The sequence below is a fragment of the Gamsiella multidivaricata genome (genome assembly GCF_025024155.1).
Source record: "Gamsiella multidivaricata strain RSA 2152 chromosome Unknown BC939scaffold_63, whole genome shotgun sequence".
NCBI classification, from domain to species: Eukaryota; Fungi; Mortierellomycota; class Mortierellomycetes; order Mortierellales; family Mortierellaceae; genus Gamsiella; species Gamsiella multidivaricata.
In genome coordinates, this window is record NW_026251771.1 from 1 (window position 1) to 233,651 (window position 233,651).

The 233,651-nt window shown below is 49.0% G+C and overlaps 82 protein-coding genes, 1 non-coding gene and 1 pseudogene across 84 annotated transcripts; 39 read left to right on the forward strand and 45 right to left on the reverse strand.

Moving 5' to 3' along the window:
* Window positions 1-1,018: 1,018 nt before the first annotated feature.
* Window positions 1,019-1,610, forward strand: BC939DRAFT_389488 (uncharacterized protein; the record flags this gene model as incomplete). The annotated part of the gene is made up of 2 exons (XM_051551887.1): window positions 1,019-1,128; window positions 1,238-1,610. Coding segments are annotated over 2 exons (483 nt in total), but the record flags the coding sequence as incomplete, so codon positions are not given.
* A 477-nt stretch (window positions 1,611-2,087) lies between these two features.
* Window positions 2,088-4,470, forward strand: BC939DRAFT_460525 (succinyl-CoA ligase subunit beta, mitochondrial-like protein). Its single transcript, XM_051556890.1, has 8 exons — window positions 2,088-2,320; window positions 2,485-2,647; window positions 2,740-2,839; window positions 2,931-3,021; window positions 3,107-3,259; window positions 3,347-3,533; window positions 3,626-3,787; window positions 3,876-4,470. The coding sequence occupies exons 1-8, from the start codon at window positions 2,249-2,251 to the stop codon at window positions 4,259-4,261; spliced, it is 1,314 nt and encodes a 437-aa protein (XP_051409104.1). The 5' UTR covers window positions 2,088-2,248; the 3' UTR covers window positions 4,262-4,470.
* Window position 4,471: 1 nt separating this feature from the next.
* On the forward strand, window positions 4,472-5,190 carry BC939DRAFT_460527 (uncharacterized protein). The gene is made up of 2 exons (XM_051556891.1): window positions 4,472-4,976; window positions 5,057-5,190. The coding sequence occupies exons 1-2, from the start codon at window positions 4,572-4,574 to the stop codon at window positions 5,084-5,086; spliced, it is 435 nt and encodes a 144-aa protein (XP_051409105.1). The 5' UTR covers window positions 4,472-4,571; the 3' UTR covers window positions 5,087-5,190.
* A 73-nt stretch (window positions 5,191-5,263) lies between these two features.
* Window positions 5,264-5,819, reverse strand: BC939DRAFT_400623 (uncharacterized protein; the record flags this gene model as incomplete). Its single annotated transcript, XM_051552556.1, has 3 exons — window positions 5,264-5,394; window positions 5,526-5,657; window positions 5,756-5,819. Coding segments are annotated over 3 exons (327 nt in total), but the record flags the coding sequence as incomplete, so codon positions are not given.
* A 390-nt stretch (window positions 5,820-6,209) lies between these two features.
* On the reverse strand, window positions 6,210-7,706 carry BC939DRAFT_495356 (uncharacterized protein; the record flags this gene model as incomplete). The annotated part of the gene is made up of 5 exons (XM_051559643.1): window positions 6,210-6,324; window positions 6,417-6,479; window positions 6,566-6,879; window positions 7,015-7,097; window positions 7,224-7,706. 5 exons carry the CDS (start codon window positions 7,704-7,706, stop codon window positions 6,266-6,268), a joined length of 1,002 nt encoding a protein of 333 aa, XP_051409107.1. The 3' UTR covers window positions 6,210-6,265.
* Window positions 7,707-9,468: 1,762 nt separating this feature from the next.
* BC939DRAFT_460531 (peptidyl-prolyl cis-trans isomerase) lies at window positions 9,469-10,435 on the reverse strand. The gene is made up of 4 exons (XM_051556892.1): window positions 10,225-10,435; window positions 10,089-10,099; window positions 9,847-9,943; window positions 9,469-9,730 (listed from the first exon to the last, which is right to left on the reverse strand). The coding sequence occupies exons 1-4, from the start codon at window positions 10,301-10,303 to the stop codon at window positions 9,591-9,593; spliced, it is 327 nt and encodes a 108-aa protein (XP_051409108.1). The 5' UTR covers window positions 10,304-10,435; the 3' UTR covers window positions 9,469-9,590.
* A 1,069-nt stretch (window positions 10,436-11,504) lies between these two features.
* On the forward strand, window positions 11,505-12,583 carry BC939DRAFT_531395 (uncharacterized protein). Its single transcript, XM_051561609.1, has 2 exons — window positions 11,505-11,607; window positions 11,731-12,583. The coding sequence occupies exons 1-2, from the start codon at window positions 11,556-11,558 to the stop codon at window positions 12,495-12,497; spliced, it is 819 nt and encodes a 272-aa protein (XP_051409109.1). The 5' UTR covers window positions 11,505-11,555; the 3' UTR covers window positions 12,498-12,583.
* BC939DRAFT_460538 (uncharacterized protein) lies at window positions 12,583-15,418 on the reverse strand. The gene is made up of 3 exons (XM_051556893.1): window positions 14,851-15,418; window positions 13,878-14,716; window positions 12,583-13,778 (listed from the first exon to the last, which is right to left on the reverse strand). Exons 1-3 carry the CDS (start codon window positions 15,057-15,059, stop codon window positions 12,694-12,696), a joined length of 2,133 nt encoding a protein of 710 aa, XP_051409110.1. The 5' UTR covers window positions 15,060-15,418; the 3' UTR covers window positions 12,583-12,693.
* Window positions 15,419-15,580: 162 nt separating this feature from the next.
* On the forward strand, window positions 15,581-17,146 carry BC939DRAFT_460540 (pyrroline-5-carboxylate reductase dimerization-domain-containing protein). Its single transcript, XM_051556894.1, has one exon. It carries the CDS (start codon window positions 16,019-16,021, stop codon window positions 17,024-17,026), a length of 1,008 nt encoding a protein of 335 aa, XP_051409111.1. The 5' UTR covers window positions 15,581-16,018; the 3' UTR covers window positions 17,027-17,146.
* A 182-nt stretch (window positions 17,147-17,328) lies between these two features.
* BC939DRAFT_460543 (ClpP/crotonase-like domain-containing protein) lies at window positions 17,329-18,789 on the reverse strand. The gene is made up of 3 exons (XM_051556895.1): window positions 18,512-18,789; window positions 18,174-18,289; window positions 17,329-18,062 (listed from the first exon to the last, which is right to left on the reverse strand). The coding sequence occupies exons 1-3, from the start codon at window positions 18,740-18,742 to the stop codon at window positions 17,495-17,497; spliced, it is 915 nt and encodes a 304-aa protein (XP_051409112.1). The 5' UTR covers window positions 18,743-18,789; the 3' UTR covers window positions 17,329-17,494.
* A 325-nt stretch (window positions 18,790-19,114) lies between these two features.
* On the reverse strand, window positions 19,115-20,103 carry BC939DRAFT_505875 (uncharacterized protein; the record flags this gene model as incomplete). The annotated part of the gene is made up of 4 exons (XM_051560727.1): window positions 19,115-19,262; window positions 19,363-19,420; window positions 19,537-19,779; window positions 19,884-20,103. The coding sequence occupies 4 exons, from the start codon at window positions 20,101-20,103 to the stop codon at window positions 19,115-19,117; spliced, it is 669 nt and encodes a 222-aa protein (XP_051409113.1).
* A 1,501-nt stretch (window positions 20,104-21,604) lies between these two features.
* On the reverse strand, window positions 21,605-22,646 carry BC939DRAFT_381521 (aquaporin-like protein; the record flags this gene model as incomplete). The annotated part of the gene is made up of 4 exons (XM_051551758.1): window positions 21,605-21,668; window positions 21,771-22,027; window positions 22,166-22,463; window positions 22,543-22,646. Coding segments are annotated over 4 exons (723 nt in total), but the record flags the coding sequence as incomplete, so codon positions are not given.
* A 614-nt stretch (window positions 22,647-23,260) lies between these two features.
* Window positions 23,261-24,337, forward strand: BC939DRAFT_505877 (uncharacterized protein; the record flags this gene model as incomplete). The annotated part of the gene is made up of 2 exons (XM_051560728.1): window positions 23,261-23,594; window positions 23,706-24,337. The coding sequence occupies 2 exons, from the start codon at window positions 23,261-23,263 to the stop codon at window positions 24,335-24,337; spliced, it is 966 nt and encodes a 321-aa protein (XP_051409115.1).
* Window positions 24,338-26,711: 2,374 nt separating this feature from the next.
* BC939DRAFT_460552 (uncharacterized protein) lies at window positions 26,712-28,298 on the forward strand. Its single transcript, XM_051556896.1, has 5 exons — window positions 26,712-26,816; window positions 27,012-27,053; window positions 27,188-27,286; window positions 27,668-27,718; window positions 27,815-28,298. Exons 1-5 carry the CDS (start codon window positions 26,814-26,816, stop codon window positions 28,115-28,117), a joined length of 498 nt encoding a protein of 165 aa, XP_051409116.1. The 5' UTR covers window positions 26,712-26,813; the 3' UTR covers window positions 28,118-28,298.
* A 116-nt stretch (window positions 28,299-28,414) lies between these two features.
* BC939DRAFT_460558 (putative methyltransferase-domain-containing protein) lies at window positions 28,415-30,072 on the reverse strand. Its single transcript, XM_051556897.1, has 3 exons — window positions 29,402-30,072; window positions 29,223-29,303; window positions 28,415-29,126 (listed from the first exon to the last, which is right to left on the reverse strand). The coding sequence occupies exons 1-3, from the start codon at window positions 29,687-29,689 to the stop codon at window positions 28,443-28,445; spliced, it is 1,053 nt and encodes a 350-aa protein (XP_051409117.1). The 5' UTR covers window positions 29,690-30,072; the 3' UTR covers window positions 28,415-28,442.
* Window positions 30,073-30,106: 34 nt separating this feature from the next.
* On the reverse strand, window positions 30,107-31,714 carry BC939DRAFT_267680 (uncharacterized protein). The gene has a single exon (XM_051551111.1). It carries the CDS (start codon window positions 31,617-31,619, stop codon window positions 30,357-30,359), a length of 1,263 nt encoding a protein of 420 aa, XP_051409118.1. The 5' UTR covers window positions 31,620-31,714; the 3' UTR covers window positions 30,107-30,356.
* On the reverse strand, window positions 31,715-32,514 carry BC939DRAFT_267679 (uncharacterized protein). The gene is made up of 2 exons (XM_051551110.1): window positions 32,009-32,514; window positions 31,715-31,906 (listed from the first exon to the last, which is right to left on the reverse strand). The coding sequence occupies exons 1-2, from the start codon at window positions 32,426-32,428 to the stop codon at window positions 31,811-31,813; spliced, it is 516 nt and encodes a 171-aa protein (XP_051409119.1). The 5' UTR covers window positions 32,429-32,514; the 3' UTR covers window positions 31,715-31,810.
* A 7,617-nt stretch (window positions 32,515-40,131) lies between these two features.
* BC939DRAFT_479728 (uncharacterized protein) lies at window positions 40,132-41,592 on the reverse strand (the record flags this gene model as incomplete). The annotated part of the gene is made up of 3 exons (XM_051558873.1): window positions 40,132-40,348; window positions 40,475-40,580; window positions 41,067-41,592. The coding sequence occupies 3 exons, from the start codon at window positions 41,590-41,592 to the stop codon at window positions 40,132-40,134; spliced, it is 849 nt and encodes a 282-aa protein (XP_051409120.1).
* A 1,064-nt stretch (window positions 41,593-42,656) lies between these two features.
* Window positions 42,657-44,804, forward strand: BC939DRAFT_267806 (uncharacterized protein). The gene is made up of 3 exons (XM_051551112.1): window positions 42,657-43,017; window positions 43,215-43,736; window positions 44,493-44,804. The coding sequence occupies exons 1-3, from the start codon at window positions 42,988-42,990 to the stop codon at window positions 44,580-44,582; spliced, it is 642 nt and encodes a 213-aa protein (XP_051409121.1). The 5' UTR covers window positions 42,657-42,987; the 3' UTR covers window positions 44,583-44,804.
* A 1,169-nt stretch (window positions 44,805-45,973) lies between these two features.
* On the forward strand, window positions 45,974-46,584 carry BC939DRAFT_505883 (TM2 domain-containing protein; the record flags this gene model as incomplete). The annotated part of the gene is made up of 2 exons (XM_051560729.1): window positions 45,974-46,329; window positions 46,437-46,584. The coding sequence occupies 2 exons, from the start codon at window positions 45,974-45,976 to the stop codon at window positions 46,582-46,584; spliced, it is 504 nt and encodes a 167-aa protein (XP_051409122.1).
* Window positions 46,585-51,472: 4,888 nt separating this feature from the next.
* On the forward strand, window positions 51,473-52,395 carry BC939DRAFT_400577 (snare associated Golgi protein-domain-containing protein; the record flags this gene model as incomplete). Its single annotated transcript, XM_051552555.1, has 3 exons — window positions 51,473-51,665; window positions 51,786-51,961; window positions 52,102-52,395. Coding segments are annotated over 3 exons (663 nt in total), but the record flags the coding sequence as incomplete, so codon positions are not given.
* Window positions 52,396-56,010: 3,615 nt separating this feature from the next.
* On the reverse strand, window positions 56,011-56,405 carry BC939DRAFT_460585 (uncharacterized protein). The gene is made up of 2 exons (XM_051556898.1): window positions 56,286-56,405; window positions 56,011-56,184 (listed from the first exon to the last, which is right to left on the reverse strand). The coding sequence occupies exons 1-2, from the start codon at window positions 56,395-56,397 to the stop codon at window positions 56,054-56,056; spliced, it is 243 nt and encodes an 80-aa protein (XP_051409124.1). The 5' UTR covers window positions 56,398-56,405; the 3' UTR covers window positions 56,011-56,053.
* Window positions 56,406-57,950: 1,545 nt separating this feature from the next.
* On the forward strand, window positions 57,951-58,175 carry BC939DRAFT_375582 (uncharacterized protein; the record flags this gene model as incomplete). Its single annotated transcript, XM_051551684.1, has 1 exon — window positions 57,951-58,175. A coding segment is annotated over one exon (225 nt), but the record flags the coding sequence as incomplete, so codon positions are not given.
* A 557-nt stretch (window positions 58,176-58,732) lies between these two features.
* BC939DRAFT_460587 (RNA polymerase, subunit omega/K/RPB6) lies at window positions 58,733-59,795 on the forward strand. Its single transcript, XM_051556899.1, has 4 exons — window positions 58,733-58,812; window positions 58,924-58,993; window positions 59,175-59,332; window positions 59,446-59,795. The coding sequence occupies exons 1-4, from the start codon at window positions 58,769-58,771 to the stop codon at window positions 59,603-59,605; spliced, it is 432 nt and encodes a 143-aa protein (XP_051409126.1). The 5' UTR covers window positions 58,733-58,768; the 3' UTR covers window positions 59,606-59,795.
* BC939DRAFT_460590 (uncharacterized protein) lies at window positions 59,744-62,630 on the forward strand. The gene is made up of 7 exons (XM_051556900.1): window positions 59,744-60,067; window positions 60,212-61,215; window positions 61,295-61,441; window positions 61,538-61,603; window positions 61,683-61,770; window positions 61,868-62,085; window positions 62,186-62,630. Exons 1-7 carry the CDS (start codon window positions 59,908-59,910, stop codon window positions 62,276-62,278), a joined length of 1,776 nt encoding a protein of 591 aa, XP_051409127.1. The 5' UTR covers window positions 59,744-59,907; the 3' UTR covers window positions 62,279-62,630.
* BC939DRAFT_267922 (peptidyl-tRNA hydrolase PTH2-domain-containing protein) lies at window positions 62,332-63,624 on the reverse strand. The gene is made up of 5 exons (XM_051551113.1): window positions 63,394-63,624; window positions 63,043-63,285; window positions 62,821-62,928; window positions 62,657-62,724; window positions 62,332-62,548 (listed from the first exon to the last, which is right to left on the reverse strand). The coding sequence occupies exons 1-5, from the start codon at window positions 63,478-63,480 to the stop codon at window positions 62,386-62,388; spliced, it is 669 nt and encodes a 222-aa protein (XP_051409128.1). The 5' UTR covers window positions 63,481-63,624; the 3' UTR covers window positions 62,332-62,385.
* A 173-nt stretch (window positions 63,625-63,797) lies between these two features.
* On the forward strand, window positions 63,798-66,355 carry BC939DRAFT_505890 (armadillo-type protein; the record flags this gene model as incomplete). Its single annotated transcript, XM_051560730.1, has 7 exons — window positions 63,798-63,821; window positions 64,491-64,526; window positions 64,656-64,692; window positions 64,868-65,020; window positions 65,125-65,424; window positions 65,541-65,818; window positions 65,921-66,355. 7 exons carry the CDS (start codon window positions 63,798-63,800, stop codon window positions 66,353-66,355), a joined length of 1,263 nt encoding a protein of 420 aa, XP_051409129.1.
* Window positions 66,356-66,997: 642 nt separating this feature from the next.
* Window positions 66,998-67,150, reverse strand: BC939DRAFT_385570 (uncharacterized protein; the record flags this gene model as incomplete). Its single annotated transcript, XM_051551811.1, has 1 exon — window positions 66,998-67,150. A coding segment is annotated over one exon (153 nt), but the record flags the coding sequence as incomplete, so codon positions are not given.
* Window positions 67,151-67,910: 760 nt separating this feature from the next.
* On the forward strand, window positions 67,911-69,121 carry BC939DRAFT_460592 (uncharacterized protein). Its single transcript, XM_051556901.1, has one exon. It carries the CDS (start codon window positions 68,094-68,096, stop codon window positions 69,024-69,026), a length of 933 nt encoding a protein of 310 aa, XP_051409131.1. The 5' UTR covers window positions 67,911-68,093; the 3' UTR covers window positions 69,027-69,121.
* A 512-nt stretch (window positions 69,122-69,633) lies between these two features.
* BC939DRAFT_479739 (HOOK-domain-containing protein) lies at window positions 69,634-73,251 on the forward strand (the record flags this gene model as incomplete). The annotated part of the gene is made up of 11 exons (XM_051558874.1): window positions 69,634-69,678; window positions 69,778-69,866; window positions 69,980-70,292; window positions 70,440-70,483; window positions 70,635-70,746; window positions 70,895-71,028; window positions 71,135-71,216; window positions 71,340-72,225; window positions 72,325-72,689; window positions 72,797-72,928; window positions 73,066-73,251. The coding sequence occupies 11 exons, from the start codon at window positions 69,634-69,636 to the stop codon at window positions 73,249-73,251; spliced, it is 2,388 nt and encodes a 795-aa protein (XP_051409132.1).
* A 65-nt stretch (window positions 73,252-73,316) lies between these two features.
* On the reverse strand, window positions 73,317-75,105 carry BC939DRAFT_460594 (Prp18 domain-containing protein). Its single transcript, XM_051556902.1, has 4 exons — window positions 74,750-75,105; window positions 74,183-74,626; window positions 73,684-74,042; window positions 73,317-73,554 (listed from the first exon to the last, which is right to left on the reverse strand). Exons 1-4 carry the CDS (start codon window positions 74,903-74,905, stop codon window positions 73,419-73,421), a joined length of 1,095 nt encoding a protein of 364 aa, XP_051409133.1. The 5' UTR covers window positions 74,906-75,105; the 3' UTR covers window positions 73,317-73,418.
* Window positions 75,106-76,137: 1,032 nt separating this feature from the next.
* On the forward strand, window positions 76,138-77,185 carry BC939DRAFT_268021 (uncharacterized protein). Its single transcript, XM_051551114.1, has one exon. The coding sequence runs from the start codon at window positions 76,175-76,177 to the stop codon at window positions 77,021-77,023; it is 849 nt and encodes a 282-aa protein (XP_051409134.1). The 5' UTR covers window positions 76,138-76,174; the 3' UTR covers window positions 77,024-77,185.
* Window positions 77,186-79,036: 1,851 nt separating this feature from the next.
* On the reverse strand, window positions 79,037-81,185 carry BC939DRAFT_460606 (uncharacterized protein). Its single transcript, XM_051556903.1, has 10 exons — window positions 81,012-81,185; window positions 80,844-80,930; window positions 80,565-80,754; window positions 80,344-80,488; window positions 80,220-80,251; window positions 79,980-80,118; window positions 79,846-79,889; window positions 79,491-79,754; window positions 79,295-79,383; window positions 79,037-79,212 (listed from the first exon to the last, which is right to left on the reverse strand). Exons 3-9 carry the CDS (start codon window positions 80,702-80,704, stop codon window positions 79,305-79,307), a joined length of 843 nt encoding a protein of 280 aa, XP_051409135.1. The 5' UTR covers window positions 80,705-80,754; window positions 80,844-80,930; window positions 81,012-81,185; the 3' UTR covers window positions 79,037-79,212; window positions 79,295-79,304.
* BC939DRAFT_268038 (uncharacterized protein) lies at window positions 81,017-83,582 on the reverse strand. The gene is made up of 12 exons (XM_051551115.1): window positions 83,406-83,582; window positions 83,234-83,327; window positions 83,069-83,136; window positions 82,719-82,954; window positions 82,494-82,625; window positions 82,276-82,407; window positions 82,111-82,193; window positions 81,934-82,017; window positions 81,664-81,849; window positions 81,542-81,589; window positions 81,398-81,452; window positions 81,017-81,312 (listed from the first exon to the last, which is right to left on the reverse strand). The coding sequence occupies exons 1-12, from the start codon at window positions 83,451-83,453 to the stop codon at window positions 81,159-81,161; spliced, it is 1,320 nt and encodes a 439-aa protein (XP_051409136.1). The 5' UTR covers window positions 83,454-83,582; the 3' UTR covers window positions 81,017-81,158.
* A 313-nt stretch (window positions 83,583-83,895) lies between these two features.
* Window positions 83,896-85,078, reverse strand: BC939DRAFT_479743 (uncharacterized protein; the record flags this gene model as incomplete). The annotated part of the gene is made up of 2 exons (XM_051558875.1): window positions 83,896-83,921; window positions 84,034-85,078. The coding sequence occupies 2 exons, from the start codon at window positions 85,076-85,078 to the stop codon at window positions 83,896-83,898; spliced, it is 1,071 nt and encodes a 356-aa protein (XP_051409137.1).
* A 263-nt stretch (window positions 85,079-85,341) lies between these two features.
* Window positions 85,342-88,705, forward strand: BC939DRAFT_460630 (uncharacterized protein). Its single transcript, XM_051556904.1, has 4 exons — window positions 85,342-86,290; window positions 86,461-86,809; window positions 87,393-88,484; window positions 88,575-88,705. Exons 1-4 carry the CDS (start codon window positions 85,825-85,827, stop codon window positions 88,654-88,656), a joined length of 1,989 nt encoding a protein of 662 aa, XP_051409138.1. The 5' UTR covers window positions 85,342-85,824; the 3' UTR covers window positions 88,657-88,705.
* Window positions 88,706-88,760: 55 nt separating this feature from the next.
* On the reverse strand, window positions 88,761-90,088 carry BC939DRAFT_505899 (uncharacterized protein; the record flags this gene model as incomplete). Its single annotated transcript, XM_051560731.1, has 2 exons — window positions 88,761-89,127; window positions 89,286-90,088. The coding sequence occupies 2 exons, from the start codon at window positions 90,086-90,088 to the stop codon at window positions 88,761-88,763; spliced, it is 1,170 nt and encodes a 389-aa protein (XP_051409139.1).
* A 538-nt stretch (window positions 90,089-90,626) lies between these two features.
* On the reverse strand, window positions 90,627-91,817 carry BC939DRAFT_505900 (glutathione S-transferase; the record flags this gene model as incomplete). Its single annotated transcript, XM_051560732.1, has 6 exons — window positions 90,627-90,750; window positions 90,836-90,938; window positions 91,025-91,151; window positions 91,257-91,297; window positions 91,426-91,549; window positions 91,680-91,817. 6 exons carry the CDS (start codon window positions 91,815-91,817, stop codon window positions 90,627-90,629), a joined length of 657 nt encoding a protein of 218 aa, XP_051409140.1.
* Window positions 91,818-92,450: 633 nt separating this feature from the next.
* Window positions 92,451-94,356, forward strand: BC939DRAFT_426997 (caspase domain-containing protein). Its single transcript, XM_051553181.1, has 5 exons — window positions 92,451-92,809; window positions 92,948-93,282; window positions 93,371-93,805; window positions 93,922-94,005; window positions 94,112-94,356. The coding sequence occupies exons 1-5, from the start codon at window positions 92,555-92,557 to the stop codon at window positions 94,245-94,247; spliced, it is 1,245 nt and encodes a 414-aa protein (XP_051409141.1). The 5' UTR covers window positions 92,451-92,554; the 3' UTR covers window positions 94,248-94,356.
* On the forward strand, window positions 94,342-96,838 carry BC939DRAFT_460639 (Di-sulfide bridge nucleocytoplasmic transport domain-containing protein). The gene is made up of 6 exons (XM_051556905.1): window positions 94,342-94,786; window positions 94,906-95,408; window positions 95,539-95,711; window positions 95,815-96,069; window positions 96,191-96,263; window positions 96,369-96,838. The coding sequence occupies exons 1-6, from the start codon at window positions 94,546-94,548 to the stop codon at window positions 96,753-96,755; spliced, it is 1,632 nt and encodes a 543-aa protein (XP_051409142.1). The 5' UTR covers window positions 94,342-94,545; the 3' UTR covers window positions 96,756-96,838.
* A 131-nt stretch (window positions 96,839-96,969) lies between these two features.
* BC939DRAFT_460640 (Pkinase-domain-containing protein) lies at window positions 96,970-100,623 on the reverse strand. Its single transcript, XM_051556906.1, has 14 exons — window positions 100,396-100,623; window positions 100,101-100,155; window positions 99,951-99,981; window positions 99,357-99,485; window positions 99,161-99,239; window positions 98,901-99,000; window positions 98,681-98,689; window positions 98,500-98,564; window positions 98,352-98,396; window positions 98,037-98,270; window positions 97,787-97,935; window positions 97,579-97,678; window positions 97,282-97,464; window positions 96,970-97,152 (listed from the first exon to the last, which is right to left on the reverse strand). Exons 1-14 carry the CDS (start codon window positions 100,396-100,398, stop codon window positions 97,015-97,017), a joined length of 1,320 nt encoding a protein of 439 aa, XP_051409143.1. The 5' UTR covers window positions 100,399-100,623; the 3' UTR covers window positions 96,970-97,014.
* Window positions 100,624-101,176: 553 nt separating this feature from the next.
* On the forward strand, window positions 101,177-101,879 carry BC939DRAFT_268298 (uncharacterized protein). The gene is made up of 2 exons (XM_051551116.1): window positions 101,177-101,613; window positions 101,694-101,879. Exons 1-2 carry the CDS (start codon window positions 101,350-101,352, stop codon window positions 101,850-101,852), a joined length of 423 nt encoding a protein of 140 aa, XP_051409144.1. The 5' UTR covers window positions 101,177-101,349; the 3' UTR covers window positions 101,853-101,879.
* Window positions 101,880-101,929: 50 nt separating this feature from the next.
* Window positions 101,930-104,418, reverse strand: BC939DRAFT_460646 (uncharacterized protein). The gene is made up of 9 exons (XM_051556907.1): window positions 104,231-104,418; window positions 103,790-104,108; window positions 103,484-103,665; window positions 103,243-103,389; window positions 103,058-103,148; window positions 102,893-102,949; window positions 102,594-102,803; window positions 102,289-102,503; window positions 101,930-102,197 (listed from the first exon to the last, which is right to left on the reverse strand). Exons 1-9 carry the CDS (start codon window positions 104,312-104,314, stop codon window positions 102,105-102,107), a joined length of 1,398 nt encoding a protein of 465 aa, XP_051409145.1. The 5' UTR covers window positions 104,315-104,418; the 3' UTR covers window positions 101,930-102,104.
* On the forward strand, window positions 104,410-109,101 carry BC939DRAFT_427003 (XRN 5'-3' exonuclease N-terminus-domain-containing protein). The gene is made up of 7 exons (XM_051553182.1): window positions 104,410-104,674; window positions 104,800-104,977; window positions 105,106-105,208; window positions 105,306-105,419; window positions 105,513-105,790; window positions 105,897-107,092; window positions 107,188-109,101. Exons 1-7 carry the CDS (start codon window positions 104,649-104,651, stop codon window positions 108,950-108,952), a joined length of 3,660 nt encoding a protein of 1,219 aa, XP_051409146.1. The 5' UTR covers window positions 104,410-104,648; the 3' UTR covers window positions 108,953-109,101.
* A 159-nt stretch (window positions 109,102-109,260) lies between these two features.
* BC939DRAFT_460650 (thiamine pyrophosphokinase) lies at window positions 109,261-110,710 on the reverse strand. Its single transcript, XM_051556908.1, has 6 exons — window positions 110,507-110,710; window positions 110,312-110,387; window positions 110,132-110,204; window positions 109,726-110,031; window positions 109,485-109,596; window positions 109,261-109,396 (listed from the first exon to the last, which is right to left on the reverse strand). The coding sequence occupies exons 1-6, from the start codon at window positions 110,694-110,696 to the stop codon at window positions 109,278-109,280; spliced, it is 876 nt and encodes a 291-aa protein (XP_051409147.1). The 5' UTR covers window positions 110,697-110,710; the 3' UTR covers window positions 109,261-109,277.
* A 192-nt stretch (window positions 110,711-110,902) lies between these two features.
* BC939DRAFT_268343 (uncharacterized protein) lies at window positions 110,903-115,556 on the reverse strand. The gene is made up of 2 exons (XM_051551117.1): window positions 112,187-115,556; window positions 110,903-112,082 (listed from the first exon to the last, which is right to left on the reverse strand). The coding sequence occupies exons 1-2, from the start codon at window positions 115,445-115,447 to the stop codon at window positions 111,294-111,296; spliced, it is 4,050 nt and encodes a 1,349-aa protein (XP_051409148.1). The 5' UTR covers window positions 115,448-115,556; the 3' UTR covers window positions 110,903-111,293.
* A 5,263-nt stretch (window positions 115,557-120,819) lies between these two features.
* Window positions 120,820-122,209, reverse strand: BC939DRAFT_460653 (translation elongation factor EF-1 alpha; the record flags this gene model as incomplete). The annotated part of the gene is made up of 1 exon (XM_051556909.1): window positions 120,820-122,209. The coding sequence occupies one exon, from the start codon at window positions 122,207-122,209 to the stop codon at window positions 120,827-120,829; it is 1,383 nt and encodes a 460-aa protein (XP_051409149.1). The 3' UTR covers window positions 120,820-120,826.
* A 772-nt stretch (window positions 122,210-122,981) lies between these two features.
* BC939DRAFT_460655 (uncharacterized protein) lies at window positions 122,982-124,534 on the reverse strand. Its single transcript, XM_051556910.1, has 7 exons — window positions 124,343-124,534; window positions 124,163-124,185; window positions 123,984-124,038; window positions 123,843-123,891; window positions 123,735-123,757; window positions 123,569-123,625; window positions 122,982-123,411 (listed from the first exon to the last, which is right to left on the reverse strand). The coding sequence occupies exons 1-7, from the start codon at window positions 124,393-124,395 to the stop codon at window positions 123,240-123,242; spliced, it is 432 nt and encodes a 143-aa protein (XP_051409150.1). The 5' UTR covers window positions 124,396-124,534; the 3' UTR covers window positions 122,982-123,239.
* Window positions 124,201-125,077, forward strand: BC939DRAFT_268483 (uncharacterized protein). The gene has a single exon (XM_051551119.1). The coding sequence runs from the start codon at window positions 124,470-124,472 to the stop codon at window positions 125,022-125,024; it is 555 nt and encodes a 184-aa protein (XP_051409151.1). The 5' UTR covers window positions 124,201-124,469; the 3' UTR covers window positions 125,025-125,077.
* On the forward strand, window positions 125,037-127,629 carry BC939DRAFT_460660 (kinase-like domain-containing protein). Its single transcript, XM_051556911.1, has 6 exons — window positions 125,037-125,164; window positions 125,309-125,513; window positions 125,614-125,823; window positions 125,933-126,595; window positions 126,702-127,030; window positions 127,113-127,629. Exons 1-6 carry the CDS (start codon window positions 125,146-125,148, stop codon window positions 127,556-127,558), a joined length of 1,872 nt encoding a protein of 623 aa, XP_051409152.1. The 5' UTR covers window positions 125,037-125,145; the 3' UTR covers window positions 127,559-127,629.
* Window positions 127,630-128,889: 1,260 nt separating this feature from the next.
* Window positions 128,890-130,843, forward strand: BC939DRAFT_495393 (delta-9 fatty acid desaturase). Its single transcript, XM_051559644.1, has 2 exons — window positions 128,890-129,374; window positions 129,553-130,843. Exons 1-2 carry the CDS (start codon window positions 129,104-129,106, stop codon window positions 130,617-130,619), a joined length of 1,338 nt encoding a protein of 445 aa, XP_051409153.1. The 5' UTR covers window positions 128,890-129,103; the 3' UTR covers window positions 130,620-130,843.
* Window positions 130,844-132,639: 1,796 nt separating this feature from the next.
* BC939DRAFT_460669 (Hnt1 cyclin dependent kinase Kin28 interacting protein) lies at window positions 132,640-134,016 on the reverse strand. The gene is made up of 5 exons (XM_051556912.1): window positions 133,817-134,016; window positions 133,492-133,534; window positions 133,370-133,385; window positions 133,091-133,224; window positions 132,640-132,972 (listed from the first exon to the last, which is right to left on the reverse strand). The coding sequence occupies exons 1-5, from the start codon at window positions 133,897-133,899 to the stop codon at window positions 132,841-132,843; spliced, it is 408 nt and encodes a 135-aa protein (XP_051409154.1). The 5' UTR covers window positions 133,900-134,016; the 3' UTR covers window positions 132,640-132,840.
* Window positions 134,017-134,334: 318 nt separating this feature from the next.
* Window positions 134,335-134,985, forward strand: BC939DRAFT_479760 (Rhodanese-like domain-containing protein; the record flags this gene model as incomplete). Its single annotated transcript, XM_051558876.1, has 2 exons — window positions 134,335-134,412; window positions 134,497-134,985. The coding sequence occupies 2 exons, from the start codon at window positions 134,335-134,337 to the stop codon at window positions 134,983-134,985; spliced, it is 567 nt and encodes a 188-aa protein (XP_051409155.1).
* Window positions 134,986-135,056: 71 nt separating this feature from the next.
* Window positions 135,057-138,686, reverse strand: BC939DRAFT_460673 (kinase-like domain-containing protein). Its single transcript, XM_051556913.1, has 9 exons — window positions 138,185-138,686; window positions 137,574-137,825; window positions 137,072-137,440; window positions 136,853-136,924; window positions 136,395-136,723; window positions 136,022-136,304; window positions 135,825-135,924; window positions 135,395-135,729; window positions 135,057-135,289 (listed from the first exon to the last, which is right to left on the reverse strand). The coding sequence occupies exons 1-9, from the start codon at window positions 138,392-138,394 to the stop codon at window positions 135,218-135,220; spliced, it is 2,022 nt and encodes a 673-aa protein (XP_051409156.1). The 5' UTR covers window positions 138,395-138,686; the 3' UTR covers window positions 135,057-135,217.
* Window positions 138,687-139,894: 1,208 nt separating this feature from the next.
* Window positions 139,895-143,426, forward strand: BC939DRAFT_460678 (WD40-repeat-containing domain protein). The gene is made up of 11 exons (XM_051556914.1): window positions 139,895-140,047; window positions 140,406-140,886; window positions 140,984-141,048; window positions 141,145-141,432; window positions 141,548-141,843; window positions 141,932-142,073; window positions 142,175-142,442; window positions 142,550-142,649; window positions 142,746-142,879; window positions 142,973-143,035; window positions 143,129-143,426. The coding sequence occupies exons 1-11, from the start codon at window positions 140,036-140,038 to the stop codon at window positions 143,296-143,298; spliced, it is 2,019 nt and encodes a 672-aa protein (XP_051409157.1). The 5' UTR covers window positions 139,895-140,035; the 3' UTR covers window positions 143,299-143,426.
* A 1,890-nt stretch (window positions 143,427-145,316) lies between these two features.
* BC939DRAFT_460682 (glycosyltransferase family 1 protein) lies at window positions 145,317-146,153 on the reverse strand. The gene is made up of 3 exons (XM_051556915.1): window positions 145,848-146,153; window positions 145,614-145,752; window positions 145,317-145,501 (listed from the first exon to the last, which is right to left on the reverse strand). The coding sequence occupies exons 1-3, from the start codon at window positions 146,104-146,106 to the stop codon at window positions 145,393-145,395; spliced, it is 507 nt and encodes a 168-aa protein (XP_051409158.1). The 5' UTR covers window positions 146,107-146,153; the 3' UTR covers window positions 145,317-145,392.
* A 112-nt stretch (window positions 146,154-146,265) lies between these two features.
* On the forward strand, window positions 146,266-149,279 carry BC939DRAFT_460683 (uncharacterized protein). The gene is made up of 5 exons (XM_051556916.1): window positions 146,266-146,860; window positions 146,976-147,118; window positions 147,225-148,695; window positions 148,793-149,011; window positions 149,107-149,279. The coding sequence occupies exons 1-5, from the start codon at window positions 146,345-146,347 to the stop codon at window positions 149,227-149,229; spliced, it is 2,472 nt and encodes an 823-aa protein (XP_051409159.1). The 5' UTR covers window positions 146,266-146,344; the 3' UTR covers window positions 149,230-149,279.
* Window position 149,280: 1 nt separating this feature from the next.
* Window positions 149,281-155,181, reverse strand: BC939DRAFT_487681 (ER-golgi trafficking TRAPP I complex 85 kDa subunit-domain-containing protein). Its single transcript, XM_051559361.1, has 13 exons — window positions 154,786-155,181; window positions 154,485-154,685; window positions 154,076-154,340; window positions 153,132-153,963; window positions 152,808-153,020; window positions 152,587-152,718; window positions 152,077-152,500; window positions 151,362-151,988; window positions 150,959-151,275; window positions 150,769-150,860; window positions 150,473-150,674; window positions 149,919-150,376; window positions 149,281-149,820 (listed from the first exon to the last, which is right to left on the reverse strand). The coding sequence occupies exons 1-13, from the start codon at window positions 154,961-154,963 to the stop codon at window positions 149,319-149,321; spliced, it is 4,443 nt and encodes a 1,480-aa protein (XP_051409160.1). The 5' UTR covers window positions 154,964-155,181; the 3' UTR covers window positions 149,281-149,318.
* An 81-nt stretch (window positions 155,182-155,262) lies between these two features.
* On the forward strand, window positions 155,263-159,840 carry BC939DRAFT_531438 (uncharacterized protein). The gene is made up of 4 exons (XM_051561610.1): window positions 155,263-155,575; window positions 155,683-155,755; window positions 155,937-159,380; window positions 159,541-159,840. Exons 1-4 carry the CDS (start codon window positions 155,432-155,434, stop codon window positions 159,825-159,827), a joined length of 3,948 nt encoding a protein of 1,315 aa, XP_051409161.1. The 5' UTR covers window positions 155,263-155,431; the 3' UTR covers window positions 159,828-159,840.
* A 278-nt stretch (window positions 159,841-160,118) lies between these two features.
* On the reverse strand, window positions 160,119-164,518 carry BC939DRAFT_460689 (uncharacterized protein). The gene is made up of 5 exons (XM_051556917.1): window positions 163,493-164,518; window positions 162,810-162,913; window positions 162,182-162,671; window positions 162,004-162,045; window positions 160,119-161,912 (listed from the first exon to the last, which is right to left on the reverse strand). Exons 1-5 carry the CDS (start codon window positions 164,298-164,300, stop codon window positions 160,207-160,209), a joined length of 3,150 nt encoding a protein of 1,049 aa, XP_051409162.1. The 5' UTR covers window positions 164,301-164,518; the 3' UTR covers window positions 160,119-160,206.
* An 864-nt stretch (window positions 164,519-165,382) lies between these two features.
* On the forward strand, window positions 165,383-168,189 carry BC939DRAFT_460692 (enolase). The gene is made up of 4 exons (XM_051556918.1): window positions 165,383-165,568; window positions 165,676-165,771; window positions 166,063-166,955; window positions 167,508-168,189. The coding sequence occupies exons 1-4, from the start codon at window positions 165,484-165,486 to the stop codon at window positions 167,745-167,747; spliced, it is 1,314 nt and encodes a 437-aa protein (XP_051409163.1). The 5' UTR covers window positions 165,383-165,483; the 3' UTR covers window positions 167,748-168,189.
* A 15-nt stretch (window positions 168,190-168,204) lies between these two features.
* BC939DRAFT_460697 (small GTPase superfamily) lies at window positions 168,205-171,133 on the reverse strand. The gene is made up of 6 exons (XM_051556919.1): window positions 170,770-171,133; window positions 170,660-170,677; window positions 169,996-170,013; window positions 169,764-169,785; window positions 168,962-169,091; window positions 168,205-168,756 (listed from the first exon to the last, which is right to left on the reverse strand). Exons 1-6 carry the CDS (start codon window positions 170,800-170,802, stop codon window positions 168,411-168,413), a joined length of 567 nt encoding a protein of 188 aa, XP_051409164.1. The 5' UTR covers window positions 170,803-171,133; the 3' UTR covers window positions 168,205-168,410.
* A 1,128-nt stretch (window positions 171,134-172,261) lies between these two features.
* BC939DRAFT_495404 (uncharacterized protein) lies at window positions 172,262-174,066 on the forward strand. Its single transcript, XM_051559645.1, has 4 exons — window positions 172,262-172,712; window positions 173,067-173,230; window positions 173,695-173,723; window positions 173,763-174,066. The coding sequence occupies exons 1-4, from the start codon at window positions 172,555-172,557 to the stop codon at window positions 173,979-173,981; spliced, it is 570 nt and encodes a 189-aa protein (XP_051409165.1). The 5' UTR covers window positions 172,262-172,554; the 3' UTR covers window positions 173,982-174,066.
* On the reverse strand, window positions 174,067-176,186 carry BC939DRAFT_460700 (uncharacterized protein). Its single transcript, XM_051556920.1, has one exon. It carries the CDS (start codon window positions 175,722-175,724, stop codon window positions 174,186-174,188), a length of 1,539 nt encoding a protein of 512 aa, XP_051409166.1. The 5' UTR covers window positions 175,725-176,186; the 3' UTR covers window positions 174,067-174,185.
* A 51-nt stretch (window positions 176,187-176,237) lies between these two features.
* BC939DRAFT_460702 (uncharacterized protein) lies at window positions 176,238-177,347 on the reverse strand. Its single transcript, XM_051556921.1, has one exon. The coding sequence runs from the start codon at window positions 177,143-177,145 to the stop codon at window positions 176,630-176,632; it is 516 nt and encodes a 171-aa protein (XP_051409167.1). The 5' UTR covers window positions 177,146-177,347; the 3' UTR covers window positions 176,238-176,629.
* A 506-nt stretch (window positions 177,348-177,853) lies between these two features.
* BC939DRAFT_505926 (transcriptional repressor TCF25-domain-containing protein) lies at window positions 177,854-181,229 on the forward strand (the record flags this gene model as incomplete). Its single annotated transcript, XM_051560733.1, has 8 exons — window positions 177,854-178,054; window positions 178,144-178,203; window positions 178,306-178,595; window positions 178,699-179,048; window positions 179,143-179,259; window positions 179,353-179,869; window positions 179,998-180,070; window positions 180,180-181,229. 8 exons carry the CDS (start codon window positions 177,854-177,856, stop codon window positions 181,227-181,229), a joined length of 2,658 nt encoding a protein of 885 aa, XP_051409168.1.
* A 149-nt stretch (window positions 181,230-181,378) lies between these two features.
* Window positions 181,379-182,094, reverse strand: BC939DRAFT_460714 (uncharacterized protein). The gene has a single exon (XM_051556922.1). It carries the CDS (start codon window positions 181,932-181,934, stop codon window positions 181,575-181,577), a length of 360 nt encoding a protein of 119 aa, XP_051409169.1. The 5' UTR covers window positions 181,935-182,094; the 3' UTR covers window positions 181,379-181,574.
* A 1,511-nt stretch (window positions 182,095-183,605) lies between these two features.
* On the reverse strand, window positions 183,606-184,208 carry BC939DRAFT_460716 (uncharacterized protein; the record flags this gene model as incomplete). The annotated part of the gene is made up of 1 exon (XM_051556923.1): window positions 183,606-184,208. A coding segment is annotated over one exon (603 nt), but the record flags the coding sequence as incomplete, so codon positions are not given.
* Window positions 184,209-184,627: 419 nt separating this feature from the next.
* BC939DRAFT_460720 (uncharacterized protein) lies at window positions 184,628-186,479 on the reverse strand. Its single transcript, XM_051556924.1, has 2 exons — window positions 185,686-186,479; window positions 184,628-185,285 (listed from the first exon to the last, which is right to left on the reverse strand). Exons 1-2 carry the CDS (start codon window positions 185,978-185,980, stop codon window positions 184,972-184,974), a joined length of 609 nt encoding a protein of 202 aa, XP_051409171.1. The 5' UTR covers window positions 185,981-186,479; the 3' UTR covers window positions 184,628-184,971.
* Window positions 186,480-187,961: 1,482 nt separating this feature from the next.
* BC939DRAFT_460725 (ribosomal protein L1p/L10e family-domain-containing protein) lies at window positions 187,962-189,655 on the forward strand. Its single transcript, XM_051556925.1, has 4 exons — window positions 187,962-188,095; window positions 188,349-188,494; window positions 188,648-189,010; window positions 189,118-189,655. The coding sequence occupies exons 1-4, from the start codon at window positions 188,078-188,080 to the stop codon at window positions 189,401-189,403; spliced, it is 813 nt and encodes a 270-aa protein (XP_051409172.1). The 5' UTR covers window positions 187,962-188,077; the 3' UTR covers window positions 189,404-189,655.
* Window positions 189,656-189,797: 142 nt separating this feature from the next.
* On the reverse strand, window positions 189,798-191,974 carry BC939DRAFT_460727 (uncharacterized protein). The gene has a single exon (XM_051556926.1). It carries the CDS (start codon window positions 191,749-191,751, stop codon window positions 189,820-189,822), a length of 1,932 nt encoding a protein of 643 aa, XP_051409173.1. The 5' UTR covers window positions 191,752-191,974; the 3' UTR covers window positions 189,798-189,819.
* Window positions 191,975-192,675: 701 nt separating this feature from the next.
* On the reverse strand, window positions 192,676-194,145 carry BC939DRAFT_268987 (uncharacterized protein). The gene is made up of 2 exons (XM_051551120.1): window positions 193,635-194,145; window positions 192,676-193,532 (listed from the first exon to the last, which is right to left on the reverse strand). The coding sequence occupies exons 1-2, from the start codon at window positions 193,993-193,995 to the stop codon at window positions 192,718-192,720; spliced, it is 1,176 nt and encodes a 391-aa protein (XP_051409174.1). The 5' UTR covers window positions 193,996-194,145; the 3' UTR covers window positions 192,676-192,717.
* A 704-nt stretch (window positions 194,146-194,849) lies between these two features.
* Window positions 194,850-197,030, forward strand: BC939DRAFT_505932 (uncharacterized protein; the record flags this gene model as incomplete). Its single annotated transcript, XM_051560734.1, has 4 exons — window positions 194,850-194,979; window positions 195,072-196,036; window positions 196,139-196,254; window positions 196,346-197,030. The coding sequence occupies 4 exons, from the start codon at window positions 194,850-194,852 to the stop codon at window positions 197,028-197,030; spliced, it is 1,896 nt and encodes a 631-aa protein (XP_051409175.1).
* Window positions 197,031-197,469: 439 nt separating this feature from the next.
* Window positions 197,470-215,078, forward strand: BC939DRAFT_505933 (uncharacterized protein; the record flags this gene model as incomplete). The annotated part of the gene is made up of 53 exons (XM_051560735.1): window positions 197,470-197,617; window positions 197,710-197,879; window positions 197,992-198,466; window positions 198,560-198,717; window positions 198,799-198,855; window positions 198,939-199,126; window positions 199,212-199,471; window positions 199,562-200,202; window positions 200,298-200,738; window positions 200,835-201,048; window positions 201,137-201,285; window positions 201,385-201,663; window positions 201,765-202,206; window positions 202,299-202,985; window positions 203,087-203,331; window positions 203,419-203,631; window positions 203,731-203,762; window positions 203,865-204,111; window positions 204,197-204,273; window positions 204,350-204,553; window positions 204,677-205,049; window positions 205,137-205,313; window positions 205,419-205,510; window positions 205,585-205,645; window positions 205,729-205,874; window positions 205,967-206,148; window positions 206,233-206,384; window positions 206,468-206,665; window positions 206,754-207,044; window positions 207,132-207,397; window positions 207,472-207,604; window positions 207,705-207,901; window positions 207,976-208,195; window positions 208,297-208,481; window positions 208,571-208,907; window positions 209,001-209,799; window positions 209,894-210,042; window positions 210,133-210,324; window positions 210,408-210,665; window positions 210,775-211,017; window positions 211,094-211,192; window positions 211,272-211,424; window positions 211,516-211,620; window positions 211,701-211,916; window positions 212,005-212,158; window positions 212,259-212,400; window positions 212,483-212,684; window positions 212,783-213,059; window positions 213,147-213,659; window positions 213,752-214,065; window positions 214,384-214,450; window positions 214,569-214,789; window positions 214,947-215,078. The coding sequence occupies 53 exons, from the start codon at window positions 197,470-197,472 to the stop codon at window positions 215,076-215,078; spliced, it is 12,573 nt and encodes a 4,190-aa protein (XP_051409176.1).
* Window positions 215,079-215,226: 148 nt separating this feature from the next.
* On the reverse strand, window positions 215,227-217,528 carry BC939DRAFT_484817 (cyclophilin-like domain-containing protein; the record flags this gene model as incomplete). The annotated part of the gene is made up of 6 exons (XM_051559272.1): window positions 215,227-215,356; window positions 215,543-216,143; window positions 216,309-216,601; window positions 216,696-216,913; window positions 217,026-217,395; window positions 217,494-217,528. 6 exons carry the CDS (start codon window positions 217,526-217,528, stop codon window positions 215,227-215,229), a joined length of 1,647 nt encoding a protein of 548 aa, XP_051409177.1.
* A 590-nt stretch (window positions 217,529-218,118) lies between these two features.
* BC939DRAFT_460738 (uncharacterized protein) lies at window positions 218,119-218,927 on the reverse strand. The gene is made up of 2 exons (XM_051556927.1): window positions 218,694-218,927; window positions 218,119-218,595 (listed from the first exon to the last, which is right to left on the reverse strand). Exons 1-2 carry the CDS (start codon window positions 218,792-218,794, stop codon window positions 218,349-218,351), a joined length of 348 nt encoding a protein of 115 aa, XP_051409178.1. The 5' UTR covers window positions 218,795-218,927; the 3' UTR covers window positions 218,119-218,348.
* A 1,074-nt stretch (window positions 218,928-220,001) lies between these two features.
* BC939DRAFT_400563 (small GTPase) lies at window positions 220,002-221,188 on the forward strand (the record flags this gene model as incomplete). Its single annotated transcript, XM_051552554.1, has 4 exons — window positions 220,002-220,038; window positions 220,392-220,553; window positions 220,658-220,966; window positions 221,061-221,188. 4 exons carry the CDS (start codon window positions 220,002-220,004, stop codon window positions 221,186-221,188), a joined length of 636 nt encoding a protein of 211 aa, XP_051409179.1.
* A 105-nt stretch (window positions 221,189-221,293) lies between these two features.
* On the reverse strand, window positions 221,294-222,748 carry BC939DRAFT_460742 (uncharacterized protein; the record flags this gene model as incomplete). Its single annotated transcript, XM_051556928.1, has 3 exons — window positions 222,324-222,748; window positions 221,491-222,195; window positions 221,294-221,400 (listed from the first exon to the last, which is right to left on the reverse strand). Coding segments are annotated over exons 1-2 (1,046 nt in total), but the record flags the coding sequence as incomplete, so codon positions are not given.
* Window positions 222,749-222,966: 218 nt separating this feature from the next.
* On the forward strand, window positions 222,967-225,921 carry BC939DRAFT_460745 (PHD-zinc-finger like domain-containing protein). The gene is made up of 7 exons (XM_051556929.1): window positions 222,967-223,113; window positions 223,214-223,281; window positions 223,450-223,519; window positions 223,643-223,746; window positions 223,863-225,002; window positions 225,098-225,290; window positions 225,402-225,921. The coding sequence occupies exons 2-7, from the start codon at window positions 223,240-223,242 to the stop codon at window positions 225,842-225,844; spliced, it is 1,992 nt and encodes a 663-aa protein (XP_051409181.1). The 5' UTR covers window positions 222,967-223,113; window positions 223,214-223,239; the 3' UTR covers window positions 225,845-225,921.
* Window positions 225,922-225,923: 2 nt separating this feature from the next.
* On the forward strand, window positions 225,924-228,801 carry BC939DRAFT_460748 (uncharacterized protein). Its single transcript, XM_051556930.1, has one exon. It carries the CDS (start codon window positions 226,043-226,045, stop codon window positions 228,704-228,706), a length of 2,664 nt encoding a protein of 887 aa, XP_051409182.1. The 5' UTR covers window positions 225,924-226,042; the 3' UTR covers window positions 228,707-228,801.
* BC939DRAFT_460750 (uncharacterized protein) lies at window positions 228,789-230,199 on the reverse strand. The gene is made up of 2 exons (XM_051556931.1): window positions 229,434-230,199; window positions 228,789-229,288 (listed from the first exon to the last, which is right to left on the reverse strand). Exons 1-2 carry the CDS (start codon window positions 229,906-229,908, stop codon window positions 228,951-228,953), a joined length of 813 nt encoding a protein of 270 aa, XP_051409183.1. The 5' UTR covers window positions 229,909-230,199; the 3' UTR covers window positions 228,789-228,950.
* A 42-nt stretch (window positions 230,200-230,241) lies between these two features.
* On the reverse strand, window positions 230,242-232,717 carry BC939DRAFT_460752 (adenylate cyclase associated N terminal-domain-containing protein). The gene is made up of 6 exons (XM_051556932.1): window positions 232,165-232,717; window positions 231,844-232,071; window positions 231,612-231,697; window positions 231,408-231,513; window positions 230,981-231,302; window positions 230,242-230,879 (listed from the first exon to the last, which is right to left on the reverse strand). The coding sequence occupies exons 1-6, from the start codon at window positions 232,468-232,470 to the stop codon at window positions 230,314-230,316; spliced, it is 1,614 nt and encodes a 537-aa protein (XP_051409184.1). The 5' UTR covers window positions 232,471-232,717; the 3' UTR covers window positions 230,242-230,313.
* Window positions 232,718-232,755: 38 nt separating this feature from the next.
* BC939DRAFT_t142 lies at window positions 232,756-232,828 on the reverse strand. Its single transcript has one exon. It is a non-coding gene; the product is annotated as a tRNA-Ile (tRNA).
* Window positions 232,829-232,969: 141 nt separating this feature from the next.
* Window positions 232,970-233,042, forward strand: BC939DRAFT_t141 (annotated as a pseudogene). Its single transcript has one exon. The product of its transcript is annotated as a tRNA-OTHER (tRNA).
* The last annotated feature ends 609 nt before the right edge of the window (window positions 233,043-233,651 follow it).

The window sequence follows — 233,651 nt, forward strand, 5'->3', positions numbered from 1 at the left end:
CCGATCCATGGCAATGAGAACTCCAATAAACGTGCTGGTCTTGTCTGTCGACATGGAATTGAGTGTCTCCACAAGAACGACATCGCCTGTGCGAAGGCAGTCTGGATGGGATTTGTTGAAGAGTTTGGAGCGTCCGTCAGCACCCAGTCGCTTGACTTCTTCCTTTGAGATAAGCTGCATCAATCCCTGTCCTCGAGTGTTGGGCTTAAATTGAGTCGGTACAATGACGGACGCAGGTGCAGTGTATGTTGGTTTGGCGGCTACGAAGGCAGTAGAGACAGCGTTAGTTCTCCTGCTTGCTGATCTGATCAGACTGATTAACTCGAGTTCATGGAAACGATCGCAATCCAGTCCGCCGCTATCCAGCCCTCCTGCTCTCCTGCTTACCATTGGCTGTTGTCGATGCGTATCTGGCGGCATACCCTGCCAAGCGAGCACCGAGATTCTTCGTGAGCGAGAACATGGGTTGTGTAGGATGTGTGCGGAGCAACAACTGTCCGTCCAGGCACGACTTGAAAGAGTGAATCGCTGACAGGTGGCTTGTTGTGAAAAGGAGGAGCGTGGGGGTAAGTGGGTAAGTATTGCCTTGCCAGGCACCCAACACTCGCGCTTCCATCTCACTTTTCGACAGCATCTCTTATTACACACCATGGCCAGCCCAAGATACCTTCTCTCCAAAGGTACTACGTAGCGACAGGATGGACGACCAATATTCTCCGACTCGACACTAACATCCTCCTGTACATCTCTTTTTCACTCATCAGGAACGACCGGCCACCTCAGCAGGACTCTACTGGAACCCAGGTGCGCCAACACGGCGCATGTGCGCTTCAGGCATACCGTCAGCACAGGAACCATCGTACAGGAGGATTCAAGTACCCGATCTGATCCATCCAGGAGCGCTCTTTCGTCACCAGCTAGCGTGCGCCCATTACTATCAACCCCAACGCACTATACCCAACTCTTCAGGGACCCCAACAGTCTCTCTTCCATACTCTTTAGACGGACCATTGTCACCAATCACAATTTCAATACCAACAAGATCGTATCAAAACTGGAGAATAATGGTTTCCAACGCGGACAAGCCGAGGGTATTATGCGCATCATGAAGTCCTTGATCGGACAGCAGTACGTTCTCGGGATAACGGTTGCTATAAGTGTCAGCTGGAGCGAGGAGGAATGACAACAGCGAACTCACAGGCCATTTTTCGACTCTGCGGTTATTTGCGTCAACTAGCACGAACAAGATCAGGAAGAACATGCTGACAAAGGGCGATCTTGAAAACGAATCGTATCTGTTCAAGGCAGCATTAACAGAGCTCAGGACCGAGCTCCAGATCCTACGAAAGAACGATGCAGCAGCTCTCGCGATCAGGACGGAAATCATCTCGCGAGAGATCGATTCCTTGAACCAAAAATTACGCGAGGATATCGCCAATGTCAAGAACGACATCGCCATCGATATGAACAGCCGTAAGAGCGATGTGCGAGAGGAGCAAAAAGCACTCGAGATCAGGATCCAATCGATGAGCAATCACTACATGGCACAGCTCGGAGACATGCGGACCAAGATGGAAGCTGCAAAATGGGAGACAACTCGCAAGGGCATGGGTAAGGATATGGAGCAGCATCGACTGTTTATTTGCACCGGCGTGTTAAACAATGATCATCGATTGACCGTGGATTTCATCTTCAATGAAATGGAAAAATAGTGGCTATCTTTATCTCGGCAACATTTGTGTTGCTAGCGAGCAGGATATTTATGTCGAGAAAGGATGAAAAGGTGCCGGACGACTACATTGATCCGTATGTGAACCATTCGAATGCGCAGCACAGCACCGATGGAATGGTTCCCGATTCGTTTGTAGTATCGCACCGGACATGATGCTCTTGTGGACTCGAAGATCACCGGAGCACTCGAACGAATAGTAGACACATAGACGAAGCAGCGGGCACTTTAGTAGTAAAAAGCATACACACAACTCTCCATGCAGCCCAGCGGAATGAGTCCACTACTTTTCGGCGCATGCATGAAACAAAGGCACTTGTGACCTCAACTGGCCTATTACACCCTTGCGTTATTGCAGATCAAAAGAGTTTTATGCCATAAAAACAGCGACGGACCTTCAGCTTCTTCAATGTCTGTATCTTCTCCACCTTTCTCACCAAAATCGCCACCTTTCTTCCCACCTTTTGCCTGCTTCCTACTCCACCACCGCTTACTCAACTCATTGCGACCTCAACTGCAATGCTCCGACATGCATTCAGACAAAGCATTCCTCTGACAGGAATGTCGACCCTCCGTCTCGTCCACCCCCAGGTATTCTGCGACTTCGCAGTAATAAACCTGCAATCCATTTGTCCTGGACAAGCAGGGGAATGAATACTCGCATAGTCGTCTTTCTACTTGCTCGCCATTCAACATACTAATTTTATATTTCTTCCTCACGCACTGATCCGACCCAATGGATGAAATAAATAAAGTTTTCATTGGTCCCAGCCAAGGCCCTCGTTGCAAGTCAAGTTCGCTATCTCAACCTGCATGAGTACCAGGCTAAGCAATTGATGGCAAAACAGAGCATCAATGTCCAGCGCTTTTCTATCGCCGAGACAGTTGAGCAGGCACAGAATGCTGCCAAGGCACTGAGTAAGTTGTCCGTTCTCTGACGATGTCATCATGTTGTCGATCTCTTATACACCCTGCAGACTCACGCCGGAGAATTGAACTATAAAACGTAGAGGCAGACCAGATTGTGATCAAAGCACAAATCCATGCAGGCGGACGAGGGAAGGGCGAATTTTCGAGTGGACTCAAGGGCGGCGTCCATTTAACAAGGGAGTAAGCACGTAGATAGGTTGTTCGATGGATAGGAAAATATACTGAAAGTCCTTTGAGCTCATGGAAAGTTATCTCATTTAAATCTCGACAGCCCCGCAAAGGTTCCGGACCTCGTTTCAGAGATGCTAGGCTACAAGCTCAAAACACATCAGACCACTGACGATGGAGTGCTTGTCAGCAAGGTGCGCCTGCTGTGCCCAATAGATGTTGTTAGCCCCTACAAAAGACATGTAACTGAAAAGAATGTCTTCATTCCTGAACCAATAGGTCATGATTGCTGAGGCATTGGATATTGCAAAGGAAACATATTTCGCCATTTTGATGGATCGCGAAAGTGGTGGACCGGTCTTCGTGGGAAGTCCCCACGGGGGAATGGAGATCGAACAAGTTGCAGCAGAACACCCCAGTCATATACACAAAGTAAATGGGATGAGTACTTACCACATAATTAGATTGTATCTCAGTATTGCTCGCTAACATCCTTTCCTCGGGCTGGATGTTTCCTAGACCCCAATTGATATCGAGACAGGACCAACAGAGCAGCAAACGCTGGATTTTGCCATGAAGCTTGGTTTTCAAGGGAAAGCCGTTGCCGAGGCCTCTGAACAGATGCAAAAGCTATATGAGCTTTTCATCAACGTGGATGCTGTCCAGATCGAGATCAATCCCTTTGGCCTGACACCTGATAACCATGGTATGGCCTTTGGATATGAAACAGTGCCAGGAACATTTACTCGAGAGCATGATGTATCGTTAATCGACCCGTAATCGTTCATACTTGTACAGTGGTATGCTTTGATGCCAAGATCTCCTTCGACGACAATGCGATGTTCAAGCATCCAGAACTGCAGGTGATGCGCGATACAACCGAGGAGAATCCTCGAGAACTGGAGGCAGAAAGTTGTGGACTGAGCTATGTAGGCATGGATGGTAACATTGGCTGTCTAGGTATGAACCGACGCTATCGAACGCTTGGTGTCGACGCGTAAAACAAGATACTTATTGACATTCGTCTTGCTACACATCATCGTCATAGTGAACGGAGCCGGGCTGGCACTGGCGACAATGGACATTATCAAGCTGCATGGTTCAAATCCAGCTAATTTTCTGGATGTTGGCGGTGGAGTGACGACGAAACAGGTCACTCAGGCCTTCAAGATCCTGGCAGAGGACAAGAACGTGAAGACGATTTTGGTGAACATCTTTGGTGGGATCGCCAGCTGTTTGACTATTGCAGAGGGAATGGTGACCGCTCTAAAGGAAGGACGACCCAAGGTCAAGGTGCCCATTGTGGTGCGTCTGCAAGGCAACCAGGTGAAGGAGGGAAAGGAGTATTTGATGCAATCTGGACTGAAGAATATTACGCTGAAGGACGACATTGACGAAGCAGCGATCGCCAGCATCGAGCTGGCTGGCCAGTAGACCGGCCTCTACTCATCGTGTTAACCTGTACATACTTATTACACTCTGATCCGTTGAGGCTGTAAATAAATCATATGCGAACCGACTGTCAAGACGCGAAGATGTGTGTGTCTAGATGATGCGGATTTGAAAATCGACTAGTCCACCCACATTCGAGAATCTCCCTGTCTCTCTTCTCTCCCCGGGGCTCTTTCTGGAAATGATCCCGGGGATCCAAAGACCACTTTATCTTGCCACTGCAGCGCTCCTCATTCTCTCTCTTCGTTTCTGCTTTTTTTACTCCCTGCCTGACATCCCTGTCCCCGTCAGCATGTACTCTTCGTTCTCTTGGAGGACGCTCTTCCTCCTTTCCTTAGGCCTCCTAAGCGCCTTCACCATCCAAATCACATCAGCTCAGTCCGACAACTGTCACAGCTGTATCAAGCGGGCCATCCCCTCGATCCCAGATTGTGTGGGACTCAGTACGGCCCAGCTGTCGACTCTGGACACGATCATGCACGGCAACGACGTCTATGACAAGGTGGAGCAGTTCCGTACTGCGGAACCCGCGGCGTTCAAGTGTTTGGATGCGATGATGTGGGACATTCTCCATTATAAGGCCAAGTTCTGGAGCCAATGCTTGGAACCAAAGGCTGCGTGTTCCTGGTCAGAGATGATGCAGTATTTGACGATCATACCCAGAATCTCTGGGGTCTATGGTGTCAAGAATTTGCCGGTGAGTAGAAGAAGGAGCAGTTGGGTTTGAGTGAACAATGGATGAGCTTCTAACTGAGTTCCTTTTTTTTCTTCTCGCAGGCGCAAGTGTTGATCGATGGTCCAGCTTAAGAGCTACAACGTCCTTCTTCAGCAACCATCCAGCATCCCGCTAGATTCTCCGTCTCCACCCCTGCATACTTAATTGAACAAAATATATGCATTTCCATACATCTATTGTAGATATTACAAATGTGATTTATTCCAGCGTTTGTTTTTTTCCATATGTACAAAAGCGCCCTGAATCTCTTAAAGAATGTGCTTCTCAACCAGCTCCTCGGGCGCAGGTCGGTGCTCGAGTTTCGAGTTCAATGCGCTCTGGAGCTGTGTGCGCTTCAATTCCTCTGCCTGCTTCTGAATTCTTGGTGCAACCGTCGAGTCTATGCCCACATACAAAGCATGAATAAGTATTTATTACCCCAACCTCAAAGAGCGTAAGCAAAAAAAAAAAAAAAAAAAAAGGTAGCATATCAATATATCACATATACATAGAACGCATGTCTTCTCTTACCATGAAGGATATTCTGCTCAATCAGCTTCTCTGGAGGAGGACGGTTCTCGATCTTGTGAGCGAGAGCATCCTCGAGCTTTGCCTTCTTGAGCTCTTCAGCCTGGTGTTGCAATGCAGGGGCGAGCTTTGGATCTAGTCATACGCAGTTGAGAGTGTTATTTGCTGCGTCTTGAATTCAGTTGTCTTCCATGTGGCCATGGCATTGTCGTCCGTCCCTCCTGAGGCCATACCTTTGAGAATATTCTTCTCGACGAGCTCCTCGGGTGCAGGGCGTTCCTGCAAGAACTTGTCGAGCTCCTGTGTAGTCTTGACGTGCTCGGGGTGTGTATCAGCGGAGGTGTCTATCGGTGAAGGATGTGAATGCGTGCTTAGATAATGCACCTGGGCGATTACTCCTATATACGTCTGTAGCCATTGGAACACATACTCATGTTGTCTTATTGTCGTGTGTTGTGTGGAGTTGTATGTATGTTGAGGTAAAAAAAAAAAAAAAAGACATATTAGGGTGGGACATGGGTTGGTTTTTATACCGAGTCTTTGCAATGATGATAAAATGACGCCGCCAAAACAGAGTCGTTCAAAAAACCCTAATTCTTTTCATGACGACGCGCTCTCCCTCTCGTCATTAAACAATACGGGTCAGGCACCCCAGCTGACAAAGGGCGCCGCAAATGGCTAACGAAACGTGGTTGAAGCAAGTTTATTATTATCGACACTAGTAGTATTTTCCGCTACGACCGCTAAAACGTACTCCACGACCAGTCATGGGGGACAGAGGGCATCGGCAACACCGTTTGATCTAAGCGTCCATCAATGTTTGGTTATCTGAGCTCAGTACTCTGCACCATAATTTAGCAGCTGAAAAAAAGGGCACGGTCTTTATCTAATTACCTGTGGATGACTGCTTCTTGATCGCAATATTCGCAGACGCTGGGGTCGTTTGCCGGACGACATCTACGATGGGCAAAGAAACAAAAAAAATATGTCATTACTTGCCTTGGTAGCCATACACAGTCCGTATGCCCTCGTCTCTCCTTTACCTTCCCGTCCAATCGCCTCTCTTGTGGATTCTCCACCTAGATATCCATCTGGGATACGTCCAAGGTTTGGTCGATGATTCGAAGACGACGCCGTCCCTGTTTTCGTGCTACCGCCTGCAATTGCCTGCGTCATGTCCTCCGACACATGCGTGAAAGGGTTCCTTCCCGAGGGAACCAGTCCCTGCCACTGTTCATAAGCCTCAAAGCAGCCAACGCATGCCCTACTCATGACTCCTTCAGATGGACTGAAATCCAGTGCTTGATCCAACGGGATACCCTTTGAGCAATGTGTGCTGCAAAAAATGTCTCCGCATCTAAAAAAAAAAAAAAAAAAAAAGGGGGATAAGAAGGTGAGTACGAACGGATTTGCAGCGCGTTATCAACGAGTAGGGATCGATTACGAAGACAGCTTCACCACTTCATTTCATGAAGATGAAGATAAAGCTTACTTTCGGCAATGATGTCGTCTGTCAAAGAGTCCAAACATAAGTCTACACCCTGGCCAGGTGCAGACATTCGTGCTGCTATCCGGCTAGAATTGCCGACCATTGTGTCCAAATGAAGAGATATAACAATATCAGTTTCGCAGCTTTGAATTCAAGTAGCTCGACAAACTCACTTAATTGTGTCCGTCTAATTGACCCAGAGCACATTATACCTTCCAATGAGCGCGACCAGGACCTGTCGTGCTCGCTGTCGTGCTCAATGAATCATTATCCCGGTCCTTCCTATAGGCACCTGTCAATGGCGCCGACGCATTGCGCTGCCGTGTGGAGCCCCAAGCGCCGGCGAGGGCTTTAGATGACGATGTTGCTCCAGCGGCTGGCGAAGACGAGAGTGAGACGGACTGATTCCTTCCTGGCGTCTGCCTCTGCTGTAGTATTGATGGTGCTAAATGTTGTTGATGCTCTCGCCTCTGCTGTTCTTGCTCACGCTGCTGCTTTTCGAGCACGGCTTGACGATACTGAGGTGGCAGTTGCGAGTGCTTCTGTTCAATGTCTTGTAGCGTGGGAGCACTTGCTTGCTGCCCCTGCCCCTGCTGTTGTTGCTGTTGCTGTTGTTGTTGACGTTGTTGTTCAAGCAACGCTTGACGGTACTCCGGAGGAAGTTGCGATTGCTGCGATGAATGCGGTTGAGTCATGGACGATGTCCTTGCTTGGTTGGACGAATGAGTTGAAGGCGAGGGTGGTGATGTGTGAAGGCGAGAAATAATAATAAAAAAAAGGAGGTTCACAAAATGTGGAGAAACAAGAAAATTCCAGTCGTGAGAATAGAGCTTATGCAAGTCTAGGGAGATCTTCCGCCTATGCTGCAAAGTGCTCCAGCAATAACCAATAACTTCTTGAGCTCCCACTGCTGACCCTGGAGCAGTTTCTGCATCCGCTCTTGCTGCTCTATATCTTTGTATAGACGACCAGGATCGTCCGATACCACACGTAGCACTTCGAAATAGTCTTTCCCAAGGCATTCTACGGCGCTTCCAGTCCTCAGCCATTTCAAATGTCTCCGGAAGTAGTGCTGAATTCATGATACTTGTCCTGGTAAGCCCGAACTTGCTTGGGAGTCGCATGTGAAATAGAGCTCTTTGGGAAACCAACCGTGTGTCTGGCGAAATCCAAAGATGGATAGAGTACGACATATTCTCTGCACATTCGATATATCGCAGACGTAATTTGGTCCACACTAAACGCCAACCGCCGTCGCCCTTGTTGAACGCGACATTGATAAGGACTAGTAACAAGAGACAATAATGACAGCAAAGAGATCGTATCAAGAGCCAGGTACGATTCCATCAAAGCATGTCGCGCGCCTTGCAAGCAAAGCGATGTTCTTACCGATAAGCATATTCAGCATTAAGATAATGGTGAAGAAGAAGAGGAAAAAGAACACCATCATAATGTGAAATGCCCAGTCCTCTGTGGCAAACCCACCACTGACCGGATCCCATCGTCCGCCCTACATCAAGTTCAGACGAGAGAATTAAAAGATAGCTGTCGGTCAAAACAGACGCATACCTGTAGATCTTGCAGCTGTCTGAAGTAGGTTTCCGAAAGAGCTCGCCAAAAAGCTACACGAGAAATCAATCGTGGGAGCTTCGCATCCTTCATAGGAATATGATCGAAGCAGGTGCAGTGTCGCGATCGCAAACGCGATGATACCAGCTGCGATGGTGAAGAAGAAAACGCGGATCTCAACCAACGGCCTCCGGGGACGATAGTAACATATTTGCACACCGGCTTTGTTGATCCACAACTCGAAAAGCTGGGAAGAAAATAGAGAGAGCACTGTTTAGGAAGGTCGGATGAATCGGATGCAACGAAAAGACCGCGGTTTACAACAACGGTAATCACTGTGTCTCGTTCTTTCATCTTCTTCAGAGTAGGAAAGCGGAGCCAGTCTATTGAATCTTCAGTCTCCCTCTTTATTTTTATTTGCTTTTCGTCTCAGATAGCCCCTTGCGCAACGACAGGCGTCATTTGCTCAAGGTCCATGGGTCCTTAGTCCATCCGTGTCCTCGTCTTTTTTCCCCCTCTGTATTTGTCACTACTCCTTCCGCCTTGCGCTCGATATGAACGATGTACTAGTTCCTTTTGACAGACGACGTTTCTCGATGTGTGCGAGTGGGATATCGATACCAGGAAGGGGCTGATTTTACGACGGTATGCAGGAATTGGGAGTGCAGAATACGATCCCGTCCATTTACGTTAAATAATTCGGACTCTGCTGGAAAGATAGCGAGTACCAGGAAAGATTCCTTGTCTTCTGTCTTCAGCTACCAGAGAACAGCGAGTGACTCATGGACTTGGTCACAACTCCAATGTTTGTTCCGTGCATGGCTTTTCGATCTGTTTTTAAAAGAAGGAGGATGAAAAAAGCACGAGCATGTTTTCTGCGCATGCGATGGTGTCATTTCGGTCAACGGACTCTTTTTTTTTTTATTTACACGTCGAATACTTGAATAAACTGCAAAAGACTGGGGAATAACGACCGGAGGACGTTGACTGGGCTGTCCCTCCCGTCGTCCTTAGTTGATCTTGAGCAACTCAACCTCAAAGATCAAGGTAGCGTTGGGGGGAATGACTGGGGGGTATCCACGGGAACCATAACCATAGTCGGACGAGATCTTCAGAATCGCCTTCTCACCGACGGACAGCTGAGGAACACCTATATATCGGTACAGCGATCGGGAAAAATAAAAATAAAGGTGAGTTTAAGCGCTAGGTCATTTGCAATGTCATATCCATCGACCGACATCTCTTGCTGTGGTAATCCTTCCTTACCCTCGTCCCAGCCCTTGATGACCTGGCCGACACCGATCCGAGTCCTGAAGGGATCGTTACGGTCGCGCGAGGAGTCGAACTTGGATCCATCGGTCAACTATTATTGGTTGGACGTACGTGAATGAAGAGAAACGGCGCGTCAGCGTGTGAAATAGATAAGAACGAGACCTTTCCTGCCAATGTTTTTTTTCGGCAATTGAGGTATGACGTTCAACCGCATCGCATTGAATTAATGAACCTACAGTTCCGACGTCTGGTCCGAGGGAGAAGATACGATTGAGATAAAGAAGAAAACATCGTTGTCAGCATCAGGAGGTGTACAGTGCATACGTATCATGCCACGCATTCCAAACAGCCAAGGTCCGGGTGGGAACTTACAGTGCATGGTAACGCTGTCGCCAACCTTGGGGAAGTTGACGCCGTCGCCGGGGGTGATACGCTCGATTTCGACGCCCATGTTTATTGATTCAGCTAGGGATGGAGAGTGAGAGAGGTGGGTTGATGAGGAAGAGGATGAGGAAGAGAGAATGAGTTGTGAAGAAAAGACAGGCTGCTGCGTGTCCCTTCTTTCTTTTTATACTTCGGTGCGGGTACCCTGCGTACGTTGCCCTTCCCCCCATCCCCTTCGTCCTTTGACCCAGAAAATACGTCCACCCTATCACGACCATTGGACGGAGCACGTCTTTTTTTCATGGGATCCCCTCACCCCATCAAGCGCCTCCGTCCCACCCTTATCGCCTTTCCTGCCTGTTGTCTTTTGCCGTGCACTTGCGTGATCCTGTGCAATGGCACTATTATTCATCAGCTGTTGCGCTTGGATATGAAGACAGCATGGAAGAATCTCTGTGAAACGGCCTTGATTCAATGGTAATCAAACACAGAAACCGAAAGAGAGACCCGGGCCAAATAGATACATCGAAGAAACAGAAGCAAGGGACACCAAGGGTGAGCAATGGCACTAGTCGCCGTCATGACGCGTCGAAAGCAAAGGTCATGTATTGAATTGGTGCGGGGGGTAAACAACTCTGTCCGTCCGTATTGACACCAACAGAAATATAGTACGGTACATAAAAGAAACCTGGCATAGGAAGACTCAGATAACCAGACCTCACGATTTCGACTGATAATTCTTTGGATCGTCGCTCTCGAATGAAAGCAAAGGAAAAACGGGTCCCCTCTCCGACCCTGAGAATCGGTTCTAGAATTCTAGACTGTCATACAAAAAAAATAATAATAAAAGAACAAGTCATTCCAGAACTCAGGGTCACCGGCTGGGATAAGAATTCGACACGACCAAAGTTGACTCCATCCTATTATCAACTATGCTGAAGAAATAACCACATCTTCTTTCAGTGGGATTTAGAGATGTGTATGTGTGCTCCATTTGCCAGCATCGCAGCAGCGAACGGGATCGTGCTATATAAAAAGCAGAGGGTAGTTCACGCTCCTGGAACTGCCTCAAGGACCAGAACCTCCCCTTCCGTTTTATTGCCCTGGCTTTTGTTTAACTCACTTTTCGTCCTTTTCATTGGCTGACGCGTCCCAGAGCACAGTCGCGTACTTTTCTTTTTCTTTTTTTTGGGGTCTTTTCCACGCGTCTTCACACATCCTTCTTCTTTTTTTTTTTTTTTTTTTTGCATGTCATGCGGCGCAATATACTTTCATTTTTCAGCTGCATCCTCCTGGCCAGCCAAGCATATGCCCACTCCATGATGACCGTGCCCCGCGGACGAGGCAACATCGAATGGTGGGGTACCTGTGGTAAGCAAAGAACTCGACATGTAAAATTTTCTTACCATTCCAATGCCCTGCCTACACGTCTAGGCCCGTCAAAAGAGCAAACCTCCCTTTTCTCACATCCTCATGCAAACCACCGCTCTCTAGCATCCGGCGCCGGTTGTCACGGCCCCTGCGACTCTCCTCGCTCGCAAGCCCCGATCCTCAACGACCCTACCTACTCGATCCAAACCCTTCGCCGCGGTGATACCTTAACCGTCCAATGGCGCCGCTTCAACCACCCCGGTGGTTTCGTCCGCCTCGCCATGGTCCCCTTTGATGACTCCGATTCCTGGTCCGCTTTTAATTCTGCCCTCACCTCCAAATTCTCCTGCTACGAATCTAACTGCGGGCCTGACAATCCTTCAGATTCTTACTTCGGCCCCATGAACGGCCTCGGCGATGGCATCTGCTCAACCACCTTCACCATCCCACAAGACCTCCCAGACGGAAAGGTGACTCTCCAATGGATCTGGTACGGTGGCGGTGTGTACTATGGACAACCAGAAGCCGGCTTTGGGGAATATTATACCTGTACGGATTATGTCGTCGAGGGCGGGATGGATTTGATATCCCCCGGATCATTAGGCGATAAACGCCTCTGGCAGGGTGGGGATGCCTCGAACCCGGGAACGGATGTCTGCAAGTACTGGAGCTCGAATCGCGTTGGAGATTGTTCTTTTGGAGATCAGAGACCTCCGAACCCGACCGAAAATGATCTGCTAAGTCAGAGTCTCGAGCCCTGTTCAAGAGCCGGTGCGTTTGTTGGCAAGGCTGCAGAGTTTGAGGGGCGCCAGTGGAAGAAGAAGAGGTGGGGTAGAGGCATCCGCTCCGATGCGTATGTGAGCGCAGCGGTTGTCAATGGGACCCTTTGAAACACCCTTTCCAATCCTCTTTTTATATCTACCCTCATATCTCTTATTTAGCACAAATAAACAGTTCATATTGAATATGTACATACAAAAAAAAAAAAAAGGGGGGGCAACAGGCTATAATACAAAATTGGCGCTCTATGGCGGAACGAAAATGCAACAAAAAGAACAAAGATGATATAAACACGAATCCAACGCTTCAGAGCTCCATGTCGTCGTCATGCTCGTGCTCAGAAAGGTTTCCGAGCATATTAGACCCAGCAAGGTGCGAAAAAGAAATGCTCAAAGGCCGAGTGATGGTCGGCGCCATAGAAAGACATGGCACAGGGGACGAAGATCTCGAGGGCATTGGTCGCGTCGCCTCTTCGCCCATCGATACGTCCTCCACGCTCCCATGATGATGTTGATATTGGTGGTGCTGATGCTGCCCTCCATAGTGCTGAACGGGACTAGCTCGGCCATAACCATGTCTCTGGACTCCGTTGCTCTCGCGGTATCCATTTTGGGATTTCAGCAGCTGCTGGTTCCAACTGTGCAATTCTTCCAGACGAGTCGCAGACGACGTCGATCCTGAGGAGGAGGAACCAGAAGAAGAACTAGGAGCGAATCTTGAGAACCTATCACTTGGAACGTTCACAGTACCATCCAGCGATGTCATCGACAAGGCCATCCATGAATGCTGATGACTTGTAGCTCCGGAGTTCAACGAATTATGCCGATTTCTCGAGGGCTGCGCCAGTGGCTGTAAATTATATCTGGCATGTTCTGTCTCGCCATCATCGTTTCTTTCCCAATGATCTCCGTGTTGAGGATAGATATGGTCGCTGTGATGGCGCGCGGGATGTCCATAATGTCGCTGCGCCTGCTGCGAAGAATGACTGCGGTGTGATGGTTGCTGTTGCTGTTGATGATGAGTCTCTACTTGCGCCAGGGAATGATTGATCCTCTGAGGCACCGGCATCTGGTACACATCCATTGTTGAATATGGGTCCTGATGTTGCTGCTGGCTTTGGTGTTGGCTCTGGATATGTGGATAAATGTTTGTCTCGCTAAAAGAACGCGCCCTTGCTCCAACTGCGCCTCGCTGCTCCGTATTCGATTGCTGATCTCCATTATACTCGATCCTAGACCTCTCTACTGGCTCATGAAACGAATGTTGACGGCCAAGTCCTCCGGAATGAGGGTGGCTCACAGGCGAGGCGCTCTCGTGTAAGATTGCCTTGCCATGACGAGCAGTCCATGCTTCCGACGCTCCCTGCTCCACGTTAGGCCCAGATCCAGGGCCTGATGATGTGTATAAATTGAAGATTTCGATTGGACGATTAGCTTAATGTACTTTCATCTCGATAACTACTCTTTCAGATTGGTTGCACATGACCGCACCGTTGAATCCAGGGCTGTCACTGCTGCTGTTCGCTTGCATCTGTGTGTCGTATTCGTATTCTACAGCTGGTACAGGCAGATCGGGAGTGTGGGTTGCTTGTACCTCCTGCCAATCTTGCCACTCTTTCCTAACGCTGTTCCATTTCCGCTGCCGTAGACTCAGAACTTTGACGCTAGACACTGTCGTTCCTGATGAAGATGATGACGGCGACAATACAGCAGAGCTGTTGTTTCCGTCCAAGTTTACATCCTGTATGGATGCTTTAGATGAATCAAGAACCCCTTCATCCATGTTCATTGAAACGTCCATTATGGTAGAAGTCATAGACGGCGAAGAAATTGGTGGCGACAGGAGTAAGAAAGGAGAGATCGATGAGGGTATGGATGGTTGGGCGGCCTGATCAGTATGATTCCGGTGAGTATGCAAAAGGGATAACCGATTGTAGTCCTGACATGGCGCGGAGAGCATCGATGACGAACTTGGTGCATCAGGACTCTGGTCGGTTCTCTGCTCTGGCAAGATCTCAACCGCATGATCCAATATAGTACGAGCGGGTGCTATTGGACTACTCTTGGCGCGACCACGCTGCTGCTGTTGCAATCTCTCGTTATGCATATCCGGATTTTGTAGCGCCTTTGTTTGTACCCGATCGTGCTGCTGTATGTCCTGCGGGGGAACTGTGGCAAACTGTGCTTCATTCTGATCCAATTGATGCTGATGTTGCTGCTGAGCGCTTTGCTGTTGAACTGGAGGATGCCGACGCAGCTGCGATCCGGAACTAGGCGAGCCATCCTGGATGACAGATCCGTCGCCATTGCTTAGAGAGAGGGACTGGAACCTAAACGAAAACATGAAAACGAAACGCCGACACAGCAAGGTTAGAAACGCACCATCATGTAAGCGTCTGTCAGACTGTTTGCCACCAAAACTTTAAGTCGAAGGGAACAGAGCAGTGAGATAGTGTGAGCTTACTCGAATGCCATGAGCTCGCTGGCGATCTTCTTGCGGGCGTGCGAGAACTCTTCTAGGGGACGTCCACGCTTCTTGTCAACTATGCTAGGCGTAGCCATTGTGGAGGGATGTGGAGAGTTGGCATGGAGCTTGAGTTGAAAGTGGTCAACACAGCCGAGGCCGGAGCTGGTGGTTGGACTGTGGAGGACGGTGGGCACATGGGGCGACATTTGAGTGGGATCAAGACGGCGATGGGATGAATGAGAAGGACCAAATAGAGCGAGGAGAAAAGAGAAGGAGGCGAAAAGAGAATATGTGTTGTACGACGGAAGGAATATGTCGTGAGAAAAGAAAGGAGAGACGAGAAGAAGAAAGGAGAGACGAAAAGAAGAACGAAGAGAAGATAAAAGAGAAGAAAGATGAGGTTCCTTCAAAGTCTGGCTCCTGGGGCTCTCCTGGCTGCTCTCTGCGTCCTGTCGAGGGAGAGTGGGGTGGCAGGGTGGTTCAGTGGATGGATGGGATGAGCATTGCGGGTGGATTGAGGCGGGAGGAGTGGACTTCAAGGGAAAGAGCAAGAGGGAAGAAAGAGAGGAGAGGAGAGGAGGAGGACAGGGTTGCCACGTGGTTCACTCCCTTCCATCAATGGCGCCGCGCACGTGAGCGAGGACGGGCAAAATGACTCGCTCAAAACCCATGTACGCCTCCTCCCGCAGTTTCTGCGACTTTTAGGATTGACTCCAGATAAGATCCAGTTCGAGTCAGCGCTCCTACATGCGTCCATGTTCAGGCCCCATACACATACACAGCAGCAGCAACAGTAGCAATAGTGCCAAAAATAGTACCAGCAATAGTACCAGCAATAGTAGTGGTAGTAGCAGTAGCAGTAGCAGTAGCGACAGCAGCAGTAGCGATAACAGCAGCAGCGGCAAAAGATGACAGACAGACTGGCGCTTTACCTTAGGAGATGAACCCTACGTCTGATACAGCAATAGGAAGCAATCCAGATCGGCATCGGGTATAAAAAGACACCTGCCTCCCTACCCTCTTTGTTTTATCTCTTTTCTCTCTCCTTCATCTCCTATCTAATTTCAACTTCAGACTTCGACCAGCGACGACTTCGACTTCGATCCTCCACTACCATCGTCAATTGATCTCCTCCAGGAAACACCAGCAAGCAGCTATAGCAAGTATGACCCAGCAGCAGCAGCACCAAGCACGACTCGCCTTCATCGGAGGGGGCAACATGGCCGAGGCCATCCTCGGCGGCCTCCTCGCCTGCGGATATCCCCTCTCCCAGTGCGTCGTTTCAGAACCCATCCAAGCCCGCTGCGAGTTCCTCCAATCCAAATACCCCGGTCTCCAGACCCTCTCCGGCCCACGCTCTAACCAGCTCGCCATCAGCGGCTCCAGTGCCTCGACCTCAACCTCGGATCTCATCCAGGACGGTTCCATCCAGGTCAACCCCACGGCAGCCTCGACCGACTTTGCCCCTGCCGAGGTCGTCATCCTCGCTGTCAAACCCCAGGTCCTGCGATCTGTCGTCGTCGATCTCGCCCCTCTCCTCCGTGCCAGTCAGCCCCTGGTCATCTCTATTGCAGCAGGTATCGAAACCAGTGCGATCACACGCTTCATGGCCGAGGATCTCCTCTCTTCGGACGACGCCCAGACCACGACCGCAACAACCGCCACCAAAAAACTGCCCCCCGTCATTAGAGTCATGCCTAATACCCCCGCGCTCGTCCTCGAAGGCGCCGCAGGATTGTACGCGACTGCCGATGCGACTGAAGAACATCGTCGTGTGGCCGAATCGCTCATGGCCGCCGTATCAAAGCAGGTTTGCTGGGTCGACTCTGAGTCCTTGATCGACACCGTCACAGGAATCTCAGGATCGGGACCTGCGTATTTCTTCCTGATGATGGAGGCCATGGAGGACGCCGGTGTGGCCCTGGGAATGGATCGCGAGACCGCCAAGGCATTGACCATCCAGACCTGTCTCGGGGCAGCCAAGATGGCCCAGTTGAGCGAGGACGATCTCAAGACCTTGCGGGTCAAGGTCACATCGCCCCAGGGAACCACGGATGCGGCGATCAAGGCCTTTGAGGCGGGTGGATTCCGTGAGCTGATCCAAAAGGGCGTCACTGCCGCAGATGCCAGGAGCCGCACTCTTGCCAAGGAGCTGGGAGGCGCCAAGTTGTAACATAGTACCCTTTCAATTACTCTACTCCCTTTACGAATAGATCTTTCTCTCCTTCAAAATCCACACTTGCAACGTGGATAGATTCTCTCTTGCATTATGTTCTGTAAAATAAATTCTCCGGTTGGATCGCCAATCTCGACCCTCCTTTTTGTGTTCATCTTTGATTCAGGATCGCAACCTTGAAGAGTTCATTTTTCTTAGCATGTGTACTTTCGAATCGTATTCGTTTGTGACTCATTGAGGCCGTTTTTTTCTTCTGCTAATTGCCCTGAACGCGGCTCACTTTATCTTTTCGCCCATCCATCGATCGAGCCCCCCTTGTTGGACTCATTGGACCAAGAACAACACACACTCTCGTTGTGGAGATCGTGATCGACCACAAAACAAAACAAATTTTCCCGGGTGTGGGTAGGATTGTAAAACCATGTGCAATCGAAAAAAAAGGTTTTTTCAACAAGCACCTCTCATTTATTGCTTCTTGGCCTTGGCCGCTAACTTCGCCAGCTGCCCCTTCAAGATTGTCTGCGCCTCCTCCTGCTGCACATACTTCGTGATCGTCTGCACATCCTCCTCCTCCGAGTCTCTGAAAAACTTCAAGAAATTCAACCGGATCACCCGCATGGTCTCAGCCTGGGCCACTGGTGGGGCCGTCGATCGTCCTGCCAAGTACCGCACCACAAACTCATCCATTTCCTCCTGACTCGAGAAATCCACCTTATCGACCAACCCGATCGCGTGCGCTTCTCTCACAGATAGGATCTTGCCAAGCGGCAAAAACCGCTCTGCATGGCGACGGGATGTGATCATTGCAAAGAGCTCGACCAGCCAGTGTGGGACCGGAACACCGACGTCGACCTCGTTCAGACCGATCGTCCCGGGTTTGGGGACCGCGCCCATCATGAAACGGTCCTGGCAGGCCATACCGAGCACGCATCCTAGGCCGAGACTGTGTCCGTGCATTGAGGCAGCAGTGTTGAGGCGCGAGCTGTAGATCGTATCAAAGATATGGCGGATCGATCTCCAGTACTCCGCAAAGCTGTGTCAAATGTGTATATATAAGAAAAATGGATTGCCTCTATGTCAGGCTGAAATGCTATTTTCTTGTTTTGGAGAAACATCAAACGCAGCATTGGAAGAGTAACGAAACCTTTCAGGGCCCTTTAGGAACTCTTTGAAATCAATGCCGGCGCAGAAGATGGACTTGAGATCACTCTTCAACATGACCGCGCGGATCGATGGGTCCTGCTCCATGGCCTTCCACTCCTGAGGAAATATAGTCCAATGATCGAAAAAAAAAAAAAAAAAAAAAAAAAAAAGATACGGAAGATATAGGCACATCCATGAAATAAACAGCATGTCAGTTTCGCCACGAATCGACCAGGAGGACAATGTTGGTAACAACTAAGACGATTGCACAACAGCACTATTATTCTGATTGCGCCTTTTTTTTTTTTTCTCCCCCCTTCTATACCACACTGTACGTACTGTAAGCATAAGCTTCGCGGTTTCATGGCTGAACGCACTCTGGTGCAGGGTGAAAATCGCCACTTCGGGCGAGTTCTTGTCCTTCGTAACTGAGACGGAGCGTGGTGCCTGGCTGTCGGTCTTGGGGGCAGAAGTGAAGGTGCGGATCGAGATAGGCTGAGCCCACTGCTGGATCGGCTGTCTGGCTGCTGTCCTTGAGAGGAGTCCGATGAGTCTTGTGCGTTGCATCATTTATTCTTCCAGTTGGTTGGACGATGAGGAAGGAATGGGATGAATGGGATGAATGAATAAATGAACGAACTTTCGCACGCGCTGTCTCTTTTAGGCGCGTGATCGGACTCGATCAATAGCTCCGCACAAACTCAATTGCTCGCGAGATACTTTGATCAATAGCGCGTCCTTTCGCATCCGTCGTGTTCGCGTCTTTATTCTGGTCTTTATTCTGGTCTTTATTCTAGTCTTTATTCTGCAGAGAAGATATGGGTGGACGTGTACCGTGTATGATGTGGAATACCGACATGGGTAGGTATCTTGCAGCACAACCTAATGACGTATACCCTCCACCCTACTTAAAGACTCTTCCTCTGCGTCGCTTCTTCGGCCTCACTTGATCGGTCCAGGACCAACGCTCCTCGAATGACCATCTCCAGACATACGGACGCCCTGTTTATGGCCCTTGAAATTATACAGCTGGATAGTCTTACTCGGTAGTCGGCCATTCTTGACACCCTGCACTGTCACATCTGCACAACTAAAAGAGAGAGGGAGAGAAGAAGGTAATGGGGAGATTAGCGTCTGCTGTCGATCCTATACATGATTCAGCGGAGAAACCGAGGAATCAGATTACTTACTTGTGATAAAACTGAGGAATCAAGGCGGCCATCCAGCTCCATGAAAGCAAGCACTTGCCTAAATACGCACACATACACACACGTATTATCATAAATATAGACGCGTCAATGTTCCTTACTCTCACTGCAAATCATGCTCCTTGCTGCTTCTTTTTTTTTCTTTCTTTTTCCTACCTAGATTACTGCAAGGAGGCACATTATCCGGGTTCCTGACCGGCCATTCGTAAGCAACATCCGGGCACGTCCTCGTATAGGTCGCGAGCACATGAAAGCTCTTACCCCCATCGTATGACAACGAGAACTCGCACATCCCACCGCCATGACGCGCCTGGCCTATCGATTTCTTTGGCAGGCGCTTTACATCCTTGAATTCTGACGTCCAGAACCGAACAGGAACGATCTGGCCAGCCTTAAGAACTGAAAAGGATGTACAGGATGAGAAAGTTCTGTGAGTGAGCGAATAGGGATTGGCAAAGCGCATCATTAAAAAAAAATAGACAAGCAAGGACGTTTGGATTTACTTGAGTTGAGTCCCTTAGGGAACCCTCCGCACGGGAACTTGTATCCATGGTACCCGACAAACTCATGTACTCGCCAGTCAACCCCCTTGGTACCGAATCCACCGCGGGGCGGTGGGTAGAGCAGTGCAATATGGGCCTCTGTAGACCCCAGAAGCAGGATGCTCAAAAGGAGCATACCCAGACACAAGAACCAGGAAACGGCGAAAGCTACAAAAGTCATTATTGTTCTGTCCAAGTGCAGAAGATACACGATATTAAAAAAAAAAAAAAATAGAGTCAGAAAAAGAAGGTGCTTTGGGGAGAAGGGAATCGTCTACAGATAAAAAGGAACAGTTGTCGGCGACAAGATGAAAATCGGAGACCAGCTTCATATACGATTTAAAAGATTCTATCATCAAGGAGGAAGTCTGGTCGCGCACACAAACCCATGAAAAAGGTACGGCTAATCGAGCTCCACACACACCTTGGTTATTCATCTTACAACCCTTTAGCGACACAATCGCTCTTGTTTGGGTCCCATACCAGGAGTAAACACACAGACGCAAGATGCCAGGTGAGGCCTGCCTTTCTTACAAAAAAGTCCCGTCTCCTGTAAATCAGCCTTGACACTTTTCTCATTTCGGCAGTAGATGTGAGGAGGGGAAATAGAATGCGGAGTGCGAGGAGGAGAAAAGAAGATGCGATCAAACAATTTGCGGGTTATGAACGCATCCCTCAAACAGGACTAGCCGCCTGACAAGAAATGGCTGTGCCCCTGCGTACCTGGTAAACAATAGGAAGAAGCACAAAGAGTCTAAGACAACTGGAGCTCGGCGGCCATATTTGTACGCCCCTGTGTGCAAAAAGTCATTCTCCTTCGCCAGGCAGGACTGAATCTGGGAGGATTCATAGTTCATGGCTATGTGTCCACAGTGCGCCTTCGGCAGTAGGTCAGCAAATCGTATTTGGACAAGAGTAGCTTCGGTAAAGTCTCGCAGTATGCCCTTCAAATTCTCTGAAGGCCCTGTGCTTTCTGGGGACGCTTGAGCTGCTAATGCGGCTATGGACAACTTTTTCGTTCATCTGCATCGTCTAGTCCTGATAACGCGGTGTCGGATCAATGTAACCTTCGTCCGAATTATCAATGGCGTCCTGTCCATCCTCCTCCTCTTCCTCATCGAGCAATTCGATTGTTGTCCCTCTCGGATAGAAGTCGCTCTCATATATCCTGAAATGCAAGAAGACCTTCTTCTAGTCTTGAGTATATTTTTGGCGGCGGAAGAATTGATGTTTAACTTTTTGAATATGGGGGAGCTGAAGGCATATGGGTTGTGCTTGGCCTCGTCCTCAAGTTCTTGATGAACTTGACTTTGTCATGCAATGCGTGTTTTGCATAGTTTTTTTTTTGTGGCCGGGCGCCTTCGTTGGTGGGATGTTCGTTCTTTTGGTCATGGATTGCGGATAGAGTCATCATAATCGCCAAAGGTATAAAATTCGCATTTCAAAATAGGCCTACTATCGAGGGCACTTTATTAAAGAATTATTAAGCGCCTATTATCCAATTTTTTTTAGTAGCCAAGGGCAGTGTTGCTACTCATCGTGGCGCGACCAGCCGGGACATGGCAGTCATTGTAGTTGTGGTGACCAGCCGTGGTGGCTGTATTAGGAGCCTCACCCTTATAGGCAGCCTCGGCACGCAAGCACTGGGGCTCGTTCTCGGCATCAATACCGTAGGCGTAATCGTCATAGTCCATGTAGCGGAGGAGAATATGGAGAGCAGCACCCAGGATGGCGCCACAGAGAGGTCTACATGTTGTGGGGTGGAGGATTTGAACAGATTTTTCATTAGCAAAGCGTTTTTATGGTAACCGTCTCCGAACAATAGGATGATTTTTTTTAGATACTCACCCGAACCAGAAGATCCAGTGCTGGCGCGGGAACCAGCGAGCTGAGAGTGAGGTAGCGAATGCATGAACAGGGTTGAGGGCCGCATTCGTGTAGCGGGTCGCAAAGAGATAAGCCGAAAAGATTGAGAGACCGTAGGGAAGGGCCATCATGAAGGTCGAACGGTTCTTCTCATGGGCGATCATGTGGTAGACAACGCAAACGATTGCCGTCAAGAAGAACTCGAGGAAGAAACCGCGGGCGATGCTCTCGTTATTGCCCTGCACAGCAAATTTTTGATGTTAGTTTTCTGACGTTAGCCTTTTTTTTTTTTTTTTTTTTTTGGCAGATCACTTTGAGTAATTGGAATGAGACGCGATATCATATCAAGTGCGAGGCAGAGATACACTTGCGAGGACGTTGACTTGGAGGATTCGTTCACTGGAGGGAGTCGTCCCACGGGCAAGAGCGGCGCCCAACATGGCTCCCAAGAGCTGTGAGATAAAGTACAGGACGAATTTAGGGACAGAGATATGGCCTGTGATCAGGCTGGAGAGCGCAATCGCCGGGTTGAACATCGCGCCCAAGATGCGGAAGGATGCCCAGGCAGTGACCGTAAGGGCAATTCCAAAGGCAAATGCCTGGCCTAAACTACTGCTGTGCAAGTGGACGATTACAGATTGGTGATTAGATCGGATAGAGGACAAGCAAACACTGCTGTTAGTATTGCAATTAGGGATGAGACAAATCCTGCTGGCAATTGAATTGTCTGGTGAGATAGACCATGGGGACTTACGATGCACTATAGCTGATGGCGTCGACTCCTCCGATGGCGAGATACATGTACATGCAAGTACCGATAAATTTACCGAGAGGTTGGATAGCCCAGCCTTTGGCACTGCCTTTCATGTTATAGGCATGTTTGAAAAAAATAAATAAATAAAAACGAACTGGGAGAGGTCTGAGTTGTGAGGGGCGGGGGTAAATGGTTAGGGAGCGTATTAAAAAGGGTATCGAAGAGTTAAGACCTATTCTCAAACATGGTGGGGAGAAGAAGTGATCCAACTTGCGTGCGCCATAGCCGAGTCGCGAAAGGGAAAAAAAGGTAGAAGGGGTTTCACAAACGCGTTCGGTGACATATACCACGCCATCGCCAATGCTTGTATGGGGATAGCGAACGTATCCAAGTACAAGTCGTCCATTGTAAACTTTTTTCTTCCTTCAACAAAGCTCTTCATAAATAGTTTTTTTATTATCTCACACTTTCCAGGGTCAATCCCTTCCATACCCTCATTCTTCCCTCACTGTCATTCCTCGTTCGCGTAGATTACTGTATCATGGATATTGAGGGCCTGTGGCCCTTTCTAAGGAAGAACGGGTATAAAACTGTTCTTCGCTATCAGTCCTCCCACTTATCCAACCTCCCCAATTCCATTGATCACAATTCGGCGATTCGAGTCGATATCCTTGGGTCTTTTTATGTCATCGTTCGCTACGCTTATTCCTCGCACCCTATGGACGATGCTCACCGCATTGTCAAGCGAGAGATACTGAAGCTTGGGACCCAGACGAACTTGGTTCTTCGCCTGGACGGACTTCCTTCGGTCGAAAAAGACCCCATTCAAGCCCACCGAGAGAACCTTCGCAAGAAAGCTGTTAAACGCGCCGACAAATGTCTGCGTGAGCTTGAGGTTTGCGTGGGTAAAAGCTTCGCGTGCGGAAACACCAGTTCATCGACATCAGAAAATACTTGGGCTCGGCCTTCTATTGGTCTCAACAGTTATCGTCAGAGGGCCCCACTAACGAGCACAGAGCAGCCCTCCATGCCGTTCTCTGAGCGTGAGCTCGGTATCTTGTTTTGAAAAAAATGCTGCACTGAAGAAAAAGCTCCAGGAGCTACTACTGGTGGACTACGAGAACAAGGACATCATTCCTTCTCAGCAGGACCTAATATATTAGCTTGGGCAGATATCTCCTGGCTCCTCATCACAGAGATGCTTTCGAACATCGGCAGTCGTGAGCCACGCAAAGAGCCGAAAGATTACAAGAATTCGGCGTCTGTGATGGACCTGAGCATGATGCAAGAACATGATCAATCCATTCGGCAGGCTAACTTCGATCCTATGACTTACGAAGGACGTGGCTATGTTCATCGAGGCTCCATTCGGACAAACAGTTTCCGCCTTCATCTGTCGGCTTTCAAGTTGAAGGAACTGCATTCAGTCAGGTACAGGCGACTCCTGCAGAATGTCTTGCCCCTTCGAATTATATCCACAGCCGAGGAAGTGGAGTATTACTTGACCGAGGTCCGAAACATAGTGAAGACCCAGCAGGATGTCACCAACCTTTGGGGATGCGCGCCAGATCGAATCAAAGTTCTGGGTCTCGATCTCGGCCAAGCCTGTGTAGTCGGAACCAGCGCGTTGCTATCAAAGAACGATGATTCCGGCAGTACGACAACGGGGCCTGGAAGAAAGGATGATGATGTCGACATGAGCGTCTCCTCTGAGGTTACAACCCCTATTCCCACTCCTCCCACCTATTACAACCTCGCAGTGAAGCAGAAGGCTGTGTTCGAGCATAGAAGATGAATGGAGGATCAAAAAGCATTGTATCAGGCGACGGAATAGAATCCATCATCAACATTGAGGCCAAGCTACCATCACTGCGTGGTGAGGGAGCAAGCTTTTCGAGCTATGTTACGGAGCTGGAGAAAGTAGAGGGACGACCTGATGGGCAACAACCGCTTCAAGGAGCATAAGTGGGACGCGAGAAGGGCTAATGATGCGGAGCACAGAGTCCATTGGATGCTTGATGGTCGAGGCTCACGGAATAATTCTTCTCGCTCTTATCCTCCGGTCCTATAATGTCCAACAACAACTATCACAACCCCCAGTCCATGGTCAATCAACATCTGTTGCTTGCGCCTCATTCTTTACAGCAGCAGCAGCACTCTCCTCTCGCTCTTCAGTCTAGTTCACAGCAACGCCATCCCTTCACCATACGGCCCGTCCTGCAACACCACCACCCGTTTGTTTTTCATCTCCACTCGCAACAGCACCACGACAACTCCGGTTTCCTCTTGTCTTTTGAACGCCGTCCCAAGGAGCTCCGCAAGGCGACACTCTTCCCTCCCCTCCACCTTCTCCCTATCTTACCCTGTGGCTTCCCCAACGCACCAGTTTGCCTACCCAAGCAGTGCCCGGTCTGCTATCCCGGACCATTCTCCATCGACAATGGCAAGGCGTCAGCACAGCAACCAGCCACGACAACCTGCTCTTTTGGCCCCTCTTGCGACAGCCGAACCCAGCCAAACCCCAGCGCCTTCGCCTGCTCCTCAGTCTGACATAGCAGAATTGACTTCCTCAGCAGCAAGGCCATCAGCGTTCTGGACACAGGAGCATGGATACGTTTTTCGACTGGATCACCGATCCACACAACCACCAGCGGCTCTACAAGAAGAACCCAATTGCAGGACAGAAAAGCAAAGACATACACAAGGAGATTGCGGCCTTGGTCAACAAAAAACAGCCTCAAGTGGACGGAGGCCCAAGTGAAGTCAAAGATTGCCTATACGAGGACTAAGTATCGCGAGGCGGTTAAGTTGAAATCGACCGGTGCAGGAAATGTCGTCCTGAAGCAATTAGAGATTTGCCCATTATTCCTAAGACTTCATGAAGTCTATGGCGGTAGTCTTGCGGCAAACCCTCCTCCTCCTCGGCAGACAAGCAGCCTGGGACACGAATCAATCTCCCCTGAAGACACGGATGAAGAGAGCAGCGACGTTGAGCTCCCTGACGATATCTCTGATCTCCTTTCATGTATGTAATCGATTTTTTTTTTTTGCAGCCAATTTGAATCTACTACAGACAGCTCTCTGATCCGCTGCTTTGATGTTTGTACTCTAGACACGGAGACAGATCGACACAGCATAGGTCCGGCCAACAAGCGCCGAAAAGGCAACACCCCTTTGAGTCGTTCCGAGGTCTCTTCTACTATGGACAGGATGGAACGATTCTCAGATCAACAAAAGTAGGCGTATGACGGGATGAGGACTGAACTGAGGCACCGGGAGCGAGTAGTCGAGCAGCGGGAGCGTGAATTGACAGAGAAGCTGTTACGGGTTGCCGAGGAGTCCAGAGAACTTCTCAGGAAGGAACTTGCAGCAGAGAGGGCGGATTTCAGGAAGGAGATGGCTGATGAGAGGGCGGAGATAAGGAAAGAGAGAGCTGAATTCAAGTGCGAGAGGGACGAGTTCTTGAAGGAGCGCGACGAGATTAAAGCACAGAATTCAGGAGCTCAAGGTGAGAAATATCAGGCCACTGTAAATAAATATATTCTTTTTTTTCTTCAGTGCCGGTGCAGGTTCATTACTACGGTCATTTCGTTCCTGAGCGCCCATGCCTTCAGTTTGTCCCTCATCGCTTTGACCTCTTGCCTGTCGAAGTCCTAGGGCCCACCATCTACCTCCACTACTGCGACGTTTTACCCAACCCGTAGTGGTGGGTGAAGAGCACGCTGGTTCCAATTGTCCTCTGCGTCGTCGGTCTACAGGTCGAGGTCCGCGGGCTATACTGCTCAACTTGCCGCACTTTCATGCACCGCAATGCTATGGCAGGGCGTAACATTCGCAACGTCGTTCACAACCATTTAATCCATCAACAGCGACCGCTCTATCTCCAGTCAGTATATAAGGACGGGCACTACCCTTGGATGCAAAGTGCAAGACCGCACACAGATGCCGGGGGCAGTAGCAGTGGCAGCAGCAGCAGCAGCACAGAGGGGCATGGGCAAGGGCAATGACGAGCTGGAGGGCGCAAGCGAGCAGCCTCACCCTTGGAAGGGATGGAAACCCCTGGCGCCAAACGCCTATAGACTATGTAGAGACATATGTGTGTCAACAAGCACACTCTAAACAGTTCAGATGCAGTACTTTCTTGCAAGGATGCGTTCTGTGACGTATTTGAGCCTGAATTGTTCTGTACTCTATTGATGAAAGAGTGGGCTGCTACTCTTTCTCCTCCATTCATAAACCCGTTCTTCACATCCCAGATATAGACCAACACCATGGTAAAGGCGCGCGCAAGGACAAACAACCAGTAACACACTGGATACCCAACAACCTAAGAGACGCTTGACCTTCGTAATCGCATTCAACAAGCACCAAGAACCAACGACCAACCCAATCGTCGGCTCTACTGTACTCATCTTTCGACCATGCCATCTAACCAACCAATGTTCCGGCTTCCGTTTCCACTCTCTTAGTTGCCTTTATCCCTGCTGAACACGTCCCAGACTCACCCAATAGTAAAGACCAGGAACTCGTTTGTGCGGTGTCATACTCTGTTCAACAGCATGCCGATCGCACGCGCTAACGATCTGCTTCTTCCCTCTTTTTTTCTTCCATGTTTTTGTCAACCTCTGGATTCTTTCGTATCTAGTTGGTGGAGCTGAAGAATGGCGAGACCTTCAACGGCCATTTGGTGAACTGCGACAACTGGATGAACCTTACTCTAAGGGAGGTTATTCAGACGTCTTCGGTAAGGACGATAGCGACCAATCGAGCACTTTGCAGGACATCGGTACAGGAACAGAATCAACAGGGCGACCTTGAACATGATCTACCCAATTGCCTGTCGTACAATAGCTTCAGGGCATATCAATAGGAGGGAATGGATCGAAGCAGATCGGATGCCATAGCTCGAAGCAGAAGAAAAAATCCTGGAAGGGAATGCACCATCAGCATGTTACCGCATCAGGATCATTACGATCGCCTTTGACTTTTAAAGCAGCATTGAAGCAACATTGAAGCGACGTTAATATCGGGGAACACGTCATCCCATATTATACTATACAGCATGCAGGAGGTTGCTGAACTCTGATCCCTGGCTCAACTTTTGTTATCTTGTTTTCTACTTCAGGATGGCGATCGCTTCTGGCGCTTGACGGAATGTTACATCAGAGGAAACACTGTAAGCAATATTTAACGCATATCGAATGCATCGCGTCCGTTGATCTTTCTGTAACATCATAAAACTTACTTTGAACGCGTCCTTCACAAAACCCAGATCAAATACCTCCGCGTACCTGATGAGATTATCGACATGGTCAAGGAAGAGGCCAACAAACAGAGACTTGCCAGCACACGCAACAGCAGTCGCGGAGGCGGCGCAGGGAACAATGGCGGAGACAATCAGCGTGGCGGTCATCACTCTCATCAGGGAGGCGGCGATCGTGGCGGTCGCGGCGGTGGACGTGGTGGTGGACGTGGAGATTATAACAAGTCTGGACGGGGCGGCTATAACGAACGCGGTGGTCGTGGCGGCGGTGGTGTTCGAGGCGGTCGTGGAAGGGGTGGTGGTCAGGCATAAAACGAAAGATCGCTGGAGCCCCCGATTCCTGCACAGCGGAAGAGGGTGAACATAAAAACTTGGGTTGTGCTCGATATAATCTTTTTTCTTTTTTTTCTTTTTTTTCAGCCGAGCACACACATCCGATTCTTGCTTCGCCGGAACCTGCTTTCACCGATCTTTTTTTTTTTTTTTTTTTTTTTTTTGCGCTTTTTGTCGCTTCGTGTACATGTATAAAAAAAAAGATGCAACAACCAACAAAAAGAGAGAAAAGACAATAAACCAAAGAGGAAAAAAAAACAAGGCCAAAAAAATATATCGCTGTTACAAGTGTCGTATGTTTATTTCATTCTTTCCACACCTTCCAGATCGCAAGGTTGGGGCGTCTGAACTTTGAATCCAGATTCACGGCGTCCTTGTCCGTATCATCCGAGCCGTCCAAGATTAGTTTCTGTCGACTCAGGCCCAGTCGATCCAGCGAATCAAAAAGCAATTGGTCGCCTCGAGTGGATCTGAATTGATATGCGAGAAGAACCACAGGGGACGGTGGTGAGGATACATCGGTCGGTCCTCCATCCAGCACATGTTGCAATCCCCCATCCTTATCGTCCATAACACTATCCCGTCTCTCCTTCTCCACCTGAAGTAGTTCGCCCACAGTATCGACCAATGCTGGGATCAGATAATCGACCCAAACGACATCTGACGCCAAGATATAATCCAGTCGTGGTTTCGGTTGCCTTTGCTTCTGTTGTTGGCTCTTCTGAGCCGGCATGCGATCTGTGGGCATGGGTTCATTGGAGACCGGTGCCTGGGACGACGGGACCATGAGCAGCTCATTCCAGATGCGATCCATGGCCTGTGCACGATCTGTCCAATCGAGAGCCGTCACTTGCACCTGTGGTGGAACGAATCCGTTCAGCTGCACTCCCTTGCGTAGCGTCGGTAGTGCGGAATCCACGTCTGTAATAATGACACGTTCAGCACCCAAGGCCGCAGCGCTGAACGATGCGATCCCTTGTCCTGCACCCTGTGCGGGAAGGAAGTATGGAGACGAAAATTAGTAGTTTTGAGCTTGGGAGGGCTCCAATGACGTTGTTTTTTTTTCTGCTGCGGATTCCATTACCAGCTCCAGCACACGCTTCCGAGTCCAGAATTCTGGTGTCTTTTCGGCGAGAGCTTCCAAGTACTTGCTCAGGATGATACTCTATTACCAAAGGAAATATCGTCTTTAGTAATAGGTATAATTTTTTTTTAAAAAAAAAGAGAGAGATCCACATCAGACGTTTTTCGAGGGAGTCATACACAATCCCAAACGGCACCGGCGGTTTTGGCGGTATGCGACAGGCCCGAAACCTCATCGTCCACATATCTGTTTTCGCTCTCGTCCTGGTCTGAGTCTGCTGGTCGTGGAGGTGCTGTTTTCTCGGGCAAAACAATGCGACGGCCGTTGATCACGAACGGCTCGCGTCCCTCAGGAAGTAACCACACAGACTGAGCCGTTGTCGTCATAGTTGCCGGTGCAGGAGAGAAATCGAACCCAGAGAACTTTGGGCCCTCGATCATGAGCATTGGTTGGTTATTGGGCTCCATCTGAGGCGTGTTGTATCGTAGTAGAGGGGAAGGTTGTTGTTGTTGGGTTTTTTTGGCTGTTTTTTTCCCGCTTTTTGGACTGAACGTTGGGTTTCTGGTGGCGGTAGTGTAATCCTGAGTCGGGTGTCTGGCTTGTTTAATCCTTCGTTCCTGAAAAGGTGAAGGAAAGGAAAGACGCTCGCTTTGTTGCTTTGGTGTGAAATGAAAGGAATGGCAATGGAGAGGACAGACGGACGTGTGGGGATTCAAGCTGTCCACGTTTCTCGTCTTCTGATTGGCAGTCCAGCACACAGGTGGTCCGAGCCCCACCGACGCGTTCGCGTCTCGCGATCGATTTTATTTATTTTTTCTTCCCCAAGCATTTTATCGCGTTCAAGTCCAGGAGCCAAAAGAGAAAGAACGTTTGTATATTTCAGTATTTTATAAAGAGACGGGAGTATAAAAGAAGAAGCTATATACAGATTCTATTGTCAACTTCCCCATTTCCAGCAAAAAAAAAAAAAGGACGCCAGAAAGAGGAGACAGGGTACAAATAATTATCTAAAACGGAATGTCACTAAGACGTATTAAAAATAAGAGGACTATATACAATTGATCACAAAGGACAACAGCGCTGTCCCCAGGTCGGTAACATCCCACGGCTTTGCTCTTTTTCCATACTTTTTTTTTATCCTTGAAGGGACTGAGGCGTGTACTGACTCGACCACTGATCCTGATGAAGATCGTCCATCGAGGAGGTCGACTCGGAAACATGGCCGGCAGGGATGGCAGACGAGAACGAACCAGCACGGGCGCGGTTCTCCGCACCCTCCGCCTTGATACCAACGGGCGCCATAGAGGCCGAATCAGTGGACTTGTCAAACAAATTCTTGACCCATACAAAGTCCTCGCCCAAGGCATCCATCATCGTAAAGTCCTGAAACAGGTCGGCGTCGCTAGCGCCAGGGTTCAAATTCACTGTAGGGACAGCGTAGTAGACCCCGACCTCGGTCCCGTCCTCATTCGTGGTCGTAACCACCAAGGGCGTGGGGTTGGCTGCGGTAGCACACATCGTACCCGTGACGCCACCTGTGGACATGTCATTATTGCTCTGGCTGCTCATCGCGGGTGAGGCTGCAGATAAGGAGCTGTGCGTGCTCGAACCCGAAAGCTCTCGACGATGAAATGAGGCCTGATGTTGCTGCTGGACATGAGGACCCATGCTCAAGCTCGTATCGAAGAGGCTCGATAAGTTCTGGTGGCTGCTATTGCCCATCGACCCAAAGTTTGCGCTCATTCCCAGGGACAGATCCAAAGGACTGGGAGGCTGTGGACTATCTTGAATCGGGCTTGGGGCTAAAGGGCTCGGCGGGAAGGGGCTCGTCGTGCGATAGCTACTCATCTGGGCCTGGGGCTGATGAAAAAACGACGCCTGAGGGTAGGGCGACTGCTGGGCATAAGGGTGTGGTTGCTGCTGCTGCTGCTGCTGCTGCAGTTGCTGCGACTGGAAGGATTGATCGATCTGCTGCTGATAAATCACTCCATAAGTATTTGCTGTAGGCGTGGACGCCGTCGTGGTCGTGATGCCAACCATGTTACCAGCGTAAAACCCCTGATCATAGCTCGCAGCCATGACGGCGGCCGCGGCAGAGGCGGCATCGATGGGAGAGAGAGCATTAGGGCTTGGGAGAGGACTCAAACGCCCTGCGTTCGAGAATCCGGCCAAAACATCTCCGTTGGCCAGGGATGGGTGCCTGGGGGGTTGGTGATTTTGGACAGGGTGAGCCCGAGGACTGTGAGGCGGACGTTGAATGTTTTGGCGACTACGATCATCCGAGTTTTTTCTCTGGTGGTGAGCATATGGGTGGGATCGGTACGACTGCTGCTGCTCCACGGGCGACATGACGTGATACTTATGGGGACCCATGGCAGGGGATATCATGGAAGGCATGGGGCCGGTAAGGACATTGTTGTTGCCATAAGGGGAAGAGCCATTAGCGAATGATCTCTGGGAGGCGTTGGAGGGCGACACTGAAGAAGTAGACTAGACAGAAGTTCAAGCAGTCATCACGTTTAATGAATGTAAATCGTGTGTGTTCAAACATGGGTGAGGCACATTGCAACTCATATCGACCCTCAAGACTAGTCAAAACTTGTTCTTACATAGTTTGAGAAGTCTTGAGCGTACTGGTCGAGAATGGGCAAGGTGTCATCATGATCTGGGGAGAGACCGAGCATCTAACGGGAATTGAATAAGGGAACGGACATGTAGAATTGGTTATCATGCATGGTCAAAAAAAGATTGGAAAACAACGGTTATCACGGTATGATTGTACTTACAATCTGCAGAAGAAAGGACTTGATCCTGTTGTTGTAAACTAACATGTTAGGCTGCTTTTGAATAAAGTCAAAGAGGGCCTGGTCATGCGCTGAGTCCATATCGCAGATAATGGGAATATCGATGTTATGGAACTGAATCTCCTTCTTGCGGCCACCCATGGCCTGGATGACCTTGGCACGGCACTGGTGTCGGCCGACACAGTCTGCAATGTGGTACAGATGGACGGTGGGCGTGAACGTGCAAGGGCGGTTTTCCTTGGCACACCTCTCGCACTTCTCACCAGAGTTGGCGGCCTGGCGGACTTTGTCGCATGTCTTCCGGTTGAGGAAGCAGTGGTCGCAGCTCTTGCGGTTGATGGCGGCAGGGCTAGCTAAGCTGACCGTGGCGTCGGCCTGGAACTCAAAGACCTGCATGGACATGGTATGGGTTATCGAATGAGGGAGCTGAGTGGGAGGAAGGGGATGACGAGGGGCGAGAGTGCGGTCGTGAAGGGGTGGTGGGGGACAGGAGATGGCCGGAGAGCGAGAGGAGGAAGGGGGAAAGGCGGATATAAAGCAATTGACGGTAGGGACGGAGAGAGGAGAGGATGAAATTACGGCGTCCTATTTATGTTGGGCTGTTGCGGGCGAGACGCCAGGGGTAACGGGGCGACAAATAATAAGGTTTCTGCAATGGAAGGCGTGGCGGAGGAGGGCAGTGTTGGTGTTGATGGAGGAGCAGGTGAACAATGTGGTTGTTTGTTAAGACGGAAATGATGGCTGAGCCCGGAATTGGAGTTTTGGAAATCCAAAAAAGAACACACCCTCGGCAAAGGGGGAAAATGGAAGGGACACACAGAACAACAGAACCGGTGGAAATCTTGAATAGAAAGAAAGAAGGGTCCAGCCGGAATAGATGAGCAAGCAGCGTGTGCTCACACAGGGTATTTGGGAAGGCTAAAATTCGGAAAAAAGGGTCAAAGTGCTCTTGTATTCTCCTTGTTCTTCTTTTGTTGAAGCGTGGAAAAGTCTGCTGGACTTGGTGAAGAAAGAAAAGAAAAGGTTGGCGTCTGAAGATGAACAGAGTTGATCGCTGAATGCCCTTCTGCTAAAGTTAAAGTTGTTTCGGGGTCAATTGGTTCTGTTCACGAGCGTTCGGCTGGGGTTTCCGACTGTTGCCGGATTGGAAAGTAGTAAGGCGCAGCAGCTGTCAGGCACTGGTCCGCAGGACAGGGACGATCAGGGTTTCCAAGGAGGAATCAAACAAGGGCCACCGATAGTCCGTTTCAGTCGACTGCGGTCCTGGGTAGGATGGTCCACCGAGTAGGGGAGAGTTTTGTGAGAAAGGAAAGAGCGCTTAACCTAAATATATAAATTTGGTGGCGCTGTGCTAAAGTGTGCGGTGATTGAAATAAAGTCAAAAAGCGGGGATCGGGGGCAGCAATGGGATGCAATGGCGTGAAATGGGGTGATTGCTGCTGAAGAATCAAAGGAAAACACAAGAGGGAGGAAAAAGGTGCGTTAGAGAGCAGGGGAATTTGGTTTTATAGGCGTTAGACAAAAAAGAGGATGAAGCTGGAGAAAGACGAGGAAAAAGAAAAAAGAAAAAGAGGGCACCTTGGCAGGGGTATTTAAGTGTTTTCTTGACAATATAAAAAAGCTAAAGAGACAATACAATCGACCCCCTTCTCCGCCGGCTCAAATTACCTTATATCCGAATAGTTAAGTTATTACTGATATCATTCACAGCCCACCAACGACAGTCCGTCTTTCCTCAGTCGAAAAAAAGAAGAATTGGGTCGTTTTCCACTTACAACTGGCTCACAAAATTCGCGCAACTGTCCAATTGCTCTATGGATTGTTCCTTCGCCAGCGCCCTCAACAGCAATTTCGCCCTAGAATAATGAAATAGAAAGGTGATGGATACACAGACAACATCCACACGTACCTTGGTCAAAAGGAGACGGACAAATGCATCCTTCCATATTAGGAGCTCAGTCCGAATAATTATGGAACTCATTGCATTCATGCCCCCTCGCATGGCTGTCTACTCTTACGCGCGTTTTTGATTGCTCACTACAGCGGATTAGGCAGGTCATGGGACGCCTACCATTGACCATAGACAATTGACAATTGATAATTGCTGCTCCTATGCTTTCTCCTTTTTTGGCCATCTGGACCGCTCTTCTCATTCGCAGTGGTTTTCGTTCGCGTCCGCGGACATCCCACCTATCCGCCCTCCAGTTTCGATCTACGTGTAAAGATTGCTTGCGTGCCTGACTCGTCTTATCGACTTCGCCATGCTGTCCTAGAACCGTGCTTTGGACTTTTCCTCTTGTCTGGTCCGATCCGCAGTAAGGCTGCTTAAAATTGCATGTAGGTTAATGAGAGGCAAGTCGTCCTAATTTATTTTATTTCCTTGGCATGTCATCGCGTCGTATTTTGCTCTTAAACTATGTGGGAAGAGAACGATGGGCAATCGGGTTCTAAAGGCAGGTAGACGTTAGTTGCAATTCGCGTTTCCAATTCATCACCGACGATCTTGTACACCGCCGACCGTACCGAGTTACAAAGAGTCGATCCAAACAAGATCTGGTCTATAAAAAACGCATCCTGCAAGCACTGCATTAATAAAGTGGCCAAGTGACGAGCTGGTTTGCTGATTTAACCGGTAACAGGGACGAAGCAGGACTCAAGGACTTTGCGAGCGAGTGACCAGGGAGATAAGAATAGGGCCAATTGGCGTTTCGGCCATGAACATTAGGGTGGTGGACTGGTTGAGACTAGAAGTTTTAGCATATGCTAGCTGGTGGAGCAATGGTGGGGGAGGGGGGGGGGATTCGTTCGCTTCCTTGGGCCGTAGGATTGCAGCACAAAATGCCATGCATCATTGGGCGGTGCAAAATAATTATTTTTTGTCATGCTGTTTTGGTCGATTCCTCGATTTGAGTTTGGGTCATGCCTGTGTTTCTGTATCTGCGTATTTGCCGGTATCTCCGTATACCACAAGGACAGGGGACGCAGACAACGGAGCAAGAGCATGGCCAATGGTCCTGCCACGCGTCCCTGCCGCTAAGGTCCATTCGCGTGTACGATCCGCCTCTGCAGACCCTCGCAGCAAATCAGATTCTGTACCCTTCGCTTGCTCTTGGCACAAACGTCCATTTATTTCCCAGTTGCCATTCGCTTTCTTCCACCTCGTTTCCTCTTTCATGCTCGCCGATATCATCTTCATTTTCTTAGCTGGCCATCACCAGCCCATCGCGCTGCAGCCTTTACCGTTCACAATCTCGATTTCTTTCCGAGTACCGCCGTCGCGTTCGCTTCCTCCTTGGTCATGGGTGCACGCTTTCTTGAGTGTTTTGGTGCGGGTCCACAGAACTGTGCTTCGTCCTCGTCCTCGCTGCCTCGGGTCGATTCTACACAAACTCTCATCCTTCCTGCATACAACCATAACCAATACATTTTCTTTTTATTCTCACTCCTGCTACCGATTAAATCGGTACCCTGCCCACCACAGCATGGTGTCTATTTATGGCACAACGCCCTTGTTTGTTTGTTCTGTACACGCAATCCCCACACCCATTGCTGGTTTGTCGCGTCAGATCTACCTAGTAAACAGCCGTTCCATGCTTCGCGTCGGGTCATTGTGTAGAGTTCCCACCTGCCCTTTTCACACTGCCACCTAAGCTTCTTGACTGCAGGTCATCCTCGCACGCTACATCAGTTCGGATGTTGAAGTGTATTGCGCGTCAGCCTGATTTTTTTTTTGTTATCGCACCTTATTTGCGCGATCTGTTAAATAATAACAATTTCCTCCGTCTGTCGTTTGTTTGTGCAATGTTCAGCTAAGTGCATCCTTTATGCGCGTCAATTAGCGAGGACATGTTTCTACTTCTACTCCCCTCTTTCCCTCTTTTTTTTTTTTTTTTTTTTTTTTTTGAGTATGACTCTTTATCTTCCGTGTTTCTTTCTTTTCCTTATTTTTTCGGAACGAATTGATTTGGGGATGGCATGGCGCAATGAGTGCCATTACAAAGAAAAACTCTTTTTCCTCCCGGTATGGCACGTCGTTTCGTCTCTTTTGCAAACGCTTGTCGTCGTAACCGAAGAATCTTAAGAATCTGCTCGATTGGTTTCAATCATTGGGGTCCTCTCCTGCTCTTGGGCTTTTTACACGCAAATGTATAGACCCTCTCATATATAAGGCGCGTTGTATCATGTTTTCATTCATCGGTCGTCATCTTGGGCTCGTCATTATCATGCCCCTCCCCCTACCTGGATCAAACGAGAAATGATAAGGAACAGTCGGTACATCCAAAAATAAAATAACAAAATACCAAAGGTCATTTCATCATTTGAATTTCTCTCCCGCTGCTTAATGCCATCTCTTTTTCTTCTTTGATTCTGTGGTACGGATTTAAACAACCAATGCGAGAGTACACAAAGGAAAAAGGGGGATGCCAACAAGACTGCGAGTAGAATGAGCATGTCCTTTCGTCGTTGGACACTCAATACATCGAGGAGAAAAAACCAGGTTAACTATTGGCTGCGGCAATGGATTGCTTTTTTTTATCTCGCCTCCTTGTTCATAGTACTACATATCTCTGAAAGATACATGTACTTCGAAAGGCCCGACGCGACCTTTTGTCATGCCTGCGCATGCAGCCAAAAAAACAAGGTTAATTGCCAAGTGTGGACATGTATCAGTCTCGCTTCTTCCTTCCCCCCCCTCAAAAGTGATGCATCGACAAGGAGGCGATTCCCTGCACAATTGCCGAGTCCGTATGGGGGGGGGAGCAAGGGGGCACATGCGTGGTTGCTTCATGCGTTATCCCAAACCGCCAACAATCTGCAGACCAAAAGAAGGTCCATTCGTCCGAGCTAGGGGTTGTCGAAAAAAAAAAAAAAAGGAATGCAGCTGTCGCGTCTGACTCACCGGAGTCAGGAACCGATTGTTTCTTTTAATCTGGACGATCGAGAAAATCCTCGCCCGGTGGGTTATTTTTTCTTTGGATTATGTTTGTCAGCGTCTTTATAATCCGGAGGTCAAAATATTCTGACAAATGTGTTTCGCTCGAGGAAATATATATATAAAAAAGATGCAATAGATAAAGCGGTTCTTGTGCACCAAATGAAGCGGCCAAAGCTCTCTCCCTCGTGCATACCGCACCTTCGCTTTATTTCCCTCCGTCCGCAGGGTGCAGGATCTATGGCGACTTTACGATGGTTGATTCACAAGGGGTAGGCATTCGGTCTCGCGTTGATAGCAAAAGGGCCAGGCGGCTTTTCATGCGACTTCATCCAACTTCATACACCCTTTTTTTTTTTTTTTTTTTTTTTTTTTTTTTTTAAAAAAAAGGGTACAGGGACAGATAAAGGAAAAAAAGCACGAGTAAGAGATGAACTATCACCCTTTTTTCTCCTCCGCCTGCTTCCGACAGTTGCAACAATCCTCAAATTCCCAAGTGGCACGAAAGAACAATATGTACAAATGGAGATGTGGTTTGTACTTGTATGCCAAGGAGTCGACATCACATACACGCGAGAGTGACACGCTAGGCGTAACACGAATTCTTCATCGGGTTGTAGGCTGTAAAGAAAAGGACGCGTAGCCTAGAAGAGTTTATGAACTCCCTCCTACACGCAAGATGACGTGGAGATATGCTGTCCCAGTAAGTCGGTTCATAGACGCTAGAGAAGGCGTCTTATCAAACTGAGAATGCGTGTAAAGCCACAGAGGTTCTAGATGCTCTAACACCGTCGTTCAGGACAGCTGGGTGGCGATAGGTTGTAAGCGAACAACAAGAGTAGAAAAAAAATGGTCCACATCAATGTGGATGAGGAGTGTGATGGCCAAACGGCTGCCGGTCACAAAGGATGGATAAATGCAAGGAAGGGTCCCGTGGACGCACAAAAGATTTAAAATGACGCAGAAATAAGCCGGTGGTTCTTCATGGGAAATAGGTAAATAGGAAATAACTTATCTGAGGGTTTAGAGTTGATGCGGATAATAGAATAGGGACACGGTGGCAACGCTGAGGCTGTCTTACTTGGCGCTTTGGGGCGGACTATCTCAGTTGATGGCCTTCATTCAATTGACCTGGGGCTGCTTTACATAGACACATTTTCAGTTTGCCCGGGTGCTCGCGTTTTATGATATGCAATTGAGTTGGATCCCGACATTTTGGGCGTTCATTCGGTGTCCGGTCGCGGGGAAATGAAGATCCAGGCACAAGAAAAGGTACAGACTGAAGATCGACTTTTAGTCTAAATGTCTCACTCGACGCAACTCTTCCAGAAACTACCGATGCATGCATCCGGCCTCAAATTGTATTCTGCCGGATACGAAAGAGAACATGGGGTCGAATGCTCAATGGCGCCACATGATCTCTTTCGGACCACTTTGTGATCTTGAGCTGGAGAAATGGAAGAATTCGAAGATGTGCTGAATCTTATCTAATGGATCTTTCTTTTGAGCAACGCCATTACCATGCCACGCGAGGGTCACGAGGCGCATCCGCAATTCATAATTCATTTACAAGAAGGACAGGAAGGTATACAGGCACTCTTCTGCGAGCATGTAACCAGGAATGCGATGATCTGGTATCCCCCTCTCCTCCCCTCCCCCCAATGACTGATCCGCAGCACGGTTGTGAAGTGGTCTGTAAATAATGCCATTGATCACCTGGGACCCAGCACCATTGGAAACCCCTATTTTGTAAGGCAAACGCGTCTGAAGAACTATGATCCAGAGAAAAAAAAAAGAAAGGTCTGAGAACTGAGGGATACTGAGCCTTGCACTGCTTGGTTCGGTTTTACATTAGGTGAGCTGGTCGTGGTTCGTCTGCTTCTCGTGCTGAGTGGGAAAGGTGCAGTGGAGGGACCCTAAGCCGACTAGGTTAAGGTAAATTATAACTCTGCACATTCGACTCTTTCCTCCGGGGAGAAAAGGCTCAGCGGTAGCCAGCTCATACCGTAAAGTGAAGAGCAGGCAAAGAGGAAAAAAACGTGGCCAATTGAGCTGATTTTTTTTTTTTGTTCCGCATGCATCTGCACACATACACACATACAACTACCGTTCATAAAACGGAGTTTTGCGTCGCCATCGAAAGTGAAATAAGACACGATTGGATGCATGCCCATTGATGCACAACAACAACAATAACGACAGCAGTAACAGCTACGACTACTTGCTAAGAATATCTTCCCTTCAGAAACTCCAATAGCAGGCTGCCCCCGCTCTTTGGGATTTCATTTCCGATCACCAAAGTAAAAATGAACATCGCCTCTCTCCCGGAATGATGTGCTTCCTTGCTTGGTCAGGTCTCCCACCCGCCGCCTTAATAACACACACACCACGGCACTTTTTTTTTTTGCATGTTGTTTTTCCGTGAGTGAATGCGGGTGCATGGTAGGCGTAAACATTTTCCGATGCATTTTTTGGGCCAAGCAGCCAGTCGTCTATGCTATCTTTCCTCAAGAGTAATATGCTGTGATGGTCATATGGCACATTTCCTTTCCCTTGTCCCCTTTTGCTCAAGCATCTCAACGTAGGTCCATGACGAAATGTTATGTTGTCGCACACGAACACAAACACCTTCGTTATTATTGTGATCTCTCTTGATGCCTGTTCTATTTTCAAAAAAGAAATTCTTTTTTTTTTTGCAGTAGACCCCAGTTAGTCGATTAGGAATGTGGTGGGGAGAGAGGGGCCAATGGTGCACGCCCGATGCTGGTTGGGCGAAATGCGACCGCGGCGTGTAACTGCTAACTCACTGCACAGTCCAATTTGGTTCAAGGTATGGGGCCCAATGCCAAGAATAAGAGGGGGATCCTTCGTACGATTTCCACAAAGTGCTGTGTTTTCAAATTCGTTGCAAGTACTAGGAGACCTGAGATAGGCAAAATGTCCAGGCTAGCTTTATTATCATAGACTTGCGAGACGTGTATCTTCATCAGATATATCCTTTAGCATACCGGCAGCAGTTGAGTAGAGTACAAGAAGGCGAGATGGGAAGCATATAATACAGTTAAAAAGAGAGTAAACGTATGTACAAAAAAGAACAAATGAGTTGGAGAACATCAACCCGGCTCTGGGCGAATCATGCCCTGCCTTGAAATAGGAGCTCAATTTCCTTGACTTATTGCAACGTCGAAGCAGGCGGTACGCGTTTGTACAGCTGGAACTCGGCCGAGTACCGGCTCTGATTGACGATCAGTGTCGCAAAGCAAGTCAAGACTGCCGCACATGTCGCCACCGCTGCAATCGTGCAGCGCGTTCCCGAGCGAACAATGGCCACACTAATTACAAGGACCAGGAGAATGACGAGCGGCGTATAGGAAGCGAAGGCATCGTGTCTGTGTGAAGAAAAGCGTATCGGATGCAATGCATGACGATTAATGCATAAATAACGGGTCAGGCACTAAGGAACGATGGCCAGAGCGCGCTGTAACAGAGACGAAACCGCAGATAATGAAACTTACCGCCAGAAGTTGACCTTGGCAGAGGTCTGCTGGAGCATGAGCACCCCCAATAGACATCCAAGCCAGAGGCCCATGAAGAACCCACGAAGCTGCTGTCTTGAACGGGCTGTTGTTGATTGTAGTGGGACATAAAAAGTGCGTTTAGGCTGGTTAGTGCCCGGGTGATGTCTGTTGTGCTTATGAAATGCATTGGGGCCACTTCTGACCGCTAGAACGACTTCTCGGGGGTACACATGATCCATCCAATAAAGAAAGGAAAATAAAAAGGGGACTATGGCTGACTAAACAGAAAAGATGACGAGATGGCAAGGTCTGTGAACTAATAACAACTGGATGCTGTGCCGCTGACGAACATTCGGTTGCCCTAGAGTCCTTATTTATGAGCATGGGCAAGGGTTGAGAGCCAAGGAATAAGAGCACTGGGATGTGGCCCATGCCCCATGTTAATGCCCCTGACAGGCGATCCAAGGCGGTTTTTGCGATCGATAAGGCGACTGAGGGAATAGGAGGAAATGGGGAGGACAGGAGGTGGTGTTTGGTGCAACAATGGGCGGTCCGCCGTTCTCGTGCTGTCATGGGCAGTTCCGCTTACCTCTGTAGGCCTCACGCTTCTCCATCTCAAGCTGCTTCTGAAACGCTTCGTTGGGCCCGTTCTCCCACAGCTTCCGGTCCTCGCTTAATTGTCTGCGGTCCAGGTAGCTGACGGGGGATTCTACCAGGCTGGGCGAAAACAGCTTGAGATAGCGCTTGTTGTTGTGGTTGATAACCTTGACATTTTGAAGCCGTTCATCCGATGTGTCGAGGCTGAGTCGGGGACCGCCAGAACGTCCAGGTCCAACCGCTGGTTTCTCATGGAACTGCTGCTTCTGTTGCTGTTGCAGCTGTAGCAATTGGAGTTGTTGTTGCTGTTGCGGTTCATGGTGTTCCTGGTCCTGCTGTTGCACACGGGGGACAACAGAATTGAGGAGGGAGATGCGGTTGGGATTGAAAGTCGATAGTTGCTGCTGCCGTTGCCGCTGCTGCTGCATATATTGCCTTTGAAACTGGGCCTGCATCTGAGGATCAGAGAAGACTGAGGTGGTGGTGGTGATGGGTGCTTGGATCAGGGGCGGATTCATTAGAAGTGTGAGGTATGTGGGGGGAGGCGCGACAAAAAGGGATTGAAAAGTTGTTTTAAATCAGATCCAATCACTGATGCAAACAAAAGAGTGAAGAGGAATGAAGAGAAGTGAAGGTGTGCGGATGGCGATGTGATTCAGAGGATGTTTGTGCCTTGGCTGAAAACCGCAAACACAGAAGTGGCGGGGAAAGGAGGGATGCTGATCGATACTTCCATCGTCGCTACCGTGCCTATTTTTATCTATGGAATCGGAAAGGGTCTTTGTCGCAAGTAAGGAGGCAGCGGCAAACTACGCAGTAGGGTATCTTTTTGGTCCGCACCTTCTTCTTTTAATTGATCGATCCGCACTTCTCTTTTAGCTGCTATTGTCAATCCATACCCACTCCTCTTGTTCACAATTCAATAGCCCTTACAACATCGATCTAAAGATTGTCTAATGCGAAAGAACGTGGGTGTTTATTATGTTAGCCAGCGCATTCAACCAGACCAAACCAGAACTCCGCCAGCTACTCTATCGGTGTAGCGGAGGAGGGTCTTTATGTACCTAGGACGGACAAGCCAGGCAAGGCAGAGATGAAATACCAAAAGAGCCCCGCAAAGACAGCCTCCATAGTACGCGCTTTGCCACAATGAACGTGTTCCTGAGACAGAATGAAGCGTTTTGGTGATCAGCCCATTCAGGAACAAGATGAAATAAGGCGCACACTGCCAGCTGAGGATGCGCCTCCATCGGTTCCACCTTATGCTATCCCAGGTGCTATTTCAATGATACTTGGACTACTGTCAATTTTGTCCGACGCCAAAGGATCGCATGGTCCAACAGCATGATCACGCCGACGCCTCCTTACGACTTGCGATCCGGTGACACGACCATGCTGCAGGAAAGATGAACGCACATGCAATTGGGTGGATATGGTGCACATGGTGCAAAGGACCTCAAATGCAATCAAATAGGACCCTATCCTCCCTGCGTTTTCCTTGGGCTGCTCAGTCGCTTGTATGTCTGCTCAGACCAAGAGGACGAATAATCCGTTGCTGCAATTAGACCATGCAGCATCGGAAGGTATTTCTTCTGTTGACGATTTCGTGCAGCTGTCGATGTGGCTACATGTCCCCTTTCTGCCCCCTGTACTCCTTCGTCAGCGCAACCCTCATTTGCCGCATCTTTATCCTCCTGTTCCTTTTGTGCAATGTGCGAGTGCGATGTGTAATATGCAATTGTGCTATCTCACGTTGTTTGTGCACCTTCCATTTGTTCTTCCTTTCTCTCCTCCTACTTCTGCTGTCCTTGCGACTCTTTCCTCCACCTGCTTCCTCAAACGTCTGGTCTGTCCTGTCCTGGCCTGTCTTGTTGTCCATCAGGCACTTCGCAACTACTAAGGAATAAAAAAAAATGTCGGGATCGCCACGACAGTTTCCAGAGGTTGGTTAGCACTTTTTAGAGTTGGGTGTCCTGCCTTTTGAGGAAAAAAAAAAAAAAAACGTGGAGTGGTTTATTCGCCGAGGGGGGATGGCTGCAGAGTAAATGGGAATGGGAAGCGAATGAGAAGCGAATGGGAAGCGAATGAGAATGAGAACACCCGAACCTTCCCTCACCATGTTCTTTCGCATTTTTATCAGGAACAGAACATCTTTGTCGCAATCCCTCCACCGCTGGTACCTCTGGCGCGTCAGCTGGGCTCTAGTCATGATAGCAGCAGCACACATCTCCCTACACCCATCTCCACCAACAATTCGTCCGCCTCGCAGTCGTACGCGCATTGGACCCTGGACAACCAATACCAACGAGCGAATGCAGCGCCACAGGGCTCCAGTGGAGGACCTGAGTTTGCAGTCTTAGGATCAAGGCCTGAGCCGTCCGTGCCTGAGACCTACGCACGGCCTCCAATTGCGTTCCTACCGCCAATGGACTCGACATCTCTCGCGGACTCTTATACCAGGCCCCAACGTACCCAGCTCGTATCACCACCGGTGGCCAACATGCCGACGCAGTTATTGAACCGACTCTACTCATTCTCAACCGTGTCGAATTCAACATCCACGCCTTCGTCTATTTCACCGCCACCACGGACATCGGGATCAGGGTCGGCCCCCAATAGCGGGAGTTATTTCCCGCCAAACGCTGTCGTGGGCGGAACCGCGGTAGGTGCGCGTTCGTTCCTGCAGCATCCATCCTTGGATCAATCACCCGAGCTTCGTCGAGGATCGACCTCTTCGATGACAGAATCGACCCGGACAGCAGCTGCATCCGCTATTGTAGATACCCTGAACCGCGGAGAGGCACGGCCTTCTCGGGGCGATAGTCCTTACATTCCCTCATCACTCTCAATGTTATTCTCGGACCCCGAAGTCATGCTGGCACAGGAGGAGGTCGAGCGTGCTCAGCTATACCAACAGCAGCAGCAAATGCGACAGCGCTACATGGACTCGCAACGTACGTTCTCAGGCGAAGCTGGATTCAGTATTGGACTACGCGATACTGAGGACGGAGCGATTGAAGACTATCACGATGACCAAAATCATGGAGAAAATCAGTTACTGCTACGGCCGGATCCCCAGCGAGAGATGGGGTTCGGATACGAGGTTGTGCAGGACGAACCACAGGAGAGGGATTATCATCCATATGCGACCGTGATGTCTCGGGCCGACTACCTTGCCCCGCATGAGCCCTCGTCTTCCAGTCCATTATTTCCATCCCCGCTTACCACCCTGGGAAGGTTCACTCGCATATCAAATCCATTAGCGGGTAAGGAAGAGGCCGAAATAACGCATCAGGGCACTTTCTTCGTTGCCCATGCGGAACATGCTTGCACACCGTTACACACCAAATGTGAAAGAGATCTCATCTACTAATAATGAAGATGCATTGCGCATGAATGATCTACATTTCCTCCATAGAGCAACGCGCACAAGCGGGCAGGATATGGCAGGATTATGGGGCCATGGACGACTTGCAGCATGAGCAAACAGATATGGCGACGCCTCTGAACCAGAGCCATGCAGCGTATTATCATGCAGTTTCGAACTATCACTACTCCTCACAGGATGACATCAACAATGCGAATCGATCCCGGTCTCGGAGTTCGACTGTGCAACAACCATGTCAGCCCGCAGGACACTATGCTGTGCCGGAGAATGGACAGTGGAGACGACAACGGGGACGGGATAATAGCTTACATTCTTTTGCTGGCGTGAATGCTGGTGAGGCAGGTGAGAACCGTGGATGGAGGAATTGGTTTCAATGCAGGCAAGGGGACGGACCTGACGAACACTGGCTGTGCGGGATGTAAGTTGCTATGTTTGTTGTGTCTGATGCGTTTTGCTCGAGCTTTGTAAGGTGTATTCTGCTGACATAACAACGTTTCTGTTCATTTCTTCTTTTTTTTTTTTTTTTTTGGCGAACACAGTAACCTCCTTTCGATAATCAGCTGTTGGGTATGCTGTGAAACCCCTCTGGCATGCTGCTCGGGCTGTTGTATATGATTCTTTTTCATCTTCAAAGACGACACGGAAGAAAATAATAATAAAATAAAATAAAATAAGAGGGCAATCATGAGAAGCAAGGTCGTCAAGCGAAAGCCGTTGTGCAACCCGCCATCGTCTCCGCGGCGTAAAAACTCAGAACGACTTTCGATGGTAAGAAAAAAAAAATCCAGAGCCGTTCTTCCCGCTTGTTCGTAGAGGGATGCATGTCAGGGAGGCATGTGTAGTTCCTTGATACGGCCCAAGCCCGCGCAGACAGGTTTTTTTTTTTTTTCTCGATCGATGGTTCAAGCCCGAGGTGAAGGCTTCCTCTTGCAATCCACACTGTAGCGACGGCTCCATTCTTCCTGAATGGAGGGTTCTCGCAAAAAACGAAAATGCTCTCATGTTGAATAATGGTACATTTTATTTTCAGTCTCGATTTTTTTGTTTTCCCAGCGTGCTCTTGGGTAATCCAATGGTCCAGGTCCAGTTTTATAGGTCAGGCAGAGTGGACAGGCCAGGCGTGATGATGCATCGATGCATAAAAACGCGCTTGGCATGAATGTTGCAGCAACAGCGGCAGCAGCAGAAGTAGCAAGCAGCAGTAATAGATGGACATCTGTATCGAAGCAAAGGGTGTTGTATCCAGCCAGAGACATGGGCATGACATGGCCATAATAGATGAGACCCCTCCCCACATGTCCCCTCCCACCTCTTGTCTGGACCATATTCGTTTTTGGTCTTCCGCCCGTCCTTGAATTCAACGCGTTCTTGGTCGCTTTCCCGACGTGAGGCTGAAGCGATTGAAGCACAAAAAAAAGGCGCCATTTTTTTCCTTTCTCTTTTTCCTCTCTTCTTTTCTCTTCAACCCTCCCTCATTTACTTTCCTTCTTCCATTCCTCATTCCCGAAACCATGTCCAACTACGGCACCACCAACCACAACCAGGGCCGTCGTGACGAGGAGGACCAGCCCCTGCTGAACGGCGTCCCAATCTCGGCAACCAACGAGGCCTTCTATGTTCGTACCTACCGTCATGTCCATCACCATCGCAAGAGATACTTTGCTTTGTGGCTCCTCGCTGCCCTCAGCGCCGTGAGTATCGTCTTGGGTCTCTTCTACTACCATAAGAACAAGCACGATAGCCCCGCTCCCGGTGAGGGCGAGTTCCTGTTGACTGCCGTCGGCAAAAAGCACGGCGATGAAATCTGCGAGTCTGACCGCTCCTACCCCGTTGCCATCCTCCTCTCCATCTTCCTTGGATATGTCGGGTAAGTGTTCTAATTCCGAGGAGTCGAGGAGGAACAGTAGGAACATGGCCAGGGTGGTACTGATTTACTAACCCAACGGCTTTTTTTTTATTTTTTAACGTACATAGAGTTGACCGCTTCTACCTCGGCTATATCATCTCTGCGCTGTTGAAGCTCATCACTGGCGGTGGTTTCGGTATCTGGTACATCATCGATATCGTCCTTATTGTCATTGGAGGTCTTCCTGACCACAACGGCTGCTCCCTCATTCACTAAATTCTGGGTGAGGAAGACCGGCTTCGCAGTTTTCCCACATTGTGAGAATTTGCAGGAAATGGCGTATAAATAAAAAATATCTCGATTGAAAAAGAAACAACAAAAAAAAAAGACTAGACGATTGCTTTACCTGCCATGTTCGCGTCGGATGAAGTGAAGCTCGAGGGAGTGCTCTCTTCAGTTGGACGCACCCACATGAGATGTTTGTAGTACGTATATAAATATATTTCGCGTCAATGCAAAGAATGGAAATATGGGGGATTGGGGCAGAGGATTGACAATCCGTTGATGTGGGTGATAGGGGACATGTAGTCCTCAGGCACGCGATGCAGAGCGAGATGGAGGGAGCGGGAGCCAAAAATAAAATAAAAATAAAAATAATAAATAAATAGCACGTTGTTGGCTTTGTCTAAACTACATAGCCAGAAGGGAAGAAGCGCGTAAAGAGTACCGATGATGATAACAGGAGTGGAGATGCTCTCGGATGCTGGATGCTGACCGTGGACCTTGGAGATCCCGTGTAGTTTTTATTTGTCCCAGATGTAAGGTCATCATTTAGCGTATTGTCCTGCGTCATGGACTCGAACCCTAATCCCCACGTCGGCTTCAACAAGCCTATCAGTCCGTGTTCGTGGTGGGATGAGGGTGCCATGAGCTGGGGACGGCAACCTTTATCTACCGAAGAGCTAAAAAGTTTTTTTTTTCTCACTTCCTTTTCTCCCCTCCCCTTCGGCATCCTCTATCCATCCTTCCTTTCCCAGTTGCCCATAATTCTCACACTCCATCTTTTCCTCCAATTGCCTCTGCTCCCCGTATTCATATCCGTATCCAATGTTGCAGCTGCTCGATTCCCTATTGGCCCCATAGCTCCGTCTCAATTCTCCTCTGCTTCTCCTGGTATCAATGAACTTCCTGTTCGCAGCCAATTCGCCCTCCACAGCCGAGGCCAGTCGATCGCATGCACTAGCCTGTAGCACCGCCATGGCTGCAGCCAGCGCAGCAGACTACCTCAACGTAGTATCACCCACCACTTCAGTACACCCTCACTCCCTGCAGGACATTGAATTAGTTATCGAAATTGAGTCTTCCTTTAACGGTGTGCTTGTCGGACTTCCCGAAGAATCACAGGGGGCGGTTCTGAACGCCACCGCCATTCTGCATGTCCGCAAGAAGCCTATCAGGGCCTCAAAGCTCACGGCAACGTTTGACGGGAGGATCAAAGTCCAGTGCAGCGACGGTGCTACTTTTGGTTCCGAGCGTAGGTTATCTCTCCCCCCGTTGTTTACAATACCTTTTGCATGTGTTTAAGAGACCTTAGTGCTCCTAGTATCAGATGATGGGCCTACTAACCGTAATTCTCCCTGCTGACATCTACAGAATATCGCGAGCGGGTGCTGGCCCACAAGGACTGGATCCTCTGGGAGGCAGGAGGGGCCAATTTGCACAGCAGTGGATCAGGATCAAAAAACCACATCCCGGTTGGCAGCCATTACTATCCTCTTTCCATCCAATTGGACGGTGCCCTACCCCCGACCTTCAGCGGAAAGCACGGATCCATTCGCTATATTCTCTCGTCGACTCTTCTCCGCCCACTCTTTTACAGCGATATCAACGCCCTACAGGAAATCGAGATCAAAAGGTGTCTTGTTAGTGAACCTTCAGGAGGCAGTGGATATTCCACCCGGGGCAACGCTCATCTAGACCTCGGATCTCTGCTTGTGAACCAGCTGTCTCGGGTCGGGATCTCAGGAGCTCTCAACGAAGACGGATCTGCTCTGGGCACATATGCCTCAGAGCTGCCACTAGGGCCAACAACAATTACGCACCACAACACTCACAAGGAGCTCCTGCGGTACACAGCGTCATCCCCTCCAATTGCACATCTTGAGGGTGGAATTGTTCGTGTTGACCTGACTCTAGAGCCCTTGCCTCCTGGATCTTACATTTATTCGATCGCCTATGGACTCAAGGAGATGATCTATTACCGATCCTCGGCGACGGGTAACCTGGCCGATAACAAATCAGAGATTTTATACCCCCTCGGACAGCAGACCGTCATCATCCCCCGCGATCAAGAGCGAGAGCGGTCCATGTCCAGCGCAGGTGCCGGTGCTTCGACGCGTCAGCTACTGGAACTTCGACCGTGTCCTTTATTGACGAATGTCGATATTACCACGCCTCTCATTGAGATCCAGCATCGTATCACTTGCAATGTCGCTATTGTCCTGCCAGAACTCATGCGTCGCCGTAATATTCCCTCTGGAAACAGGAGCTCCCATGGTGTCGGTCGCGGCGACAACCAAAGTGAACAGAGCGGAGGAGGAATTCTCAGGAGATTGAACCTTACACCACAGCCGCTATCACCTTGCCTCAATCTTGTGGACTCTACAGGAACCGAGGTGGTCAATAATGCGGTTCTCCTCGGAGAGTTAACTCACTCGATCATTGAGCCAGCGCTAGTACCGGCAACCGTGGAACTCAACGATGCACCACCTCCACCACCATGCTCTCAGCTTCAGACTACCGTTCTCGAATTCCCCATTATCCTGACATCTCGATACCCATCGCCGCCACGAACGCGGCATCTCGCGACGAACCCTATCGCTGTTTCTCAGTATGAGCATGCTGAGGAGGACGCTGTTGCGAACGATGGGGAGTGCGCATATCAGACTATAGGCACTGGCAGCTACTCGTCATCGTACGTTCCGAGCCCCGCACCACCAATTCAGCAGTTTGTGCACAACCAGGAAATTTCCTCCGCAGTGATTCCAACCACGGGAACGACCATCCAGACTGGTGGTATCTCGACCTTAGCGCCTGCGTTATCGGGATCGTTCTCGTCCTCACCCTTGTCTACGCTCTCATCAATCATGACGGGACGAGGTCAAGACGATTCATCGTCTTCTTCTCAGGTCTCTCCCTCAGTACCGGCCACCAGTCAGGATACTTTTACGATTCGGGAACATGTTCCTAGAGACATTGGACCTCAGTCATCAAGGGACATGCAGCTCGGAAACAGAGCGCCCGCAGAGAGTGGTATCAGTGCCGGTCTTAGGGCTGCAGCGGCCGCAGCAGCAAACGGGTCTCAACCTGAATCGGAATCTTCGGCGGAGCAAACTCTTTCGCTCTCTCGACCTCCTTCGTATGGCCGTCAAATCCCACAACAGCCATTGCCAATTGATCAAATCCGAGAGGAACCCCCCAAGTATGAGGACGTCATCGATATCTCGGAGAGGTTGGAAACTGGGTTGGGGATATCAATGCCGCACTCGATGCCAATGCCTATGCCAATGCAAGTCTCATGCCGCGGTTACCAGTCCACAAGTCCAGGCTCGATAAGTCCACGATCATTTGGTGCTTCGCACTCGCCCATACTCTATCAAAGTGCTGGCTCATACCAACGAGGACCAGGATTCGCCTCCCCATCGTCACCGTCACCTATTTCGCCATTCAACAGCGGCGTATTCATGAACAACAGAGACGGCCAAGGATCGAGTCCACAGGCGATCCTAGGAGGAGATTATTCCAGGCCAGGATCCACGCCTTCGATACTCTTGTCGACGTCGCTTGCCAGGAGTCAGGGAAGATCTATGTCGACACTCATGGCCATGTCGCCTATCCAGTCTGTCAGTCTGCAACCGCAGTTCTCGGCCCAGCCTTCGGTGCATCGGCAGACTAGCGTCAGTCATCAACGTCAGCATCAGCGACAGCGCAGCATAGGAGCAGCGACGATCATGGGATCGCTTGGATGTAATGGCGGGTATTTATCACAGCAGCCTGCACCCTTGGCGTTGACGGATTTCTCGGCCGGACCACCTTTGGTCGCCGTGTCTGCGAGGAATGGTTCTCCACCCGCATATGCCGATGTCTAGACTATTATACTTTAGAAAAAAAAATGATCAGCATGCTCTATACATGCGTATACATGAATTAAATAATAGAATGATATAATAGAAACGCGTGTATAGGAGGGAACGCGTCCTAAAATGAACATGAAACGCGCTGTCGCGAACGCTGATGTAGATTATGTTCACCATACCTGCCAAGAGCTCAGGCACAAGTCATGAGTATGTGATGATTTCATCGGTACTATTCAGCCCTGGGCATCACTTTTTTTTGTTTCTCATGTACGTCTTAACAGCCCACAGAAGATCCATGGGATTTTTTCGACGTGGCCCCCTTAGTAGGAGAAAGAGACTCAACTCACACCTCTCCTCACCACCAACTCTGCCCCCATTCTTCGGCAAACCCTGATTCCTTTGATGGTCGCATCCCTTAGAAACTCGTCTACACTCGTTCTCATTCCGCCTGTCTCATCCCCTCACCGCACCTTCTGCATCGATGAGCTCCTACTACAACACAGACCGAGATAATGGGACAGAGCCCCCACTGTCCCTCCCTACAACGACCGCTGCCGGCTCTTATACCCCTCCGAACAGCCATTTGAGCCCTAATGCCAACAGTAACCATAGAGCAACAGAGGGGCACCCTTCCTTAGATGACTCAATACGTCGGCATCCCTTACATCAGAATGCTAATACCATCGGCAGTTTTGGGGCCGCCTCGACCGAGTTTACGGGCGACAGTTTCAGAACCCTCAATAAGTTGAAGGAGTCATTGCCGGAGAGTGTCCAGCCATGGTTCTGGCTGGGCCTTTGGTTTATGTTCTCAGTGACGATTATCACCTTGGTGGTGGTCTTTCATTCGAATATTATTGGGGTCCTGGAAGTATTGGCATCGTTTATCAAGGATCTTGGGCTATTGTAAGTTCATACCGGGGAGAGAAGCATTGGAGGTGTTGTTCCTTTGATATCTTTGTACTTTGGACCCCACAAGGCTGCAACTATGAGCTTCAAGATGATGGTGATTGCACAATATTTGAGATACAATGGACGAAAAAAAAAATGCCGAGCAGAAACAGACTAGAAGGGCAGAGAGGACGAACGATTATCCGCTAACAAGATTTTTTTTTTTTACAAACCGTATTCTTTGGGTTAGGGGTCCTCCTGTGATCATGATATGCCTGTTCGCGACCTCATTCCCGCCAGTCATTGGATATTCCTCCATTGTCACCATGTCCGGTATATGAATTCTAGCAGCACTCTGGTTTGATGAGGAAGATAAAAAAAAATTCTGAAGGCTCATGCTAACCGAGAGCTAAATGAAAAAAAAAAAAAAAAAAACCCCCCCGGTTTACCTAGGATATGTCTATGGATTCGTATTTGGATTCATCATTGCATTTTCGTCCGCACTGGCAGGATCGATCGCGTGCTTTTATCTTTGTCGGAAACGGTTCAAGGCACACGTTCGGAAATTGATGGCCAAAAACAAGAGTCTCAAAAGTGTTGTCAGGACAGTTGAAAGGAGAGGATTCAGGGTATATATAATATATATAATCATGATAATTGATATCCACATTTTGGCCATGCATTTGCATTGGAGTCCCATCCTCGTAATTTTGCCTTTTGCAACAGATACAGACCTCGTTTCCTTCTTCTTCTTCTTTTCTCTCTTTAGTTGCTAGTTTTGATCCGCTTGGCGCCTTACCCGTATAATATAATGAACGCCCTTCTATCCGCAACACACATTCCTCTGCACACGTTTGCGCTCGCCACCGCGATATCGCTCATCAAGCTGACGCTGCATGTGTACATCGGATCGACACTCTCCTCACTCACAGGGGACGATGATCCAGATGAGCCCAACAAGGGTCACGGCAAGAAAGTGAAAGTCTTCGTCATGATCGTTGGCATCATCCTGGGCATCGGTGTCGGCGCCTATGTCTGGATGGTAGCCAAGCGCGAGATCGCGATCACAGAGGCAGCCAGGATGGAACGACGACGGAGGAGGCGACAGGGGGGTTTGCGCCGGATGTTAGACGGACACGCTTCTCGATCCGGTCGAAATGCAGACGGAGCCGAGCTACCTGAACAGAGTCACATTCCGGAAATGGATCTCACCGGCCGAGGATCGCATGAACTGGTCGTGAGTGGGAATGATGGTAGCCCTGGGTACCATGATGAGGAGGATGACGGACATGAGGATCAGTCACTATTTGGTGGGCTTGTGAGCGGACGGAATCAGCGTCAGCAGCGTGATGACTGGAGGAATGTTGGCGCCAACGTGGATTCGGCTACGGATTCAGAGGAGGACTCGGACTTCATGGATGACGACGACGATGATGATGACGAGGGGTATCTGAACGGTACAGAGCTCGATCGTAATTTTCGTCGTTACGGGGATGATGAAGGAAATGGGCAACACGAAGAGGAGGCGCTTGATTTTACGGCACACCACTCTGGTCTTTTGGAATCACCCTGGCAAGACGAAGCAGAATTAGAGGACCAACTGCAGGCTGTCAACTCGGATACGAGTAGAGCTGCTGCAAATGAAGGCAATCTAGGTAATAGAGGATGGTGAAAGGGAGGAAAATAAATTAATCTTGGCAGATCCAGCGCTTTTCATTGGGCTTAGTTTGCTCGACGAACCAGGGATGATGGCGAGCGATAAATTAAAAGAGAGAGAGAGAGAGAGAGAGAGAGAGAACGGGGAGGCGATAGTTGTTAAAAACATTGGATGAAGAAGGCAAAGCTCCGAGGAGCAACATTGTTTTTACTTTGTGTTTGGTGAGGGGGTGCGAAGGAGCGAAAAATGAGTGCTCAAAATATTCAAGATTCAAATTTGGGGACGTTTCGCGCATTTGTCGACCTAATTTGCCCTTTTTTTAGCAGATGCAGGCGAGCAGTGCTTTGTCATGCAAAACGGAGATAAAACGCTTGAACATCGACAAAAAAAAAAAAAAAAGTTTGAGGATCGGCATAGCCAAAACAGACAAGACCTGGTTTATGGTTTATAGATCCAATTAACTAGAGGAAAAAAAAAGGACCACGTTTGGGATCAACGATCCTACCGGTTACAAAGGGGACCTCACAAAAAAAGGTTCCGTTGACGTGTCGTATCCAACGGACAGATCATCCAGATCACGTACAATAGTCCCAGTTGGACAGTCGAGTGGGGTTAATGCAGTGGAAACAAACAATCCCCTACCGCCCATTTTTTATAGCGATGGGCACCTACGAAAGTGGACGGACGGAAAACTTGTTGATCATGTTCGACATGTAATGTAGATAGGTCGAGTCGATCTGCGAGATGCATGAATATGAACAATTAGAGGAAGAAAATGCTTAGACTCGATTCATGCTATAAATGTTCATGCTTCTCATCAAACAATTACTCGATAGAAAAACATTGTTAATCTCAACCCCCTAGCCGACGGATGACACGTCCTTTTTTTATTTTCGGGATGCAATTGAGCTATTCGGATCATATTTTTTTCGTGTTCTGCGCGTTGTTTTCACAGGTCTAGGCCAGGACTGGGTTCCTTTAGGCGGGCAAGAAAAGTACATTCTGAGAAGGCGTTATTGATGGGATGGAGTCCAGGGTGTTTGTCGTTTGTTTCAAGAGGATCGATGAAGGATGCTTGATCCAATTGCACAACGTTGAGCGAGAGCAAAATGTAAGCGGTAGCAGAGACAAACAGTGAGTTATGGAGTTGGTCCACAGAGTGGATAGGTGCTATTTTCATCCTTTTGTACGACGTGTATGGGATATTAATATCGTCGTTTTGCTGGTGCTTGTGGCGGGTAAGGGTCAATTGCAGACAACAGCAGTAAACAAACAGCAGCAAGCAGGAGACCAAAAGTGATGTTCATTCGGCTTTAAGAGGACACACAGGGGTTTGGGCAAGAAGAAAAACTCAATTGCTCACCACAAGGGTAACGGGAAAGAATCAGAAAGAGAAGCCATAGGACAAATCAGCCCACCTTCTCTCCCCTCAACGGACAGGTTGCGCTGCTCATATAAACAAAGCACGCGTGTTCTGTGCGGATCGAATGTCATTCTGCAATAACAAATATAGGCGAGCACGGCATGGCCAGCAACGTGGAAAACCTTAAATCTGAAACGACCCTCCCGAGTGTCAAATTGTTCACCCCTTCCTCCTCCCCTGACGCACAAAGATGCGACAGGATGTGATATAGGATTGTGACCCAGGCGCGTGTGCACTTGAAATTGAATATTAACATTTGATTGCAGCCCCTGAATGCTTCAGATGTCCTTGTTTCATCTTTTTAATCGACTAAACTCTGTGTGCACAAACCAAAACACAAGGATCAAGTAAGTTTTTCACCCTTGCATAGGCCTTTGTCGTCATAGGGAATGTCGATGTATCTTTCTTTGTCATGGCTCCTGTACTTTACTGCAAACGAGCACAGGCGCAGGCGCACATGTATCAGGCGACACAGAGCTAGAGGCAGTGTACATGCGAACAACCCGTTTTGTTCATTCTCAGTCCTGCACCATGGGCCGGTGTGCCTCGTTTTTTTTTTTTTTTCCTTTCCGCAGATTTTTATGTTCTTCAGCGCACTTGCAGTCGCCTGATAATGAATTGACTTTACTTGTCCATCTCCACAAACGAACCCGGGTTTCCCTTTCAGTTTTGCTCCGTCCAAAGGTTAAAGCGCGCCCATCTATCCGAAACTGTAGCCGGTTCCTGTACTGTTCTCTCGATATTCATGCCGCCGTTTTTTACCTTGTTGTCCTTCCTTCCTCCGACACTAGACAAACCTAAAACTAAGGAACGAAGGGGGTGTTCTACAGAGCTCAGCAGTCAGTGGTATGCTATACGCAGAGCTGGTGAACTCAACCTTTTTCTTGCCTTGCCCCAGCCAACCAACCAGGCCGCTAATACCAATTGCATACGATTACTTTAATTCTATTTTTAATTGCGTACGAGTTGCGAAACTCTTTGACTCCGAGTAGGAAGCGAAGAAGAATAAACAAAAATCCAGCGCAGATGTGTAAAGGAAAGGCAGCTTCCATATGTGTAATTTGTGCTCTCACGTATTACACGTTACAGGTCACGAAATATTGTTTTTTTCTATTTTGTTTGGTTGTTTCTGTTGGCTGTCTGTACGGGATGCTGTGCAGAATAGAGCACGAGCAAGGTAGGGGTAATAGTAAGAGTAAAATAGAGTAAGACAAGATAAAGCAAGGCAGGGCAGGGCAGGGCAGGACAAACAGGCTGCAGGTGTTTATGTGGATGCAGGCCTTTTGGAAAGACTAGGGGAACAACAACACACGGGGAATTGTATTGTAATCATTCCCCTTGTTATTACAAATGCGCATTCATTTCTTTTTTATTGCTGCAGTTGTTGATCCCCTCTCGCTCCCCCTGTGGTTATTTTTACGTTGTCTGCATCCGTTGTTGTTGTTGGTGTTATTAATGTCCATTACCAAACATTGAATGACGCGTACGCTAGATATGTCTTCGTTTGGATCGAGTGCAGACAATTGAGGCGAAAATAGTCTTTCTTCCTTGTGCTTGGTTGCTGCTTGGTCACATAAGATGGCACAATTGAGTTCATCCACTTTATTTATTTATTCATCCTCTACCGATAAAACGTTTCTGTCATAAATCCTTCCTAGGGTTGTCTCGTTTGTTGCAATTGAGTCTAGGTTTCGTTTTGCTACGATCAAATGACCGGTTTCCGGCTAGGTTGCCTGCTGTGGTGATAGTTACGTTGGCAGTAAGGTTGTCTACTAGGTTAGGGGGGAGGAAGAAGAAAATTTAGTGTTGGGTTGCAGAGCAGTTGTTGCGAGTAGGTTTCTACAGTACATTCATCGGTGAGGTAAAGAGATACCAAGAGCGAGAGTGTATGTGAGAGAGAGAATGTGTGTGTGTGTGTATGTGAGGATGGGATCGTTGGAGTATAATGACCCACGCACAACGTCCTTCCTCCTGTGATACACCATGGACTTACCATGTTGCAACAACAGAGTGAACGTATTTTATCTTATATGTTTTCTTTACCCCTGCATGTTTACATTCCACTCGATCCTCTGTCTCCCTTTTGTTTCGTCCTGGTAATACGAATGAGAGCAGAGAACATGGCCAGCTTATTCAGTCACAATTGAGTATGGGCACAGGGGAGATTCACACAAACACGACTGGGGGATGTATGCGGCCAATCCTTATCCGACCGAGGGAGGAAGAAGAGCACGAGCAGGGCTCAAGCCAGTTCTCTACAGTGCACCATCGAATATGCTTTAGCCCTCCCATCCTCTAGCCTGTTTGTCTATAAAACCCTCCCACAACCCCCACCTTTTTTATTTTTTATTTTCCTTGTTCACTACTCACTTCATCAATCATTTCTTTGCATTTTCATTCTCTTTTGCATTCTTCTTTTTCTTTCCGGCCTTCTGTATAAATATCCCAACCACGCCCCTCCCCGCCTCTCCTTCTCCTCATCCTCATCGCTTAGACGCCTCTTCCTGTGTTCATTCAAGCTTTATCTGCCACCACTATACTACTATTACCACTACTACAACTACTACTAGTCTTCTTCACGACAATCTCTCCATTCTTACACACACTACTATACATGATCATGACCTGGATCCCTACTTCCTCTGCATTCCCAATGGTTCCCTCACACACAAAGGCCTCGCTCGCTAGCGCTGCTAACAGCGGCGTCTCTCTCTTCTCTGATAACACAACACAAGAACAGATTCTCACCGCACCAGAATTGCGCTCAATGGGCCAAAGCGATCTCGTAAGCCAACCCGGCTCCTTCGCCAACGGCGTCCTCCTCCAGTCTTCCGAAGAATACGGCTACATCCAGCGCGAGACACACTACCATGTCAACGCCATCCCACAAACCCAATGTAACCCCTACCACTACCGTCATTCGTACCACTCCACCACCCAGAACCAGTCAATTGATCCCTCTCGGTACCTGATCATGATGAACCAGTACGCCAACCAGGTCATCGACTCCTCTGTCAACTCTGCCATTGCGATGACCGCCTCCTCCCGCGGCGTCCCCCCAGCCATCAGAAGGAGGACCCAGAGCCTGGACGTACAGCCTTCAGTGCCCTCAATGGCCATGCATGCCTCGCTCCCATACGGAGGCCTCTACGGCGAAACCGTCTCAGCACCCGGCAGTCCATCGCCAGCTGAATCATCTCCCATGCAGCCAAACAGACAGCCCGAGTTCTTGCCGCCCAACATGGCTGTCGATGGTCAGCCTCACCCTTTCTTTGTCCCCATGCCCACCCCACCCGCCGAGGCCGACCGCGCCCATTCTCCCTCACCCTCGATCTCGGCCACATTCCAGCCCATGTTTTCGTCCTCTGCCTCGAACACTTCAGCCTGCACCTCCCCTGTGCTCTCATCGCCCAGCCCGGCCCTCGACCGCAAGCGCTTCTCGACCGACAGCGCGGCCTCGCAAGACAGTCTGCACACAGCCACTGCTACTTGCCACAGCCATGGCAGCAAGAAGTCCGCGGCCAAGCAGCGTTACATCTGCCACATCCCCGACTGTAACCGCACCTTCAGCCGGCCCTACAACCTCAAGTCCCACGGCCTGACCCACGATGCGCACCGACCCCACGCCTGCGGAAAGTGCTCCAAGACCTTTGCGCGTATCCACGACCGCGATCGCCACATGAACAGCCATATGCCTCAGAAGCCTCATGTGTGCATTGTTTGCCTGGGTCGTTTTGCAAGACAGGATGCAGTGATCCGTCACTTGAAACTGTCAAACGAGACCAACGCGTGCTCCTGGATCTTGAAGTCCAAGGGTGTCTCTTTCCGCGATGCGGCCGCCGGTCGTGCGACGCGAGAGAGCCTCGGCGATGAGGCGGAGATCCGACAGACCCTCGAGGCACTGGAGGAGCATGCCCGAAAGACAAGGGCTATTCGTACGCTGGAGATGATGGGTGCCAGTGTTCCGGCCTTACAGATGAATTGAAGAGCGTTTGTTCTTTTTCATTATCATAAATACATTTAAAGCCAATTCATTCATCAGCAGCACAGCAAACTTTGTAAATATAATAAACATGCATGTTCGTACCAAAGACATTCCCTCTTTTTGTAAGCATGTCCCGCTCTACGCGCAAGTGCCTCGGAAAATGTGGAGTAAAAGAACGCGTTGCTTCTGTTTGTTTCAAGCACGGGCGTGGCCAGTTCGCGTCCAAAAAAAAAAAAAAAAATTGGAGGGTGACTGTCCGCTCTTTACAAAGCCACCACACTGAAAAAAAAATAACATGGTGGGCGATGTGGATGGGCATCTTTGTTCTTTTTGCCAACTCAACCCATCAACTCAACTCACTATAACTCACCATGGATGACGATTACGAGGGCGACGATTACAATGATGGTTATCCGTACGGAGAAATGCAGCACTTCAAGGATGCAGTTTGACACAGCGGAACGGAGACTCATCTGGTGATACTGACTCTCTTGTCTTTTTTTATCGTTTGTTCTGGGTTTCATAGCATGGAGCCTGAAGAGGAGGAGCCCGAAGAGTTGGAACCAGAGCTGATGGAGGATGAGCACGACGAGAATGTATGTACCTAACGCATCATTGCAACCCCAACATGCACCCATATCGACACGCACATAACTCTATTCGCTCAGGATACCTTCCTGGACCCTACGCCGCACAAATAATGTTGCGTGACAAACAAAACCGGAAAAAAAGGATCTCAATTATCTCTAACCACACCAGTCGATCTCTTTTTAACAGGGCAATTTGATCCAGAGGAAAGATAAGGTCGACATTGGCAAGCCAACCAGCTTTGCCTTGCCTCTCAAGGCCGTTGCCAAGGAAGATCGCACCACCACTCCTTATATGACCAAGTACGAGCGGGCAAGAATCTTGGGTGCCCGTGCTCTTCAGATCAGGTAAATGTCGAACAAGGAAAAGCTTTGCCTTATCGACTGCGGAATATCTACAACCATCTATGTTTGACATCTGAATGCTGACTATCTTTTTTTACTTTCTTAATTGCAACTAGCATGAACGCCCCAGTTCTTGTGGACCTAGAGGGCGAGACTGACTCGTTGAACATTGCCATGAAGGAACTCAACAATAAGATGATCCCTTTGATCGTTAGGAGATACCTGCCCGACAACACATATGAGGATTGGGAAGTTTCGGAGATGATCTTGCCCTGAAGGGTTAGATCAGGAAATTGGTGGATACTTGTAGCAATAGTGGAGGAATATCGTACATTATATATTTTTTTTTCCCCCGCAAATAAAACCAGAACAAAAAACGTAGAAGCAGTACAATGAATGGAGCTTGGGGGTCCATGGTGCGCGGCAGATTTGGACAAAGGAGATAGATCATGTGAGAGGTCTTCCAATACAAATAGAGCCAAATTGAAACCCACTGCCACCAAATTTCGAACACAAACATACCTACCTCTTGTTCCATGGCCCATTGTCTCCTCAGGAACTAAGGTCATCAACAAAGAATGAGCTCGATGTGGGAAGCAGGCGAGAGCGTGACGACGCAGGCGATGGCACAGTACCGAAAACGATCAGGGACAGTCTACATGACCAACCGACGATTGGCATGGGTTCCTGATGGCGGACTGGCGCCGACTATCTCGATAAAGCATGACGATATTAAAGGTGCGTAGCAAACATTCATACTCTGGACTGATGGCAAGACCTGTGAACGAAGAGCGTACATCGGATTAGCTCGCTAGACGGCTCACTAGGCTTTCGGTTGATAGCTAATGTCATTATTCTCTGCCGTCCAATTGCCATGGATAGGTCTCTTTGTCAGTGCGGAAACGGCTGCTAAGGTGATGATCAAAATCGTCGAGATCAAGCCTGACACTAGCCATGCATTCGTGTTTACGTCCGGCAACGCCGTGAAGGAGCGTAACGATTTCAAAGATAGGCTCTCGACAATTCTTGCAGAGAGACAAATACGCGCCAACGTAGCGGCAGGAGGGACCGGCAGTAACGGAGGTCTGTCATCAGGAGGAGGCTCTCCCGTCATCTCGGATGCGAGTGCACCAGGGACACCCAAGGCTTCAGCCCAGTCCAGGATGGGTCCTGGTGGAGTTCGGAGAGGATTGAATGGAAGCGGACCGTCCGCAGAACTAAAGGCTCGATTCGAACTATTGAAGCAGAACAAGGAGTTGGCGATGTTGCACAAGGAACTGGTGATGGGCAAACATGTTACGGAAGAGGAGTTCTGGGAGAGCCGGAAGCATCTGTTGCGGAACAAGACAGCAATGGACCAGCAGCAAAAGGGTCAGTCGTCGGCATGGTTGGACCTGAAGCCTGAGACCGGAGAGAGCAACGACGTCAAATATGTAATGACACCGCAGGTGATTCACTCGGTCTGCCAACAATACCCTTCGATCAAGCGTGCATACGATAACTTTGTACCGGACAAGTTATCAGAGGCCGAGTTTTGGAAACGATACTTCCAATCGCGCTTCTTTCACCGCAGCCGATCAGGACGTGGAGCGAATGAGCCGGATGACGATATTTTTGATAAAGCATTGGAGGAAGATGAGGAAGAAACCAAGAGTGCGCCCAAGCGGATCAAGCTGGATCATATCAATATGCTGGTGGACCTGAGCACGACGGAAGAAGACCATTTCGAGTCGTATACGACTCCGGACAGTACGATGGCGGCAGGAAAAACAAAAGAGTCCAAGGAAGCAATGCCGCTTATCAGGAGATTCAACCGTTACGCACAACGAGTACTGAATTCGACTATTGGGCCCAAAAAGCCCTCGACAGGGTCCGAACCGTTCAACGTAAGCAGCGTCAATGGTTATTTATTATGAAGAATTGTAAAGGGTTATGAGACTAACTTACCATTCTGCATCCATATAGATCAATGGTGTCGAGAGGGCTATTGTACTGGACGACCTGCGGGAGCAGAAAGAGGCGTCGAGGATCATACTAGATATTCAAGACACAAGGCGGTATTTCGAGAGTCAAGGAGGCGATCTGAAGAGTTCCAAGATTGCGGAAGGCGAGGTATCAAGTCGGACTACAGCTGTTCCTTGAAGGGAGGGTATCTATTGGCCTCGGCGTTCTCACTACTTGCTTTTGCTTGCATGCTTATTTCACCAGGATCCCGCCGATATTCTGAAACGATGCTACGAGGACTTTACCACCAACGAAGTCGAACTTAACAAGGTGTGATAAACTACAGGTTCCCACAACGTGAAAATGACTGAATAGGAAGCTATTGCTAACGTTTACTGCTTATGTTTAGCCATTTGCCATCCCCGAGTCGACGTTTGATACCTTGATGAAGAACGTGAAAGCGAACCGCGCCAAGATGATGCCACCTAAAGACGGCTGTAAGTTTACACCCTATCCACGTCTGTTTCTACGCAAATGGCATTTTCCTGTAAAAGGTACTAACGTTGACGTAATAATATGATTAATTCCATACAGCGCAATTGTTACCTCCGCAGCTGTATCAAGAAGCAACAGCATGCCATGCTGCAGGAAACGAGATCCTTCGCCATTTCTGGGCTTCAACAAGTCCGGACAAGGCTGCAAAGCACATGCGTATGGTTGAGTCGCTCAAGAAGATCCGGGACGAGAATGTCAAAGCGCTCATGATCCAAGCCAGTTCACTGGGCGCCGAATGTTTGGATGCTATGAAAATGGTATGCCGCTTTTTTTTTCTTCTCATAATTTGTTCTACGCATCGTCTTATTCGTCTTGATTATGATGCTGACACCCAGCTGCTCCGTTCTATTCGTTCAGATGTTGAAGCCGATGCAGAGCGCTATCCAAAAAGCACTTAAACATGCAGAGACCGCTCGGTCCAAACCAGCGATAACCAGAAAGCTGGCGTAGATCGTTTCTTTTGAACAATTTTACTCAATACCGCGATCTTGTCATACATAAATTTTGTCCGCTCATCGAAACGAGTCGTGAATGTATGCGAGGACATGCTTTATTGTCTAATACAACTTGAGTTTTCCGGTGACGCTGTTAATGACGCTGACAGGACCTGGACCGACAGCGAGAACCGTTCTTGATCCGGCAGCGATTTGTGTCCTTCCTGCATCACGAATGCTGTGTGCTGCCAACCCTACGCTCTGAGCTTGGGCTTGAAGCAACAACCTTGAGAGCACGAAAAGGAACAGAAGTCAGTAGAGGCTCGTTAATTCCATATCTTCGTTTTGGTGATCTCAAAAAGCTGCACAAATAAATGATTTTTTTTCAACTCACATTTCATCCTCGCTATCGACCTTGAGCGTCACCTTGGCCTGTCCGCAGTATTCCCACCGGGTGAGGGTCTATCGGAGGCGCAATAATTATATGTTGCTCAGTTACATGATTGATCCACAATGATGGCTCCCAATGGCATATTCAAAATGAGCAGACCAACGAACCTTGGGACTCTTTTTGAGCAGTTCCTTGTAATTAGCCAGGGTGGCATGACAACACTGGGCGGCAGCCTTGCCCTTTCCCATACCCAAATCAGACCTCACGACCAGGACCTGGATTGGTATAGAAAGACGAAGAGGAGATGCACTAGTTGTGAGAAAAACTGTCGATCATATTGCCGCCTCCTAACAAAAGCGCCGAGTCTGATCCATCAATGCGACTTTTACCATCTTGTACTCCTCGCGAAGATCGAATTCTGCGAGATCGTCATTCTCTTCATCCTCGGTCTCCTCGTCTGTAAAGTCCTCGTCCTCATCCTCGCTCTCACCCTCGAGATATTCTTCAGAGTCCTCCTCGATCTGCTTCCTCTGCTTGGTTGGTTGAGCGTTATCTGTCTTTTCTCTTTTGATACTCTTTTTTGAGCTGCCATTGCTAGCTGTGAGAGAAGCGGTGGTGTTGCTCTTTGGTTTCTGGATAGTGATATCGAAACGCAATGGTGCGCGGAGAGAATATTATGAGATTGGATTCAGACACCCTTATATTTTATTGTTCGTCTGCAGGAGCAATTGAAGACTTACGAGTGCAGACTGGGAGATAAGGAAGCCAGTTAAGAGCCCAAAGGCTCCTGTACAGAGCACCTGTCCGAGAGTGAAAGACTTGTCCATGATAAAGCACGACTCGAGTTGGAGTGAGAGAAGGAGGCGTCCGTCCAGGGAGCAGGGGGGTCAGGCACCGTTTTGGCCGCAGTCGAGAACGCAGTCGGTCCACAAGCCACATGCGACCTGTTTGGGGAAATAAAAATATCTCCTTTCACATCACTCTCTTGGCTCTATTGAACCACACAACACACGAGCAAGCTCCATCCTTCACTACCAGACGCAAGCCCATAAAAAGACTCTATTTCAGAGCAGCACTTTGGTCCATCAACAAAACACATCCCTCTCTTCCACAAATCTACCCACTTTTACAGTCCACCATCTTTATGAGTAGCGCAGCGAACGCCAAGGTAAGCACGTTCAGACTATACTTATTTTTTCTTCTATTTTCTTTCCACCTGTCCATCTTTCTCGAGGAAGTATTGTTCATCTCTCCTGATGCAACAAGAAGGGATATTGGGCTATTTTTGAAAGACTGATCAAGATGCGACAGGAACAAGATGAAAAGGCGCGGACGATCCTCGTTGCTACACTTTTTTTCCTGTTTTTTTTTATACAAATGCACAATCTGGAGAGAGATCACGACCATACAGAGGACAAGGAGGCTGTTCTGCACTGCAGATAGAGGGCAATCAGACACAAGAGGATTGGGCAGGATTTACGGCTCTATTTAATGTCTCTCACCAGTAATGCGCGTGACAGCTCCGGTTTATGCTCCCCCCTATGAGTGGACTGGACTGAACTGAACTCGGAGCTGCCAAAAAAGAAACACGCAACACAGAGGTGCATGGACCTCCCACTCTTTTTTTTCGTCTCCTTAATGTTTGGTGTTATAAATCCAAAAGCGGCCTTTTTTTACTCGTCTTTGGCTTTTTTTTTTTTTTGGTTACTGTAGGCCCCTTTTGCTGCGGGGGGAGAGAGTGGAAGGGCGGAAGATCGAGGGATTTGCTGTTGTTGTCTAGGGTATACATGAGCATTTATACTGACCGTATTGACCCTCCTTTTTTTTTTAACTCTAGCCCGTCCTTCAAGGTGTCAAGATCAGACCTCGCAAGGTATGGTGATACAGCCAAACAACCGTGCTTCGGTTTTGTTCAATTGATCTACAAGATTTACATGGTTCCAGATCGAGCGTCCATGGATTCACTAACACTGTCGTCCTTTCTTTTTCTTTTTATCAACAGGGTGTTCAAAAGGCCACAGCCAAGTTTGAACCCACTGGTAAGTCGTCCGCAAAGAACCTCAGGGGACCAATTGAGTCTTTTCCAGATCAATTGACGGTCCTGGGATCCCGGCTGATTGTTCTTAGCGCCGTTTCACCAGAGAACATTCATACTATGAAATTGATGCTAACGAAATACTCGGCTTCTCATCCTCCGATCTGTATGGACAATAGTTTTCCGCGACGCATTCATTGGCGTTATTTCGTCTGCTGCTCCAGGCAACCTCGACGATCTCTCAGCAAAGTTGGATGCCGCTGGCAATACTCTTGAGTACAGACGTTACGCCGAGACTCTCTTCGAACTCTTAATCGCAGGCCGTCTCCTCGGTAAGTGATTGAACGACGCATTTCTTTTACAATGCAGCAATTGGAGATGGAAAGGAGTTCCAACTGACCATTTCATGATTTGTTTACGGCTGAACCAACATTAGCCCCCGGTGGAACCTTTCTCGAGGATGGAACTCCTGCCAGTCCCTTCAGCATCTTCCAAGCCCAGGATGACCTCGCAAGCATCAAGAAGCACGTGGATGTCTTCCACAAGCTTATGCGCCGTTACAAGTACTTGCAGCGCGGCTTCGAGGATACCTTGATGAACTTGCTCCAGTACATCAATAAGTTTAATCCTGAAGACACCAACAAGCTGGCCATTGCCACCGGTTTGTTTTGCTCGTCTGGCCTCGCTACCTTGAGCGTTCTCACAGTCTTGTACAAGGAGCACTTGGTCAAGGAGGGTAAGTTTTTATTATTTTTATTTTTTATTTGCTATCTAATGCTGTCAATATGCAAATGATAAAAGCTGATCTGGTACTCACATACGTTGGCAATTGCCGCACATTTGTTACTACAGGTCTCTCTTTGCAGTTCGTTACTACTGCCTTCAAGACCTACTTGATTGACCAGACTGTTGATCAGTTCGGGCTCAACCTCTATAAGGCTGGCATGAGCGATCGTCTTTTGGACTTTTTCCCTCCCAACAAGCGTGACGAGGACAGCTTTGCCCGCCACTTTGAGGCTGAAGACATGAAGCAGCTCGTTACCTTCCAGACCAAGAAGCAGCTGATCCTGCGCAAGGAGAGCATCGTTGAGAACGTCAAGACCTTTTTGGAGGAGGGCAAGGTTCCTGAGGTATGCATTATTCTTTCAATGGTGGTGGCAATGAGGCTGCGTTTCTGCAGTCGGAAGTGAGCCATTGCATGCATTAACGTCCATTTTTCATGTCATTGTTAGTGCTTGACCTACCTCAAGGCACAGAGCAAGGAGAGCGGCTTGACCGAGCCCGAGCTCATTCCATTGATCTGGACTGGGTTGATGGCCTCTGTTGACTGGGGCACGCGTGTGGATCAGATCGATAACCAGATCTTGAAGCAGGTCCAGCAGTACAGCAAGCTGCTGGGTGCGTTCTGCACGTCACCCAAGACGGAGATTGCACTGATGCAGACGATTCAAGTCAACTTTTACGAGGATGCGCGCTTCATCAAGCAGTACCGTGCTGTGACTCAGCTGTTGTACAAGAACGATGTGCTGTCGGAGAGCGCGATCTTGTACTGGGCCGAGAAGGGATCGAAGACTCAGGGACGCACTGTGTTTATGAAGCAGATGGAGCCCTTTGTTCACTGGCTCAAGAACGCCAGCGACGAGGAAGACTCGGATGAGGAGGAATAAAGGGAAGTCGAGTGTCGAATAGAGGGGAACGAAGGGGGGTATGAGGGCAGGAGGGCGGGAGGGATATGTTTTTGTTCAGTCTTTGACAAGCAGCCAAACCAAGCAAAAGAAGAATCGGATTGGTTTTTGTAAGATATATATCCTTTAGGGTTCTTCATTAAAGTACATTTCAATGCGAACATGCCATTCATTATCGATTGCCTTGAACTTTTTGCTTCGTTCTCGATGCTGCTGCATGCCAAGCAAGTTCAATGCGATGCCAATTACATTTTTTTTTCTTTTTTTAAGTGATGATTGAGAACTCTAGGGATGTGTAAAGAAAATAGAAACAAAAAAGAAACAAAAAATCCTGTTCGAACCTCCATCGCGCCATATTTACAATAGCATCCCACTTGACTCTTTGCTTGTCCTGCTTGTCCTGGTTGTTCACCGCCAGTGATCCGCCACAGCCATGATTGGCAACTTATGATCTCGGTCTGATTTCCAATAGTCCGCGGTGGAGTGTGTCGCGTTTTTCTTCCCGTATATCCAATTGAACCCTTGTTCTGCGCTCTCGCAGCTTTCCTTGACTCCCCCCCACTTCTTCCATGGCATTGCTCTGAATCCTGCTCCATCTCTCTCTGTATCTCTGATAAGGTGCGATTATACGCGTCTGCATTCGAGGGCAGTCTCCTTTGGATCGAGGCTCATTGTACAAAAGAATCCTTGGTCCTGCATAAAGGAGAACATCTGCTTGGCCTCGAGCGTGAGAAACTTGACACAGGTCTTTTGGCCATTGGGTTCGATGCGGCAGATGCCCTTGTTGGTTCCGAGGGGCTCGACGAGATAGGTAGTGTTGGGTTTCGTGAATTCTGTGAGCTTGGCCTTTTCGGATTCGACGGCGGCAGGGTCGATCTTGTGGATGGGAAGGGCGGCGTCAAGAGTTGTGCTCATGGTTGTGAAGAGATTTGCTGAGGAGGAGGAGAAGAAGGATGAGGAAGAAGAAGAAGAGGTAATGCAGATTAAGGTGTAGGGTTGCGCTTGTGTGGGGGTCGGTTGCTGATGAAAGGATCCGGATGAGCGATGGGTCCAGTAGGATGGGGAGGAGGGAATGAAGGGGCGTGCGGAAGGAAAAAGAAAAACAAAGATGTGTTATAGCTTCGAGCGCCGAGGAGAGGCATCCATTTGGGGAAAAAAAAATGCGCTAAAAAGATGGTTGACATCATCGGGCAGTCACCCTAACCAGCTCCGCGCTTTTGGGAGGGGCAGGGGCACCCGGTCAAAACGGGGCGCCCGTGACATCACTGGAGACGGAGACAATTCGCGTAAGCTGTGGTCTGTCTATGCAGGATGGATACCATCCTTGGAATGAAAAGGCCCGCCCATCCACCGACAGACAGGCGCGTCTTTCGCTCCTTTCCTACGCGTCCGATTGTCTAGTTTGTCCAATCGGGCGGCAGAGAGCTAAATGCGCAATTGAAGACCGGGGCAGGTTTCTCCACGTGCAAATGGGGTATGGTGCATGTACACCTTGCTTGGCCCACGACCGAACATCCATCCTCGGGCTCCGAGCCGCGTTCTCTTTCAGTAGCACACACACACACACACATTCTCTCTCTCTCTCTCTCTCTCTTTCTTTCTTTCTTTCTTTTCCCCCTTCTCTTCATTCCACTTGTTCCATTCCATTGCATTTCCCCCCCCTCCTCATTCACTTTACTCGTCTCTCACTCTCCGACTTTACGGGAATCACCTTTGCAACATGCCCTCGGACACAACAAAAATCGTGCTGGCGCTCATCGCACTTATGCACCTCAAGAGTCTTCCTGGCGTGTACACCCTTCGATCCCTCTCCTACTTTATCAAGGCCCGATCTCAGACAGAACCCAGCATCGGCCTTCTCGAGGCCAGCAAGTACCACAGCCGCGTATGGTTCGACGACATGGATCTCAACATCCACCTGAACAACTCGTCCTACAACAAGATGATGGATTTTGCGCGGATCGACCTCTGCACCCGTCTGTTCCCCGGATGGCAAGTGACCCACAAGTTCGACATGTGTCTAGCCCAGACGGTTCTCTTCTTCAAGGCAGAGGTGCCGAGGTTCAGCAAGTACACGATCACGAGCCGAGTCTTTACCTGGGACGATAAATGGATCTGGATGCAGCATCGGTTCTCGATCAAGCGCAAGGCTAGACCTGTGCGCAAGACACTCGAGGTCATTGATGCGGCTCTTCAATCGGCAGAGGAGAGCAAGAATCAGGAGCCGATCAGGGATGAGGATGTGGTTGTGGAGGAGGAGGATGAGGATGATATCGATCCAATCGAGGCCAAGGCTCCTCTGAAGGGTGACAGGCCCAACATGTTGACGAGTCAGGTCCATGGAGGTAACCATCCGAATGATGCGGCCGCAATAGAGGTCCCGGACAAATTATGTTGTATCGCTTACTCTAGAATGGTGGCCAAGCATCCGAAGGGCAAGACGATCGTGCCTGCGAAGCTATGGGAGAAGATGGGGCACAAGGAGGCCTATCCGGGCGAATGGGAGCAGTATCGGTTGCTGGGCATGTCATTGATTGAGGGGATGATGAAGATTGGAGATCCTACGGTCGATATAGCCCCAGCCTCGGCTGTGGGCCCAGCCCCGACGGTGTCCTCTCGTCGATTGGTGAACCCGACCCGTGCCAGGATCTAGGACGTGAGTCTGCTTCCCATCTAATATACATATACCTGAAGAATAAATCAGACGCGTACCAGAATGGGTCTTGGATACAGTGTGGTAGACTATGGATGGGTGCCAGGATGTTGAGGGGGAAGAGGGGGTCCTAATGGCGAGTTGGATATGGATAGGGACCCCTTAATGTCTAGACCAGGGTCGATAGGACCTGCCTGTGCCTGAGCATCTGGGCGTGCCTGTCGTGTCAGCCAGCCAGCAGCCAGCCATTCATTTTAAAAATACAATTGCGGGCGGGGCGTGTGCTCCTCAGCGCTCCCCCTTATTTTCACACTCGCTTTTCCCACCAACTTTCTCTTTTCTTTCATTCTCTCGCTCTTTGCTGTCTCTTGATTGCATTCACTCCCATCTCGACCTCCCAGCTGTCTTGGTCTTGCTCCACCCCAGCCGTCCCCTCCGCCCTCTCCTCCTCCCTTCTTTTTTCTCCTCTGCCAATATCTCCCACATCTGCATCCTTGCTCATCTCATCGCAGAAGATCCCTTCTAAGCAACAACAACAATAAAAAAAAAAGCACACAGCCAGACAACGCCAACCTAGGCACACTTCCATCACCCCATTACGGCCACAATGGAGGTCGACGTCGGCAGTCTCGCCAATTCCTTTGAGCAGTGGGTAAGGACCATGCAATTCTGTCTGTCTGTCGTTTTTTTTTTTATTTTTTATTATATGAACATATGTCTCATTACTCTGCTATGCTACCCCTCATCCTAGGTGAACACCTTCGACAACATCTCCCGCCCCGTCAGACACATCTCTGACCTTTCGGACGGCATTATCCTGTTCGAGGTTGCCGCGGATATGTAAGCAGCCAACATCCATTTTGCTCTCGCACTGCCTCTAATTTGAGAAGTAGAGAATGACCAAAAAAAAAAGAAAGCTAATCACCGTTACCGTTCCCTTGTCTGCTTAACAGTGACTCCAAATGGTTCAAACTCATCCGTTCGGCGGATATGGGCGACAACTGGGTGCACAAGTACAACAACCTGAAGAAGCTTCACAAGCTGGTGACGCGCTATCTGGAGGAGAAACTCGGTCAGTCGCTCGCTAATCTCGATCCTCCGAACCTGAATGCGATCGCCAAGGACGGAGACGCGCTCGAGTTGGTCAAGCTGTGCGAACTTGTGATCGCAGTCGCGGTACAGTGCGAGAACAATCAGTACTATATCCAGAAGATCCAGCATCTGCCACAGAAGGTGCAGCATACACTCATGCTTTCACTTGAGCAGGTAATATGTCGTTTTTTTTTTTTTTTTTTTTGTATGTTCTCGAATGTGTTTTGCGCAAAAGGAGAAATGATTTTTTTGGAGCACGCGCGGCATTAACACCTGCTCTTCATTCTCGTTCTCTCGTTTTTCTCTTTTCAACTATCACAGCTCATTGAAGCTCTTAACAGTGGCTCTATGAAGGATTCGGACACGTAAGGCGAAAAATGAAATGAACCCGACAACGACTGGCCAAGTTAGGATCAATGAAAAAAAAAATGGGATCAAAAGGTTTCTGACCACAAACCCTTTTGGGTTCTTTGGCTTCGTTTGTGGACTTTTTTTTTAATATTTTTTTTTTTTTAGTGAGGAGATCAGCGTCGAGCAAGAATTGGCAGAGCTCCATCAAGCACGCGATGAGCTCGAGCGTGGAAACCAGAATCTGATGGCGGAGCTACAGAACATGAACAGCAAATATGTAGGAACATAGGATTTTTTGCTTCATATGTTTATTCTTTTGGATCACTCCATTGAGTTGTACTTTAACCCACTGATCGTTTTTCTCTCTCTTTCTTTTTTGTATGCTTTTTCTTTCTCTTTTTCTTTTTTTTTTTTTTAATTTGCAGGACGAATTGTTGACTGAGAGAGAAGATTTGAAGCAGAGGATACGCGACTTGGAAAAGGCCTCGGCACAGGCATCGCAGAGCGGCAAGTCGGATTTCCTGATGCGCACGGAGATCGACCACCTGCGACTGGATTTGTAAGTGAGGCGTATCATCTATCTGCTTGTACATCTGGTCATCATCCTCCATTCTCAATCTGACCACTTTTCTTTCTTCTTACTTTCTTCTTGCTTGTGATTATAGGCAAAAGAGCGAGGAACGAAGGCAGGAGCAGGAGATTGTGATCAACAATCAGATGAAAGCTATCGCCGACCTTTCCAGAGCTGTAAGTTGTGAATACGCAAACCAGTTGATCCTGATCTTGATCATAAAAAAAAAAAACAAAAAAAAACGATCGCACACTCATCATCGACTCTTGTCCGTGCTTGCTGAATATTGTGGTCTTTAGGAAGCAGAGCTTAGTGCGAAGGCTGATGAGGCGGTGCGTCTGAAGGACAAGTTGGACGAGTACAAGCACGCGATCGACAAGCTGCAGAAGACGGAGAACGTGATTGAAAAATACAAGAAAAAACTGGAGGAAGGTGCAGATTTGCGTCGTCAGATGAAGGTTGTTGAGGACCAGAACCAGGAGCTTCTCGAACGCAATCGTGAGATCGAGGAGGAGTACAGGAAGGTCCTTGCGTTCAAGTCCCTCATGGAGTCCTACAAGGAGCAAATTCTGGCCTTGGAGACCAAGAACAGCGCATTGGCCAAGGAAAAGAACAAGATCGAGTACGAGGCTCGGCAGCAACATCAGCAGCTTCAACAGGTGGAGGCCGATCGGTTGCGTGATAATGAGCAAATGCAGTTCTTGGAAGAAAAGGTACGGGAACTCGAGTTCTCTGGTGGCCAGGGCGTGCCCTTGTCGAACGACCTGCAAGATATGGAGACGGATGATATGGAGAGCTCCATGATGGGTCAGCGGACTTCGCAGACAACGGAGCTCAAGCTTCAGATCTCGAGACTGGAGCGTGAGTTGCAGACACTGAAGGAGGAAAACCAGAGTGAGGGTGGTTCCAAAGCGACGGTATTACAGCATCTTTTGGACGATGCCAACCGTCTCAAGGCCAAATACGAGGAAGATTATCTGGAGGAGCATCAGGCCAAGATTGTCCTTCAGGGAGAACTCGATCGCATCCGTGCTGGCAAGGGCGACGAGAGCGAGGTTGCGTTTGCGCTCCGGTCATCGCTTAACACGTGCGAGAAGGAACTGTCGGAGACGAAGAAGACCCTGGCAGAAATGGAGGCCAATCTCGACCAGACTAAGAAGGAGCTGGTTGTTGTGCAGTCGGATCGTAAGTGTCGATGGCATAGAGAATTTCGCTGGCGAGCGTTCTACATATCATTTTGACTAATGTTGCTTGCTCGTTCCTTAATTTGATCCGTACATCTAGTTCATATGGTCGGAGGGGACAAGTTGGCCGCACTCGGCGAGTGGAAGCTGAAGAACAGCAAGGAATTAAGTGAGCTCCAGGAGGCGCATGCGCAATTGACCGAGAAGGCAGCGTCGCTTGAGGAGGAGAACAAGAGATACTTGTCTCAGCTGAATCAGGTCCTGACCGAGAAGGACGGAATGTCAAAGATCGAACTCGAGCAGCGGGATAAGATGATCCAGCAGGAGCGCACCCAGCTCGGACAGGCCAAGGAGAGCCATACGAAGGAGCAGCTCGAGCTGAAGAACCAGCATCTGGAGGAACAAATCGAGCAAATGAAGGCCCAGGTCAGCCAATACAGCTACAAGTTGCAGCGCGCAAGAGAGGTGAGTTACATTTTCTAAAGTTAACGAGAGTTGCTAAGGAGTGGCCTATTACGTTCTGGCACCGAGTTTCTGACATTTATCCTCATTTTGTACTTTACTCGCTCTAGTTCATTATGCAGCAGGATACGCGCATCAAGGAGAACAGCATGGCGAACCAGAGCGCGGATGGCTACAGCGAGGCGGTGACGTCTCTGAAGAGTGAACTGCTTACAAAGGAGGAGGAAGTCGAGTCTCTCAAGGTATGAAAAAAAAAAAAAAAAAAAAAAAAAAACAGCCCTGGAGTTCTTTCTTTGCCCTGATGGTGTTGTTCGTGCGAATTATGCCCAAAGATGCTTTTGTTAACCATATTCTTTCTTTGTGTCCTTTTTGTGTATAGCGTCAAATGCGCGAGATGCAGATCCAGGTCCGCAGAGAGCAGCAGCTGATGACCTCGGCATGGCACGACCACTTGAAGAAGGGTCTTCGCGATAACATCTTGTCGCAGCACCAGAGGAACGCTCCCACGTCCTGGCTGGGTGTCCAGCGCCATGTATTTAGCTCTCAATTGGGCGTTCGTCATTAAGCATTTTAGAAACAGAAGAACGCGCGGTGGTCTCATTCAAAGAAATCTGTATACATAAAATGAACGACACGTTTTTTTATTTTTATTTTTTTGCCAAATAGTTTATAATTAATGTGATCCTGCTGAGAAAAACAGTTGAAGAAACAGCGTTGACAAGGAGAAGGCTACTAACGCGGATACTTTTTCTCGGTAAAGGTCATGATACGCTTGATGCTCTGGATCCACTTTCGAGAAGTCTCGTCGTTCAGCACATGTGCGACCTGGGCCGAGAAAATTTTTTCACGTCCTGAACGTTCGTGAATACTATGTAAAAGCATTTCAAAAAAAGAAAAAAAAAAGAGCATGAAGCATGAAAGATAGAATGTTAATGACAAACAAATCCTGGCAGGACCAGTTACAGCATCGAACCACACAAGACAGAGTAAAACTTACCCAACCATGGTGACGCCGATGGGCCAGGGTGCGTTTCCGATGGACAGCTTCAAATAGGCATCGCTGGCGGCCATATATTCACGCTTGATCATGAGCTCTGCAATCTCTGTAATACGCGCTAAGACATCGGGTTCGAGCGATTTTTGTCGTAGCAATCGGAAGAACGGTTTAAGATAATCTGCACTCTGGGCCTGTGTCGCAGTGGCGAGCTTTCCTGCTGTGCTTCGCTTGACCTCATCCGGGCGCTGGTCGAGGTCGCGCTCCCATTCTCGAAGTAAGCGCTTGAAGTAAGTGTAGATCAGGACATATAACTTGTCCTGGTCCTTTTGTAGCAATTCCGTTGAAATCTCACTCATGTCCTAAAAGATAATGGGCAGGGAGGATAATTTTGATTAGGACACGGCGTTCAAGTAATCGTTCCTACTGCAAATGCCGGAGGCCACACCGTTCAGCTCAGCTCAATGCCGTTGTGCATCTTTTTTTTTTTCGGGCCTCTTACCAGGTCCTTAGTAGGATCGACTTTTGGTTTCTTATCCTTCGCATCCTTTCCAAGCGCCTCCATATGCAATCCAGTCTCTGCGTTCTCGAGCGCCCTCATGAAATCGTTTCTCTGACCCTCGGACCGATCCTCAACCAATTCCAGTGCACGGAGACGGATTTTCCGCTGTTGGTCCGTTTCGGCAAACAGACGGATGGGTTGTCCACGGGCTCGTAGACGACGAACGACTTCTTCGGGCGGGATGTTGAAGGTCGCGGCCGATGCTGCTGCCTCGGCAGTCGCAGCAGCAGCAGCTGCTGCTGCATCGAGAGTGGTTGTTGTTGAGGTTGATGAGGTGGAGTCCGCGGATGGAGGCGGGGATGCGGATGTGGAAGAGGAAGATTTGGCAGTGAGATCGGCCTTGCGCTTTGTTTCCCTCTCCTCGACAAGCTTTCTTTCCCTTTCCTAATGTGTGTATGGCCAATAAAAAAGACGCTGTGTGAATCCTCCATTGGTGATGAGGGCTGGTGTCTTTGGGGACAACCAGATGAAAGAAAGGAGAAAGGGGAAAAACGTTGATGGACGTACCTCCTTCTCCTTCCGTTCCCGCTCCTGTTCTTCAAGGTATTGCTGTTCCCGCTGCTTTTCGAGATCGCCTCGACGGATGTATTTCTTTTTGGTGCCTCCAGTTGCGGCCTCGAGGGCTGAGCGTTTCTTGTTGAGCGTTGCTTCGATCAGATCCATAGGAAGAGTGGAGTTTTTAGGCCGTGGGATCTCGAATGAAAGAAGGATGCAAGGAGGATCAAGGTATGGTTGATGAACGCGAGGATGCCTTGTGGTATATGGCCTGCGATTGATGCGAAAAATAAGGGGAGTTGGGCAAAGTTGAACTTTCAAACAACGGATACAAATCCATTTTATTTTTTTGTACGTGGAAATTGGACTGCGGCGAAGTACATGCTGTCTCACATGACCGCCGCAGTCTTAGCTGGTCGACCTACTATTAGACCCTTGGCACCAAGAGATCTGCCCTCCACTAGGCATCCTACTTTTCTACTCATTCCCACATACACACATACACACAACCCACTTCTCCCACTCAAGAACACACCAACAAACATGCCAAATCGAGGCGGTAAACAAGGAGGCTCCGGAAACAGAGGTGGACGAGGAGGTCGAGGTCGGGGTCGAGGACGAGGACGAGGTGGGCAGTTCAGGGGACAGTCCGGCGGAGGTGGAGGTTATTCAGGCGGCGGTAACGGTGGCGGCGGGTCGGCCTACGGTATCGACTATTATAACGACCATGAAGATGACTACATTTCCTTTGTTGGCAGTATGTATATTACTTCTTTTTGCACATTTCAACTAAGGATAGTCTTCCCCCCCACCTTCCTAAGAAGACCGGGACACATCTGACCAGGGTATTTGTTCCGCAGTTAATCAGGGACGGGGTCACATTTTCCACCTTCATGCAATGTAGGAAATCACCAGCAAAAGCAGCGATCTACTGAAGAGGACGTATACCGACGTATCCAACAGGCCAAGGCTGGTCGTGGAGGCTCTAACGGCCCAGGACAATTTCGTCCCCCTCCGCCTCCTCCCAAGCAGGGTGCAAAGGGCAAGAACTCGAAGCATGCCTTTTGGCCCCGTTCGGATCATCACAACAACAACGATATCAACAATAGGAACAGCGGTTACACCAATAGCGGACAGTTTTCATCATCCAGTAACGCACGCCGTGGTGGCAATGCCAGAAGTGTTGCGTTTAACAGAGCAACTGTGCTTACCGATCCGACAGCGTTGAACGATCAGGGAGAGGAGGACGAAGAGGATGATGAAGATATGAATGAATGTTCTTGTGATGGTTCGGATGTGGATACTAGTGATGATCTGATAGATCGTGGGATAGATGATGGTAAGTAAGATCATTCAAAAGCGTCACAGACTGGTTTCTGTACGGCGGGTCGTTCTTTTTTGACTATTGTTAACCCCCTCTTCTATGCATCACATTGCATGGCATGGCATGTTATATTAGATGACGAGTCGGACGAAGAGTTTTTGATGCAACAGTTCAACTGGTTCGAAGAAGATCAAGACCAGCTCGGTAGCAGCTCACAGATGAATTCGACCCCACGCTCTTCAGGAAAACAGAAGCAGAAGCATATACAGACGCCAAAGCAACAGCCAGAGCCACAGCAACAGACATCACAGAATGAACAGATCGCAGCTGTGGAGTTGATCACCAAGATCATCGCGCCACTTTCGATTTCATGTCTGGACACAGCAATGACTCAATCTGAAGATTTTATGCAGGCGATGGAGGCCGAAGGTGATATCAAAGTCCATGCGGATGAAATTGAGGAGCTGTCCAGACCACTCTCGGCGCTTAGCTCGACATCCCGGGGATCGATTCACAAGATCAAGAAGGCTAAGGTGGTCGAGGTCACATCATCATCGACGACTATACATGTATCGCAGGATGGTACTCTGATGGAGTCTCAGGCTGAGATGACTACTACGCTCGTGTCTGCAAGCAACGATAGTAGTCAGAGCACGGCAGCATCTGCAATGGGTGCCGATCTACAGTCAACCACAGCAGAGGCGGCGGCACCGATGAAACCGAAGAAGAAGGCGCATCGATCCAAGCGCGGCGGAATCAAACAGCGAGAGAGACAGACGAACAGACAGATGGCCGTGGGCCATGATGATGACGGACTCATGTTCCTGGAGGAACCAAGCGATGACGACGAGGATGAGGATATGTTGGCGATGCAGGATTACTTGCAGGTATTGCACAGCAACCCTCTTTGCGTTCATCTGTGCTACGTCTTTTTCGATTCTCATGCCGCTCCGTTTATATGATGAACATCTAGAACACAGGTGATCATAGCAGTCTGGATCAGCTGGAGTCGCTGCTGGGTGCACTGAAAGGCCTCCATGCGGGTGGACAGGGTCATTCCAAGAACGCCGGAGGTCTCAGACCGGACGATTCCGACTATGAACAACAGGCGTCTGAGATCGATAGTGAGGATCAGGATGACGAGGACGAGGACGATTTTGATTTCGAAGAAGACTACGAGGACGGGTTCCGCAAACTGGATTTCAGTAAGGTGAGCGCTTCCGCAAACGATAAGCGCAAGAATCGTCCGTCGGACGATCTGCTTAGGGAGGAGCTGAGGGATCTGATGCCGCTTTGGCGTTCGGGAGCTCTGCAGGATGGAGATGGAGCGAATCGGCGATTCAAGTCGAGGGCGAGGGGGTACGATTTATACGATTCGGACGATGGGTTCATGGTTGCGAGCTCGGCTGGAGGCAAGGGAGGCAAGAAGAACAAGAATAAGAAGGAGCCCCATGGTGGCAGCTTTGAAACATTGATGGACATCAACAGGTAATGAAAGCTGTCGTCACTATCGACGTTGCAGATCTTGGTCTTGGAAAATGCCTAGGTTGTCTAATATCTGCAATGCAACCCTTTTCTTCAAACTAAACTCTTTAGGCAAATCGAGAACTTTGTCCAGGACCGCAGCAGTGATAACTTGCAGTTGCCCCCGATGCCGAAACCTCTTCGCCGCAAGATCCATCTGTTGTGTAACCATTACAATCTGAAATCCCAGAGCGTTGGCTCTGGCAAGCGTCGATTCCCGATCCTGATCAAGACGGATCGCACAAAGATGCCCATCAACCCTGTGAACGTGAGCAAGCTGTTGAATCAATCGGAGAAGGAGCTGAAGGAGCTGACAAAGTTGTCGGCCCAGTTTCAGGGGAGTCGCCGAGGTGGGAACAATGGTAGTGGTAGTGGAAACAACGGCGGCGGCTGGAATGGGAAGGGCAAGGGCAAGGGTCGAAGTGGAAATGGAGGTGGGTTTACGGTTGCGATGCATGGGACCGTTGTCGGAGCTTCTGCTTCTGCTATTTCGGTTGAGAATGTGGGCCATCGCATGTTGTCAAAGATGGGGTAAGTTACACTGAACAGATCGTGCAACTCGAAAGGATGTTTGTTGGCGTTGTATTCCACATCTTTTAACCACGTGTGTTTAATGATTGTCTTGATAGATGGTGTCCTGGTGTTGGATTGGGCGCGACGGGTGAGGGTATCACCCAGCCCATTGAGGCGATTGTGCGCGCGAAGCATAGGGGTCTTGGACACGAATAACCCAGAATGCGTATACTACGTGGGTTTTTTGTTCATCAATAAAAAAGGAAGATGTCTTCCGATCTATGAATCTCTTCTTTCTTAAGGGTGTATCAATGTTGTTGTTGTTTTTTCTTATTTCGACCGTTCAAGCTCGATCTTTTTTTGAGCACATCCCTTTTCCTCTCTCTTCCTTCACATTCGTCCTGATCTTTCATAAAGGTATTGTTCTGGATTCCGCGTCTGTTCTTTTTAGTCACCCCTTGTCCTCCCGCAGAAGATGAACATTATGAATCGCTACTCTCAATATATGATGTGGATTATTCTTTTTTTGCTCTGATGCACTTCCTTGCTTTAAGACATCGCGATCTCTTTTTGCAAAAATGATACGGATTGCTAATCATTGTCAATTCTGTTCACTTTTTGCTCTGCGTATGTGGGAAATAGGTGTCCTGCAACAAGATCGAACCTGCGCTGTTTATATTGAAGGACAGTTGTGTTCTCGCTATCCATTGACCAGCTACACCAGTTGTGCTTGGAGGGCCGTTGAAGCAATGGAAGCAATTGCACGCTGTTTCCTGACATCATATTCAGCAGAAATGATAGGTATTGTATGAACATGAAAATGAAAAAAAAAAAAATGAATATGCCAGATGATGCGGTGGAGAAACTGAGGTATAGACATGTCCATAAATGCAAAGAAAATGAAATAAAGAAAACTGTGAATCATATTTTTTTTTTGCCCACTTTGCTTTTTGGTTTTCGTATATTTATTCGCTCAAAATCATCTGCACTAAGCAATCGTCTTGCGAAGCCCTTTGATCGGCACGAAAAGGACTAGCAAGCCCTCTAGGGCCTAGATTTTTGCATGGTTCAATCGGACGCGTTTTCGGCTATGACCCTCATCAAATGTGTATGCCTAAATGCGATGCGGTGCCCATGTTATTCACCTTGCGCGTCTTTTTTTTTTTTTGCAATAAACATCTTCGACTGATACGTACATGCGGTCCATCATGAGGTCGCGCTCCTCTTCAATACCGACTGGGACACTCGCGTCCGACATGGGCACATCCTCCTCAAGATCGTACTCCTGGATACCACAGATCGTAAATGAACAATGGTCAACAAAGTTCTCTAGCGTTGAGGCCTATATGTGATTAATACTACACCAAACAACGCAGCAGCTGCAATGCGTACGCTCGAATCGATCGCAGGAACCATGTCAGCATCGTTTCCTGAAACAAAGTTGGGAAGCTGGGATGGACCATACAGCCGCGTAACATTTTCTTTGCCATCCAACAACGGCACAAATCCCAGTCGAGAGGTGCCTGACACAGAACAAAGAAATGGCATGAATGAATCGTGGACAATTTGTTGCCGGCCGCATGACATGGCCATAAAGCTTTGTTTGATCGAATTTTACCGAATCGGGCCGCTATTGTTTCCTCCATCATCATGATGCTAATTGTAGAGAATGAGAAGAGCAAGTTATCAAGAAAAAAGAACATCTGCTGTCTCTAAAACGGATTCCTCCACGACGTTATATTCGTACCTAATAAGTGCATCGTCCGTGACAGCAACCGATCGAAAACACAGCTTACAGTACGATGTTGACCATAAATCAGTTTTCTTTTATCCAAAAAAGAGAAAAAAGAAACGGAACTGCTCAAGGATGAAGGCACTGACCTTTGCATGGCAGGTTGCCAGTCTCAAGAGGGTAGACATAACAGAAATGCTCGATAACTCGTTCGTGTCGAGACCAGACCCTTTCCCGCGCATTACTCGAAAGTATGCATTCAAAAGCTCTTCGCACTCCATTGACAACCTATTTCGGATAAAAAATACCAAAGGACTTGTTGAGAGCCATCTTGCCGCACAGACCATAACGCGTGTCAGGCCAATGAGCGCGAAAATACTTTGCATTACCTGACCTTGACCTTGGACGCGAGCTGAATATACTAAAGCACCCAATCGAGCATTGTACGATAACTCTCCGTTTTCAAGAGACATCTACTAGCAAGGAGATAGTATGGATCGACTTTTTTTTTACCTGTGACAGATCGCATAGAGATAATCGCTCGCCTGCCATATCTGTGGGATCGCCACTGTGGCATCGAATGGTGTGAGCGGCAATGGATTCGGATATTTTTGATGTCCCATCCATTTCATTCTGCAAAATCACGACATCAAATGCACTAGATATAGACGCCGTCAATGAATGTAACAACCGTGATCGACACAAACCTCATGAGCATCTTTCAGGGCACCTACTGAATCATAGGCACCCCTCTTGCCGGACCACTTATGAGCTCGTCTGCTCCGGCTTCTTTCTCCCCTGTCTTGCGAGACATACTGTTGCTTGTGGAGGTGTATGTCGACCAACAGCAGCAGGTCAGACCAAGGGCTTGCATTGAATCTTTGCATTGAATAAAAATATCGCTTCCGTCTATAGTCGAGAGAACTGTAAAAATATGCGTGCATAGGTCAGCCTTCACCTGCATTAGCATAGCAAAAAGATATGAAAAAATGGGACCTCAAAGCGATTCTTACTAGGAGTAACATTCGCTATATTCTTCCTGTCTAGTCGATCGAGATCAAATAAAAGAATCCCGTCTTTCGCGGCACTGAGCAGACCGGCTACGATTCATGATTCTCCTCTTTGTCAATACGGATTTTAGGAAGCACGGCAACAACGCTAGTTCTTGAACGTGCCCATACCTTCAATTTTCCCTGGCTGGGACTTTCTTGGCGGTTGAGCAGAGTAAAGAGGGTCTCCGTGACTCCAGAACACGTTGCTACGGAATACCAATCAAGTAAGTCGCTGGTATCAACAGTTCTTCTCGATGGCAAAATCCAGGCCCCCGCTTACTTTTTGCAGGATGCGATGCTGGTTATGAGCGCTGGCACAATCGTATCGTGGGTATTCTTGATTACTAAAAGATGAACAAACGGTCGGAGCTGTCTTCTTTGTTGCGCGTTGTTGCTCTCATCATCATCACGCTCTGCAATAGATACGGCACTAATAATCATGCAAGGAGTGCACGTTGCTTGTCAAAACAGAGTTCAATATTCGCCAGTCGCAAAACATATAGTCTCATTGGTACCTTAGCAGGAGTGCCAACTTCAGCTTTCGATAGATATCTCTTGGCGTAACCCCATCTATGTTGTAAGGAGTATACCCCAACAAGGTCAGTTCTTTATGCACTATGCAACTTTTTTTTTCCGATTGTCAAGCGCTTGCTATTCACCTAGCATATCGATAATAGCCTGGCTGGTATTCCATGCAGACATGTTCTCTATCAAGGAAGCCTTTATCAATAGAGAGCCTATATCCCAGGTTATTCTTTGGTTTATCAAGAGATTAACTTACTGCCAATGACTTCAGCAATAGAGTGCGGAAGACCGAGAGATCTTCGGCCGGACTCGCGCAAGATGTTGTTCACCTCGATCTGTACCCCGTGGATATACGATTCCTGCGTCTGCCCAGCAAATACACGAGAGAGTCGCCCCAGAAGTCCAATACGCTCCCCAAGCGCCACAGTATTAGCCAGATCATCTGTAAAAATTGTATGGTACGATATTTTGTTAGTTCCACGTTTATTCTGAACTTCCGCAACTAGAAAGAGAGTGCCGTCTCTACCTTTTAATACCGCTGTGATCTGGTTGATAAAGCATCCTTCGGGCTTGGTGGCACTCGTGCAGTCCAGCACTATCACTTGTTGCTCTTTGCGCGAAGCAAACAAAAAATACGAGACATTATATTAGCACGTCGTCTTGATGGTCAGTAACGCATATTACAGCAACCAGTGGCACATACTCATATATACCCGGTCTAGGACAGATTCAACCATCTCCAAGTTGCAATGACTACAGATAAGATCGATCTGAAGCAGAGATGCGCTGTTTTTAACAAGGCAATTTCTGGATTAAAATACATATATTCGTCAATGCAGCAACTGCATATATGTCGTCGCATCCTTACTTGGTTCCTGTTTCCATGAATAAGTCATCTTCCGTACGCTTGATAACTCGATATTCCCGCGCTGAGGGCGTGTAATGAAGATAATTCTGGTTGTTGCAGCGTGGATTGTCGCACCGCCATGTTTGCGAATATCTTTTGCATCAGGAATATTGAACTAGTATTACTGGTCATGTACTTGAGGATTGAAGTCGCAGCGCGCTAAGATGACGGCTCCTTACATGAAATGCTCTACCAAGGAGATTCCTGTAACCTTGCCGGAGACAATAAAAAAGCTACTGTAGCCGCTGCTGTCGGCTGCAATGTCCTCTCGGCTCCACCTCAATGTCGAGGCAATAGAGGGTAGATGGCATCTGTGTAGCATCAAAGGGTTAATACTGTTCGGCTTCCGCAATATGCAGCAAGAAGCAAGATCCTGCACATGGTACACAACTGCGCGACTTTACTCTTGAAAGACGGACGGTAGATATTTGACACGCACAGTCGTGCGCACTTGTTCCCCTAGCAGAACATTGTCTTCACCCAGTATCTGTTGCAGGATTTGACAGCAGACTAGATGAAAGCCCGGCATGACAGAATCCAAATCGCCCAAGAACTGGTTTCCCAGATTCGAGCAGCATTGCAGAAGCTGGATAGGATCGATCTGAAAACGAACTACATAGTGGGAAATAGTCGCCCCTGACTGTCGTGCAAAGTTAGCCGAAGGATAAAAAAAAAAAGAGTCAATGCCTGATGCCACTAATCATCAAATCAAAGCAGAGCTTGTTCGGACGTAGCAAAAAGATTGTTGCCCAACCTCAGCCTTGCTTGCAATTGATTCCACCATGGCCTTGTGGATATCGGGCATATGGTACTGGGTGATATCTATCGAGAGTGTCACATTCACAGCTAACCATGTTAGTAATGAAGAAAGGGAGGTTGTATTTCATCAACGACTTCGCCCATCAAAAGATAAACCCACATAATTTGATTTTCTCCTGAAGAGGCAGCTGCTCTGGATCTGGCGGGAGGACATGTCTGTCTGCTGGATGGACCCGATCAGGATGGTCACGCGACTATGTGTTACAAGGCCGGACGAGGTCACCAAAGAAGGCCCTTTCTCATTGAACTCATCGATGGACTCAAAACCGAACCTGTTCATGTTGTTTGCGAGCCTTTGCAGCCAGCGGATGCGTGCACATGAATCGTTCTCGGAGCGAGGACACCGAGCTTTGAATGGATGAGGTCGATGGAGAAGGAAAGGAGAGAGCTGGGGTAACTGCATCATGGACGCTGTTGTATCCTGAGTCAGTATTTGAAATCAAGTCTTGTTGATCCACAGAGGAGGTGAACGAACTTGCGGAAACGCGCATTGTCGCTTATTTGATTTTGAAGAAAAAGGAGTTAGTAGAAAGGTGAAGCAAAGGAAAGATAGGATGGGTGAAAGAGAAGAAAGGCATGTTGGTGGCAAAGGTTCTCAATGACAGCGGACAGTCACCATATCCTGCAGTACAACGACCTTGCAGTCGACCGGTATGAGAACATGATATGTACAAAGTTGCGTGCAGCATTTTATTGTCTAAATCCCCGTTTTTGTTGGTCAAAAAATTGGTTCTTCATAGGATGCGATGCTTGCAGTTGAACTTATTGAGTGGACTGAAGTCGTGGCACTAATTACAGTTGAAGAGAGGTCTCTAAAGGTCGCAGCTGTGGATACGGCAAGGTCTGCGGGCTGATGGGTGGTGGTATTCATGCTCGCAGAGGAAAGGGACTCTGTTGTACTTGAACGATCTGACCGAGGAAATGTCGATAGTAGCCGATCAAATGTAGCGCCAGTGGGTTTGTTGAACAAGGACGCTGCGTAAACGGACGAACGCGAGGAGCCAGCCCTTGCATCCTCTCCGCTTTCGAATTGTCGTGGGTCCATGGCTGGTCCGAGCGACGGTGTCGGGAAATCAGGCATTTGTCTGGAAAACTTGTGCGAGATTGTTGGGGTGGTAAGTCGAACAGAGTTGGATTTGGTGTGGCCTTCTTCTGAGCGGTCCTCGCCCCGGCCCAACCATCCCTCGTCGTCCTCCAGCTCATCATCACTCGAGACACCGGGACCGAAGGGGTTTGGGTATTGATCAATCTGCCGCCTGGGCTTCCTCGGCGTATTCAATTCGTCGTCGCTCGATTCCTTATGTGCATCTGGGTCCTCTGGTCGGGACTCCTCCATTGATGCTGCACTTCGGATGTTCAGCATGGTGACAGGGACCATCTCTGTTGCACCATTGAGCATATCTGGGTCGTCTTCCAGCCTGTCCTGTTCCTCTGTGAGCTGCTGCATGCTTTTGTGAGATCTTTTTGGTTGATGCACCAAGGCTTGATCGTTTGGTTCCCTGATGCCTTTGAGAAAGGCAACTGGTCTTGTAAGGATATGGTAGAGCCGTGATGAAGGCCGTTGGATATGAGTCCAGTTGTATATCATCATGAAAAGCCAGGAGGACTTTGGGCGAGGGATGGCCTTGGATGTCGATACCAGAGTCCTGGAGAGGTGTAGAACAGCCTCTGTCAGATCTTCATTGCGAGGAGTGGCCGCTGTGAGCTGGTTATCGTTTTCGGTGTCATTGTCATTGTCATTGCGATTGCTGGTTGTGCTATGGGAAGCATGGTCGTATGGCGGCGGCAAGTCCTCCTCGGCCGTAGAATCGGTATTGAAGCTGAAGCTGGAGGGATGGTCGGTGTTGCTAGTGGTACTGGTCTGACGGGGGTGTCCATTAGCGAGTGAGACAGTGACGAGGGGAATAGCCCTGGCCTGGCTCCTGACTTTGAGTCGCGAAGACATGTGTCTCTTTGAGTTGCAACTCTTTTATTATTTTTTGCTTTGGTCGCCGCCTTTTGTTTCGAGCGTTGTTGTCCCGTAGGTTGTTAGCGAATGAGAGCTCCTAAAAGTCGAGGTTGCGAATCGAATTCGAAATGCGAAAAGAGTTGGTCGAGTCGATTGATGAATGGTAAGGAAAAGTAGGATCAAAAGTGTGGAAGTGATAAACAACAAAAAAAAAAAAAAAAGAAAGAAAGAAAATAAAAAAGCTCTCTTTGTGGCACATAGTGCGGCGAATGGGGATTGTGTCCATGTCTTGGCGAGCAGTCGACCGAAGGGAGGACCTTACTCGCTTTGGTATATGACCCGCAGCCATGTAATGGGCTTAGTGCGTGCAAGGGCGAAGTAGAAGTCATGTCGTATTGCAACAGCGCCAAGCAAAAAAAGCACAGCAAATGGAAAGTGGCCCCCAGGGTGTAAGCCGATATTTTACCGCGGCACTATTACCCAGGGAAGGGGAGGGAATGAAAAAAAAGTGTGGGGCAGTTTTGCCTCCTATTGGTCGGGCGAACCCATATGAAAAAAAGGGAAGGGAAGGGAAGGAGAGGTCGTCATTCGCCAATAGAAAAGAAACAAAACAACCAAGGCGAAGACGAAGACGAGGAAGAGGACGAGGGGGGGAGGGGGAAGGAGTTGTTGTTGTTGTTGTCTGAAGAAAGGGACCATCGGGTTTCTTCACTCCTGCTGTTTACCACCGGATTTGACCAGGGATGGTTGGCGCTCCTGCTTTGCCCCGCTCCCCACTTCGCCCACGCACCTGCCCGCCCGTCCTATGCCATCCAAGCAGTCACCTGTGGAACCATATTCGCGCCTCGCAATCCCCATCCAACCCGTGGCCTCTTGTTCTTCTTTCTTTCCTTCTTCAGCACATCCGCAGACACACCCTTTGCTTCTTTCCTCCCAACACACCGCTGCACAAGCACACAACGACTCAACCACACAACTACACACCTACACACCTACACACCTACACAACTACACCGACATACCGATACACAAATCCACAATACTCAGCAATGGCCGCAGTAACGAGTGCCACCAAGAATTCCCATCGCTCCAGGGCATCCGCCACCTTTCTCTTCCCAGACACTGCCGACTACCATGAGCCCGCCTACTCCAGCACGGCCTCACCCAGGCTGCAGATGCTCAGCGGCACCGGTTCTCCCTGTGGCGAAGGCAAGTTTTCTCCCTTTCTCCTTCCCTCCTTCCCTCCTTCTCTCCTCCTCTCCTCCCTCCTCAGTCTGCTGACAACAGGAAGCAGATGGTCCATCTGAACTAACCAACTCTGCGCATTCGCTGTTGTCTTCGTGTCATATCCTTCCCCTTTTACCCGTCTCCATTCTTAGGCTCGTGGATTTCCCTGTCCGCCAAAGAGCTCCTCGAAGACGACTACTCTGAGGTCGAGTACTCTGACATGGATGGAGAGGATGACATGATCTACGACACACCCCCATACTACCACTACGAAGACGAGTACCCACCCCTCCATCAGCAGACACTTCAGCAACATCATCTTCATCACCCTTATCAGCAGCTGTCCTCATCATCATCGTCATCACTTCAGATGCAACAGGGCCGCCCGCTTGCCTTTGCAGGCAAAGGCGACTATACTGGTCTGGCGTCCTCCTCCTCCGCCTCGTCATCGCACCACTCATTACAGGAGCAGGAGCAGGTCGAAGAGGCCCTTCGTGCAAGGTAAAATCAACATTTGTTTTACTTACTGCTATTTTTCATTATGGTTGCAGTGAAGGGTCATTTGACATGGGAGAAAATAAAATGAAATGATGAAAGAAGGCAAGATAGAGGTGCAATACTATGAAAAGACACATGAGGCCTGAGATCCGTGTAACAACGACGATAATAGGGGGCTCAAAACTGAAAAAGGCAAATACGCATTATGAATAAAAGAGAGGGGGAGAAGAGGGCCTATCTGTCAGGGGCGGGTTGGTTGATAGGCTGAATCAGTCGACTGTTTGCTGTTCGCGCTGACAGGCGGAGGGGCGTGATGTGGTTGGGCGCAGACGCAGACTCAGTCGCATTAGTTGTATTTGCAGTTGCAGGGTGTACGACGGGAAGGTGGATGGGTGCAGCTGCAAATATATGCACATGCACGCGGGATTCATACCAGAGTGATATCTTTTCTTGGATGTCGAGTGGTACCATTTGTGCGTCTTTGTTGTTGCATTCCTCAGCTCCTGTTAAACTTGGAACCCTAACCTTTTCCTTCTTGTCCAACCTTGCATTGCATAATCATGATATCGATGGGTGCACCAAACAGTCTATCAACCTTGTTGGCCGCAGGACCAAGACCCCGGTTCAAGCAACGACGCAATCGACCTAGAAAGATCTATACTGTCGACAGTAGATCCCAGCGATCGTCACCCCTCATCCCAGCGTCCCCAACACATCTGTACTACTCCACGACTGGCTCGCCTCATCTGCTACCTTCGAATCCAGAGTCGATCCTCGGTGACCTATCCCCTCATTACTTTCATGGATCCTACACGCCTAGCTCAAGAGAATACGATAGTGCCTCCTCAGACTCGGAGGCCACGCGTCAGAAGAAGGCCTACCACCGAGGGATCCTGTCCACCGGTCAGCCCACGCGTGATCACTACTACGAAATTGAATCCACGACGCTCAATAGTAATGACCCGCCATTTTCGGGCAGCACCACGCCACTGCTGTCGCCACCCAAGTTTCAAAAGACATCATCCAGTCCGTCTGATCCAATGGCAGACAAGGTGCTACAGGGCCCGTCGTCCTTGCTTGCCCCTAGATATGTATCCTGGAGTGTCAAGGCTCAATCAATCTTGGATCATGCTGCAAAGAAATCTTCATACAAACCAGGCGAGGGACACGCATCGGCGTCATCTTCTCGGTCGTCCTCGCTCCATTCATCGCCCTCGACCTCTGGAACCTCAACCCCATCACGGATCAGACGGAAACGCTGTCCTATCCCTGAACCACACCAAGGATTCTTCTCAAGAGCATTGGATCAGCGATCACTGGCATCGCATGTCTCGGTGTCCAGAATCGGTATGGCCGGCACACTCTGCCCGCCTCTTCATGTTGGACTGCAGACAGGAATGCTCATTCGAGGATCATCGCCATTGCGGCCGCCGGGTGCGGCTCCGACTTCATCGACGCGACAGTATTCTTTCAAGAACATGTCTAGCGGTGGTTCAGGCATACTGACGAACAGGAACGAGAACAATTGTAGCACCGATGACGACAAGTGCCAACAGGGCAACGGTGCGGGCTCTGATGACAAGGAGAACAAGCGTTGGTACGGTCAAGAGATTGGACTGAACCTGTGGCAAACGACTTTGGGCGCAGCAGCACTCCTGGGCACAGGTTTCGGATCAGGGTAGGTGTTTGAACTTTATCCATGGTAAGGATATGCAAGGTGCAAGGACAAATAAGACTAACGATATTCATATTGCCTGTTTTGTTATAGGATGGTAAAGAAGGTCCACAACAGCAGTGTCCAATTGCATCCAAAGGAGCTGATCAAAGACAACAAGGAGAATGCTGTGTAGACCACGCCACTTACAATAGTAATAAAAAACAAAACAAAAAACAATTGCATATTCATTTAGTCGGAAAAATAAGTACATGTATTATATTATGTAAATGTATGGAATCAAGCAGCTGCTTCAGAGTTTGAGTACCCTCCTCGTCTGATGGTCGAGTTCTGGTCATCGTCGTATCGACAGATGACCCCTGAAAGTCCAACCTCACCCTCCGTATCCTGACAACCACAGCCGTCGGACTGCTGCTGCTGGTGTTGCTGCTGACTTGATCCCACATGAGCTCCGCTGACTCCTTGACCATGGTCGATGCCGAGGCCGAGACCGCTCCTGTTAGAGCGTGCAGATCCTCCTGTCTGAATTGCCCCCGCATCTGCCGAGACGGCTGAGCTCATCCCTGCACCGGCCTTCGAGGCTCGTTTTCGTGTCATTTTGTCCCGCAAGCGTTCTGCGAGTACCTGACGTCTCTTCCAGAAGTGCCTATTTTTTTTTTTTTTTCCATTGAAAGAAAACAAGATGTTGGTGCCACCATGAACCATGGACCATGGACAAATCTACATTAGAGGAATTTCACCTGAAGTAGGAAAAAAAAAAAAAAAGAAGAAACAGGACAAAATTGTAGGGTTGCTGTTTCTTACCCGTAAAACAAGACGACGAGGACACCCATCCAGCAAGCCCAGCTGATGACGGCGAGTCCAAATGTCGCCTTCTCGAGCCGACAGACCGTCTTGATCTTCTTCAGACTTAAATGGTTCTCCAGCAGCACGGTCTCCAACCCCGTGAGCTTCCCACAGTCGACCAACATCGTATCGATGACTAACCCGACCATGGACAGGAACCAGAGTCCACAAAAGACCATACAGACGATTAAATCACCTCCGATCCTCGCTTTACTCGTCTTTCGGAAGTGACGGTTCGTGAACGGCCAGAAGAGGGGTTTGTGGAAGAAGACGCCCACCAGATAGATGATGCCGAAGAAGAGAGAACAGCAGGCGAGGGTCGCGGTGAAGACATAGAGGGTCGCTTGGATGGCTGGGAAGATGGTTTGGGTATGAAAGTAGGAGAGCACGGGGGCGATGGTGCCAACGGCGCAGAGGGAGACCAGGGGTTGGAGCACACGGAAGACCTTGATGTAGAAGAGAAGGGCTTTTGTGAGGAGGGTTTGGGGCCGAGAGTGGGAGGTGGATTTGTGACGCGACGTTGCTTCTGCGGTTCCAGTTCTAGTTCCTACTCCTGCTCCTGGTGCTGCTGTTGTGGAGGGTGTTCCTTCTGAAGGTTGAATGGGTGATGGAGATTCGATTAGGGACACTGCAGTCTCGTTCGAGGTAACGGGTTGGGCGATGGGTAGTGAGGAGAGAAGGTCGTGGTCGAGCGTGGGTGTGTGCTGCTGGTAGTCGGCATCATCCACGGTGCTATTGGAGGCTGTGCGACGGTGGGACATGGTCGGGTGTGCTCCAGATCCAGATGATGGTTCTCAATGGTGTTTGCTATTGCTGGTTTCCCCTTGGAAGGCTGGAGGATGTAAGCCTGGTTAGAGATGAGGATCGTAAGGGCGGATTAGAGGCGAGGGAATGGAGAAAAAAGAAATAGAGGTTGAAGTAGAAGTAGGGGTGAAGGAGGGAGAAGGAGAAGGAAAGGGATACAGGGCGGAGATATGTCATGTTGGTAACGAGGTAAGGAAAGGGGCGCTTAAAAAAAGTCAGGAGGGCAATGAAAGAGGGGGGTTGGGTTGGAGGGGAAGGGGGGTTACACGCCTTTGAATTGGAGGCCGTCTTTTGTTGTGGATGGATGTCAGCATGCCGCAACCTTAGTTCTCTCCTCCCCTCATAGCAAGCGATCCAGGGGGGCCTGTTTACACGGTACCTGGATGCTATCCCTTTCATTTCTGATTAAAGTAACTTGGGGCAATAATGCTTACATCCAGGTCCACACGACTTTATTTCATTTCAGGGCCAGCTGTTGCTGCAGTAAAGACTTTTCTACTTTAAATCTGCAGGGCAGTCAATCTGCCTTGAGGGATGAGCAGCTTCGAACTCAGGCAACTCGCCCAACGATCGGTTGATGCGCGAGATAATAGGGAACGCGCTCATGTCCACGCCGAACCTGTAAATAAACGAAATCAATTAGGAAAAAAAAAAGTGGCGCGTCTAGTTATCCCTATTAACGCGTAAGGTACCGCAACCCTTACCGGACACCGTTGTACACCTGGGGCACGATACAAAGGTCGGCCATAGTGATCGAATCGCCAAAAGCGTACGTTCCTGCAGTCTTTGCCAGCATTGCCTCAAGCACTACGTTTCATCCACAAAATGAACGTATAAAAGATGTGAGTCATTATCGATGCATTTCCATTTCATGTCCTTCTCGAAAATCATACCTTTAAATCCCTCGGCCAAAAAATGCGCAGCCCACTCGGCCTTCTTATCCTCGCCAACATAATTGAGAATGCGCAGGTTGGCGATAGGCTGGATATCCATAGCAATCGTCTGAACCAACGCACGAACCTAATTGACGATTGCATTGTCAATGGTACACGTTATGGTTAGAGCAGGGTTTAGTATATCAGCTCAATCCTGTTCACACCAACTCGGTGCATTTCACTCCGTTACTGTTGCGCGGTCCAGAGGGTCCTTGGGAAGCAGTGAATGCTCTATAGCATCGACATTGGACGACATTTCGCATTATGGTTAGCGTGGGAAATCCTTGCAATGCGATATATCACCTATCCGATCATCGAAGCTGTAATGGTACTTCATAAAGAAAGGGGCTTTATCCTACCGGGATAAATGTCGTCAAGATACTCGAGGATGCTAATGGACTGGCTCAGGGTCTTGCCGGTCGTGTTGTCAATGTAGGCTGGGACGAATCCAGAAGGCTGGATCTTGAGATACTCTTCGGATCTCTAACGATTTCAATTAAAGATATTAAAGAGCAACTGAGTCTTAGAAAGATATCTGGATTGACCATGGCTCGGCGCCAATGGCTTGTACATGCATTAGAGAACTGGTGTAGGATGGATCTCCCGGACTTACCTGTTCGCTCTTCAGAAGGTTGATAGGGCGACATTCATAGTCGATCTTCTTGAGGTTCAATGCGATCCTGACGCGCCACGAGCACGAGGAACGGAAGTAGGAGTATAACACGGGGCGTTCAGTGGTGGGTGAGGACATGGCTGATTCAGTGGTTTGGCGAATGAATGTTGGAGGAAAGGAATGAGAAATGAGGAATGAGGAAGAGGAAGAGAAGTGAGACCGCGACAACAATTCGTCTCCCAGTATTTCCACGTCACTTTGTTCGAGTAATGCCCGTAACGGCCCAGGAATGGATGCATCCTCCAATGTGCCATACTTGTACGCACGTTGGAGCAGGCAGTGTTGGTGTGTTATTGGCGGGATGTACAAGGAGCTGCGCGACTTCTCAAGAGATCTAAAGCCGCCTAAGGAGCCTCTAGGGGCTCCATTTGTCTTGTGGGGCCTTCATACACTGGTGCTTAAAAGAGACGCGTTTCCGTCAAGAGAGAACGAAACGATGCTGAAGCAGGATATATATATATATATTGAAGGGCGCTGTGGGCTCTGTAAGGCGTTCTCAGTGGTTGATAGGGTCTTCTTCAGGGCTTCCCTAGGGTCTAAGGCTGCCCGTAGTCATTCGCTGGAGGATATCGTATCAACTTCTGGACATGCAGTGGAGAGAGTACTGGACGCGTCTTCTTTGGGCTACTCTTTGGATTGGGCTGTATCTAGTTTTGAGTTTGTGCGATTCTGTATTAAGGATCACCGGCGGTTTTTCCTGCACCTTCCTCTCCTCATTCCTTTTCCGTACTTCCCATTCATCACCCATCACCCTTCACTCGTCCCCGCAAACGAAACCGCCTCAGGAGCAGCAGTTACCAGGACAACCACCATCAATGTACCCAGGCCAGTACTCGCAGCAGCAGGGTTACGGAGGATATGCCCCTCCTCAAGGATACCCTTACGGCGGCAACCCCTATCCTCCTCCAGACCAACAGTACTACGCACCTCCTCCGGGACAGCCGTATTACCCGCCCCCTGCCTCATCGCCTTACGGATACGCCCCACCAGCCGACGGCCCACAGTATGGCTATGCTCCTCAGCAGCAGCAGCAGTATGCTCCACCAGCGCACTCGATCCCTCAGCAAACGGTATGATCTCACGCAGTGTACTCAGAACTGCTTTGCCACGTGTAGATGGATCTGTCCTTTTCAGCTGATCGGTAACACCCTATCTTTTCTTTGTATTCCTCTTTTTTTTTCTTTGTTCCTTGGGATCAATTATGGTAGTTTACACCAGCAGATGTTCCGCCTCCGCCAGAAGGATGGGCTGTTCGGGAGAGTCCGAAGAGGGACCGGCCAGCAGACTTTAAGCTGTCGAATTGCCAGGGTCGCAAAAGGGCACTCTTTATCGGTATCAATTACTTTGGTCAAAGCAGCGAGCTCAGGGGATGCATTAACGACGTGAAGAACATCAAGAGCTTTGTCATCGAGCGCTTTGGGTTCAAGGAAGATGACACGATCACCCTGACAGATGACCAGGAAGATCCGACCCGCATCCCGACACATGCCAATATCTTGGCGGCCATGAAGTGGCTCGTTCATGATGCTCGTCCCGACGATTCGTAAGTTGCGAAACATGAGGGTGCAGCTGTTCGATATATCACCTTGTTACTGACATACTATGACTTCTCATCAATTTTGACAAACCAGGTTCTTCTTCCACTACAGTGGACATGGTGGCCAGGTCGCTGATGAGGATGGCGACGAAGATGACGGATATGATGAGACTATTTATCCAGTCGATCACGAGAAAGCCGGTGTCATTATCGACGATACCATGCACGAGATTATGGTCAATCCCTTGCCTGCAGGATGCCGATTGACCGCCATCATGGACTGCTGCCACTCGGGATCAGCACTCGATCTTCCATATATCTACAGCACCACAGGAGATATTAAGGAGCCAAATATATTGGCAGATGTCGGCACAGGCGTCCTGGCTGCAGGAATGGCCTACATGAATGGTGATATGGGAGGATTGTTCCGTGGTCTCGGAGGATTGGGCAAGAAGTTGATGGCACACAAGAACAGGGACAAGGACTTGGAAAAGAAATCCAGTCAAGCAGATTGTATCATGCTCAGCGGGTAAGAGATGAGGCATATTTTTGCGCTGTGTTACCCAGGGAAAATTAAACATGGTCCGAGTTAATAATGGAGTGGGAACTAATGCGAGCGTGCTCCTTTCTTTGTTCCTTCGGTAGATGTAAGGATACACAGACCTCGGCAGACACACATGAGCAGGGCTTTGGCATGACAGGAGCCATGACATTTTCTTTCATCTCGGCGTAAGGACAAGGGTTGCTGTTTGCTGCTTATGTCAAAGCTGTTTGGATATTGCGTGGCCCATGGATCCAACTAAACAGATGCTCATATTTCTTGTACGAATCTTAGACTAACGGCCAACCCACATCAGAGCTACCTGGAGCTGCTGAACAGCATCCGTGATATCCTGCGCTCTAAGTATGAGCAGAAACCCCAGTTGAGCTCCAGTCATCCAGTAGATTTGAGCCTCATCTTCACCATGTAACAGGATCCACCGCCTGCAGCGAGCAACCGAATATGATAACTTCAGACAAAGACATGCCATTTTGCATGTATGCTGTAATGCACCAAATAAACATTCCATTTATACCACGACTGTGCTCCGCCGAGGCAGATAAAAAACGTATGCTCCACAATTGTTTGTAAACCCTTTCATTCTTGTTCCTGGAAAACAACTTGATCGCGCAGCACAAACCGGGGCGCCGACTTTATTCTTGCTCACCAGACTCAATCGGCCTTTGTCGCCCCCCCACAGAACGCACCAAGGAACCACGGACAAAGACATGACCCGCATGACGACGATGCGGACACGCGAGGCGCCGATGGATTGGGAGCGTGAGCAGGACAGGAATCTGCCCAACATCTTCTCGACACCCCAACCGCTTGAATCTGAATCCACTTTCTCGTCGGCACCGAAACCTCACTCTTCTCCAGCAGCATTCGGTTCCTTCTCGTCTGATCTCAGCGGTGGTGGTGGCCCCAAACAGGAATCGGGTTCTGCATTTCAGAATACTGCTAGCAGTCGTACGTACTTGGAAGGAAGCGCCTCTGTCAACTGTTATGCTTTTTCTCTCCGATCAATGTCAGTAGTGCTGTTGTTAACGGGACATTTTCTTATATATTGAACCATGTTATATGTCTAGAGGGGTTGCTGAACTCGAACGGATGGGGTTCAACGATGCCAAAGCCGTTTCGTCAGGATTCGCAGGTGTTTTCATCGTCAGGATCCACAGTGACGAGACAGGGATCGTTTTCTCCACCACATTCCTCTCCAGGCAGCAATAGCAGCGTTGTTTCAGGATCTGTTCTGTCATCCTCGGCTGATATTAATACGTACAATGGCGCCGGTGGTCGTGTGGGCTCTAGCGGGCAGAGACCGACGTCGAGCTTTAATATGGACACACTTAGGAATGATATGCTGGACGATGATGATGATGATGACTATCGCCTGAGTGGCCATTCACCGCTTGGACGAGCAATGTCACCAGGAAGTCGCTTGCAGGGAAGCAAGAGTCGAGCATTGGGTGTACCAACGCAGGGCAGAATTGCGCCCTCAGGATCGGGGTTCTGGGAGGACAGTGATGAACAGGAGGATCAGGGAGCGTACGGCAGTGATGAGGGGGAATCCGCTTTCCATCATCGCAAGGTACAAAGCCAACAGCACGAGGCGGATCAAATTATCTGATGTTTTTTTTGGACTCTTGTCTGACGCTTTTTTTTTTTTTTTTTTTTTTTTTTTTTTGGTTATTTTTGCTGCTTTTGGTTTTCGGAACTAGTCGTGGAACTCAAGCTATGATCGGCAGAGAAGACTGCAGAGGGGCGCGTTTGTGGGTCACAAGTCCGGACAGCGTCATGAGGGCGGCCGTTCTCGATCGCAAGCCCAAGCCCAGCCGCAGTCTCGGGGCAGAGTCTGGTCCGAGAACGTGGATCTGCCGTTCATTTTGGCAGGGTACGTTTATTATTATTCAATACCCTTCGCTTTTAAGCACCATTCTGGCTCAGCTCGTGGTTATCATTCATTGATGATTACTATTGTTGTTACTTTTTTTTAGATACGTCCAAGTAGCGATGAATACGGTGTTTGTGGGCGTATTGATCTATATCGTCGCAAATTTCATTACCACGATTCAAAGCGATGTCAGTCTCAGGACTGAGACACTTCTACAGCGAGAACGACAAAGGAGGGCGAATTGTGAGAAGGAATATTATCAGGTTTATAGGTGTGATAAACCTATTGGTGCGGCTTTATTCACAGTATGCGAGGATCGTAAAGCCTGTATGGAGCAGCCAGAGCCGAGGATCGGAAGGTAAGTCATATCGCGGTGAATGTGGAAAGAGCAGAGAGTCTAATTGAAGACCTTCAGGACGCATGCTTATTCGCTTTATGCTTCTTTTTTTTTTTTCTTTTTTTCTTTCTTTCTTCTGCAGAGCATCTGTTGCGGCCGAAACTTTTGCGTTGATCGTGAACTCTTTCGTACACACCATTTCATACAAGACCATGGTAAGATCCACCGCGAATGCTGTGGTGTTTCAGTGTGATAACAAGGCTACTTATACACGAGAGCTAATCGCAATCTCTTATTTATTTATTTTTTCAATATGATAGGTTTTTGTATTGGTTATCGTGTTCGGCGGGCTATATATCTCTAACCACGCGATTTCGTCCTATCGGTCCAACCACGTCATGCACCAGCAGCACACCGTTGTCCCTCCCTCCAATTCCTCGTCTTCGACCTCTAATTCTGGATTGAATCCTCCTTTTAACCCGAATGGATCAAGAAGGAACGACCATTCATCTGGCATACTGCCATTTCCTGCGTCTAGGGATGGCTCGGCGTTCGGCAGGCGAGAGCTATCGTTTGGAAACGGATTATCGTTGCAGAAGGGCAGAGGTGCTGTTGGAAGTTCTTCTAGGGATCTGACGATGCGACGGCACGAGTCCCAATCTTTACACCACGACTCGGAAGACGATAATCACAATATGGAAATATAGTCATCTCCAATAGAAATAAAAAAAAATAAAAAAGAGGAGCCAGAAGGATACCAGTTCCAACATGAGCATTGTTCAAAGAGATAGTGCCTGCTGATATGACTTCTGCAAATTCAATAGAATTCGTGGCGTCAAGCAAGGGATCTCATTATGCTCGACTACAAAAGATGACCGTTGCTCAAGAGATCACAGCCGTCGTCAGCAGATTACTATTTTTTCCTTCTTTTATTTGTTTTTCGATCCTCTGTGGATTTTCTGTCTTTTATCCTTCCAGCTGCCCGCTTACTCCTTTGACGAACAACCTTGTAATTCCGGGTATCTCGCGCTCTGCATTCTCAAACGCCAACCTCAAACCGTCCACCGCATCACGTTCGCTCTCTCGAAGACATAATCCATGCAACTAAATATGCATGCAAAAGCGCAAGAAATCAATTTTAGTGAGCCGGCGTGTTTCATATTTCTTTACATCACAGGAAAATAACCTGAAAATGCATATCCCCCTGGCTTGCGGAGGAGGGCAAGAACTCACATTCATCAAAACGGGGCGGACAAAGGTTTGGTAGACCCTGTCGCGCGTCATGTCTGTGGATACAGGACGTTCGGACCGTTCATTTCGACGATGGTCTTGAATAGATAGATTCTCAATATGCTCCATGTTCCTGTAATACTGAGACCTGACAGTGTCGTATCCTGAGTCACCCTGTCTCACGTTCTGAGCACAGAAAAAAAGGACAATAGTTCTATTAGCCTCTTTTTTTTTTTTTTTTTTTTTTTTTTTTTTTAAAAAAAAAATATGGAATGCGAAACAACTGCTGTCATAACTTACTTCCTCACGCGAGAACATGTTAGGGGGGCGTCCAGGGTTACCGGGTTCACGCACTGTTCCAAAATCCCATCCACCATCCTCGGCATCTTCATAATGATTGCTAAATAAATCAATTGCCTTATGAGTTGATATTTCTCGCCCGCCACTTGAAAATAGAACCCAACAACAGAAAAAAAAACTATTTGACATTCCAACATTCGCTGCTTACTTTATCGCCTCATCGTCTGAGGATTCGCTCTCACGCCCGCCCCCTTCTGTTAGCCATCTCTCATGAATCTCAATTAATTCTGTCAAGTAGGATGATTTCTTCGCCATCCGAATAAATCTGTGCTTCTGTAGATCCTTTGCTGAAGGACGCTAGAAAATAAAAAAGTACAAACAAAGGGAATCAACAAGATGCTTCAGGAATCAAATCCAATGTCTGCATGAACTTGACAGCAAGAGAGGGTTACACATACCATTGCAGGATCTCTTTGGAGACATGCAGCAACAAATTCCTTAAACGCTCTGGAGTAGTTGCCCTCTAGCACTGGTGGTGTATTCTTGGGAATTAAAAAGAGAACCTTCATCGGATGCATGTCCGAGTATGGCGGTTCACCTTTGGCAAGCTCGATGGCTGTGATGCCTAATGACCATATATCCGCCTTGTTATCGTATCCTGATTGCTTGATCACCTCTGGTGCCATCCAGAACTATTGGGGATAAAAAGCGGCTTTAAATATCGAGAATCTCGGTATACTTATGCTGTACATACATCTTCGAATGCCACTTACTGGCGTGCCAACAAATGTGTTCTTCTTTGTCATGGTTGCTGTAAGCTATCAATGCACCGGGATATAGAAGTATACATTAGCGTCTTGCTCCGCACATACAGTCCGCGTACAAACCCCTTGACAACCAACGTGAAGAAACCATTCGTACCTGTCCTGATACACCAAAATCCGCCAGCTTGACGTCTCCATCTGTTGTCAACAAAACATTCGCGGCTACAAAGCAGACACACGGGACAAAAGAGCATCGGTTATCACGTCTGCGCTGCGAGTATCCATGGTCACAGCCCAATCCATGTTGTACTTTCTGTGTACATGCATGCATGGCATACCTTTAATGTCTTTTTTTTTCCACAGTATCGCACAAGGATGAATAGGTCACAAGCACGCAGGAGAACATAGCGCAAGGTAGCGGAAGGGGCAAAAAAGAGATTTAACCCATGCAGTCGTTAGATCATGTAAAAGAAACCATCGTGACCTCCCTTCGTTCTGGTGCTAAATAACGCCAGGAGCATGCAGGAAAGCGCTTCCAAATTAATCCAGCATCATTACCTCGATGGAGCTTGCCCTCGTCATGAAGATACTCCAAGCCTTTCAGTAGCTCCCGCGCAATAATGGCAATATAGTCTTCCTTGAATGTTGCAGCTTTCATCTAAAAATGTCCAGAGAAAGAAAAAAAAAATAGGGTCGTTAGGCAAGGCTCGGGATACATTGCTCTGAGAAGCTGTGCCACGATGTCGTGCATATCCATGGCCAAAAAAAAAAAAAAAAAAAAAAAAAAGGCGCTAGTGCCTTCTCTCTTGTTATCATACTAAGTCTGAGCAGGAGCCGCCGGAACAATACTCCATGATGATCCAGAGGTGCGCCCCCTTCAAGAACGATGCAAAGTATCTAACCCATGACCACACACAAAAAAAAAAAAAAAAAAAAAAATTGAACAGCAAGTGTGAGTGATCTTGCTCAATGGCGCAAATACATGATGCGCTATTGCTGTGCCTTGTCGTGTACCTCGTTACATAGGGAGAATCCAATTGCGACAGGATGTTGATCTCCTGCTGAATATCGTCGATTTCATCCTCTGCATTCTCGAGATCGATAATTTTGATCGCAACTGGCTTCTTTGTCCTTCGATCATACCTATTAAGAGACAATTGACAGCATATAAGCGGACACGTCTTAAAACAGAGCTACAAAAAAAAAACCAAGCGCGCTCCTTGGGTTGCAAGCTAGTGGAGCCACTCGTCTCTTTTGTTTCGATGAGAAAAACTGAATTCGGGGGGAGACAAAAGATGATATGGAGAAATAAAGCTCGATAGCGATGATTCCAATGTTAAATTGTTGCACGACAGGGCGGAAGAAATCTACTCTCGTGTCTCCCGACAGCCTATTGAGCCTAGGGAAAAACGAATAATGAAATGCCGTGATCTTTCTCCGACGCCAATATAAAAAAACGGTAATGCTGCAGCAGGAACAGGGAGAAGACTGGAGGGGGGAGCGACAGCAGCAAGCAATTATGAGAAATTGCTGCAGTGCTCATCTGCTCGTTCCAAATGAGATTGTAATAACTGTCATTTTCTAACTTAACATTTTCACTTTATTTACCCTTTGAAGACTTCGCCAAACGATCCCTTGCCTGCAAATGGGGAGTTTATACGAACAAAGTCAGCATTTTTGTATACGATTCTCAAAGACGCCATGACGACGGCCACGTTTGCCTTTGTTCGGGCGCCACGTTGGGCGTCTGTATGTTACCAATTCGCTCGAGCTTGACATAGTATTCCTCGGGATCCAATTGACTGGAGACGCTCTGCAGAAAGGGTGATACGTCCACGAGACCGTGTGGATATATAACCGAGGGAGATGAGAGCGAGCGTTATCAGAGAGGACGGCAGCGGGAACGATGTCATCAAAGGGGTTTCAGTGTCCAACAAAGAAGAAAAAAAGTCGGAGATTAGTGGTTGGTCAGTAGTGAAGAGAAGAGAATACACAAGTTGATTGCGCGATGAAGATGTTGCGATGTCACAAGAGAGAATGGAGATGTGTATACCATGGTGTGGAGAGGAGTGTGGAGTCGCGGAGTTAACGAGTCTATGTGGATGAGGAGGGGAAGTTGAAGACCGAGAGATGCCAGAGGGGTATAAGGACAAGTTCAAACAAAAAAAAAGTTGGTGGCGGCGAGGGGCCGAGGAATGAGAAGGAGAAGGAGGAGGAGGAGAAGGGGGAGGAGGAGAAGGGCAAGGTGGAGATGGGGAGGAGGAAGAGGAGGAGGAGAAAGTGGAGGAGAAAAGAGGGAAAGATATGTGCATGGAGGTACCTTCTGATCCCCAACTCCTGGGCCATGGGATATACAGACACACATTCACACACACATGCACACTCGTTTCCTCACTCACAATTGTCGTGTCCTTCTGCGTCTGCATGCTCCTCTGCGTACTCGTAGCACGCAGCACAGGCGGACTAACATTCGATGCGCCTGACTTGGCCAGGGAGATTGTCGCTTACTTGGGTGCAAACTTTGACTGAATTAAAGCTGTGGTCAAACTGCAATTGCAAATGGGCGCATTAAAGTCCGTTGTGCCCATTTTATTTAGTCTCTGCGCTGACCATCTGCCTCTTCTCCGTGTATGCACTCCAACATTCAGCATTCCGAGTCGCCCACAGTGGTACGGCGATAAGACGCGTAAAATACACGCGTTTCGTGAAATTCTCGAACATAGAGCACTGTGTCTGCCTTGCAGATTATCAACGGCAGGGAGATTTTATCAAGGGCTATGCGCATCAGTCCCTGAGATCCTTGAATGCGTGCCGGTACCCTATATTCCCGACGGAGCTCGGGGACGCGTCCGAGCGAAAGTTTGCATTGCACTCAGAGGGCCGTCACGCGGAAGCTCCAGGGTAAACAAGTTCATATTCCTTATTCCTTGAGTGCGTCCCCCGTATAACCTACCCCCCAACTTCGCCCTTCCCAACAGCTCATCAAAGTTCCGGTCCACACAGCAAAATGTCCTCCACAGCAGCAGCAGCACCCTCCGCTAGAACCGTGGTCAATCTCTACAGGTCTTATCTCAGAGTGATCAACCAATGGCCTGCTGATCCCATCCGCCCCACCCGCAACATGAAGACAGCTCTGCGAAGCCAGGTCACCGAGTCCTTTCGATCTCCCATCACCGGAGCCAACAACGATACCCTCGCTTCTAGAATCGCAGACGCTCGTGTCCAGCTTGAAGCTCTGCAAAAGATCACCCGGAACGAGTTCAAACAAAAGGTCAGTGCCATACAGGACTTTTTTTACCAACGGAAACATGGATCTTTTCAACTCACATGCCCATTTTGGTGGCAATCTAGTACCCTCTTTCACCAAAGCTGTTAACCCCTGCAAGCAATCCCAATTACTACTCAAAGCTCGTCGACATGTTGGAGAAGGAAACTGCCAAGAAGAACTTTGAGGCTATCGGAAAGAAGGGTCCAAGTTTCTTCCAAAGACTCTTCAGGACCGCCAAGTGAACTTATAACCTCTGTGCTATTGCTCCTCAATCTTGTATCATAACTCCTTTCGTTCAAATAAACCAGCATCCGCAGATCTCATTTTGTATTGTTTTTGTTGTGCTATGTTGTATTGTACTCATCATTTCTTCCCAGGAGGATGGTTCCAGGACGAGGATCATTGATTGTCTATGTTTGATGATACGAACAATGTTCCAGGGTGAGGGTCGTATTCTTGGCGACTTGATACTTGCTTCGAGTTCAACCGCTCCTTCACATCTGAACCATAATTTGCGCATTCGCAATGCCAAGTTCTGCTAGGGTCTTGTCAACATCGTCCAAAAGCGGCCTGCTAATGAACACGAGCTGCAACAAGGCCGTCAAAGATAACCAGGATTAGTGATGCGCGCGCCATGATAAGCTCATCCTTGGCTGACTCTAGAAAGCAGATGCTTACCTCGAACGGTTGAGATTGGGCATCTTCGACCTCTGCCTTGATAAACTCAAACAAGGCTCGAACAGGCGCCTCTTTGGAAAACCTATGCATTAAGCGGGAGCCATCGCTAAGTCGGAACTGAATTCTAGTCGACGTGGCAGGGTCCGTGGGCTCTTCGTGACGCAAAGGCTGTATGCTATCAAAAACCGAAACCTCTTCTGCTGCTGGGGTCGCTTCTATGAGCGCAGCGATAACAATTTGTCAGTGCGTGATCCCATCACATTGATGAACAAAAATGTGTTCCAGATGCTTGAACAGCTTGCTACCTTCGGGGACTGATGTGGAAGGTGTGTTCTGATCATCTTCTAGAATATCAATTGCACTCGACGAATCGCCACCCATCGATGCCAGCACGGCTGCATGAAGTTGCTCTTCCTCTGTCATATCAGAAACATCCTTCACAATCTTCTTCTTTTTCGGTTGCGATGGTTTCGAGGTCGAATCTGTGAGCGAGTGCATCTCCAGGAACTCAGAGACTAGAATTGACCAATTTGAATCACGTTAGTACAAAAAAATCGGTGCGGAAAAAACTATGGCACAATGCACAGTGCATAATGCAACATACCATCGGAAAGAAAGTCCACTGGGTCAATTGCTTTGCTCCAGACGTGCATCCTCTCGGCTGCGGAAAAGATGCATTGATAAGAAACGGCGCGAAGTAGGGAAAGTTTTTTTCAGGATGCTATCGCCATGCATGCATGTCCATGCTAGCATGATTCCTGAACCTTACCTGTCCTTGGGTCGATGATGGCGATATGGGGAAAGGTCTTCAGTGGGTAGTATGCTGCATATTTCTTGCCCTCGACGCTGTCAGAGTAAAACTACATCATTTCAAAGAAATAAACGTTGGCACATTGACCCTCCTTAGAAGTCGACACAGGTCAAATGTCAAGGACAAGGAGCGCCAAGGTGTACCTGCAAAAAGATAAAATTCTCTTTCACAATCTCCTTCACGCTGGGGTCGCTCCAGAGATCGCGATTCAAGACTTGGCAGGCAAAAACGCCTGCTTCCTGGATGTTGACCATGAGCCACTTCATTTCGTTCTTGGCAACATTTCGGCTCTACGATGGTAATGTATCGGGTAGACGTTAAAAAATTGAACTGAAATCCGCATATGATGATCTGCGAGAAAGATGAGTCTAAACACTGCCATACCTGATCAAAGTCCCCTCTAGCCATCATGTCCAGAGGAGCCTTGAAAAGATCCGCCAACCTCGAGGTCTTAGGGCTGGTTTCACCTCCCATGGTGGCAGCCTCCGCAGCGAAATCACGAAACGCATCTCTGGCAAGCGCTGAAGAATCCGGAGGCAAAAACACAGAAGGCGCAGCACGCGTTCCTAAAGAGTATAATCACACAGGGTTCAAAGCCGTGGTATCATCAGTGCCTTTCAGCTTTGTCATATTACGAAAGGCCCTGAAAGCCATCACGAGACAGGTCCTGCGGTAACAAAATACACATACGAGAGGGACCGCCGAACATGGAACTGGAGTGTCCGCCATAGTCATCGCCTAGCAGCATCTCGTGTCTTGGCGCGATTGGGGCACGAATAGCGTTGGCTACCTTGTTGTCTTCTTCTTGGAGCGAGCGTGCAAGCTCTTCATCCTGATCAAAACTGCCTCCAAATTCACCTGTAGATCCATCGTTTGAAGATGACCGTGATCGACGCGTGCTCTTGTTATTGTTGCTATTGCTGTTGGGTTCTGAGGAAGTTCCTGACAAATCGACACCGCCGCTCTCCATGTACAATGTGACTGCACGCTCAAGGGACCCTTCGCATACCTGGCACACACAAACACAAATATTAGATGTCAATTGATTGTAAACTCACGCTACCGTCATGGATATATCAGCAGCGGTTGTTTTTTGCTATGGAATCCTCACGTATGGCATGCCATACTTACCGTCAGGTAGTTGGCAGCAACGTCAGGGTCCGCAGAAGTGATGGCACAAAACTGGACAATGTCTTCAGAGTTGATAGCCTCCATAATGTCTGGGTGTCTGTTAAAGGAAGCTGTAGGGACAAGAGAAGTATGAGAAGGTGAAGGAGGGGGGCAATGGAGGAGGACCAGCAAAAGGGGAAGACGAAAGCAGAAACCACAAGCACGTACAGCGCGCATGAGCGGAGTGCGCCTACGTCATTTTGTAGGGTAAAAGAGCAGTCACCAGTCTATAGCGACTGATAAATATGTCTTTGTTGCATCAAACTCTTTAACCCAACTCGCAGCTGCCGACAACGATCCGGCCACTGTATTCTCTTTATCCACTTTCCACACTCACTTCCTTCATTTCAACGGACCCCTCGTCTTTGATACACACGCAATGGGAGTTCCAGCTCTTTTCAGATGGTAAAGCATCCACAGCCAGCCAAGGAGGATCAACCTCAGAGCGCCGTATCTGCTTTGCCACTTGGCCCAACTATTCTAACATGCATTCTAACGACTTGCTTCCTGTCCCCTTATCCTGTGCATAGGCTTGCTAACAAGTACCCAAAGATTACAACCAATGTTGTCGAAGAGCAGCCAAGGGAGATTGATGGTGTCATCGTACCCATCGATATCACACAACCTAATCCAAATAACGAAGAAAACGACTATTTATATCTGGACATGAACAACATTATTCATCCATGCTGTAAACCAGAGGGAAAGGTATGTGCCGTTACCATGCAGATCAATAGCCATTACGGCTGAATTGATATGTTTATTTGTTTCCTTTTTTGAAAAACGATGTGGACATTCAAAGTCGGATACTGACAAATCGTGTTTGCATCGATTAGCCGCCACCAACCAACGAGGAAGAGATGTTCATAGCCATTTTCGCCTACATTGAGCGCATTGTGAACATGGTCAGACCCCGCAAGATGCTCTACATGGCTGTTGGTAAGTTCCCTGCTATTATTCTGATTCTATTCCATAACTCGTAGATTCAAGGCCCTAATCACCCAACTGCACATTGCTCCTACCTCCTATTTGATAGATGGAGTCGCTCCTCGTGCCAAGATGAACCAGCAGCGCTCGAGACGTTTCAGGACCGCACAGGAAGCAAAGGAAAAGGCTGCAAGCGAAGAGGCTGCCTGGGAAGAGTTAACACGTATGTCGAACGGTGCCTTTGATCAATCATGGTTGTGCAATGCGCTCAATTTGGAAGGGTCTTTATTAACGCCAATTTCTTTCGACTTTATAGCCGAATTGAAAGCCCAGCGCCCGGACCATGACGCTCAACAAAAGTTCGACTCCAATTGTATTACGCCCGGAACGCCCTTTATGGTCAACTTGGGCAAGATTCTACGATTCTGGGTCGCCAAAAAGCTGAATGAGGATCCAGGCTGGATGAATCTCAAAGTCATCCTTTCGGACGGCAGTGTACCCGGTGAGGGAGAGCACAAGATGATGAACTTTATCCGATCTCAACGAGCGGCGGAACATCACAACCCCAACACCAGCCATGTCATCTATGGATTGGTATGTTCGGAATCCGACGAGGCGTAATGTCATTTTCAGCTTCTTTATATCCCTGTCTTACAGTTGCTAACCATTATGATTTTGTCTGAAATTACACTCTATACAGGATGCTGATCTGATCATGTTGGCACTTGGCACACACGAGCCCTACTTTAAGGTTCTTCGAGAGGATGTATTCTTCCAGGAGGGCAGCTCAAAGAATAAATGCTTTCTTTGCAACCAGACCGGTCACCAGGCTGCGCAGTGCCAAGGCAAGACCAAGATCAAGTCTGGCGACTTTGATGAAAAAGCACCTCCAGCGGCTGTGAAGCCTTACATCTACCTCAATGTCAGCATTCTTCGTGAATATCTTGAGGTCGAGCTCAAAGTCGAGAACTTGTCTTTTGAATGGGACCTTGAGAAGGCGATTGATGACTGGGTGTTCTTGTGTTTCTTTGTCGGAAACGATTTCCTACCTCATCTTCCGTCACTGGAAACACGAGAGGGTGCCATTGATATCTTGATCGAGATTTGGAAGCAGGTTCTTCCATTGATGGGCGGGTACATGACGCGGAACGGCGATGTCGACTTGAAGCGCGCTCAGCTCTTAATGACTGAGCTCGGCAAGAAGGAGGACGGAATCTTCCAAGAACGTCGCGAGAAAGAGGAGCGAAGGATGAAGAACAACAAGCGCAGAAAGATTGAGGACCAGGCAAGAGCTATGTATTCATCAAAGGAAGGAGGCGCAGCACTTTCGCAGAACGCTATCTGGAACATGCCTGCCGTCGCTGTCAAGGGTCTGAGCAATAAAGCAGAGGCAGAGAAGGAGGTGGCGGCTTTGAACAAGAAGATCATGGAGGAAAAGGTCCGGATAAGGACCGCTTCGAACCAAGCAGCAGCCGCGCTCTTGAAGGCTGAACTAGCACAACAGGATACCATAGAGAGCACGGTCGAGGATGAGAAGAACCAGGACGCAACAGAGACCTCAACGGAAACTCCTGTAGAGAACGCATCGACCGAGGATGCACCGACTGAAACTGCACCCGAGGATGCAACAATGCATGAGGTCAATCCCTTGAAGCGCACTATTGGTGAGGTCATCGACGACGAAAAGAATGATGAGGAGTCTGAGCTCGACGAGGATGACGACACCGAGGCAGCTGCCACACCCACTCCTATTCCCGCTGCAGTTATCAAGAAGAAGGTTGTCGACGACGACGAGGAGCCCGAGGACAACGTCAGGCTATGGGAGCCTGAGTACAAGGAACGTTACTACCGTAACAAGTTCCGCATTGAACTCTCTGACACTGAGGCCCGGCGAGCGTGAGTTAACGAAAATACCTTGCCAAGATGATTCATGGCGGTAGAACGAGCCATTGTTCTAACGGATCTATTGTTTATTACTGTGTCTGATTTAGTATTGTGAAGAGCTATATTGAGGGATGCTGCTGGGTTATGAAGTACTACATGCAAGGATGTCCGTCTTGGCAGTGGTACTACCCTTACCACTATTCACCCTTTGCCTCGGATTTTGTGGATATCGGCGATATCGAGATCAACTTTGAGCTCGGTCAGCCATTCCATCCTATCGAGCAACTCATGGGAGTCTTGCCCGCTGGAAGTAAGCAGCACATTCCGCCTGTCTTCCAGCCGTTGATGTATGAGGAGGGTTCTCCTATTATCGACTTCTACCCTGAGAACTTTGAGCTAGATTTGAATGGAAAGAAGTTCGCCTGGCAAGGTGTTGTGCTTCTGCCATTTCTGGACCCCAAACGATTGCTTGATGCCATGGCACCACTTTATCCCAGGCTGACCGAGGACGAGGTTGAGCGCAACAAATTTGGCAAGGAGGTGCTTTTTGTTAGCGAGAAGAGCAAACTCTACGACGTCTTATGCGACAAACTGTACAGTTCCCGAAGCGAAGGCGAGGTTTACTATATGGACTACAAGAAGAGTGGACGTCTACTGGGAAACGTGTCTCGGGATCCTCAGTGCATCCCTCGCAGCTCGTTTCCATCACCTTTGGTGGACTATGGGCTCGAGGACATCCCCATTGATACGTCGATCAGCGCCATCTTTTCGAATCCTCCTCTCCCTGAGGGCTTCCTACACCAGGCGACCATGCTTAAAGGTGTCAATCCGCCCAGGCGTGTGCTTTCTTCGGACGATATTCAGTGGATCAAGAACGGTGGTGGATCACAACGAGGCGGCGGACGCGGTGGTCGTGGTGGCCGTGGTGGCCGCGGCGGCTATAACAACTACAATAACCGTGGACAGAACAATGGATACTCAGGTGGTTTTGATCGCAATGGCAGAGGTGGCTCAAGCTTTAGGGGTGGTCGAGGCGGATACACGCCAGATAACCGCGGCGCTGCTGATCGAACTTATCCTGGTCAGAGCTACGACCGATCCTATCCTCAGAGCGGTGGATCTGGGTATGGAGGCTACAACGCTGGCCCCAACAACGACGGCTCACGATTTCCCAAGCCAGATCCTTACCATGGCTACGACTCACGACCAGGAAACATCAACTATAGCGGCGGAGGAGGTCGCAGTGGCAGAGGTGGATACGGCGATTCTGGATACCGAGGAAACTCTCCTAGCCAACGAGGCGGCTACTCTAACCGCGGTGGACATGGCGGCGATCAGCAAAGCTATGGAAGGCAGGGTGGCTATGACAACGCGTCCAATAGTAGCTACGGCGGTGGTGGTTCATACGACAACTACAGTCGTGGGGGACCTTCTCAGTCCTATGGTAGCGGATATGGCGGCCACCAAGGTGGTGGAGGATATGGCAACCGCTCGTCTGGCGGATATAACGGCGGCGGTGGATCGCGCGGAGGCTATGGTGGAAACCGTGGGGGATACAGCAATGGCGGAGCACCAGGGTATGCCCCTGCTCCACAGTACCCTCATCAGCAGCCACCAGCCGTTCCTGGATTTGCGCCTGTGAACAACTATGGACTGCCTGCGGCTCCTGTAGTACCTGCCTACCCTGCCCCCGTTGGGGGATATGGAGGAGCTGTGCCACCGGGCATTCTCCCTGGCCAAGCTGCACCACATACTGGCTCGCCAGGACAGGGCTGGTATGGACACTCTGCTCGCCCCTCGACCAATCGTGGAGGACGTGGAGGCTACAAGAACAACTTGCCCCCCTTCCCTTATCCCCAGCAACGGCAGTAAGCCCTTGGCGTGGAGTACAGCTGAAGATCACCTTCTTTCATGGCTTCATATTACTATTTCATAATACATTGTCTGTATCATATCTATACTCAGCTTTTTTTTTTGGCACTCTATTTTCTTTATTCCATTTCCTCGAGTTTGAAGACGAGTTTTTTGTTATCCATGTACCATGTACCATAGATCTTGCTTTGGAGCAACGAAGAAAAATACAGAGAAAACCAAAAAGCATGCGACTCAGCGTAAAACATAAAATGTATCGATGGAAAATTTCGTCCGCCATTGAGCCATAGCGATTTAAGGATGCTGGTTAAGTCTATATTCGTTTTTATTTCGATCTAAGCTCGGTAGTCCAGACCATCGGCGTGTTGATCTCGATGGTAACCTTGGGTCCGACCAAGGCATTCGATGTACTGATCCTTGTCCCAAAAGCGGTCTCCCAGCTTTCTATACAAATAAAAACAAGCGTTTAGTTACGTAATTGAGCGTGAGAGTAAAGGAATAAGGCGACTAGATCTGTAACTCGAAAACGTACCGACGTCCCATTTGAGTCCTGTCGTAGTCAGGATGCCATGCCCAGCGCCCACTGGAATGATACCGCAAGTAGGACCTTCGATCTCGAGATTGCATGTAATTTCATGCTTGCCCTGCATTAGACGAACGTAGCATGTGGGTTCAGTTAATCTCCAGATACGACCGATTCATTGTCGCTCCTGACGTTCCAGGTACTGCCAGCATGGTCTTCTTCCCATTTAAGAGAAAGAGCAATGACTTACTTCGTTAAGGACGACGATGATACTCTCATCCGAGACCAAAGTTGCATGTCTCTCCCGACTGAGGATATAGAGATGGTGGATACTAGACATGCACTGATCAAACCGACCTCCAGTGCCTCCCAATGCGACGATTTCCAAGTTATTGCTGTACTGATGCTGTTGTTGTGTCCCTGACACTGAAAAAGAAGAGGAATGAGAAGCTACTGGTACTGATGAGGCTGGTTTAGGGTCCCGCTCACGGACGAGGTCTACGCATTTCATGAAATCGGTCGAGTACTCATCGTCTACACGTTCCACAGGCACGCCCTAAACGTAAGAAAAAACGAGGGGGGAAGGAAGTTAGCCATATTTTAGGAAGAATATATAGAAGGAAGGTACTCGTCTCGGATGGTGAAGAGCTTTTTACCTGAGATTCATAATACTCTTTGACAGAATCACGTAACGAGTCCAGATCGCCACGAATGTAGTCTGGCAAGTATCTATTCGTGGTCGAAAAAACGGTATCGCGAGTGAGCAATACTCCTGTTTCCCGATGGTTGCGCCAGCGATTCCTGCATAAAGAGAGCAGATCATCGATTTCGCTTACTTGACGCGCTCCTCGTCCGTCTCGAACATATCGTACAATCGGTTGGCCCCACCATCTGCGCAGAACCTATACGTTGCTATATATGCACATCACGCATCCCTGTCTGTCAGCCTTATCCTCCATGCTTCAGAAACGCGATCCATTTGGACGCTGTGCAAAAATAAAATAAAGAAAGATATGATCGAAATCCTTTACCATTATTCCAGACATTCTCGAACAAAGTGCGGCGGACCAGAATGGGTTGATTCAGAATAATGAGCGCGAATCTACCCTGACCAGTCTCTTCCGAGATGTAGTTTTTCCGGTAGTCTTGTGGATCTTCAAGACACTTGCTAGGCTGCCAGTTCATGGTGAAGGATGGTGCAATGAAGACTACATGGCACATGCAGCGTTGAAAACTGTGGATAAGAGAAAGAACACCCTTAAGCCGAGGGGTTTACTTGCATGCACAGCACGGCGCGTCGCAAAGCATCGCGTTCACGCAAAATTCAAAAAAAACATTCAGCAGGTTGGCAGAGGATTGGTTTTTATTTTGTTGTTGTCCCTTCTTCATTTCAACTACGTTCCTACGTAAAAACCGTTCATCAAACTGGTTCATCTTCTGTTTTTCTCTCCTTCTATAATAATTCCGGAAAATCGTTACAAGTATTGTCTTTTTTTTTTTTCAATTGATCATTGCACTTGCGAAACGAGGAAGATAAGTGGTGGTATACAAGCACCTGCATCATTAAAGGTACTGCAATGCTTATTAAGAATTAAAAGGTAGAGGTCGTAAAAAAAAGGTGTTAGAGAACACCTTCGCCAACGCAGGTTTCTGTGAAGAAAAGAGGCAAAGAAATAAAACCAATCAAACAAGAAGCCTTGATAGTGATTCCGGAAGAAAAATAAAAAAAAAGGATGCGAATGAAAACAAGAATGCAAAACGAGAAACGAGCACAAAGATAGATGGTTATAAATCTGAAATGAAGAAATCCTGCCTCGCTTATGCGTATGGAGGAGGGAGACCGTCATCCTGCGCGATCTTGTTCACCATGGCCTTAATCCATGCCTCTACCACCTCGGGTGAAGTGTCGCTAGGACCGTTCTCAAGAACCTGCACCTGACGCTTGCCAACCACTGGAAGTCGAGTCTTTACAGCAGTCGCGGTCGTTGTGGTCTTCGTGGGCTCTTTAGTCGGCTCTATTTCAGGCTGAGTCGTCGTTGTCGTCGTCTCGGTGGTCTCGGTGGTTTCGGTGGGCTTGGAAACCTTGGGAACATCAGTCGTGGATGCGGATGCTGAGACAGTGGCCGACGTCTCGGTTGAAGCTGTAGGAACAAGAGTAGTGGCCGTCGCGTTTGCCACGCTTTGACCACCCAGCTGTGGAGGAAGAGCACCCGCAGGAGCCTTTCCGTTGATCTGGACCGTGATGACCGTATCAGCCTGGCTGTAAGCAACGTTGCCGAGATATCCACTTGAACCACCGACAACGGCGGTGATCGTCGCGTTGATGTTGAATGGCACGTCCGCAGTCTGGCCGATGAGTAACTGAGGGTACTTCAGCATGAAGGGGATCAAAGTGCCAAAAAAATCGAGACCAGCAGGCGATTCCATTGTCAGCGTGGGTGAAAGAACTGTAGCCTTGGGTGGGATCGTGAGACCGACATCCTGATCGATCTCACCAAAATATTTGCCCTGCCAGGTCGTGCTCGCCTTCATGGTCTTGATGTAGAGAGGAGTATCGAAGGGATTGTAGATCATGACTTGGACAGGGGTCTTGCGAGGAGAGATGACCTGGCATTGCAGATATCAGATATGATAATGGGTTAGTGCCATCAGCAGCAACAGTAAAATAGTAAATAGTAAATAGTATAGAAGTGTACAGCCTTTTGGCATACCTGTAACATGTTGAGGATATCCGGTTCTGCGTGGCTGCCAGGGGCGACCAATTTGTCTGTAATGCCCTTGATGGTCGAGGACAGCTTGACTGAAGCCATGGCGTCTTTCAGGGACTCAACCTTGGTCGATTCTGCACTACCGGAAATGGCGAGGTTGAATGTACCGCCGGCAACAAAACCGCTTAGGAAACCATCGCGAACAGCGTCATTAGAAGGCATCAGATGAAATTCAGCTGGCAGAGTGTTGGGACCTGGGACGAGGATCATGTTGTTGACCGTAGCCGTGCCCATGAGGTTTCCGGCGTAACTGATATCGAAGCTGACCTGACCGACCTTGACCGTCAGACCAGAGGGGTTCTGAAGCACGACATTCTGGTTGATGATCAGGTACTGGCTTGTTCCTCCAGTGATCTTGATGTCCGTGATCTGAGCTCCGCCTGCGTTCAAGTTCATGCCCGCTAAGGTTGAGGGAACACTCACATTGACGCCGGGAATCTTGACCTCGCCTGCAGCAGTGTCAGCAACAGTATCAGCAGTGCCGGATAGGAAGAACTGGATACCAGGGCTAGTGGTCAACACTTTGGAGAAACCATTGAAGGCTTCATGGGCACCATCGTTAACATTCAAAGGCTGGTTCGTGTAGCCTGTCTTGAGTAGACCAGGGCTGATGGTCTGAGCAGGGCCAAGAGGGAGCTTCAAGTTGGCAACGTCGTTACCCTTGGACAGCTGAATATTTATATCCTCAGCGACCTGTGTGATGCTGAGTGGGAAAGAGAACGGGATCTTGAACGTGGCCTCAATGTTGTCCGAAGAGGTCATGACGCTGTAGGGGTTGCTGCCAGTAAAGTCCAGGGTCATGGTCTTGATAGTGATTCCAGTGATAATATCCTGCTTACCGAGACTTGGTAACGTGACGTTCATGGTCAGGGTCGAGAAGGCAGAGCTCAGCCAGGACACGGGTCCGCTGGCAGGGGTTACAGACTTGCCCTTGACAATCAAATTTGGTGAGCCTCCGTTCAGGGCCATGCGGAACATGTCGCCAAGAGCATTGAGGCCGGCGGTAGAGGTTTGCTTGGTCAATGTTCCTTCCATGGCAATGGGTGTGATACCATCCGGCATCAACTTGAGGCCAGAGGTCTGAACAAAACCGATATCTTGGCCCTGGAAGAAGTTGCTGAATACGATGGTGCCCATCTCAATACCAACGTTCGAGGGGTTGGGAAGCGTGGCCTGAAGGACGAGATGGATGCCGTTGGGATCATTCGAGGGCAGATCGTATTTCTGGATGACCAGACCCTGAAGACCGTTGAAGCCCTTCAGCGACACACTCTTCTTCATGTTGATGTTAGGGATGGGAGCACCCATGGCAATGACAGTAATGTTTTCGGCAGCGACCGACCACTCGAAAGATTCGGCCTTCAAGGAATATCCAACAAAGTCGCCCATGTTCGAACCGCTGACCACGTGGAAGGGAACGTTGGTCAGTGCAAGCTGGGCTCCAACGTCAGCCTTGGCAGAGACAACGGGCATCGAGATCATACCAATGGGCGTTTCGGCGCCGTTGTTCAACCAAGCAACCGAGGAGCCGCTGGGGAAGGAAATCTCGGCATCGAAAGGACCCGTGTTGGCAATGAGACCGTTAATGTTAGTGGTAAAGTCCGTCTCGGCAGGGCTATTGATCATGACACTGCTGAAGCTGAGAGTGGCCTGGTCGACGATAGCCTGAGCGATAGGAGTTCCGACGATGGGAAGGAGTTTCAGGATGGTATCGTCCGTGATGGTGGGGACACCGTTCTGTGTCAAGGTGAGTGAGGTGGCATATTCACCAACCATGACGTCGACCGTCATAGAAACGTCGACCTTGAGACCAACCATCGCAGCTCTAACAAACGTGGGCAAGTTGAATCCAGCAAAGACCGAGGATGAAATCTTGACCGTAGGGTCCTTGGCCATCTTGCCCAAGGAAATGATGGGCTCGGCATTCAGGTTGTTGAGCTTGGTCTGATCTATCATGAGACTGAGCAGAGAGTCGATAGAGAGATCCATGGACAAAGGCAAGGGTTGAGAGGCTTGCTGAGTATTGCCAGGGACACTGATTGTAACCGAAGGAATGTCAATGGCACCGAGCTGTCGGCCGTTGTACTGGACCGTGGATTTGATCGACTTAATGGTCAGGCCGGGTACGAAGGGATTGTTGACGGTAACGGTCGCCATGGCAATACCAGTCTTGCCAGTGTCATCGAGGATAGTCAAGGCAGTGCTCAAAAGAAGCTGAGCAGGGTTTCCGGGCATGCTGGATTGCAATTGCACGTCCTTCAAACCCGCAGCCAGGGGGCCGATGGCAGACGACGAGGAAGAGCCGAAGATGTCAACAGTCGCGGCCTGGTTTGACATATACTTCTGTAAGAGGGCTTGGCCTCCTTGGGTGCCAGTGGGGGTGAACATGGCTCCAGCAGTGCGAATGTTCTGGCCAGGAACCAAGTTCAAGCTAGGGAAGATGACAGTTCCGACATTGTCACCCTCGTACTGCATAGCAAAGGTAACAATAGCGCTATCACCAACACCAGTATCGATTGAGAGCGTACTTGGGTTAACCATGGACAGGTTGAGGGCGATTTGCAGACCGGTGGGGAGACCACCGATGACCGTCAGGCTATTGATCACAGTGGGCTCGGTCTTGAGACCCTGCAGACCAGACAAGGAAACATCTGACTTGAATGGGATGCCGCTGATTACGACCTCACCGATGGGAGTCTGGGCTACAGTGCCTGCCAGGCCTGCCACACTAAATGACTCACTCGAACCCACGGTCAGCTTATTGACAAAGTCATCAAAATCGCCATGAGAATCGGCCTCGATATTGAAAGGAGTCGGAGGGAGCGCAAAGGTGATTGCGGTGCCGTTGGCGTCCTTTGAGGTCACTGCAGGACCCCACTGGGATGAGTTTAGGCTGGCCATGTTCTTGTTGTTGTAGATAACCGTCATATTGTTGTTCACCTGGGTCACGTTGAGGGAGAAGCCGAAGGGCATCTGGAAGCCAGCGACAACACCTGGGGAGTTGGCAAGCGGCGCGTAGGCATCGGCATTGGTCCAGTTCATACCCATCTGACCGAGGCTGATGGACTTGATGATGTTCAGGGGAGCGGGAGCCTGCAGAGGGACCTTGAGCGTCATCGACCGGAGACCAATGGAGAGCCAGCTAACCTCATTGACACCATCAGGCAACACAGAGACACCCTTGGCGCTCGTCTCAGAAGTCATACCGGCAATGTAAGATGAGAATAGGGCGCTATTGTCGGCAGAATGAATATATTAGCGAGATATCATCGTGCATACTGCTCATGGCGCGTAAGCGATATGGAAATAGGCGGTACCTGACGGTAGCAAGACCCTCAGGGGTGGTCTGTGGAGTCATGATTCCAGTTAAATTGAGAACGGACGGGCTGTGGCCCTGAAGATTGGCGCCAGTGGCCCTGACTTGGCCCAGCTGCGTGCCATTGTAACCGATGTCGAGGACAATGGTTCCAAGGGTGACGCCAATGGGAGAGGGATTGTTCATTTCAGTATCGATCACCAGATTGATACCCTGACCAGCAGGGGCATCAGAGGGAAGGTCGAACTTGAGAATCTTGACATCTGGGAAACCACCCATACCTATAACAATAATAAGCAGCAAGGGACATGAGAGCACGAAACGATAGCTGTGTGTAAAACGAGATGAGTGCATCCATTGGATTGTTGCACGTACCATTGAGTTCAAGAGCCTTATTCAGATTAAGGTTGCTTACGGTGCGACCGAGAGCCACGATGGTGACCTTGGACTTGAGCACCCAGGTGAAAGTTGGTTGGTTCAGCTGTAAATATGGGGAAATGAAGAGAAATGAAATGACAAGGTTAGCATTTTGAAGCACGCACATGCCACATTATGGCATCCTTTTTAACGGGTAATGATCAGGAACGAGCTGCAAAGGGCTTATGTGATGCAGGTGCAGTGTTGTAAATGACTCGCTTAGATGCAGACCCTGATATGGCTAATCAGGGGCAGCGATCGAGCTCGGGAAAATGAAGTAATTTCGTTTCGATGAAATAGTTTGCAGGCAGGGGAGATGGGGAATATCAAATGCACGATCGCTCTTACCATATCGGCCGAGAAGCTGCCAAAGGCTGCCTCATCGTTAATGCTGAACGTAGCCTGGGTATTGAGAGTACCCTTGCCTCCACTGGCCTTGGTGTCAGGCAGGTTCATGGAACCAAGTAAGGCATCATTGTAGTAAACATTGATGGGTTCGGGGAACTTGATTGTTGCTGAGAAGGGGCCGGTGTTACCGAGAGTACCATCCATGGCCATATCGAGGGAGGTATTCTGAGGATTGGCGATCTGGATGCTGTTGAAGGACATGGTGGAGTTGTTCAGGATAACCTGTGCAATCTTGGGTAGGATGACAAAGAGTGCGAGGGGTACTGCTACTGCGACGACAATGACTGTCATGACAGCGCAGAAGATCCAGTAATTGCGGCGCTTGTAGAAGGGACGGGTTGTTGGTTTGGTCGTTTCCTCGTATTCCTCAAAGTCGTGGTAGTCCTCGTCGTGCTCGTCATATGGTAGAGCCTCATTCCCGTGGGAAGGATTACCGGTAGTTGTTGCCATGAAGATTAGATGTGTATTTGATGAGGGTCGCTAACTGGTGTTAAAAACGCGTCGTGTCAAGAGTTGACCTATAGGAAGGGGTGAGGATGAATTAGGGTAGGAGGGGCTGTGCCAACCGATGTGTTGAAGGAGGGAAGATGGCTCAGAGGAGATGAGGAGCTCGTTGTGTTCGTTAACGTGATTTAGATGAGGAATGAAATATGGGTAAGGTGTGCGGAAAGAGGAAAGTGTGAGGAATTGTGGCGATGCAGGTCAGACGTTTTAACTGAACGTGTCCTGGAGTCGCAGAAGAGAAGAAGGAAGACAGAGGAAGGAAAGAGGGAGAAGGGCCGAAGATGTGGGTGAGGAAAGGGACATTTTATAGCAGAGTCGGGGCCATATGAGAGCGAGTGGAGAAGTGCCAATCCAGACGTGGAGCAACTGGCAGTGCAACAACAAGGGCCTCCGCGTAATGTGGACAGCTTGCCGTTTTGAATTAGGGTGAATGAGATTGAATAAGCAGAATTGTTGAAATGTTTGTTTGAATATTTGTAGACTATTTTCATGACAGTTTATACGGTGCGAGATGTACGATCAAATAATTGTTCAGGAACCAGAGACCACGAAGAGAAATTCAATCGGCTATAATTGTCCAATAGGGCAGAAATGTCTATCCTGCAGCATATGAAGACAGGCTATTGGCAAATACCTGAAGTTAGAAATCTACGGAGTGGTCCTTTGGATCCTGCTTGCCTACACTACAGAACGGCTTACCGTCTTGAGCAGACCTTTTTTCCTATTGCATTCATATGTCAGTTTCCTCCTTCCGTTCGGGCTGTCATCATTCTAGATACAGTGGCATTAACGATGGCGGTGGAGGTACATACATATCTCTTTATTGTTTTTAATGCGCACAAAGGCACACAAACACAAGACTACGACTACAGCGCAATGTCGGCCACCCCTTGTGGCCATTATCCAAATATCCAATGCATTGTGTTACAAACAAGGCAAAGCCAGAGAGGAGGGAAAATAAAACCAAAAGAGCCGCACATTTCGCAGCGGATATCGTTTTGACTAGTTAGGACATTGAATAAAGTAAAGACGTGGTGACCCTCTGCCTATTTTTTTTTTTACTCCAGCTTGCCTTTACTTTTTACGCTAAGTCAATTAAGTCTTATCTCCAAATGGTCTGGTCTGACGCCCTTTCTAGAACTATCTGCGAACTGCCAATACCCATACCAGGACGCCTCAACAGCTATATCTTCGTTCGATTCATTTCTTTCAAGAGTGGATCGATGCATCATCCAAGTGCACACCCTGTTCTTGATAACACCCATCGATGCCAGCAGCCTAGTGTCCGCAAGGAACAGCGTTCCCATGGTTTAGTGGTTCAGGGACACACATGTGCAAAGCAATATATGTTAATAAGCCCGACTCTGGCAAAGCGGCAAGAAATCCGTATACTGTGCGTGTGGCACATTATGGTCTACCAATATCGCAAATGTGTGCAAGGGTCCGTCGCAGACCATGTGTTTCCGAGATAGTGTATGTTCTCGCTGTTTTCTTTGGCGCTTGTGGAGACGCTTGATGTGATAGACTAGAGGAAGGGCCAACAAAGAGAGCCGGTGTTGATTGTTTAAAAATGCTGTCATTGCTCTTGGGCCCATACCCAATCATATCCAAGGCCCGCGTCCGAGTCGCGTCCCTTCGAACGGGAACCCTCCGCCTCCACATCCGGGTTTGCAGTGACTCTTGTATAGGGCTCCTCCATGCGATTTATTCCTTTCGGACGAACGGAAGGCAACCATCTTTAATGGTTGTAGTTTTTTATTTTTTTTGCTTATCCTTCGGCTGCTGTGAGCCACGCGTAGAAATGTTGGGAAGGGACAAAAAGACGCGATGACAAACACAATTACCGTGTGGAGATGTCAGAGATGTTATTTTAAAGAGACGTCTAGATCCATTTCAGAGGCGAACAGTCCATGCCGCAACGCCCTCTTGCTTTGTTTGGTTGTTGCATACACTGTACACGGGTCTAAATAACGATCCCCTTTTACCTGAGGGTTGGTCTCCAAGCGCAATGTGCGATACCATTGTTCTTGTGTGCGGACCAAAAGTTTATTTCTCTCACACTAATACTAAGCTGACTCCTGAAGAAGGACCGTGGAGTAGAGGTGGCGCTTCTACAAGGCAACAGCAATCAAAATCACGAACCGGTTGCGATTGGTTGCCGCTACCTACCATTCCGGTCTTATAGAGAGGAACTGCAACCACCTGCATAAAGGATGAAAACACGCACGCTATATACACATGCAACCTTAATCGATACATAGAAACGGAAATAAATCGCACACGCACACAAATAGCCCTTCTTATTTGCTGCTTCTTTGTGTTTAGAAAAGACATCATACTCTTTTGTTATGGTCGTTCAAAACAATCAACAGAAGATACAACTCCACACCATTCTCGTTTTTATTTCTTTCTCAACATCGAGCCTGTCATTGCGTAGGCTTTTCCCCTGTGATCTCTCAACTTCCTAGGCCCATTTGTTCTGCACACAGAAAACAAAGCGGCAAGCTTCGGTTTTTCTACCCATGGTGCTCATTTTACTGAATTCGGTGCGTCTGTGTTGCAGTTCCATACCCCGACACTAACATTCTCCACATGCTCGCCGTCTTGGGTTGATGCGCCCCATTCGCACTCCACATGCTCACCAAAGTAGAGAGAGTAGAGAGTGTCACCTCCCCCATTCATATCCAGCATGCATTGCACAATTTTAGATTGCCATGGTCACCTGGGCCTTTCGGAGTTTCACACTCACATTCCATATCTTTTCTGTATTCTTCCCCCGTAGATACCGTTCGCCATGGCGCATACCGCTAGATGCAAGAAAGTAGAACTCTAATGGTCTGTCCACGACAAAGATCTAAAATATGCAACCCTGACATGGTCGTCATCGGCAGCATTGCCATCATCGCTACAACCTTCTTGTTGCCGTGCTCGCGCAGACCGCCTATACCTCGCATTGCAACCGACATAGATGATGGGAAGATATTCCTTACTAAGATATCATCCAGTCCGGATCTAATACTCTTCAGGAAACGAGGGCGTTGGATCATTATGGACCTCCCTGTATCTTTCGTTTACCCAAACGCGTCTATCGCGAAGAAATCGAACGTGATTCCACATGATGAACGTCCTTGAATCTCATGTTCTTACAGCAAGAACTACTACAGCCTGCCTGCAATCAGAGCCCCCATAGCAAAAGGCACCTGCAGGTAAATACCATGCATGGATACATACACATCTTTGCTCTGCTATACGTGCCACAGCCTGTGAAAATGAATAAACCAGGCAGCATAGCAAGCAGCCTGGGGGCGAGGGGTAGGCTGCCACACAGCGGTTAAGCACTTATGGTCTACACCCACTTCATGTTTCGACTCAAGTCCTCAAAAGCGGCGCGGCGCTCCTGCACTCTGTAAACATGCGCGCCTTAATTCTTCATATGAAGGACAGCTGCCAAGGTACTCTTGTATGATAGGATAGTCCACCGGTATGCAATGCTTGCGGATCTTTCCTTCTCTAGCACCTAGGGCACTGCAATAATTCACGATTATCATGGAGCCAGCCCGGACAAAATTTATCCCACAGATGTAATGTACTCTATGTGCATGTCTAAACTGCATTGCGCACTTTCATGCGCACGTATCAAGGCACTATGACCATTCAAACTGGAGCCTCAGCCAAAAACACATTCACAGCGCGTCCAACCTAAGCCCAAACACTACACAATGTCTATTGAAGGAGTCCAACGGTCACCTACTGGACACGGCTCACAACCGGCCCCACATAATCAGCGCTACCACGAACCAAGTTGATCAATGACCCCTCACATTTAAACTGTTTTTTTCAATTTGGCACTGACAATTTATTGAAAACTTTACTACAAAACGACCCTTGTTACAGGCGCTTTTTCGATATAGAACAGAGAAGCAAGTCGAGAGAGCAATTTACTTCTTGCCACCAGCCTTCTGGGCAGCCTTGGTGACCTTGCCACCCTTGCCATCAGTCTTCTCAACAGACTTGATGACACCGACGGCGACGGTCTGACGCATATCACGGACGGCGAAACGTCCGAGAGGGGGGTACTCCTGGAAGGACTCAACGCACAGGGGCTTGGAGGGAACCATCTTGACGATGGCAGCATCACCAGACTTGATGAACTTGGGGAACTCCTCCATGGCCTTACCGGTACGACGATCAATCTTCTCGAGAATCTCGGCGAACTTGCAGGCAATATGGGCGGTGTGGCAATCGAGAACGGGAGCGTATCCGTTGGAGATCTGACCGGGGTGGTTCAAGACAATAACCTGGGCGTTGAAGGAAGCAGCCTCCTTGGCGGGGTCGTTCTTGGAGTCAGAGCAGACGTTACCACGGCGAATATCCTTGACAGAGACGTTCTTGACGTTGAATCCGACGTTGTCACCGGGGATACCCTCAGTGAGGACTTCGTGATGCATCTCAACGGACTTGACTTCAGTGGTGACGTTGGAGGGGGCGAAGGTGACAACCATACCGGCCTTGATGATACCAGTCTCGACACGACCGACGGGAACTGTTCCGATACCACCGATCTTGTAGACATCCTGGAGGGGAAGACGGAGGGGCTTCTCGGTGGGGCGGCTTGGGGGCTCAATGGCATCGATGGCCTCCAAAAGGGTCTTACCCTTCTGGGTACCAGACTTGATCTCCTTGGTCCATCCCTTGAACCAGGGCATGTTGGTGGACTCCTCCAACATGTTGTCTCCGTGCCAGCCAGAGATGGGGACGAAGGCAACAGTCTTGGGGTTGTAACCGACCTTCTTGACGAAGGTAGAGACTTCCTTGACAATTTCCTCGAAACGGTCCTGGGACCACTTGGTGGTGTCCATCTTGTTGACGGCAACGATGAGCTGCTTGACACCGAGGGTGAAAGCGAGAAGGGCGTGCTCACGAGTCTGACCATCCTTGGAGATACCAGCCTCGAACTCACCAGTACCACCGGCGATAATGAGAACAGCGCAATCGGCCTGGGAGGTACCAGTGATCATGTTCTTGATGAAATCACGATGTCCGGGGGCATCAATGACAGTGACGTAGTACTTGGGGGTCTCGAACTTCCAGAGGGCAATATCGATGGTAATACCACGCTCACGCTCGGCCTTGAGCTTGTCAAGAACCCAGGCGTACTTGAAGGAACCCTTTCCAAGCTCGGCGGCCTCCTTCTCGAACTTCTCAATGGTACGCTTGTCGATACCACCGCACTTGTAGATCAAGTGACCAGTGGTGGTGGACTTGCCGGAATCGACGTGTCCGATAACGACGACGTTAACGTGAGTCTTCTCTTTTCCCATTCTAGTGGTTGGCGGTGACAAAAATGGACAGGAGGTTAGGAAATGGTTTATCTTGCTTGTAAAAAGAGGTCGTGTTCAAGTTTGAAGGGAGTATCTTAGGAAAAGTGTGGGTATAAGTATAAAAGCAGAAGCGTGCCGCAGTACTCCTTCGCAAGGACTACCAGATACACAAACGATTAAAAGTGGAGGCGTAGAGAGAGTAAAGTGTCCAGGCGACGCAGTCGCCAAGGAAAAAGCTCCTCCCCCTTTCCCAGGCAAATAAAAAGGGCGCATCGATGGCCTCCGACAACAAAACGAAAAGAGCGCAATAAACACAAAAGATAGATAGAGATGAATAAGAAAGGAAGGCAGATGGATGGATGGATGGAAGGATGGAAGGATGGATGAAGATTGAGGTATCGACGGCCAAGGCATGCCTCTCATGGACCCATCCAGGCACGACTTGTTTATCATCAAAATTTTTTCTTCGGTCAACCAGACTTACTTGTGTAAAAAGTTTCAAGTGAAAGGGGTGGAAAAGCAAATCTCACCACCAGCGAGACGATATATATTGCCGATACACCCCTTAACACATTTTTTTTCTCTCGTTGTTGTCTGTGCTCGAAACTGCTCGAACCCCCTGTGAACAGTTCTCAGGGGACTTGAAGCAAACTATCCATCGAGTTATGGATCCTCCATCCCTTGATCTGAAGCTAAATGTGTGGATAAGGGGTCGTTGTGTGACGAAGCTGTACGCACGTTGTTCTTCTTGTCTTCAGAAAAGGCTGAATTCTACCAAAGGGTTCGCAGGCAAAGAGTCGCTCGATCTGCTCAGGTATATTGCTGCTGCCTTCTTTAAAATTTGAAGTCAGTATTTCACTCGTACACAGTATGTTGTTGCAATCACACATCTCGCTTTTTCTTTTCTTTTTTTTTATTCTGGAGGAGGATATGTAACAGTAGCGAGTAATATTAATGGGAAGTCGAGAATCCAGTGAAGAGCGCATCAGTTGGTGACAGTTCCAGAGTTGACGGGTCCTTTGTAATAGCTTTATACAATGGTGGACACACCGGTGCCTCCGGTGATGGTGCTCGAGGCTGGAGTTTGGTGGCGAGCGGCAGCAATAACGTAGGACACAGCTCCAGCAGTCAACAGCAAAGCCGAAACAACTTGAAGAGTTCTGCCACCAACGCCGACAGCGAGCCACATGATGACGGCAAATCTATGTATACAAAAGAACAAAAATTAGCATGCACTCGATGTGAACACAAAAAAAAAAAAAGCTCCCAGTGTAACTTTGCTTGAACGTTCAAGGTCCAGAATCCGTTGCTTCACGGAAGTTCCTTCGCCCCGTCCTGAAAATAAAATGATTCACTTACACAATGTAAGCCGCGGCACGGAAGTAGGAGTTCTGGAACTGCCCCAAGAAGTTGTCGCTACAAAGAGAGAAGCAACAGAAAATATAGGAGAGATATCAGCGTCAAAAATCGAGTGCGCATATCCCCGTAATTGGTGATATCTTTGTGAAATAGCGCGTGGTCTTACAACTTGGCACTGGTAGGGCAGCACTATAGCAAGGAGAAATGAACGTAAGTTGAGGTTCCATGCTTACTGTCATGAAGGATCAATGCTATGAAATGTGCGTGTGCTTACTTTCAGGCAGAGAGGAATCTCGATAAAAATGAGCAAAAAGGCAATGATCCTTTGAGTATTAAAAAAGGGAGGCAAGTCGTCATAGTCAGTGGTCGATAGTCTGGTAAGTGAAGCGATTTCAAAAGAGCTCACAGTCCTTACCATGCCAGAATGGACCAAAGGACGTTAAGGCTCAAGATGCCGAACAAGATCAAGCCTATATGAAAAAGAAGCGATTGACATGAGGAGGCATTGATTTAACACTGTCCAGAGGGGTCGCATCCACGCATGTATCTATTGCCGAGGCGTGTTGAAGTGTGAATCAAGGGGGATTCTCTTACAGACAATCGAGAGAAGACCGCACCTTATGATATTCAAGAAATCAAGAACAAATGGTCAGTCGCGACTGTGGGCTCCACCGGTCAAATCCTCAGGGCACACTCAATGGGAGGACTCCGCCATGAAAACGCTTTTGGGGCCGTTTGCACGTGAGGAGGCGAAGCGATCAAGGAACACCTTACCATTGGCCATAGAGGGAGAAGTTTCCCGAGCGGAATTCATCAATGAGACCCATCGTGTAAGAATAGAAGGTGGAGGGTTAGGACGAGAAGGCGGGGTAGAATGGCGCTGCTGTGGCGATGAGGGGCAATGAAGGATGATGAAAGGAAGAAAAGGGACGAGAGCAGGAAACGGTTCCTTTTATTTTGTTTGTGTTTGCGTGTTGTGTGCAACAACGACGTATTTTGGTCCGCATGCATGTTATTCTATCAGGGTACCCCGCCCATCCAGGCGAAGCGGCTCGAGATCCCAACCACCTGCGCCTCGAACAAAACCACAACATCAGGGCAACACCAGAGTCGCAGGAGACTGACTTCGATCCGTCCTTGCTTGTGGAGACACGTATGCAGCAGAGTCTCGCGAGTTCAAGATAATATTCGCACGTCATACGACCGAGTTGGGCTGAAGGATCCTCAGTTTTCCACCCTTATTTTCACTATACTATCAGTATTCGCCTTTGCCAAGACAGGTAGATGCACGTCGACTTTGGAACGGCAGGAAGATATCTCGATACCTCCCAGAATAACGCGTCGCGGATGCTTTCTCCACTTTGGGCGCGGTTCTGTGCGCAACGCGATTCGAGCAATAATTGCTCGTGTCCCTTTCAAGAGTATGGGGAACCAGCGCTACGTTTTGTCCCCTTAATGATGCCATTGAAGTCACATAAGTAAACATACGACCTAGGACCCAAGAGGCGATTAGCTGTTCTGTTGTGTTAAACACCATCACCATCACTATCTGTCGTCGTTGCTATACATCCCACATCATGGATAAGAGAAGACAAGGTAGGACCGAGGAGAAGAAAGAAAGCATCTGAGGGTTTATGGACGTCAAGCATCAGGACGACTTGTCAAGGAGGCCCTGCATATCTTTTGGTCGGAGACCTGCAAGTGAAGTAACAGTTGAATACTCCCTCTGTTCCTGTATAGCCGTTATAAACGCCAAGAAGACAACTGCGCAGAAAAAGAAGAATGCGCCAAGAAAGACATTGAACACAGCTGGCCAGTCTACAAGCGATGCGACACAGTCCGGAGCGAAAGTGACTCCCTCTACCACGAATACGAGCAGCAATGCTGACGTTGATGTGGAGCTGCCTTTGAACGGAAGTACGGATACTGGCGATGCTTCTGCACCGTAAGTTTTTGGGATAGCCCAGGACTTGAACTTTGCGACATCGATAGTGGCATAACTGATATATTCTAATCCGAGACAATTGTAAATCGATACCATGTAGATCTCAGCAAAAGCATTCGTCAACAGCGGATCGCGACAAGGACGACCAGTACTCAATATATTCTGACGAGGAAGAGGACATGGAGGATTACAAGCGAGGAGGCTACCACTACATATCGGTCGGAGATGTATTCAACGAGGGCCGTTATGTGACCCTCCGCAAGCTGGGATGGGGTCATTTTTCCACTGTATGGCTGGCAAGGGACACAGTGTATGTAATTATTCATAATGAAGCAGTGACAGTTACACTGTTTATGAGTCTGCTCAGGCGTCCTTCTTTACTAATTCTGGTATCTTGACACTGCATGGCCTACTGATAGTGAGAATCGTCATGTTGCACTCAAAGTCGTCAAGTCAGCATCGCACTATACGGAGACGGCGATTGACGAAATCAAACTACTGGAGCGGGTGGTCCAAGCAAACCCGAGTGCGCCTGGCAGGAAGTACGTTGTGGAGCTTTTGGATCATTTCATGCATCGAGGACCGAATGGACTGCACGTTTGCATGGTCTTTGAGGTTCTGGGGGAGAATTTGCTCAGTGTGATCAAGCGTTACCGCCATCGAGGAATTCCCGTGCACCTGGTTCGACAAATCATTCACCAGGTTTTAATGGGCCTAGACTATATGCATCGAGAGTGCGGTATCATTCATACGGATCTGAAGCCGGAGAACGTTCTAGTCTGTGTCGAGGATGTGGAGCAGGTCGTCCGAGGACTCATTGGCGACATGGATTACTCGGACCCTGCTGCTCTCGCCAAAGCAAGTCGCGCCGGCAAGACCAAAATCGTCGAGAGCAAGCCACTCACTCATGGAGCAGGCAGTTCGTTACGAGGCGGTGCAAACGCAACCTCAGCAGCATCAACGCCTCACAACACGCTGACAAAGAGCCAAAAAAAGAGGCTACGTCAAAAACTGAGCAAACATGCTCAGCCTGTGGAAGAAACGGACGATACCAGTGCAGATACAGATACGCCCATGATGACGTACGTGAAGTTCCAAAGCCGATGTGATGACAGCTAATATTGATGCATGGATCGTCTTTAGTATTGACGCGAATATGGCGGCGCTGTTGTTTCTCTCTCTTTGTAGGGCAAATTTGGAAAGAACCATGAGCGACATCAAACTAGACACTAAGGCAGAGTCGGGCAGCGCATCGAAGGACCAGAGTTCAGAGGGATACCCAGAAACACCCAGGACCATTTCAGTCAAGATTGCAGATCTTGGGAATGCATGCTGGGAAGACCACCATTTTACGAATGACATTCAGACGAGGCAGTATCGATCGCCAGAGGTCATCCTGGGCGCCAAATGGGGTCCAAGCACAGATGTCTGGAGTGTAGCATGCATGGCGTTCGAGTTGATCACGAGCGATTATCTTTTCGACCCTCAAAGCGGAACATCATACAACAAGGATGACGGTATGACTTGACTATGGCTAGGTTCTGCCTTGATTATGGTGATCTCCTGGGACTAACTATTTTCTCGTGTTGCCTGGAATAGACCATATGGCACAGATCATCGAGTTGATGGGCAACTTCCCCAAGAAAATGGCATTGAGCGGAAAGTATTCACAGGAGCTTTTTAACCGCAAGGGAGAGCTGCGACATATTCATAAGCTGCGGATGTGGCCATTGCAGGATGTGCTTCATGAGAAATATCTCATGCCTCGAGCTGAGGCTGACATTTTGGCGGACTTTTTGTGCAAGATGTTAATCCTGGACCCAGCACTGCGAACATCTGCGCAAGAGATGGCGGAGCACCCATGGTTGTTCGTGAAAGATGAGACGATGGACTCGGTCAGCGAACGCCAGTCGTCGGGTGAAGGCCATGAGCATCTGGATCGTCAGCCCTCTGAGCGGGACGGCTCAGGCGAACCGGGACCAATGGATGCTGATGAAGATGAGGACGAACAGAGTGGAACGAACATGGATGAGGGCGAGAACTGAGTCTCTTAGAGCAACGACCACTGTTCGAAAACGCATAATAAAGAACTAAGAGCACAAAAGGCAGATTCATACACATATTGCTTCACGCCTTTATTGCACAGCTGTCATATCGGCTTTTTCCGATCGCGTGCCTCTCGGTATTTTTACCAATTCTACGCCATGATTGGCACGTACGTTTGTACGTCTTGGTCCGTGCCCGTATATTTCGGCTGACAGACCAAATCGGTGTTCGAAAAAAAAATTATTCATCGCAATTGTACGATCCCCAAAAATTTGGGTGCTGTGCTTATTCCATGACAAAGCACATTTGCACCCTGAGACCAACGGTTTTGCAGGGGCCACACATACACACCTTGATCGCACTAGGGTTGTCCGGCCGCCCGTCTATGTCTTTCATATACTTGAATACACCAGCGGAGATACGTATACAAATATGGAGTACAGTGGAGACGGACTGTGCCAAGACCCATATGCGCCCCACCGATACCAGGGAGCTCCGACGTACATGCAAGAAAGAACGTACTCCACAGTTGGCTGCATGGCGGAGGGGACATGTAGCTGTAGTGCCGATAAGACTTGCCGAGCAATTGATATCGCTGTAAATATGGTTCTGCTCACTCAAGGGAAATATGTTGGTAATGGCGATTATGAATATTCTCTGGGCATCCAGGATGATCGTCGGTATCACCAAGCAAGAATACACAAAAAGCGCATGGGTGCCAAGATCCATCCGAATAAAGCTAGATCGTAGCGTGTGGATGATGAATTAGATAATAATCAACAGTGCCAAGGCAGCGGGGGTTGGTTGCGGTCGAAGGGAATAGCGATATCAACATCAACATCAGCATCAACACCAATGCAGCGACTAAGAAAACGTGCTAATTATGATGGCTGACCACCTCGTAGGCATACAAAAACGACTACTGACATGTCCAAAGCTCATTTTCGGGGCTGTGTGCGCGTGTTTACAACACGCATGAGGTTCACGACATGAGCTAGAAAAAGGCTTCGGTGGAGTATGCTTCAGAGCGAGAGCATCTGTGTATTGGTGGACATATGGACAGAGGCGGCAATTGTGCTGAACAAGCAGGAACAAGTTCTGCATTTCATACAGCATATGTGTCCCACAGAGACAAAGGGGTGCATTTCGGACAAAAAGATAGGCATACGATCAGATATAGCTGTTTTACACGTACAAACCGCTAAGATGGACTTTAATGTTTTTGGTGGGGTGCTTTGTCCACTCCACCGAATCCATCAAGATAAACAAGTCTAAAAGGTATATAAGCCCAAGGGGGATCGCTCACCCCGCCTTTTTTATTCCTTCATTCCTCACACCTCCCTCAAGACTCTTCCCTTACTTCGACTTGATCGGTTCCTTGGCAACTTCATCTTTGCCATCTTCTGCTTGTCCTCTGTCTGTTTTTCCTTCGTCAGGGTGATCGCTCCTTCCTTCAATCGCCCTACCCCCAAACCAGCGGTGGACACCTCATAGTACAACCACAAAGAACAGCGACAAAGACTCTTTCTTCCCCGTTTACGATCATGGCCACCCCTCTTCCTCCCTCCTTCGTCGTCCCCGCGACCCAGACTGAGACCCGCAGAGATCCTCTTCAGCATGATGAGCTGCCCCCACTTTTCCCCGAAAAGATCACCGTCTTCAACATCTGGAAGTATCTCGACTACAAACATGTCATCGGTCTCGGACTCACGCCCCTGATCGCCCTCTACGGTCTCCTCACCACTGAGATCCAGCGCAAGACTCTGATCTGGTCCATTGTGTACTACTACGCTACCGGACTCGGCATCACAGCAGGCAAGTAACCACCGACTTTTTTTTTTTTTTTTTTTTTTTACTTTAAAGGAAATTGTTATGAGCAGCGAGTGGCTACCCCGAATTCTGTTGGGGCCTGAGCTTTTTAGCCCTATCAGATTTCGGATTATGAATTATTTTTTTCTATACTAACAATCTCTCCCCCATAATACCAAAATAGGATACCATCGTCTTTGGGCCCATCGCGCCTACACGGCTGGACCCGCTATGAGCTTTGTGCTCGCCCTCCTCGGTGCCGGCGCTGTTGAAGGATCTATCAAGTGGTGGTCTCGTGGACACCGCGCTCATCATCGTTGGACCGACACTGAGAAGGACCCCTATAGCGCCCACCGCGGTCTCTTTTTCTCCCACATTGGCTGGATGTTGGTCAAGCGCCCTGGCTGGAAGATTGGACACGCCGATGTCGACGACCTTGCCAAGAACAAGTTAGTTCAGTGGCAGCACAAGAATTACTTGTTCCTCGTTCTCTTCATGGGCATCATTTTCCCCACTCTCGTCGCTGGTCTCGGCTGGGGCGACTGGCGCGGAGGCTACTTCTACGCTGCCATCCTTCGTCTCGTCTTTGTCCACCACGCCACCTTCTGCGTCAACTCCTTGGCCCACTGGCTCGGTGATGGACCTTTCGATGACCGCCACTCGCCTCGCGATCACTTCATCACCGCCTTTGTCACCTTGGGAGAGGGCTACCACAATTTCCACCACCAGTTCCCTCAGGATTATCGCAATGCCATCCGCTTCTACCAGTACGATCCTACCAAGTGGGTCATTGCCATCTGCTCCTTCTTCGGTCTTGCTTCGCACCTCAAGACCTTCCCCGAGAATGAGATTCGCAAGGGACAGCTCGGTATGGTGGAGAAGAAGGTCCTTGAGAAGAAGACCAAGTTGCAGTGGGGTACTCCCATTTCGGAGCTTCCTGTTATGAGCTTTGAGGACTACCAGCACGCCTGTAAGAACGACAATAAGAAGTGGATCTTGCTCGAGGGTGTTGTGTATGATGTTGCTGACTTCATCTCCGAGCACCCCGGTGGCCCCAAGTACCTCAACATGTCGATTGGCAAGGACATGACGGCAGCCTTCAATGGTGGCATGTACGACCACAGCAACGCCGCCCGCAACCTTCTCAGCTTGATGCGTATCGCTGTTGTCGAATACGGTGGAGAGGTCGAGGCCCAGAAGAAGAACCCTTCGATGCCCATCTATGGTCAGGACCACGTCAAGGCCGAGTAATTTCGGCGGGGTGCGACATTTACGACTATACCTTTTCATTTCCTTTATCTTTTAATGTTCTCGTACCAATTCCCAGTTCATCGTCCTCCTTGTTGCTATACATGAAGATATAGCACATTCCTTGTATCATTTTACATCTTTATCCGCCATCCTCCTCAACAGCTTGCATCTTCGCGTTCATCCTCTGTTATCAAGTAATAATAAATTGTAGCTTATTAGAAAAACGTGTTATATGTCTTTTTTCAAGGTTATCGAAAGTATGAAGGTTTTCGAACACGAGAACATGCCCTTCAAACGATAGAGCCGCGATGCAGCAGCGGGAATAGATCAAGTACACAAGCCTTTACCGTCCCTTGACCCTGCTCCGCGCAGCCGCAACTAGTAGTTTGTAGTGCGTAAACCCGCTTTTTACCGTAATCAGTTTTACTCTGTGGCAACCATAAATAACCGCTGCATCGCCCGATTCCCTTCTTTTATCTTGAGGGGCGGAAGGCAGTAGCGATGACATATCTGAGAACCATGAAGAACTCAGTGGTCTCGCAAGATGCTTTAGCGTGTGCACCATCCATGCATAGTAGCCCTGGAGCGGTACGCATATATTCGTGGATACATTGAGATAGAGGATCCAACTTTTACCACTTTCAGGGGACCTTGCTGTCAGGCAGTGCCATACTAGCCCGCTGGGTTCCAGGAGAGGCATAACTCAGCCCAATTATCGTGTCGGCATAAAACTTCATTGGGCTCGAGGCCATGCCTACTTTCACTATCACTCTCTCCTGTAAAACCCAGCATTTCATACTGCGACTCTTTACCAACATAGCAAGCAATCAATGCCTGCGCAGGACTCTACTTTAATGCAAGAAACTCCCTCTAATCTCCCCAGTGAGAATTACGACCTTTTACGTCTGGAAGCATGTCAGATACAGAGAAATGCGCTTGGTATCGTTATCGTGCCACTAGTCGCATTTCATGGTGTCTTCACCAACGGTGGTACCATAGTTTGGGCCTTTGTTTACGCAGAGGTCATGCTACTCGGTATAGTCTAACAGCAGGTTCAGAGGACAGAAGAATTCAAACGCACGGTGTCTTATCCATTCCACTTATTTGTTACCATCTGAACAGGATACTGAGCTTCATACCTGCCCTCCTCGGGAGCCGGCGCAGTCTAGGGACCCGTCTTGCGGTAGGCTCATGGACACCGGCTCCTCATAGTTGGATGGATGCTGAAAAAGGGGTTCCTACAGTGCCAATCGTAATCTCTTCTTCTCTCATAGTGGCTAAGTGTTTATCAAACGCCCAAACTGGCAAGTCGGATATGCAGATGTAGGCAACCTCAACATGAATAGGCTCGTTCGATGGCAGCATCGAAGTCGCTTTGAGTGATTGGCGTGGCAGGTTCTTTTACAAAGCCATGTTGCGGATCGATTTTGTCCACAGCTAAACATTTCTTGTCCATCGCTAAACATTTCTTGTGGACTCACGACGGCGCTACTCACACTGGGAGGAGAGTATTATCAGCTCCCGCAGGAGTACGTGAATGCGAATAAATTGTATCAGTCCCACCAGACAAAACGGTTCATTACCACCTACGTCCTCCTCGACTTTGAGCTGCGTCTCAACATTTCCGGAGAATGAGAGTTTGAAAGGAATAGCTAGGTTCAAGTGTAATGGGGCTCCTCTGATATTTGAAGGCGTTGCGTACGATTTCGCAGGCTTTATCTCGGAGCATTCTGGTGGTTTCAAGTATCTTAGCTTTTCAATCGAGCGAGGTTATGACAGCGGCGTGTAATGGCAGTATGTATAATTATAGTATCACGGCGCGTAATTTGCTTGGTTTTAATGCGCATCGCTGCTATTGAATTTAATGATGGGGTCGCGGCTCAAAGGGGTCCTCACTGCCTATTTACAGCAGGGAACATGCTAATGTTTCGCTATATACCTCAATACTGATCTCGTCAGATGCACACCACCTCAATTAAATCGACAGCTATGAGTCAGTGCAACATTCTGGTCGTGATAACATAGGGCGCCACGGCGTGGGAGAATCCCAGCTGTAGTATTTTACTCTTTCTCTCAGCATTGCCAACGAAGGGATAAAGATATGATTGCTATCGCATTCTGCGCTTTAATATATTTGTTTTCTTTCTGCTGTTTGTTTGCCTGTAGCTGGAGATCTCGGGTGTGCTACTATTTTCGTCTCCTTTGTACCTGTTCATGGCTTTTACAGTTTGAGGTAGGTCTTGCGAAGAGCCTCCAACTTGTCGGCGTCAGTCTCCTTTGCTTTCCACTCCATCACCAAGCCGTCGTCCTCCGAGTTCTTGGGGATAACATGGAAGTGGACGTGGTCAACAGCCTAATTGTTCCAAAAAAGGAGAAGAGAATAAAGGATCAGAAAGCGTGCTACCCTCGCTGGCGCTGCATGACATTTATAATATTCGATTATCAGCCTCGGATTGATTGCAAATACGTGCCTGATGAGCGAGGCGACCGTTGTTCTGCAAGACGTTGTAGTTCTTGCATCCGATGGCCTGGGCAACCTTCTTGGCCGTGGGCAAGAGATCGACCATGTCGGCGTCAGGGAGCTCGTGCAAGAACTGGGCGTGGTCTAGTATTTAGTTCATACAAGTTGAGATACACACAGCAAGATGCAATTGAGCAATAAGCAAAAACTGCGCGGGCAAGTCACTCCAAGAAAAAAAAATGCAACGGCGTTCGGCGTTTGGTATCCGACGATCCTTGTGTGTCCTTACGCTTAGGGATAACGAGCTAATTGAGCCAAACCCGAATTGAATCATTATCAGTTAGTGCATTGTGAACACCATAAAATGCAGAGCAATCGATTATGAAGTGGCAGACGGCGTGATATACGTACAGTGTGGCCTTCGGAGAGGGGACCAAGGTCGAGGAGCGCCAAGCTAGGATGAAGAAAGGATTCATAAAGCGTGAGAAATGATATTATTCGCGATTTCTTTCCCACCCTCTGTTTGTATGTCTGGTATATAGGATATTTAACAACACCCATGTGTCATGATCCATCTAGTGCGGAATACCGAGAATATGAGGGTTCTCGTTTGGCCAACAGGAAAAGTGTTGCAAAGTTATGTCCTTCGCTCAGTGCTTTCTGTCCGAAGCGGGGCTCAAAGGATGTCGCGGAAAAGGAATGAAAGGGATCGGGAGAGTGCGTTCCACGTCCATACCTGTGCTCGGTCTCGAAGAGGATCTTCGCGGGGATCTCGCGCTTGATGATGCGACAGAAGATGCAGGCAGGGTTGGAGGCCATTGTGAACCAAGTGCTGTTGAATGAGTGAGAAGGTGTGAGTGTTGCATGACACGGGCGAATTCCTTTTGTACCGGCTCTTCTGTGACGTGAGTTCCTCGAAGCACTCGAAGCGCCGTCTGCAGACGACCTGTTTACTTGCCTCCAAGTGGGTGGTAAAACGCGAACACGACTGATCAAACGCGTTCTGATGCCATCATATCATTCCAGCCGCGTTTCGGATTCATTACGACGCGCCAATATGCTGCACCATACCTCAAAAACGCGTCCACTACTCGTATATCACAGCCCTCTCCCTTCCCCTGCAAGCAATCCGTGTCCGAAATGGCGCAAACCACCCATTGGTCACGGGGAAGATGAACCTTGCTCCATCGCTGAATACAAGAGCTGCTCAAAGATCATCCCCATCTTCATTCACAACCACAGCATCGCAACATCATGATCAGTGCGCTCCGTCTCGCTCGTATCCCCACTCGCAGTCTTAATAACGCAGCCCAGCAGCGTGCTTTCTCGCTCGTAAGTCCAGCTGTTTCTTAACCCTAGACGACCGTTATTCTTATCTGCCCAATATTAATTAATCCTATTCATTTTCTGTCCTAGGCTTCTCTGCAACAAAAGTCTTTTTCAGCTCTTGTGCAGGAGATCAGGGCAAACAACAAAAATATCCACCACATCTCTCCCAAGGATCTTCACGCGATTTCCTCTACTGCCTCACCCCAAAACCCGCGCCTACCACCGCATATCATCGATGTTCGTGAGCCACACGAGGTCGAGGCCACGGGCACGATCCCTGGCGCAGTTTTTCTGCCTCGTGGCATCCTCGAAAGAGATATCGGCAAGTTCCTGAAGCAGAACGATCCTAGAGACGTCGTTGTATATTGCGCTGGGGGGTTCAGATCCGTCCTGGCCGCAGAGTCTCTCGTGCGGTTGGGCTATGGAGTCGTCGAGGGCGAGATGAACGATAGTGAGGGCGCAAAGGGATTAAATCCTCAGGAAAGCAAGGATAAGCCCAGGGTTTGGAGTCTGGACGAAGGCATGGATGGGTGGATCAAGAGTGGGTTCGAAGTCGAAAAGAAGGCAAAGAACTAGAATCATGCCCAACACGAATAAAAGTCATGTCCACAAGCTATACTAGTTCCAGTTTGCATTGTTATGTATATCTGTAAACTGTGTTTTATTTTGCTGTACTGGCTGTTCTTCATCGAGAGAGTGGGATCGACCATTGTTCTCCGTCTCGTCTAATCTGTCTATATTACTGATGCGGACGATATTCCATCTCTCAGATGTTTTATAATAATAGATTGCGGCTAAGGTATCCTGCTTATCCTCCCCTCTTAAAGTCAAACAAGGGTCGAAGAGAGTGAATCGAACCTGCCCTGCCAAGGAAATCATGCTAATGACAAAGAGGAAGAAAAAAACAGTGGCATCAGTAATCGCTTTCCAACATGTAATAAGTTGCGCTGACATCTCTCAAACGCATCATTGCATAGCAACATACATCCAACAGTTCCCTTGAGCTAGCGCGACTTTTGACGTCGACACACAGGCAGACGGCCAAAAAATTCTTGAGTTCTGAGCTCAATGTCTCAGGCTTTTTGAGAGTAGGCGTTCCGTTGGTGGCGATCAGGTACAGTGCCTTCAATGGCTCCTCGTCCAAGTATGGGGGTTCCTGTTCAATCATCTCAATAGCCATGATACCCAGGGACCAGATGTCGACCTTTGCACCATACTCCTTTTGCTTCACCACCTCAGGCGCCATCCAGTAGGGCGTTCCAACCATAGTAGCACGCTTGTTCTTCTGATCCGTAAGCTTGGCACAGAAACCGAAGTCAGCTATCAAGTGAGAGCGGAAGAAGGGTCAATATTTTCCACTATTTCACGGTACCATGGAAATGCGTCGCTTATGGTGTTGGTCCAAGGCCACCTACTAATCTTCACATGTCCATAGGGATCCATAAGAACGTTATCGGACTTGATATCTCTGTGAATAATGTTCTGACTGTGCAGGTGCTGGAGACCCTTGCATGTCTGTTTTGCATTCAATAGCGAAAAATAAGTGTCAATATCTGTACGACTGGTCATACCATGTTCAAGCAATCAGACTGCATCGAATAAACGTCCATACCTCAAAACAGATGCATGCGATCTGACTCTCTGACAGCTTGTTATTGTCAATAACATCTGTCAAGGCCCCGCCCTCCATATACTCCATGACGACCCACAGCTCCTGGCCCTTGACCAGGAAAGAGTCGAGATAGTTAACAATATTGGGGTTGGTCGACTCCTTCATGACCAAGATCTCGTTAACCACCAACTCCTTCCTTGGCTGCATACTAAGATCCATCTGCTTAATGGCCACCTTGGTGTTTGTCGTGAGGTGCTTGGCAACATACACGGATCCAGAAGCACTAAAGTATGTTCAAAACGGGTATGTAAATAATGGGCCTTCAACACACAAAAAAAAAAAAAAATCTTGCATCAAAGCGATAGCCACTTACCCCTGACCGACTTTCTTGATTTTGCTGTACAATGTGCTTGGGTCGCCAGATGAAACAACGCTTCTCAACTTCTCCATAATCTCGGCCTCAGTCATGGTCGAGATGCGACGCTCGACAACGACCTTGGGAGGATTAGAGCCATTTAGTGCAGCGGCTGCATCGGCCACGGCAGGGCGGGGAGCGACAGGCGGTTTAGGGGACTGTCCATATGGGGTCTGCTGACGAAGACTGGAAGGAGACGCTGAGGGCGAAGGTTGTTGATGTGCTGGAGGTTTGGGAGGTGGATTGCTGTACTTGCTTGAAGGCGAGCTTGACAGTGGGGGCGTAAACTGAAAACATGGTTGCGAAGTAAAATGAATAGACAAGTTGTTAGAAATATGGGCTCAGCAAAGCCAAGATAATAACTCATGAACAACTTCAACCTAGTCATTATTGAGCAAAGACGCATTGTCACTTACAGTAGGCGATGGTGGGGCATAGTCTGGACGGAGGGCGTTTGGTGGCCGTGGACCACCCTGCTGTTGATTACCCTGTTGCGCGTCCAAAGATGAAGCATAATGGTGAGTTATAAGCGGACATTTTCTGCATGCTCAGATCTCAAAATAAACCCGTACGAGAGCATTTGGACAAAGGGCCTGAAGCGGTCCTTTTCCTTTCCCCGAGCGAGACCGACTTACCCTATCATCGTATAAGGCTAGGCTTGACATCCTCTGAGTGACAGAAATGTTGTCAGCACTCTGAAGGCGCTCGGGAATTGAAGGGCGATCTTCAGGTCTATCTGGACGCTGAGGACGTTCAGGACGGCTGGAAGGAGGAGACGCCTGCTGCTTGGGCATCAAATTGGCCCAGCGATCGCCTTCTGAGTCGCTAGGTACGAGAGGCAGAGAGCTAGGAACCAGCGACGCAGTACCGTACTCCTGCTCATTGCGCTTCGTCTGATCTGTGTAGAACTCGAGGACCTCGAGCACAGCCTGAGGATTGTTGGCATAGTCCTCCTTTGTGATCGCAGATCCTGTCAGTAGCTTTGTCCATGTCTCTGGCAGGCCCTACAAAACAGCAACGAGGGAATAAAAAGAACAAGAAAGAACAGACAATCAATCACCATGCCTCAACTGACTAACGACGATCCTAATGCCTGCAGCAAGGACTCAAGGCGGCCTTGTGTGACATAGCACATACCGTAAAGTTGCCAGTGTTGGGATCAAAGCCCACATGGACCTTGTGCACAAAGTTGGTGGGGTTCGAGACACCCATCAAGGGTGAGCGAGAGTAGATCTCATGCATCCAAGAGTACAGCTCCTCGTCGTTCTTGCACGAAAGAAAGTAGCTTCTGTCCTTGGTGACAAGCTCGAAGCAGTAGGCCTTCAGATCGGTACGAGTCACTGCGGTAATATCCTTGAGGAAAATCAGGACGACTGCTTGAGGAGTCGACTAGATATTGGAAACCAAGAAAGGATCATGACGACGGTCAGGATCAGGGAGGCAGAGGAAGAGGGAGAAGAAAATAGCCCGCCAGGAGAGGGAGGCAATACAGACATTAATTAAAAAAAGACCTAGCTAGCAGACTAGCACGGTCTTTGAACCATTGAACGACCATGCTCAGTCGATATGCAGGCGATTAGTTCGATGCTGCCTTTTGGTCCATCGAGTGGCAAGCCAGATGAGACACCGGGCTGCAACGAGGAGATGGCACTACAGACGACTGGCTCCATCCGCCAAAAAAGATGATGAAGGTCGATCACGACTGGCACCACTAGGAAGGGGGAACTGATGAGAAATGTTTTACGCACCTCGTTTCTGTGGAAGCTCAGGGTGAGTTCGCGCAGGGTCATATATCTCTTTGACCAGATGAAGGCCTTGAGGCCTTCCTCCTTGACAGATATATAGCCATGCTTCAGCACACCCGAGACATTGGTCGGCGCCTGGTCGCGCGCTGGTTGGATGGGCGTCAGCTCTCTGTACTTGGACAGAGGGTTGGAGCTGTCTTCGACGGCGTACATGGTGGAGATGATGAGGTCGAGGGTTGAGTGAGCTGCAGTGGAGGTCGATGAAGTGCAGTGAGAAGGCAGTGGGGTATATTCGTACAAAAACACGGACACACAGCAGCAGTCAGGTGTCAGGTGTGCGAGTCAAGATGTTGAGAGGAAGAGAGAGAAAAGCGAAAGCGGTGCTTGCTGTCCGGTCAGAGAACAAGAAGCGGATGAGGCGAAGAAGGAGATGAGGGCGGAGAAGGGTGGGGATGAAGAAGGCAAGGAAGTAGGAAATAGGAAATAGGAAATAGGAAATAGGAAAAAAGAGTTGGTCAGACTGGAGAGCCAGCAAGAAAAAGTGGGCCCATTGGGTACTCGTGTACGACAAATATAAAACTCAATTTGCATTTTGCAACCCATCCCCATCCACCCATCCCTCGCGCGCTGTTTCTTTGTTTGGTTGCTGCCTGCCCATGGTCCCAGCCTCTGTCCAGTCGCCTGCAAAAGGATGCGTGTACTACATTGAGTCCTTGCTCTATCCCATGACCCGGCATAACACTCTCTCTCCATTTCGTCTTTTTCTTTTATATATAGTTCTTTTCATTTATGTCCGTGGCATTCCAATTGGTCTGTCTGTCTTATTACTTGGATTACTTTGATTCACCAGAATATACTAGGCTATCTGATTATGGAAGAAAGAGAGTGTGCGAAGAAGCTCCTTGGGAAGAGTTGTTCAATCTACAACTCCTTCCTCCGAATGTCCTCATGGTAGTTGAAAGGATTTGCTGGCCATAAGCATATCGAAAACATATCTATTTATATGGGCTTGAATATTTGTTAGTAAAAAGCGCACAAAAAATTACTTAGCATATTCCTTTGTACATGCGAAAGAGGTCCTTCGAAGTTTATCTCAGTGATACGAAACTGGCGCTGTTGGTGCTTCGATTTGGGGCTGCTTCAGCCGAGGACAACTCGCAGGTGCGCCAGGAAGGGGTCTCGCGGTCGGCGATAGGAGGTCATGGAGTGGAGGCCTCTAAATTGTTCTCAAACAACAACTGAAACCTCAGGAACCAGCAGTTGTGGGGCGAAACATTTAAGGTTACCAAAAAACTGCCAACGAGAAAACGAGAGAGACATTTGCTGCCACATGAAGAGGACGTGAGAATGGTGAAGGTGAAGTGAGAGGCCTTTCATCAAACGGTCCACACTACACTGGCGATTTCTTTTATAAGTAGCGATCAGACAATAATTAAACAATTAAGCAGTGCTGTAAGGTACGTAAAGTAGTGGTATTCTTATTCAGCACCGCACACAGCAGTACGCTGGCATCGGAATGTATTCCCGGTATTATCTCGCATACAACATGACGAGAAAGTGTAGTGTTGATGTATGCTACCAGCTTTCTCAGCACTCGCGCGAGGCACTTTTTTTTTCTTTTTTTCAGGCACAGCAAAAGGTTGTGTCACGTTGCTCGGATGTGCGGTCACAGCGTCCTTTCTTGAAAAGCGCGTACTCAAAACAACTCCACCTGCCCATCAAGGCAGTGTCCATCGACTCATTCGCCATTCAACGAATCCACCATTGCAACCGGCCTTTCATACCGCGTCTTTGACATCTCCACTCGACTCTCCTGTCTCGGGACATTGATACAAGCGCTCAGAATCATCCATCATGACGCCTCAGGTAGGATCTGCTTTTCTTTCATATCAGCACTCTTCATCACCTCGCTGCATTGCACTCAAAAACTTCATACACCAACCTCGACGGATCCCATATGGATCTCGCTCCTATATGCCAGTGGCCATGATACTCCCTTTGCACTCCTCACTATCCCCTTGATGTTCCTGAGCAGTGAAATCCCCATATTAGCTCCGCCCTCATCGCCTCTGTAATCCCCTCATACAAAAACTCATTTCAGGCAGACACGAGATCACACCATAGACGCACTAGGGACCACAAAGGAGACGCGTCTTCATGGCAAATAATATTAGTGCTCGTCCTATGCTAAGCAATTGCATATACAACTACCGTTCTATCATAGCCAAATGAACCGTTGGTGCCCGCCGACACGAACACAGCGCAAAGCACCCCTACGGCCGCGACCTCTCCAAAGCCAAAGCGTGTTATTGTTGCTATTGCTCCTCGTCCTATTGCACCTATGCCTCGGGGCAAAGAAAACGACGAGAGCCTCGTGAACGGAGGAGAACTCAAGAACAAGAACTCAATTCCGTCGTCAAATGGTTCTGTCGAGGAGACCATTGATATTGAAGGCATTGATGTCCCTGAGACCGAGTACACGCATGATGGCCGTCCCGTTCGCAAACGCAAGGCGAAGGTACCCTTCGACGAGGATACAGACATGGATACGGATGAACTTTTGGAGAAGGAGGTCAAAACCAAAAAGAAACCAGCCCCAAAGCCAAAGGTCAGCAAGACGGTAAAGGACGAGGGTGTCAAGGCACCCAGAAAGATAGCCAAGAAGCCCACAAGGTCCGCCTTCAGTGACGACGAGGAATCCAGTGGTAGGGACAGCCTTGTCTATACCGGATACATCGTATGCGTTTGCTCTGAATACCTTGCTGACCTAAATATTTGTGAACACTATGTCGTTTCGTCTAGGTCCAAAAGAAACCGTCTTGTCCAAGTGGAAACGCGCTACCAAACCCAAAGCGCCGCACGTCAAGGTTAGTGCCACTTCTCCTCCGAAATTGATAGCTAATTCTTCATCTGAAAGGCGCCGAATTTTAACAGCAAACTGTTTTTGTTACGATAATTTCTAGATCGAGAATCCCCTTGATTTCGACCCTAGCTACGTTTATAATCTTGCACGCCAGTATCCTGATACCTATTGGAGGAACCATGCTGAGAGCAGGTCCGGCATGATTGGCAAGATAAGCGAAGACCACCCCCTTCAGCTGGTCGATTGTGAAATCAAGGACCAAGCGCCTATCACAGGCATGGCACTGTCACCCGATGGAACTATGTTGGCGACCTTCTGCAACACTGGCTGTGCGAAGATCTGGAGCTTGGAGGACTATTCACTTCTGAAGGAATTGCGAGACGCTAAGGTTAGTCACGCTATGCTTTGAGAAACAGTGCATAGGCATTGAATCGCGACGAATGGTGTTGCGTTCGAGTAATAGCCGCTAATATTCATTTCGGTCTTTTTATTATGCTGTTTAGGAAGAGCACATCGACGAATTTTACGTCGGAACCTTTGTTCCAGACCAGACATTGATTGTCGTTGGCGGCAAACGCAAGGATAGATTTAACTGGTCAATGGCAGATGAAGATAACAATATTCTCCCGTGCCCGCTCAAGGTGTTTGATGTCTTGACGGGTGAGGTCATAGCAATACTCGAAGGACACTCAGAAGAGCTGCTCTGTGTCAAGAGAGTGCAATTCAAGGGCGAGAACTATTTCCTGAGTGGCAGTCAGGATGGATATCTGAACAAATGGCACATGGACTCTGACTGGAGGTATGTAATTTATACTATGATGCTATGTGAACAATAATATGTAAAGAGGTCCGCCACTAACCAATTCGACTTTATTCACACACACTAGATCCTTGAAATCGACGGTGCAGATGCGAGATGGTATCACTTGCATGGCCTTTACGGTGTCCTTTGTTCCTAACACTGGCAACAAATATTTCCTTGCAGCGGCGGACGAGAATCTGCGTCTTTTTGATTTTGAAAATGCGGCTGTAAGTGCTCCTAGACTTTCTCCTGTTTGCAACCACGCTTTCTACTTCTTGAAGGTCTTAACAATGACTAATACAGCGGTCATTGCCCATTTCTCTTGTAGTTGTTGCAAACCTTCGAGAATATGTATTCATCTTATTGCGATTGCGGAAAATTCATCCAAGCTATCGATTTCGCCATGCCCCCACCACTCCCTGAGGAGATTCCGGTCCCAGAAGAAGACCTTGAATCAACAGAGTCGAGCATCAAAAGAGGCAAAATGAGGGCTTCAGAAGCTGCACTTACACCTGCGCCGGTAGCAAAAGCACAGCAGTTTGCGTATTTCATCTCACGGGGTGTAGAACTGCTCGACTCGGAAGAACGAATGATTGGTATGCTATATTGCAATGCAACGTGTAATAACCTTCTAATACCTCGGCCCTGCAACCAACTAACACTCACACGCCTTTACTGTCTTCTTCTCCTTGACGTTCTTTAGCCAAGGACTATAACTCATGCACGTTGCACAAACTGGTTTACCCAGACACGAAAGGCGGAAAGTGGTACTTGACAGAGGTCAAACGGTTTCAAGATGAAGAGTAGGTGTAAAGCGTGTGTGCCTTGCACCTATACATTCACACCAGCATGCGGTGTCCTCTAACATCCCAATTGTTACAATCTCGCAATTTTGTTAGATATTTTTCAAATGCCTGGCTTATAAAGATTGCCTCCAATGGAAGGTATCTACTTGCACCTTCCTGTACAGGAGAGGTCTTTATCTTTAACCTGAAGACTGGCCAAGTAACAGGCATTCTCAAAGACCACGACGGTATGTTGCCGGCTCATGTAATTGAAACCGTGAAGTGCTCTAAGCTCTAACATTTTCACTGGCTATCATTATCGAACCTAACATAATTTCTAGACGTCGAGGTTCGCGATGTCGCTTTCCACCCGACACGGCCTTTGCTCCTCACAAGTGCAGATGGTAAGCATATCTCGAGTCGTTCTTAATTTTAAATGCATCAAACGGTACCTGAACGCGATACTAAAGTGTTTGCATCGTTGAATGCTTTCTTAGATGGGAAAGTTAGAGTATATACCTATAAGAATCAAACAGATATCGTAAAGGCACGAAAAGATTCGGAAGAGTCAGCAAAAGTAGCGGCAGAGATAGCCGTAGTGACTTCGGTCGCGTCCGATCTTTCAGCGGTGAGAGTACGAGATGAAGATGAGACGGATACCGAGTAGAGACGCTTGGTTCACGTTGGCAAGCTTCGACGACACAAGTTCTGTAATCCCGGACAACCTACATGCCTAACTTGTCACTTAACAATGGTCGACGATTCACCAATAAACACGCACAAGCATTGCAAAAAGTACCCAACCTTGTAAAGCGAATGAAGTAATTCCTTATCGGAGAGAATTCCAGATTTGAGAATGAGACTTCACACCTCTTTCTCATCGCACTCTTTTTCGGTTGTTACCCATGGCTGCGTTGATCTTACATTTCAGAGGTGCTGTTGAATAACTGTTTTTTTGTCGCTGCGCCAGAATCAACAGTACATATACTCTATATCAATGGTTGCAATCATATAGCTGATGCCATTTGTGAACCAGGCACAGCTACGACGGTTGAGTCTGACTGATCCTGAGGTTTGCTTTCTTCCTCTTATTATGGAATGACACAAAGCGATTTCCATCTGCAGAGCATCCTTATCCCATTGTTTTTTGACGAGCTATGCAGAAGAAACACTAGGGCAAGAGAAAAAAAGCGTCCTCCCAAACCTCACCCAATAACGAATGCCCTTCCACCTGCAATTGCGCCAAATATGTAGTACTATGCACCCGTATTAATAACTATTGTTCTGAAGGGTGATGGGCCAAAGTACAATACCTTATGAGCCAGAGGTCATTAGGATCCGTGGGATAAGTCATGGTCGAGTAGAGATATCAAACACATCCCACGTACCAAGCGATATCCCATTGCGGTCATTTTCAGCAGTTTGCGCCACAAAGATGCCAAAAGGCTCCTAGTCGCCACTACAACAGCTATGTTGTCCAGATTGAGGGCCTCTATCAGTCCCTCAAGAGACCGAGGCCCCGAGTACTATCAGATTGCAACTTTGAACCAAGCAAACCATTTCCGGCCGTGCCTTTGGCAGAGAACGAGAACGAGAACGAGACCGATACAGAGAAAGAGCACTCAGATATCGTGGTATTCGCATCTCAAGCAACACAAATCTCCAAGTATGACAGCGAAGGCACGCGTTTGACATCCATGTGATTCGAGCCGTTCGTAGAGTTGACACCAGTACCAGTACATCATATGCCGGATTTCCGCCGTCAACACTCATCGAGCGGCGACTCGACCCTTCCCTCTCGATTTGCTGACGGATCGAAGAAACCCGCCGAACCGCCAACCTCCTAAATGTCCGTTCCTGGGACAATTCTTCGATGTCAATTTAATAACCAGCTCTGCTCGCATTTAGCCTGACTGTCGGCAGAAAGGTTTTTTACGTCTATCGCGAGACTCTTACTGAGCATTTCAAGTACTTTGGACAGCTCTGAGGTCGCAAGAGCGATATAACCAACGGCAGAATTCGCGCACTCGAATTGGTCTTATGCGCCAACAACAACGGCATAGCCTAGTCAGTTCTCGACCGCTAACGTGGACGAGGAATCCGGAGCGACAGAGATGTACAACGGGTTGTATGAGGGAGCGCGGAATTCTTTTTTGAAGATGATTATTGGCATGATTGTAGCTGCAAGGTAGCTCCTCATCCCAAGACCTTTCTTCAGACGCTTTACCATGTCCTGGATATTGGGTTTCTGCCTGTCTTTTGGTCTGTTTATGTCTTATACAGTTGCCAAACCCGTCTATCTTCTCGCAACGAATTTCCCGAGAGCAACGAGCCTTCGGAAGAAATGTGGCCTCCGATGGTACTATTGACAGAACGCCATAGATTTGAGCGGACTAGAATGCGCGTGACCAAGGCTGAGGGTTTGGATAAGGAGTCCTGGATGTTGTCTGCTGAAAGTGAGGCGGGGGGAGGGGAAAGCGTAAACCGGTCGTCTCGCAAGGTAGTAGTCCAGGGTCTAACTCCCAAAATGGCTTCCAGAGGTATGTACAAGACTCATAGTACTGCGAACCATCGAGCTAATGCAGGGCTGGGGCTCTATCCACCAACAATTCGCCAGTCTGTTTTAATGCACTTGCATTTGTTCCCTCAGACTCCAGCTCCAGATCTTCTTTTAACTGAACATTTTGATAGAACTCGCTCAATGCATCCTAAAATCACTCCAAATACTGTGTATATTTATATGCTTGCAAACATTCTTATCTCAGAATCCCATCTGTGAGTCCAAAAAGCTAGCAAAGCGTATCGGGTCCTGGTCTGGAAACGGCGTGAGCGACTGGTATTCTTTTGCCTTGAGAGCACTTTCAAGGTCCCTGCACAAGTTCAACGTGACGCGAGTAAAAGGATGAGAGAATATAAGTTACACGCGCGTTAAAAAACGAGCACTCAAAAAATTGAAGGAGAAAGGGAGATAGAAAAATTTACGCGACACTACAGCAAACAAGATAGCCTTGTTCATGAAGCGAAGAGCCGAGCTCGAGTTGGTGGTTATCCATGAGGTCCTCGTTCACGACGACAATCAGCTTCTTCTTCAATCGTAGGGCCTCCAGGATAGATCCAGAACCTACGATATGTATGTTAAGTATATAGAGTGAAATTCAAGGATCGAAGTACACGAATTGAATAATGGATAAAGAAAAGGTCGCGACTTTTATGTACCTGCATGGCTGATAACCAAACTGGCCTGTGCCATATCCTCACGCAAGGAGGACTTGTACTGGTACGCGTCAACTTGCACATCCGGTGAAACTGATGACACTTGTGGTGATGAGATGGTGATCGGGCTCTGGCCATGTTGGATCGTAAGATGAGTATAGTGAAGCGATGAGAGTAGCTTCAGCAGGGGAGGGGATGAGACCACAGCGATGAGTTTGTCGAAACGCGTCGATCCCACTGTGGCAAAGACACGGTTGTCCATGGTCTGTGTGTGCTGCCGCTGTGCTGTGCTTGTGTGCCAGAAAGTATGCGTGCGAACCGAATGCGGACAAACAGGGGGCTGCTGGAGTCCAAAAAAAACGCCACCAATTTTTTAATCAAACGCGCCGTTGAGCAACAGCAACAGAAACACATCGTTTGTTCTTATCACACTACACCTTCCTCTGTCTTTTTCGCCCTCTGTCTCCAGGCACCTACGCTCACCCCGTTCGCATATTCGCATGCCTCACGATGATCTTCTCGTCCGGAACACCATCCAGCACATGGGCGTGAACGCCTCGGTCGAATGGACCCGCCAGTGCATCGCCTACAGGCACAAACAGGGCTCCTCCTCCTCTGCATCGAACCAGGATCTAGCCCAGTTCATCTTTGACATGTACCTCCTCGCGGACTTTCGCATACTCGATGCCAGACCTCTCCTTCCCCACTCTGTCGCCACTCCGCACAAGCAGTGTTTGTTTACAGACGGTGATGGTGGGCGCTTAGGTCGAACGACTGGAGGAGGCGTTATTTTACAGATCCTCGAGGTCCAGGACATTGGAAGCAGCTCGCTCAAGATGCTCGAGGCGTGTGAGACTATTGGTATCGCGGGGGATCAGCCTGGCGGGTTCCAGGTTGGGAAGGCGTTACCAAAAGGCATGATTTCCTTGGATCTGACGGACGGCGTCAGGAAGTTGAGGGCTATTGTGATGGAACCGATCCCGGGAGTCGCGATGGAGATGAAACTGGGAGCCAAGGTATGAATGGAGATCAGCGACTGGACGAGCACATTATTCAGTATTTACTGCAGTTAATGGTGTTATCTCTAACATGTGTACATGTGTTGCATGAATTATTTTTTAAACTGCATAGATCAGGGTTAGGGGCGTGGATGTACGACATGGGGTACTGCAGTTGGACCCTACCAACGCATTTCTCGTCGGCGGCGAAGTTGCTAGCATGAATCAGCACCCAAGGAGACTCGTAATTATGAACCAGATGAAGAAGCGACTAGGGTATATAGATTGTCATCAGAAGGACCGACAGAAAAATAAGGATGGGAAAATAGGTAAGCATCATGCTAATATCGCTCTACAAACTATCCTGTCCTTTTCTTTACAGCCTGCCCATGGATACTCTCCCTACTGCAGAGATTACAGCAGCACCTAGGCAACAATTAGACCCAAGGCCTAACACACCGACGGTTCTAACGAACGTCAACAACATGAACAACGTCAACAGTGGTAGCAGCTCCAGCACCACAAACAATGCGTTTAGCAATCTCTGGAAGAATCCTCAGCCTGCAGTGAGTGCTCAGGATGCTATACCATCCACTGCCTCATCATCATCCAACCAATCCAACTGGCGCGCCCCGATTTCCGCTGGCGACATACCCAACCCATGGAAATCATTCAAACCTATTCGTAGCTCTGAATCACCGCCACCACTACAGGTGCTACCAGAGCGCAAGAAAAAAGACGAGGAAGTGGATGAATATATGCGAATATTACGGGAGCAAGAACCGCAGTGGGATTTTCAGCAAGATATGGAGATGGACGACATCGAGCTGCCGTGCGATGATGCGGAATGGGAAGTCATATCCCAGTTATCTGTGGACGAGAAGCAGAATCAACCATTGGATGCCGGAATAGGTAAAGCGAATAGCCCACCGCTTGTGGCCACAAGGTCTCCAACGAGAAGGACATCCTTCGGTCGGCGAAACATCAGTCTGAAATCGCCCCACTCGCAATTACTGCAGCTGCAGGATCAGGAGAAGCAGAAAGCGAGTGGTGTCTGGGAGGTGGAGACAAAACAGGGTCTGGCAACGGAACGCAAACCCAATGGTGACTCAAGAAAGGGGATACCGGAGGAACAAGCCGATGGGAAGAAGCGGAAAGTATCGCCGGAGTATGAGCCAGTAGATCAGGACTTTTATCCCGACAGACGGCGGTCCAGATCATTCTCGACTTTGCCATGGGTCGAGGAAGACATCCCCGTCAAGGTCAAGGTGGAAAAGGTTAACGGTATTTTGGTTGACATTAAGATGGAAAAGGCAGACGATTTTGCTTCGTATTCCAAGACGGATCAAACTGAGGAGGCAAGACACTTATCCTGGTCCAGATCAGGGTCGATCATGAAAGATTTTACGCGGTCTGTAAGCCCTAATGCTGTGCCTCTGAAGGTTAAAATGGAGAAGATTGAGGCGTCAAGACTTGAAGGGGCGAGCTATAATGCGGCGATCGACCTATCATCCGACGACGATGACGACAAAATCAGTGATGGACAGCCGCTTTCTAATCCGGATCATAATGTAGCAGGACTCGATATAAACAGAAGTATCAAGCCCGAACCCGACGGCTCTGGAGTCTTACGGTCGAAGTTGAACGAACTATTCACGCAAGAATCTAGACGAGGACAGGAACCTCCTTCTGAGATATCGGTGCCCATCAAGCTGGAGGAGACCTTGTTGGAATTTGATATGGATGACGAGGACGATTTTGGCGGCCTTTCTGAGATCATCCCTGTTGTGCCCGAAGTGGAGCTGGACCAGGTTCAGGGGGCTGTGCATGAGGGGCGCGAAGTGAAGGCCAAGGTATGTATAGCAAATCGTTCAGTTCAGGATGCTAGTGGAATCTAAAAGACATGATGCTGATTTTTATAACACTTCTGATTTCGCATCTCTTTTGTAGGCCCGTGTTCGTAAACTGGGCAAATTCTCGCTGACAACGCTGGCGGTTTCAATCCCGATCTTTCTCCTCCCAGCCGCCCTATCGACTGAATCAAACTTAACGATGGACAATACTACACTTGAGGGCATTCTTGACCAGAAAGTCGTTGAAATCCTGATGGGATTTTCTGTTGCCGAGTTCCGCGATTTGGTCCGCATTAATGAGCCTGAAGCCAAGAGGGTAAGCGCAAATGTCCTTGCTATGGTTTGCTGGAAAAATACTGCTATACAGAGTCCTTGCTGACTCAGTTTTCGTTCTTTTCGACATATTTGCAGGCTGTAGCAAAATTGCGCACGGGACTATCAGAAGTAGAGTCGGTAGAATGCGTGTTCAGAGGACTTCGAAGTGGTACTCCAGTTATTCGGGAACTGAAAATCTTAACCAAGAAGCAACCCTAGAAGGGGAGCGCTGAATAAAGACTCCGCGCTAAAGCACGATACGGTCGCTTTGTTCCCATTGCGTTTTATTTCAATCTCTCAGGTTGCCTTTATGAAACCTGGATGTAATGTGCCAAGTTGGGCATTTGCATAAAGCCCTTCCCAACTCCTTGAGGAGGAGCCGGCGGCATCGTAGACTGTCGCTCTTCTTCCTGCTCCTCTTCTAATGTCTTTGCAGCAGAGCTGCTTGTTGTTCTTCTAATTTCCTTCTTCTTTCGTTGCGCTTTGGCGACCTGCACTGCCAACCGCCATCGATTAATGTCATACACGCCGTACCCTGTAAAGCATGCCATGACCACGACCTCGACCTCGGCCATAGGCGCTAAATAGCCAGTACTAAACGTAGACCCGGACCAGAAGAACGGGTGCGCGTTTGGGTGTGGATTGGTGGAGTCCATGATGGCTGCTTGTGGAGGAGCGTGATCGAGCGCTGTGCCGGGCGGTTTTTGAGGAACCATAGGGTCGTTGCTTGAAAGCATCTCGAGCGTATAGGCAATGTGCTTGTTCCAAGAACAGTTCTTGATCACGACCTTGACCGGAGTACTGCACAGCCTGTGATATGAATAACAAATAAACAGATTAGCGCGAGTAGCATTCGAGCTGTACGTGCGAGTCATTGCCACAAGAAAAATGCAATCCATCGCCTGTACCTCTTCTGAGCAAAATCGTGCTGCACAGCATCTTCTGATCGCATCGAAATTTTGACAGGACTCTCGTCCCGGAAGTGTGGATTCATCGTCAGAGCCTGGACTAACGCAGCTTGATCCCTCATCGTCTGTTCATAGAGTGCTCTCCGTGCAGTCTCTGTCTCCTCGCCGCCTTCACCGTCCAACTCATCGTTGGGGTCAATCGGCTGGAAGGGGTTCTGCTGGACACCCAAGTTGATGCCGATGATATAATGGTGTCCACGCCGGTTCATCTTCGGGATATTCCAGAACAATGCCAGGTCAATATCGTTGCTGCCATAGACTGAGAATAGGTGCCGTCTGTCGACGCTGGAAGGAATAGAAGAGAACTGGGTTGCCAAAGAGGTTTGGCGCCAACCGAGTCTTGAGGCGCGTGAGAAGTGTTTGAGGACTGGTGAAGAAGAGCTGATGTGCGACTCGCCCTAGATAAACATATCAGAATCGAGACAATGAGTATGTGAACCGTTTTGTATACCAATATGCAAGATATATGCCTTAATATTGATACATGCACATACTGTTGAAAGATGACATAACTGAAGATCCAGCGGCGGAGGTACATCCTTGGGCCTTTCCTGACCAATGACCAATTTCTCGAGGGCCTTAGCCATGAACCTCTCAGGCGTGACAGCAGGCAAGGAAACCCTATCGCTTTTGCGGACCCTGTAATACGTGAACACCGTGTGCCTCGGTGCAATCGACCGATATTCCTCGGCCTCACTGGTTACCACACAGTGAATATAAGAAGTAAAGTAAAATGTTAGCGTGCCCACTGAGAAAGAGAGCTGCTACGCGTGGGTATAAAATAACATACTCTGACTTGTTTACTGCCTCGATGATCCAAGAGGCACTCATGGACGAGATTTGGAGGAACTCAAAGTTGGGGACAGTTTGCAGATTCTCCGTCTACAATGGCAGAAGGGGAAATAAAAGGCGGTGTTCGGTCAATATTCCAGCGACACACTTATTCGCTCCATGAAGGCATGATCAATAACTCAGCATACCTCAATACCCAGAATGAACTCATTCAGTCCTTTCGTACTAGGTCTTGTAAAGGCGTTGATCTTGAGCGATGGCAATACCTGCGATGTTAGGGTATGTCGAAGTGTCCTGACACCCATCGCCGTGCCTTCCTGTTCAGACTCGTACGAGAATACAAACAGGAAGCTGTGCTTGCCAATTTTTTCTCCCCGCAGCCAACTGGGGATCCCGATGCTCTCTCCTGGCGCCAGCACCCTGTCCAGAATTATTTGTGTCGAATTGAGCTGCAGCGAGTTATCGACCTGAATCGTTTCAAATGCCGTCTCACCTTTTCCTTTATCTAGAAAATAATAAGCACAAGGCGGTGTTAGATACAGAGTTCCTGACCCGGGAGGTTCAGTAATCTGCAGGCAGCTCGACACTTACTGTACACGCCAAGGTCTCCTTCATCTCTTTTTTCTCCGATGCAAAAGAACGTTGGATGGCTCATTCTGACCGTGAGATTCTTAAGTCCCTTCTTGCCCCGGTTCTTAATCTCTAGGGACAGCTCGCAAACCTCGCCCGAGAGCAGCATCTCCGGGGACGAATGGAACTCGACATCCAGTAGTGGCATCTCTGGTGCAACGAGAATAATAAGACTCTTATCTTCTTCATACACCTGGGACATCATCTGCTCCTTGGTCTTGTTCAGTCGCTTTCCCTTCTTCACAATGTCCTTGTATGCATGAACCTGGCCCTCCACGTTGCAATGCAGACCCATGACCCTGATCTGGCCCTCTTGCTTTGGCAGAATTTGGAATGTCAACGTGCGGACCTGGCCTGGCTCCATGATGACCCGGTCAATACGATCGCAGTCAAATGCAGTGAAGGAAACTTTGCCCTCAAATGATGGACTCTGCTGATCATACAATGCCAAGTGCGCCTCTTCAGCTGCGTCCACAGGCACTGTGAATGTAGTGGTCGAGGTACTGTGTTCGCATCCGAGAATGACATCCGTCAAGATCACTGGAATCTGCAATGGGTTCTTGATGTTGACTGTCGCCAGCACATGCTCTATATAACGTTTAGATTACATTGGTTATGTCAATCCGTTCTTGAGTTGTATATCGTACCCTTTCTCAGGACAAATCAGTTGACATACCTCCGACAGCAGAGACCGTACGCCCTCCATTGGATGTTGAAGAGTTCCGCATGTCTCCCTCCAACTCTGCCCAGGCTTCATTATTTTCGTGCGTAGACTGTGAGGTGGAGAGGATCCTGGCAGTTGACCCAAGCACGACAGGAAGTGGAAAATCGGGGAATGTTTCACGCAAGGGATCTGCTTCAATTTTGTTGGTATAATCCCTATAAACGCTCAAAAACTCCTTCATATATACCCCCTGTTGCTGGGGTGATTGTCTGCTCTCGCGCAGCAACTTTTTGTAGTGGTCAAGAACTTCCTCCGATTTTCCAAGTTGGTACGATTGCCTTCCAAGGGAGCAGCTGATATGGTCGTCCACAAGTGCCCAACCCTTGGATTCGTACACAAGAGAAGCCGCCGTGTAACATCTGTATGCATGTTCTTTCTAAAATTACGCACCAGGTTTTCCTGTTAGCGCCTATGTAGGGAGAACGCTGCAGTCCAAAACACGCCAATCGTCGATTTACATACCTGATCCGCCTTGTTGAAACGGTGGCCGGCCATGATCATGTGGAAGGCATACTTGCGAACCTGGGGACTTGGGAACTTCAGGTAACAGTGCGCCGCTTGCTCCAGAAATAGGCCATTGCGAAGATCGGACGCCTAAAGTTCAAAATATGTTACATCAAGCCTAAGATCCTGAAAAACAAACGTATCTTTTGATGTTCTTTCGATGATGCATCTATACTTACATCTGCAGTCATCCTCGTCAAAGTAGTGGGCGACTCCCTATACATGTTTCTCTGCTTGAAAAGTTCGTAGCACAATATTGTGGCCCTCGATCCAAAGAATGATGACCGTGCTTTGTAGATATAGGAGCTCACTGCCGATTCAAAATAGTGATCCACATCATTCTTAGACCCAAGCGGCTGAGGCGACATCAAAAGACAAAGCCCAATCATTTCCTATATGGCAAATTAATGTTCACAACGAACATAAGTAAAAAATAAAATAAAAAAAACGCTGGAATTCCTTGTCCATCCGGTTATTTTGTCTTTGTGCAGATGGATGCGTACCTGGGTGCCTCCATAGTACTTCCATGCCTTGTCCGCGGAAAAATCCTTCTTTACTGTCTCGTATACGGACAACGCAAACTTGTAGTCTCTCAACATGAACGCCCAATCCGCCAACTTGCGCATCTGTGCCTCGGGTGCAGCATGCGGATAAATCACGCCTCCGTTCGGTCCCGCTGCTGGCGATTGTTGCAGCGAAGGGTTTTTGGAACCAGCACCCAAAAATCTCCTGAACCGACCCGCGATTCCTTTGCGCGATGCAGCGACCTGCTCGTTCCAGTGGGCAATGTTTCTCTCCATATATGGTATAATGCTCTGCGCCAGCATCTCTTTTAACATCTGGGCGATCCCGCTGATATCTTCGTCGCTGAGACAGCATCCATATGCCTCTGCCACCTTTTCGGGGTGAAGTAGTAGATCCATGGTGAGATCCTGACTCTCTGTTGGGGGAAGCAATAGTGGATCATGATCAAATGTTCCATCCTCCTCATCGTTTCCGAGCTGCGCAAAAACAGGATTCTGCGCAAATGTTGGCGAGCTGTTGCCGGTGCCTGAATAGACGGGAGAGGACATGGAGCTTCTTTGTGAGGCTAAGTCGACCAGACTCCCTGAGGCATTTGTCGAGGAAATAGAGGAGAGTGAGCTTCGTTGGGTAGTCCCATCCTTGGCTGCATGACCCATTGCCAGCAATTTTGAGAAAGCGACGCTCTTGGTCCAGTATTTAGCATTCCTGTCCTTGGGTAATGTGGAATTATTGGGATCCACAGAGTTGATCTTCAAAATACTGCAATGAAGCCCAAACGTCCGGCGCATCTTATCCAGAGTCTCCATCGCGCTATTGAAGAGTAAGAGCATTCAAATCGATATTAGGTAACCAACCACTACTCAAAATTCCTGGGTGCAAGAGATAGCCCAGACTCTGGTATTGAAATATGCGGGTATCTTACGTATCGATATTTCCTTTTGAGCAATCGTGGATCAATACGTAGTATTTCAATAATGCTGGATCCATGAATGCTTTCTCGAAAACAATCGGAGGTGTGCTCATGTTGTTCAATTGATGAATTTCATTGATGGGATCCACTGAAAGCGAAGAAATGGCGATGATGCATGCGACAGGATGCTCGAACGTCTCGTGGTCCGATACACCGTTGGTCGAGAAGAAAAGGTCCCGATAGCTCGAATACCACGGGAAGATATGCGCTGCTGGTGCTATCGAACAAAATGTCAGACGACTGTCCTGTCAGCAACCCATGTAATTTTTGTACTACCCAAGTTCACGACAAATGCTGATTTCCATGTCGCTAAGCGCTTCAGTTCTGCATGGTGAAAATCGGTTGCATGCTCGTAACGCACCATTGAGGTAATCGTTTGTGACCTGCTTCTTGCCCCGGATTTTGAATGGGTCGTCGTATCCATGTGCCGCGGCACGCACCACCTCTGCGAGCCAGCGCTGTGTCGTCTTCGGATCAGGTTCTTCGAGTTGATCCATTTCTGTGAGACGTAGTGTGAAGTTGTCGATTGCTGAGGGCAAGCCCATTGAACCATGGACGGTCACTATCGTTGGCAGGTCATGTACAAATGGTACAAAATGTCAGCCATTGCGAGAGCGAAGCGCGTCGCGTTTAGGATGATATAACACAGACACTTGTTGTACCTCGGCCTTCCATTCGTTCGCCAAAGGGTTTGAGGAGATCTACAACCGAAGACAAGTGATTAGCCTGGCAGAGCTCGTTGGCGCCCTGGGAGGCAATGACCGCGATCCTGGGGCTCATCACCCTTGAGACCAGCTCTCGCGCGGAGCTGTCCTTTGTCCGTGGCTGAAATGAGGCCATGGCGCGTCAATGGGAAGACAAAGGATGAGTGAGCGAGTGGGTGAGTGAGCGGACTGTATGCTGAACTGCGCGACGGTGCGAGTACGCCGAGGAGGTTGGCGAGAGGAAGGAAGGTCTAAGACGAAATGGATGAAGGACCAAGCAGAAGGCATGTCTAGAGAATGAGCTCTCCTCAATTGCAAGGTGGCTCTCTTTAACTGCGAGATGATATATTTCTTCTGTAGCGCTTCATGGAGCTTTCTTCAATTGCAAGGCAGCACACCTGAACACAGCCAGGTCCATGCCTTTCACGCCTTCTTGTCGGTCCATCCTCCGGGAACAGAATCGCTTTTGGTGCCTTCATCGCCCTGCTCCTCCTCTCTTGTACCATATACCCTTTTCTGCCACAACTTATCCGGCCATTATTCTTAACCCCCCTCTCCCCCTCCCCAAATTCAAACCCTTGCCTACTCCATATCCACACAACCTATGGCGTTCTTCAACAAGATCAAGGCTGTGGTGCAGACTGAGGGTGCACGTGGTATTCGGCAGGCCCTACAGAAGGAGGGCACCAAGCGGTTTGCGCAGGATCTCTCGGCCAATCTGGCGGTTGAAACCCTTTCCTTTTGCGAGGTATGCATGTGCAGCTGTAACTCCAGTAGAAATGAATATCGACACGCCATCCATTATCTTCCACATGCTGATAGCTGCGCCAATTTGGGGAGCCCAATGTTCTTTAGACAAGACGGTATGGACTGCCAGCTCTCATCTCTGCCATGGCTGTCGACCCTGTTCAGAGTCTCCTCGCCTGCGGTAAGCAATTGGCCGTATGGTACTCCTCCTCCTATACGCATGGCTACAAATCGAGGAACATTGTGGTGTTCTATCTTCTTTTTTTTTTTTTTTTTTTTTTTTTTTTTTAACTGTTGAGATGAGATCAGAAGACTCCAAAGAACTGATCATGGGCCAATTGTATCTTCATATCGCATCTTAGGCACGTTCAAGGGTGCAATTGCAGTAACAGGAGCACCAGAATTGGCAGGCTATCTCGAGCTCGAGGAGGCAGTCTCCGTCAAGATGATGGCCTTCCAACCAGGCTCTCCCGTTCTCATAGTCATCGACGCGAAGAATGCCATCACAGTCTTTGATCTCATCAAGAGGCAGCGCCTCTTTGTCAGGAATGCGCGCAATATCGTCACCTGCATGGAGCTCCTCTCCGGATCCAACTGGCTCTTCCACGGATTAAAAGACGGCACGATCGACGTCTTTGATGTGTACAGAGGCCAGGCAGTACCCTATAGGATCCCCAACACTTTACCCGAAGGAGGGAGACACTCTATGGTGATCTCGATCCAGACACATCCTAAAGACAATAACCAACTGTTGATCGCGTATAACACCGGAGTGGCGCTCTGGAACCTCAAACTGAAGTCAGTCATCCGTACCTTCATCTACGAGATCCCTCCTGGGGCCATGGGAGGGATTGTAGCTCCGGATGGAATGTTTGGCATCAACGAAAGCCGATATCCTCATGTCACCGTGATCTCTTGGCGGCCAGACGGATTGGGCTTTGTCAGTGGCTACGACGACGGATGCTTTGTGTTCTGGGATATTCGGCAGGAGAGACCTGTTCTGGCGAGGACCATTCATGAATTGCAGGTCAACGTTCCAGGGATCAGGCCTGTCTTTGAACGAGATTCTGCGCAGTTTGTACCGATCTACCAACTCTCTTGGTGCTTGCACGAGAATAAACAGGACACCACGCTCATAGTCGGAGGCGGAACGAGCTCGATCGACATGTACGGATTACACCTCTTTGAATTCCCTGCCAAACCAGACTACCGCAGCCCTAAACGTCAACACATGCTGTCAATGGAATCAGATATCCTGGATTTTATCGTCCTTCCTCGAGATTCACCCTGGTTCAACGGCGCGTTCGATCCCGTGTCCATTCTCGTGCTTACGAACCGCGGCGGCGTGAAGTCGTTCAGCTTTGATGCATCATATGCCCCACAAACTGTCCCTTCGGCTCTTTCCTTCGTGGAACCGAGATTGGTGAGTGCCAAAGTGTACGGACATCTGCCTCAGGATATCTACGACCGATTAGTCTACGGTCACGACATCAGCCACCACCAAAGATCAGCCAAAGTAGCAAGGATACCCCTTCGTGGAATACAGGTCGCGGCGATGGACGAGTCCCGACTCTGTCGAGACATTTTGGTCACTGCTCATGCAGACAAGAGCATTCGCTTCTGGGAGGCAGCATCCCTTCAACCTCTACGCCATCTCACTGTTGAACTCGAACCGCTATTCTTCAAGAACCAAGGAACGATCGTGGAGTTTGAGTTTTCAGTTCATAGCCAGGTCCTGGCTGTGGGGTTCTCGAATGGAAACTGGATCTATGGACATCTTTCTACGTACGTGGATGTGTCGCGGCAGCCGAGTGTTGCCAGGACTATGCCCGGATCGCCTGTGGATGATGCTTTGGCAACAAGCCTGAAGGAGGCTATGAATATCAATGGTCACGACAACGCAATTGGACATGAACATGTCCAGTCTCTCCAACCCATTCCAGATCAAATGCCAACCCAATCACCCCGGCATCAAACTCCTACCGTTCAGGAGCCAGAACCGCAGCCCGGTAATGTGATGACTATGCCTTCACCACCCCCGCACCAAGTTTCGGGACATATTGGTACATCACAAATCGCTCCACCTGCAGCCCCGAAGCGATCAGATACCGGTCTCTCCGACACCGGATCCCTAATGCCGAACGAGGAGGATCTAGATTATCTGGTCCCACATTCTCCAGTCGATCCTGTCAAGCTGCGCGATGAGCCCCCAGGCGGATTAAATCCCATGTCCTCGCCTCCTGACCGAGCGCCATCGCCATCGCTTCCACCACGTCCAGCATTCACGGAGGCCTCGCTCCCTAACGGATCCGAGTTCTTGTCGGTGTTCCTGTCGACTCTGCACATGGGATCGATCAACCAGATTGCAGTATCTGGATGCGGGCTCATCGCGGTATCGGACGAGTTTTACACTCTTAGCATTACAGACAGTCGGTCAGGAAAAGTGCTGCATGTTGAAGACCTGAAGGTGGTGATGTTGGATCGCGACAGGAGTGCCAATGTGAACGATGACAACAGCACCCACCAATACGAATCCGATACCTCATCTCAGCCCACCCATGGAGGCCACTCAACCGTCGATCCTCAGACTCTCCAGCGCGTGGGTGTAGTCATCACCACCCTCCAATTCGTGGTCTCCACCACGAGTGACCAGGACAAGATGCCGTCGTTGTTACTCCTCGCTGGATCGAACAACGGCATCTACATGATCTTTGCTATCTCTCCTCCAGACTACAACCCATCGCAACTTCAACAATTCCGCCGTGTGAGAAAGGTGGAGACATTCCAGACCAAGGAGCAGTACGCGTCAATTCATACCTCCATCATCAATGTCCTCTCCCCATCCGAGACCACAGCCGCCACTGCTGCTGCTGCAACGCAGTCCACTCCGAGCGTCTCGACCGTATCCACAGCAGCGACCAGCAGCACCATATTCACATCGCTCACGCAAGCCTCTGGATCCTACGACCTCGCCAACCAGCCACATCCTCCAGTACCACCACCCAAGTCACACAGCCCGTCTTTGTCTCCAAGACGATCAGAGGACGATCCTGGATACGCTCAGGGTCATCGATCCTCCCCACCCGAGTCCTCCATTGGTAGTGGAACCGCAAAGCCATCTTTGTATACGACCTTGAAGGAAGTTCAAGGAAAAGTCATGAACAAGGCCCAGCAACGTCTCAATTACCTCGTCTGCGTCTCCGAATACGGTATCCGTCTGCACATGAACTGCACCTCCCGCCGTATCCACAAGCTCGATCTCCTCTCCAGCACCGGAACTGAGCTCACCAATAACAACAACAATAACACAACAGGTATCTTTGCCGCCAAAGTCGGAAAGATCATGGCTGCGAATGTCATCTACCACGCTGGCGCCTGCTGCATCCTCTGTATCACCGAATCCGGCCGAATCATCCTCTTCAGCGTCCCCAAACTCGAACCTATCCCCTTACCCGTCCCCGGTGGAGAACTCTTCCTCCCCATCGTACTCGAACCAGAGAGGTTGCGTGAGAGTATCATCTTACCAGACGGACGGATCTTGGTCCCGATCCTGAAGTACGAATGGAGGATGTATAGTCTTTGGGGACATGATCGGTGGATCCAGACAAGACAAGGGTGGAAGCAGGAACGGTCTGCGGAGGCGGCGATGTTTTTGCAGTTGTATGATCATGGGATCCAGATCCCGCCTAGGCCCTCGAATGCGGCTGCTTCCGCGGCGGCTTCGCATGGCGGCGCTTTAGGTTGGTTTGGGCTGGGTCAGTCAGCGGCCGAGGAGTCACCGAGTCAGGAAGATCTGGATGAGCTTTGTAAGTTTGCTTTTCCTTGCCCTTCGTTCTTTTTTTTTTATTATTATTAGTGTTGCTCGCGCTCGCTCGCTAGGTCGTTCGACAACTGAAACTAACCGCAAACCCTTTGGCTCCTTTATATTATCTTCGAAAAAAAAAAAAAAAAAAAAAAAAAAAAAAGTGGGCGGAGAACACTACAGAGCCGAGAACCCGATCCTGAAACGCGCCGGTGTCCAAGGCCCGCCGGGCACGAGACCTTCACCTCCGCCAAAGGACGGTGGTGCTGCTCCCCCCTCAGGTCTTGCGGGCATGATGGGCGATACACTCCAGACCCTCGACGAGCGCGGCAAACGACTGGGCGAGCTTGGTGACAAGACTGCGGAGATGAATGTCGCCAGCAACGACTTCTTGGCAGCCGCTCGGGAATTGAATGCTAGGAACGCGAATAAGAAGTGGTATGAGTTCTAGGGTGGACGAGGCTTTTTTTTTTTTTTTTTTTTTTTCCCTTCTTTCTTTCTTTTGTTCGGGATTAATTGATAATAAATGAAGAATTTGACAAGACATCGCCTCTGAACGAGAGAGTAGTGAAGCAAAGAAGAAAAAAGCTGCTTTTTGGGTTATTCAGGAGAGCTATGTCTGAACGGGATATATCAGACCCAAAACGCGGTGCTACACGCACTGGTGGCTGTGTGCATCTTGCTTCTTTCTTTTTTTTTTTTTAGTCTTCCTGCCGGGCATTGAACATCTTCTATGAGAAATGCTATATTTTTTTATTTCTACTCGTCTTTCAAGTAATATGCGAATGCGAAAATGGGAATCAAGAAAACAACAGCGATTGAAAGCCGCTTCAAGCAGAAGGAATGTCGTGCTCAACCGCGAGCGTTGTAACCTTCACCATCGAAGAATACCTCTCTAGAGCTGCCATCTGCTTCTGTAGCTCTTCAATCCTGGCCTGCAGTCTCGCCTCAGTCTCCGTAAGCCTGCGCTGCTTCTGCTCCCTCCGCTCCCTCTGCTCCTTCTGCTCTTTCTGCTCTTTCTGCTCTTTCTGCTGCTGTGGCACGGCCGTGGGCAACGGTTGCTCTCTCTTGCGCTCCTTCTCAGATCGAACACCACTCCACGACCTATACTGCTGATGCCGTGCCTCCCGTTCCGTCAACCACACCCACATCGCATCCTCCTGTTCTCGCGCAAACAGCTCGTCTCTCTCAAGTTCATCCATCTCGCCCTGATATCTCTCTGGTCCCGCAGGAACCCGTCCAGATCCAGCTGGAGACGGTCTCGAGAAATCAAGGGAAGGATGACGATATTGTTGTTGTTGATGCTTTTGGCGTTGATGGTCCACAAACAGAATATCGCTCTGGATCCTCTCGATCTGCGAACTGACGCTGGAAATCTGGAAAAAGATGTACATGTTCGCCAGCATCACTGCCACCAGAACAGTAATCAGCACCAGCTGAGAAGTCGCCCCATGATTCCAATCCATCGCCTTGAAGAGTGCGGGCCTAAAATCCGCGGACGATGATGGCCTTCCTGCAGCGGGTGCCTGTTGAGCAACGTTGGCTGACCCCACACTACTCTGTCCTTGAGCTCCATTCGCCTGTGATCCAGCTACTGAACCGGTTGGCGTGCCCTCCCTTCCGCTGCTACGCTCTCGCTCTTCAGAGGACGATGATGCTGCTCCAGAACCTGATACCTTGCCGCCGCTCGAGGAGGCGCCGGATCCCACAAAGCTCTTTGGATTGGCAGCAATGTGTTTCCTGATGCTGCTGTTCAGTTCCTTGTAATGCGTCGTCAACCCCTCAGCCGCACCCTTCTCGATCTGTCCCTTGATCCAGCTACTCTTTGTGAACTCAACGCCGCCTGTGACCACAACCTGAACTTGATTGGGACCAGCCCATGTAATACAGGTCCGGACCTTGGTCGTGAAGCTGTTTCCTGAAGGCACGTCTGGTGTCGAGGTCGTCGTCACCGCTGTCACGTATTCATCAAAGTCCTTATGCTCGCACACATCCGTTAAGATCGCCTTCGTGGTCTTGGGCCCGATCGGCATCCCAAGCCATTTGGTATATCTCGTCGTCTTGGTCGAGGTCCCATCCGCTGCCTTTTGCCAGGACTCTTCTTGCACATCCGCACCCTTCATCGCCTCGGATGTCAGGAAGCCCTTGCTGAAATCTGAATCAAAGAGCAATTTCCATATCGCTTGGATGGTTCCTGGATACGTTTCGGACATGAATTGGTTGGAGTAATGTCGATTGTCCTTGGAACATTTGCACGTCGTAGGTGTCTGACGCGCAGAGGAAGACGATCCTGAAGGTTTTGGCGCTGATGAGCTCGAGGGTGAAGCAGTTTCTGGCCGGGGGCTGGACGATGACCCCGTAACCGCATGAGGACGCGACACTGCTGGCGAAAGGGCATCTGTGTCAAACGATGACCTCACAGTTACGATAGAATCCCGATTCCGGGGAATATCAAAAGATGTGGGACGGGGCGGCGCTTCTGATTTTGAACGAGCACGTCCGGTTCTACTGCCCGTGTTGTTGGGCGAGAGAGAGGCTGTAATGATATGGGACGTTAGAGATTAGTGAGATGAGGTATAAAAAAAAAAAGCGGGGGACAAAAAAAAATGAAGACACAGACACATTACCATTGCGCTGGTCGTCGCTCGGGATGATGGGGGCCACAACATCTAGATATGCATCATTGCATGAGAGCAGGAAAAGGCGTTTTAGTACCAACGATCTGACATGACGCATAGCCACCGCACAGAGCGCACGCTCGGGCCTACAGATGTACGGGTTGGGAGATTGGTATCGCCTTCGTACCTTTCAGTAGTTTCCTGACGGCAGCCCTCTTGGATCCTCGTCTACGGACATCATTGTCAGTGCTAGTCTTTTCCAGACCCTCTTCCTCGGCCCAGTAGTCATCTCTTCCACCTGTACTCTCATCTCCTGTCCAATTCTGTGACGCGTTCGAGAAGGAGCGGCGGTGTCGATTCTTTCGGGATTCGGAGTTGACTCGGGCCGAGATAAAGGACTGACCGTCATTGCTGTCGTCGTCATCGTTTATACTCGATCGATCCAAGCGGTTGGGTCCGTTTCCAGGGCCGTAGCTCGCCACCGAGGCATTTGCTGCACAAGGGAATGACTTTCTCCAGGCGGCCATCAACAGATCGTGTGCGGCATCACGCGATAGGAACGAGGCGAAAAAGTGCCCCTTTGTGTTCGTGGTGGTTACAATGCTGATCGCGTTGGGGATGACGAACGCCGTCAGTCTCTTCTCGATAGCTGTGATCTCCGAGAAGGCGATTACAAGCTATGATTGCATAGTTATTATTATCATAGAAGTAGATGGTTAAAAGAAAACCTCGGTAAAAGAGGGGGGGGAGGGGGGGGAGGAGGAGGGAGGGAGTCGGCCATGCTTCTTGGATAACATATCTGAGCAAAGACTTACATTTGTGACCCAGCCAAAGATGTTGGCATTGAAGCAGACATGGTTCTCACTGATGTATAGCCTTCCTTGAACCAAAATTTCCTTCTGTAAGGCACAACCGTAGTCTAAAGAAGAGACAGTTATCGGCTGGTTAGGTAATCGCTCACTTTTGCGTGTTGTGGATGTGGCCAAGACTCGGGGGAGCGCCGTTCGCGCTTCATCCCCCAAACTGGTTTTTCATTGTTGGTTTTGTTGGTTTATTGTGCCCGTGTGCTTGGGCCTGGAAGCGCAAGATGTTTGTGGTGTGGGTAGGCTTGGAGATGGATATGGGCTATGATGGCCTCTCCGACCGCAACACGCCACTACGGACCGATCTGAACAGACTGCCCCTCTTTTTTTTTTTCTTTTTTTTTTTTTTGGGTTAAAAGGGCATTGAAGCATTACGTGTGTCCGTGGCAGATGGACAAGATGCTGGTTCAAACCGGTTCTTCCTGGTGAGGATGGAGATGGAATATGCCTCAAGGGGGATCGATTGCACAGTGGAGAGTGTCCAAAACGAGTGGGCCTCACCGCCCCCCTCTACCGAGAAACAAGTATCGAAAAATGTCTATTCCCGATTTGCATTCTCCCCCCCCGTCCCAATTGGTTCCTCCTCCCCAAAAAATAAAACCATTTAGCAATTGGCGAGTGGTAGCTGTCGTTACCTTCGATCAGTTTCTCGTCCTCAGGAACGCTCCTAAAGAGCGAATGGAAATCGCCAAATCGCTTTTCGTTCGCGTACACAAACGAGATGTGCGCATAGTCGTCTTCGGACGGTGCGGTCCCAGTCTCCTGGCTGCTGCGCTGTGAGGTCGAGGCAGAGTCGTATCCGTAGCCATTGGAGGGGGTGGCAGGTGAATTGGGATAAGAGCCAGTACTATGGTACCCCTGGTAGCCTTCAATGGTCATTGGAGTGGGCTGACCAGCGTTCGTCACTGCTGTTCTCTCAGTCTGGTCCCGCGAGAGACGGGGTGTGGATGAAGGTGAAGGAACAGACGAAGTGGCAACGGTTGCTGTGGAAATGGACGAGGCAGGGGCTACGGCGGCGGCTGTAGCGGGGGTGGGAATGGAGGCAGCAGCGGTAGCAGTAGCAGCGATAGAGGGTGCCATCGATGAAGAGGAGGAGGGATAGAGTGAAGAGGTGCGGAGAGGGAGGTGCTCAGAAGTGTTCAAAGAGAGGGTGTTGCTGATGGAGTTGGTGGCAGCATCGGCGATGGTGATGAGAGGCAGAAGCAGCGGAGTAGCAATGGTAGAACCAGTCCCAGGGCCTACAGGTCCTGTGGAGATGATTCCTTGTCCGGAGATGGTATAACCGGATCCCGCGGAGGCATGGCCCGCTGGACTGATGAACGTGTTTGGCGGCGAAAGGGGGGTGTAAGATTGGGTCGGGTCCAAGTTGTAGGGGATGGCCCGTTCTTGTTGCTGCTGTTTTTGCTGCTGTTGCTGCCGCAGCTGCTGGCTGGAGCCGGTCATGAGAGGCGACAAGGGATGGGATGTAGCTGAAAAGGCGTGATGAGAGAAGGAGCTGTCGAGATGGGTGTGAGAAGAGGGCGGAGAGCGAGGCAGAGAGAAAGAGAGAGAGAGAGAGAGAGATAAGAATGAGGCTGTGCTGTGCTGGTATTGGTCCGTCGAAGAGGCAAACCGGCCAAGAGGGGGAGGAGGGGCGGTACTGCTTTGAATAAACCGCGTTGCTGGTGGAAGCAAATGAAACGAATCCCTTCCTTTTCCTTTTATACTCTTTTTCAGCGGTTCATACAACCACACAGCGAACAACCGCATAGCAAACAACACGCGAGGGAGAGGGAGAGACACCTGCAGCAGCCAACAGCCCATTGCCGATGCCAATGCCAATTGCCCTTAAATTTAACCGCTTGACTCGGGAGTGGTGGGCTTGTGAGAGAGGGCTGTGGTTGCGACCATAGACTTGGCGCTTGGCAGGTACAAGCGAAATAACTCCTGCGGATATCTACCAGTGACTTTCTACCACTTTTACGGAAATGAGGTGCCAAGCAAATAAGGCCAATTGAACACTGGGTATCTCTTTCTCTCATTCTCACAGACTCTCTCTCTCGATTACACTCCACATGTTCCAGCAACTGCCCAGAAGTGGGCTGTGTGTGGAGTATCTTATCAAACTACCAGCCTGGCATCTTCTCTCAATGGCCTGGTCGATAGCCAGGCCAGAGGGAACTTCTTGAAGTTGTAGAAGAAATGGATAGCAATTGGGCCAAAAAAAAAAAAAAAAAAAAAAAAAAAAAAACGAGCGAGAGAGAGAGATGGGCGAAGGTGATAAAATACAGTTTGGAGATATGGCTCTACGAACGCGCCTTGGATGTGTAGGACAAGTCCGAAATGTCTAAAAAAGTCTACAGCCGCCCCACTGCCGCGTCAACAATAACAGCATCATCATCATTATCGTCGCCCACAGCAGCAGCAGCAGCAGCAACAACAACAACAACAACAGCGCCGACATTTTAGTCCATGTTCGTATCCAGCCGGTCCTAGTATCTGGTTGTCTTGGTTCTGTCATGCAGCTGGACGGGATTGTTTAGCACACGGCTTCCTCTTCCTTTCGATTTCCTCTTCTCCGTCTCTCTTCCTTCATTCAAATTTCCCTCCCTCCTTCTCTATCAAAATACCAAACCCTCATCCAACAATGACTATCTCCAAGATCCACGCCAGACAGATCTTCGACTCCCGTGGCAACCCCACCATCGAGGTCGAGGTCACCACCGGGCTTGGTACGGATATCTAAAAGTCCGATCGAACACAATCCACATCCAAATTGAACCTATCGAGTCGAGATCTAACGCTTTACCTTTATCTCCATGTCATTCCAACATCTTAGGCGTCTTCCGTGCCGGCGTTCCCTCCGGTGCCTCCACCGGTGTCCACGAAGCCGTCGAGCTCCGTGACAACGACGCGAACGCCTACTTTGGAAAGGGTAGGTCATTTTATTCGGTACAAAAGATGGACGCGCTTTGATTCCAAAGAAGTGCAAGAGACAAAAGACCCACAAGAGGCTTCCAGAAAGACCCCAAGGTCCTTTGTCGATGAAGCAACGATCTAGAAAAAGAAGACAGCGATGGATAAGGGGAAACCCACGGATGAATGAATGCTTTTCTGGCGTGATATGGTGTAATGCGGTTGTAACGATTAGCACCGGAAAAATCTTCCCACACGTTTCACACCAACAATGTCCCTCACCACTTTCACGTACGTGCCCTCTTCCTAGGTGTCACCAAGGCTATTGAGAACGTCAACCGACACCTCGGCCCCGCGCTGGTCAGCGCCAACATCGATGTTCAGAACCAGAGCGCGGTGGATGAATTCCTGATCAGGTTGGACGGAACCACCAACAAGTCCAAGTACGGCGCCAACGCCATCCTCGGTATCTCCATGGCCGTCCTCAAGGCCGGTGCCGCCGCCAAGGGCGTCCCTCTTTACCGTCACATTGCTGACTTGGCCGGTTACGGCGGCAAGAAGATCGTCCTGCCCGTCCCGGCCTTCAACGTCATCAACGGAGGCTCCCACGCCGGCAACAAATTGGCCATGCAGGAATTCATGATCCTCCCCACCGGTGCCTCCTCCTTTGCTGAGGCCATGAAGATGGGTTCGGAGGTCTATCACACCCTCAAGTCCGTCATCAAGAAGAAATACGGTCAGGATGCCACCAATGTCGGTGACGAGGGTGGATTCGCCCCCAACATCCAGAGCAGCATCGAAGGTCTCGAGCTCTTGAAGGAGGCCATCGCTAGGGCTGGTTACACGAACGAGGTCAAGATCGGCATTGATGCCGCCGCTTCTGAGTTCTTTAAGGATGGCATGTATGACTTGGACTTTAAGAACCCCCAGTCCGATCCCTCCCAGTGGTTGACCGGAGCGCAGCTCTCGACCATGTACATGGACTTCACCGCCAGGTACCCGATCGTCTTGCTCGAGGATCCTTTCGATCAGGATGACTGGAATGCTTGGCCCCTCCTCACTAGCTCGACCCATGTCCAGATCGTCGGTGATGACTTGACCGTCACCAACCCCATCCGCATCATGACCGCCATTGAGAGGAAGGCCTGCAATACCTTGTTGCTCAAGGTTAACCAGATCGGCACCATCACCGAGTCCATCAAGGTATGTACCAGACAATGTACCTCTTGCTGGGCTGTTTTTTTGACAGCGGAACGACACCATTTTAGGAACAATGCATGAGATGCAAGAAAAAAAAAAAAGAAAAAAAAAGGCTCGCTTCGCTGCAAGGGACAAGGATATGAATGAGTGCATAGAGAGAGTCCAGAGAAACATCCTTCAGAGCTCTACTCGAGGGAGGAGGGGTGAGAAGGGGAGGGGGAGCAACAACGACCGGAAAACAGCAAATTGTGGCCGACTTGTAGTGTTGGTGCTCCTCAATTGACCAGCCCATGTTTACGGTTCGTTCGCTGGAAGGGAGGGGAAGGGAAGGGAAAACGGGGCACCCTTTGGCTGGATGGCTCGTTTCCGGTGTCCTGGGCTCTCTTATGAAAGTCGAGAGGAAGTGCTCATACCTCTATCAGGCAGCTTCACTTCATTTCACTTCAATGCACGAAAAAAACCCCCTTCCCTCAAAGTGCTCTTTTTTTTTTTACTTTATTCAATAACCTAAATCCGCGCTATTTATCTATCACCTTCACCTTATTCATTTTTTAGGCCGCTCTCCTTGCCCAGCAATCCGGATGGGGCATCATGGTCTCTCACCGCTCTGGTGAGACCGAGGACTGCACCATTGCCGATATCGTCGTCGGTCTCCGCACGGGTCAGATCAAGACGGGTGCTCCTTGCCGCTCGGAGCGCCTGGCCAAATACAACCAGTTGCTCCGCATCGAGGAGGAGCTCAACGGCGACTCTATCTATGCCGGTCAACACTTTGGCAAGGGCCATCTCCTGTAAATAAGACAATAAGCACGCACACGCATACACATCATCCAACAACATTCGTGAAAGGAAAGAGTATGGAGACCACAAACCCCAAACCCAAACCCAAATCCAATAAAGCCATGCACTTGTACAGAAAACTGCTTTTCGAAATGGTATCCTGTCGTTTGCACCCTTGACATCAAATAGTCTATACTCACCAAGATGCTTGTAAACAGACAGCAACGTCCAAACCATCCCCGAACATCCTCCCTCCTTTTAATGCTAGGCTCATTGTTACTTTGAATCAGTTTTATTGTGTGTTGATGACGATGCTTTTGCTTGCTGTTGTTTTTGTTTTTGTTTTTTTTTTGCTGTCGCTGTTGCTGGTTGCCGCTGCTGTCGCTGTCGCTGCTGCTGCTGTTGCTGTTGCTGGTGCTGGTGCCGATGCTACTGGTGCTGGTGCTGATGCTGGTGCTGGCGCTGGTGCTGGTGCTGGTGCTGGTGCTGGTGCTGGTGCTGGTGCTGGTGCTGTTGCCGTTGCCGCTGCTGCCGCTGCTGGTGCTGCTGCTGTTGCTGTTGCTGTTGCTGTTGATGATGTTGATGTTGATGTTGATGTTGCTGCTGATGTTGATGTGAATAAAAAATAGAATAAATATATGCGAACACGCCTACTTCCCGCACCTGTAGTCAGTCATATTACAGAATCGTGCACTTTGACTTTTTCTTGACAGGCTTCTTCTGTGGTGCGCCGCCATCGCGTGCCTGACGGATCATCCTGACAACGTTGTAGAACGAACGCTCGACATTGACACAGGTCTTGGCCGATGTCTCCGTAAAGTCGCATCGTAAAAGTTTCGACATCTGATAGCCCTCGTCTCGCGAAACCTCGCGCTCCGTCAACCTGTCGCACTTGTTGCCGACCAACATCAATGGCACGTTATCTGTATCCTTCACGCGTGTGATCTGGTCCCGGAATCGCTTTATCCTCTCAAAGGTCGAGCGAGCTGCAATTGAGTACACCAAAAGGAATCCTTCGCCGTCTCTATCATATTGACAAAAAAGATAAAAAATAAAAAGCCGACAAGGCGTTAATAAAACTGCATTCGCAACTGCCTCTGGATGCTCAACCAGGAATATGCACGAGAGCACCAGTACCTTCGCTAAAGAAACGAAGGTAAAAAACCAAGGAAAGAGCAGAGCAGAGCATTCGCTTTCAAGCACGGTTGCAAATCCCACGGGGTACTCACCGGATCCATTGGTCTCTCAGTGCGGTATATTCTTCTTGGCCGGCAGTATCGAGAACTTCGAGGACGCATGTTTGATCGTCGATAACCACCTGCTTCCTATAAGAGTCTTCGATAGTAGGATCATATGTCTAATAAACAGAAGAGGCAAAGAGAATATTCATGTCAGTCTAACTGAGCACACCCAATGCATGTCTTCGTTTTTTGTTGTTATTTTAACCACGTCTTCCCCAATGCCACGCATAAACAAACACGCATGCGAGCACATGGTGATGACTACACATGTTCCCATGCAATTGAAATACAGAAAGCATGGCAAGGGAAAAAAAAATGAGATGATAAAACAAGTGCTCTCGTGCGTGCGCCATCCATGAAAACGTCAAACACACGGTCGCACGCGCACAAATGCAAATGCAAATGCAATTAACCAAAAGAAATCGGATTCAAAACAAGAGGCACGATAACATCTGCAAGAAGCAATCGCTCATGCCCGCAGGTCCATATCCAAACCACATCAAAACACACGCACACACGATTTCGGCTACCGAAAACTCACCTCTGTCATATGGAATGATTAAGTCGCCGCAGATGCCATGGCAAGGTTATCAAATGACGCCGGATAGTTTGTTCAATTGATGGTCGGAGCGTGTGTTGAGATAAGGTCCATAGATAATTTGGGAGAGAAGAATCGGATGGACGTTAGTGTACATATTACAAACATTGCGACAGTCTCAATTGCTCCGGACGATCGCCATCGCGCGATAATATCGAGCGCCAGTAGCATTTTGTTTTTGTTTTTGCTTACCCACAAAGTGATTTAAACACAACTATTTGAGATGACAGGAGAGAGGAAAAAGGAGGGGGAGGGTCCTTTGTCAGCCTTGCGTTTAGATGGATGCACATCAAACTATGCCACAGCCGCATGTAATATATCCTGACGATAACAGATACAATGCAGAGTATCGGGTCGCTTTCTTCATATATCCAATGTACACATTGGACGTAGTGTGTGTATATGAAGGGTTAGGTTCACTTGCCTGGATGGTCAATGCAGTCTAAGGAGATACATCACAAGAAAATTAGCAGAGTCGATTAGTATGCCAATGTCCTTTTTCCAAAGAAAATCCGCCTATTGCAGATGTCTCCTGCTCAAAAGTAACATTGCCACCAATCTCTCAAACAAATGGGACGATAACACATGTGGTTTCACTGTTCTTCAGCGACAGAACAACAGGTTCTCTCGGCCCCATGTCCCCCCATCTCTTTTGTATTCAAACTCAGAGCGAGAGCGAGGCGATAGCTGCATGGGAAGATGGGCAAGATGCCAGACCAGAGCTGGGGCAATCATGCAGCTGGTAAAGGGAAAATAGGCGCGCAACTCCTACTTTGACAAGAAAGAAGCATGGAACAAGTGCAGGGTTTGTTGACGTGATGACTCGTTCCGTTAACGGATATAGGAGCATTGACAAAAAAGAACAAGCACAAGGGCAAGACAAGGCAGGGCAAGACAAGGCAGGGCAGGGCAAGACAAGGCAGGAGGAAGAGGGACGACAAGGAAAAGATGCATAATACAACGATGCAGAGGTGGGATGTTCGAGATGATAGCCAGTAAGCACCGCGATTGGTTCGAGGGCAGCATTGGGCAGGTAGCAATGTAGCCATGGGTTGGGAGTTTCTATATGCCTGGGTGTTCATGTTTACCTTGCCAACGCCTCCGTCCTATTGCGAGCGAATAAGAAGCAGGATTGCACGAGTTTGGTTAGAGTCAGTCGTTCATCTCCACGGATGGCAGGAGGTTCAGACGGACTTACCCCGAGGACGACCAGCTTGTAGAGCATCATCATGTGGTGGAATGGAGGATTAGTCCGAGACTGGAGAGTGAGGGGATGAGAGGTGTGAGGTAGTGGAGGTGTGCAGTGCGGGGCGGTAAGAGGGGCAAGAGGGGTAAGGAGGGTCTTGCTTGGGAAGGGAGGAGGAGGCCTGGTTGGGGTTATGGGCTGCTCGGTCTCTTCTCGTTGGCTGCAGAAAAGAGTGAAGGGTGTGGCAGGCGTAGGGAGTGCGAGGAGCGAAGAGCGAAGGGTAAAGAGCGAGGAGGGAGGGAGGGAGGGATGGAAAGATAGGAAGAAGAAGAAGAAGGAGGAGGAGGAGGAGGAGGAGGAGGAGGAGGAGGAGGAGGAGGAGATGAGGAAAAGGAAGGAAAGGGGGAAAGGAAAGAAAGAAAGAAAGAAAGAAAGAAAGAAAAAGAAAAAGAAAAAGGGAAGCGACGAATAAGGTCCTCACTCTCTCGGCCAATCTCATTGCAACCTCTGGATATGTGCGAAGGGCTACTCAATAGCATATCCTATTCACTCTTCTGCATGAACCCTCCCATCGCACCGCGCTATCCCAATACCACTGCTGGACTATATACAACACGCTCAAGTACATACTTGGACACTTTACCTCTGTATGGACTGCTCCCTCTTTCAACCACTCCCACTACGACCTTGTCGATGCGCCTCTCCCGGCAGAAACCCTTCCCGCCCAAGCATCACTCCACCCGGCCCCTCCTTCCCCCCCCCCTCTTTTGCTTTTCCTTTTCCTTCTGTCTCCCTCTCGATCTGATCAGATGTCCTGTGTGTATGTGTGTATGTGTGTATGTGTGTATGTGTGTATGTGTGAAGGCAATGTGTGTGTGTATATGTTGTGCCGTCCATTTGCTGTGGCGTATGCATGCACATGCTCCCTTGCAAGTCCTCTTTGGTCTACCACAACATTTTGAATGTCAGCATCTCAAGAAAAAGCTGTGCATGTTAGTCCGGCAAGCATATCGCTTGTTTGTGTGTGTTCCATCAAAGGGTCCAAGGTCCATCTCTAGTTTCTTGTGCTTGTGCTTGTGCTTGTGCTTGTGCTTGTGCTTGTGCCCGACATTGGCGTTGGCATTGACATTGGCATTGACAGTGCAATGTAGTCCTTCTATCGCGTCCTGTCATTTCGAAAAGCAGGAAAAAAGACCAAGTATGAAAGGAAACATGAAGGGAAACATGAAGGGAAAGGTAGACATGTATACCGCATAAGCAACATACACACAGACATACATAAGTAAAAAAAATCCTCATCGATAACGATGCGTGTATATGCTGTCTGTCTCTGCACAGCGAACACAAAGGGATGAATCGGAGCAAATGGCTCTGCGCGGTCGTACCGTTCCCTTACTTTGTGCAACTCTGACCCACGCAGACTCCTGCGGGCGGCTTACTGCACTCGGCGCTTTTTTATTATTTTGTTCTCCCATTTTTCTGCTTTATTCATGCTGCTTCCATTCTCATTTCCTGGACATTTATTTTAGCAGTGAACCAAAAGATTGGGCAATTCTCTATTGCGTCTTCAGCTCAAAGGGGGCGCATAAGTGGTGATGACACGATTCATTTGTACGATTAAAAAACGGAGAGAAGGATAAGAGTGGCTGGACGATAACGCGTCCCATTAACGTTCTCCAGTTTTCATGGGAATCATCCTTTGTAATGCTGTTCAGCAACATATGGAAAACCATCTCGTTACCTCACTGCGTCCTTCTTCGCAAAGCAACTTGCCACGGTTTTGTTTGGTCTGCATGAATGAGTCTGTCCCAACGCCAAATAAACAAGACGAAGAGAAAGAAGAAGAAAAAACTTCCTCCCCAGATGCTCCCGCCCTTTACCCCCATGCCTATGCCTATGCCCATGCTCATGCCCATGCTTATGCCCATGCTTGCGCCCACGCCCACAAGTGTACTGTACGCGGAAAACGCGTACTCATGTCCTCGTACGCCTGCCCGGGCTGAGTGCCCTCGGCTTCCATGGTGCATGGACCAATTCGCCCTCCTCCCTCCTTTCCCTCCCTTTCTCTTTTTCTTTCTCTTTTTCTTTTTCTTTTTCTTTTTCTTTCTCACATCCGTCCGTCTTTGTCCACCTGGGAAGATTTTTTTTTTTCTTTTGAACAACAAACAGAACTCTGTGCATGGTGCATGTATGCACGCAAGGCGGGAAACTCTTTGGGATGGAAGAAGAAAAAAAAACTCCAGGGTGGCAGAGCTTGATGTATGCTCGCGTAAGGCATCTGAACGGTCAGACAATACCTACGAATATAGTCTTAGCACCTTGCCGCCTACCGCAGAAGCCACAATCCATGACCATTCGACAGGGCCCATCATTGAGCGGGAGGGATTACACGATCGTGTACCTCGCTGTACGGGCGCAAGGAAACTGGTGCCCAAGAACACAATCGAACCTTGTGATCAAGAATGTTCGAGAGGTAGTAGCTTTTTAATGGCTGACCATGTATCCGGCTGATGTGTGGTACCCCTCGGAGTAAATAGTCCCCCGCCGGATCTTGACACTATTGTCGTTCGATATAGCCACGCTTTGTCAGCCGGTACCCTGAGCCGATTCTTCTCACGTCTTCGTCCTCCTCTCTCCCCTATTTTTCGTTTCCTTCTGTCGGATTGCTAACCTCTCCTCACCATATCCGTGCATGAATGGGCCCTTCTTCGCCCTTCATAAGCAAATGCAATCGCAAAACCCAATCGCGAGGGGGGGTTTTTTTTTTTTGGGAAATCCACAGTGCAGCCCTTTCGTACCATTCTAAAGCACCGGATCGAGCCCTCACGGTGGCACAAAGAGCTGCGGCAATAGAATATTATGCAGAAATGGCCTTTCCCCCCCCCCATGACTAGACTATACACTTGTGCATACAGACCCTGACCCGGTTCTCTATAGATATTGCTTTGGAGGTGAAGGCGCCTATTGTAGGTCCGCACACTATGGGCTCGCTTTATTGTTTCTAGAAGAACCTCGCTTACAAAGACCCCATCTCCCCAGGGTGCACCTGTGACCTATCACAGGACGCGATTATCGGTGGCGAACCGGTTTGTGATCGACACTTGGTCTCACCCTCGGGCGCACGCGCCGATTCTCTTTTGCTTCTGTTTTCGGACTCGAAGTGGACCTATCACAAGCGTGTCGTTCCATACACTGGGCGGTCTAAACGGGTGCTGGCAGTCTAAATGAGAGAGCCCTTCCTTGCTGCGGAGGCCCTGCCCCTTTCAGGAGGGCTCTTCCGAGGGATAGACGGTGGCAGTGTTTCAAGGGCGGGAAGGGTGCTGGGGATCCTCCGAAGGTGCTAACGCTGCTACGCCCCCATGTTAGTGGGCTGTCAGGAAACTGGACGCATCAAAAAAAAAAGGGGGGGGGAGCCTGTGGGGTTTATTCTACTGCAGCGGCCACTCACCCTCGTTTCTCTGCATTTCTGATCCCGTGGTGTGGGACGGAGCCAGTGCAAGGGCATTGTCCTGGTCACGCAGCTCCTCGTTGAGCTCTGCCAGGGCACGGGTCTGGCGACGTATCGATAGCAAGGCCTGAGGTGATTTTCTATGTAGCTCAAACATAGAGTTCTTTTCCACTTGTCCAGATCCATCCTTGTCCCCAGACTGAGGGTCCTGACCCATGTCCGCTGTATCTGCAACCGAGACCGCAGACGCAACCCCAGTCGGGATATGATCCTCACTCGTTTTCGGTATGCTCCTATTCCTCGACGAATCCCTGCGAGAAGATGCGCTCGGCCTGCAATTGCCGCTGGTCTGTGACATGGACGACGACCTTGTCCGATGCGGCGGAAGTGCGCTTGACCGTGGTGATGGTGGTGGCTGAGGAAAGTAAACGAACTGCTGCTGCGCGGCCTGTGTGATATCATCCTGATAGCTCTCAGCAGCTGCTCCGTCGCGTAGATCGTTGATACCACTGCCGCTACGGATATGGGATGATTCGAATTCCTCGTAAGGTGAATGACGGTAATGTCCATGTGGTGACCCAGGGCCCCCAGTGCTGTAATGGTCTTCACTAAATCCATGTCCGTGCCCTAGATACCCGACGCGTCCTGTATAGTTGGCAGCATACCGATCATGGTAACTTCTCGCCATTGCAGCTCCAGCGACATCGTATGCCCCCTCTTTGTCATATTCGTGCCACCCTCCTGTCACTCGCGTGCCTCCGTCGCCTCCACTGCCGTGGCGGCCGCTGCGTGGCGATCCCATGCCTGGATGGTCCCAAGGCTCTAATCCGACGGGCATCAACTCTACAGCTTTCTCTTTCCCTGCTCGCCATCGCCTTCTCTTTCGGATCCAGCCGATTAGGATGACTGTCGCACAAGCAGATACCAGGACCAGGGCTGCCACGATTATCAGGATGATCTGCCAAGTTTGAAGGCCTGTGCTGTGAGACAATGGATTCTGGGATGAAGATGCTGATGGAGGGAGGGGTTGAAACGGGTCAGGAATGATAGTTGGTCTCCTGGTGGTTGTGTATTTGGTGCTGTAGATCGTCGTCGTTGATCCGGAGATTACGGCCGTCTGTGGCACCACTGTCGTGATGGTGACAATCGACACCGTGGTGATGTATTGGGTGGTATACGGCGTCGTGGTCGTCATTGGTGTGGTTTCCTCGGGCGGCTGTGGGCCTTGCATCGTTTTGATCGTCGGAATTGTTGGTGGAGGTGGTTGTGTAGGCTGCGTTGCAATGCTAGTAGTTGGTTCTGGGTTTGCATTCGTCGGCGGTGGTTCTGAAGAGAATTGCGTGGGTGCAGTAGTGCTGGGGAATGGTGGGTCGGTCGTCGTTGTTGTTGGTGTTACAGGCGGATACGTTGACTCAGTAGTGATGGCTGTAGCAAGTGGCGATGTAGTCTCTGCCGTCGGAACAGGGGGAGGAGAAGGCATGGCAATGGCTATTGTAGGTGGTGGTTCTTGCGGTGCCATGGTCGCTAATGCGCAGGTGGTGATCCAGGCACCAAAAGTACGCTGGATGAAGTGGGACAGCCAGAAAAAGGCGGTGGAGCGGATACAAGCACAGTTACTAGGCAGACGTGCGACCCCGATCTGTTGAATGGAAATGGAGGGTGGAAATGGGTTAGCTGGAGGTGAGAGCACTAGAAGAAATTATGAAACGAGAAGGAGGATAAAGGATGCAGAAGAATGGAACTGTCGGTGTAGAGAATGGGGCAGGTTATTTGCGAAGTGCTAGAAGGTTAGGATGGCTGCCTGGATGTCGCCATGCAAGTCCTTATCCGAATGGTAAGCATGGACCAGATCCCCTCCAGGAGAGCGCGGCGAGAACTATGAAAAGACGGCTATGTATGAAGAGGAAAAATAAAGGGGAGCAGAGAGACGCATGGCCAGGCCGTAAAAAAAGAACAAGGGGACTTCTGGTGTTTAAGGGGGGGGGGAGGAGCTGCTCCAGCGGCGGATGTTCTCTGGACCAGAACCGAATGGGCACCAGTGGAGCACACATAGGACGCTTTTCTCGGCGAGTCCAGAGAACCATCCGATTCGATGCACGGAATTATCGAATGTCATCAAACTACGGGAAGCGTTCCTTGGCGCCTCCTACTTTTTCGGAAGTATACTGTACTGGCGCCTCAGAGTATCCGTGCTCCAGGATGCGGATCGAAGGATGGAGTCACAGCAAGATGAATACATGCTGCGGGTCTCCATTTCTGGCTCTTGCACAGAGCCGACACGCGATGCAACCAAGCACAGCAGTATGGACTGTGCGCATGTGGCGCATAGCAATTTTAATGGCAACCCTGCGTTTTATGCCTTATCACCGCTCATTCCAAATGCTTTATTCAAAAGTGCTGCGACAAGCATGAATGTCTATCAACTTATGCCTCCTGCTCGTCGTCCGAAAACTGCATCCGTGCTAAGAAGGACTCTCCAGCCTCATCGTCGCTGTCACTTAATTCGCTCCGACCCGATCCAGGGCTTTGGCCCACACCCTTTGCGCTTCCGTCCTGTCCTTCCTCCATATCTGGAAACCACAGGTTGGGCCCATATGAGATACAAAGCTCCTCCTCTGGATGGATCTCGCGTAGGGTAGTGTACCGGATCAGTTTGTTCTCAAAGTCCCGCTGGAAACCGACGTTGGGATTGTTGGAGTGGTTGAACATGCTGCCGAGGCCTAGCGCTAGAGCCATGCCGCCCTGCCATCGGTATGTGTAATGGTCGAGCTGGGTGTGCTGGCCGTGGGTATGATACTCCTCCGAGGGGAAGAGAAGGACCGGTGAGATATCAACGACTGTGCGAGCAGGGATGAATTTTCGGGTGACAACACCCCGGCCTTTTGCACCGCAATCCTGGATGCAGAGAGAACGTTGATCGAATAGCTGAGTGGGGTCCATGGCTAACCATAGGAGAGATAACAAGAAAGTGTCGAGCTTTGGGGGGTCAGGGGCCGATGGAAGTGGCCAGGGGATGAGCAGTTGAAGGCTCCGGTTCCAGAGTGGGGGGGTTCCTGGAAATACGGAGTGGAGGAGAGGGACAGGAAATAGCCAATGCCCAGGTTATTGTCGAACAGGGGCAAGGAAGGATCCACAAACAACAACAACAACAAAAATGTTTTTCTACAGGTGTGCTCGAATCTTGATTGTCCTTGAACACGAATTCTCAAGCAGCCATCCATGGGCACCTTGCATGCCCAGGCGAATCCATCGCTGCCGAGGGCATTGTAAAGAAAGTGCAGCTGCAAGCGGTGCACTCATGGCGCTTGCTCCCTTTCCCCAATCCACCTTGCTCCCCATTCTCAATGGTGCATCAACATGTGGCGGGTCAGCTTCAACCCACCACCGCCCGCTCCAATCGATACCACCCCTGGTTGCATTAATTCATGGACCTTGAAATAGAGTTTACGCACTTCGTCTCAATGAGCTGTATTAAGCGCCACTGTTGCAAATTAGTGATGCGGAAACGTCCTGTACTCCTTGAGGTCCATTCGGATCAGCGCCCTCTGTTCTTTCCGCTTCTCATTTGCTTCACACGATCCGCAGCTTCGCCTTACGCCTCACCATCTATATAAACCACCTAATCCCTTGTCCCTGAACCGATCCACCATGTCCAGTCGAGCCATGAAAAAACTACTCCGCGACTCAAACGGGCCTACGCCACTGAAGGACCGCGACCAGCATAACGCCACGACGGAGCTCCGCCCAGAAAACAAAGAGAACGAGGAACAGGATGCCAACGAAAACGGCAGTGAGGAAGAGGACGACTACATTGCCGAGAGGCCCTCTGCAAGGAATCTCTTTGCTCTGGTATGCTTTCATATCAAAACCGCAGCCGTGAATCAAGTTGTATCAGTTCGCCTCAGCGACCAACCAAAAGCACTCGTTTCTCTCAATAGCTGGACGAGGATGATCAGGAAGACGATTCCGAGCCCGACGAAGAGGACAAGGAGCCAACAGTATGTCTCCAAGTGTGTATACGTGTGTGCGTTTTGATGCAATGGCACCCAGGACGTGTCGCTCACAGAATATGCTATCCGCCTTCGACTACGCCTGAGTAGAATATCATTCCAGTCGCGACCTCCAACAAAAAGAAGAAGAATAAGAAAAAGAAATCTGGAGCAAGCGCCGCTGTAGCCAACCCTTTTGATGCCCTCAAGGATGACAAGAATGATACAACAACAGCAGATACTGTAGATTCGACACCGATCTCAGAACAGGCCGACGACTCAACAGCAACTGCCAAGACAAAAAAGAACAAAAGGAAACAGAAAGGCAAAGCTGTTGCCAAATCCCTGGAGGAGATGAGCGTCGAGGAGTTCGAGAGGAGCCTTCAACAAATGAATCAAAAGTAAGGAAGTATACATTTTCCATGCGTTGCTTGTCCCCCCTCTGTTAATAGCAACTGATCTTTTTTTTTTTTTTTTTTTTTTTTTTTTTTCCTTTAAACAAAGGCTTGGAGATATGTCGTCTGCTGGCGGATCGTCTCAGAAATCAACTGTCACTCCCTTGAAACAGCTTCTAGCAGTCGATACCCGGTTCCTGGATGCGGATGCGGAGATGAAAAAGATGTTTGGCGCCCGAGTTGTCAACTCTGAGATCAAGGATCGCCGATACGCCAAGGTCACGAAGAAGGCGCTGCTGGCTCAGCCCAGAAATACTTGGCCTGTTCGCAAGGCTTCAGGCCTGAGCATGGAGATCGTTGAGATGGACGAGAAGGAGAACGTGACAACCTTCAAAATTGTACACTCGGAGTACTATCAACGGACACAGCTCAAGTTCTTGGCTGCCGTCGCGTCCTATGGTAACCAATAATGAGATGGATTCGCATTCGCTCTTTTTGTCTTTGATCTGCTGGATGACTTGGGCTGATGCGTGTTGCTAATGCTCTCTTTTAGATCCCGGGAATTTGGTGGCGCTTCTTCGGGAGAGTCCGTTTCATATCGATAGTTTATTGCAGCTTTCTGAAGTCAGCAAGCACAATGGCGATAACAGTCTTGCGGGCGAATTTATTGGTAAGGATATCACTGCTTGGCTCATCTACGACATTACAACCGTCTTTGAAACTGATATCCCGATATACACTTATGTTGTTGTGCATGTTATAGAGCAAGCTCTTTATGCCTTTGAAAAGAGCTTCCACAGTTTGTTCAACATTGCCTCTGGCGCTGTGCGCTTGAACTTTATGGAGGTTGAGAATCGATCTTTCTTCCTCGCCATTCATCGACACATCCAGTTCCTGGGCCGACGAGGCTGCTGGAGAACAGCGTTTGAGTTCAACAGGTTGTTGCTCAGCCTGGATCCCAAGAATGACCCATTGGGTGCCTTACTCTCGATTGACTTTTACGCTCTGAAGGCGCAGGAATACGTCTATCTCACAAAACTGTACGAACGCATGGAGGTGGATCATGGACTGAACCGCATGCCCAACTTTCTGTACTCAATTGCGATGGCCTACTTTCACCTGGAGACAGCCCAGGGCGACAACAAACACGAGCAGAGCTCAAGGATGCTGCAGAGGGCCATCCTCATGTTCCCAACCGCGGTCCCACTATTGGCGGAGCAGGGCAACTTTAGCGTAGATAACGAGATAGCAGGCGAGGCAGCATTTTACCCGGCAGCAGAGTAAGCGGACAAAACTCTCTTTGTATTCTCAGATATGGCGGGAGAGAGAGAGAGAGAGAGGGGGGGGGTTATTATTGTCGTCAGCCTGCTAACGTATGTGTCCGTTGTTCTTTTGACTATCTGCATAGTCTCCCTAAAGTCCTCGATCTCTATGTGCATCTCTTTGTGTTGAGGAACTTTGCATTGTGGAAGGAACCAGAGGTAAGAGGCCATAGATTTTGTCTTGTACTATACTGGACATATTGAAGTCCAATGTGGGGGGTTCTTACTCGTACGAGACTAACAACCGTCAAATCCTTTCAAACGATAGGTCATTGCGTGGCTCAAGTCGAATGTGCAGGTGTGTGTTCAGTCGCGATTCAAGAACCAGAGCGATTCGGACGTCAAGGATGCCAAGGCCCTCCTTACAGAATTCACGAGTGCCGCTGCTTCAAAGAGTCCCGTTTTGAGCTATGGACCCGACGGAACGCTAGAGTCCGATGATTATTCATCCTCATCAATGGAATCCAACAAAGTCTCGCTTAGAGTATGTCGCCATGTCCTTGTCTCGGAATATAACTCTTTGGCTCGGTTCTTGCCTCAGGAGATTGTCACGGCGACAATGCATATGCACGATCCTTTGCCTCCTCCAGGATCCCGGAATGTGTATGAGGAGCGGTTTGAAGCCCAGAGGGGTGCAGGTGGATTGTTTGGCGAGGCCCGGGATGCGGCACAGAGTGTCCTGGAAGAAGTGGTCCGCAGACTTCGAGCAGGCGGTTTGGGTGGTCTTGGTGGTGGTGGCGGCGCTGGTGGCGCTGGTGGCGCTGAGGCGGGAGAGTTACAGGAGGCTCAATTGAGACAGATCGCGGAGGCAGTTCAGATGCTAAGGCAGGGGCATGCACCGCCTGGTGCCTTGCCAGGTGCCTTGCCGGGCGCCTTTCCTGGCCAGCGGGCACCGGCACCGGCAGGCGATCGTCCTGAAGGTATAGCAGCGATGGCTGCTGCTGGTGGGCCAGACGGCGCAGAAGGGCAGCATGGGGCAGCACTGGGAGCTGAGGTGGAGGAGAGTCTGGCGGTGGAGACGGCAGGAAATGCATCGATGTTCCAGTCGTTGAGTGATATGATGCGTCTGCTTGGATTTGGAGCCAGAGGTGGAGCTGGAGCCGAAGGCGCTGATGCAGCAGATGGTGGGGATGGTCGAGCGCTGACTCAGGAAGAGCAGGATGAACTCATGGCTGCGGTTGTGAACAATTTTCCATATCCTGATGGTGCGGAGGAGGGTGAAGGAGAAGAGGAGGACTACACGGACGAGGAGGATCAACCCTTTGGATCGGACGGAGACGATGGCTGGGAGCCCTATGATCCTGCAGCATATGAATAGATTGAGCATTACATTTTGTGTTACCGATAGAAAGTACAAAAAGCAATGGATGATGGATGATACTTACAGCGACAGACAAGATATCGACCTGGCTCGTTGTTTCTTTTATTGGAATGATGATGATGATGTTGATGATGATGTTGATGATGATGATGTTGATGATGATGATGATGATGATGATGATGATGATGATGATGATGATGATGATGATGATTATTTGCTAGGGGAGCGATACGAGACGCGATCTGGGATAACAAGTTATTCCCGATACATGGACCTCTCTGAAAGCAAGTGTATATGAGTGTGCAAGAAAGAGCGATGCTGCAGGATACGACATTGTGATGTCTATGAGGTTGTTGTCATTGTCGTCGCGTTGCTGATATGAACTCCACCCATATTGGAACTGCCGGCGTTTGAATTCGCATTCGCATTCGCGGCCGTGTTCGCGTTCACGTTCACGTTAGCGCCCGCGCCTGAACCAGCAGCGGTCAAGCTCGAGGCTGTCGAGACCGCCTCCATCTCGACCTGCATCCTCGATCCTTTACCCTTCCTCACGATCAACACATTCTCAACGGGCGCATCCGTGCCCGCGACAGCGGCGGCGGCGGCTTCGACCAGGATCGGTTGCAGAATCCGTCGTCGGGCATTGATAAACCAGTTACTGATCTGGTTCATCGAGAGCTGAGTTGCATTCGACAGGCGCATCTTTTCTTCCTCGGTCGGATATGGGTGGATCGCGTTCTGGACCAGCCAGGATTTCAGAACGGAGGTCACGGATTTCGGGAGGTTCCCGCGGCGTTTGCGGTTCGGATCCAGTCCTCCGCTGGATTGGGATGTGTTGTTGTTGTTGTTGTTGTTGTTGTTGTTCGCGCTTGGTGAAAGGTCTCTGGTGGTGCTGGTGGATGTCGCACTGATGGCGGCAGTGGCAGAGGTTTTGTGGTTATCGCTGTTGCTATTGTTGTTGCTGGAATGATAAGTGGATGAAGGTGCGTCTGCGGTATCGGTGCCAGCTGTATGCGCTGATGATCCGGGGCTCACAAACGACGCTGGCTTCACTGGGACAGGCCGTGGGAGTGTATCTAGCGCATGTGGTGGTCTCGAAAACAGTTGCTGCTGGTACTGATGCTGATGCTGGTGCTGGAGTTGTGGGTGGCTTTGATGCTTCGGGTGCTGGTGCGGAACAAATTCTGTCCTGCTAGGGGATGAGTGGATGGTCCTTTGGCTATTCGAGCGATGCAGTCCAGATACTTCAGGGTCATGTGGTGATGGTGGAAAGGGCGATCCTTGGTAGTGGGCGTCCCGAGATTGCGAATTCTGCTGCTGGTGCTGATGCTGTTTCGAATAACCCAATCCAGAAATAGAAGGCGGCTCCCGGGATCTTGGCGAAGACCCTGCAGAAGAGGATCCTGAGGAATGTATGCCCCCAGGCTTCAAAGTCGAAGATGGCAACAAACTATCCATGGAGGGTAACTTTGTAGAATTGGCTGATCCCTGTTCGTATCTAGATCCTGTTCTCGAGCTGCTCTGTCTTGAGTACTCTTCCATGGAGCGAGACGGGCACGTATCCTGGCTATAGTGGCGGCCGTGCTGGGATAGGTGAGGAGCCGACTGATGCTGATGATGCTGATGCTGTGTCTGCTCATACGGATATTGAGGCGAAGGAAACATGTCCTGCGATGGTCGCATAGGCGATGGCGATAACGATGGAGACGGGGTGTGAGAGGTTGGTGAGTAGCCTGCTCCTCCTGCTCGTCTATCATGAATTCTCGGGTCCTCTAGATACTCTCCTCGATCAAAGTGGCTGGATGAGGACATGTCTTCATACGTCGAGGGGACTTCAACCCCGGTCCGGAATCTGGAGGAATCACTTCTGCCAGTACTGCTAGCAATCTCAATAGAATGCTCGTATGGATGTAGACGGGTATAACTCCTCGTGCTCTGTATCAGAGGTAGACTCTTGGACAAGGCCAACGTCTGCTGCTGTTGAGGATGCAATGGTGGTAGCGAGGGGTTGTAGTGATGGTAATGGTGGTGGTAGTGGCTCACAGCCCCGGACTTTGTGATAGCCGCCAACTGACTGGCGGAAGATGAAGAGGACAACCGCTGCTCCTGCTCTTGTTCCTGTTCACGTTCTCTCCTCTCGAGATTGCGAGTGTACCGGACCAGTTCCCACCAGAGCAGACTGTTCTGCTGCAGCATCCTTTGGATCCGTTTACGGTGCATGTCTACTCCCCTTGCTGGAGCCAGGGTCCTGGCGAGTGCGTCCATGGATGGCGAGGTGTTGGAGGAGTATGACGAAGGGAGCGACACTGTTGATGGCGAGGAAGAGATGAACGATGTCGAGGATGTCTCATTATCGGTGGTGGTGCTGTTGTTGTTGTTGTTGTTGTTGTTGCTATTGCTGTTATTGTTGTTGCTATTGTCATGGTTGTTGTGGTCCTCGGTATGCTTTAAAACACTCTCGGCATGAACCCCTATCCGAGACCTGCTCCTGGACATGTCCTCTAGCTCTTGTAGACCACGTTCTTGATGGCTTTCATAACTACTGCTGTTAGTGGGATTTTTAGTTCGGCTCTCGTCGTCGTCGTCCTTGTCCTCGATAATAGTCGTGGTGCTGGCCTGCAAACGGACATAACCAGGATCGCTCTCGTCCATGTAGACCTCATCCACATCCATATGCGTGTCCTGTAAGGATGGGCCCAGGTGTCCATAGTCTTTGTAGTGTCCGTCAGCGACCCTGTCCTGTTCTTGTGGGTCCTGTTCTCCAGTTTTGGTATGCCTTTGGAGCTCTGTCCTTGTCTCTGTGCTTGAAGAGGAAGAGGAATTGGAATTGATCCTCAGGTGTGGAGTAGAGGGGAGGACATGGGCGGCGGGTATATCTGATGAGGCATTGTGTCTGATGGAAGAAGAGGTAGAAGAAGAAGAAGAAGGGGCGAGGTCGTTGAAGAGGACGATGGGGGTGAAGATCTTCTGGGCCATCGGAGATATGACAAGGAAGGTGACAGGCGTCAATTACAAGAGGGCGTCGGTGTCAATGCCGGTGTTGATAGGATGCAGTGATGTACAGATAAGATGGAGAGAGAGCGGAGGAGGGGAAGGAAAGGAAGGAGCAGTGGGCCTGTGGACTGGCTGTGAGTGGGTGATCCAGAGGCAGACTAGTAGTATGAATACAGAGCGGAAGAAAAAAAGCGATTTTTTTATTTGACAGACCACTCCCCCCTTCCCCGAAACAGAAGGGAGTGAGGACCTCACCGGTGAGAGGAAAAAAATGCCTCACTTTCGATAGCACGATGTTAGAATTTTAGAATACCCCGGACTCAATCTCATTTCTATACTCAATCCCATATCAAGGTGTCCATCTCCCAGGAAGACTTCATCGGCAATTGAGGCCATTGATTGGCTGGTTACCATGCAGCTTCAATTTAATAATCCAAATATGATGATCTATGGCATCTGTCACACCTTGTCAACCCTGACCTGTCTAGTCTAATCGACATCCCATTGATATGTAACAACCTTGCCGGTTTCAATGCTGTCCAGTAGACTAGTGCTGTTCGTCTTGCTATGTTGCTCTGCTTGAACAGCTGCAACCAATATCTTTATTCTGGGGTGTCATGGGGGATTTCGTGTCAAAGAGGAGAGAGAGAGAAAGAAAAGAAACGAAGAAATGAGGGAACAATAACAAAACAATTCTAATAGTGCGTACATTCGTTTTTTTTTTCTTGATTGGTTTACTTGTTTCTTAACGGTAAAGGTGGTCAGCCTCGAGGTTACGCGCCAACTCGACCTCCCACTTGTCACCGTTCGCCAACAGCTTTTCCTTGTTGTACAAAAGCTCCTCGTGTGTTTCCGTCGCATACTCGTAATTGGGTCCCTCCACGATTGCATCGACAGGGCAGGCCTCTTGACAGAAACCGCAGTAGATGCACTTGGTCATGTCGATATCGTAACGCGTCGTGCGGCGAGATCCGTCCTCACGAGGCTCAGCCTCGATAGTAATGGCCTGAGCAGGGCAGATGGCCTCACAAAGCTTGCAGGCAATGCAGCGCTCCTCTCCTACAAACGGACAACACGACAGATTAAAAAAGCCATTTACCGTTAGATCATTACTCAAATCTTTTTTGTCTGCCGGTATGCAGCGCTGAAATTGCACTGGCATTACAGCTGTAGACTGTCATCTCCTAATGTCTGTCAGATGGCGCAATAGGTGATCCTGGATGTCGAATCTAGTGTTGTTGTATCCAGCTCCATGCATTGACGGCATCATTGTACTAACTTTCTACAAGTCCTGCTTCCCGATTATGAATGGTCGCACTTTCCAATCATATTCTCCCACTTCGATAGATGTTCCTACATCCTTGCGCCTATTCAATCCTGGTCCTGTTATTCGCGCTAGAATCGCGCTAATCCTGGCGTATAAATCAAAGTTCACATAACATGTTCATCATTAACGTACCTGAAGGATAACGTCTCAATGCGTGCTCGCCTCGGAAACGTGGGGACAGGGCGCCCTTCTCGAACGGATACATAAGTGTGTAAGGCGGTCTGAAGAAAGACTCCAAGACAACCCACATGCCACGGACCAGCTCGGTCAAGAGCAATGATTGTGAGGCCTTGTCCAGGGTCGAAGGTCCCTGTCCGGGGATGAAGCGGGTCGACGAATCGTCCTCAGGGAACTTTTCGCGATTAGCGCGGTAATCGTTTGTATTCTGGGCCTGAAACCTAGAGGAGACATGGAAGGAACGAGCCATGGCGGGAGTAAAGACGCGTGTCTGGACTAAAAAAATAAAAAGAAGTCGATACAGTTGCGGGAGACGGAGTGGCAGAGTCGGTTAGCGTATTTGTGACATGCGAGTGAAAAGGACGCGGATCATATATGCTGCCGCTCCAAATACTGGTGGCTAGTCCAAGTAAGATTATTGAAAGTATATCTTTAAGAGTAGTCGCTAGTTCCACGTTCCAGTAATATACATCGTATTGTCGGCGCCCATGTCCATGTGTTGATGGGTGTCGTGATTCGGATCCGAATGCATAAACATATGTGTCCCAGGTTCCGGATGTGTATGAGTAGCATGCAGGGAGTTGATCCCTTACCCCTTGGCACAGCAGCTGCCCTGATAACGTTGCGGAGCATGGTGATGGCGGATGAGTGGAGAGGGGAGGAGGTGGTGTAGTTGTGGGATGACGAAGATGACAATTGTGTCGGGCGGGCGGGCGATCGATCGAGCTCGGATCCGAAAAGGAATCAAGTGGACGTCACTTTTCGGATAGGCGACTCAAATTCTCTGATTGGCCAAACATTTGTATGGAAATAGCGAAGCGTATCCAGGCACAAGTCCATTAACGTCCATCATGCATCTTTCGTACTCTTTTTTCTTCCTTAACACACAACCCTTCATAGATAGTTTTTTTATCTCACACTTTCCAGAGTCAATCCCCTTTCGTACCCTCATTCTTCCCTCACTGTCATTCCTCGAAATAAGCATTGATGGCCTGTGGCCTTTTCTAAGAAAAAAAGGATATAAACCCAACCTCCCCAGTTCCACTGATCACAATCCCGCGATTCGAGTCGATATCCTTGGGTATTTTTTGTGTCAGCGTTCGCTACGCTTATTCCTCGCATTTTGTGGACGATGCGCACCGCATTGTCAAGCGAGAAACACTGAAGTTTGAGACCCAGACGAACTTGGTTCTTTACCTGAAGGGCCTTCCTTCAGAAGAAAAAAAAATCAGCCATACCCGTCGACAGGCGATTCGCGCGACGGCCTTGAAGCGGGCTCAAGGCAGTGTTATTCAGCTGGAGAACCGCGTGGAAAAGAAGCTACACGTGTGGAAACAGTAGTTCTTTACCATGTAGAGAAACCTGTCAAAGGCTTTCTCTTGGACGCTAGAGACGCGACAGGCACCTTCGGCAGAAGGAGTGGTTTGTGGAAGAGTATCAGACCGAGGCGGATCTCAAGATCGGCCGGGACTTCATGCCCGACAATACTGTCCTGTTACGGGACAGTGACATTCTCATTCACGCAAAGATCTCGACTGTTGTAACAGGTCTACAACTGTGCGGCGACCGATCCCGAAAGATCAATTTTTCATTTACGATGCTCTAGTCATTCTAGCGGCACTAAGGATCAATAGGACTCAGATCACAGTCCTGGGCATGGTATCCAAGAATGACTACAACACCAGCGTTTCCTCACTGAGATGTGCCACCAACTTTAGCATTATCAATCATTTAGATGGTAATGGTAACGTTCCCTGACAGACTGGTAGCCGCTTGCGTCACTTATGCAGCCTTGTTCTGATCTCTTTTTTTTAAGATGCTGCATCGATAATTCAGCAGTATCTATCTCACAGTCTGGTCGTTGTTAAGAATGCAATGTCAGCAACGTCGTTCGTGGGCATTTGCTTCACCAAAAGCGGCCTTTATGTCTTTAGCCTGTAGATAAGAATGGGGTGTATCCTTGGGAGCAAGCTGCAAAGTCGCAGACAGAGAATATCGGCAGCACCAGCAGCACAAGCATAGTTCCTGCCTCTGCAGGACTAGAAGGCGGCAGAAGGCGCAAGCGAACAGCATTTGTGGGGCTGCTCACCGGTCCTGTGACGTTTATGAGCTGAGATTTCGATCGTGTGCAATTAAAGAAAGGATTGGAATTTAGTGGCGATGAAGGACTGCCAAATATATAATGAGAAAACAATAACAAAGCATGGCAAAAAAAAAAAAAAAAAAAAAAAGGGAAAAGTAGCAGGAACTCTTTTCTACTACACACCTCTCAGCCTATTGATCGTCTTGCCCTGCATTGCTGCATCCCTTCATCCTCCCCCGCACGCATACCACCAATCAGTACACAATGCTCGACATCAAGCAGGTATGACATACAACTATTGTCCCCTGTTCCTGCCCTTTATTTGCAACCCATACAGGTTTCCACTCTCTATCTCTAAAATACCTGCTATGCAGATGTATTAGCTATGTTCAACAACCTACTTGGTATCTGTGGATACTAAGATGGATTTCGATTACCTCAATGAATGCTCTTTCTACCTCTCTACCAAGCTCAGCCCTGTGCAACTGATTGTACGAAACGCTAATTGCCTTCTAATTGCTTCGATCACTAATAGGCTGACAAGGCTGTTAAGGCCCTCCTCGGATATGTTGAGAAGAAGGGACAGGCCAAGAGCCAACTCATGGAGGAGGACCAGCATGTCTGGTTGATTATCGCCACCAAGAAGTTTTCCGACGAGAGTAAAGCAAAGCCCCATCGAATGTAACGACAACATTATTTACAGGAGCATCTCTGGAACGACTTCAAAAGAAAAAAAAAGAGAAAGAACACAATGACTTATTAGGCTCTCTTTGTCTTCTTTCTTTTGTTCTTCCCTCTTGGCATTATGCTGCTTGTTTTCATCCGTACCATCAGCCCACTTAAGCACTCGATCGCTGCACCAGATGCGGAGGTCTGTCTGTTCGTCAAGGATCCTCAGAAGGACTACAAGCGCTTGCTTGAGGAAAAGAATGTCAAGGGCGTCAGCAGAGTCATTGGCGTCTCAAAGCTTCGTGCCAAGTATAAGCCTTATGAGGCCAAGCGCCAATTGTGCGCCTCGTACGGAATGTTCTTGGCAGATGCTCGCGTCGTCACAGTCCTGCCCAAATTGCTCGGCAAGACCTTCTTCCTCAAGAAGAAGCAGCCCATTCCTGTGGACATGACCAAGGGCGACCTCAAGAAGGAGATTGCAAGAGCTATCGGATCAACGTACATGCACCTCACCTCTGGAACATGCACGTATGTATTCCCTTTCTTGAACGACCCGACATGCAAATCCCTGGCGGTTAACTTTTATTTTGACTGGGTTGCGCTAACATTGTTGTTCAATTTTCAAATCGTATTAGTGCTATCAAAATTGGATTGACGAGTCAGAGCGCGGCCGAGATCACTGCTAATATTGAGACCGCCATCCCTCATATCATCGAAAAGATTCCTCGTAAATGGAAGAACGTTCAGGCTATCAACTTGAAGACAAACGACTCAATCGCTCTCCCTATCTACAATTCATTGCCAGACGAGGGCACCACCCGCATCGTTGTCCCAGGAAAGAAAAACGCGTCAGTAGTGGATGTGGATGAGGAGGATGAGGATGAGGACGAGGAAGAAGATGAGGACGAGGACGAGGAGTAAAAGTTTACGTTTTTTTTTTCCAATCCCTGTCACCGACTCTATGCAACGCATGATTTTCCTTTTCTTGCATTCTTCACTCCACGCATTGTTACAATATTGTATATCTCTTTTTTTTTTTTTGTCCAAGAAAAAAAGAAGGGGAAAGGGGAGAACAGGTGCGGTGCAGTACGGTGGATGCATTTGTGTCAAGTCGTTTTTTTCTTTTTTGCATTTTAATAAACATATCAATCTCATCGGCATCTTCAAATTTTCCATCCACATGAACTGAAATGACTTGCTTATTTTGCATTATTATAGTCGCGTCGTGAATGGATGATAGTCATGCTCTTTGATCTGTGCAGTTTACTGGCCGGGCACCCATCGTTCCTGCTTTTTTTTTTTTTTTTTTTAATGTATTTGATACATGAGTGTCTAGCCTAATGATGGCCAGGATGGTTCTTGGTTGTCACGGTCTTCCAGATGACGATTTCTTCGTGAAAAGCCTCTTTAAGCGTAGGACTAGCCGAGATCGAAGCAGACGTTCCCTTTCTGTGCCCAGTGTCGTGCATAGTGTGACGAGGGTTATTCAGCGGAAACGTCATGGACTTGAGGACGTGACTGAGCGAGATACGTCTTTTGACCTTATCAGTCGACAAGGGATCAGAGGAATCCCTTTGACGGAGACCCCCACGCGGTACGGTCCCTGCCCTTGAAAGCCTGGAAGGATTTTTGAAAACGGATTCGGAATCTGGACTGGTAATAATTTTGTGGTCGTTCTTGCTAGCTAATCCCTTGTCAGAGCCCGATGACGGAAACGTAGAGCTGGCGACAGTCGATGGTGTGTGCGGCAAACCCTGAGGAGCAGCGTGACCATGAAGAGTGTCGTCGTTATCATCATGGTCTAGATCAGTTGTGTGATTGGTGTCGGTGGATATGGATGGGGATGACGCCGAAGAGCAGGACGAAGTAGACATTGAGGAGAGTGAGGGCAGCGATGGCGCAGACGAAGACCCTTCGGAACCCAGCCTGAGGCCACGAGCGGATGTAGACTCTGGTGCTGTGGTCGTCGATGATGCTGCCACTGGTAATGTTGCCGCTGTTTCTTCTGACGCCCTTGTAGCCGACTCTGTAGCGCTACTCTTGACTGGTTCCTGACTTCCCTTCTTGCGCAAGGACGATATGGATCCATACTGCTGAATGATCGGATGCTCTTTCTCGTCTTGCTCCCGCCGATCTCTCATCTGCTGCCCATCCGCGTGACTCTGGGCTGAGGGCTTGAGCCACTGCATGATCTCGTACTGCTGCGCCGAAAGATCCAATTGTGGTGGGATATTCTCGGGCAAGAGCCAGTACCAGACGTTCTCGAGGTATTGGTTCAGCTCCAAGACCCGTTCGAAGGCTCCCTCTTCATCGAAGCCGTGTGTCGTCGAAGAGGCATCGAAAGCGCGTTGGTTGGCTTTGACATTGGAAATCTTTTTCAGGAGCACCTGATAAAGTCCTGGATATGGATGGTGTACATGAAGGGCCGTCAGTGGAGGTGCATCCGCTGGTATTACCGGCACGTCCTGGTGTGCTTGTAATGCAATATCTGATATTTGGTTGTCATGATGATGATGATGATGATTATGATGATGAAAATAATGATGTTCTTGGAGGTGCGCATGGAGCGCATGCTCCAGACGAAGGACCATCTCGGACAGGTGTTCAAAGTCTTCGAAAGTCCTGTGGATGACATAGGAGGTCGTCTCAGATCGATCCAGTTGCGCAGGGACCGTCTTTGTCGGTACGATGTCCTGTTCCAGATTATTCTTGTCCTGCTGCGAATCATTGGTGGGCAAACTTGGCGGCACAAGGACCCTGCCGAGAACGGTCACCTGGATTGAGAACACTGTGACAGAACGGTCGCTCTTCTTAGTCTTACTGGAAGCTCCCCTCCGCTTGTAGAAGAAAGGGAGCAGGTGGTGCAGGAGTGCCGGACTCTTGCTGGGGCGTTGATGGGGATGATGGCGGTGATGGTGGTGATGATAATGGGAAGAAGACTTTGGCGACGTGGGTTTGTTGGATTTCATCCACGAGATGACTTTTGGAGGAGGACACTGTCGGGCGAGTTGGAAGGGCAGGTGGACGATGGTGGTTGTGGTCGTGGTCTCGTCGTGAGGGTCGACATCGGTCTTGATAGTAACATCCGTTGACTCAATTGAAGGCGGGTCTTCCTCATTCTCCTCTTGTAGTGGAAGCAGCTGCGTTTGTTGCGGTTGTTGCTGCTGAAGGTGGGGCTGTGCTTGGTGGTCCTTTGCGGATTCATGTTGCTCAGTGTGCTCTGACAAGGAAGGGGCAGAGCCGAGGGTGGGGGTGAGAGGAGGTGCCATTTGCAGCAGGGTATTATGCAGGGAAGGAATGGATGGATATCTGTTGAGATGCAATCTATGCACGACGTACACTTGTGAGGATGAGTGAGCTAGGGTAGGGTATGGAGAGCGATATTGCTGCTCAAGGGATAGTAGTGACTGGTGGACTTGGCCTGCTCATAAGACCAGCTGGATAACGAAGCGATCGAAGCAAAGGAGAGGAAAGAGAACAAAGAAGAAAAAGAGGCAGAGGGAGGAGAAAAAAAGATATAGGAAGAGAAACAAAAAAAATTACTTACTCAGTCCAGGAAGCAGCACCCGGATATTCTGTATACCCATCTTTCGCAAACGAATGCCTGAATCAATGATCACACTTGGCTTCCTCCATCCTCCCTGGATGCATCGATCGATCGGCACCTCTTCCCTCCTCTGCACCCTCATCCCATCCTTGTCCTTTCCTTGGTACAATATCCCATTATTATTATGGCGGCGACGACATTTGCTGGCGACTGAGAAACGGTTGCCTCTGACTCTAAATGATTTCTAAACCCAGGTCTCAGCGCAGTCGGCTAAACATTCTTTCCCTTTCGTTGCTCTTCAAAGAGACGCGCGCCCTGCTGAGTTGGCCTGAGCATCTGTGTGCAGTACGTCTGTAAAAATGTGCTAGAGAACTCGTTTGTTGTTTGGGTAATGGAGTAATGGAGGGGTAATGGGGGTAACACAATATGTTTACAATCCCGTTCTCTAGAAAATCGGAACAAGCGCGTGTCAAGCTCGTTCACCCCTCCCTTCGCGTACTCCAACCCCAATCGCTCATATGTGTGTGAGTGTGTGTGTGCGAGAGAGAGAGAGGGGAGAGAGAGGGAGGAATGGAGTGGATGCGAGGATCGAGGATCATGGATAACCGCCTTCAAGTCTATGTTTTCTAGCACCTTTGGTATTGTTTTTAATTTAATGACATGCATGTACGGAGCAAATGTAGAATGTTCAAAGCGACTCCAAGCGAATGCGCTTGTTGGCATCCTGTAAATTGACAGTAGCCTCATAAAGCCTCGAATCCTTCTCGACAATCAGTCCCCGTAGCCAGCGCACCTCCATCTCCAGTTCCCGCACCTTGAGTTCAAGGGCCTCCGCACGTGCCGTCTGCTCACGGGCCGTCTGTTCCAGTGTCTGCTCGCGCAACTTTTTCTTTTGCCGGAACCGAGCGGAAGCAGCCGTGTTACGCCGCCTCTTATCCTCCTCTGCTAAAACCTTTGTCTGGTATTCGGGATCATCCTTGGAAAATGAATCCGCTGCAGACAGTTGGGGTTGTTCCTGCTCCTCTGCATCATTTCCCTGACTAGAGTCGGTTTCGTTCACTGCACTGCTAGAGCTGCTGCTGACGGCGGTCTGGTCGACTGAAGAATTTTTGGGTGAACTTGATTGTGAGGATGTTAATGAAGGTGCTGTGAGGGAGGGGACGATAGCAGTTGGAAGTGTCCGTGGCTTCTTAGCAATGGGTGCAGGTTCGGTATATTGAGGTATGGATTGTCGCAACAGCTTGGCAGCTGCTGGTGTTGTCGGTGCTGCAGTCAAAGCGGGCGCAGTTACCGGCTGGATGGCGGGGTATGACGAATGCTGATGTTGCTGCAGCCTAACTTGTTGGTGAACCTGCCGCGTCTGTGATGTTGCGGCCGAGTATGCAGCCAGGAGCGAGTGGAACGAGTTGACAGCGGCCACTTGCTCCTGGAGTTCTGGTCTGGATTCTTCGTTCAGAGGGTTGCGTTGGCGAGTGCGTTCCAACAAGGACAAGGGTCGAGAGTCTAGATGATATTGCAAGGAAGGAAGTGGTATGGTCAGCATAGGCAACTCGTATGATCAAGGGTATACGCATATGATCTTGAGAGTGCTTATCATCCAGTTACCATTGGGAGTGTTGATGGCATGCTGCTGCTGCTGCTGCTGCTGTTGCTCCTCGCCATAGATGTGCTGCCCCAGAACTGGACTAAGCTGTCCGTGGCTGCTATTGACGGTGGTGGTAGTTGCAGTAGGAGTAGCAATGCTACTGCTGTCGCTGAGGAGAAGAGTGTTGGATGCAGCGAGCTGGTCGAATCCAGAGTCGGACTCAAAGATGCCCAGCCCTGGGGGAATATCGAATGTGAACTCTGCGTTGGTCCAGAGGGAGAGCTCTGCAGCATAGTCGATAGGGGAGGCTGAGGCATCGTCGGCAGTCGCATCCTCGGAATTGAGGCCCTCGATAAGGGCAAGGCATGGGTTGTCAGACATGGCGAGTTTGATGAAAAAGAAGGAGTCGAATCTGATTTATGAAAGGGCTGGTGAAAAGCCATCTTTGAGTCTTGAAGCGAGCCACTGAGCGGAGACGAATATGACATACTGCCCTCCCGGCTCTTAGAAAAAAGGTTGTGCAGATCGACTGCGTTTCCAATAGTGCCATGCATTTCTTATCGGTATGTCCACCATGTAGCCCCAAACCACCTGTGAACATCATCAAGGGACGCCGCAGCTATCCATTTTTGTTATTGAGGCCAGGTCCTCCCAGACGTGCAGGCGTACCAAGAGACGTCGCAGCTGTCCTGCCGGACTTCTATGTTTGTTGGCGCTCGGCACGTGCAAGAAAGAGCCCTTTGTGCTGGATTCATGGGATGTAGCCTTTCGAGGTGCGCTGCCTGGGGATCTGGCGTCAATAAAAAACAGTGACATAGTCTTTCGAGAGCCTCGCCTAGAACTGAGGCCGACATCTTCTTACTTGCCGTACCTAGAGTAACATGGCAATAGGATACAGTCATGGCGCCTGTCGTAAGAAAGGACGCGGTGGTTCCTCGAAAATGCGTTTGGGTATGGAAGCATTTCACCAGCCGAGAGAATCAGAAGCAAAAATGGCACACGGACAAGGGAAAGCAAGCACTCGCCCAACCTACTGAGTGAATGTGCCGCTCAAAGTGAACACACGGCAAGGGTCACTTCGTGCTTCCCCACTCCAATTCGCTGATCTCCCTTATATATAACCCGCTCCACATTCAACCCCTCCATTCATTCAACATCCTCCATTCTCACATCCTCTCTTGGCCCTTATCTTCGCTCCTCTCCCGCTTCATTTTTCTTAACTGTATCACAATATAATGGCTCCTGAGAAAGTGATCCGCATCGGATGTTACAGTGCCTTCTGGGGCGACTCCGTCTCGTCTGCCGAACAGCTGGTCGCTCTCGAGGGCAAGAACCTCGACTACCTCGTGGCCGATTACCTTGCTGGTAGGGACACTGTGCCGTTATTGGCAATGCTTACACTTCAGCACACAATTGGTGCGTGTGATCTGACAGAATATTGTATATACTTAATGTAGAGGTGACCATGGGTCTACTCGCCCGTCACCGCAAGTCCGGCGGCGCGTCCAAGAAGCCCAGCCGTGCCGGTCCGGGCGGCTATGTCGGGGACTTCATCAACTTCGTCTGGAAAAGACTGGTCGAAGATATCGTCGCCAACGGCACTAAGGTCATCACTAACGCCGGAGGACTCGATCCTCTGGCCCTCAAGGAGGCGATTGAAACTATCGCCAAAGAGAACGGCATCGACAACTTGGTCGTCGCTGCTGTCACTGGAGACGATCTGCACGAGCGTGCCGAGGTCATGAACGCCAAGGGCGAGCTCCTCCCCTTCAACTACATCACCGGCAACAAGGATGAAGTGGACCGATACCCCGGCAAGGAGAAGAACAACCTGTCACTGAACGCGTACTTGGGAGCAGTGCCGATTGCAGAGGCCCTTGATGCCGGAGCTTCAATCGTTGTTACAGGACGCGTTGTGGACAGTGCGCTCGTCTTGGGACCTCTCCTGCACGAGTTCAAGTGGAATCCACTCAAGGATTGGGATCAGATGGCAGGTGCCTCGCTGGCTGGACACATTATCGAGTGCGGTTGTCACACCACAGGAGGCAACTTCACCGACTGGGAATTGAGCGCCAACTCGCCCCACGGAGGATGGGCCAATATGGGCTTCCCTGTCGTGGAATGTCATGCCAATGGTGAGTTTATTGTCACAAAGCCAGCCGAGACGGGTGGATTAGTAACGGTGGCTACTGTCGCGGAGCAGCTGGTCTATGAGGTCTTGGACCCCGGATCGTATATTCTCCCAGATGTCATTCTCGATCTCCGCAATGTCAAGGTGGCACAGGTTGGCAAGGATCGCGTTCTGGTAACGGGTGCTAAAGGCAGGCCTCCAACCCCTTACCTCAAGTGCTCTGGAATTTATGTTGATGGCTACAAGATCACTGCTGATCTCTGGATTGGCGGTGTGGATGCCAGACGCAAGGTAAGGCATTGGCCTCATAGCAACAGCAGTTGATTGGCTAAAGCTCGTGTGCATGTACAATTTCTAACCATTCGTCTGCATGTCTTTATACTGTGCTAACAGGCACTCGCAGTTGGAGATGCGGTCATTAAGCGTGCCAGGAAGAACCTCGAGCGATTCGGCATTGAGGACTATACCGCTGTCCGTGTTGAGGCACTCGGCTCTGAATCGAGTTATGGGTAAGCGAAGCGATAACGATGTCATCTACATTCCTTGTATTCAGTACTTTCATGTCTACTAACGCATATTTTTATTCATTATCATTATCAGGCCCCACTCGACCGCTCTTGATGCCCGCGAGGTCTGCTGCAGAATCACTGCTGTACACCCCGAGAAACATGGTCTACTTCTCCTTGGTGTCGAGTTGGCACCCAGTGCAACTGGAAATGCTCCCGGTATCACCGGAGGTGGAGCTGGCCGCCCTCATCCCAGCCCCAACATGACCCACTACTCGATTTTGGCACCCAAGTGGGCCGTTCCTGCTCAATTGACCATTGGCAGCGGCGACAAGCAGATCCAGAAAACCATTCCCTTCACTGGACCAAGTGACGCCAAGAACGAGTACCCACCCGCTCTTCCCGCTGCTCCCTTGCCTTCAGCCAACTCGAACGAGGAGACCGTCCTTATTCCCTTAATCCGCATCGCCTATGCTCGTAGCGGTGACAAGGGTGACACTGCCAATGTTGGCGTGATTGCTCGCGATTCCAAGTTTTATCCTTACATTAACCAGCAGTTGACTGCTGACTCTGTCAAGGAGTACATGGGTCACCTTGCTCAAGGCAAGGTTGCGCGCTATGAGCTCCCTGGTATTCAGGCCTTGAACTTTGTCCTGACACGCAGCTTGGGTGGTGGTGGACTGAGCTCGTTGAATTTGGATCGTCAGGGCAAATCTTATGGTCAGATGCTGCTTAGCTTCAAGGTCAAGGTGCCGAAGGGCCTTCTCTCGAGCCTGTAAATGAACTTCTTCTCATTGAACAGTTGTAAGATAAAAGTATAATAAAAAGTTGCTGGCTTGCACAATTGACGTCAACAACATGTTGTCTTTTCTTTACGAGCAGTATCCACTTTGATGCATTCACTCCCTGCTCTTCGCATCTGCATCGGAAGGGGAGCGAACGCGTTTCCTCAAGCAGAGTTCCTTACTAAAACGCGTATTCTCCTACTTTTAGACGAGTGCACTTTATCAGTTTCACGTAAATTAAGGTTTAGTGTGGGGGGATTGGTGGCGCGTCGGGCAGCCACTACCAGCGGTCAAGGAGGGCAGAGTCAAAAAAGGGCCTTTTGCCACCACGCCCTTGATCCCCATTCACTTCTGTCATCCCACTTCCTCTCACTCGTCCTCTCAGACCCTGAGCTCAGAACCTCGCTCAACCCAATTCTAGTCTGTTCACACCATGAGCTCCCCGCTGGACCTGATTCGGCTTACGCTGGTCGAACTTGTCGATGACATGAATGGGGACAATCCTGACACGGTCGACAGTCAGGCAGCGGCTACCAATATCTGCAGCATGGCCCTGTCGGAATTGAAGGAAGAGGAAATTGGTAAGAAGAATAAGCAGTTTTAATGTGTATCAACTGGCCCAGGATGTTTTTTAACGCTATTGCACACTTCGATTCATTACGCATTGCAACAGATATGGCCACATCGCTCCTGTTCAACTCAGAAAGAGGGATTTTGTACTTTCTGAGGAAATCCCTTGACAAGGCCGTGCACGGAAACGCAAAGGTCATCTTCCTTGAGTTTACTGCAGAGTTCATTAGCCGCTCACCAAACTCCGTCACTCCGTACATTGTGGATATCAAGGTAAGAAGAGCAGATCGAATGCCTTGGATCCCCAATTGGACGTACATTTTGATAAAATGACATGCTACATACTGCATACTAACTGCAACATACGTCTGTTCTTCACTCATAGAAAACATGTCTAGGCTTGTTTCTGAACGACGGCATGGCCAGGGTCAAGAAAGCCTCTATTTTTCCCATCAAAATTCTACTCAAATCCTGCATCACGGACCCAGAGGCACTCGACATTAGCGGGTTGTTTGATAAATTGTACGACGCATACGGCACCCAGCAATCAAAGATGGCTTCCACAGTGAAAGCAGAGGTTCTAGAAGTACTTGGCCTCATTGCTCGACATTTCCCAACAGTTGCCGCTAAGAGGGTGCGGGAGACCGTATTGATGCGTTGGTGCCTGACAACAATTCAGGATCAACTGAATCGGGGCAGCAAACAAGAATTGACACTGATGGCAGGGGCAGTTGTTGGACTGGATAACTGTCTGTACAGCTTTTCGGACAAGGCTGCCAAGGACATACCAACCATCCTCCAGATCATCAAAACACTTGTCAATGTGCCAGAGGATCTCAGCCGATTTGCGACACCCATTGGTATAGCCCTGCTTTCAATTTGATCACACGCTAGACGGCATGGCTATGCTTAGGCCTGCATTCCTAACCCCTTGCTATTTTATCGTTCTTTAGCGGCATTGGACTTATTCGCACATCACATTCATCTTTTCCGGTCAAACCTGATTGATATCTATGAGTGGATGTATCAACGGGTAGCTAGTTACTGCGAGCACTCGCACGCCGGAATGTCAAAGTGCGGATATAATTCTCTGGATGTGTTTTTGCAGGAAGTAAGTCCTCAAGTTGCAACGACATCCTTCTTTAATTGTGAACAGACGAAACAGTTCAATACTAACCAACCTGTGCGATAGATGGCAAATGTGTTGACGACTTCGGAAACGACAGAGAAGGAGTACAACTGCTTCTTGGTAACACACTAATGCAACGTTTATACATCTATACAGAAGAGAACGGGTTGCTGACACTTTGAGTCTCTCTTTCCTTCCCATAGTTCTTCACAGCAAACTTCACCCAGATCATCAGCACTGAAGTTGTTACATCAACAGCACAATACAAGGCTATGTCTGTAGCAATTCGAGGCTATGGATACTTTGCGGCACCATGCAAACACATCGCTCCTGACCAGCTTAAGAATCTGCTCGCACATCTTCTGCAAAAAAGCGCCTTCCTGATTGCCTCGTAAGTCCAGCTGCCCGCTACATCAATGGATATTGAAGTATGGATGTTGAAATGACGTCTAGTAACTCCTTTACCTTTCTCATAGGAATACAAATGAGGGGGTGGATAGCTCGACATCACATCTTGCCGCGTTTATCTCTGCGTATTCATTCGTTGCTCAGGTCTACGATGAAATCCCAGAGCTCTTGATGGCGGCGTTGAACCAGATGGCAAATGCAGCGATCATCAACTTTACAAAAATGTCGACCTACGCCCGCATCGACTGCACAATCGCTATAGAAAAGCTCCTTGTCATGCTGTTCCACAAGGGCGAGGGTATCCTTAGAGGATTTTTTGACAAGTTTTGTAAGTATCATTTGGTATTGTCTCAGGCACTCGTTGATGGATTGTCGTTTTGTTCCGCATACTCATTCTGAAATGTCTTCATTCGGATAGCGTACAAGTTGCTTGTATTCACATCCGCGGATATTTCCAAGCCTATAGTAGGACCACCGAGAGGCGATCGGCCCCTCATTTCTGGGGACGTTAATTGGCATTCCTATGCAGTCTACCTCTTCCTGTGGCGAAACCTGTTCAAGCCCAGGTCTCTCAGCAAGGAACTGGACAAGACTCCGGTTGGTATCTCGGACGAGGACCTCGAAAGGTTTTTGCATGTCATCTATGGGTCCATTATGGAGTCTTTCAGGCGGCTCGTCACACTTCTGAACCTTTCTGTGTCGGATTCAGAAATGGACATTGAGGACGAACCAACGCCGCAGCTCATTACGACTGATATGGACTCTGCAACAAGATCCGCCATGGGACCTGTATCTGGCGATATCTCAAAAATGCAGGCAAACTGTCAAAAGGACTTTATTATTTTCCAGAATCTGACAGAATTCTGGCAACTCTTCCTGCCCGAGATTCGGCCCGATCTTTTCGCACGCTGGACATTTGTTGTCGGTAACACTTTAATTGAGCTCTCAGCCAAGAATCCGCTCGTAAGCGGTTTTCACAAAATGTTTGCGACATGTTTGCAGGTTTGTCAGTCGATTTCTCTGTTCCAGCCAAAAGTCAAGTCCGAGAAGCATACCAAGGTAACAGACTTTCAAAGAAAATGCCTATTAATGGATAATATGATTCAAGGCGCTATGGAATGAACTAATCTACAATGTTCGGTATGACATCTCAGGTGGAAGATGAGCCCGTGGACGCTCAACGAGCTGCTGTACTGTTCCAAAAATACATCCGCGAAGTCCTTGCCCGACTAGAACAATACAAGGACGACCTGCTAGCATCCTGTTTGCACCTGGTGCTATCAAGTCCCGCAGCTCTGATGGATTCTGAAAGCATCATCGCTCCGATCCAACTCGCTCTCAAACTTGGCCTGAGTTACTTCCCGCTTGCCTCTGTAGGACTAGATGCTATCGAACGATGGATCGATATTGTGGAACACGAACATGATGCATGGTTCAGTCAGGTCCTACCATGTCTGAATGAATATTTGATGGTACAAATACCTGCCACTGGGGATACTGATGGAACGGATGGACCCAGTCCAAAGTCCAAACAAAGGGTGCTTACGCGGAACGATCAATCATACAAGGCAATAGCCAGAAGTGCCGCCTTGCTGGTCAGTTTAATAGCTATTAAGGCGTTTCGGCATGATAAATGAGACCTGAATAGGTTTACTAACAGGTGTTCCGACTTCAAAAAAAAAAAAAAATAGACATCCTCCGATCAAGTCCAATCTCTGCGTAATCTGCAGTTAAGGATTTTAAGGCTGCTGGGACGGCAAGCTCGGTATAACAAACTAATTCTAAGCCAGAGAACGGTGCACGATAGTGCCAAGAAGGAGTCGTCGGGCTTACTTGCATGGGATCCAGAGGCGCGAGTGAAGATTAAGATTCCGTTCCAAGAGATGAAAACAGAGATCCAGTTCGGTAAGTGCGGAGCAAATTCTTCCTTTTTTTTTATGTAGAGATTCGCAAATACTAAAGTATATGCGTTTTTTTTTTATTCTGCTTATAGATGAGATGCTTCCAAGAATCGTGGACCTTGCCGAGAACTCCTTGAATCGGCAAATCAAAGTTGCCAGCTGTGAGCTCCTTCACTCTCTTATGATCCTAATGATTGGATCCAGCGCGATCCGCGCACGCGATGCGAAAGACCCAAAGAAGGTATCGATATCGCATTGATTTTGTAGCGCACGACGTATTTTTGTGACACCATCTGGTAGTATATGTTATTCTAACCTGAGTACCGCGTCGTTATTGTAGAGTCCATTCCATAAAATCTTCCTCAAGTTGTTTCCTGCCTTGCTCCGCTTAGCAGTCGATGTAGACCAAGTCCCTCGCTCGCTCTATCGTCCATTGGTGTCACAGCTGATCCATTGGTTGACCAATAATGCCCAGTACGAAAATCCGGAGACGATCGCACTCCTGAATGCCTGTATGGATGCGGCATGCGATACACTTGGGCCTCTACGGGACTACGGAGCAGAGTGTCTGGGCGAGTTTGTTAAGTGGTCCATCAAGCAAACTTCTGGATCTTCTTCTGTAAGGCATTACGATATACTATCTGTATCCTCCCTGTAGGTCTCTTCATAACGATTTTCAAATAGAAATTGACCCTTTTTTAATTTATTTTTTTCATGTAGTCCAGCTCGGTGAACGTGAAGTCGTTGTTGAAGCGAATTTACAACCTCGCGTCCCATTCGAATCCTGCAAAGCGCCTGGGCGCAGCACTGATTGTGAACCGTATCTACAGGGTTTTCCGCGAGGAGGCACCTCTGGTGGATCAATTCACCATGGAGCTCCTGTACTGGATGCTCTTTAGTCTGCGGCTTGCTGAAGGCGATCATGCCGGTCTCGGCACGCGTCAGCAGGCATCTCTTGCGATCTCACATCTTCAGCGCATCATACAGGTCAAGGCACAGCTGTTTATCAAGGATTCTAAAGATCGGAGGCGAATCCCTGGTCTAGAGGATGCCACTCTGGAAAGTCTGGTCAACTGGCTGCTAAAGGAGACCTCACGACAGGAGGTGGAGTACACAAAGATGTGTAGAGCACTTTTTGATGCCTTTGCGAAGTTGTTGCCGGGTATGCTCTTTACTATGCAGAAACTGGATGTTTTAGTGGTACGTCTGACATTCGTCGCATAACTGCTAACCCGCCATAATCCTCCTTCATAGGCGCGCCAACACCTGGTGCGTGGATTGGCTCCAAACTATCCCAAGACCCCGTGTTCCTTTTTTCTATCTACAATGGAGCAGATTTCGCATCGGGGACATTCTCTCAGCCAGACGCATACCAAAGATGGTGCTGCCAGCTTGCCTCCACGCTCTCGAACTACGTTTGGCTACTCAACCATCCGGGCAGCTCTGAACTTTTAATGACACAGCTGACGAAGGCCAGCATTCTAGTTATATCAGCCAAATTTGCTGACAAGTGCCTTCTCTTCACGCGCACTCTGGCGCGGAATCAAGCAACCACGCCTCTGACAGCATCCGAGCGGCGACAGATCATGGACCAGAACTTTGTCACAGCTCGAGGAGTAATTTCATTCGTCTCCTTGATCATTTCACGAGACTTGGATCGGGGCAGTGGTGCTTTAGCTGCTCAGCTGAAGAACTCTGGGCTTTTTGGGCCAAAGTTCTTTGCAGTCTTTGCTGCGTGTCTATTCAACCCCGATAGCATTGGAAATGATGAACTTCTGAAGAGCGAGGAGGAAACCAAAGCACTGAGGAGCGAGCTCGAGAGAGCCCTGAAGGCGTTCCAGCGACTTTCTGCTGATCTTGTGCGCCCATTTGGCGAGGCGCTTATGGAGACCATCTCTTCTGAGGACCTAATCCCTTTAGCGGTCTCTCCTGATATTAAAGGTAAGTTTAGAATCACTTGTTGCTATTGTGGTTCGCAGGGCTGGAGGCTCAAAATGATGAAAATAATAGGACTGACATGGTTCCGACTGATTTTGGTTTAGGACAAGATCCCATCAAGTGCAAAGCGGTTGTCAATGGACTTGAATTGGTGCAGCAGTGCGGTCTGCTGGAGGCCATGTTTGAAGGCTCCTTCAGCAAGACCCAGCAGTATGTGGCGTCACTGTATGAGACGTTTATGACCATGCAGACAACCCAGGATCCACTCTGGATTAACTATTGCAGCACGCTCCTGAGACTCTCTCTGGGCCAAAATCAGTGCCGCCAACGCCTATGGCAATATCTTCTCGTATGTATCACGTTTGCTGTAGGACCACGACACAAGTCTGTGAACTGTTGACCAATATTCAATCGTGCACTCTGTAATTTATTTTAGGACCCCGAGAATGTGGAGCACGCTAAAATGACTTATTTGAAGTACGCGGACGAGATTAATCAGAGCCTTGCACTGAACTTTTTGGAGCTGACGCCGGAGTTGTCGCGGTCGGCGAAGAAAAGCCCTTTGATGTTAAGCATTTGGAACGATTTCTTGGAATACATGTTCACGCACCCAAGGCTAAGCGAGGAGCGAAACGCGTTCCTGGATATGGTGGGCGGCACACTGAAGAATCAACATAAACATCGTTTTCAATTTTGCAGATGTCATTGTGCTCATTGAAATTTCCGTCTTACTTTCTGTTTATGACAGTTGACGAAAGATTACTCCGTGCTGCAAAAAATGTAAGTCGCTTTTTTCAGTAACATAAAGTGGCAATACAAGATATCGGGCCGATGCTAACGAACATATCTCTCATACTCTCTCTCCCTCATTTACTATGTTAGTGTGGAGTCTCTTGAAAAGGACCAAGTGTCGATGACGATCGCGATCTGGAAACGGGTTGTGGCACTCAGTCCACGAATCCTTCGCATGTCAAAATCGGACTCCTTTGTCGAGTACTTCTTCAAGGTCTTCCAGTCGTTTTTCGAGCGGGATACAGAAACAAGGGAGTACTTGTCGCTGCCGGTCATGTCCGAAGCGTTCCCAATTCTGCCTATCTTTCTATCATATCCGGGCGCAAGAACAGCGGAGGTTAGTAATTCGCACTTCAGATCTTTGTAGTATCGCTATCACCGTAAAGTCTTACCTCGTTAACCGACATTTCGTATTCATGTAGTTCGAGGTGGTGCTCAACAGGGCTATCTTGAACTTGATGCCCATGTCTTCGTCCGAGTACGAACGTGGCAGTTCTAAGTAAGCAAAGTTTAACTCCTTGCTCATCCACTTGGTCCTACATTTCACACAATTAACCCATATTATGCGTAAATAGGTTCAAGGACTATATTGCCGCCCTTGACCTGCTTTTGAAAGCCCTCGTGGCCTCATCCAGCACCAATCTTTTCAAGACCTTGATGGGTATTGCCATCCGCGAGTCGAACCATCCTCACATGGAGCAGATGCAGCAGTTTATCTCTTCATTTGCGCTGAAGCTGCCTCTCTCAAAATTCTTGGAGATCACCGGCTATTGCTTTGAGTAAGCAACTGTGTTTTTTTCTTTCTTTCTTTCTTTCTTTTTTTTTTTTGTTGATCCGGAAGAGTGAGGCTTTATCTCCGATACTGACGAACGTGCATGGCACGGCTCGATGCTTAACTGTAGTGAGTTCATCAAGCGCACGCACTCGGACGAACATCGCCGGAATATCGTGCATCAGATTTTGCTCCCTATCTTAAAGATAATGCCTCCCCTGAGTGTCTCTGAGTTTTATGTGCTGTACATCTCGCGCATTATGGGTGTCATCAAACAAGAGCAGCCTCGCCTGATGGACATCGACCTTCGAAGAGACTTTATCGAACGCGAATGCTGTTATGACCTCATCCATGTGTTATATATGAGACTACCTGCTGAGTTCGTGAATACCAAGGAGAGTAAGATCGTGGACGCATTTACGAAGGGAAATATGGTTACTGGAAAGGAGCTGACAGTTGACGTCTTCCGGACAGCCAACGCGGCGAAGTTTAAGCAGGATACGGTAAGATATCGTGGCGAGGCATCCCATAGGGTACACTGCGCCGCACTCAGCGCTAATACTGAACTGTGAGATGCTTACTTTGAATAGAATTCTATGACGCCAGAGGCTGCATCCCACAGGGTGGATTTCAAGCGCGCAGCGTACAACGCGCTTGCGGCAGCGATCTTATGCACGCAGCGCAAGGAGGACTTCTTCCGGCAGTTCCTCTTCCGCGACAACGAAGCCAAAAAGGAGCTGGTTTGGGAGAATATCGTTGACCTCACGGTAAGCTGCACATTTGTTTGTATCTTTATGTTCTCTTTATGTCGGAACCTCCAAGTAACATTCATAGAGGAACTTTTCAAAAAAAAAAAAAAAAAAAAAAAATAGGCATGCTATCATTTTGAGCAGATTATCTCCAGTCCTCTTGTAAGATCTCGCTTGTCCGATCTTCGCTCAAAGTCATTGAATCCGGATAAGACGTAAGTACTATAACAACGTTGAGCGGGAATGTGTGTAGATAAATTCTAAATGGATCTGATTTCATTCGCCTTAGATACAACTCCAAATACAAATATATGTCGTCTCAATATCTGCGCGATAGCAGTCTATCCCAGGTAATGTAGTCTGAGCAGAGAGAGCATACAGGGCTTCCTGAACAATTGACAAAGCGCTAACTACGGATGGTGCACTGCATTAGAGCGTTGGGGTGCTTGATGATGATGATATGTATATCGATGCCGAGAGTGAGTTAGGTGATTGGAAGGACAGCTTGTCGCTTGAACAAGAATCTCTCCAGGATGCGGGTGAGTCGAGCAAGATCGCCGACGGCAAGAGTGACGACAGGTATGGAGAGAACCATTGACAGCGTATTCTCAATACAAGATGCCTATTTAACGATACTAATCATCCACACGTCTTTCGATCCGACATCTCAGGCGTGAAAATGAGCATACACTTGAGCTGGACGCTATCAACCGCAACCCATGCATGAAAATGATCTTGCTGATCATCAACGAGCTCCACACCGGTATCACCCCTCCGCCAAGGGAGATGGCCAGGGAGGAGAGCTCGATGCCGTCTTGGATGAGAGATATACATAGGAAGCTGACGAACCCCAGTAAGTCCAATGTCCATGGCATACGTTCCACTGATATGAATAGCCACATGTCGATGTTAATGCCTCAAGTCCCTACGTTTATAGATACCGCTCTGAACATTCGGCTATTCCTGGCTAAGGTTGTTGTCAACATGCCGGAAGCATTCGAGATGTACGCACACTCTTGGATTCGCCCTTTGATGCGGCTTGCCATGGAAGGCGAGTCCTATGGCGAGGCCATGAATTATTTTGTCCAAGTAAGTACAAATATCGACAAACTGCACTGTCCTTTTATTTCGGGACAAGATAATGACCTGTTCTTAATTTATCGTCTTGTTAGGACTTGTGTGTACTCGTAGTCGTTTGGGGTGAATCGATCAAATTGGCGGACAATTATGACGATCGCGTTCTGCTCCTCAACTTCATGAGCTATTTGATGAAGAACTGTTATCATGAACAGCGGCAGTACTTAATGAACAACATCGATCTGGTCAAGGGTGTGTTCGAGAATTGGTCTAGCATCGCCATCGTGCCAACAGTAGGTGTATAGTTTTATATGTTGAGTATTTGTCATTTATTGCTTGACAAAAAGTTGATATGTTTCCATCCGCGCTATGGCTCCATAGATGATCATATACAACAACTTCAAGAATTTCAAAGACCAGAAAAAGAACATCACCGGGATTCAACTTTTGGGTATAGTTTTGACTCATGATAATTCGCCGTTCTACAAAGGTCCTGAGATCGATTTGGGCAAATTGACGGAGGGCGAGTATTATGACACCCTGGTCCGCAACATGGGCAGCCCGCTCAAGCAGGTGTACACATCTGCTGCTGAAGTGTGTGGGCTTATATTGGCATACATGAAGAGGCATAATTGTATGGACAGCGACTTTCAAGACTTGGTTACAAAGCAGGTGTGTTACTGGGACCCGTCAGGTCTTGTACCGTATTAGCGGTGTAATATGATCTAGGACTAAGTTTCTTATTTTCCGCCACTACAGCTTTCTGAGCTTTTGATAACAACATCAGGGCCTGGTTCACGGTCAAAGAGCGGCACTGTGCCCTTTCTAAACAGTCTGCACAAGGTCCAACTGAATTTCCCAGTGATTACCGATGCCTTTGGCCCAAGACTCATGTTCCTTTTCCCGCAGCTGCTGGGTGAAGAGCGCACTTTGGCTCTAGAAATTCTAGCTGGAAGAGCTGCCCACCTCCCTGATCTCTTCCAATCGCTGCAGGCTCTTAACTTCCTTGGTTGTCTCCGACATAGGTATGCCTATCCATCAAACACATGTGATGATTCTAGACTATGGCTAATAATTGGTGTAAATGCGGTTTTTATAGAGACGAGGCGACTCAATTTGCGGCTCTATCAATCATTTACGCGCTGTGGGATTCCATGAAGCCGGAGCAAATCCTTTATTTCATGGACACGATCATTTTGGAGTTTTCATCTCACACCAGCATCGAATGCAGAGTAAGCTGGCTGGATCATGTGTATAAAATGGGTCTATTACGCTGTATACATGGCTTGTTGGCACTGGTCCTAATATACCTTGTTTTACTTGTCTGTATAGAAATTGTACTATTCGATTCTTATGGTGCTGTTTGACAAACATGTTGGCACTCCAACAGTAGCGAATGTGCTGCGAACTCAGCTTTTGCGCGGACTCGGTGATCCAAGTGAATCCATTCGACATACTGTCGTAGAATTCTGGTATGGCAAGAACCGATTACCAGCGAACGTTTTCCAGCGTTTGGGCGAGATTGTGAAGTAAGAACAATAGCCTGTCAATGTACTTTCATATTGGTATCGTTTTGTAGCATCAGACTGACGATTACTTTTAGAAACATGTATGATACAGAGGCTGAGGATAAGTTCCTCAATTACGCGACATACATGCTCCTGGATCGAACGAAAAAAAGCTCTGACTACACGGAACCTATCTTCTCAGAGCCCCTTCCGAACGCCAAATTCAGCGATGATTATGCCAACATCGACACTTCCTGGAGACACACGGTGGCCATGACCCCGCTATTCGTCAACACTCAACAAAGCCAGTCGCAGGTACGTCGTATACGCTACCCTGATACTTTACTTGATAACCACGCTTACATAGATATCGTAAGCCGCATGATTAACTTTCGTTTATTTTTCTTTCCATATAGACGGCACGGAACGACGGCACTTTGGGTGACGATGAACTTCGCGCGACTCAATCAACGTTCGAATTCAGTATGACGCTAGACGGAGGTGCCCCAGGGATCAGGTCGCAGTTAGGCGGCATAACAAATTCGAGCTCTACTTTGATGTTCAAGAGCCAAGAGCCTGCAGTCACTATGTCCTCTCAATCGTAGGTTGTCCTTTAACTATTTTGTAAATATGTCCCAGCATCCGCCTGACTACTGAGCAGAAACCTCTTGAACTACTATGAATTATTAGGTCGTCTTCACTCGATGGCAACCAAAGGTATCACCGTTTGCAGTACCGCCGCGTCCAACTTAGCGAAGTAGATCAGTCGCAGCGCTATAAGCGCGCGTACGAGTCCAAGGTGCAGAATCGGATGCTGGCCGCAGCAGACAAGGAGATCGCGAAAGCAAAGAGCGTTTCCATGATCCGCAAGTACAGAGACGGCGACCTGCCCGACATTCAGATCCCATATTCGGATATCATTCGGCCGCTGCAAAGCCTAGCAGAGATGGACGTTGAGATCTGCAGAATGATCTTTAGCAAATTGGTGATAAGTCTGATGGCTCAAGTAGAATCGCATATCGAAACGGTACATAAGCGTCTGACGCCTTTGTTACATATTCTGACAGGTTATGATGAGCACTCTGAATAACGTTGCTGTGCACTCCTTTGATGAATATAGGAAGAGGGGGCCCTCGCATACAAGGAAGGGCTTATCAACAACTTTAAAGGCATACTTCAGAAATCGACAATTCTTTATACGCCTTTCATCGGCAGCGTCCTTCGAATTTGTCACGACTACGGCGAAGCAGATATCCCAGCGGGTCTGGTGGCAAAGGTCTCTGTTCGCAGCTCAAACCAGCATCTCGGTATTATTTTGATCGAAAAACAGATCCAGCACTTTGATTCCAGGGAACGATCGGCGAAACGTCAGAAGACAAGTGAATCCAGTATCCACGACCCCAAGAGACGTAGCTGGATCGAACTCGCGAGGATCTACAAGTCTGTTGACGAGAAGGATATTTTCAAGAGCATTTACGAGAGCAAAGTTGCCATGACAGACTTCACTAGAGACGCGATCGCAGCTGAAGTCGTTGGGGATTACGATCGTGCGGTGAGAGTCTACTTTGATGGTATCACCAATCATATTACCAATGGGATGCACGTTGATGGAGCAGAGCAGGACGTTTGGGCACATGGGCGCCTCGAGTGTCTGGAGCACCTGGGTGACTGGGACTATCTTGAGGCCAACATGATGTCGGATCTGGATAACGACTCACGAGAAGTGTGGACAGAGGATTATCAGAATCCGTATCTTCATTACTTCCTCACTAGCTACATCAAACTTTACGAGGGCAAGCGAGAGGATGAGATGCTGGAAATCTGGACCACAGAGAATCCCAATCCACTCTTCCAGTTTATTGACGATGCCATGAACAACCCAGCACACCGTCAAATCCTTACGACTCAGTATCAGCCAGGTATTGTTCATCTTCAACTCCCTTTGGGTACTTGGGATGTACGTGGAGATACCTGTCAATTTCTGACCATCTTTTGACTTTTGTTCTTAAATAGAACTGGCTCTCACTGCAGTTATCAGAAAGGACTTCAAGCAGGCGTCCTATTATCTCCGAAGATCCTTTGACCGGTTTCTTTCTGTCTGGTCAAATCTTCATCCGCTCTCGGAAAAACCTCGATTACACGAGTTGGCAAACCTGCAGCGGGTACGCGCATTGCGATCAATAAGATATGAACCACTTGATTACGTTCCTGGAAATTTGCAGCAGCTGACCGCTTTCACTTTGCTCAAATAGATCGTAGAGTTGGAAGAGTTCTTGGACTGCGTAGATGCAGCACTTTGTAGTTCTAATACGGATCCATTGGAGCCATTGCTTTCAAAGTGGGACCGCCGGTTCCCTGGCGTATCCACAGATACAATGATCACATGGAGGAATGTCCTCGATGATCGAAAACTCATGATCCAGCGCCTGGAGGACCATCTTTCTGTAAGCAGACATCTCTTCTTTGCGCCATACTTATTTCCTTGTTCAACTTCAACTCAATGTTTTTTTATTTTTTATTTACATAGTACTCAAAAAGACATGAAAAAGTGGTCTCGAACCACCGCATCCACGGCTTTATACAGATGTCATCAGCTGCTCGTAATCAAGGAAACTTTTTCGTTGCCAATACCTGTATTGCATCCATGCGAGTGTTGAAGGCCCCTTCATACGACATCTACAGCAGTGAACTGAGGTTGGCGCTGGCCAAAGCAATGGCGAAAATGGACCGTAACGGCAAAGCTGACATCCTGATGGACGCTTTGTCAAAGTTTGAGAGGCACATTGTAAGTGACCTGTGCTCAAACTTGGGAGGTTTTTTTTCACTTCTGTCTTGTGTACCTGCTCATGGTATCATGACTTACCTCAGGCTACATTATGTGTACTGATCAATAGGAAAACGACCGTGAGTTCGACCAAGTGCAAATTGTCGGACTAAATTTACTTGGCAGCAAAGCTTATGGTCACTTGCGCGATCTTCTTGTGGACGATCGCGTGGTTTACGACCACCTCAAATCGAACAGTTGGGTTCGTGGCGTCCTTCAGTCCAAGGGTAATGAGGCTAGCCTCGTACAGGAGCTCCAGCAGCGTGGTTTTGAATGTCTACGCTCAGCTTCAAATCTCGAGACCGGTGAAAATGTATGGCTTATTCGAACTGCTTTACCCGCATTACTCTAGTAGCCTAAACTGAACTAACCAACCTTCATTGTTTTAGATGGTCAAGAAACTTCGCTTAACAACAGCCAGATACTGCGACAAAATCTTAAGACACCGTGAGAACAAAGAGAGCGATAAGGATAAAGAGCCTACCTTGGTAATAACTCAAGATATATGTCAGCGTGCTAAATTTCAAGTCTGAAGTCCTAACTGTACCATTGCCTCATTTTTTTTAGAGCACCAAGGATCTGGCAGTCTATGCTAATCTTGTCATCAAGAATACCCTGTTGTCCATGCGGGACGAGGAGACTGGCGCAACAGAGCTCTTCCCTCGGCTGCTTCAAATCATTGAGATATATCCGTCCAGCCAAAAAATATTCATGGAGCTGGTTAGTACCTAATGAGAAGTTATTTCTTTTGCTTTGACATTACATGGCACCGTGGCACTAACAACAGTGTTTTGCTCCACTGCTACGACAGGTGTCAGATTTCCCAGGCTCCTGGGGCTTTGTTCGATGGATCCAGCAGATGGTAGCTGTGCTTGATAAACCAATCGGTGCTTGCGTGATGCCCATCCTCACTTCGGTATGTATATGAACGCATATTGTGTTTATTGTGTCATAAATCGTATTCTAACCTTAGGAATTGTTTTTGTGTCGCATTAGATCGCTCAACAATACCCCAATGCCTTGTACTATCCGCTGACAATAAGTGCCGAAAACTACGCCTTTGAGAAGAGTCCGTCTGGCGAGAAGCGCAAGTCTGATGTTGCCGTGCTCAAAAGAACCATTTACTCGCCGCTGAAGGAGGATTTTATTTTTGAGCTGAGACGTCTCACCAATCCCGATCATCTCCTTAAAGACTGGCTGGAACAAACAGTGGTATGTCTCCTTGCTATGCTTCAGAGTGCTCAAAGTCTGACAAGGAAAAATGTCATTTTCTTCAACGTACTATTTGCTACATCGCTAGGCACTATTTCAAAGCAAGACAAGGAATGCTGAGCAGATTATGGCTGTATTCCAGGACTTGTATCGCTTGGTTTTGGACGTCAATAACCCTCGCCTGGGATCAATCGCCAAAGCCTTTGCTGCCAAGTTTGGCTCGAAATTGGAGAGTATTTGCGGTAAGCGATTGTTTTCAGGCTATAAAACGTTCATTCAAACTTCAATCTCAATTACATTCAAATTAAGATACTCATATTTATGCTTTATTCGTTCTTACAGGCAAGACGGGTCAAAAATTGACTACTATGAGCAATCGAGATTTCAACAACAACGTTCTGAAGTTTTGCCGCAGCGAGATTCTCGGGAAGGAAATCCCCAAGAAGCAGGGCGATGCTGAGCTCTTGAAATCTTACTCACCTTGGTAACGTCTCGCGTGGCAATTTTTTTTTCTGTTTGCTGTTGTCGCACGATACTAATCTGGCTGATTGCTCTATTTATCAAAGGATGCATTCCTTCCAAGCTTCAGATCACAAAGGAGCCATCGATATTCCTGGACAGTTCACGGGTTTGACTTCTCCTCATGGCCAGCAAACAGCAACGATTGTACGATTTGATCAAAGGGTCCTTGTAATGAGTTCTATTCGTAAGCCAAAGAGGATTTGTATTCTCGGCAGCGATGAAAAGGAACATCTTTTCCTCGTCAAGGTACGCAAGCAATTAAGTTCAATTGAATGCATATTTTTGTTCGTGTATGACCAAAACACTTATTCAATCAACTTTTACCATGGTTCTACATGGTATAGGGAGGAGAAGATCTTCGTCTTGATCAACGTATTCAGCAACTATTCAGTCTCATGAACGATATCATGCGTAAGGATCCGCAGTGCTCGCAGCAGAACATCAGCATTGGAACATACAAGGTCATCCCGATGTCTGGCTCTCTTGGTATTCTAGAGTGGGTGGATAACACCAAGCCATTGCGACACTGCATCGAAGGCGAGATTGCGCACAAAGAGACGTGGAGGAGGACTCAGGAGCAGTACAGCAAATTTGTTGCGTCCTTCAAAGGAGAAATGATGGGTAAAATGTCTTATTCTTTATTTTTTATGACGCCTCGGTGGCGAATCTGTAGAAAGGTGCCTGACTAACACGGCTTTTAACTCGTAGGATACCACAACTTATTCACGCAAGCGAGTCGGGAAAAGGTGGTCAAGCACATGGAGAGTCTCTATAGCCATTTTCGGGAGGATTATCTTCGACAATCGATCACCAGACTTGCTGCCTCTCCCGAGGCGTTCCTTATGCTCAGATCTGAGTTCGCGAAGAGTTTGGCAGCCATCAACGTCTGCTCGTACATTCTTGGAATCGGCGATCGTCACTTGGAGAACTTCTTGCTAGATATGTCAAATGGTTGCCTGATCCCCATCGATTTCGGTCATGCGTTTGGATCGGCAACGGAGGTACTACCCGTGCCAGAGTTGGCCCCCTTCCGTCTGACAAGACAGCTGGAAGCGTTCCTGAATCCATTGGGCACAAAAGGACTGCTTGAGCATCCTATGGTGTGTATTATGAAATCCCTGCAAGCGAAGAAGGAAGTCATTATCAACACCATGGATGTCTTTGTCAAGGAGCCATTGCTGGACTGGAGGAAGTTTGCGATCAACCAGGCAAAGGAGCTGAGTAAGTAGTCTTTTTTTTTCTTTTTACCTATTATTTTCTTGTATCACTCTTACAATGCGCTAACTAACATCTGTTGTCCCATTGATAAATAGAAAAACAAGGTGCGGATATGGACTCGTTTGAGATTGACGAGGATAGCACGGCTCCACCGGCATGGTATCTACAGCAGAAGATGGACATTGCTCTTAAGAAATTGGAGGGCTACAACCCGACCCATCTGACAGTGATGGAGCTGAATATGGGCCACGCAAACAAGCCGTTCCTATCGGCGTTGACCAAGATTGCCCTGGGAGACAAACAGCACAATATCCGAGCAAGACAGGGCAAAGTTTGCACGAGTGTTCAGGCACAAGTCGAGTGCCTAATCGATATGGCCACCGATCTAGACATCCTCGGACGTGCCTGGGTGGGCTGGATGTCCTGGGTCTAGGGAAGCTGCTGGCAGTCACCCTTCAAAGCCAATAAATTTCTGTAAACAATCTCTTTCCTTGATCTCCGCCATTCTGCCTCAAGCTCCACTTTGCCATTCCTTTTCATTCACAACAGCCAAGATGTTTGCCGCTTCAAGGAACCTTGCGACACGCACTATCCGCACCTTCTCCACATCAACATGCAAACTTAATGGTACAAAACTTGATATTAGATAACGACATTAGGCGAAGGAAGAGAGCGCGGGCGTTCTTGGATATAAGCTGTTCGCACAGCACACCGACTTTTGAATCAGCTCGACGCCTGGAAGTCATCAGGAACAAGCACAGGACACCTCTTCACTTCTGTCTGGACAGTGGCCTGTATAGCTCTGCTCATATTACGATTATTTACCAGCATAAGGACATGACTTGTCATAGGAAACGAAGATCGTCGCAGAATGTGTTGATAGTTAACCTATTGAACCACCTTTTTCCATAGCCCCTACCGCCAATACTGCTGCCGCGACCGCCACCCCGGCAACCACAACCACAGCCACAGCCACAACCACAATCGCCATACCTTCAGCAGCAAAGTCGTCCTTACCAAGGACATACTTTGTAGAACGCACGAAATCAGGACAGCTCCCCGTGTATTCTGAGTTTAAGAACGCTGGTTCCCGTCCCTTGACCATCATTCGCAAAATCCAGGGCAACGCAACAGTAAGCAGCAGCAATGACACGGGTGGATGTTGGCAGCATTCTTTTAATCGAGCAATTAATCGAAGTTTGTCTCCGTCCTGAAAAAAAAAAAAAAAAAAAAAAAAAAAAAACGACTGATCACTAACATCGTCACTCCGAATCTGTATGCAATTCGTAGGCATTGAAGACGGATATCTTGGCGACTTATCCAGAAGCAGAGGTCCGCGTTAACGAGCGTAGCAACCAGGTCATCTTGAAGGGAATGGTCATGGATGATGTTCGTCAATGGCTCACCGTCAAGGGATTTTAGAGGGTATGGAGAATCTCTGTGATATAAGATCGGCGCGACAACTGGGATACGACAAGCAATAAAAATGACATTCAACTCGAAGAATCGACCAGTGCACCTTCAGTCCCTTTTATATTATTATGCAGGATATTTATTTTCTTATGGTTCATCAGCGACGGTATCTCTCTCGACTATCACGATTGTCGCGACCATCTCGGCTGTCCCGGCTGTCATGATTATCACGTCCACCTCGACTATCTCGGCCAGTTCGCTCATCACGATCATACCCTGACCTCCTACTATCGTCTCGCCTGTACGATGATGAGGACGAAGACGATCGGTCGTAGGGTCGATCTTGTTTTGAGGATGAACCGCCAGAAGCAGAAGGATACACGCGTCGACTTGAGCTGCTGGGTTTGTCCTGAGAGTACTGGCTGTCCTTCTTTGCTTTCCTGTTATCCGACATCTGTTTCTCAAGCCCCAACGCAGCAGTCGTGGCGGAAGCCTTATTCAGTGGGTCGATGACAATATAATCATTCACATCGTCCCGCTTGGCCGACAGAGAAACCTCCTTACCCTTCAGATCCTTTTCGAACACTAGCTTGTGCTGCATCCATCCAAAGTCGTTATCAGAGTCATCTTCCGAAGCCGCGCCCTCCTCGTTGTCATCGGCGTCCTCCGTGATTTTAGTCTTTTTCTTCGGGGTGGCGTCATAACAGGATTCGCAAGAGGGGATGCCGTGAATCTTGCATGGCGGAGCATCATTTCTCTTAGGAGCTGGGTTCGGTTCAGGCTCTCGAGCACCGGAAAACACTTTAGCCTCAAACGCTGACAGTTTCTCGAGCAATTCGCGCTGCTTGTCTGAATTAGATCCGGACTTTGACGATTTCAATCTCTTTCCACCTTTGGCCTCTCCTCGAGTTTTGTACTGGTTGCGCTCCAGTTGCAGAAGCGATACCTTTGAAAGTTTGTCTTTCTTCTTGGCGTCAGCTTCGATATCTCCGTCGCGATTGTGCATCTTGCGAATGTCGCTCTCCAGCTTTTGAATCTCTTGTCGTCTGCGCTCTGCCTCGGAAAGTGGAGCGACTTTTAATGCCGTTGTTGTTTCAGTGGCGTTGGTTGTCGTTCCGGCTATGGTCATGGTTGTGGAAGAGGTGATAGTTGCCGACGATGCCGGAGATGACAGTTGCGACAAAGACTCCTGTGCCAGCTTGGACTTTTTATGTTTCTCTCGGACCTGGTCATACATACGTTGATCAAAGGCATTAGCGCTCTCCTGGTCGTCCTCGCCCTCCTGTTCACGTCTCTTCCGGTCACTGTCGTTCCGCTCTGACTCATCCTTGTCGCTATTGGATTCTCGTTTCTTCCTGTCCTTGGATTCACTGGATGCTCGATCCTCCGATACCAGACTCGTACCGACCTCTCGGCTCAATGTTGGATCATCCTCGAGAAGATCGTGGCTGCTGAGAATCTTTTTCTTTGTTCCTTGTTCATCGGCTATCAAATCGGAAGCCTCGTCCGCAAACGACAGCAATGCTACGTTCCTATTGGGGATTGTATGGCAAGGCAGAATCGTTAATATATTGCTAGCTCGTCCTAACTATGTATGACAATCGATAAGTGCGTCGTAATCTGTACTTTTTCAGTTTCTTTTGCTTTTCAGGTTTCTTCTGAGCCTCCAACTCTCTGAGTCGAGTGGCCTCAAGCTCCTGCCTCGATATCCTGGGAACGATGTCGTCAAATGGATTTACAATGATGGTGCAGCTGGTGACCTTGGGAGGATACAGCGGCCGCTCGTCCTTATCCACCTCTAATCCCCCGATCTTCAATACATTGAAGATCGTGTCTCCTTCGACCTATTACCAGAAGCAAACAACAATTTTCAGGCTCTTCCTGTTAGTCCTGCATGTCGTACTGTTTTTTTTTTTGGCGTTAGACTGCATCCATGACGTTCAGCGTATTACGGACCTTGCCAAAGATGGTATGCTTGTTCTGTAGTTCTGGGGTAGCGTCGAGTGTAATAAAGAACTGACTCCTGTTATCATTGGGTACTCCAGAATTGGCCATGGCAACCAAACCACGACGAACAAATCTCAATCGGGAATGAAATTCGTCCTGGAAGGGTTTGCCGCCGTCGAAACATGATTCGCCGCCCAGTCCTGTGCCCTCGGGATCTCCTCCCTGAATAATGAATCCGGCGACGATACGGTGAAATATGGTGTCGTTGTAATATCCCTCCATGCAGAGCTGGATAAAATTGCGGCAGGCCTTGGGAGCCTCTTTGGACCAGAGCTCTACGGAGATATCGCCATAGGACGTGTGAAGAATGACCTTGCCACTATGAAACAGAACGATGAGGATGTTAGTTTTTTTGCCTGGCAATACCTGTAGGGCAGCAGTATAGGTGTTCAAAGGACATGGGGACAGTTGATTTACTTTGTATGCGGCTCCAGAAGGTAGATGTTACTCATCTTAACGAGCGAAAATGGGACGAAAGATGGTGGGTGTTGTGCGGACTTGATCAGCACTCCCAATGAATGCATCGTGGCTTACCAGCAGCACTCTTTGAAATATTTAAGATTGGTGGCAAAAATGAACTCGACTTCGCTCACGAACTCACGAGACAGACAGACAGACGGACAGACATGAGGCTCTAACGTTGCCATAAAGGTCGATTCTTGTCGTACCAATGCCTTCTGGAAACTGTTTCAATTATGGTATGCATCTGAACAGAGCGCTTCCAGAGGAACATTATAATGAGGTAGAAATGAATGATGACAAAGATGGTTTGCCGGCACTTTGCTCAGTCGCCTCTTAATCTACTTGACAGCTACCCTGTCTAGGCTACCGCTGATCCCCTTTCCCTCTGGGCGCTCATAATGACAACGGCGCCGTGGTGAACTGCTACGATCTATCCACTGGATCTTTTCTACGTTCCCTAAGAACAGGGATATGAGTCTGGACTCGTGAACCCCCAATCGAAAATGCAATTAGGCACCACCCCTTGGGGGTTTTTTTCCATTGATTCAAAAGATATTGCTTTGACAGGAAAGCAGGTTTGTAGGGTAAGAGATTTTTTTTTTTATTATTTACAGTTGGAATGGGCCAAGGGCCCATCCAATGGTGTTGGTGATTGTTTGTTTTGTCGTGTGGGGAAGGGTAAAAGGTATGTTCATGCAAACAGGCCGCCCCTATTTGCTAACTGCACCCTGCTACTACTGCAACTGTATTTTTATAAGCATTACAAGAAAAAATGAAAGAAGCGGATAGAGCAAAGATAGAGTCCGTCGTTTAGTTCTGTCCGGAAGCGGCGGCACCAGACTTATTGTGGGTGTGGAGGATGGGCTGGTTAACGTAGATGTTCTCCTTCTGACGGAAGTTGTTGTTGGGCTCGTGCTTGGGCTGGTTCTCCTGCATCCTTGCAAGACGCTCGCCGGCAGCAATTCTGCCCATCTTGTCCTGCTCGAACTGGTCTGTCTTCTCAAGCTGACGCTCCTCCTCGTTCTGTTCATCGTTTTCGACCTTACGCTCGTATTCCCTGAGTAAATGAATAAAGAAAGAGATGTTAGATGTGCGTTGTAAGAGGGAAAAAGAAAAAAAGAAAAGAAAAGAGGCAATTGGGTACGAGGGACTTACTTGCGAACGACGGGGACAGGGTGGTCAGCGGCAGGGACGCGCATGCCTCCAACCTTGACAGCAGGGGCGCGGTTGGTCTTGTTCTCGATTTCAGAGTTCATGTTGTGTAGGATAAGTGTTGAAGTGTTGAAGTGTGTGTGAGTGGGCTTGGTTGTAAAGGAAGATGCTGCAATAAAGAGGGCAGAACCCTGGGGTATTTATATGAATGTGGAGCCTGAGAAGGCAGCTGACAGGATTCGTCTACGAGGGAGTATACGATTGCATCACTGCGGGGACGGCATAACGCGTCCCCAAGCCAATAATGCATTACAGCATTTCTGCACAAGAGCCGAGGGAATCTAAAGCGTGGAGCAGAATTGGATGATGTCATTATGCTTTTGGCATTTCCAAAGACCCCTTCTCCGGGATCCCATTATCTGCATTTATTACAGCGGTACCCCTGTTTGAGGTCTCGTGATCGCTATTCGTCGTCATCATCGCCCTTTATAGATCATCGTCATCAAAGAAAACTCCAGAACTATGTTCCTGTCGCAGGTATTGCAGCCCCATTGGTCCCGCCATCCTGCCTCTGAGAGAATCGCACTGGAACAGTCACCCAAAGGAACAAAAGAAGAACTGCGGGAACAACCTGATGCCCCTGTGGGTTGCTGCGGGGTCTCAGCAGGGCCTTTTCTTATTTTGAGCTGTCAGCTGAGGTCTGACAAACCTGCATCCAAATCTTATCTTGTCCTGCATTATTGTACCTCCTTGCCCTCACCGTGCTTGTTCTCAGTCGAGGTCCAGGGCAGGTTGCGCAAAATGAAGCGTCCATCAGGGCGAGAACCCTCCTTGTAGGAGCTTTCTATCTCATCTGATGCGCGTTAAACCAAAAGGGAATGCGCGCAACACTCACATGGACAGAGGAAAAAAGGGTCTGCAAAAATATTCTCCGTGGTGCTTAAATGGTGAAATGCTCACGACCATCCGCTTTGTTCTGAGCGTGTTTCTATAGATCAAACGCCGTCAAGAACCATTGGATGGTAAGACGCGTCCAAGCAACCCGCTGCATCGATAGTCAACTGACAAGGATCGCCATTTATCTATTTATCGTCCAACTGGCATTGCTGGCTCTATGCCAACTAGTGCAGGCCTGGTCGGCTCGTTTTGTGAGGGTGTGTGGCCTTTTGCTGTGCCAATTGCGATATCGTCCATTCTGTGACGACTAGGGTTCAGCAGCAACCTTGTTTTCCTCCTTGTTCATCATCATCTTCACCCTCTTTTTTTTTTTCTTCACTCGCACATCATCCACCCAGCCATCATCCGTCCACCATGAGCAAAGACGACGAATACGATTATCTCTTCAAAGGTAACAGATCTGGCATATCTGAGACCATGCTCACAAGCCCACTCCGTACCCTCCCTGTAGAGTCGCATCGGACACGAGCAGAGAGGTTAATTGAATGATATACATCCAAAGAACGCAGCCAAGGACCAGCATTGGACGGAAAAAGACAGGATATCCTGCTTCAATGGCAGTACGCGGTTAACAAACACACTGCCATTCAGAATGTGTTTAGATCTATTGGTGTGATGAGACACTACAGAGCATGTCTCATCGCACCATCACTTGCCAACCCAGCAGGAGACACTTGAGCGTCCTTTAACAGACTCTCAATCCTAATATCCGTGTCCTTTACATTCCTCTGCCCAATACCATAGTTGTGCTGATCGGAGACTCTGGGGTTGGAAAATCCAACCTGGTGTCGCGTTTCACGAGGAACGAGTTCAACCTCGAATCCAAGTCGACGATTGGAGTCGAGTTCACAACCAGAAGCATCCAGGTCGATGCAAAAACTATCAAGGCACAAATCTGGGACACTGGTATGTTTATTTGTATTTTTGATCAATTGTCATTGACTTCGGCTTCTCACTCTTCCTTAAGCTGAGGACTTACTAATGCGGGCTAATGGTTTCATCAAATGCAGCTGGACAGGAGCGTTATCGTGCCATTACTTCGGCTTACTACCGTGGTGCCGTCGGCGCATTGTTGGTCTACGATATTGCCAAGCATGCCACGTATGAGAACGTCGGTCGCTGGCTCAAAGAGCTCCGTGACCACGCCGATACCAACATTGTGATCATGCTTGTCGGAAACAAGAGTGATTTGCGACATCTGCGCGCGGTCCCCACAGACGAAGCCAAGCAATTTGCCGCTGAGAATGGCCTGTCCTTTATTGAGACCTCGGCCTTAGATTCCAGCAATGTTGAGCTCTCCTTCCAGCGCATCTTGACAGGTAACACACATTCGACGGCGATGTTTATGCTGTAATCTTGAAAGACTGCTCTGTCAGCTAACATGTTCGCCCCGAATGTGCCTGGCTGTTATAGAAATCTACCGCATTGTGTCAAACAAGGCACTGGAGAACTCTGGAGACGTTATTAGACCCACTGGAGGCGAGACCATCAATGTCACTCCAAATTCCAGCGATGCGAATGCTGCTGGAGGGTGCTGTTAAACGGCTCCATACGGGAGCTCCAGTAGGATACCTTTTCTCTTCAATAAAGTCGCATTGGTTCATGAAAACAATATGCTTGTGGTACAAGCAGTAATCAGGTCAACAACGGTCTATTGTGGGTTCGATAAACATGACGAACGTGGTATGTTCTTTTATAATCGCCTACGGTATCTATAATGGATTGGCCAGGTACGGCAAATATACTTTAGCACCTAGAGACCATAATTAAACAATCAGCTATAACGTTAGTATAGGCCCAGATGGTAACATGAAGTAAATCGCATATGGAGCGTAAAACTTACCAGGCGTATTTCTCGTTGGCTATCCACTCAACATTGTTGGTGTCGTGCAAGGAATTGACAAGTCCCAAACTAGGTAGTGCGTCGTCGCGGTGCTTGATCTGCAATCCCAAAAGATCCGCCAAAGATTGCTCTGGATTCCAAATTACAACCTTGGACAAGTTCCACTTTTTTGCCTCTGCTTGTGCAGCCTGGATTAACGCGCGAGCAGTTTCCTCGCCCGCCTTGGGATCCAGTCGCCAGCGAATGATATAGAGCTGATCCTCGAGCAAATGATGGAAATAAAGCGCGAAGCTATCGGTCTTTGTATCCCTGGCACCTAGCACTGTGATGTCGTGCTGCTCCAGCTTCCTGATATATTGAGCAGTGAATCTCGAGCGAGCAGTCAACCAACGAATGCAGGAAGGCTCGGGTGTGGCTGCGACAAAGATCTTTTCCGGACCTGAACTCTCCGCCCTCTTTTTGAGCTCTTCGCGCAATAACTGAGCATCCTTGTTTATAAGGCTCGTCAGGTCATCATCGGTTACATTTGCGAGTCTTGCTGGAGGAGACGGGGACTGATCTATGACAAAGTGGGATGTAGGGATCACGATCTCATCTGACCGCCGGGGTGTCCAACCGATGCGGCCATAGAACGTGGGTCCAACGTCCGAATATAAGAATGTGAAGGAGACATTGTCCATTTTTTTAATCTCCTCCCAAAGCGATCTAGGATATTGTGGATAGCGGTGGCAACAGTAACAGTACATGGTCAGTCCTCGTATTCAAATGCATCAGCCGCATCCAGTATTCATCAATGGAACAAGACGGGCAATTGTGGGAGCGCGAGCAGTTACTTCATCATAAGAGAGGCATATCCGTGGCCGCGGCTCTGCGGTGGAGTAAAGACCGAGGCAACGCTGACCGAGAGCACATCCTTCACGCCCTGGTTCTTGGTGGCAACGATACCAGGACGCTCAAAGGTCTCGACTGCACAGAGGACATGATCGAGGTTCGGGTGATCCTGACCAAAGCTTTTTGGAACTAGGGCCCAGAATTTTAGCTTGCCATTGCTAGTGAAATCCTGGTTGGAGAGAAGCGTCTCACGCGCGAAGTATGTCTCGACATCTGTGGTCTTCCCCCACTCGAGTCGGTTGTTGGCCCAGGTGTGCTGGATGATCCCAGGCGAGTAAATGCGAATGAGGTGAATGTCGTTGTGGATGAAAGCAGCAGCAGGGACCTTGGGGTCGGTGACCGGGGCGGACATGTCGAAGCGGGGAAGTGGGGTGGGAATAAGAACAAAAAATAAAAGCATTGTGAGATTATACTAAGGCAATATACCTTTCTACGAATTCATCGCGGGAAATCCATGCCACCAGCACCAGTTCCGAAACTCCATTCAGGGGAAAGAACCTTGGGCGCAAGATGTCATTAAGGGCTGTGCTGCTTCACCTCTAATATAAAAGGCGTCTCATGTCCCTTTTTTTGCTTTTCAAATCCAAATGCTCTGAAAGGGTGCGTCGAGCTTTTGTTCCCTTCTGTCCAGGTTTCTTCACCTTTCCCGTCTTTTTGTTTCGCTACCTCTCAATCCCCAACCTCTCTTCAACCCGTGTGCGTCTCCTTAGCGCATTAGAACAACTACTTCAGGTAAAAAAATGGTTGATACGGATTCGCCTTGGATCAATTGGTCTTTAATACAGATAACTCGACTAACACTATGTGCTTCGCATCTCCTGCGCCCTTCCAGAAGACAGCCTTCCAACGTCAGTCCTCATGTCAAGTAACGGATCGAGTCCTCAATCAACTCCGGACGAGGTAAATGGCGTAACTCTGATTCAGGTCACACTAACAACGTGGAAGGGCAGAAAGAAGAAAACAAAAAAAGTGTTAAGGAGTGCAAACTATTTGTTCGAAAAATATGTACTTGTTTGCATATCTCGCATCTCATTACTCACAACCGAACTATGGACCTTGTCGTTATAGACCGACTGCCTCATCTGCGGGTCCGGGAAGTCCTTTATTAAGAACCAGATCCTCTTTTGTGATGGTCCGGGTACGTTCTCCTTCTGCGGAGTGCGGCAGTAGCAGCTGTTCTTTCTTTTCAGATCCAATTGAACATCTCGGTCCGCTCCCTAACGCGATACACGCTCCTCGTAAAATCAATATTCTATATCAGGATGCGACATACCCGTACATCAGAACTGCTACGGCGTTGCTGTGGTCCCAGAGGGTAACTGGTACTGTCAACGGTGTGAGGATCGGATACCAGTCAGCAACACGGTACGTTTTGATGGATCTCTGAGTAGATAGAATGGACCCTTTACGCAGTGTCCGCCAACACTTCCTCTTTATCTGCTGATCCTCTTAATTAACCTCTGTTTCTCTGGCATACTCAGCCCTGCTGCTGCTGTCCTCAAAGAACTGGTGCCTTCAAACGTACAACGGTGCCCAATCAGTACATTCACGTCGCATGTGCGCGCTTTCACCCCTCCCTGGACGAGACATTCGACCCTATCGCCTTCAGTCCCTGGCTGGCCAACAAGCAGACCTGCTCCATCTGCAAATCTGACTACGGTCTCTGTTCTGAATGCAGCGTCGAAAGCTGCACCAGGGCCATGCATGTCACTTGCGCACAAAAGGAGGGCCTGGTAACGAAAGGCAAGGGCTCGCAGCTCTTTTGCGACCTCCACAAGGATATTGGTGCACTAAGTAGAATCATGAAGCGACAAGGTACAAAGGACAGTCAGTCTGCAACACCACCATCTTCAGGAAGCACATTTCGTAGATCAACAAAACGTAGCAAATCGTACCGGGAATCATCATCAGATGACGAGGACGAGGACGAGGAGGACGAATATGCCTCAGAATCGGACGAAGAGGTCGTGGATCTAGTAGCGGATGATGAATCCCAGGAAAGACGCCGGCGGACAAAGTCTGCTCCGTCATCTAGCGCCTCTTCGACCTCTGGCTCGAAGGGTCACTCCAGAACAAAGAGATCCCTTGATGCTACCGATCGCCGGACAAAGGAGCGGAGTTCTGACTCAGAAGAGATTGATGTGGATGACACTGAAGCGGTCCTGGGCAGCTCCTTGGGTAACAATGGCACATCATCAGCTCACCGGAAAAAAATCAGGGCCGTCGAGACGGTAGCAGAGTCACAGCGGCGGCGTCTCCTCATGACCCTTGACAAGAACAAAAAGAAGCAGGGCGTCACCCCATTCAGCGGCGTTACCAACCTCAGTAGCGTGCCCATTCGTACTCTGGGCGGCGTCGGTCTCACAGGACCGAGCTCGATTCTTGGAGGCGGGTCTAGTGGCGAAGCCAGACAAAAGCTGCCAGGTGTCAGTCGCTATGGATACAATAGCAGCAACAATGACCTTCCATCGTCAAATCCCTATGCGTCGCCCAATAGCATGTCGCCGTCTGCAGGATCGACAGAACGATTTTCGGGCAATGGAAGCAACCAGGGCCAAGGTCGAGGACCTAGTGACGGATCAGGAAGGAACTCGAAGGGACTTATATTTGATTTGGATCCAGTAAGTGTTGAGAATGTGCTGCTGGACTTGAACAATGTAAAGAACCACGATCCATGACACACTTTCCATGGTCTTTATCTTTTGACATACAACAGGCCATCGACGTATCAATCTTCAAAACTTCAAACTCAGCCAAGGGATCGACTGCTCCAAGTCCCATCAACCCCAACTTTTCAACTTCGGGATCTCCTGTCCATGCACGACTTACGGACAAACAGCAGCAGTCGCCTAGATCTGGATCTGGTATTTCGTCTGAGGAAGTAAAGGAAATGCAGGCAACTATTCAAGGTACAGTGCGGAGCATACTGCACAAGTCGAAACGGCGAAACGTTTCAAAGCCTGGATATATTGAATATATTGGATATACTAATAGACTCCTTTGTTCCACTTTTCTTTAAGCATTGACACAGCATAACCAGCAACTGCAACAACAGCTCGCCTCTGTCAGCAATAGCAGCGCAACGCCGCCTTCGGGGTCCTCGAGTGCAGTACATACCACAGCATCTTCAGGACTGTCAGCGCCAGGGCAGGATCTGCAGCGCAAGTTCGATTCATTACAGCATGCTCACGGCCAGGAAAAGATGCGCAATCTGACATTGAGACGGAACCTGCGAGCGCTGTTCGGATTCTTGCAGGTCCCCGTAGTGCTTCCTGGAGTAGATCACACACAAAGCGTTCAGGAGTTCAGCGCCGAGAAACTGGACGAGTACGTGCAGGCACTAAGGGACGCTGTGGTTGGACCAGACGCTCCCACGTCCTCTGGCATGCCTTCACGACCGACCGTTGACGCCAAACGGCGCAATATGGTCGTAGACAGGGTACTGAAGGAAATGGACTTTTGATCCGCAGATTCCCCAACGTCAGGTGCGGCTTTTTGATAGAGATGAAAATCCCTTTTTGCGGGATCAAGTATGCTGCCATCTTACAATAAAAAAACCTTCAAATCCTGTCCACCGCTCTACATCATCGATATTGCGCGCCATAACCACGCAAGGCCATTATCACACTACTTAAGCTGTCTGCTTGCTAAAGGATGAATCATGGATTCATTATTGTTCGATCACCCAAAGGCCATGCCGACATTGCCCCCTGAATGCCTGGAGATCATCTTCAGCTACTTGCGCTACGACCTCGCCTCGCTGCACCGTCTGCTTCTAGTCTCGCGTGAATTCTTCCGCTTAACAGTTCCAATGCTGTACCAAAGTCCCTTTCGACTAGCTACAGGTGCCCCAGACCCAGCTTCACGTATCATATCGTTCTCAGCAGCTGGAGAATCCAGATCTTTTTCTGCGCCCAGATATCGCACCGCACATGATTCAACAAGCGGATGGGCCAGATCCCTGGAGCGGACAAAGTTGCTGTCGAAGCTACTGATCCAAGAGCTCAAAATTGACAATCTCGGTCAAATTTCACGGCCAACGGTGCATAAGGCTCCCATTTTCGATGACTGGGGCGGACTGGAGAACGTGCAGCCGTTGTTGGCACCAGTGGATCACCATTTTGGGCCGAGACGATCGGTTAATTGGGACATGCCTAGCGATTGGACCAGCAACAACCACTGGAATATGAACTTGGCACCATCAGAGGACGAGAATTGGGGTTCAGGACATGCACGGCAACAGGAAGAATGCTCCGATCTTATCAACTTTGAAGATAATGGTGACGATGTTGGATCTGGTTCACATCAACAACACCAGCAGCGGACCAGAACAATCAGCAACGATGATAACACCCCTCAGAAACGATCAAGGACAGATCTTTGCGCGAACTACTTCCAGTATTACACACGCCACGATCACCATGCGATTGGCTCGGTCATCCGCGAGCTATATCCTGGAGCAGGCAGGCGGGAATGCGACAAGTACATGGTCGAGATCGAGCGTGCAATCCTTCTCCATAATCCTGGACGAATTGAGTCGATCTATATCCAGTTGCCTAGTGTAATAGTCCCGCATTTGCAGTCGAACATCGACAAATTTGAGCAGCTTGCGATGATCGAGCTAAATGATCCGGTTTGGACTGACAAGGACCTGGCGATGGTGCACAAGTTCTTGAAGGATTACTCGGCTTTGTTTCCGGCAGTCCCTCGATCAGCAGCAGGAGAGGGCGGCCCATACAAGCAAGGTATCGAAGGAACAACGGTGACCTCGATGGTGCAAAGGGGTATGCGTCGTCGAGCAGCCGCCATCCGCCACTTCAAGTACGCGAGCTTCCGAAGCTACTGGGACAATACTCGACTTGACGGGCAGTTATTTGATCCAGTACAGCTAATGAAGGCACTGGGTCCAGGACTGAAGACCATCGATTCTATCTACTGGCCAAGGACGCAATCTGCTGACTTGGAGACACTCGACGTGAGTGCGCTATACTCCCTCAGGATTTGGTCCCAGGCTACGCCCCACGAGGATTTGGCGTTCAGTCGGCCTGAGTTCCTGTCGCGGTGTCGCCAATTAAAGAGCTTGGAGCTATTTTCGAGTTCGAAGGATATGTTTACATGGGCGGTGGAAGATTGGAACGCTCACAGGAAAAAGAATGCATTGCCGGATAATGACGAAGCGCTTCATCGTCTCTACCCTCGGATGCAGCCCTCGCCTCAGCCTTCACTCATGATGAAACCACATATCCGTCCGCCAGTTTCACTGCGACATCTTCGGATCCACGGACCGACAGATCAGATCGTTTACGAAATTCTTCGCGATGCCTTTTACGGATTTCGTGAGACGCTCGAGACACTTGAGGCGCGGTCGGATATGGAGTATGTTGAAGGCGAAGCAGAGTGGATGGATCAAGCGCAAGTTCTGCTGTTGGGCGGAGCGACATCTGCGTTCAGAGGAGCATATCATGACACTGTCGGAGCCAGGCAAGGACAGGAACCATCGCCGGCGAGGAATATGGACGATGAAGGATGTTACGGCAGTCTGTCCTCGATCGCTAGGGGACCTTTGCTGATTCAATGGAGCGTCTCACGCCTGACGATTCTGGACCTGGTGGGACCCATTGCGGGTGTATTTGACCTGGGGTCCCTTCGACAAATGCCCAGTCTACACACAGTTTGCTTCTGGATTACGACCCAGCCGAACGCATGGTTCAATACACGCGCCCGAAATCGTCCCTCCGCCCATTGTTTGACCAGTGATAATGGCCAGGGTCATGAAAGATACGATATGACAGATCTCCCTTTCGTGACCTTCCATGCGCTCAAGCGGGTGTTAATCCGTGGACCGTGGATTGAGATCACGGACAGGAGCTTGCAAAGAATGATTGACACCATCACTGACCACAGCAACTGCGGCGACGATTCTGACGAGATCGATGGAAGGTGGGGAAACCAGCTGCTCGAATTCTCAGTATTGGACAATGCCCGAGTGACCGTCCCTACGATGATTCGACTTGCCTGTCAAATGGACCAACTGCAGGTAATGGGCATGAGCTTGAACCTACCGCCACCACCAGATGCAGTTCGTCCAGAGGACGTGTATCCGTACGAGTACAATCACCCGCTTGAAGGAACAAACAAGTATGATTTAGAGGAGCCATTTTCTGAATCGACAGAGTATATGGAATCTGATCCAGATACCATTGCGCGTAGGATGATCATGCGGGCATCATTGGAGATGCCATGGGTGGATCTGGGACCGGAGGCGAACCATCTAGGACGGCGTGCCCGACGCGATGGATACTTAAATCGAAGGTGGGATCTCTAAGTCCGCCCTACCGCTAGTCTAGACTAGATCCCAGATTTATTTTCGGCCATATAAACAATAGACGATGAAACACCAGCATGTGCTGAGTGAGGGAGTACGAATAGTCTACCGCCTCCGCCTCCCATTCTCCGTTTTTATTATCATTATGCGGGTTGATGTATATTTTACAAGTACTTTTAGAAGTGTGTGCGTGGGCACCTACCACTATATTGAAGAAAGCCATCATGTATTTCTTTCCTCATTCTCAGAACAAGGTCATGACGACGAGCAACAAGAACGCCAAAGCGGCAGTGGGTCCACCTGTACTCTGGAATGTCAATTTGACATTGGCCTTGATACTGCCCGGGGCACTGTTTCCGACAATGGTTGGGACGACCAAGGTAGCACCACAGGAGCAAGGGGTTGTTGCGGTGGCCTCTTGATACGCACGGCTCTGTGCGGCACATTGCTCACGGATGTCATTGCAGGTCTGACCAGCGGGCAGCGTAGGCGTCGGAGTCGTTGTTAAGTTGGCGGTCGTCGTCGTCAACGTCGGCTGCATTATCGTCGAGGTCATGGTTGGGAGGCCCGTCGTTGTGTTTCCTATGATTGATGAATGAACGAGATAAGCGAAGGATTGTGTCAAACGGATGTGTGCTGAAAGGCAAGAAGCAAGAGGCAGCACCGCTACTCTTTCTTTTCTTATACTTCATTCGTATTCTTCCCCTCGTCTTCATCATGTACTTACCAGCAGGAGGCGCTGCAAAGATCTGGAAGTTGGAGCTATCGGTGGTGCGGTCGAAATCAAATAAACCTGAACTTGCGCGCTCGAGGTGCACCAAGTAATTCTCCCCTGCAGTCAACGTAGCCGGTACAATAAAATCCGTGATATCCAGTTGGACCTGCGTCGCCGTCGAGTTTGCAGGAATCAGCAATTGAATTCCATCCTTGATGGTGGCCACGACGGTGGTTGATGGGAAGATGCCACCACTCTTAGTTCGAAGGGTGATGGTCAAGAGACGGTCCGTGGGGGAAGCATCGCCCTTGGCCTTGTCCGTCGAAATAATCGAGACCAACCCTTGCTGTCCCGCTACCCATCGGGTCGCTGCCGTGGGTGCAAAGAAAGAGTAAGATTTGTCAGCCTGCACCAGGTGCTGAGTCGAGAGCGCGAGCAGGATAAGGAGGCAGAAGAGGAGAGAGAAGGTCCTTGGGAGGGATGCCATTGTTGCCTTAGTGATAGAGGTAGGTGTATGGTATGCTTAATAGAGGTATAGAGATGTATCGTATGTGTTCTGCTGTACCCCTGGTCCCTGAAAAATATGTAGCAGTTTTCTTCAAGCGACGAATCGGTGTAAAGGCACAACCAACGCAATAAGGAGAATGAAGTGAATGAGGTGAATAGCGATGAATCAGGCAGGGAACAAGAGGTACATTTGTCGATTGATTCCCGAGGATGAAAAATAGATACAGCATCCACAATCTACTACAGCCTTGCTTTGGGAAGCACATGAAACACAATATTGGCGAAATGAGCCCATTTGGAGCCATCTGTCATTAGCATAAGCAAGTAAATAGGCACACTTTATTGGAAAAGAACTCTTCGCCAACAACCACACCATCTTCTAGCTCTACCCACTGTGCTCCACAGCCGTGGTGATAACCTTTCCATCCACAATCTTGGTCAAGAACTGTTCTGGAACAGGACGCTCGACAAAATCTCCCTCCGCGCCATCTTCGGTCGAATCTGGCGTGAGGATGTTGACTGACGAGCATTTCGACGTCAAGATCTCAATATCCATGCAGTCCTTTGACAAATAAACCATGCACGAATCCACCTTGTCCAAGCTGACAGTTGGTGCCCGACCCAAAATCTGGGCATGAATCGACTTTGAGTTGACGACATCCAGCGACGAGATCAGCGACTCGAGACAGAGTCCAGTCTTTGTGCACGAGTCCACGGCCACGGTTGTGATCTTGCCCTTGATTTGAATCGTGGAGTTTTTGCAGCCGTAAATGTAGACAGAGTGGTTGAGCTCAACCTTATCCAGAATCACCTCGTTGTTGTTTTCAAAATTCTCCACAACCCACTTGTTGCCCTCCAGAGCCAGCTTTGGTGGCTTCTTGAGCGTCAATGATGCAGGCTTCGGTGGGGCACCAGGGCCAGCTCTCTTGGGCGATCCTGGTTTGTTGCCTACTATAGAAAAACACAAATTATAATTCAATATCGGTTCCCCAAATGCTTTTCTTTGTGTGCGCTTATCTCCTGTGACTCCATGCATCCATGATAATCCTTACCGGAGGCAGTGACCATGCCTGAGGCACGCAGTTCAGGGTTCTTGTGGGTCATCTTGCTCTTATCGACCTTGCGCAAATTAGCTGTGATCGTCTCCCCCTGGTTCAATTGAGCAAAGACGGCCGACATGTCATGCTCCGTGGGATTCTTTGCTACGGGAGCAGAGTCCATCATGGGTGGTGGAGGTGGGGGAGGTGGTGGGGGAGGTCCTCCGGCCGATGGTGTAGGGGCCAGTGCAGGGGCTGCGGCAGGAGCTGGAGCAGGTGTAGAGGCAGCAGCAGCGGCTGATGCGCGGTTCAGGTTGTTGCTGTCCAGAGTATTACCCTAATGACCTCCGCAAAAAAAAAAAAAAAAAAAAAAAAAAAGGCACATTAGATAATTTCCACAACGCTGCTCATCGTCCGTCCATCTGGTTTACTCCTAGTATACCTTTGGATTCCAAACCAATCCAGTAGTATGGAACTTGCGGACATAGTTCTGCAGCTCGTTCAACAGATTTATGTACGAGCGGACCCAGAGGACGTGATTCTGATCCCTATAAGTCGCAATTAGAACGGTCGAATGAAAACAAACGTTAGTCGTCAATCGATTTTCGAGGCTATTGAGGAAAAGAAACAGAAAGCCAAGGCATACTTCTCCTTCCAGTCCTTAACAACGCGGTTGGCAAAGAACTGGGCGCTATCTTTCATTTCGCCGATAAAGGATGCTGGCTTGGGCTCCTATGAATCCATCCAAAAACAAGAACATACCATTAGCGTTGTATCAGATGAAGACATTGTGGGAAACCACGGCTGAGTTTTGTCAGGGGTAAAGATGCATGTGGTCATGAGTAGCATCGGAAAATAGCTGAACAGATCACACGTACGATAGCAACCCATCCAAGGGCTGGAATACCCTCTGTGACAGCGGCCAGATGGGTGGAAAGAGGGTTCGATCGACTCTTATCGCGGATCAGAATCACCTTCGTCAGCTCCGCCTGCGTGGGCTCGAGCAGCTGACTGAAGACAGCCGAGGTCATGGGTGGTTTCTGGCTCAAGGTCGCAACCAAGATCATCTCACGCTGGGCCGCAAACAGGCTGCAGACACATTTGGCCTGCCATTATAACGGAAAAATCGGTCAGTGAAGGATTTTACTCAACAATAACACGCGCCAGTCCCTCAAGGACCTTAACAATTGACAGCGTACCTGCTCCTCGACAACACCACCGACAGTCTTACTTAGTTCTAAGTAGTTCTTGAGAGGGCCATCCAGCAGTTCATCGAAACCCTCGACGTGCGGATGGCTCGTTCCTTGTCCACCAGCAGCACCACCCGCAGAAGGGGTGTCTCCCAACTGCGAAAGCTGGCCCTGGGGTGCGTGGGCACCGCTGTTTCCTGTGAGCGAGGAGGAGACGTTTGAAGCGGAAGCGCCGGCCATAGCCAGGTCCTCTAGCTTTGTGGTGGCAGCTTCGAGACGCTTCAATAGCGAGGAGAGGGAGGAAATCTCTGTCATGGAATTGAATGCAAGATGAGAAGTTGGTGGTAGGTATGAAAGTGTGATGGAGAAGAAAAAAGAAAGATGCTGGCAGTGACGCTTTTACCGCGCGTTTAAATTATGTTTCTTGATCAAACCTTATTCGCCTCACCTCCATCCGCTCTTTTCACTCATAAGTCGCAAAGCTACAGCCCTTCCTCGTATCAAATGGCGTGTTAAAAAGATGACCATGAACACCAAGCATCCGCACATTGTTCTTCAGGGCCAAGGTATATGAAAGCAATGGACAAAAAATACAGAAATTGCTCATTGCAGGGATCGAACCTGCGGCCTTCGCGTTATTAGCACGACGCTCTACCGACTAAGCTAAACGAGCTGGTGAACCTCTGTAAGAGGAAATAAATGATTTTCGGTTATTTAGTTTCGTATCCCCTATATTTCCATTTTTAATCATAACCTCAGTATTTTCATTTTAGGCTGATTAACCTTTGTATATGTAAACTAACTCGGCCCGATGGCTCAGTTAGCATACTGGTCAGGGCACCTCCCTTGTAACGCGAAGGGACCAGGTTCGAGCCCTGGTTAAAGCACAGTAATATGTGCTACGCATAGAAATTTATTTGGAGCATGAGTCGGGCGTACTACCCCACTTCAGTTATGTGGGTTTCCTTTCCCCGGCGACCCCCACATTGAGTGGCACTACCCCATGTAATCGTTGTGGGTTTCCTTTCCCCTTCCTTAACGCTTGACATAATGCTCAGAATAAATTTCGCCCTTGCGCTAGCCTCCGGACTTCGAGAGGCGCTGGTTCAGAACTTCCCAGCTATACACCAGGGTGTACAAGTTATTCCACTGCACTGGCAGCATGCGTCTTAGCTACCCCTGCCGGGGTTACAGGTATAAGTTCAAAAGTGAGTAGGCCCACTTTATAATAGGCTAATCTGAGCTCACATCCAGTGACCTCAGGTGGAGGAAAGACGGGACGAGGAGGAGGAGGAAATGTTACAATAGTAGAGGATTCGGCTCGCAAGCCAGTAGAACGGATTCCGTGCTCTCAAGAAAACCAAGACCATCTCCCAGATGTATGGGTTACAATTGGAGAGATGGTCTTGGCAGATTTGCAGGTGAGGAGCCTGCCAGCTAGCCGAGCGGATCGCAGGAGAAAGACCTCGGGACGCTTAGGGAGGTTACAGTGAAGT

Bases quoted from the DNA above. Each gene is read 5' to 3' on its own strand.
- BC939DRAFT_460525 (XM_051556890.1), top strand. From the start codon at position 2,249: ATGCTCCGACATGCATTCAGACAAAGCATTCCTCTGACAGGAATGTCG. The intron at 3,260-3,346 runs GTAAATGGGATG...GATGTTTCCTAG, and splicing joins ACCCCAGTCATATACACAAA to ACCCCAATTGATATCGAGAC. The intron at 3,788-3,875 runs GTATGAACCGAC...TCATCGTCATAG, and splicing joins TGGTAACATTGGCTGTCTAG to TGAACGGAGCCGGGCTGGCA.
- BC939DRAFT_460527 (XM_051556891.1), top strand. From the start codon at position 4,572: ATGTACTCTTCGTTCTCTTGGAGGACGCTCTTCCTCCTTTCCTTAGGC. The intron at 4,977-5,056 runs GTGAGTAGAAGA...TTCTTCTCGCAG, and splicing joins ATGGTGTCAAGAATTTGCCG to GCGCAAGTGTTGATCGATGG.
- BC939DRAFT_460531 (XM_051556892.1), bottom strand. From the start codon at position 10,303: ATGGGCGTCGAAATCGAGCGTATCACCCCCGGCGACGGCGTCAACTTC. The intron at 9,731-9,846 runs GTAAGGAAGGAT...ACCGATATATAG, and splicing joins CATCAAGGGCTGGGACGAGG to GTGTTCCTCAGCTGTCCGTC.
- BC939DRAFT_531395 (XM_051561609.1), top strand. From the start codon at position 11,556: ATGATGACCGTGCCCCGCGGACGAGGCAACATCGAATGGTGGGGTACC. The intron at 11,608-11,730 runs GTAAGCAAAGAA...ACCGCTCTCTAG, and splicing joins CGAATGGTGGGGTACCTGTG to CATCCGGCGCCGGTTGTCAC.
- BC939DRAFT_460538 (XM_051556893.1), bottom strand. From the start codon at position 15,059: ATGTCGCCCCATGTGCCCACCGTCCTCCACAGTCCAACCACCAGCTCC. The intron at 14,717-14,850 runs GTAAGCTCACAC...GTTTTCGTTTAG, and splicing joins AGCGAGCTCATGGCATTCGA to GTTCCAGTCCCTCTCTCTAA. The intron at 13,779-13,877 runs GTGCGGTCATGT...ACACATCATCAG, and splicing joins TGACAGCCCTGGATTCAACG to GCCCTGGATCTGGGCCTAAC.
- BC939DRAFT_460540 (XM_051556894.1), top strand. From the start codon at position 16,019: ATGACCCAGCAGCAGCAGCACCAAGCACGACTCGCCTTCATCGGAGGG.
- BC939DRAFT_460543 (XM_051556895.1), bottom strand. From the start codon at position 18,742: ATGATGCAACGCACAAGACTCATCGGACTCCTCTCAAGGACAGCAGCC. The intron at 18,290-18,511 runs GTACGTACAGTG...ATATTTCCTCAG, and splicing joins CCGCGAAGCTTATGCTTACA to GAGTGGAAGGCCATGGAGCA. The intron at 18,063-18,173 runs GTTTCGTTACTC...CATTTGACACAG, and splicing joins TTCCTAAAGGGCCCTGAAAG to CTTTGCGGAGTACTGGAGAT.
- BC939DRAFT_460552 (XM_051556896.1), top strand. The intron at 27,054-27,187 runs GTAAAGACCAGG...TTTCGTATCTAG, and splicing joins CGTCCCAGACTCACCCAATA to TTGGTGGAGCTGAAGAATGG. The intron at 27,287-27,667 runs GTAAGGACGATA...TTTCTACTTCAG, and splicing joins AGGTTATTCAGACGTCTTCG to GATGGCGATCGCTTCTGGCG.
- BC939DRAFT_460558 (XM_051556897.1), bottom strand. From the start codon at position 29,689: ATGGAGCCCAATAACCAACCAATGCTCATGATCGAGGGCCCAAAGTTC. The intron at 29,304-29,401 runs GTATGACTCCCT...CTTTGGTAATAG, and splicing joins CCGGTGCCGTTTGGGATTGT to AGTATCATCCTGAGCAAGTA. The intron at 29,127-29,222 runs GTAATGGAATCC...CTTCCCGCACAG, and splicing joins GGAAGCGTGTGCTGGAGCTG to GGTGCAGGACAAGGGATCGC.
- BC939DRAFT_267680 (XM_051551111.1), bottom strand. From the start codon at position 31,619: ATGCCTTCCATGATATCCCCTGCCATGGGTCCCCATAAGTATCACGTC.
- BC939DRAFT_267679 (XM_051551110.1), bottom strand. From the start codon at position 32,428: ATGTCCATGCAGGTCTTTGAGTTCCAGGCCGACGCCACGGTCAGCTTA. The intron at 31,907-32,008 runs GTAAGTACAATC...AATTCCCGTTAG, and splicing joins AGTCCTTTCTTCTGCAGATT to ATGCTCGGTCTCTCCCCAGA.
- BC939DRAFT_267806 (XM_051551112.1), top strand. From the start codon at position 42,988: ATGTCGGGATCGCCACGACAGTTTCCAGAG. The intron at 43,018-43,214 runs GTTGGTTAGCAC...CATTTTTATCAG, and splicing joins CGCCACGACAGTTTCCAGAG to GAACAGAACATCTTTGTCGC. The intron at 43,737-44,492 runs GTAGGTGCGCGT...TTTCCTCCATAG, and splicing joins CTGTCGTGGGCGGAACCGCG to AGCAACGCGCACAAGCGGGC.
- BC939DRAFT_460585 (XM_051556898.1), bottom strand. From the start codon at position 56,397: ATGGTGTATCACAGGAGGAAGGACGTTGTGCGTGGGTCATTATACTCC. The intron at 56,185-56,285 runs GTATCTCTTTAC...CCCCTAACCTAG, and splicing joins CACATACACTCTCGCTCTTG to TAGACAACCTTACTGCCAAC.
- BC939DRAFT_460587 (XM_051556899.1), top strand. From the start codon at position 58,769: ATGGATGACGATTACGAGGGCGACGATTACAATGATGGTTATCC. The intron at 58,813-58,923 runs GTACGGAGAAAT...TGGGTTTCATAG, and splicing joins GATTACAATGATGGTTATCC to CATGGAGCCTGAAGAGGAGG. The intron at 59,333-59,445 runs GTAAATGTCGAA...AATTGCAACTAG, and splicing joins GCCCGTGCTCTTCAGATCAG to CATGAACGCCCCAGTTCTTG.
- BC939DRAFT_460590 (XM_051556900.1), top strand. From the start codon at position 59,908: ATGAGCTCGATGTGGGAAGCAGGCGAGAGCGTGACGACGCAGGCGATG. The intron at 60,068-60,211 runs GTGCGTAGCAAA...TGCCATGGATAG, and splicing joins AAAGCATGACGATATTAAAG to GTCTCTTTGTCAGTGCGGAA. The intron at 61,442-61,537 runs GTATCAAGTCGG...TTATTTCACCAG, and splicing joins CCAAGATTGCGGAAGGCGAG to GATCCCGCCGATATTCTGAA.
- BC939DRAFT_267922 (XM_051551113.1), bottom strand. From the start codon at position 63,480: ATGGACAAGTCTTTCACTCTCGGACAGGTGCTCTGTACAGGAGCCTTT. The intron at 62,929-63,042 runs GTAAAAGTCGCA...ATACCAATCCAG, and splicing joins TTCGCGAGGAGTACAAGATG to GTCCTGGTCGTGAGGTCTGA. The intron at 62,549-62,656 runs GTGAGTTGAAAA...CGTGCTCTCAAG, and splicing joins GTCGATAGCGAGGATGAAAT to GTTGTTGCTTCAAGCCCAAG.
- BC939DRAFT_460592 (XM_051556901.1), top strand. From the start codon at position 68,094: ATGCCCTCGGACACAACAAAAATCGTGCTGGCGCTCATCGCACTTATG.
- BC939DRAFT_460594 (XM_051556902.1), bottom strand. From the start codon at position 74,905: ATGGATCTGATCGAAGCAACGCTCAACAAGAAACGCTCAGCCCTCGAG. The intron at 74,043-74,182 runs GTAAGAGGCCCG...ATTATCTTTTAG, and splicing joins TCGATCCTACTAAGGACCTG to GACATGAGTGAGATTTCAAC. The intron at 73,555-73,683 runs GTAAGTTTTACT...GCTTTTACATAG, and splicing joins ATCGGCGTCACCATGGTTGG to TATTCACGAACGTTCAGGAC.
- BC939DRAFT_268021 (XM_051551114.1), top strand. From the start codon at position 76,175: ATGGCATGGCATGTTATATTAGATGACGAGTCGGACGAAGAGTTTTTG.
- BC939DRAFT_460606 (XM_051556903.1), bottom strand. From the start codon at position 80,704: ATGCAAGCCCTTGGTCTGACCTGCTGCTGTTGGTCGACATACACCTCC. The intron at 80,119-80,219 runs GTAATGCAAAGT...TATCCGAAATAG, and splicing joins GCGTCCAAGGTCAAGGTCAG to GTTGTCAATGGAGTGCGAAG. The intron at 79,755-79,845 runs GTACGAATATAA...CTCTACAATTAG, and splicing joins ACGGACGATGCACTTATTAG to CATCATGATGATGGAGGAAA.
- BC939DRAFT_268038 (XM_051551115.1), bottom strand. From the start codon at position 83,453: ATGTGCACGCATCCGCTGGCTGCAAAGGCTCGCAAACAACATGAACAG. The intron at 83,137-83,233 runs GTGGGTTTATCT...CACTCTCGATAG, and splicing joins TCAGGAGAAAATCAAATTAT to ATATCACCCAGTACCATATG. The intron at 82,408-82,493 runs GTAAGGAGCCGT...CTGATGCAAAAG, and splicing joins TCCTTGGTAGAGCATTTCAT to ATATTCGCAAACATGGCGGT.
- BC939DRAFT_460630 (XM_051556904.1), top strand. From the start codon at position 85,825: ATGGTTGGCGCTCCTGCTTTGCCCCGCTCCCCACTTCGCCCACGCACC. The intron at 86,291-86,460 runs GCAAGTTTTCTC...CTCCATTCTTAG, and splicing joins CGGTTCTCCCTGTGGCGAAG to GCTCGTGGATTTCCCTGTCC. The intron at 88,485-88,574 runs GTAGGTGTTTGA...GTTTTGTTATAG, and splicing joins GGCACAGGTTTCGGATCAGG to GATGGTAAAGAAGGTCCACA.
- BC939DRAFT_426997 (XM_051553181.1), top strand. From the start codon at position 92,555: ATGTACCCAGGCCAGTACTCGCAGCAGCAGGGTTACGGAGGATATGCC. The intron at 93,283-93,370 runs GTAAGTTGCGAA...TTGACAAACCAG, and splicing joins GATGCTCGTCCCGACGATTC to GTTCTTCTTCCACTACAGTG. The intron at 93,806-93,921 runs GTAAGAGATGAG...TTCCTTCGGTAG, and splicing joins GATTGTATCATGCTCAGCGG to ATGTAAGGATACACAGACCT.
- BC939DRAFT_460639 (XM_051556905.1), top strand. From the start codon at position 94,546: ATGACCCGCATGACGACGATGCGGACACGCGAGGCGCCGATGGATTGG. The intron at 95,712-95,814 runs GTACGTTTATTA...ACTTTTTTTTAG, and splicing joins CTGCCGTTCATTTTGGCAGG to ATACGTCCAAGTAGCGATGA. The intron at 96,264-96,368 runs GTAAGATCCACC...TCAATATGATAG, and splicing joins CCATTTCATACAAGACCATG to GTTTTTGTATTGGTTATCGT.
- BC939DRAFT_460640 (XM_051556906.1), bottom strand. The intron at 99,240-99,356 runs GTACACGACAAG...GTCATGGGTTAG, and splicing joins GATTCTCCCTATGTAACGAG to ATACTTTGCATCGTTCTTGA. The intron at 97,679-97,786 runs GTAAGCAGCGAA...TGATTTATTTAG, and splicing joins TCAGACGATGAGGCGATAAA to CAATCATTATGAAGATGCCG.
- BC939DRAFT_268298 (XM_051551116.1), top strand. From the start codon at position 101,350: ATGTCCTCCACAGCAGCAGCAGCACCCTCCGCTAGAACCGTGGTCAAT. The intron at 101,614-101,693 runs GTCAGTGCCATA...GTGGCAATCTAG, and splicing joins GGAACGAGTTCAAACAAAAG to TACCCTCTTTCACCAAAGCT.
- BC939DRAFT_460646 (XM_051556907.1), bottom strand. From the start codon at position 104,314: ATGGAGGCTATCAACTCTGAAGACATTGTCCAGTTTTGTGCCATCACT. The intron at 103,149-103,242 runs GTACACCTTGGC...GAAATGATGTAG, and splicing joins AGAATTTTATCTTTTTGCAG to TTTTACTCTGACAGCGTCGA. The intron at 102,804-102,892 runs GTATGTTGCATT...GGTCAATTCTAG, and splicing joins AGTGGACTTTCTTTCCGATG to TCTCTGAGTTCCTGGAGATG.
- BC939DRAFT_427003 (XM_051553182.1), top strand. From the start codon at position 104,649: ATGGGAGTTCCAGCTCTTTTCAGATG. The intron at 104,675-104,799 runs GTAAAGCATCCA...TCCTGTGCATAG, and splicing joins GTTCCAGCTCTTTTCAGATG to GCTTGCTAACAAGTACCCAA. The intron at 104,978-105,105 runs GTATGTGCCGTT...TGCATCGATTAG, and splicing joins GCTGTAAACCAGAGGGAAAG to CCGCCACCAACCAACGAGGA.
- BC939DRAFT_460650 (XM_051556908.1), bottom strand. From the start codon at position 110,696: ATGTGCCATGTAGTCTTCATTGCACCATCCTTCACCATGAACTGGCAG. The intron at 109,597-109,725 runs GTAAGTCATTGC...CGTCTAATGCAG, and splicing joins TCATCGTCGTCCTTAACGAA to GGCAAGCATGAAATTACATG. The intron at 109,397-109,484 runs GTACGTTTTCGA...TTATTTGTATAG, and splicing joins AGGACTCAAATGGGACGTCG to AAAGCTGGGAGACCGCTTTT.
- BC939DRAFT_268343 (XM_051551117.1), bottom strand. From the start codon at position 115,447: ATGACTTCTGAGACGAGCGCCAAGGGTGTCTCTGTGTTGCCTGATGGT. The intron at 112,083-112,186 runs GTATGCCAAAAG...CTGCAATGCCAG, and splicing joins ATATCCTCAACATGTTACAG to GTCATCTCTCCTCGCAAGAC.
- BC939DRAFT_460655 (XM_051556910.1), bottom strand. From the start codon at position 124,395: ATGGGTCTCATTGATGAATTCCGCTCGGGAAACTTCTCCCTCTATGGC. The intron at 124,039-124,162 runs GTAAGAGAATCC...TTTTTCATATAG, and splicing joins CGGTCTTCTCTCGATTGTCT to GCTTGATCTTGTTCGGCATC. The intron at 123,892-123,983 runs GTAAGGACTGTG...TAATACTCAAAG, and splicing joins CTTTGGTCCATTCTGGCATG to GATCATTGCCTTTTTGCTCA.
- BC939DRAFT_268483 (XM_051551119.1), top strand. From the start codon at position 124,470: ATGAAGGATGATGAAAGGAAGAAAAGGGACGAGAGCAGGAAACGGTTC.
- BC939DRAFT_460660 (XM_051556911.1), top strand. The intron at 125,824-125,932 runs GTATGTAATTAT...GCCTACTGATAG, and splicing joins TGGCTGGCAAGGGACACAGT to TGAGAATCGTCATGTTGCAC. The intron at 127,031-127,112 runs GTATGACTTGAC...TGCCTGGAATAG, and splicing joins ATCATACAACAAGGATGACG to ACCATATGGCACAGATCATC.
- BC939DRAFT_495393 (XM_051559644.1), top strand. From the start codon at position 129,104: ATGGCCACCCCTCTTCCTCCCTCCTTCGTCGTCCCCGCGACCCAGACT. The intron at 129,375-129,552 runs GCAAGTAACCAC...ATACCAAAATAG, and splicing joins CGGACTCGGCATCACAGCAG to GATACCATCGTCTTTGGGCC.
- BC939DRAFT_460669 (XM_051556912.1), bottom strand. From the start codon at position 133,899: ATGGCCTCCAACCCTGCCTGCATCTTCTGTCGCATCATCAAGCGCGAG. The intron at 133,535-133,816 runs GTATGGACGTGG...TCTTCATCCTAG, and splicing joins CTCTTCGAGACCGAGCACAG to CTTGGCGCTCCTCGACCTTG. The intron at 132,973-133,090 runs GCACGTATTTGC...TGGAACAATTAG, and splicing joins ACGGTCGCCTCGCTCATCAG to GCTGTTGACCACGTCCACTT.
- BC939DRAFT_460673 (XM_051556913.1), bottom strand. From the start codon at position 138,394: ATGTACGCCGTCGAAGACAGCTCCAACCCTCTGTCCAAGTACAGAGAG. The intron at 137,826-138,184 runs GTGCGTAAAACA...TCCAATATCTAG, and splicing joins TGAGCTTCCACAGAAACGAG to TCGACTCCTCAAGCAGTCGT. The intron at 136,305-136,394 runs GTAAGTGGCTAT...AACATACTTTAG, and splicing joins ATCAAGAAAGTCGGTCAGGG to TGCTTCTGGATCCGTGTATG.
- BC939DRAFT_460678 (XM_051556914.1), top strand. The intron at 140,887-140,983 runs GTAGGGACAGCC...CGTTTCGTCTAG, and splicing joins TGACGACGAGGAATCCAGTG to GTCCAAAAGAAACCGTCTTG. The intron at 141,844-141,931 runs GTATGTAATTTA...CACACACACTAG, and splicing joins CACATGGACTCTGACTGGAG to ATCCTTGAAATCGACGGTGC.
- BC939DRAFT_460682 (XM_051556915.1), bottom strand. From the start codon at position 146,106: ATGGACAACCGTGTCTTTGCCACAGTGGGATCGACGCGTTTCGACAAA. The intron at 145,753-145,847 runs GTACATAAAAGT...TACATATCGTAG, and splicing joins TTTGGTTATCAGCCATGCAG to GTTCTGGATCTATCCTGGAG. The intron at 145,502-145,613 runs GTAAATTTTTCT...GAACTTGTGCAG, and splicing joins CTTGTTTGCTGTAGTGTCGC to GGACCTTGAAAGTGCTCTCA.
- BC939DRAFT_460683 (XM_051556916.1), top strand. From the start codon at position 146,345: ATGCCTCACGATGATCTTCTCGTCCGGAACACCATCCAGCACATGGGC. The intron at 148,696-148,792 runs GTATGTATAGCA...TCTCTTTTGTAG, and splicing joins GGCGCGAAGTGAAGGCCAAG to GCCCGTGTTCGTAAACTGGG. The intron at 149,012-149,106 runs GTAAGCGCAAAT...ACATATTTGCAG, and splicing joins ATGAGCCTGAAGCCAAGAGG to GCTGTAGCAAAATTGCGCAC.
- BC939DRAFT_487681 (XM_051559361.1), bottom strand. From the start codon at position 154,963: ATGGCCTCATTTCAGCCACGGACAAAGGACAGCTCCGCGCGAGAGCTG. The intron at 154,341-154,484 runs GTGCGTTACGAG...TTTGTTCGATAG, and splicing joins CACAAACGATTACCTCAATG to CACCAGCAGCGCATATCTTC. The intron at 149,821-149,918 runs GTACAGGCGATG...TTCATATCACAG, and splicing joins CACGATTTTGCTCAGAAGAG to GCTGTGCAGTACTCCGGTCA.
- BC939DRAFT_531438 (XM_051561610.1), top strand. From the start codon at position 155,432: ATGGCGTTCTTCAACAAGATCAAGGCTGTGGTGCAGACTGAGGGTGCA. The intron at 155,576-155,682 runs GTATGCATGTGC...AATGTTCTTTAG, and splicing joins AAACCCTTTCCTTTTGCGAG to ACAAGACGGTATGGACTGCC. The intron at 159,381-159,540 runs GTAAGTTTGCTT...AAAAAAAAAAAG, and splicing joins GGAAGATCTGGATGAGCTTT to TGGGCGGAGAACACTACAGA.
- BC939DRAFT_460689 (XM_051556917.1), bottom strand. From the start codon at position 164,300: ATGACCGGCTCCAGCCAGCAGCTGCGGCAGCAACAGCAGCAAAAACAG. The intron at 162,672-162,809 runs GTAAGTCTTTGC...ATGCAATCATAG, and splicing joins TCTTTGGCTGGGTCACAAAT to CTTGTAATCGCCTTCTCGGA. The intron at 161,913-162,003 runs GTAATGTGTCTG...ATATCATTACAG, and splicing joins GAGCGACGACCAGCGCAATG to CCTCTCTCTCGCCCAACAAC.
- BC939DRAFT_460692 (XM_051556918.1), top strand. From the start codon at position 165,484: ATGACTATCTCCAAGATCCACGCCAGACAGATCTTCGACTCCCGTGGC. The intron at 165,569-165,675 runs GTACGGATATCT...CCAACATCTTAG, and splicing joins CGAGGTCACCACCGGGCTTG to GCGTCTTCCGTGCCGGCGTT. The intron at 165,772-166,062 runs GTAGGTCATTTT...CCCTCTTCCTAG, and splicing joins GAACGCCTACTTTGGAAAGG to GTGTCACCAAGGCTATTGAG.
- BC939DRAFT_460697 (XM_051556919.1), bottom strand. From the start codon at position 170,802: ATGATGATGCTCTACAAGCTGGTCGTCCTCGGG. The intron at 169,092-169,763 runs GTAAGCAAAAAC...CTTCTGTTTATT, and splicing joins GTGTTTAAATCACTTTGTGG to AGACATATGATCCTACTATC. The intron at 168,757-168,961 runs GTGAGTACCCCG...TCAATATGATAG, and splicing joins CTGAGAGACCAATGGATCCG to AGACGGCGAAGGATTCCTTT.
- BC939DRAFT_495404 (XM_051559645.1), top strand. From the start codon at position 172,555: ATGAGTCTGTCCCAACGCCAAATAAACAAGACGAAGAGAAAGAAGAAG. The intron at 172,713-173,066 runs GTACGCGGAAAA...CTACGAATATAG, and splicing joins CCCACGCCCACAAGTGTACT to TCTTAGCACCTTGCCGCCTA. The intron at 173,724-173,762 runs GTAGGTCCGCAC...TATTGTTTCTAG, and splicing joins TGGAGGTGAAGGCGCCTATT to AAGAACCTCGCTTACAAAGA.
- BC939DRAFT_460700 (XM_051556920.1), bottom strand. From the start codon at position 175,724: ATGGCACCGCAAGAACCACCACCTACAATAGCCATTGCCATGCCTTCT.
- BC939DRAFT_460702 (XM_051556921.1), bottom strand. From the start codon at position 177,145: ATGGACCCCACTCAGCTATTCGATCAACGTTCTCTCTGCATCCAGGAT.
- BC939DRAFT_460714 (XM_051556922.1), bottom strand. From the start codon at position 181,934: ATGCGCCTGTCGAATGCAACTCAGCTCTCGATGAACCAGATCAGTAAC.
- BC939DRAFT_460720 (XM_051556924.1), bottom strand. From the start codon at position 185,980: ATGGCTCGTTCCTTCCATGTCTCCTCTAGGTTTCAGGCCCAGAATACA. The intron at 185,286-185,685 runs GTACGTTAATGA...GTCCGTTTGTAG, and splicing joins ATTGAGACGTTATCCTTCAG to GAGAGGAGCGCTGCATTGCC.
- BC939DRAFT_460725 (XM_051556925.1), top strand. The intron at 188,495-188,647 runs GTAACGACAACA...CCGTACCATCAG, and splicing joins AAAGCAAAGCCCCATCGAAT to CCCACTTAAGCACTCGATCG. The intron at 189,011-189,117 runs GTATGTATTCCC...AAATCGTATTAG, and splicing joins CTCACCTCTGGAACATGCAC to TGCTATCAAAATTGGATTGA.
- BC939DRAFT_460727 (XM_051556926.1), bottom strand. From the start codon at position 191,751: ATGGCACCTCCTCTCACCCCCACCCTCGGCTCTGCCCCTTCCTTGTCA.
- BC939DRAFT_268987 (XM_051551120.1), bottom strand. From the start codon at position 193,995: ATGTCTGACAACCCATGCCTTGCCCTTATCGAGGGCCTCAATTCCGAG. The intron at 193,533-193,634 runs GTAACTGGATGA...AATATCATCTAG, and splicing joins TGCCATCAACACTCCCAATG to ACTCTCGACCCTTGTCCTTG.
- BC939DRAFT_460738 (XM_051556927.1), bottom strand. From the start codon at position 218,794: ATGAACTCTGAAATCGAGAACAAGACCAACCGCGCCCCTGCTGTCAAG. The intron at 218,596-218,693 runs GTAAGTCCCTCG...TCATTTACTCAG, and splicing joins CCTGTCCCCGTCGTTCGCAA to GGAATACGAGCGTAAGGTCG.
- BC939DRAFT_460745 (XM_051556929.1), top strand. From the start codon at position 223,240: ATGTCAAGTAACGGATCGAGTCCTCAATCAACTCCGGACGAG. The intron at 223,282-223,449 runs GTAAATGGCGTA...TTGTCGTTATAG, and splicing joins CTCAATCAACTCCGGACGAG to ACCGACTGCCTCATCTGCGG. The intron at 223,520-223,642 runs GTACGTTCTCCT...ATTCTATATCAG, and splicing joins CCTCTTTTGTGATGGTCCGG to GATGCGACATACCCGTACAT.
- BC939DRAFT_460748 (XM_051556930.1), top strand. From the start codon at position 226,043: ATGGATTCATTATTGTTCGATCACCCAAAGGCCATGCCGACATTGCCC.
- BC939DRAFT_460750 (XM_051556931.1), bottom strand. From the start codon at position 229,908: ATGGCATCCCTCCCAAGGACCTTCTCTCTCCTCTTCTGCCTCCTTATC. The intron at 229,289-229,433 runs GTAAGTACATGA...CATCAATCATAG, and splicing joins CTTTGCAGCGCCTCCTGCTG to GAAACACAACGACGGGCCTC.
- BC939DRAFT_460752 (XM_051556932.1), bottom strand. From the start codon at position 232,470: ATGACAGAGATTTCCTCCCTCTCCTCGCTATTGAAGCGTCTCGAAGCT. The intron at 231,514-231,611 runs GTATGCCTTGGC...TGCGACTTATAG, and splicing joins GTTAAGGACTGGAAGGAGAA to GGATCAGAATCACGTCCTCT. The intron at 231,303-231,407 runs GTATACTAGGAG...GGAGGTCATTAG, and splicing joins GATTGGTTTGGAATCCAAAG to GGTAATACTCTGGACAGCAA.